This window comes from Brugia malayi, assembly GCF_000002995.4.
Source record: "Brugia malayi strain FR3 genome assembly, contig: Bm_v4_Chr2_contig_001, whole genome shotgun sequence".
In the NCBI taxonomy this organism is placed as follows: domain Eukaryota; kingdom Metazoa; phylum Nematoda; class Chromadorea; order Rhabditida; family Onchocercidae; genus Brugia; species Brugia malayi.
Window position 1 is genome coordinate 13,839,938 of NW_025062476.1, and position 249,406 is coordinate 14,089,343.

A 249,406-nucleotide genomic window follows, 5' to 3' on the forward strand; every position below is an offset into this window, starting at 1 on the left:
TTAGGAATGCTTCAATGCGAATAGTACGTGCAGTTTTGCTGAGATGGAAGGATAACTGCGCCCTATACTTATTTTCTAGAAGTAAATAATCTCGGAGTAACACCAAATGCCAAACATAAACTATACATAATTGTGCTTTTGCCTTTAAAAATAAGAATAAAATAGAGTATTATATCAAAATAAGGGAGATTACATCAGCTTGACATTACCTTAGTTCGGTTCTCGTCTTAAGTTCGAGATTCGACCAATGATTAGAATGTTTTATTAAGTTAAACAGCAATAGTAATAAACAAACCTGTTCCATTTAGTCCAACAATAACATTCAAATTTGGACCAGGATATATTTCTACATACTCGTAAGTCCTGGAATTTATAAATGAATAACAAATATTTAGGAATTTTACAAACTTTATCGTAGTTCTTACTACTTTTATAAAATAGAAAAAAAAAAAGATTAAAATCAAGCAAAATTTCAGTGCGATTTAATAAATAAAGTTAACAATAATTATAATTTGTTACATGTTCAGTAAATATAATATGAAAATGTAAACAACAGAGTGAAAACAAAATTAATTCCTGTACAAGACATCCTTATTTGTGAAATTTCAAATTTTTAAAAGGAAAATAAAAAAGGACACTGCGTTACCAACTTTTCAGTTTCAAATTCAGGATCATAGAAATATGATGTAAAGAGAAATTTTACCTCATTCTTTTTCTTTTTTCCTTTTCTCCTCTTCAATACGCTTACTTCTTTTCTCGATCTAAAAATGTTTCACATTATGATAGTTTAAAAAATTGCTGAGAATGATTCGTGTAATCGATTCATCAGGAAAATATTCAGCAGTTGCCATAAATTTTTGCTCATCCTTTTGCATTTATTTCAATCTGAAACACATAAGATTTTTGATGATATAAGAAAACATAAATCCTTAAAATATTATCACAGTTATTCTCTTCCTCCGTGAGCCATCAAATACCACTTGTAAATATTTCAACCAGTTGTAATTGCATTTGTTTATTAATTAATATTTATACGATAACTCTATTACTTATTTCATTTCTTGTGCATAAGTTTATTAATTCTATTATTTCTATATATAACTGATACACTTATTTTTTACTTAACCTATATATGTTCTATGTAATAATACAACGACTTATTTCACTTTAACTATAAATATTTCCTAACTACAGTTTCTTATCATTCACTTTGAAAATACTTTCTTAATTCAAACTGTGCTTTCATTCAAAGTTTTCTCTTATCGCCTAGAATCCGAAAATTTTACTGTCATCTAAACATTTTTTTGTCACCAAATTATTATTTCAACTAAGCATCATTAAATCTTCCAAAACTGTTATTTCATCTGTTTTACTTTCAATTTATAAAAAAATCGCTGAAAGATTACAGTAAAATTAACATTGGCAACTTCCTATAACTATAGTAAAGATTAGGATAGTGCATCAGTTACTCAAATTAAAATTCCTAAATTTCGGAGATGATTACAACGAAAAGAAAATAAAGATTAATAACAGAGAAATAATTGTTTATAGAAACAGAAAGAAACGATAAAACGTTTCACAGTCAAATCAAATATACGTGAAATATCAAAGAAACAAAGGAACAGTTTCCACTATTTCTATTTGAATTTCAATTGTCTATCTCAATCTATCAAATGAATTTCAGTTAATCTTTATTATTTTTACCTCGATGAATCACCTAACTCATTTTATTAGCACTTTTATTTCCCACTTCGTTCCATTTCCCCGTCCCTTCATATCTAATTTTGTTCAAAATTTCAAATATGATTTGTTAGCTACGTCCATAGCGTTTCATGGTTCACGGTTCACGTACCATTTGCGAATTTCCTTCTTTTAAATGTTATGAAAACTGCTATCCTGTCTATGATTAGACTGATCGGAAAGCAGAGTTGACGGCGTAAGCGGACGTGAGCAGTTAAGTTAGAAAGTATAAATTCTACCGAAACTTCTTCGAACTAAAATAAAGACAACCTTTAATCTCATTTACTTGAATAACACAAAGGAAAGTACAGTTTCGGAAACAAAAATATTACTGTGAACTATGTTGATGTTATTTCTACATGTATTTCTATTAAACGACCATGACCAACGTCTCATTCTTATCGAAATCATCATCATCAATCATTCTTTTGTTTCTTTTTTGTGTCTTTTTGTTTTTATTTATTTATTTTATTTCTTTTTTTTTGCTTGGATCTCATGCAGTTTTGGTTACCAATCGATTGGTTTTTGGCAATCGATATTCCTTCTCTTGGAATTTTCTAGAAAACTTTCTCACAATAGGTTAGATTATTTGATCTTCGTTTCCCTTAGCACTTTGAAGCATAATTTTTTTCTGAAAGCTTTTTTCAAAAAACATGTAAAATAGTAATTTTAAGTTGGAGGATAATCGGTACTTGTAATAAATAGTTATTTCGGCGAAGTAAAGTTTTGAGAGAAGTATGTAATAGTTAAGTTTCATTATCTGAATCAATTGATATTATACGAAACATTTATAAGATGAAATTTAATGATTCATTGCCTAACTTCCCTCGGTTCACATTTTACGAAACATTCAGTCTTAAATCTAATATTAATGCAGATTGAACTTTCTAGGAATAGTGGATTTTTTTGGCTGTTATGCTGCTTTGAATTGCAACTTAATTATTTAGGCGTAATGCTTGGCTGTATCACTTCAATTTTGATGAATTCAGCACCGGTGGTGTTCAGCAAGGATTTAATTCAACTGCTTCACTCTTTGACTTTTTAAGTGTTAGATTTTTTGTAATAATAATAATAGTATTCGTCATTTTATTTATTTATAACAGACACATTATCTTGCAAGCATTTAGCTTTCTCCGACATATTTGTAATTCCGACTTTGGTAGTAGATGACTTGGTTCCCATTTTCATTGAGCTGTTCAAAATCCACTATTATGCAACTCGTTTGACGAAGGCCGTAAGGTCATGTCAAATTACGTCGGACCGTCAACTGGGGTTTGGGATTTGGTCCTCCAAGACAGAAGACTATAGACGAATATGTCATAATAAAGTGAGGCTTGAAATTGGTAATGTTAAACGGATTTATTTCATTACCTAATAATCAAATGAAAACATTGGTCTGTTGTAAAGTGTATGTATAATAAAAAAAAAAAAAAATTAGAAAAATAAAAAATAGTAAATAAAAAAAATGATGATAATAAAAAAAAGAGGTGAGGTGGTGGTCTCATTTTTTATCAGTTTGGTCTTTTAAATATTCCAAAGTGAAATTTTTAAAGTTCTTTTTGCTTAAATTGTTAAATGACGACGGCAAGGTGTGAGCAGATCACATGCACTGCAAATAGAAATGTCATTTAAGTTCAAAATAATTTTTTTTTTTTTTTTTTGATAAGTTATTTTATAATTCTGTTAGCATTTAATTAAAATGAAATTTAAATTTATTTCTTTGTTTAAATTACAGAAATTGATACAAATTGCAAGACTTTCACAATGATCCCTGCTTAAATTTGTAATTAAAATTAATTTCATAGTCATAAATTAGTCGAGAATTTAGTTTATTTGGCTGGAAGAATTAGATTCCAGCGGATGTCGCATTGATTGTTAATGACTAACACTTTGCAATGACCTTTGATTAATAACGATATGACCGATTTTGTAAATAGTTGGTCATTTCTCATTCTAGTGATTATGGACGACATGCATATTCGACTCTGCATGATATTTTCAGTTATGTTATGATCAAATAAATATAATTTTAAATGATTTATTAAGGTTGAAAATAAATTTTGATTTTACATTTTAAAACATTTTAAAATTTTTGTTCGACAAAAAAATTTCTAAGCGTAACAAAATATTAAATATTAAGCAGTCGTGAACAAATTTTAAATGATAAATATTGAATGTTACAAGAAATTAAAGTTAAAGTTAAATTCGATTGAAACTTTTCAATAAGGATATAAAAAAAAATATGTTATTTTAAATTTAGCAAATAATTGCATCGCTGATAAGCAGCAATATAATTTGTTTTACCAATAAATTGCTAATAATCCCTAATTGTTTCTCTACTTCAAAACTAGTGATAAGATTGAGTTCTACTTTTGCTATCAGTCCTTCAATGACATCAGTCTATGAAAAAGAAATAATCTTATTTCATTTTATCATTTCTATAAATTACCAGCTGTCTAATATTAGACATTTTACAAGAACTGTTTTATCATTTAATTATATTATTCATATCGACTTATCTTCTAGTATTTTTTCCTCCAACATTTCCTTTTAATTTATTTCTCTAAAATATGTCCAGCATTGATGTTTTATTTCGAATAATGTAAATATACTTTTTCCTTTTTTTTTTTTTCGATTATCGAATCATTTATAATTTCATCAGAAGTGTTAACATTATTAATCTAGTCAAAGCAATCAATCTGCATTTTACGATCTGATAACCATCAACAATCCATTTAACAGAAAATTTGCGCCAGGTAAAAGTAATATATTATAGGATCCGTCATACACGTCATCGTATTTTATAAATGAATGCACATAATATTTCTTTGAGATAGCGATGAAAGGAACAAATCAAATTATGAATATTTAATTTTAGGTAATTAAAGGTCAAAAGGTGAGAGAGAATTGATGAAATAATGTCATTAATTGTGCAGATGTTTAGGAAAATTAAAGAATAAAGAGAGAATGGAAAGGCAAGAAGAAAGAGAAGAAAGGTAAGAAGAAAATGATGGATTATTTAGAATACGCAATGGTTACTGACCTTTTTCTTGTATCGTACCGAATGATGGCAGATGGATCGATGACCAATTTGTTTATGTCAGAGGGAAGTAACGGTAGCAAACATACTTTTATTAGCAGGTAATGATAATAATTGTAATAGTATTAATTACAGATATTTTTTATTTGGAAAATTTTGCCTAATTAATAATATCTTTTCTATGTTAATCATTCATTGTCAAATAATGCTGAATATCTTTCATCATTGTTGAACGATTTAATTAAGATATTTATTATTACAAAATATTCCTAAGGATATATAAGCGGCAATACCGATATTATGGTAAGTTATAATTTATAATTTAGAATATTTGAAAAATTATTTGACATTATATTTGGGAAAGTTCTTTTTTTGTTTTTTTATCTAAATAAAAATTCCTATCTTCTATTTCGATTCCTTTTAATTCCGATATGCTTATTAATCGTCAAACAATACGGAATGTTTTGCTGTCTGCGAGAGATTTGCATAAGATACTTACAGGTAATTTTCTCGAATTAATAAAAAACTATCTAGCTAAACATTTTCAACATAAAGCTTAATTATAAAATTTTACAAGAAACGAAAATTGTTAAGAGATTTTTTTTTTTTTTTTAATTTAAATGATTCGTATAGATTTATCAAAATATGCCTTCACTTTTTCTTTTCTTTTTTTTTTTTTTCATAAAATATTTTTTGAACACTTTCTTAGGAATTTGAAGAATTCCTAAGAAAAATAATTTTAAAGAGGAAAGAATTATTAAAAATTTTAAATATGTAGAAGAAAATTTCCACTCTTTTTATTAGGATATCCATACTGGTCAACTTCGATTGTATTTCTCTATGGTTGATCGTAAAACTAAGTACCATTCTGGATGTTTCTCTGAGTCATATGTCAAATTTATATATCTACGACTAGAGGAACATTCAGCATTGGTTATGGTTTGCTTATATACACTTTAAATTAAATAAATCAAAGATATTTATATGTCTTTGATTTAATTGAAAATATGAAAATGAAAAATTTCCAAGAAATGGCAATCAGTTTTGATAAATGATTCATATAAAATATAAAACTTATTAAATTCATTGCTTTGCTTTTTTTCCGGTTTTTTCATCGCACCAGTAATTTATTTATTTATTTAAAAATAAAAGCAAAAAAAAAATGTTCTAGCTAGGGGAATATTTTACGGTTGTTTTAGTGGATGCCAATTTTAAGATTTAAATATTTAAGTTAATGGAAATGAGTGAAAAGTAAGCTTTTAGTTATGGAAGTTTTTATTTAAACTTCAAGAAAGAAGCTTTTGTGAATTATAATTATCTATTTAATAGCTATTTAAATTGATGAAATATTTCACTGCAGTAAATTATCAACTTTACAATTTTTATCGATAGTAATTTCAAAGTGATAAATTTCCAAGAATGGTTTAATAATGATATTATAAGTTCAGATTTAGCAATTCAACTTTAAGCACAATTGCCTATCACCACAGCTTGGCATAAAACTAGTATCAAAATTGGCTTATTTTTGAACTCATGTCTTCACACATTGGTATTTCTTCGCTGAGTGCTTATTTCGTCCTGCAGTCAAGACTTGATCTTTTTTCTCGAGAATGCACTTGCATTTGTGATCCATGTAATAAGCAGTTGTGTTATGATCGAACTGACTGTTCGTCATCCTAAAAAAAAGATCTCATTCATCTTTCCTGTTTACTTTTTAAACCAGAAACTCGAAGACCTGAAATCTGCAAAGCTGCATCTGTCGCTGATTTTAATATCTCGAAACTCTAAAATATTATGTGGAGGTTGAGAATATGAGTAAAAAATATGTTGCATGAGATCTTTGTAAATAATGTTTACACTTTGGGCTTTTTGTTTCCAGTATAGTAAGTCAGTAAACCTTTCGTATATTGTTTACACTATATAAGCTCCTCATTTGTTGACCTCATTGTTGTGTCACCACTAATTGAGGTCGACAGCTCTTTGTTACTCTTTCGGCAGGTCGACCTCTTATTGTAGATCACATACTTTGTTTATGCATATTGCTTGCTATATAAGGAGGTCACCCTTGTTGAGTGGGGCCTTGTGTGCTTTCTTACTAAGAATCAGGAGAGTTCAATTTCAGTTCTTCTCTACCAATTATTGTACTATTGTTTCTGCTAATAAAGGATTATTATATTCCTCTGTTACCTCACATATTTACATCTAATCCAATGAATCTACCTGCAATCAAAGTAATAATTAAATTATCAAATCATGACAGCACCCGCATATGCGATAATTATTCAAAAATTTCTTCTTGCAACGTTTGTTTATAAATTGCTCAATTTTGATCACTCCGAAATAACCTTTTGAAATTCGTTGATAATCATTTCAGTCACGGAAATAAAGTCATCATCAATATTTATTGCAGTAATTGATTGTCACATTGTCCTGAAAAAAATGATTTTACAAATCCTGCAATTTCAATTTGTGAGTAACAGCATGGAAAAATGTTATAATGAGTAAAGCTGATGAACACAGTCATTGGGTTAGATATTATAAAATGAAAAATATATATATATATATAATTTGATATGCACATGCAAATACTTTTTTGAGTGCTAAAGGTGTTAATTAGGAAGAAGTATAAACATAAAATAGCACCAATTTAATTATTATATGAAAGAAATTAATTTGAAGAACAGAAGAAAAGAAAGCAAATAATCAGAATTAGAAATGATTAAATGAAATACAATTAAAATGCTAGCAACACTTAAAGACAAAAGTCTAAAATAAGCCAATATGTTTGTAATTAATACTTAACTAAAGTCATCGAAAAAAACGAAAAATTTCAAAAAATGGAAAGAATGCTCACAAAAGAGAAATAGGATTATTCATTGTTGTACAGATTAATCACTGATAATAAATGCAACTTGCCAGTTTTAAATTTATGCTAATCTCAGTATTATCGTACACCGTTTTTAATTTTAAATTGTATTTTTAAAGTTGCAATAAAAATTATCTGAAATAATACTAATCGAACAAAGTTAAAAATTGTTTAAATCTTTGGTCTTATAATTCCAACCAATCTGAAATAAAAAACATTCATCTGAGCTTCTACCATTTCTGAATATTCACAAAGCTCTCGGTTACATCGATGGTACAAATTGTTTGGTTCAGTCTTCTGCTTTGCATCTTTTGCGTTTCGGCTCAGAGTGGTGCGTTCTCTTTCTTTGCTCTTAGCAACCGGTGCTGGTAACCCATGACAGGAAGTTATTTTTGTTGATTTCTACCAAATTTCATTTTTCAGATGATTCATCGGGCCAAGATTCACGAGATCAACAGAATCAATCAGGTAATCAGGAATTGGAAGAGGATGATATTCCAGATGACTTCGAATGGTTATTATTTGGTTATAAAAAGCCAACGCAATCATCTACTGTGAAAGCCCCTTCTATAAAAGGTAGCATTAAAACTACTTTTCAAATATAAATCTAAAATAGATCAAAAGGGTTTTCTACACCATATTAATTGGAAATGAATTTTAAATTTTAAAATATGCTTTTGCAGCACTGATCTTATCATCGTCACTTTCAAGTGACATCATTTAATTAACAAATTGTGTGATAGTTGAGTGTAAACAGAAAGCTCATATCAGATCAGAAGAAGTATGAATGCGGTTTTCCGGGCTGTGATGCAAGCACTTGGGACCGAAAGGAATATTTGAGACACATCATCAAGCACAATCAACCAGGCCTTTATCGATGTAACTGGCTTAGATGTAAAAGTGAATATCGATGTTTATCAGCACTTCGTCAGCATTATCAAAAACATCAATCTAAATTTGCATGCAAAAAATGCGGTGCTTCATTCTTCTACAGGTCTTTGCTAAAACATCATACCGATTATTGCAGCAAAGGATGCAGTTAGTTTTGCTAATTTAAATTTAATTTCAACAAATTCATTTACGTGGAATAGAACACACGTAAACGTAAAAACGTGCTCCTAGACATTTATGACGGTGGAGTAGTAATAGAAAACTGTATGATATTGCAATATTTTTTAATCGAAGTAAAAACTATCGTTTGTTTTGCGTCTAGAGCAGTTAGTTCATAACAGCTACCAATTCATAGTCCAAATAATTTAAAAAATTTTCCTCAGTTGAAATCACACCGATAAAGCTGAGTAAAACTAACAGAGAAACGAATGCTGTATTTCCTTTGATTTTTTAATACGTGAAATACATGTAGAAAACATATTTGTGAAGTTAAACTGTAGTGAAACAAATGTCATATTAGGAATTTTTCAGGTAATTCCATTGTTTGAGTGTCCCATTCCTGGGTGTTTTGCAAGCATAATAGAGCATAAATTTCCACAACACCTCGAAACACATAAGAAAAATGGTTTCTACAAATGCAACTGATTAGGATGTGAAATGAGTGTTTTTATTTGTCACACCTTTGCAGATACTACCAGCAACATCAACCTGAAAAGTTTAAGTGCAACTACTTCGATGCAGTTTAAGGACTTACTAAAACGTCACATGGATAATCACAAAACACGCCGTTAGTTTCGCAAATTTATTTAACATCAAAAGATTTCCAACAAGTTTGTCAACGTAAGATGCAGCATACATGAAAATATGTTTATGGAATTTACGGTCGTGAAGTGGTCATAAATGTCGTTAAAAATAACGAAATAACGCAGTGGATGCACAACCAATTATCTAATAATCAAATGAGAAATACACTTCTTTTCAGGTTTGAAGTGATAACTCAAAAATGTTCATTTTAGGTCGAATGGAAAATTTGCAGTTCGGACATGCTTTAGTAAACACACAAGAAGAAGATGTATCTAGTCAAAGCTATAATATTCTCGACGATTTCAATTTGGCATTGTTCGATTCAGGTAAATGTTTTATAAAATTTTTATTTCTCTTGTCGTAATGAAGTGACATCTAAAAAATGTTTATTCCAGGCTCAACGGAAGAAGACTTGCAGTTAAAACATAGTTCGTTAAACACCGAAAAAGAAAATGCTCCTAGCCAAAGCTATAATATTCTCGACGATTTCAATTTGGCATTGTTCGATTCAGGTAAATGTTTTATAAAATTTTTATTTCTCTTGTCGTAATGAAGTGACATCTAAAAAATGTTTATTCCAGGCTCAACGGAAGAAGACTTGCAGTTAAAACATAGTTCGTCAAACACCGAAAAAGAAAATGCTCCTAGCCAAAGCTATAATATTCTCGACGATTTCAATTTGGCATTGTTCGATTCAGGTAAATGTTTTATAAAATTTTTATTTCTCTTGTCGTAATGAAGTGACATCTAAAAAATGTTTATTCCAGGCTCAACGGAAGAAGACTTGCAGTTAAAACATAGTTCGTCAAACACCGAAAAAGAAAATGCTCCTAGCCAAAGCTATAATATTCTCGACGATTTCAATTTGGCATTGTTCGATTCAGGTAAATGTTTTATAAAATTTTTATTTCTCTTGTCGTAATGAAGTGACATCTAAAAAATGTTTATTCCAGGCTCAACGGAAGAAGACTTGCAGTTAAAACATAGTTCGTCAAACACCGAAAAAGAAAATGCTCCTAGCCAAAGCTATAATATTCTCGACGATTTCAATTTGGCACTATTTGATTCAGGTACGGGCACATATGGAAATACTAATGAAGTATCATTGTGAACTTATTTTAGAAGAATTTATTTTTAATATTTCATCCAATCGCTTGGAGTTTGATTGTTAATGTCGTGTAACATTACTTGATGATAAATACACTTTTTTAAAAAATTTTAAACAACCGCATGTATTTTTCTTGACTGCAAATACTGTGATTTTGACTTTGAATATCATTCAGACTGCAACGCAAAATTGCTATCATTTACGAAAATATTTTGAAGTAAATAATAAAAACTTTTAAGTCATTCAAAGAATAGAAGCAAATAGATAACTCATTTTTGAAAACGTTTGTAAAAATTGGCTCATTTTGATAGTCAATAGTATTTTAGGTTAGAACCTGAAAAAGTGTTTGAGCTATCAAACGAAAGACAAAACCCTGACAAATCGATTTTGTAACATGAATAAACAACTTATAACACTTTTGCATCCCAAATGAGAAACTTAGTAATTTTTATGAAATAAAATTTCGAAGCAAAAAAAAAAAAAAAAATAAAGAAAAAGCATTTGTAAAAATGATCTGATATCCTTTTTCGTTGAAGCACAGCTGTGTTAACTTTCCGTAACCGAATGAAATGGAATGAATGACTCAGCTGTAGAAGTCAACTTGGCAAGAAGCTAAATGTCATCATAAAGGTCAGTGTGTTTTGATGCACTCCCACAAATGGAATTTAGAATAATAGAATAATTTTCTCAAAAACAAAAAAAAGCGCACATCTGCCGAAAGGTACACTTATTATTCGAATATATAAGAGGAATCAATTTTCTGATCATTTGATCTTATCATTTCTTTATCACCGCTTCGAATAAGACTGACAAATTAGTAGGTTCTTTTTTATGAATAATTAAAGATTACTATTAATTCGTGATTGAGTTACTTCAATGTGAGTTTTACTTCTAAAAAATGTGATCTTTGGACAGTGGACTGTTTTAAAGAAAAAAATCATAAGGAACAATGCTTGGAATTAACTAATGGATAGTTGGAGCGATGGAAGTAGAAGCGATATTTTATTTTGGCTTGCAATAACTTACTTTAGCGCAATTTATGCAAATGCGATTAATATTTGGTTGTTTTTGCAGGAAGAGAAAATGAATAAACTTTTAATAGCATTCGGTTTGGTAATTCTTTTTGTGACACTTCCGTGTGCATCAGAATCAGACGAAGAGTTCGATGTAACTTTTGCAAATTTATTAAAGAAATAAGAAACCACTATGTTAACCAAATCACTAAATCGACAGTAGTAGTACAGACCTAGCCAGGTCACGGGATAGTACGTGAGACAAACTGATAAGCAGGTGGTAACGTGGAGCTCTTTCGAGAAAATGACTTATGAGTTGACTGAAATGAGACATAATGCAGGACTTGAATTGCCACCATTTCTTTTCAAATCCATCAAAAAGAAAATATTTTTTTTAGGACTCCGCAGCCGATGACACCGACGACAGCGAGGACGGAGGTGGTAGTGAAGGAGGTGATGAATATGTAACCAAAGGGGAATTTGTTGAAACTGATGGCAAGTGAGTCGTTTGGTACTTTCAATAATTTGAATCCTTCAAAATATTTCTGAGGAATCGGTTCCCTTTCCATCTCACTTTTTATGGGTCCTTTTATTAAAAATGTGTTATTTGTATCGCTGCAATCTTTCATTTCGCTCTGAAATAGTTATTTCTTAAATTGACTCCAAAATGTTCCATATCAATGTCACACATTACCTTACTTATGAAAATGTCACACATTAACTTACTTATGAAAATGTCACACATTACCTTACTTATGAAAATGTCACACATTACCTTACTTATGAAAATGTCACACATTACTTTACTTATGAAAATGTCACACATTACTTTACTTATGAAAATGTCACACATTACCTTACTTATGAAAATGTCACACATTACTTTACTTATGAAAATGTCACACATTACTTTACTTATGAAAATGTCACACATTACCTTACTTATGAAAATGTCACACATTACTTTACTTATGAAAATGTCACACATTACTTTACTTATGAAAATGTCACACATTACTTTACTTATGAAAATGTCACACATTACTTTACTTATGAAAATGTCACACATTACCTTACTTATGAAAATGTCACACATTACTTTACTTATGAAAATGTCACACATTACCTTACTTATGAAAATGTCACACATTACTTTACTTATGAAAATGTCACACATTACCTTACTTACGAAAATGTCACATATCACTTACTTAGGAAAAAAGTTCACAAATAATACAAATAAAGAGCTCACCTCACTTTTCCATTCGATTGTTTGCAGAAAGAAAGAGTGCTCTTCGCACGAAGCTTGCTACGATCAACGTGAACCACAAGCGTGGTGCAGACTGAGCGAGAATCAGGCATGGACGTAAGCCACTTCAATCATTTCTTGCGGAAATTACTTCTCAGTGTTCCTCAAACTGTCAACGCTGTGTCCCCACTTCTCCCTCCCAATGTTCCTCAAACTGTCAACGCTGTGTCCCCACTTCTCCCTCCCAGTGTTCCCCACAACTGTCAACGCTGTGTCCCCACTTCTCCCTCCCAGTGTTCCCCACAACTGTCAACGCTGTGTCCCCACTTCTCCCTCCCAGTGTTCCCCACAACTGTCAACGCTGTGTCCCCACTTCTCCCTCCCAGTGTTCCCCACAACTGTCAACGCTGTGTCCCCACTTCTCCCTCCCAGTGTTCCCCACAACTGTCAACGCTGTGTCCCCACTTCTCCCTCCCAGTGTTCCCCACAACTGTCAACGCTGTGTCCCCACTTCTCCCTCCCAGTGTTCCCCACAACTGTCAACGCTGTGTCCCCACTTCTTAATAGCACTAATAAGTCATATTTCAGTGACAGAGGCTGCTTCTGCGAAGATAAGTTGCATTCGTGCGTCATCGAAAGAACGAACAATGGTAAATTGGAGTATTCGTACTGTGCACCTGAAGCAGGTTGGCAATGCGCATAGGACTGAATCAGTCTTTGATACTACCAACTTTCCATCCATTTCTTACACTTTTCAAATTTAATTCTTTCTAACAAATAACATTTAACTTTGGTTTTACCGCTATTTTATTAAATATTGGAAATATGTGCGACAATCAAATATGTCACATCACATTACATTGTGTCACAGATTTCTATTAAAATCTTTAATGTAATATTATTTTAATAAAGAAAAGGAAGAACGAATAAACTATATTATAATGGACTATAATAGTTGCATCAATAATCAATTCTGTTAGCTGATTAATATTTCGAATATTACGCATATGCAAATCTAAGAGACTTTTTTATTTTCCATTTATCATTTTGTAAGTGTGTGATTAATGGCTCATTGTAAATTATTTTGTACTATTTTATAAAAAGGAAATGAATGAAACGATAAGAAATATAAGTAAAGTTTTATCACAGAATGCAAAAACTGTCACTGATAAAAATGTGGCATATAATATATAAACTTTTATGGTTTTTTTCACTATTTCACTTCATTTGTTCTCACTAAATTTGACAAAAAACAAAAATGGCGATAAACATTTGTAATTTAGAATAATTGCTTCAATCTATTCATCGATTAGATATTCATATCCAACCGAAATAAACTCCTCTGCAATTGAATAGCATTACGGCTAATTGCAGATGAAGTACTTTTCAAAATGAATGATCAAACAAGAAACTGTTTGGTAGTTTATTTTGGTTCAAAAGGTTCCTACAAGAAAAATAGCACCGTACTTACCAACCTCAACGTATCAGTGGAACGCATCCCGCATAAGTACCTAAGCCATTCCTTGGTATCATCTATTCAATACAAATCAATTAAGATCATGAGAAAAAGGTCTAAATAGAAGAAAATTCAGAAAGAAATACTCAAAATATGCTAACAAATGCTTTTTATAATTTATAGTTAACTGATGTTATCAGTATGATCAAAAATTAAAAATCAAAAAAAAAATACAAATTGAGTATTACCACTTCAATGCCACTTCAATCACTGTTGAATTGGTCATCGTCAATTATCCGTCAATTTTTTCATTTATGCAAAAATTTTCACATAATTTCATAAAAGTGCGAATACAAACAGAAATGATCAAAAATTAAAACTGACCTTATCATAGCAGAAAGTTGACAATTGTCCATTTTAGGTGGTCATTTAATTAATGCTGTCATTAAAATAAGCTTACAAAACAAAGTGTTCCGAACTAATAAATTGTGTTAAGTTTAATTTATTGTACTGTTATTTTTGTGATCACAAATGTCACATTAATTAAAAGCTATTCTTTCCTTTTCTTTATCTTTCACTGATATGCTTGATTATCTGTGACAGATGACACACACCAAAAAGCATAGTATTAGCAGCATTCACTCTTAATTGTTATATCTTTTGGCTGCAGTTAGCTTATTTGCAATTTGCAAGGGTTATAGTTAGAATTTCAAAAAAAAAAATGAATTTATCATCGTCATTTCTAGGAGCATTCGCTTCCAGTAGTATATCGTTTGATTTTTGATCTTTCATCGTTAAAATTAAATCCAAACGATAGTCGAATAATACTAACCATTAACTAGAATTTGGCATTGATATCATTCATTTCTCTTTTTTAAATTTAAAATTTTTGTATTAAAGAAAAAAAGAGACAAATTTAGCAAATATTAACTAAAAATGTTATTTTTGTTTTTCTGTTTACATTTAACAAGTTATGCATTACAATTATATTATCTTACTGTTTTTTTTTTTTTTTTTTTTTTGCATTTTAATTTTATCACATTATTGCTGAAGTTTTTATCACTTCAAAAAATTATTATCACTGCAACATCTATTATCATAATTTGCTTGCATTTAGTTACCATTTATTAATTAATAAAATAAAAGGACAAAGACTTTTTCCTCATTTTTGTTTTTTTTTAAATCAATCAGTTTAAGATAAATGATAAGATATGTTATCAGTTGTACATATCGTCAGCTGTTTCATAAAATTATACTCATCAAAAACATTCAATCATGATCATTTTATGTCAGATTAAAAGTTTATGATTATTTTGATAACAAATCAATCAATAGCTGATAATAATGCAATTGATTTATTTTTTTTAATCATATGCCAAATGAATTAAATACTTATTTATTCTTTTTTTTTTTTAAAATTTGTTTTTTCTTTTTCTTTCTTTCCTTTTTTTTTTTTTTTTGCCTACTTCTTACGGAATTTGTTTACCGTCAAAATTTTACGATTTGTAAAAATATTTTACCATCAATGACAACTGTCTCTATTTTGCAATGTATTGTAAATATTCACTCCTTTTTGTTTTTTATTTTTGTTTTTCTGATTTTTAATTTGCAATAATATTAGAAATGACAAGGAGTTAAAATTGATGAGGGATGTGTTATGATCAAATAACAAAATAATTTACTCATTGCTTCACATTTTTAACTTACTACTCACTTCTTCTTCTCTTTTTTTTTTTTTTTGCTTTATCATTTTTTATCATATGTTTAAAAATTAATACAATCGATTCGTCTCTTAGTTTATTTTAATTGATAATTTAAGCAATTCATTCTTCTCATAAAAATTTTTTAAATTTAAGATGATTTTCGAAACATTTCCAATTTATTAAGTAATAATAATAATAATAATAAACAGTAGTATTATTAACTAATAAAATAGTGGTGAATTAATTAATTATTAAAATATTATATGTTGTACAATACTTATACGTTTGATCCTTTTTCTTATGTACAACAATAAATTACATATGAAATAGTTTATATAATAATAAATTGTATATTTAAAAAAATATTAAATGCGTATTCAAATGTAAATTGAGCGTTAAATAATTTGTTATCACCAATTTGTCGACAATTATTTTGTTTTTTTTTAATTACCATTGTTTACTGATTAATTTTCTACTATTTATGATTATCGTTCATCACATTTCATTTATCATTTTAAAAAATTTAATCACTTATACACAAATGAATGGCATTGACAAATTATTAATATAAGTAAACTTTAACCTTTCTGATTGTAAAATATAACTATTTTTTAAACTGTTCTTTTTTGTTGTTTGATTTTCTCAATTTCAAAATTTTGTTTATTATAGAAGATAACAACTCCTGAATACCAATAAATATTTGGGTAATGTTTTTCAATCGAATAGCAAATCGATTATTTGTTCATTATTCTGGTGGTGGAATTCGATTAAAAGTGACACCAACATTCCTGTCACTTTCCTGTCACTCAAATGGTATTTGTCTTCATCGATGCTACGTTATTGTAAACATAAAGCGATCAAAGATTTTCAATTCTACGTCAAATCTGAATCGAAATGTAACGACAACAGTTAATGCAGATGATAAAATTATAGCAATTCAAGAAGTAGATTTTATTTTTTTTTTTAAATAATAATTTAAAAAGTTTTTGATATTTAACAATTTGCATTATAACCTTACTATGTAACAATAATTTGATTTAAATTAAAGGCAAATAAAAAAAAAAAAAACTTTTATTATCCAATAATTTTGATTCAAATTAAAGATAAAAAAAAAACAGAAAAAAAACCAAAAAATCTGAGAAAAATAACAAAATTACTGGAAGAAATTTTTGATAAAATCTAATCACTATTAGATTATAAAATTTTTACGCAATTAAAATTGTAATCTTAATTATATCAGTTCAGGTGACAAGGTATATGATACAATGTATGATAAAAACAGGTACATCAGAAAGTCATGCTAAACAATTAGCTGATGTACTGGTAGCAGCTGATATAAGAGGACATTACAGTCATGGATTAAATCGATTAGGTTTCTTTTAATTGATGATTTCTTGCAAATTTTAAAAAATTATCGAATTTTAAAATAAATCAAATAAAATAATAAATTCTATTAAAATTTATTCAGTTCGTTCAATAAATTTATAAAATTTTTTTTTAATTCGCTTTTTTTTAAAAATAAAAGTTAATATTACTTGAATATATAGCAAAATCTATATCAATTTTTTTTAATTTAAATTTTTAGTTCATTTCATATTGTTTTATATTCAAGGTTTTTTTTTTTTTTTTTGAAATACAATATAACGGTGACACATACTTTTAACCATAGCTTTATTTTCTAATTTTTTAATGGATGAAGATTTCAAATGATCATTTTTAAAACTTTGAAATAGGACAATGTAAAATAAATTATGAAAAATTTTATGAGAAAAGCTGAACTAAGGTGACAGGTAGGTATCTGTCATCATATGTCGTCTGATTCAAAAAAAAAAAATAAAAATAAATACATTTAGGTATGTATGTTCGCGATATACAGGAAGGTATATGCATGAAAGATGGTGTGCCGAAAATTCTCAAAGAGAATGCCGCAAGTGCATGGGTTGATGGAAATAATTTACTTGGCCCAGTAGTTGGCAATTTTTGCATGGATATAGCAATTAGAAAAGCCAAGGAAGCAGGTGTTGGCTGGGTTGTGGCTAAAGGTAAATTAGTGCAGTAATTGAAGATTTAATTTAGCTCAATATTTAATGAAATATGAAATTATTTGGCTATTATGATAAGAGTTTTTTATAAAAGTAAGTATTACTTTTATATTTGTAGCATATTCTACAGTGATTTTCTCTTAAATTACATCCGACTGGTTCAATTTTTCCTTATTTTTTTAATATTGAATGTAATTTAAAACTGATAGCAAAATTTCAATTCAAACTGAAATACTCGAATTTTATTTGCAATTACTGATTTTGAAATAAGTTCGCACTTTTTTTGATTTATTATTCAAAAAGTTTCATTTCTTCTAAATTTAAATAATGCATTATCATTTGCTACATAAGTGACAAATGAGGAGTAAAATTTTCTTAAAATGAGAACTAAAATTATTTAAATTTAGAAGAGATGATATTATAATGAACATTATAATATCAAATTAAGAAATTTAAAAAAAAAATCATTTTTGACTTTTCGAATATTTTACTAGGCTCATCTAATTATGAATTAAACTATAATAAGTTCAACTGATTTGAATATTTTTATCATTTATGATTAAATATTATAGGATCAAATCATTTTGGAATTGCTGGTTGGTATAGTATTCGTGCAATGAATGAAGGACTTTTAGTTATTACTTTTTTTTTCCTATTTTTTTCTCCTAAAGTGTAACTTTAAATTATTATATAACAAAAAAAAAAAAGTTAAAAACAAGAAAATAAATTTATATAACACAAAAATTAATTTTATTTTACTCAATTCATTCTATTTTTTCTTTTAAAAAAATATATAATTTTTTTAGAAGAAAAAAATGACAAAATAATTGATACAAATTTAAATTATTCTATTAAAAATTAAAATTTAAATATTTATTTTTTTCGTTTTATTTCAAATATATTTGAAGGGGATGGCATTTACAAATACATCGCCAATTATGTATCCAACTAGGTCAAGTGTCGCAGCACTTGGGACAAATCCTTTGACACTTGCTGCTAAGGCTAAAAATGACACATTCATATTGGATATGGCCACTACAACTGCTGCTATTGGAAAGGTTCGTTATTATTATCAGTTATCATATCACTAATTATCACCACTATCATATTTATTATACTGTTATATCTTTGATAAAGCGTAAAAAAACTTTTGGAAAAAAAATGAAAAATTTTTCACAGCAACATATGTTATTAAATATAATTAAAAAAAAAAAATTTCCAAATAATTCGTAATTTTTTTTTTTGTTTAGTAAGTTTTTTAGGTTGAAATAGCAGCACGTAAAGACCAAACTGTTCCGGATACATGGGGTGTGGGAAAAAACGGCTATGTTAGCAATGATCCGGCAAAAATACTGGATGGTGGCGGTCTTTTACCTCTTGGCGGAAGTGAATTAACCGGTAAATTATTTATGTATGACTGGGTGGAATTTTTTAATCAATCATTTATTTATTGCAATGATTTTTTTATAAATTAATTTATATTTTTAATTTTTTAATTTATTCGGTATAATGCAAAGAATTGATCCTTTTCCTTTTTCTGTTTTTTAATTAATAACTTATTATATAATTATGATTACTACTATAAATTAAAATTAATAAGCATTGATCAATTATTTGCAACAGAATAATGCAGAAGAATTCTTTCTTTTATTTTTAGATTATTAATTAAAATAATTAATGAATTTTTTATATGCTTTGAGCTTTTTCTTTTTTTTTAAAAAAAAAAAAAAAGAAGGAATTAAATTGCAGGTGGCTATAAAGGATATTGTCTTGGTGCATTAGTGGAAATTATTTGTGGCGTACTTGGCGGTGCGCAATGGGGACCACATGTGAGACAATGGATGTCAACAGCTGTTATTGCTAATTTAGTAAGGAAAAAAACTTTTCAAATGAATAAAATTATTTTAAAAGTCTTCGTTCTTTCTTTTCATTACTTTTTAATAATAAAATTTGTTGTGTGAAATTTAATTTTAAGAAATTGCAAAATAATTTTTAACAACTAATTAACAATATTTTACTTTTTTTTTTAGGGACAATGTTTTATTGCAATTAATCCAAATGAATTTGCACCAAATTTTGAAAATCGTTTACAAGAATTTATTGATGCAATGCGAGGATTAAAATCGGTTTATTTTTAAATAATATTACTCAAAATTTATTTATTTATTTTTTCGCTACCCTCTCATTAATAATTTGATTTTTTGGAAAAAAAACTTATAATCAATTTTATCCGTCGAAAAAAGGACAAAAAAACAAAGAAGCGAATAATAAATTTTCGAAATTATTCTATAAAATATGAAAATTATTCTACTCTTTATTTTATTTAAATTTTTATTTTCTATTTTTTTTTTTTTTTTTGTTTTTTTAAAAAAAAAAACCTTTTGTGTAATCCTTTCAATTATTATTTTTCTTACTAGTTTTCTTTTTTAACAATAAAAAATTTACTTTAAATAAAGTAATTTTCATTTCTCTAATAATAATAATACTAATATTTCTAATTAGCAAGAAAAAATTTTCATTTTAATTTTATATTTACTAGTATAAAAGAAAAAACATTTTTTTTTTGTTTACAGGTTGATAATAAACAAGTATTAGTAGCTGGTGATCCAGAAAACGAGCATATAGCATTGGTGGAGAAGTACGGTGGCATACCGTACCACCCAAATCAAATTAATTATGCGGTATCAAAAATTATCTCATCACTATTTTCTTTTTTTTTATTTTCTTTTGAATTTAAAAACAAATTTAAAAAAAAAAAAGAAAACATTTCAGGAAGAATTAGCTAAGACATTGGGCGTATCAGCAATGATTACAAAGAGTACCGTGTAATTGTGTTTATTTTGCATAAATATGCTAATAAAAAGAAGGAAAAGCATGGATGATCTCTTACATTTCACTTATTGCATTACCGATATTAATTAATGGGTTTTTTCCTCTTAGTTTTATTAAAAGATTTTAATTTTTAATTTTATTATAGTTCGAAATAATAAATTACTACGTTTGTAAAGGAAGATAAAAGTTAATTAAATGAATTAATCAATAAATGTATTTTTTACTTATTATTACTTATTTTTTCATCTTTTAAAATTCATTTTTTTGCAAACAATAAAGAGAAAAAATTATAATTTTATCAGTTTAACATAGTAATTGAATTATGGAAATAAGATTCGATATTAGATTTTCTTTTTTCATTTCTTTAAAATTTCATTTATTCTAACTACAAATGATCAAGCATTACTAATTTAATAATAAAAATAGATTTTCAGTTAACTGTAAATTTTTCATTTTATTTCAAAAATTCAATCTAAAATTAAAAATAATAACAAGTATTAAATTAACTTATCATTAAATATATTTATTTCACTGCTACGGGTGCTAAAATTAAAATGAATATTATTTTTTATTTTCATCTTTTTGATACATTATTGAATTTCAAAGAGAATGAAAAAGTAAAATTTTATCAAATATTGAAAATTGAAATTATCCAAATGTTTAAATCAATTAATAATTTTTTTTTATTTTTAAGGCTATTAGTATCGCATAATTTTTGCTTATTTTTTGTAAAAAAAAATTGACAGATCGTAAAGAAAAGATAATATAAAAAATTTAAAAATTAGATAAAATTATAAAAATGTAAAAACGCAAAAAAAAAAGTTTATCGGAAGAAAATAAGAGATAATATAGGATTTATACTAATAATTGATAATAATTTACAAATTTCTAAACAAAAATAATAATGCAATAATTTCAAAAATTTAAAGCAGTTTTTACAAGTTAACGTTACTATAATTTAGCTTTCTAATAGATTTGAACAATTACCAAGATTTTATGATAATTTTTCGTTTTCATTGTTAATTTTTGAAATATATACATTGTACTAAAAATTTTTGACATAAAAAATAAATATTCAATGTAAACTTTGCTGTCTAATCATAGATAATTTTTTATCAAGAAATACTTTTTATCAATAAATATTTTATCAATGAATGTTTGATTTATTATACGACGTAAAATGTTTTTAAAAAATCGATTTGTAGTTGAATGCAATAGAAATATGCATACTAACATTCAAATTTTTATTTTTCTTTAAGTTTATAAGAACTTAAAAAATGAAATTTAATTTAATTCAAAACTTCCACGTTAAATTTTATCCGAAACATTAGTTGAAAATAGATTAGTAAAAATATTAGTAAAAACTTTTTAATTTTGTTAATGTTGAAAAATTGAATTGAAAAACTGAATTACACATATAATAAATGATTAAATGACATGAAAAAGAAATTATTATTGGATTTTTAATCGCTTTGAATTACATAAAATCATTCAATTTTATAAGAAATTTGAATTTCAATTAATTAAAATGAAATTAATTAACTAAAGTAAATAAATTACAATGATTTTTCGACAAGTATTTGTATTGTATCAATGTGTGAATATCGAAATAACGTGGAGCACAGAGCAAAATAAAATTGCCATTTACGATGAAATTTCCTCGAATATCCAAGTTTCCGAATTTTTTCCCAATTTTCCATCCATGCACTAAAATTTTATTTCACTGAATTTTAGGAGTAATTATGGTTCTGAAATTTCAAACAATTCAATAATTATATTGTTGTTAACTGAAATACTTACAAACATTTCACTAATTGAAATGATTAATTAAAATATTAAAATTTACTTTACAAGAAAAACATTGATTGTTTTCATTTCTTTACTCTTCAATTTTTCAAACTATAAAATATACTAATTAATTTCAATACTATCCATCCAACCATATTTTATTTTAATCTGGTTTCCATAATTTTTGAATATGAAAAATTTTTAAATTCATTTTTTTAAAACTCAAAAAAAAAAATTTAATTTTATTCTTGATAAGTAATTAGACAATGAAATTGTAACTTACCAATACCATAAATCTAAAGTTGGCGCATAATGTTGTCCAATATGAATTGTTTTTGTAATTGATAATTCTGGCGGTAATGCATCTCGAATTGCTCGCTCAGATGGCAAATGTCCACCGGGAAATATATATTTCTTGATGAAATCACTTGATCGACAATAGCGCTCGTAGTTCAATTCAGGACATGTTATTGCCTTGAACAAAAACAATGATACTTTTTGCTAATTAAAAAAAACTATAATTAAATTAATTTTTTTTACTTTTTATTTTTATTTTTTAAGTTAAACACATGCATATATACCTGCAAGTATGCCTTACCACCAGGACGTAATCGATCACGTAACGTTTTAAAAAATTGCGGTAAATATTGATGTCCAACTGCTTCAATCATTTCAATTGCAATAATTTTATCGTAAATATCATTTTCTAATCTAAAAAGCAAAAAAAGAAAAGAAAAGATGAATAATCGAATTTTTGATAAAAATTGTTAAAATTTTAAATGTGCTAATTAGGGAAAAATTGGTGGTTTCAATTAATGAATTAATTGTCTGCCTATTCATCTATTTAATCAATTATTAATGTTCGCATTTTAATTAATAATTAATCAATCAAGAAAAAAAAAATAATAATAATAAAAATTAGGACGGATGAAAAATTTTTTTTTTTTTTGTTATAATCTAAAACATTTAACTTTTTTTGTTCCCTCGTAAGTCAATCAAATAACATAAAAATTTGATTTGAAAAGTATTAATTTCATTTATTTGTTATTTAACTCGTCAAATATCTGAATTAATTTTTGTCAAATAATTTAATTAATTAATTAGGCTATTTTTTTTATTTGCATTTAATACGTACAAAATTTATCGTAAATATAACATATCACAAGAGTATAGACTGCTAATTTAATTAATTTTTTTAAGCTAAAAAAATAATTAACCGATAATCCAATAATTTGATATTAATTTTATCCACTAATTCATTATCAATTATCCTTTGCTGAGCAATTTTAAATTGTTCTATCGAAATTGTCAAGCCTGTCCACTTGCATTTGTGACATTTGACAGCACGTATAGCACAAGCTCCCCAACCACAACCAATTTCTAATACTTTGTCATTACAGGTAAGATTGATTTCGTCAAATATTTGATCATATTTTCTCATTTGTGCTTCTTCAAGTAATTTCTTGTCAGAATGTGTGATTGTATAAGATGGAATTTCTGAAAATAAAATATATTTATAAATATCAAAAAAATTAAATATTTTCAAAATAAAAAAAAAAAAAAAAGTAAATAAATAAACAAAAAAACAATTTATCTATTCATTATATTAATATTTAATAATTCTGTCAAAAAAAAAAAAAAAAAAAAAAAAAACAAAAAAAATGTAAATTCCTTTTATTCTGACTTTTATAAGCATCCAATAAAAGCTTTAAAAAAACTTAAAAAAAATTTTTTTTTTGTTTTAAATTATAAATCAATAAATAAATTTATAATTTATGTAAAATTTATCTAAGTGTTTTCTCTTATTTACTTATTTTTTTTTATAAATATACGATAACATTTTAAATTTAAGAAAAAAATATGCAAATTAGTAACCTTGAAAAATTGCACATGAATAAGTCATGGATGAATCAAGAAATAAGCTGAACATATCATTGCCAAGATCATAATGCTCATGAATATTTCGTGCACTACCATTTAATGAATTTGAATGGTAATAATGTTGCATTGCATTGAAAAATGATATCAGTGATCGAATTAATTGAATAATTAAATAAATTAAGAAAGTAAACAATTTTTTAAGCCATCCGTTTGTTTCTTTTAGTTTTTTTGTTCCATTATTATAACCTAAAAGAAAAAAAAAAAACGAACAGTACATTAAGTTTATTAAAGTTTTTTAATTCTTATACTGATCAGCTTGAATCATATAAAAATTTGAGAAACAAACTAACGAACAATATTTTGTAGATTGCTTAATTTAATATTAATTATTTTAAAATAATAAAAAAGAAGAAAAAAAGGAATTAAGTTTGTTTTATTTTTTTGTTTTCATTTTTAAATAAAATTTTTAAAAGGATTTTCTTTTTTTTTCAGAGCTATAATTAATTTAATAATAACAGCGGCAAAAAACAAAAAGTTAAATATTGATAAATTTAATAAAAAATTTTTGAATTAAAATATGTGTTTGTAAGTAAGCTAACGTTTAGCACGAATAAGCAATGCTAAGAAATCCTGTATTCTTGGCTGTGTATCCCAATCCTCAAACATGTATGCTTCACCGAGGCCAATTTTTGGATCCAAAAGAATTCGAAAACAAAAATTAATTGGTTTATGAAGGAATAATATAACTGGCAATACTCCATTTGATTTATTTGATCTAAAAAAAAAAAGGAAAAATTATTGTTTTACTTTAAATAGTATCATTGTTTATCAATAATTTCATTTTTCTTTTTCACAGCATTAATTGCCTCTATTTATATTTTATATTTTATAGTTTTTAATAAATGATAAAAGATAGAAATTGCATAAATTGAATATATATTTGATTAAGTAACAAAATTTTAAAACATAATTTTAAATCATTAAAAAGAGATTATACTAGTATATTTGTTTTTTACCACTTTTTTAGAAAATCAATAAATATTCATTTTTAGTTGTATTTTTAAATTAGTTTAAATTAGTGTTAAATTAAATTTAAATTCTTTCTATACAGTAAACTGTATTTTACATCTAAAAAAGAAGCAAAAAAATCATAAATTGATTACTTATTTTTAAAATTTTAAAAAATAAAACAAAGAAACGCAAAAAAAAGTTTTTTTTCTTTTCAGAGCAAACCTAATTATTTCTTCATTGGTTGTGCCAAAGTGTAATTTACAATTTATATCGGTGAAAAATATCGATAACGATTCTGGTGCATTCCTTATAATTCCATTAAAATAACTAAAATTGCATATTTAAAACAAAAAAAAAAAAAAAAAATGGAGTGAATTTGAAAATATAATAAATAAACAAAATTATTATAGCTTAAAAAAATAATTTCTATTCAATCCAACATTAATACTAATATTTTGTCTAATAAATTTACTAATAAGATTAAGAGATAATAAGATATAATAATCATTAATTGTAATCATCAAAACTTATTCGAACAAATCATTAAGAATTGGGTCACAACAACAAACAGTAACAATAAATATCAAACATTTGCAACAACAATAAACAATAACAGCAATCTGCAACAAATAATAAATATCCAACCGTTTTATTAGTGGAACGAAGATAATACGTAAAGTAATTTGATATAAATTAAAACCAAAGTAATATTGCTGCTTTAAAACCATTCAAAAGCAAACGAAAAATAATAATTTGAATCTGAAAACATAAAAATAAGAGTAGAAATAAAGGTAGAAAATAATAAAGTAAAGGTAAAAACAGTTTAAAAAATTGTATTTTTACGATATTATGTTAATTGCTACTATTTTAGAATAGTAGCATTCTGGTAATTCTTATCTTAAATAATACATAATTTAATAAATAAATAAGAAACATTTTTTTTAGCAATCAAATTTTCATGGAGAATATTTGATATAAAATTGAAATAGAACGATGAGAAATGACTAACATTTGATGTATGTTTGAATGTGTTCGATTAAACAATAAAGATTACAAAGTTTTTAAAATGAATCGTAAATCGAATTATTTGATATGTATGTGATGATGATGACCTATTAAAATGTCCAATTGATATGAAAAACGATTGAGGATGATTGAACTTCTTCAACAGTCAGAAATAATATTTGTGGTATGACAAATGACTGAAAGTAGCAAGGATGACATCATGAAAGGATGATACCAATCTATGAATTTTAAAATAATTTAAATCAGTGATTGTAACTTATTTAAGTGAAATATGAATTCTAATAAATTATTGTCAACAAATGACAATTGCACTGAGTAATAATTATACAATGAGAATTGATAAATTAGCAATAATTAAGAATTATTTGCTTGTTTAATCACTAAAAAGCATATAAAATGAATAATCTTTGCTAAGTAATAATGAAATCAATTTGCTAATATTTTCAAAATTTTGGTTAAAAAAAGGGAATTTGCAATAATTTAAATAATAAATATTGTTGTAGGAGAGAGAGAGAGAGAGAGAGAGAGAGAGAGAGGAAGTAAGATGATAAAGAGAATTAATGAAGAAATGTGATAGTGTGATAATTTCATTCGATCAGTGATAACGTCAGAAGCGATCAACGAAGACAACTATTGAAGGAAATATAAACTCGTTATAAAACTATGTTACTAAACCACAAATTTCAACAATAAGTACGAAACTGTTACAACGTTGTTTATTGCTACTTTTTCTTTTAAAAACATTTCTTTACTTTACTGCTATGATAATAACAATAATTTTAAGTACTCAAATAATACTTCTATTTCTGTTATCTATTATCTTCATAATGAAAGTAATAATAATCAGAATAATAAATAATAATAGTACTATTTTAAATACAAATACAACTAGCACTCGTTACTCTTACTATCACACTATTGCTGTGACAATAGTAAATTATAAGTATTGTAATAATATGATAAATTACAAATGCTATGATTATATTTATATATTTTTGATAATTTATTCTTAAGAATGCAATGTACTACATAGCTTTTTCAGAAGACATTATAATAGCATCAAAAAATATATCACAATATTATAATTATATCAAGAATACATAGCTATTCATTTTTTGATCTTATTGTTGATATTATGATATAATTTTTGATATTAGAATAATATATATGGTTTTTTTTTTGAAATTACTATTAGAATATGTAAATTAAAGAAAAAGAAAGTGCAGAAAAGAATTTTATTTAATATCGTTTTGCAGTTTTTATTTGATTTCATTGATATTTCCCATATAATTTGACAAATTTCACGACAATAAAGCTTTCTTTATTTTGCTTAATTGCATAGCTATAATAAACAGACAGAATATTTTATTGGAAACACTCAACAATTGAAAGTTTAAAGAAAATGATAAAATGTAATAGCATGTATAATTTTCTTTTTTAAAGCATAATTTCTATGCTAACAAATTTTAATGAAATGTGATATGAATTTCAATATTTTATTTTTATATTGCTGATATTAAAATTTACACTTCATAAATAAATTTACACTTCAAAAAATATATCATAATATCAACAATAAGATCAAAAAATGAATAGCTATGTATTCTTGATATAATTATAATATTGTGATATATTTTTTGATGCTATTATAATGTCTTCTGAAAAAGCTATGTAGTACATTGCATTCTTAAGAATAAATTATCAAAAATATATAAATATAATCATAGCATTTGTAATTTATCATATTATTACAATACTTATAATTTACTATTGTCACAGCAATAGTGTGATAGTAAGAGTAACGAGTGCTAGTTGTATTTGTATTTAAAATAGTACTATTATTATTTATTATTCTGATTATTATTACTTTCATTATGAAGATAATAGATAACAGAAATAGAAGTATTATTTGAGTACTTAAAATTATTGTTATTATCATAGCAGTAAAGTAAAGAAATGTTTTTAAAAGAAAAAGTAGCAATAAACAACGTTGTAACAGTTTCGTACTTATTGTTGAAATTTGTGGTTTAGTAACATAGTTTTATAACGAGTTTATATTTCCTTCAATAGTTGTCTTCGTTGATCGCTTCTGACGTTATCACTGATCGAATGAAATTATCACACTATCACATTTCTTCATTAATTCTCTTTATCATCTTACTTCTCTCTCTCTCTCTCTCTCTCTCTCTCTCTCTCCTACAACAATATTTATTATTTAAATTATTGCAAATTCCCTTTTTTTAACCAAAATTTTGAAAATATTAGCAAATTGATTTCATTATTACTTAGCAAAGATTATTCATTTTATATGCTTTTTAGTGATTAAGCAAGCAAATAATTCTTAATTATTGCTAATTTATCAGACAAATTCGTTGTTGTTATTGTTTGTTAGTTGTAATTATTTTAAATTTTATTTGAAATATTTGTGGTTACATAATTGCAATTTTAATTATTTCTTTTTCATTTTTATTTTGTTTATTAATTTAAAAAAAAAAAAAAGATTGCTACATTCCTTTTATCTTTAAATATACTGTCATTCTGTTTACAAAACAAAAACAGAAAAAGCCACAAACATTTTTTTTTTTTTGTTTATAATTATAAACAAATGGTTGTTATTTCATTATTTTTGCTATTCTCGTTTGTAATTATTAGTTAGTTAATTAATTTTAATTGTTATTATTTTTTTGAATATATGATTTGTTTACTTTCATTTCATATCCATAATTTTTCTTTCTAAAATCTAGAGAAATGCACAATATGTTTTCAATGATATATGTTTATCGTGTAACCTTTGACCTATCTATCATTTTAATGAATCAATAATAATATGATGATGAGAGCAGTGATCAATTTGCGATATTTTTGTTTTGTTTTTTTCTTCTAATAATTAATGCATAAAGTTTGGGTGAGTTTCTGTTGAACAATTTTGGAAGCCATTGTTGTGGGTAAGTATTTCTGATTCATTTAAGTTTGACAATCTGATACTTTCATCCTTTTGTATTATTGATGAAATATGAGCCAAATCGCTGAAAATTTTTTCAATTTATTAATTTTATTTAATTTCATACAAAAAAACAAAAATACGTAAAATAAATATCGTAGTAGTAGCATAATTAAATTAATTTTAATTTATCCAACAAATTATATTCTTTATAATAAATAGTATTTCTTACAAAAATAATATCTTAAATATTAATGAACAATAAAGCAAATAAATGATAACAAAAATTGGAAAATATATCAAATCGTACTGCAATTTATGATTTGATTGCATTTCATCCGTTTGTTGTTTGCCATTTTGTTCGATTTCATCCACTTTTAATTTTGCTAATTTATCATTATTTTCATCGATAATACATTTTGTTTTTGTTTTCATTTTAGTTTTGTCAACTTTTTGTAAACAAATCTCTTCATAATATCTATAAATTAATGTCTTTTTCTTTCATTTTGAAAATCATTTTGAAATTCATCCAATAATTAATCTAATAAAATTAATAAATGATAAAAAAGCTTTAATGTTTTTTTTGTAAAACTTTACATCAACATTGTTAATATAATATATGATAAAATGATAAATACATATTGAAGTGTAATTTTGAAAAGAGACAAAATTTTAAAATGGTATTCTCGACGAGAAATGAAAATATCCGTATGATCTTTATTATCTAACTTACAATCACTATTATTGATAATTTTTAAAAATAATTTGATAAAAGTTTTGCAATTTTTTTTAATTTTCAATTTCTTGATTATTAGTTATACGAATAAATGTACGTATAAAATTTACATAAATAATATTTATATTATAAATAATTTATATAAAATTAAATATGAAATGAAAAATAAAAGGAAACGAAAGGTAATGTACCTTCCACCTTCTTCCCAATCGTATGGATCATCCAACGCATAACGCTTTCGCTGACAAATTTCACTTAATTTACGTGTAATTAATGCGTAATTTGGTCGAGCGGAATAATTCAAATATCGAATGTGATCAAAAATAGCGTAAAATTCAAGCGGACAGTTTCTCAGCAAATATTCCTCACTTTGTAACTTAAAGAGAGAGAAGTAAACAAGGAAAAAATTGTAGTAATATTATCATAATTTTTTATTAATGTTTTTTTTTATTTATTTTTAATTTTAAATTGTTTATTTCCACTAATGAATTCTCAAATTTTCATAAATAAATGTAGCAAAAATCATTCTTTTATCTTATGAATATATTTATTTCCATTTTTTTTAAAAAAATTATTCGCATTATTCTGTGTTGAAAGTATTTATAAAAGGTATATATCTATATTTAAGATTATTAAAATTTTCTAAAATTATTACCATTTCAATATTTTATCAATTTTATACACATTTGTGACTAATTTGCTCCTTTTTTTTTATTTTGTGACAAAAAATTAGGTAATTGTAGAGGTAGAAAAAAGTAAAAGACCAATGGGAACCGAAGAATTAACAAAATAATTACAAAAAAAGAAAATTAGAAAATAAATAACCTTTTTTGAGAGAAGATTTTTATAAGGAGAAGATCGCCATGGCAATTGACCAACGATGAATTCAACAAGCATATACAGAAATGACCATAAATCATCTCGTCTACCTGAAATTTGTTGTTAATAATTTATGATCCATCGTAGATTGAATATTTATAACTTAATTTTGTTGGAATAAAGAATGAAAAAAGTGAGTAAATAATGACTCTGTAAAATTTGTAACATTTTAATAAACAAATGACAATTGAAAAATATTTTAAACATCATTAAAATTGTATTTTTGACCACAACAAAACAGAAACTCTTTAATTCATTTGAAAATTATAGAAAATCTTTTTTTTTTAATATTCAAATTATTTTACATTTTATGAAAAATTTTTTAAAAATAATTTTGAAAAATAAAATTCATAATTGAAAAAAAGTTGCCTTATTTTTTAATATATGCGAAATAATTTTAACATTTAAAAAATCAATTTTAATTTGTAAAGTTTTTTATTTGGAATAAATTCTAAGTATTTTTTAATAATATATATATTTGATATACCTTGCTCTTTTCGCATATGCACAAAAACGGAACAGTAGCGATCAGTGCCCAAATATGGCGCTTTATGTCTTGGACTTCGATGGCGCAAATTTCCATCTAAGCCTCTCGTTAGCTAAACAATCGATCAAAATGATATTTGACATAAATTACTTTCATTAAAAATAATTCTAATAATAAAAAAGAAAGAAGGAGGATTATAAATTATTTTATTTTACAAAGAAAAATAAAAAAAGAAAATAAAAAGATTTTTGGCAATTTAATAAAATATTTAATAACAATTCCAATGCTTTATTTTAAATTTCTTTAAAAAAAGCATTTGATTTTTCTTTTTAAATTAAAATTTTATTCAATTCAATTTTTTTCTGCTTTTTTTATCCATCAAATTATTTCTTCATCAATTTTCCAGTTAAATAATATATTATTTTGAAGTTTTTAAGAAAGAAAGAAAGGTGAAAAAGCGAGAAAATATAAATTATTAATATTTTATAAATATTTCAATGAAAATTTTTTAAGTTTTCTTTTTGAAAAACAAATAAACAAACATAAAATCGTGCAAATCCAAAATCAATCATATGTACTGTACGACATAAATTTCCTTGACCAATTGCAAAATTTGATCCTTTGACATCGCGATGAATGATGCCAATACTATGTAAATCTTTAATTGCCTTTAAAAAAAATTTAAAAAATAAAAAAAAGTGAAATTAAATAAATAATTGCAATATTTTTTGATAAATAATAAAAGAAAGGAAATGAAAAAAAGAGTAATAAAATAAATAAATTAAAATTAAAAATAATAATATTTGCAATAATTATAATTCTTATTACTTCAAGGCATTGAATGCCAAGACGTATCGCCGTAGAAAGCGTAAAACGTTGCGATGGATTTTGACGTCGCAGCCATGAAAGTGATCGTCCAACAAGTGACATAACAATTATATTGCAATTAGGTGACGGACGTCCGGCTAAATATATTCGACAGAAATGTGATGACCATTGCATACGACGTAATACCAATGCCTTAGAGGAAAATGAAATTTAATTTAATTCAATTTTATCTTTTTACTTTTTTTTTCTTTTGAAAAAAGTTTTTTGAATTCTTTTTTTTTCATTTATTTTAGTATGGAAATTTTTTTTTTTTTTTTTGATTTATGATAAAATAATAAATAAAAGAAAGATTAACAAAATTAAATTGCATATTTATATGTAATTTATTGTAGAAGTTAAAATAGTTTTCCCTCCTTTATATTGAAAAAAAGTTTTTGAACTATGTTTTTTAGAAAAAAAAATTAATTTAAATTATTTTGGTATGCAATAATTTGAAGTTTCTAATGAAATAATAAACAACAAAAAAGAAAGTAAAAAATGAAAGAGATAATAAATAAAAAATAGCAAAAGAAAATACATTTGCATATATATTAAAATAATGAAAATTTTCAGAATTAAATATTTAATTAAATAATTTTGTTTTTTGCTCTTTTCTCTTTCATTAATTTTTATTACATTTATTTAATAAATTGATGCATAGAATTAAGCATATAAATAGATAGATAACAAGAATGTTTAAAAATTTCAAATAAATTTTTTTCTTTAAAAAATAAAAATTTCAAATAAATTTTTTTTTGTTTTTTGTTTTTTGTTTTTTTTTGAATTAAACCTCAGCAGCAAGCGTTTCAGAATAATTTTTATCAATTGTTTCTGCTTTCATTGCAGCATGCATTCCCATATTTGTGCCACAGATACGTTCAACTTCGTAAACAATACCACAACCACCACTTCCAAGGTCTTTAACTATCTCAAATATTTCAAAATTTATTTTTAATTATCATTTCAAAACAAATAAAAAATAAATAAAATTCTCATTTAGCAAAGAAGAATAAAATAAATTAAAATTGATTTAAAATTTTTCTTTTTGTTTTAGTGCAAGAGAAGAGAAAACAAAAATGTTTGTCAATAATTAATTTAAATTTCCATTTTAAACAACAAAAAAAAAAGGTAAAGAAAATAGTGATAAGGTAAAAACCTTCCAGGAATTATTAATAATTTCATCAGTTTTAAATGATGGCTTTGGAATACTACTGGTCGATGACGATGATGGTGACATTAGCTGCTATGAAATTAAAAACAACCGTTCACAAATGTCAAAAAAGTTTAATTACCATTTCTTCTATAGGAAAGTGATTTAAACATATTTTGCTTTCAGCTTATAATTTTGTATTATTTCAAAAATCTTTTTATTTCTTTGAATAAATTATGCAAAATCATAGATATTAGTTATTAAAAAAAATTTTTTTTTTTGAATAAAAAAATTATTTCTTCTTTCTTTATAAAATATTAAAAAAATTTTTTTCTTTGTTTTGGACTCAAATAATGTTGGTAATACATAAAGTATTGTTAATTGATTTTTGCTCTCTTTTCTTTCTTCTTCCGTCGTTCAAAATTATATTTATTTAAAATTTTTGCAGTTGTTGTTTTCATCTAATAATTATTTATTATTACTTATCTAATAGTAATTAATATTTATATTTATACACTTTAAAAATTCTTCAAACTTCTTAAAAGAAAGAAAGCCCAGTTTAAATTATCACAATTCTGAGATTTTTTTTTCTCAATTCATAAGTTTTGATTTCTATTATTTCAATTTCAATTATCCACCATTACTTAGTATTTCTGTATTTATTTTCTATTCTTTAAAGTTTTGTTTCGATTATTTCTAATTGTTCTCAAAACTTTTATTAGAATTTTACTAAAATCGTTTTTAGAATCGTTCATTTTTAGCTTAGCTATGAACTCTGAGCTATTTATTTTTTATTTTTTATTTTTTTGCTTTTTTTTAATAGCAATTTTTAGTATATTTAAATTTTACTATCAATCCTTCTCACATCTTTATTTCACGAATGTTTGATGAGATTAGAGAAAAAATTAATATTTATTTCAAAAATTAATCTTTCAAAATGATTTCTTTCCAGTAGTTTATACCTTTTAAAAATTGATAAGAGCATGAGCGAATTCAATGAAGCGATGAACTTTTTTAAAATTTATTTATTTATATTTATCTTTGTTCCTTACTCTTTTTTTAAACGACGTCAAATATGATAAATTTTTTTTGAAAAGTTGTCGCTTTCTCTCCTTTTTTTTGCAAAAGTATCAAATATTACAGTAAGTTTATAGTATTTAGGAAATTTGTTTACCTTTTCTATGTTTCCGTAATATTCTTGGGAAATTTCACTTTTCAAATTTAAATTTACGCATAAAATCTTTAGGAATGTTTTTTTTTTTTTTCAAACCGATGTAAAATACTGGCAAAATTTTATTTTTTTTTCCATTAATATATCAATAATTTTTAAAAATGTTTCAACTTTTATTTCATTCATTGCGATGGAATTGATAAAAAAGTTACAAAAAAAAAAAATCATAAGCTAATTTGAATTAATTACATTAAATTGTAATTTAAATTGCAGAATTCGCATCAGTCATTGAAATTTTATCGAAAACAATTTTAATTTATATTCAAATTTTAGTATTATCTGTCCTTCGTTATGTATTTTGATTTATCTCAGACAATTGCTTTTGCTATTTTTCTAAAAAAAGAAACAAAACAAAAAAAAAAAAAACTAATTAATCAATTTTAGAAAGTATACTGAAAACAATTGTTTCAGTTGCATTTGTTTTTGTTTTTTTCGCATCCTTACTGATTTTCCATCTATTTGTTAAAATTTTAAATTGTTTATGTACTTCATAATGCATAATTCAAAATTGTAATAAATTTCGAAATTTGTGAGGAAAAGCCATTTAATATTTAAATTAATTACAAGCTAAATTAATTTTATCATTTATTGAGTTAATCAAATTAATTAATTAATTATTTAAAGCTCAGTATCTAAGGTTTATTTTAATCTAACATTTTTTTTTTTTTTTTTTGAAAAACTTTGGGGTTTTTTTTAACTATTCAACTTTTTTCTGGCTTTTTATATTTCATTTAAAAAAAAATTTTTTTTAGAGGTAAATCAATTAATTAAACTGATCAATTGAATGATTGCATAAATTGATCGAATGCTTTCGTAGTGTAGAAATTAATTTATCCAGCAAGGTTTGTTTCGAATTTTGATTTTTATCAAACAAATCAATCATGATATATCTATGTTAGAAAAGATTTTTTTTTTTTTTTTTAGAGCAAGTTATTTTATTCAATTTATTGATTTAAATATTCATTTAAAAAAATCTTAAATTTTAGCACTGGAAATTATGAATTGATTAATTAAAAAAATTCTTTTTTTAAATGATCATAGCTCTTTTCTTTCTTTCTTTTTTTTGTTGTTTAAGAAAATGAAAAGTTGGGCAAAAATTGCTGGGAGAGTTTTCTTCTCCCTCTATCTAATTGCATTTATAAGACGAATATTTGGCGTATGCCCAAATTCCCGAGATATTCCACCGCCAATATGCGCCTTTTTGTTTACCAACAATGAATGCTTGGATGCTTTTTGTGTGGTTAACGAGAATTCACAACAAATGGAACTTAATCAATTGGTTATCATTATTTGCTATAAGTTTTTGGTTTTTTTTTTTTTTTTTTTTTTTTTAAATCATTAATTTTATATTTTAATAAAATTCCATTAAAAAAAAAATTCACAATTTATGCACATAAATTTTTTTAATATTAAAAAAAGTTTTCGATTGTAGTAACAATTTTCTAAACTAAAGTTTAATAAATGGTTTTTTTCTTTTTTTCTGTATTTATACGATTAGTGCCCAATTTTTTAGATATAAATATATTTAAAAAAAAAAAAAAAGTTTTCATTTAAAACAGAAATTTTTTAGTGGAATAATCAAATTACATTAGCAATAATACGATCGGATTGCTTTTTGGATTTATACGATGGCGCTAATGTCACTGATACACATCGATTTTTAGGCGGTGAAATTAGCGATAATAATATTTATGACTTATCAAGGTATGCATTTGCTAATCGTACAAGTTCATATATTTGTCAATGTAATGGTTTTTTGATGAATTAAATTGTTTACATTTTTTATTTCTCTCTCTCTCTCTTTCCTTCCTTTTCTTTTTTTTTATATTTTTTCTTTCTAATCCTTTCAATTAATTGGTTGTAATTTAATTTAAAAAAGTAGCAACAATAATAATTTAATATCAAATCTTAACTTTATTCTGTAAATATTCAAATGTTTGTAAATTATTTATTTTATTATTTTATAGCATTTATTACAATCTTATGAGTTAATTAATTGCATGGCAATAAATAATTTAGATTATTAATTAATTTGTAAATATTTTCTTTTTTTACATTTTTAAGTGTTTTTTTATGCTTCAAATTGTATAAATATAAATTGGACAATATTTATTATTGATATTTTCATATAAATTTAGGTATTATTTGTTTAACATCAAAATGACATATTATATAGTATGTTACAATATCGGTACATATAATAAAGGTAAAGGTATTATCAATTTATCGGAATGCTTAATAAATCAAAAAGTAATAAAGTATGCAGTCTACCGGTATAGGTAACAAAGGTAAAAGGTATAGATAATAAAGGTAAAAGTGTATAGGTAATAAAGGTAAAAGTATATAGGTAGTATAGGTAAAAGTAATGTACCTGTACACGTAATAAACGTAGAAAAAGTATTAGTGATTCTTTTTTTTCTTTTTTTTTTTCATTATGGTTCAAAGGTTAAATAGTAGAAAAACGAAAGTAAAAATTTTTTTGCTTTCGTTTTTCATTTGAAAGCAAAAGTTGAACGAAAAAAAGAAAAAAAAAACAACCATTATCAAATTTATTTCTTTTTTTTTACAAATAAAAATTAAATTAATTTTGTTAATATTAAATTTAAATTCGAACTTTTTATTTATTTAGTATTATTAATTCAAAATAAATTTTACTTTTCTTTCTTTTGTTTGTTTGTGCTTTTTTTTCTTCTTTTATGAAAAGATAATATAATAAATGTTGTTGAAATAGGAATTCAAATCATCCAGACATTACAATAATATTGTATTTTTTGAATGCAATAATAATTCGTTCGTCTTCGTTTGCCTCCAAAATTTTTTTTTTTTTTTTTTTCATTTTTTTTGGCTTTTATTTTCTTTTTTATCGTTTATAAATTATGAAAAGTTTCTGAAAATGATAAGCTTTTTCTTTCTTTCTTTTTCATTTCTTTTATTTTTTCATTCTTTTTTTTGTTTCTTCTAATAGAAATGAAAAATTGTTTTGCTTTTTGCTTTTTCTTTTTTACTATTTATTTCTTACAAATTTTCCTTTAGTTTAAATTAAAATTAAATTAAATTAATAAAAGCAAAGAAGGAAAAAATTAGTAAAAAAATAAAAGAATCATTTAGTAATTTTTTTCATTTTATTTAGATTGACAATAATATCTGAAGATCTGCTGCCACTGCCATCCTTATGTTAAGTCTTATTTGACAAAATTAAATTTGTAATCGATGACTACTCTTTTAATTTATCAATCGATCATCATCATCAATCATTCATTTAATCTCCAACAAATTAATTTAACAAATCATTTTTTAAATTACCGTAAAAATATTTGAAAGTAATTTGAATCACATATATATATATAAATTCACTGTTAAACATTTATCATTAACTTTTTGCTTTTGCTTTTGCTTTACTTTTAATTTTAATTTCTGTTTGATAATTAAAATGAAAAAAAAATTACAATTCTTTTTCTTGTCTTTCGTTTTTTTCTTTTTTTTTAAACAGTTATCGATGATTGTCATTAATTAATTGAATGCATAAACTCAAAAAACTTAAATTTAAAAGTTAGCTTAATTAATTAAACAGAACAAAGAGAGAAAAGCGTTTAAATTTTTTTCTTAACATTTTCCTTTCTTTTTCTTTTAAAAAATAATTGAATGAAAAATAAAATTAAAAACAAAATAAATGTTATTCATTATTAATTAACAGTTCAAAACATAATTTTAAAATTATTATTGTTGAGAAAAAGATAAAAGGAACTTTGTCATTCTTAAAATGACAAAGTTCCTTTTTTTTTCCTTTTTTTTCTTTCAACTTGCCCATCTACCAATGCATTTGTAGAAATGAAAATACCGAATGAATGAAAGATCAGAATTAGCATAAGCCATTTTAATTTGCATTCGTCCTTTCCCATCTCTCTTTTTCTCATCTGTCCATTGATTATTCCTGTTTGCTGATAAGTGATAATACCTTATCAAATCATAACATATTTGTTCATTTACTGATCTCTTTTGCAAATATTGCACACTTCTTTTTTCCTTTTTCTTTTGTTTTTATTTTTTCTTTGATATATAAAAATTTACGATTATCCCATTTCTAATTTCTTTCTTTCTCTCTTTTTTTTCCTTCTAAAAAATTAAATATTAAGTGAAAAAAAAAAAAAAGAACAGAATTAATTATCATATTGTTGAGAGAAAAGAAATAGCAACGAAAAAAGAAAGAAACAACGATATGAAATGATAAAAAAATTGAAATTTGTAAGCAATATCTTTTAGCTTACACTCAACAAAACTTCAACCGCAATTAGTTTATGTGTAATAATTTTGCCTGAATACATGAATATATTAGCATTGATTCATTTCATTCAAAAATAAAATAAACATTTGCATTATGTCACAGTGAATAATAATAATAATAATAAATCAGCAAAATGTAAATGAAAAAAAAAGAAAAGTAACAAAAAGTAAAGAAATAAAGGAAATGAAAGATGGGATAAGAGGCAAAAATAAAAAAAGAGAAGAGAAGAGAAGAGAAAGTAAAACTGAAATATAAAATACAGAGTAAATTCATAAGTGATGACAAAAAAAGGAAAAATTACATAATAAGAATAATTAGATAAAATTAAAATATGAAATTTTGAATCAAAAAGATGCAAAAGATTTTGAAGAATAAAATTTCAATTTAAAATGAAAAATTCAAATAAATAACTACTAATCAATGGATTGATTTGATTCAACTGATTAAATTTTAATTTGCTTAAAATATAAATGTAATGAATGGGCAATTTGTTGCACTGTGATATATTCTTGTAAACAAATGCTGGAAATTTCTTGTAGAATGATAAGGGAGAAAAGATCAAATAACAAACATTGATAACAAAAATTTGAAAAAAAAAAAAAAGAAAAATTTTGATTTGTAGAAAAGTAAGACGAAAAATAAAATAAAACTGTGGTAAATTTTTGAAATTCTATCAAGAAATTTCAAATTTATTTACAAGAAATATAAAAGAAGACATTTGCATAGATTAAAAGATTTCTTTCATTTCCTTTTCTCTCCCTTTTTTTTGAAGTGATTTGATAAAGCATATCAATGTATAAAAGGTACACACATAAATATAATACTCACACATGCACACATACACATACACATACACACATACATGTATACAAATACAAGAAGAAAACACATTGAAGTGATAAGATATCATAGTGATAGTGATAAATAACTGACACCCATCAATCAATATATATATAATCACTATATCATCCATTCTTGATTCTAGCAGATGACACTTTTGAAAAAAAAAAAAAGAAGGAAAACTGTCGCAATGAAAAATCATTTCTTTTATTTTATGCCATGGAAAAAAAGTGAATGAATGAAAAAGAAATATCAAAAAGAAGGAAAAAAGTTGAAAATAAAACGATAGTTGGTATCACAAACATTTAATTACCAGAAATATCAAAAATTTGAAATCAAATTTGGTAATTAAGATATAATATTTTTTAATTATTCCATTCCATTTTTTCTTTTTTTTTTTAACAAAAATCTTCATTTTGTCAAAATAGTATGTAAAAAAAAAATCAAAACATTCATTTAGATTATGTAAATTTGAATTTTAATGAAAAAAAAAAAGATATCGAGGTAGATCAAAACATCAGGAAAAAAAAAGGAAGAATTTTCAGTGCTGCTATTTTACTTTTGTATCTTTTTTCTTTTCCTCTCCTTAGCTTCTAAACGGAATAAAATGCTTTGCTTTTTGTTTAGTTTTTCTTTTTTTTAAATAAACAGTAGCAGCAGAAAGACAAATTTGAATTGAACTGAAATTTCAACAATGAACCTAAAATTATATTAGAAACATGAAACATATTACACTTAAAAATTCAATCATTTCAAGTGATGGAAAAGAAATTTTATGCAAAATAAAATGAAAGAATAAAGCACATTGAGGAATGAACGAAGTGCTAAAAAGGATACACACAATTGGTAGGTTAACAACAAAAAAGGTAGCAGTTTTTAGGATTTTATTTTAAAAAATCGTAAAAAGTGGAAAAAATTGACGAAGACAATTGGACAAATGAATTAATGAATGAATGAATGAATGAATGAATGGATGAATGATTGAATGGATGAATGAATGATTGAATGAATGAATGAATGAAATCAATGAATAGGTAAATAAATGAATGAATGAATGAATGCATAAGATAACCACAACTGAAAATATCAACAGTAGCACTTTACTAGGCAAGATCATAAATTGTAATAATAATTTAAAAATTGTTTCACAAAAATGAAGAAAATTTGATTGATAAAAAAAAAAGAAAAAAATCCTATAAAAGTGCTTGGAATTTGAGAATAAAAGGAATACTTCAAAATGATTTTTTTCAAATTTCATGAATATACATTTAGCTTTTTCTTTTCTTCTTTCTTTCTATTTTTTTTCATCCTATACATAATTAGTAAGTTTAGAAAAAAATAAATAAATAAAAAAACAAAATTTATCGGAAAAATCATCACATAATAAAACTTTAAAAGAAAAAAGACAATAGTAATACAAGTAAATATCTGCTTGCTAATTAAAGAAAAGAAAAAAATAGCAAACAAATATAGTTATAATAATAATCATAATCATAATTTCATCATTATCATCATAATAATCAAAATTTCCTAATATGAAAACAGACAGAGAGTACAAGAATTTATAATTTTCATTACAGAATTTAAAATGTTCATCATTTTGTAATTAATTAATTTTACTTTTAAAATTATTTTTCTTCTTTGTTCCATTCCAGCACTCGATCACCTCAATATGAACTCAGAAAATCATCTTCACTAGCATGATAATATGCTATGACACCGTTATCCATATTTTCATATGATCTTTGGGCACAATTAAGATGTGCGACATTAATGGAACGCCTTAAACGTCGTCGTAAAGAAGAATTATTTCCTTTACTTCTTCCATCTACGTTATGATTTCCAAACTGAAACAGAATGAACAATTTAAGAGAATAAAAAAAAAAAAAAAGAAAAATGGAACGGATAAAATTAATTTAAAATTTTTATTTTAAATACTTCATAAAACAGTACAATTGATATTTTTTTTTTTTTTTTAATTAATCAACTATCAAGGCTTTTCCATACAAGTTAATTAAAAACTTTTTGGGATTTAAAAATTTTCAATATTAAGCTATTGTTGAGTGGTATAAATAAAACAAAATTTATCGTAATGATGATTAAAATTAAGTAATGAAATTTTATCCCTTTTTTTCTCATCTCAATTTATTTCAAATTTGCATAAACTCTAAATTAACAACTGTATTCACCTTGCTGGCACTTAAAACAGTTGCCGGACTTGAAAAACCGCTGATAAAACCGGAATCATCACCAACTCCCTGATTACTGCTTTCTGGAGACGTACGCTGAGAGCACGCTAACGATGACAATGACACGTCTGGTGTTGCTGCTACTACTATTGATGGCGCATTTGGTGGTGTCAAAGATGGCGACTGAGGTGACTCAGACGTAGGTGGCGCAACTAGGCTATTCGGTGATAGATTGCGCTTTTCATGACCACTATTGGAACCCGTCACAAGATTATGCACCGTATTCATATAGGGGTACAAAATTTGCTACAAATAAAATTATATGACAAAGATTAGATATTTCAAGTAATTAAAAATGTAAATAATTTTATTTTTAAAATTTCAAAAAATTTTACAAAATAATTTATAAAATATAATATAACAAATTCATTCAATTTTTTTTCTCCATTATTTCACCTCCTTTTTTTTTTCATAAATATTATAATATATTAAAAAGAAATGAAAATAAAATAAAAAAAACGGACATACCGGATCACATCGTAAAACGTTTACAAGTGCGTCTTCTGCATACTGAACAATATTTGGAGAACCAGAACAAATTGCTGCGAATAGCAAACAAATCGCTGCTTGTACAGATGGTACCAAAAATGCAAATTTCTCATCTGAAATTATTTTCGTATTAATTTTTTTTTACATACAAAAATTATGTTTTATTTAAAAAAAAAAAATCTATGTGTCAATTTAAGTATTATTTCAAAAAATAAATAAAAATTTAAAATAATGCACACATAAATTCTTCATTTCTTCGTTCATTTTTTTTCCGCCACAAATTATATTAAAATAATAAAAAAAATAAGAAAGAGAAAATGGTAATATATCATTCATTGATTAAAAATTATTATTATTACTGTTAATATCATAAAAAAAAGAGAGAATAAAAAACAGATAATCAACTGATGAAAAAGAGAAAGCATAATAATAATAAAAAAAGAAAAGAAGATATTTAAGAAAAATTTTAATTAGAAATTTTGAAATCTAAAAATATCTCATAGAATTTAAAAAGAAATATAAATATAGGATAGAAATAAAAGAAATATCAATAAATACGTATTGATAATAATGATAGAAGGTGATCGATTCATGTGATGAAACAGTAGATTGATTGATTGAATTGATTGATAGATCAATAGAATGAATAAATAAATTAGAGAAAATGAATAATTTGAATATGAATTGATAACTGAGAATATGTATTGTGTTACAGTGTAATAATAGTACTTTAAATATAATTCTAAATGAAAATCAATAACTTTCTTATATAATTTAGAAATTGTTCTTTCGCTCTTTTCTTTTCTTTTTTATTAATTAAGAAGATTATCCCTTTTTACATCAAATATTAGCAAAACAAATAAATTGATTAAAAAAATTAGAAAAAAACTTTGTGCAAAAAGGAGAAACTTTTTTTTTAATGGAAAATTTTTATCATATGATCACAATATGATAAAATTTTCGTGATTTTCACGATAAAAATCAGTGTTTTTTCCACCTTTTTTTTATTTTTTTAATTTTTTTCTTCTTTTTTTCTTTTTCATAAAAATCAACAAAATTTGGAAAATGTCTGATTAAAAAAAAAGCAAAAGAAATGAAATAGTAGATGAGACTAATTCATTTCCATCTTTCATCACAAGTCATCAATGCTTTTTTTTTTTCCTTTGATACTAACTTTTTTTGCTCAAATACTGGTTTAAATTTAAGGAATCTTTCAAAAAAAAAAAAGATTCTGTAAGCTACAAAAATATTTCATATCAATCATTTTGCTTAAAAATATTAATCGTCTATCACTTTCTACTTAAGTTTTCATTTCAGTTATTCTAAATTTAATTTGAAATTTATAATTAAATATAGGTATAAATAAAATAGAGTATATATATATATATATATGTTAATATTAATAGTAATAGCTAATTTTGCTTACAAATTTTTTGACACCTACTGCAAGTTAATTAAAATTCCAACAAAATAATTTAGTTTAAAATTTTTGCCCTGCTATACGTACTTATCAATCAATGATAAAAGTGAATGGTGCAGAACGATCCGATGCAAATTATTAATAAAATTAATATATATTTGATTATCAGCTTTATAATTACCAAATATACTTGCAGCAAATGCTTCTTTTGGTTTTTAAATAAATTTTAATACATGGTGTGTTTGAATAGATCTCTTAAAAAGTGTCAAAATTGAAAATATTTTTAAATTTCAACATTTCTACCTATCTATCTCGTCTTAAGAATGGAATTAGAAAAAAAAAGAAAATTGAAAACAAATTCTATTAAATTTTTGGAAATAATATCTTTAATTGTAATTGTAATATTCTTCAGCACATAGCTCAATTGAATTGATTGCTTAATTAGCAATAAAATGTGCATTTGCTGTTTTTATTGTTTACATTGTTTACAGAGTAATATTAAGAAGAAATTGTTAATTTATAATTAATAAAATGCATCCTAATGCTAATACCAATCGTACCATTATGTTTTAAATATAAATGAAGAGAAAATAATAAAACTGTCGAACAATTTAATGTCATTATTAGTCTCTAAAAGCTCATTAATTTTTTCAGTCAAGAAGAAAGATTAACAAATCAATGCAAAATAATAACAAATAACATTGCATTCGATTTCATATATTTAACATAAATTAATCATAAATGATAATTTATACAATTCATTTATAAAAAAAAATAAAATAATGAAATTTGACCAAAGACAATGAAAATATAATTTACATGAATGAACAAAAGTAAAAAGAAAGAGAAAAAAAGAAGCCATATGGTCTAAATAATGATATTAGCTGAAAGATTTCAATCATGAAAAAATGAAACATATACAGAGAGAGGGAGAGGGAGAGAGAAGGATAAGATAGTAAGAAAAAAGGAATATGTCCTGCTGAGGCATGCATGTGCGTTTTATTGGTTAAATAAATACATAAATAAATAAATAAATAACTGATGAAAAATGATTGGCACCGTAAGCAGGTGCATCTCTCTTTCCTGTCCCATCAATAGAGATGGACGGACAGATACATAGCACAGCATGTGACCGAGACTGGAATGATGAAATGGTATTCCGGAATATGTCTAATGTGCTAGGGAAGATCAGTCAACAGGAAGGCTGGAAAAGTAGGGAGAAGGAAGAAAGGAAAACAAAAGAAGTATGGAACAGATTGCAAATAACTTTGGATGAAATATAAAGATGAATGAGTGGTTGGGATTAAATATTTTCATATATTTAAGTAAATTTGTATTCTATTCCTGTTTTTTTTTTTTTTTTTTCTTCAACTTTATTTTTTATCCTTTAACCTTTAGTGGTCTATTTTAAACTGTAAATATTATAATTCAAATTAATACACTGTTTGCTAATTGCTAACAAATGTGACCTAGAATTAGAAGCATTTACTATTTCATTATGCTTCACTGAGATAATAGCTGACATATTTAATACGAGCAAATGGAATGAATGCTTAAACAATAATAGCTACAATAATTACAATAACAATAACAATAATATGAAGAAATATGGATAAAGAATGGAAAAAGGATGAAACAATCTTTCATAGTGATGGAAAATTCTAATCGATTAATTCATATTCTTCTTATTCTAACCTAATTAATAATTATTGAGTGGAAAAATATGCAAATTTATCAAAAATACTGCTAAACAGCTGCTTCATCATCATTTCTTTCTTTTTTTTTTTTTCATTCCTTTCTTTCAAATAAATGACAAAAGAAGAAGGAAAAGAATCTAAACATCTCATTAAGTAAACTGGTTATGCATTGCTATTTTCGTTAATTATTTGAGGAAAAAAAAAATTCATCGAGATAAATTTGAAATATATTTAAAAGATTCGTCTTCTTTCTTTCAATGCTCTTTGTTCAGTGAGTAATTTGAAATTGATTGATCAATCAGTGGATTATTTTCAATTTTAAAAATTATAAATTTTTTGATAAAAAAAAAGAAAGAAAAAAATAATACCAACTAAGTTAATTAAAAATTAACAAAGTCAAATATTTTAAAAGCTGTTGCTTATCTTTTCTTGCTTTTTTTTCCCTCTCTCTCTTTTTTGGAGTATTTAATAACGATCGACTAATAATAGGACAGTTTCAAAATTAACACAATGTTTAAATTTTTTATTTGAAATTTACTTAAATGTCACTTATTTTCTACTTCATTTATCTTTATTACTTCATAAATAGATATACACAATAATGCTTAAAATGTTTCAATTTAACAAAAAAAAAAAAGTTAGATGAAAAGTAAAATCTCAAGAACTTCTCTGCATTATTGTCAATCATAATTATACAAAATAAACAGCTGCAAATAAACAATAGCTAGAAATGATCAATGATAATTCGAATTCTCATGGGGTCTCATTTAATACTTAATTGGTAGCATATCATTAATAAACACAACAGTTAATGAGAGGAATATCAACAGTAACCTTATAAATGATTCAAGGTAAGTTGAGGAAAATTGATAATTGATCATAAACAATGAATAAAAATGACTATTAAGTAAAATATGGATGATGACGACGACGACGATGATGATGATGATGATGATGATTTAGATTGATTATCCATGCTTATCAATATTAATACTACTCAAGAAGTAATGAATGCTAGCACTAATAAAATACTATGAAAAATTCAGTTTGCACTGTACTACAACTTTGTTATACTGTAATTGAAAATAATTGTTGAACTTAGTCAAATAATTATTTCAATTATTGCATATAAAATTAAAATTAATACAAATATAATTTTATTTCCATCCATTTTATTTATTCTATTTAAATCATTCTACCAAGATTTCACTGTCACTACTAAATAGATCATAAATTATTGTTATCTTTCAAATAAACCAATCATATGTGAATCAAATAACCTTGATGGCACGCGCTGAAATTTTTATCATAATAATATTTGATAATTTATCGTATAATAATATTTAATGTAAAATAGATAAATTTTTCTTTTTATCTTTCAAATATGTCAAAAAAAAAAGTTTACAAATCAAATTAACTAATAATGATTTGCTCAAAAAATTAAATTTGATTATGCATTAAATGAGATTTATTTTCCTCAAAAATTTGACAAGCAACTCAAAAAAAAAAAAAAAAAGTTATTGAATTAAGATTTATTTTTTAAATATATTCATAACTTAAAACTTCTACTGAATTAATATTATTAGCTAATATTATTATAATCTTCAATAAAATGATCTACACTATAAGTCGTTCGTTGCTTATTGTTTTATGATTAAATATGATGGCAAAGTAATGATATTACTAAATAATTTTCTTTTTAAATTTAAAATATTTTCTTTCCCAATTCTTGCTTAAATTTCTTCTTTTCATTCATTAAAAAATTCTTATTTATTTGTTTGTTTGTTGGTTTGTTCTCAATCGTTGATTGTCTTCAAATTAAACATTTATTAGTATTTTTGGAAAATTTTTAAATAATTTGAAAACTTTTTAAAAGATCTCCCTATAATCTTTGTCTAATATCCTGTTAAATTTTGAATAGACAGTATATTTAACACTGGAATAAATGTCTTAAATTGGTGTCAAAATTCGCAGATTTTTATCTTCAATATAATCAGGTAACATTTAACATACAAATATCATTCTATCATTTATTGATAATGTCTTCTTACTGTAGTACTAAGAGAATCACTATTATTTATGCATAATCACTATGATATCTTTAATCTCTAACCAATCACAAAGCAAATATTTATCATAGATTAAATATTATCATCATAAATTTATAATAGACAGTATGATAATAACATCCCTATATCATAGATATCCTAAAAAATTTTTTGCATAAACTAACAATGAATTAAAAAATCAAATAAAATAGATATTTGTGAATATTTTCAATATTCATCCTTGTTTTTTTTTTTTTAAACAAAATCGCTGATATTTTAATTTTATAATGCTTTTTTGTTTTTATTTTATTTTATCTTTTTTTCATTTTTATTTTTTGTAAATGTTCCTAAAAAAAAGTGAAAATAAATTCAAATTATTCCCAATTAACTGTTTGCTTTACATTATTTCATCAATCATTCCAATTTGAAGTTAGAAAAATGATATCTCTCCGATTAAGTTACAACTTGCTGACCTTTCCTCTTGATAGGTAGGTAGGTAGGTAGTAGGTATATACACATAATATCATTCTATTTGACAGGTATATTATTCATCATACCTTTGCTCAATAAACAACCAACAAAAGTACTCTTAAAATGTTGGCAAATAAACAAAATGATTTATTAGCCATATAATCATAATTAGCATTTTTTATTTGACATAATTTTCAAAAAAAAGAGAGAGAGAGAAGGGGAGAAAAAAAAAAAAAAACAATGATCGGTAAAAGATATGATTGGTAAACAAAGATCATTATTACATTCCCTCATCAATGTTGCTAAACTTTTTTAATTATCTTAACCTTATTCATTTTTAACCTTAAATTGTAACTTCTTTCTTCCCCTCTTCCTCTCTCATTTTCTCAGCTATCTTTTTTTTTCCTAAAATTCTTGTGTGTCAGTTGACTTATGCACAGATATCGTATGAAACATATCCCAAATATTAAAAGATAAACTATATAGTATCTTAATCACTGCTTGCCCTATTGTTATCAGAATGACCACCCGCTGTGAGTTCAGTCTCTTCTCGATTACCCTGGAATCTGGCAAATGATTTTTGTCAGAATATAGTATTAACTTACTTTGGTATTTTAGATGTAACTAAAATTACTTCTCAATTTAAAAAAAAAAAAAAGATGGACCGAGAAATGACCCAAATCTAAAAGATATAATTTTTAAAATATAAGGAAGTAATGATATATACATTAAAATATATACATTTGGAAATTTGTACTATCAGGAAAAAAATTTGTCGGATCAAATTATATGAATTAATTTGAAATGCATGAAAAAACAAACAAATAAACAGGAAATCTATTAATTATAAAGAAACTCTCTGTTTTATTAAAGCTAAATTTATTTAAAAATAATCTTTCTTTTTTTTGCTAGCCCAAAAACAACAAGTTTAGTTCCTAATTTAAATTTTAAAAATACTTCACAAAATGTTAACGTGTCACAAAATTTATAAAATAATGATTATTTCTTTAAAAATTTACCTTATTTTACTCATAAAAAAAATTTTTCTCACTATTGACCCCTCTTTTTTCTTTTGTTAGCGGGTAATTCTTTTCTTTCTTCTTCACCCCTCCCTGTTCGCAAGATGTTTGATCCATTCAAATGATCTCTGTTCGTTACTTAAGATAGTAGTGGTCAGTGGTCAGTTGATTTTTGGATATTATTGCATTCACAATGGAGATGAAATAGCACTAAAAATGTTAGAAAGAGGCTAAAGAGGTAAAACCATCTTTCCTTCTCTCTCTCTCCCTCTGTCTCTCTCATCCATTATTGACCTGGTCATTTCTCCTCTCTTTTCTTCAAGCATTCAAATGTCACCTCAATCTCTTCCATTTGTCACCCATCTCTCTTCCAAGTAAGAAAAAATGATGCAACAGTAATAATGAGGGCAACAGAACGCTTTTAATTTTCCTTTACTTTTTCATCTTTTATTATAATAATTATAAAAATTATTTCATCAAATTTCACTTACTGATAAAAATGAATGAATCAAATAATCTCTTATCATTATAGACAAAGAAATGGAAGTAAAAATTATCAGTGATTATATATTATCAGTTATCACTATTATAGTGATGAATTAAAGAACTGAAAAATAACTGAAATGATAAAATAAACAAAATAATTTTAATCATATCTTCTCGTACTGTGATAAATATGTAATTTTTATCAGTTTTTTTTGTTCATAAATTTAATTTAACTACAAAATTTTATCAAGATATCAATTTTATCATAGAATTAAAAATTTCCTTTATATTTATCTAAGTACTAACTAACAGTCTAATTGAACAGAAAAATAAAAATTAAAATATACAAGAAAAGATAGTAACTGTTTAATTGAAAAGAAATAAATATATTTTTAAAGCAACGAGTGTAAACAATAAATTTATTTAAAAATTTTTGATTATTTATCATTTTCATTTTGATATCATATCACATTATATTTCCCGTTAAAACATATGTTGTGATAATATGTTCATTGCTTTATTTGCATATCATTTATTTGCTAAAACAATAAAATATATGCTTTTTTATTATTTAATTTCAATCACATTTGTAACGTTGCATAAAAATATCTTTCATATTAACAAAAAAATACTGTCAAATGATAATGATAAAAAGATAATTACTATATTCGATTTGTATTAATTCTAATTTCCCGGTGAAAAAGAAAGAAGAAAAGCGATAAGGATCCAAGGACATTTCATTTTTCCTTAATTCTTCTCATTTTTTCCAATTTTTAATCATCATCACTAATGTGTCTATCTATTTCTCAATGAATATATAAGATGCATGAAAACAGCGGCAAATTTTCATCAACTAAACTTACTTATCACTTCAACTGAACCTTATCATAAAATCAACGAGTAAAAAAATAGAGAGAAAAAAAGTTAAGTGAAGTTAAAAAGTTAAGTTTTTCTTTTTTCTTCTTTTCAACAGAAAAATTTATCCAAAATAAAGAAAAAAAAAACTAAAAATTTTTGTGTTTTTGTGAGGAAAAATTCTTTAAAATTAAATTTTATTATTTATTTGCTAAACATTTAATGATCAAATTTTTTACGCAATATATTTATAATTAAAATGAAATAAAAATTCTAAAATTGCATGTAAAACTAACTAACTGAGTGATTCTTATTTTTACAGTTAATTTCACATCAACTAAATTATTTTCCTTTGTTAATGAAACATATAACTAACTGTTAACGAAATGAAAACTATTAAAATGTTAATGAGTGTATAAAAATTTTTGGGAAACAAATTTATTGTTCCATTTTATACTTTTTACCTTCTCAAATAATCATTATATGTTATCTATTTCAATTGTATTATATTAAAAACTATTTATATTAACCATTGTCCTTGAGCATATTTAAATTGCTGTAGTTTCTTCTATATTTAAAAAATTTGTATGAAGTGTTGTTAAATTGTAAATAATCAGTTTCTTGTTGCTTTTACTACTACTGTTGGTGAGTGCATTGGTTCAGTTATATGATTTTATATTAACTAATCTTAATAAAATAAAAAATTATTAATTGCAATTAATGATTTTTTCATAAATAAAAATCACTTAATTTAATAAATAATTTATCAACAATTATTATCATTTTAACGATTAAATATATTCCGAAAAGGAAAGAATTTTAAAGTAATCATATGGATGGAGTTTGCAAATTTTTATTAACATATATGTATAATGTAGCTATTAAGATAAGATAACAGTATGAATTTAATTTAATTTAATTTCTTTCTTATAACTGAAATATGAAATTACAATATTTGAAATTTTCATTTGAAACAATCCATTTATATTATTCATTATTATAATTATTTGTGCCACCTTTTTCTAATGTATCATCATTTACCCTAGATATTTTGATGAAAGATGAGTTGAAAAATTGATATATAATGTAGGCAATTTTCAGAAATTAAATTTATTGCATCGGTGAACTGCAACATGGCAAATTATATTTGTTTATTTTGTTTACTTTATGGCATTTGAATTACCTTTTTTTCTTTCTTTCATTTTAATCAATGAAAAAGTTGTCATTTCAAACAAACAGTTTGTTTCTGTCAACAAAATGAAGGACGTAAATAACTGAGGAAAATGAAGGAAAATTTTGGCTAGACAGTTCTGTTAAAATTATAACCAACTACGCTTTCTTTTTTTTCTCCAACTTTTTTCAATTTATCAAAATTGTCTGCTATCATTCTTTTCAAAGTCAAACTCAAAAAAAGAAGAAGAAAATTCGTCCAAGTACTCATATTTCATTGAATTCTACTGATGAAGCGGCACTGGAATGAAAAATGAAAAATCCGCTCTGTCCGCTCTTCCTTCCTCCAAAAAATTTGATGCCTATCAATCCGAACAAATCAACCACTACTATCAACCGATCACCGATCACTAATATCACTAATCATCATCAACATTTTTCGCTTCTTTCCCTTCAACCAAAAATTGATTTACGAAAATTTAACTTGAAAAATGAAATAATTCCTTTCAAACTATTAACCTCGATATTTTCTTCGTCTTTTTTTTTACCTCCTTAAACAGGTTCTAGTATTGACAGTATGTGAGTGAAACAAATTTTCATCCAGAAATAAGATTTAACACTACTTATCACTGTCATATAACCTTTTCAATCAAATTTCTAGCGGACAAAAAAAAAAAAAGAAGTCACAATAGATGTGATTGGATAATTGAACAGCTAATTATTTAATCAGTCAATTAATTAGTGAAGTTTTATTCTTTAAATATTTCATTAATACTGTCAACTGGTACAGAATATTCTGTCTTTTTTTTTCTGCAGTTTAATATTTTGCGAAATATTAAAATTTTAACACTGTAAAACAAAGCAAAGAAAAGATTATTTTGCTATAAATTGATAAAATATTAATGGTTATCAATTTTATCACTTATATTTCATCACTTTACTATACATTTTGAATTTCAAATATTTCTTCAGACATTTATTAGAGATGAAAAAAATAAGAAAAAAGTTAATTTATGAAGATAGATTTTTCCTTTTTCCTTTTTTTTTTTTTGAAATCCCAATAAGCGGAAGTATTTCACGGGTAATTTTCACGCATCATTTATATTTGACAAATTATCAAAACAGCTGCTACTATCCTATCAATTCTTATAAAAGTCTACAAATTTTAGACAAAATATAAGCCAAACATATATATATATATATATTCGTTATAATTCATTTCAATGAAATGAATGGTCTTTAATTCTAAATTATAACCTTAAAAAAAAAAAAAAAAAAAATGCTGATGAAAACTAGTTTTCGGATGCTTTAAGAAAAACGACAAATGAAAGAATCAGAGAGGATTTGCCAGGTGCTTCGGATACAGTATATTCATTCATCTTTGTCAAAAAAATAAAATAAAATAAAAACCACAGATATTAAAGTATTTCAAAATAAACTATAACGTCAATTTAACGTTCTCTCTTTTTTTTTATTTTTTATTTGATATATTTCAATTATAGTATAAGCAAGGTAAAATTTTTCTTTTCTCTTTCATTAGTTACTGAAAATTTTCAAGGACAATTTATTCAAAGAAATATTAAAATATGAAATGAAAAATTAGACTATGAAATTATTGAAATTATTTTAATTTAAATAAATAAAGAAGAAATATTCTTTTTTCTAAATACAACGAAACAATTTAACATATTGTTGCTCGTCTTAGTCTTTTTTGTCCACTACTATTGTAATTTTTTGAAGTATGTAAAGGATTTAAGATATTTTAAACTTTGTTTCATTGCTTAAATGCAGTTTATGTTTAATCATTAATAATTATAAATTGGAATAGAACTGTATAAAGTTAAAATGAATTAATAATTATAAACAGTTTTTTTTTTTTTTTAATTTCGTTAATTTTTCAAAACTATTAACCGATGAATTAATTGTGAAAATTCAATCGCTCAGTAATATTCTTACATCATAAACACTTGAAAGTAAAACTAAATCTCTCACCGGATTAATACTAAAGTTACTCCTCTAATCTCACATGCAAATATGGATTAAATGAATCCCGAAAATGTATGACATGCATCTAATACATGACATAAAGAATTAGTACCAATTAAATCAAAGTTATTCTCAGAATACTAAATATCAGAGAAAAAATACTCAAATTAAAATTGTTTTTTTAACAAAATTTTATCAAAATTCATTTTGCCAAATTTATTTTCTTTGTTTGAGTTAAATAATTCCATTGGAATGAAGATCTTTTAATATTATAATTTGAAATTGATTACTATTTTTTGAATTTTTTTTTTGAAATTGATTAATTTTATTATTTTTTCTAGGTCTTTATTTTAAATTAATGAATTGAAAATAATTAAAAATGAATATCAGTATGTTAAATAAACGAAATTTGTGTATGAATTATTTAAATTAATATCACCAATATATTGGCATGACTAATTATAGTATATATATGTAAATAATAAAATATATATTTAAACTAACATACATATTTTTAATATATATTTAAATTAAAAACTATATATTTAAATTAAACAATAAAATGTACATCTAAATTAAAAATTTTAAATTAATAAAATATATATTTAAATCATATATCTAATCCACTATATATCTAATTATTTTATTTTACACTTTGATTGCTGCACTATTTAATTTACTCATCATTTTAGCATCTTTTCCTTTTTTCCACTGATTTTTCATCACCATTTGCATCAGCCAATCATTTTAATCCCAAATCAAGAAATTTTCTCTTCTTGTTAATTTCACTTTCCATTATTGTCTTATTTTTCGATTGTGCTAAAATTGAACAAAAATGACAGATGGAATCAAGAAATTATCCACAATGTTTTCAGATGAAATGACATTTCGGAATTATCAAAGCCATTTTGGAGGTAAAACGAAAATGAAACAGATAACATACGAGGTTAAATGAGGGGGGTAAATTTAAGAATTTAAGCTGGTGTGAATAAATGTATAAATAATTAAAATAAATAAATGAACAATTATTTGCAATCCTTTTTTAAAAGGATACCGATAGGATATAGCAATACCATATTCAATTTACTTACTTCTGTCAATTTAATTGTGTAAAATTATGGAAGAAGAAATTAGAGAAATGAAAATTCATTCACATCAAATAATACTACGATGATGAGCCTCAAGAGATTTTCTATCCTTTCTTCACTTTCTCTTTCTCTCTCTTTTAAACAGTCTAGTGCTAATTATCCAAATTCCAATTGTTCTCTTATTAATTGCCGCCTGATCTTAAATTACAAGGATATATTGTCCATGCCGACCTCTTAATTCCACCTCTATCTTCTGTCTTTCATCACTGTCGCGCTTAAATCCATACCATAACGTATTCCATTCAACTCATTCATGAAACAGAAGGTAAAAAAAGTGGGAAAGAAAAGGCTTATGGCGACAGGTGCAACATTTTATGTTACCGCATCCACTACTACTATTGTTACTACTACTAGTGGCGATAATAGTACTAGCACTAGTATTAGTAGTAAGTAACAGTAATACTAGTACTAGTATTAGTAGTAAGTAACAGTAATACTAGTACTAGTATTAGTAGTAAGTAACAGTAATACTAGTACTAGTATTAGTAGTAAGTAACAGTAATACTAGTACTAGTATTAGTAGTAAGTAATAGTAGAATAGTGGCTATTATTTCTACGATTTTATGTTAAACTTCATTTTATTTGTATCTAATATTTATTACTAGTTTCACTTCTACAATTATTATTGCTTTGAAATATCTAAAATTACATATATACACATATATAATAGTTATTATCATTATCATTTCCGATTATCAAAAAAATATGTATATATGATAGTATCGGCTTTAATAGCAGCGAATGTCGCTGTTACAATATTTGATGAAAAAAAGAAGTCATTAAATCTTTGTATTTAAGATGTAGATAGGATTATCTGTGGCGGAACATAAAACTGAAAAGAATAAAGCGATAGATGAAGTAATTACCGGTAAAATCACAAGGAAATATCACCGCTACCGCTTCTTCCTTTAATGAGTTATATTCAACATATACACTACTGTTATTAGCACCAGAAGCAATAGCAATAGCAATAGCAATAGCAGTTAGTAACAGCTGTTAGTATCATCATTCATAGGAATATATTAACCTCTCTTACCTTACTATTTCCAAATGTCACCAAATGAATATAAGCATGCGACAATTTCGCAATAGCTATTTTATTCATGGATGAATTCAGTAATCGCTTAAACGTATCAACCACTTGACAAGGTTATTAGCGCGAGTAGAGTAGAACTGAGAGTATATATGATGACGATGATGATGACATCTGACAAATACAATGCCAAAGCAAGGCGATAGTCAAGGTCATGATGTACTTCAAGGCGGTAAATCATTGAGCAAAGATGATGATAATGATAATGATATAGTGATAATGTCATTGTATCTTTGGGATTTGTTATCTGTTTTTTGATAACGTCATGATAACAATGTGGTGATATTGTCGTGAATAATAATCATACATAATTTTTTTACTTCTATGATGTGATGATATGATAATAATAAAGTAATAATGCTAGCAAATGATTACAATAATAATATTTGTGTTTTCTTTGTTGATAAAATGACGATGATGACACTAAAACAATGCAGTGATAGTTTTATTGTATGATATTATGTATGATCTGCTTTCCATTTTCCTTTTTTTGGTGATATGATATGAAGATGATCATACTGATAACAATGTAGTAATGTTGTCACTGTATAAATCTGTATATAATTCTTACTTGGTTCTTATGAAAAAAAAAAAAAAAATTCAGAGTTAAGAATAAAATAATTATTCCAATTTTATTCCTCATTTTTTTTTATCAGCATTGGATAATTAAATAGCAAAGAGAACAGTATTCTCTTATCATAAGAATGAATTTTATAAATTTATAATAAAATATTCATTTTTGTAAAGGATGATTATTTGAATTTCAAAATTAAAAAGAAAATTATGTGTGCAGCAAATGAAGTAAATCATCTAATCTAATTAATCAATTAAAAAATTTTTTCTGTCATTTTTCACAAGTAATCTTAATCCTAAAATTTTTCTCTCATACAAAACAATGGATAATTAAAACAGCGAAAATTTTGATTCATTATATTAAGTTTATAACTCATTCTTTAATCTTTTTCTCTTCTACTCCCTCTCTCTCTCTCGTTTCATCTTTTTACAGCTATTATTAACTACTTTATCTTTTATATATCATCAAAAATTTGATCAATCATATAACATATAAGCATAGATCAAAGGTTACTTAACCTTTAACTTTTTCACTTGCTTCATTTCCAATGCAATAATCATTCTTTCATTACTTTTTAAAATTTAAATAATATTAATGTCTTCTTCATCTTTTCTCTCTCTTTTTTTAACAACATTAACTATTAATTTTATCCGTTTATGTTTGGGAATACTACACAAATATACATTAATATATCGAAATTTCCAATATATTTACTTTTTCAAATCTGACATCTCCGATTTACTAATTACTACGATTACTGCTACTACCACTACTGTTACTTTTTCTTGACATCATTTTAGCCATAAACAAAGAACAAAATTTATTACAAAATAGAAAAAGATTGAAAAAAAAAAAAAAAAACCGGAAGTTGTGTAGCTTATTATTATTTCCATTACTACTACTACTGTTAAAGTTTAATAAATTCTATATATAACTCAAAAAAAAAAAAAATAAATAAATAAATAAATAATAAATAAATAATCATATTTGTTTGATATTATTTATAAATATCTATTATGAAATTAAATAAAATAATCATCAATTAAAATACTAACACACCTAAAATTCGTATCAATTATTATTACTATTATTAGCATTAATAGAATTAAATAACATTACCAAGTAATTAATAATTATAATAAAAAACTAAAATTAATTCTAATAAAAGTAATACCTTCCCTATTTTTTTGCCATTTTGATTACCATAAATTGAACTTTTTCAAAATGATATGTGTATGATACATTTACATTAGTCTTAAATTAACAATTATTCGGTATGAAACAAAGGACGAGAAAAAGGTAAAGAAGAAACTTTTCGGGTTTTGTTTGATTTTAATCACAGATTAAAGAGAAATTTTGATGCAATCATATAAACTACTTCTGCTATTCACTCACTCACTCATTCATTCATTCACCTCTAATCACTCAATTTTTTCCCACTTTTATATTTTCTAGTAACTAATTTTCTTTTCTTTTTCTTTTTTTTTTATCTTATATCACTTTTCTCTCATTCTTTTGAACCTAAAAATTCATAAAAATTTATTTTATATTTAACAAAATTGAATTTTATAGCTAAAAAAAAAAAGAAAAGGAAGGAAAGAACTGATAATGAAATGGAATGAAAATTACTGCTACATTATCTCATAATATTTTCAAACAAATAAACAAACAAGTAAACAAACAAAAAAGAATTAATTAATATAGCTTTTTTTTTTTTTTTTCTCCATCAATAAAATTTAATATTACATATGAAAATGATAAATAATTTTTTATTTATTTATGAACATATATTGAATGCTATTTTAATTTTCATTAATCATTTTTAAATATTTGATTAAAATGATGAAATTTTTTTTTTTAAACAAAAAAAAAAAAACATTTTTATGTTTGATCAATTCGTATGGTTTGCATACACATACATGCATGTATGTATGTGTATGTGATGTCTGAGCTAATCTACTGAACACAACCATTTTTGTGCAATATGCGCAAACTGTCCGTCAACTAAAGCTGAATTTGAGCCAAACTGAGTTGACACAATGTCTACAAATTTTTTTTTTTCAATTTTCCCTGTCTCCAACTAACCTATGAAATGTTTGAAATTTTGACGATGTGTGTGTGTGTATGTGTATGTATGTGTGTGTGTGTACACATATAATATATTACATACATAGATTAAAGATTATTATTATTACTGATCATAAGAATGATTAGCGTTTTTTGTAAACTACAGCAAATTTATGTTATATTTATATATTGAAAAATATTTAATTTCAACTTTAATTTAAATATTGCATTTGAATAAAAGAAATTTTAAAAAAATTCAAATATACACCAAAATCAAAAACAAAACAAAAAAATAAATAAATAAAAGAACGTAATAAAATTTTACATCTGTTTATTGCAATGAGAATTTTCCTTAATAATTTATTTCATTTATAAAAAATATTTTATAAGTTTAAACATTTTATAGTAGTTCTTCTCATTCAATTTATATCCATTTTTAAAGTTTTTATAAAGAATTGATAGAATTTTGAAAATACGATAATTAATCATATCTAACTGTTAGCAACTCTTTCATTTCCGTCTATTCCCCCTTTTTTTTTTTTTTCATTCATCATCTTTCTATTATTTCCAATAATTTTCTCTTATCTTATTAACCTCACTTATCTCTTCCTCTTAATTACAATTTTAAAACTTTTCAAATATTTAATATAAATTACACACACACACATACACTCTAACTAATAAGTGATTTATTTGTATATCCTCCATTGTTTCATCAACCTTTCCCTTATTGTTATCTTATCAGTGTCTCTTTTTCTTATCATTTAATTTTTTAAACTTAAAGAGGAAATAAGGAAATGAAAAAAGAAAAAACCCTTTTTTTCTTTTCTTAATGCAAAATGAAACAATGAAATATTTTCTTTATACATTAGAATAAATCAAAAATTCACTCTCTTTTCATAAATTATTAAAATTTTAAAAGAAAAAAAGAACAATATTAAATAAATAAATAAATGTTTCAAAGAAAAAAAATAAAGGAAAAAATCCCCGTTCTCTCTCTTTCTTTCTCCCCTCCTCTCCCTCTCTCTATTTTCCATTTTTTTTTGATTGTTGTTGTTGTATTAGGAAATTTGTTCAAGTCTATCCCACCAGGGGTGGTCTCGTGTCACCAGCAACATGTGGCAACGATTGGTACTATCGTCACTGCGACATCTCCTTGATGCCCTTCAATTCTTCAATTTTTTAGCGCATTTCTCATCATAGCAGCTGCGGTAATCGGTAACAAAGAAAAACGTTTTTAGTACGACCTATCTTAAAATATATATAAAAAAAAAAATGTAAAAATTTGAAAATTGGAATTGGAACTTAACAGATTACAAAAATTTTAAATGTAAGTAATATATAATATAACCGTAATTTTATTTAATTAATAAGAAATTCATTAAATTATTAGAAAAAATTAAACTGTACAAAATATAAAAATAACAGTTATTTTCAAAAAGCATAAAAGAGATACACTAATCAATGTTTGTAAATATTATATCTAAGAAATTAAGTAAACTAATTAATCAATGATGATTAAAAAAATTAAGTTAATATAAATTTATATATTGTATTTTAAATTATATACCATAAACGATTCTCCAACATATATACACTTGTGTTCAGAAGTAAATGATCAATCTTTTTCCTTTTTTTTTTATAAATTTTAATTATTGAAAAATTTCATTTTTATTTCCTAAGCATTACTTTTAAGTATTAGATTTTTTTCTTTTTCTTGGAATTTCAAGTTATTAGTTATAATGCGTGTGACAGGTTTTATTTTTAACTAAAGCAAAATATTATTTAATTAAACAACATATATGTAAGGAATGGAGAGATAAAAAAAAAAGAAAATACCTTTTCTTTTAAATTTTAAACTTTTTTTAGTTCTAAAAGAACTTTTCTAGTCCTCAAAAAAAAAAAAAAACTTAAAAAATCAAAAAATTTTTCATCAAAATGCTCGTGTGTGGCCTTTTTCCTCATTTCTCACTTCGCAACAATTGTTATGCAAATGAATATTTTATTTATTTGTTACAGATTTATTTCTTGTACATATATACCTTTATATCACTCACACCTTTTCTCATTCCACATCATTTCATCTTATTACCTCTATCTATCTATCTATCTATCTCTCTCTCTCTCTCTCTCCTTTTTTCCTTGTAAAGGGTCAAAAGAGTTAATTAGATAGGTAGAAAAGTTGAACTGTCCAAAAAAAGAATGAAAGAAAGAAAGAAAGGAAGAAAAAAAAAAGTTTTGAAAAATTCTTTTCAAACATTCATCTCATCCGTTATTGGCTTTTCTTTTTTTATTTAGACCTCACACATAGTTTCACAGTATGATATACACATATATATGTATGTATGTGTGTGTGTGTGTGTGTGTGTGTGTGTGTCACATTTGTAGAAATAAATTAAATTTTATACTTTTAAAATTACTACTTATCTTACCTTATCTAATTAACTCCTCGTCATTTATTTTACAAACTAAGCATTTTTCATTTGGTTACTGTACAGAATTTACTTTAAATCCAATAAAAATTAAAAGAAAAAGCATAGAAAGGAAAGAAATCATAATCAATACAAACTATTACTATTATTATAAAATGAAAAATTAATAAAAAACTTTTTTAAAATAGATAATTATTAACTCATGCCTCCTTTTTCTCTCTCTCTCTCTCTCTTTCCCCTTTTTATTATTGAAATTTTAATTTATATATATGTATATATCATTATTAATACTAGTTACTATCAGATGGTTTAATAAGAAGAAAAAAAAAATACATAATACATCCGTTTAAGACAATTTGCTCAAATTTCCTTCGTTAATCAATCAACAATCCGAATAATGGAACGTTTTGCTTTAATTCATAATTCTTTGCTAAAGGATATCCGTTATCATTAAAAATGTTAAAATATTCAAACAAAAAAGAAAGAAAGAGGAAGAAAATATCTCAAAAGCGGTAATAACCAAAAGGTTGTATCATTTTTATCTTAACAAATCTTTCTTATCCTCATTTCATATTATTATTATTATTATTATTATCCTTCTTATTATCATTATATGAATTAATATTATCAAATAAAAATTTATGAAATAAAAAAAAAAAAAAGATAATATTAAGAAATGATAAATTATATTTTTTAAATTATATATATGTATGATTTTTATTTCTCCTCAATTTCAGCTACATTTCTTTCCTTTTCCTTCTTTTTTTAATTTCAGCATTTTTGCTTGCTTATTTATTGCTTCACCTTTTCTCACTCTTCCTTCTTCTTTTCTCTTCATTTCATTTTTGTTGCAAACAATGGTACCAGGGTACCAAGGCTGGTGGCAAACAAACATCACCCATACCTTTTTTTTTATGAAAAATTCACCGGAACAAAAATGTGGGATACGACGGGTGAACAGGGGTCGAGTACGATGGACATTACAAGGGAGGGAGAGAGAGAGGGAGAGAGGGAGAAAAAGAAGGAAACAAGGGGAAAACGATAAAAAGGGCAAAACGTAATTCATCCTCTCTCCTGTTTCTTTTTTTCATTTATTCTACTTTTTGTTTTTTTTTTTTTTTTTTATAAGGAAAACTGAAGAGTTAACCTCTTGTTCTTTTCCTCAATTGAAACGAGAAATTATAAAAAGAAAAACAGAAGAAAAGGAATGAATAAGAAAAAAAAGAGAGAGGAATGGAAAAGAAGAAAAAAAAGAGGAATTAATTAATGAATTAAAGTAATTTCAAATAATTCAAAAGAAGATTTGATTTTAGTAAAATTAACCTACTAGTAAAACTACTTACTACTCTTCAAACTACCATTACCATTACCATTACTATTACTATTATTTATTACCTGTTGATATCATTGGATATCAAATAATTACCGTTTTAAAAAAAAATTTGAAAAAAAGAAAAGAAAAAAATGCAATGAAGCGTGCGAAGTATATCGAACAACGGACAATAACTTCAAGAAATGAGGAACATCGATTACATAATATCTATTGTTGTCGTTTGATCGTTTGCATATTTCAGTCAAACATTCCAATTGGAAAGTTTTTTCTCATAGAAATGAAGAATAAAATACAAAAATTTTGCATTTCAAATGATAAATTAAATTTGTAAGGAGGAAAATCAAAAAAAAAGGAAGGAAAAAAGATTTATTTTAAGGAATAAAACGAACTTAATTAATCAGTGAAACTTTTTTTGAGGAAATTTTAAAATCATATTCCAAATGTATTGGATTATATTTGAATGTTCTTCTTTTTTTTTTTTTTTTTAATTTACTGATACAAATAAAATTGTTACAAAATCTTCAATGATATAATTTTTGAATAAGTGTATGGTTTTTTTTTTTAAATAAAATTGCAATTGGTGCAAAGTTTAAGCAAGAAAAAAGCGGTATATATATATAATATATATATATATTTTTTTGATGATTTAATGAAAAATTCAAATTCTATTTGTGAATATCGTTATTGGTATTCATTTAAATGAAATATTAAAGTAAGCTAACCCATTTGTATCCGATGTGCTGCAATACGACTATCTTCGGATAATGGATGTAAGTCACCGTACCGGGCTGCAACTTGATCAAGAAAATCGAGTGCTGTTGATGTTGAAACATCCCAGTTTAACTTATTTAACACCAGTAATTCTCCTTGCTGAAGTAAATATTATGTTCAGAGTTTAGCCAAACTTCAATTTATCCATTATTTTCAACTTCAACTTAATGCTGAAAAAGAAAAGAGATCAAAACTGATGGAAATGATTACCAAAATTTGATCCATTCGTACTGCGCCATCCGTATAGTAAGCAATTCTTTCAGCATTTAACGGTTGCGGTGCTTTTACTTTACTTGAAACAAATAAACATGCACCGGCTAATGCTTGTAAATTGTTACGATGAAAAGACTGAACACTCAAGAAACGATCCACTAATGAAACTGCTAGTAAGAAAACATCGGGTTCACAATATTCTTCTTTACATACCTTAAAATGGTATTTCAAAAGTTTATTATTACTGGTTTGAAAAAAAATAAATAACTTATCGCTATAATTTCAATTCTTTTCTTCTATTCTATTATCATTTGTTTATATGTGCAGAAAAAATTTGCTCTAAATTATTTTAAATTAAAAACTGAAGTTTTCACAAGTAATAGACATGTCATAAATTAAAAATTCGAATTTTAGAAAAAAAAGAAAAGATGAAAAATTAAATTAATGATAATTTACATCATATATCCATTCAATAACTTGTTGCCGATGATGTGCTGTTACATCCATCTGAACACTTAAAAAACAATTTCCATGCATCGGTTTCATACTCTGTGCTTTGAACATACTCTCTAAGCAGCGATCATCCTGTAAATTTGATTATCAATCAATCAATCAATCAATTTCCATTAAATAATTTTTCTAAAATTTATACAATATAATTACCACTACAAATATATACCACTTTATCTTTTAAAATCGAACAAAAAAAAGAAAAAATGCTGAATTTTCAAGAATATTATCAAATCATTTCCGAATCATACACAGTGAACAGTTTTATCAGCTAATGGAAGAACACTTGGCCATTGAGCGATATTCAAACGATCTGTCGTTGATCTCTTCCTGCTCACTGGTATCTGTAGTAAAAACAGAAAATAGAATTTTTTCCTCTTTTTTAAACAGACTTTATAAAAATGAATATTTTTGATGAAATTTATTGAATGATTTGTTTGATAGATATTTGCATATAAGAAATTATTTATTTTTTTTTTTTTATTCGGATAATAATGTGAATTGACTAATGAACTTTAATAATTAATTAAACAATAGTTAAAAAAGTGATGACACTGCAAAGAGTGATAAAAATAAATGATAGATTTCTAATAGTTTTGAAAGATTATATTTGTAAAATTTTAAGCTATTATTATCATTATTATTATTATTGACAAAGATAACAAATCAGATAATCATTCCCTAATCGACAATAGTTATTATTATTCCAAACTTTGTTCATTCAATGTTTTGTTTGCATTTTTAGTGTGAACAAATTTTACAAACCTGTCCAAGAAGTAATTTCATCACATCGTTTGGTGATGACTGACGAAGACCTACATCACTTTTGGTGGCACGACGACGAAGCTGTTGTGTCTGTTGTTGTTGTTGTTGTCGTGATGATGGCGCTGATGTCGACGCAGAGTTAAGGCTTCGTGTTACTATTGGCGGCGGTGGTGCAGAAGTAGCTGGTGGCGCTATTGTTGTTGCGGTAATTCCTCCAAATCTTCCCGGTGCGGAAGACGTCGACGGTGACTCGGTGAGAAATTCGGTGCACCGAAAATTTTCCATTTGCTAATATTTGATTGATAGTAGCAAAAGAAATATATTTCAGCGTAATCAGAAGTATCAGAAGCTTCTTCAGCAGCTAACAATTTCTGCAGTTATAATAAATCAGTAATAAAGAAACGATAGAAGAAGATATTAGATTGACGTATGTGTGGAAGTCGACGCACTTGCGCCTTGTATATTGCGCATACGCGCTTAGGCGCCAACTACCACACACCACACTTATTTGATTGATAATTTTCGTCAGTGATATATTTTTGTTGGATGATGATGATGATGATGATAATTGTGGAATTTTGAAATTCAGGATACTACGCCACTGAAAAGCTAGCAATTTGAAAGTATATTCCCGAGTTATACGGCACTAAATGTTACGTATTTATCAACGTTAAACGTAGCATTATGACGTGCTCAGACAGTCATTGTTATTGCGTGCGAGACGATTTACATATTATAAAATGATATTGTGATATAATAACTGTCTATCATGAGACAGTGTTAAAAAAAAATATTAAATAATTTCACTTATCACTATGAAGGAAGCAAACTGATAAGGGTAAAAGGAACCATTCAATTTGTGCTTAAAATCTTACTTCATAATATTCTATCAATATTAGTTAATTTTAATTTTTTTTCGAGAGTCTAATTACCCTTAATTTATTGGTTAGAAATAATTAAATTATATCGTATTAGTAATATACGATAAGTAATTAGCAGATATAATTATGGAATTTGTTGTTTGCACTAAACGAAGCAACAAAAATACGTGCAGCATGGAGAAAATAATAAATAAATAGATTGACAAATAGAATAATCAAAATTCAAATTTAGAAATTTTAAGTGGTGCTTCAGAAGTTTTATTCAGGAGAAGAAAAAGATTAAACTTGAAATCGTATATGGAATTTATTTTAAGTCATTTAATATAATACATAAATATACAATTTTAGGATTCACTAGGAATGATATGCTGATAAGGAATTGATCAGAAGTTAAAACTTAAAGTCTGAAATTTCTTTTACACTTTAAATAAAAATTTCGGAATGTTTTTCATCAAAAATTGCATATAGCATTAGAAATTTCATTTTCCGAGCGAAAAAAAAGTGTAAAATCCCAAATTTCGGGTTGGGAAATAACAATAAAGATTACCTTGGCATTCTATTCTATTCTATTCTATAAACCTTCGTTCCGGTAAACCTAATCATTCAGAATGAGAAAGGTGCATTTTAGTTGTCCAACCGATGATCTTGCAATGCACGACTGCAACGAATAATTAGACGCGTTCATACATAATGCCCTATGACCCGAACGAAGTATGAATGTTGCCGACCCGATATATACCTTGTTTAGCAAACATGCAAATGCATGCATGTTGCAATATGTAGCATGCAATGTTGCAAATAGTACTGACAAAAAAAAAATGATAAACAGAGAAGTGAAGAGGGAGAAAGAGAAAGGAAAAGAGAAAAAAAGAGGAGAGAGCTAAGTTTTAAAAGTTATTAATTAAAAATATGAAAACTTATCTTTTTTCCCATCTCATTTATTTTCACTCTTTTTCTAAATAAAGAGACAAGCAGGTTTTTAATCCCAATTAGTAAATAAATACTATATATAAACTTTTCTAATTTAAAGTTTTTTTTTCTGAATTTTGCCGAATGATAAACATATAAATAAATCATACTTATTTACACCATACTTAATTAAAATTATATATGAATAACAATAATAATTGAATTTAATCAAAAGACGCAAACGACAGGCGAAAAAAATTAATCGATTATTAATAATATTATTTAATATTATACCAAAAAGAAAAAGAAAAATTTCACTGTACTCATAAGAGATCTTTCAATATTTTCAATCATATTAATTAAAAATTAGAAAACTTTTACAGTTAAATTAATGTAGTAAATAACAAATACAATTATTATTTCATTTAAATTACTTTAAAAAAAAGAAAAAGAAAAAAGGAGAAATGATAGAGAGAGAGAGAGAGGGAGAGAGAGGGAGAGATAAGTATATTTAAATAAATGTAAGAGATAATTTTGAAGTGAAACATTCAAATATTTTAATTTAAATGCAAAAGAAAAAAAAAAGGAATGAAAATAGAAAAAGCAAAGGAACACAATGAGCGATGAATATAAAAGGGATAAATGGAAAAGGTCAACGTTCAAACAGGGATAATAGGTTGAGAGATTGGGTCATCAGTGCTGGCCTCACGAGAAGAGAAAGAAAAGGGGAATAGAGTCAGTGCTAGGTTAAATAGTCTGCTCGTCCGTGTCGATAATGCTACCTCCGTTTATTAAATATTACTTACATATGCGTATGACGTTATCAGCAGTTACGTACACGTGTATCAGTTAGTTGACAATGACGTGACACTAGCTAGTGACCAGTACATTCTACTCTTTTGAACTTTTTCTTCTTTGAATTTCATCCAATCATAAATATTTGTAAAATAGGTCGTACTTACTCATATTGTACTTATTTCTGATATAATATAATGATAGTAATTATAATAATAATAGTAATGGGTACAAAAGTGATTACTAAACGCAGCGATAATGGTGATTCTTTCTGGACAGAACGGCAATAAGATTCATTCTAATGGGAAGATAATAATAATTCTTTGTAAACAAAGAGATAACAATGATTTTTCGTAGAATAAAGCTGTCATCGTGATAAAGTAAAGTTATCGTGAAATTTTAATAATTTTCCTTCGTTTTTCCTTTTTACATTGTCAGATTTACTCACTGAGAAGTATATACAAAGTATTAAATGTATTAATTAACAAAGAATTTCAAATGTGAGTAAATTGCATGCGAGGAAAAAAGATATATGAGAGAGTTAGTTTTTGTTTGCTATATTTTTGAGATTATTGAAAAAATTATCAAATAATAACTGATTATTTGTTCCGATAAAATAATGTAATGTACCGTTTTATACGAATTAAAATTATATGATTCTATGAAAATCGGTTCTTGTAATAATTAATTAATGCTTACGTACTCGTAAATCCTAAATTAGTTTAGCAAATATCTTCAAGTAATAATGACAACAACAACAACAATAGAAGCAACAATAACAACAACAACAACATTAATACCATCAGTTATCATTTCTATAACCAAAATGGAGAAATTTATATAAATAAAATAAGATAAGAATATAGGAATATACGAATATTTACAATTCATTCTATTTTTGTAACATTCAATTGAGAATTTACCTGTTTAAGAATAGTAACTGTCAAAAATATTTTGTATTAAAACATAATGAAATTGTGGAAATGAAGAAATATTCAAATATATGTGGTAGAAAAAAAAGGGAAAAAATACTTTATCAAATACTCGAATAATCTTTCAATTAAAACGAATTTAAAGAAAAGAAAACTAAATGTGACAGCTTATTAGAAGTATGAAAAGTAAAAGAACTTTTAAGTTATTAAATGGTATCCCATTAAGTGGTTTAATTCAAATATATATATTTGATGAATGAATATTTCCGATTTATTTGGAAGTTTCCGGAATTATTTTAGCATATATGTAGCATTTTTTATTACTTTTAATTTATTCATCAATTTGATAATACTGATATTTCACTATGAAATATGTATAGCAGAATTTATCATATTTGAAATGTTTTACAGCAATTCCGTCTGAATTGTGCAAATACTAATGATAAGAACGAAAAGATAATGCAATAATCGATAAATTATTTTTAAGATTATAAAATTTAATTTTTAAAAAAAGTTTTTTTTTTCAGATTACTATGCATATGATTATTTAACTATTTATGTGTAAACAAAGTAATAATGATTGCATGTTTAATATCATATGTACCGTTTTTCTTTTTTGCTTTTAAATTTAATTAATTAGAAATGAAGATAAAAGATGCGGAAGAAGAAAGAAAGAAAAAGTATATTTTAATCATTTATAATAAATTAATTAGAAATTTTACTAAAAAGATTACAAAATTTATTAAATTTTAATTTAAGAAAAAAATTTTTTTTTCAGTTATCATAAATGTTAAAAGAATTTTTTCAAATAAAGTTTTCTGTTTTATTATAATTCTTTACTAAAGAAAAATTTACAACAAAAAATCTTTATTGAAAAGTTAAAAACTGATAGTACCTTTTTATATATCTCTTCAGTTTATCTATTCTTTCTCCAAAAAAAGAAAAAAAAGATTTTCGACTCTATGAAATATTCTTTTTTTTCTTCTAATTGTTAAAAAAGAGAGAAAAACAATTGACAAAAAAAAATGTAAAATAACACAAAATAAAATTTTGGAAATATAAAAAAATGTTTCAAAATTAAGAATAAAAATGTCAAAATAATCTTATAATCTCACCGATTTTTCTTTTCTTTAACTGATAACTCTATGCGAATAAAGTCTAACTTACCTGTGACCTTTAACCCTTTGCTAAAGAGAAAAATTAATGAACTTAACGAATCCCACCATCTAATCTCATCAAATCTCCCACTCTCTTACATCGCCAATTTATTCATAGGAAAACAGCATGGATTTAATGCGGCCTCTGCTCTCAAGTAAGCCTACAAAATCTCATTGTGAATCCTTACAGTTTCTTGGCTCAAAAAAGAAACACAACAAAAAAACAAAAAAACAAACAAACAAAAAATTTTTAAGGAAAAAAAAAGAAGGAAAGAGACAAAGTATTAGCAAGGAGATTAGATGTTATTAGTTTAATTATTTAAAATTGATTTAATTAAAAGTTTAAATTTAAAATTGTTAATTTTGAATAATGGAAAGAAAAAAATTCTAAAAGAAATTCACAAAATTTGTACAAATTTGAAACAAAATTTACAAAAATTTAAGCATTTATTGAGTGTTTATTAGTTCTGAAAGTATCGATTCTTCATTTAATTATTATATTTTCAAAATAATTATTTAGATGTCAAAAAAAAAAAAAAAAAGAAAAACTAATATAAATAACATACTCAATTAGTTATTTATTAAAAGTTTTTAGATCAAAAAGAAGAAAACAAATGAAGTGGAAACAAAATAGAACAAAATTTTAAATGATAAAAGCAAAAAAAAAAAAAAAAACAAATTAGTATAAATTTTCTGTTAATTTTAAAAAAAACTAAATTATTTCAAAATTTCACAAAAGACACAAATTTTTTTTTTTCAAAATCAGAAAGTGTAAATTTTTTAAAAAATTATACAATTCATATCATTCATAAGAAATTACAAAATTACTTCGATATTTTTTAAATTAGAATTATTTTTGAAAAAATTTTTCGAAAATCTAAAATTAGTATGAATTTAAAAAAAAAAAAAAAAGAGAAAAAAGAAAAATGAAGAGGGAATAATTGACAAACCCAATGTTTAATAATTAAATTTAATTTAAAATTTAATAATCAAAATTTTCATAATTTACTCATAAAATTTCATTACTCTAATTTTTTATCTATTAATCTACACCTCATCCAATCTGTTATCTTCCAGTTTTTTTTCAATTTTTCTGCTTAAAAAGAGAGAAAGAAAGAAAGAAAAAAAACTCTAAACAAATTTCTGTGATAATCTGATAAAAATTATCACTTCAAGAGAAAAGAAAAGTTGCGCAAGGAAGGATCAGTTCCGCATTTCATATCACAAATAGCACTTCCTACTACCGTTGTCCTCGTCGTCCTTCCTAGCAATTCCAATAGCTCAATTTCCCGTCTCAATTCTGTCTGTCAGTTTTGGTTGAACTGAAGGCGGCGGATAGTTTCGTTGCAATTCCGTTTTTCGAAGGCGGTACATGAAGGCGGAGTTGTCCATCCCATATTCATTGATCTCTGTTCATTTTTATATCATCAACCATTCTCTCTTTCTCTCTTCAACTCATCCTTTTTCACTCCTTTCAATTATTAGCAGTTGAAAAATTCAAAACTAATGATCAAAATTATCATTATCACTATTATCATCATCATTATCATCATCATCATCATCATCTATCTATAAGCATCTTCGCGCATTATCAAGCAAACATACACATACTTATAAGCTAAAAAAGTCGGCTAACTCTTTCATGTTTTTTTTTTTTTTTTTTTTTTTTTAAATATTTGATTTAGGACATATCTAAATAAAAAAGAGAGAAAAAATGAGTAAACTTAAATTAATTTATTGCAAGCAAAACAAAGATTAACAAATGTTTTAGTAATTTATCATTTGAGAAATAACGAATGAGTGAATATTTCAGATAAAGAAATAATAATAAATGAAGTTAACATATAAATATAAATATTATATTTACTTATAATATCATTGGAATTTTAATAAAATTATTACCAATTTGCTATTAGCATCAAAAAATTTTGCAACTTTATGTTTTGTTTGAATTCTGTAAATATACTAGTAGTAACATAAAGTATAAGTAAGAAAGATGAAAGTAAATTCGATGAGAAATATTATTGTCAAATGGGATGAAACAAAATAATTTTCTATATTCTTTGTTACTTAGTAGCATAGAAAGAAGAAAAAATTTTTTCTGTTCTACAAATTTTGTTATTAAATTTTCTTTTTTGTTTTCTTTCTTTTTCCGGAAAAAAAAAGGATGGAAAACACGAATTGACAACAAGCAGCTAATTAGTTGTAATTTTCTATGTATAAATTTATTTCTTATCTTTTAATCCATTTATTCGTTTATTTATTTATGTTTGTTTAATTAATTAATTTATTTAGCTAATTAATTAGTTAATCCTTTTACACTTGTTAATTAATTAATTTTTTATATTTTTTTTTATATTGTGTTCTCCATTTATTTAATTTATTTATTTGTTCATAACTATTTATCATTTTGAATAGAAAAAAAAGAAAACTAAAATTTAACTAACTAACAATATGGCTTATACTGTATTTTGTATTTTACAGTAATTTCAATACTATTTAAAAATGTAACAGATAAAAATTTGTTTGATTTATCTATTATCAGTCTATCAAAGAAAAACTAAAAAAAAAGCAATTAGATTTGGTGACATTGACAGTGACAATCCCATATAATATAAAATGTTTTTATGATGCAGCTGAAATGATGCAATGATAAAAAAGATTAACTTTTGAGGAGGAAAATTTTGAAAAACAAAAAAAGATGGAAGAAAATTTTATTGAAATCAGAAGAAGCGGTAATGATTGGTTTGGTAAAAGGATAAAGGATGAAAACAAAAATGATTCTCATCAAAATGTGATAGATGATGTAAGAGACATCTGCGCATGCACATTACTTCATGAGCATATGAGAATTTGACTTTTAAATTTAAATTTAAATTTAAAATTTTTTCAGCAGTTCATTTTTAAAGGGTAGGAGAAAAAAGCTAATCATATAGAGCTAAATTGCAAGATTTCAATGTTTCTATCAATTTTTAAGTTTCAATTTAACATTGATTTTTTATAATTTATTATTTTATTTACATTAGCACTAAATCTATGTGCTAAATTTAACAATAATATGTAAATTTATAAAATTGAAACAAAATTTTGAGCAAATAATTAATTAACCTTAATTATGCTTTATTCAAGTTTCAATTTTATTTTTCATAATTCCATTTCATTATTAAATTTGTCACAGATTCTTTTATTTTATTTTTATGTTGTAAACAATATTAGAAATAATTTATTGAATACATATATTTTATTATCTTCAAATCACATAAAAAAGAACAATTGAAGTTAATGTTTGTACTTTTTTTTCATTTCTTTTAATTTTCAAAATTTATTTGTTTAAATTTGAAATTTCCCTTTTTATTTAATTCATTTAATTGCTACGCAATTTAATCTGTTCAAAATTTAATTTCAGTACTTACCCAAACTTTTTTTTCTTTTTGAATAATAATTTCAATTAGTTAAAAAATAATTTTCATATTTTCGGTTTTTTTTTTTTTTTTTTTGCTGTCTGTTATAGCAATAAGGAACAAAGATTTATATGATTATCTAAAATTCTTTTTATGAAATAATCAGAATCATTTTTACCGCCTGTCGCCTGTCTCAATAATTTGTCTTATCACTATTTTACTTTTTCTTTTTTATTATTTTATTTTATTTTTTTTTTTCTTTTAAATATCTTTGCAGATTGTTTAATGCTTTATAATCAGTGTCTTCTTTTTTCTTTATTTTTATTTATATTATTTTATTTGTTAGGATTAACTGTTTTTTTGTTTTGTTTTTGTTGAAGAAACTACGAAAATAATTTATCATTTACAGATTTGATCTTTGTTAGAATAGCATTGTTAGGTTTTTAATAATGTAAGTTATGGTGATATGGTGATTTTGTTAATAAATTAATAAATCAGTGTTGATAAGTTGAAAGCATAAAATTAAAGAGCTAATAATATCTGTAAAACATTTAAGAATGAGTCTAGTAATAGTAGTAATATTTGAAAAACGTTAAATAATTTTAATAAATTATATTAGTATACAAAATTGTATTCCATTATTTATTTCTAATCTTTGCTTTTTTCCTTTCATTAAACTATCATTGTCAAAAAAAAAAAAAGTAAATAAATAAGTAATAAGTAAATTTAAGAAACAGATAAGTGTACTGTGAAAAAAGAAAATGAAAAAGCACAACGATGATTTAATAGATTAATTACCAGTTAAATTATAATTACTTACTTACTTTGTGTAGTTTAATATTAAGAAAAATTTTTTGTAATTGAGTAGTAAGTAAGTAATTAAGTAAGTAAATAAATGAGAGCCATTAAAGTCATCGTTATGTTTCGCCTTCATTTTCTGCTTGTAAATTATGACTTAGTGAAAAGAAATTGATCAATCAAGCAACTTACTGTGATATTGTATCATTTAAATGATCAAAGATCATGTCAACATATGTTTGTATATCCTGTTTATCTAAATATTTGTTTATATTGTTTTTCTTTTCAGTAGATAGCAATGAAGCAGTGAAAATGAGAAGTAGAAGTTTTCATTTCTTTTTTTCCTTTTAAAATTTAAAATTTTAAATCTTTTCAAAAAAAGAAAAAGTACAAGTTTTTTAAAAAAAAAACGAAAAGAAAAAGATAAATTAGTTGTGAAAAAGATTTGTTGTTTTTGGTAATACCAATAGTAACATTAAATACTAAATACTAATACTAATAGTAATACTGATAATGATCAAATTTAAAAAAAAAAAAAGAAATTAGTATAGGTGACAAATGACACAAAAATTTCTTTAACAAAGGAAAACAACAAAAAAATACACCTACCGCACATTTTTATCCTATTTTTTTTTAAAAAAAAAGAGCTTTTTTTTCTTTTAATTAAAATAAATTCGACATTTTAAAGAGAAATTTTTCCATGTTGTTTTTCTAATTTATCCATTTAAGGAAATAAAATATATTTGGTGTCAAAATAAAGTATAACATTTTTCATTTCTTTGCAATTTCACTTTTTTTTTTTTTTATTTCTTTTTTTCTTTTTTCCCATAAAAGTGTATTCATTTTTTAAACTTCTAATTGTACTTTTAAATTTGCACCGTTATAAAAAATAAAAACAAAAATTAAAAAATGAAAAGTTCATCTGACCTTGTGGTAAAAGAAAAACGAGAAAACAAGAGAAGTTCAAAAAATAAATATTTTTTATATATAATATTTTTTTTTTTTATATACAGAAATTTTGATGAAAAATCGATCATCTAAAATTTAGTAATTTTAATTAATAATCTGATCAAGGAACATCATTTCTTAATATATTTAATTAGAAATTGAATATTTTGAAGGTAAAAACTTTCGAGCTTTTAAACTATGATTTTTTTTCTTATTATTTTTTTATTTTTCATCACGTTGAGATGATTTCATTTCTTTTCATAGCACATTTACAAGAAGTTAATTGATGAATTAATAATTACTTTTAATTTATGCAAATACTTTTAACTTTTAAATTCAGTAATTTTGATGCGTATTAAATAATTCTAAGGTTAGAAATATCAAATTCTGAAATTATTTTTGTTGCCATCTAACTTTAGAGATAAGTAATAATAAACAATAAATGTTTCGAAAATATATTTTGAAAAAATAAATTTATTCATGATAAAATTTCACTTCTCTCATAATTTATCTGTTAAATACAATATCAGTGATAATATTAATACATTTTTATAAATGATATTATTTAAAAAAATTTGTTCTTATTTCAGATTAAATTCTCTAAAGTAATTTTTAGTGGAAAATAATCTAACGGAGATAATTTTTAATTATATAAACATGAATTGTTTATCTCGATGACATGTTTAATCTTATAATTTTATCTGCTTAAAATTTGCATTTTTGCTTTTTCAATTAATGTATGATTATTTCTGCATTCTTCATTTTCTCTTATCTTTCGCTTATCATTCAAATCTGAATGATAGATTTTTTTTTTTCAAATTTCTGAAAGAGAGAAAAACTAAGAATTTAATTAATTATCCTATAATTTATACTTTTAGTAGCAGTCCTTTTTCAACCTAATTTCCGCTTTTTTTTAGGGCTATCTTATGATAATTTAAAATCATTTAATTCGTGCACAAATTCAAATATTAATTGATGTGTGAACAAAATTTTAAATTATTTGTTAAAAATTGTTTTAATAAAAAATTCTCTCTAAGGGAAAATTAGCACACAGACTTTTTACTAATGTAAAATTTTATAATTTTAATCGTTTTTTAATAAAAAATTCTTATAGTGTGGCTTTTTTTGCATGAAATTTTGTCTCTCACAATTTTTCACAATTTGATAATAACACCTCTCTCTCTCTCGCCCTCTCTCTCTCTCTTTTACTCTTCCTTCTCTCTCTCTCTCTTTATCTCTATACATATATATAGCAAAAAATTTTAATAAGTAATAATAACAGCAAAAATTTCTTTCATAGAAATAGAAACGACTACGGTAGGCAAATCAGTGGTTTCATCCGCCATTCTTAACAATCTAAAATTAAATTTTGTTAATTAAAAAAAAAAAGAAGTACAGTTTCTTAGATAATATAACTTTGACTAATTAATAATCGAATTTGAAATCGAACATAAATTAAAATTTATGTGTGAGATGCAGCATAGATTTTAATGAAACCTTAAAATAGGACTAAACAATATATACAATAATCAATGATTAAGCAAACAAATAAGGCAAAAATTTTTTAATTTTCATTAAGAAAAGAAACTAAACTGCTAATTTTCTCTTTTTTTCTTCAGAATTTCTACAAACTCTAATAATTTATTTGCTCGTTTTATTTAATATTGTCAATGAAACTATAATGGTTGTAATAATAATAATAATATTTAAGTGAGATAGATAAATGAATAATTTAAACTAAAGAGAAACAAAAAAAAAAAAAAAAAAAGGAAAAGGAGGATGGAAGAGAGAAAAATTATGGCTAAAAAGGTTTGTTGACCTTTTCGGCTTTGAAAGAGCTTTTTAGCTTTTTTGAACAATCATACAAGCATCTATCTAATCTGTGTCTGTGTAAAATATATAACTAACAATTTAGCATCTTTGCTTTGCTTTTCTCAAATTGCTTCTCAAAAAATAAATAAATAATGAAACAAATTTTCAAATGTCAAAGATTATTAAGGAAAAAAAAAAGGCAATTCATTTTATTTAATTTGCAAAATGATATCAAAAATTTGAAATAACAATTAACAATAATAAATTATACTAATTATACTTAAGTTTTTAAAACAAAAAGCTTTCCTTCTTCTTTTTTTACGGATTATAAAGTATGGCAGATATTTCTAAAATTAATTTAAAAAAAAAAAGAAAAGAAAAAAGATTAGCTAAATTTTTATTATTTTTTCTTTCGTTTCTTTTTTCTTTCGTTCTATTTCTTCGTTAACTTTTATTACTCTTTTTCTTCTGCACTGTTTCAGCTTTTTTACTCTTCCATTTAGCATTTTCACTTTTTCATTCTTCTTTTTTTCATCTTTATGTCCTATCAATAACAATAACAAACTGAAAAAAAAGGCTTAAAAATATGCTGGAATGCATGTATGATGCATTTGAGTGATATCAAAGATGCAATGAACAGGGAAAGGAGAAAAGGAAAATGATAAATGGTGATGATTTGATTATCATTTGATCATTTGATTATCATTCAATTTGATTATCATTTGATCATTTGATTATCATTCGATTTGATTATCATTTGATCATTTGATTATCATTCAATTTGATTATCATTCAATTTGATTATCATTTGATCATTTGATTATCATTCAATTTGATTATCATTCGATTTGATTATCATTTGATCATTTGATTATCATTCAATTTGATTATCATCTGATCATTTGATTATCATTCGATTTGATTATCATTTGATCATTTGATCATTTGATTTGAGTATGATTTGATGATTTGATCAGCCAGTTTCTCACTCTAATCTTCAAAACAGTTATCCTTATAGTTATTACTTATCACTATTGCTATTATTATCATTTATTATTATAACATCGACTATTACTATTATTATTATGGTTGTTATTATAATTATTATTATTAATATTATCACTATTATTATTATTATCATCACCATCGTTTATTATTATAATAACAATTATTACTATTATCATTATTAATGTTACTATTATTGTTATTATTATTACTGTTGTTATTGTTAATATCAATCTTATTATTATTATTATTATCAATATTAATATTATTATTACTATATTATACTTTTTATAGTTATATACTGCCTATTTAAAGGATTCGTGATCGAAATACGCACTTCGAAAGTTAATTATTTGATAGAATGATTGGTAGAATCGATAATCAGAAATTGAGGAAGCGAAAAGATTTTTTTTAAATATATTTTTGCTTATTTCTTTTTATGTTTTTTAAGTGGAAGAAGAAATATAAGAAATATGAAAAAAAAAAAAAAAAAGGAAAAAGAGCAAGAAAAAGTGTTTTTAAAAAGAAAATATCATTTTTTCATGAAAAGTAATTAACAAATATGATATGATAGAATATTATTTCAAATAGATTTAAAAGAGATTTTTAAGAGAAAGAAAAAAGAAAGTAATTTAAAAAAGGAAAGAAAGTATTTTTGAAATTTCAAACTTTTTTCTTTCGCTTTTTTATATCTGACAGTAATTATTAAACACTCAACAAATTATTTCTCTGTATTATTCTATTAATTAACGCGCATTATTTACAAAAATAATACAACTTATTATGCAATTTGTATTTGATATTTGATTCCTTTTTTCCCACTCTTTTTTAATCCATTCATTCTTATATTTTAAATTTTAAAATTAGCTATCAAAAATAGGGAATGAGAATTATTTGTTAAGGAAAAAAAAAACAAATATTATGAAATGATGCAACCATTAAATTTGTAAAGTTTGTTAATTTAGTCAATAAATCTAATAAAACCTGAAATGAATTTGATAGAATTAATAAGCGCATTTTGTTGTGTAATTAATTAACTGTTAAGATGAGAAATAAATGAGTGAGCAATTTTCCAGTGCAATTAGTAAATTATCAGCTGAAAATTTATGATGAAAAAAAAAAAAAAAAAAAAACTTTTTTGAAACAATTAAAAGATGAGAAAAAGCTGATTAATCTTTGTACATATGAAAATGTGTTTAAGGTTGAATTTAATATTTTCCCCTAATATCACTACTCTTTGTGATTAATGTTACGATTTATAATAATACTTACTTAACTGATTTTTTTTTTTTTTTTTTTTTTGGAATTGAAACAAAAAAGAAATATGCTAAACTAATCAATAAGAAATTGGGTAATTTAGTGACAAAAAAAGAAAATTTATTAGTGTAATTAATTTGTCAACGCAAAAAGTTTTTCGATGATTACTGTATTTTTTGAAATTAAACATTTTAGCAATGAAAGAATTTAGTAATTAATTAGTTAGTCCCCAGCTTACTAATTTATAACAATGAAAAGAAATTTTTTTTTTTTGCTTTTTGAAACTTTTGAAATTTTAAAAATCTATCAGTGATCATTATATACATATAATACAAAATGTTATGTTATGTTTCCAAATTATGAATCTAATAATGAAAAGATTTAACTAAAAACTAATTAATTAATGCCAACTAATTAAGTAATTTATGGTACGGAAAGAAATTTTTTTCTTTTTTTTAAATTCATCTAAAATTTAAAAAATCTACAAACTATTTTATGTATATATTTGGCTCACATTGTGATCCTTCGTTCATTCAATAAATATTATTCAGCCAAATAATCGCATCGTCGTACAATTTTCGCGCAAAAAAACAGAAACAAAAAATGAGAGTGAAATGATGTGAATTGGGTCAACGTTCAACGTACAAAGGCAGCTGAGATGACGCAATTTTGTCCCATTCAGAATCATAATGGCTAATGTATGTGTGCATGTGTGTGTGTGTGTGTGTGTGTGTGTGTATGTGTGTGTATGTGTGTGTGTGTGCATGTGTGTGTACTAACTATTGTTTATAAGCCGCGAATTTATACTCCCAGGTGGAATTTTTTGGTCAATTTGCGCAACAACTGGTGTTAGCGAGAACAAAAGCGCTTACTACTGAGTGATCATAAATTGATGGGAAGAGAAAAGAGAAGAGAAAAGGAGGGAAATGATTATTGGAATGAAATAAAGTGATGGAAAATATTTGGTGGCACTCGGGCGGAATTGTGGAAGGCTATCAGTTGTGATTTTATGGACACTGGCGCCTAACAATTGTTTATCTAAAGGGTATAAGTAGCGCCATTATTTGATTTTTTTTTTCTTTTTCTTTTTGGTGTATTGCTGTGACAAATGAGTAATTCGGTATATCCGATATTAATTTAAATATATGTAGGTATTTAAAATTTATTTCAAATTTTTTAAAATATGAGCTTAGATAAATAAATGTGTAAAATAAGGAATGAATTATTTGAAAACTTTGTTCATGCATAGATTGTTTAGAATTGGAAGAACAGAAAATAGACAAGCAAACATGATGGATTTTTGTTCTTTTAAATTTAATTTCAGATATATTTTTTTTGGAAGAAGAAAGAAACAAGGTAAGGAGAGACAGAAATGGTTTGAGAAAGATGAATTATATACATGTAACAGTAATACATTAAAAATGATTATTTTGTCAAAAAATTTATAAATTGGTTAAATTTAATGTGCATATAACTTTTGCAATCGATTAGACTAAAATTTGGTAACGAATAATAATAATAAATACAAAATAACAACAACAAACAATAAATAGAAATGGTAAACAACGGCATCATACAATAGACAACGACAAATAGCGGCAAAGAGTGACAAATAATTAAACAACAGCGACAGCAACAGTTTTGTTTTTTTTTATTGAAGAATTTTGTTTCTGAAAGTAAATAAAGAAGGATGAAAGATAGAGTGATGAAGGAAGGGTACGGTATGATAGATTTTGTAATGATAAATTGAATAATTAAAATATAAAAAAAATTCTTAAAATAATGCAGCAATTTTCATCTCATAGCATAAGTTTGAGCTACAAACTTTTTATAATGCAAATTCAAATTTCTATTTGAATTAATCTCTGATTTCGAAAATTTCTGGTAAAATATAAATATAGATAATTTGAAAATAAAATTAAATGTGAAAAAAAAAGAAACTGCAGAATTTACGAATGGAAAAAAACTTAAAAAATTGGGTCAAAAAATTCTTCGAAATTTTTAATAAGTGCTAAATATATGGTAAACCATAAAAAAGAAAAGAAGCATCTAAAAAAAAAAATCCTTTTAGTACCAATTACTATCAAATTATTTCTTAAATTTATTTGCAAAATTAACTTCACATTATTAATTTGCATATTAGTTGCTTACTGTTTCATATTATTCCTTGTCACCAACCATTTTTTGATCACTCATTTAATTTCCATATGTATTTAAATATTGTAATAGAAGGGATCGTTAATTATTTGTCGTTGAAAATATAAAATATAAAATGCTAAAATGAATGTAATCTTATTATTGTAACTCAATTATTGCAAGCAAAAACTTTTTTTGAACTGAAATTAATTATTTAATTAATTGGTGGATTATTTGATTAGAACAATTTCATCATCTAATTTAAATTTCAGTAATTTAAAAGGAAAACGAAACATTTAATTATATCGATTTGCATAGCAAATATCTGTAATAATAAAAATTATTGTAATACTATTGAATAATGCATAATTTTTAAAAATTATTGTAATACTATTGAATAATGCATAATTTTTATTATTTATGTAATTTTTTTTTTAATTATTTATACGTTTAATTAATTAACAAAGAATTTAATTAGGGCAATTTTGCAATTTAATTTAAATTTTAGTCAATTAAAAACAAAACGAAACATTCAGTTATATGTATTACATGTACTTATGCAGTAATGATTACTTGTATATTATGATTATTTATCAATAATGATTATTAGGTCAAGTTTATTATTGATTGTTATGCTTCAAAGTATTTAAAGAACTTTTCACAAATAATGTTAATCATAATATCCTAATATAATAATAATATTTATCGCAAGGCCATATCATGCTCGTATCATTTATCATAATATAGATGATGATTTTACTGATTATCACAATATCATATCATTAAAGTTATCCATTTATACAGTTAAGCAAATATTCTGATTATTTTAATGTGTTGTAAATATGTTACAAGAAAATATCATTCATTTTTGATAAAAAAAAACTGTGATAAAAGTAAGTCTGAAAAAAAGAATGAAATATTCTGAAATTAGGTTTTTAAATTTTCACTTTTTTCTTCATTTTCATTTTTATCAGTTTTGAAATACTTTCATTTAAATTTAATTTTAATTGGTGTGAATTTATAGGCATAGCAATGATTTAGCAGTAACCATTCACATTTTTTCATTACTGTTAAATGAAATGAAATTAACTTATAAATATGAAATGAAAAAATAACATTTATCTTTTATTTCTTTTATAGTATTTTTATTCTTTTTTTCTGGCCTTATTCTTTTTTCTTTTTTTCCTGAATATTTATTTTAGTAAATATTATATTTTAATTTATTTATTATATTTCTTTAATACATTTCATATATTATCACTAGCAAAACATTATTACTTAAAAATTTTCCCGTTCATTCTCAAATATTAGCATTAAAAAACAAAAACATTAATAATTTTTAAGCTTAATTTTATTAATAAATACTGTAATAATTCAATTAGCTTTGATAATATTATTAATATAAAATTCTGATGGAATTGTATAAACTTTTTAAAAAAAAGCCTGAAAATTGAGTAATAATAATGCAATTATTTCTAACTTTTGAATATTTTTGTAATACTAATAGTTAATCGAAATAAACAGCAAAAATAGCTACCATAATAGTAATAATAATAATAATGATAATAATAATGATAGTGATGATAATAGTGATTATAATAATGATATAAGTGATATGATTAAGCTAAAGAATGAATGCTTAAGCACATATGTATTTGTAATTTTGCATGTAAGTATTAATGGCCAGCAAAACGATAATTTTTTAATGGATGAAATGGTTGGTAAAAGTGATGGTAAATGATACATGGAAGGTATGCAAAAGCATCGATAGAAGGAAGTTTTTCTTTCTTAAGGCCTTTATATCTTTTCATTCCACATACACATACATACACACACATACATACACATACATTGACATACATATATGCATATACACATACACATACACATACACATACATAAATACATACATATATTTGCATTATAGATGGCGCCCTAAAGGTGAGCACTGATAAATTTATAATGCCGCTTTTTTCTTTTCATTCCATTCATGAATTAAGCACGGGAATAGCAGTGACTTTATTATAGAGGTTGTGGTGCTGAGGGGGCATTTCCCGCATTTATAATCACCGAAGAAGGGTGTAACTCCCAGTGGACGGGGAGAGCTTGGAAGGTCGAGGTGACATCGAGGTGACATCGAGAAATGAACTGCAAAGGAGGAGAATTGCTTGATAAGGGAAGAAGCAATCAATAGGCTATTTTTCCTTTTCTTTTAATTCATTTCTACAAAAGTAAACCAATGTTGTACATGTGTATGTGGTGTGTGTGTATGTATGTATGTGTGTGTATGTGTATGTGATAAAATGAAAATAATCAAAATTAATTAACGAATAAGTAAAATAAAATAATTTAAACAATTTCATATTTCCATTATATCATTAATAGTCAATAAAAGCACCAAAAGATTATTAGTACAATTAGATCAAAATATAATGCAATGTAAGTAAATTAGACGAAAAAAGAAACATTTAGTAAATAAGTAAATAATTTTATTGTAAATGTAACTATGAATAATAAATAGAATAGAACGCTATTCTGTTTTAATAATTTTATGTTATTTCCTGTGCAACAAAGAAAAGAAGTAATTTTTTAGAAGAAAACAAAAGAGGAAGATATGAAAAAGAAAGAATATCTGTCAAAAGTGATTAGTCTTTGATCAAATAAACTTTTCGAAATTGAAATATGAAATGTATAAAATGAAATTCGTCAAGTTTTTCATCCATGAATTCAATTCATAAATTTTTTTTTTTGCTGGAGAAAAACAAAAGAATTTCATTTTACTTGAAAAAGGATACCGCTAAATAAAATTTTTTGAAGATTAAAAAAAGTGTGGGAATATTATTGAATAAGACAGACTGACTGCTGGATGATCTCTTCTATTCTAAAGAAGTAAAACTACTAATAGCACTTTTTTCTTTTCTTTTTTTTATAATTAATGATTGAATGTCCGGCTTGTTGCTCGTATGTTTTAAGGAACCGGATGAAACATAAAAATATATCAATATCTCTTTACCAGTAATTATCCGCTCTTCCGATATTTGCCGGTATAGCTGAGAATTGTGTTACTTATTCACCTTCAGTAGGAACATCTGGTACAGCAAATCTCAAAAAGAAATTACAAAAAAGTTACAAAAACTTTCCCTCTACCTAGTAGAATTATAACAGAGCAAAATAAATGATTGATAAAACAACAATAATTTATTTGGATGGTAATCGAAGCAGAAAAAAAACAAATAATGAAATAAATAAATAAATAATTAGGCCGGATAGTGATATAAAGACCGGAAACTAACTTTAAAAAAATTGAAGCTTACAAAAATAATTGGTGGAACAAAAAATGAAAAAAAAAAAAAAAAGAGAACGTAAAAATTTAAGACGTATTTCTTTTTTTGTTGTTGTCACAAATTTATAATGAATCAAAAGTTTGATTTGATAGAAACTATTCGATTTGTAATCCTGTTAAATTCGAAGAATTTTGGAAGAAGTTCATTTTTTTATTTCAGTTACAAATTATTTGTGCAGAAACAAAACAAGTAACAAGGGAAGAAATATACTTTTTATTTCAGAAAAAATATAATTTTTAAAAAAAAAGGAGAAATAATCAGTATAATATACAACTTGAATCACAAGACAGTTGTTTCAGAATATGGAAACAAAAGATTCGTATATTTCGTTTGTAACTTGCTGAATCTTCCAACATCATTAAATTAACTGATTTTTTTTCTCTTATTTTTTTAAAAACAATAAATAACACATTCCAGTAAAGAACCAAAATTAAAAAGCTAACTACTGAGAACACTTTCTGAGATAGACAGCCAACCTTACTTTTTTAGAAAAAAGAAAGTCTCAGTTTAACAGTGTGTTAAGTTGCATCAGGTAAACGAAGTTTCTGACTTAGGCACTTGTTTCTCTTCTTCGCTATTTTAAGCATTTCATATATTGATGATTTGGATGGCAATGGAAGATTCTTTTGAAAATCCTGAAGAAGACATTTCTAAAATCAGGTTATTAATTAACAAAGGTGTTAAAATTTACTGAATTCCGAAGTTTTGCGGTGTAATGCTCCAGCAGTTTCAGAGGTGTTTAAGAACGAGTTTTTAAGAATGACTATTAAGAAGAAATTTAAGAATAGCTTTCTCCTAATCGTGAAAAAAGAAAGGAGACAAAAAATGCAGAAATTGAGATAGTGGAATTTAAAAGTTCTGAAAATTCATAAATAACCAACTTTCAACAGCCTCTGCGTATCGATGAAGGTTCCGCTAACATTGCTCAACGCATCAGATAGTTCATCTTTAAGCTTCGTCGCATTATGAATGCTTTCCAGAGCAGCGCTATTTGTTACTGCGTAAATTCGACGTACATTGGCACCTCGTGATTTCTGACCAATTATAACAAATCGACCAATATCACTTGTGTTTAAAACATGCCTGAAAGTATGATGTTATGAATATAAGACTTTATAGAATTTTTCTGATAATTGCTTGTTTATCAACAAAGATTAGACTGAAAAATAGTACTGCTAGATAAAAATTTATCGCATTAATTAACACATACGTCCCACAACATGGTTCGATGATATCTTGACCGAGTAATGCCGAACTCTCAACTGTAATGATCCGATATGAGCCGTTGGAGGATGCCTCCTGAATTTACAAATAATAAATGAATATTAAGAAAGTGAAGAAGAAAAAAGTGTTTGGGGAACAAGATATGAAAGATGTGAAAATTCTATCGCTAATACTTCTAACATTCTGAAATTCCAAACATCAACAATTAATATGCAAAAGTAAAAAGATGAAATTTTACTTGTGAAATGTCGAATGCAGAAAAATCCTTATGCAGAGAACCTAATTCTTCTTGCAAAATGTATTTCACCGTAACGTTTATGTTACTTTCAATAATATTATTCACCATTGCCATTACTTTTTCGATCTGTAATCCTTTTTGTTTATTTTATTTCCTTAAAAGTTTATAATACATCATTTTACTGAACAACGATAAAAAAGCAATTATTCTACACGGCAGTTTATAACTTGATTTCCGGTAAAGTTATTTCGAAAATACAAATCTCTGTCTTCAGAAGAATGTTTAAAAACAAATCTTAACATTAACGAGCTGTCATATGCTTATACTTTTAACTAAATAGTACTCGATTTGAAACCACAGATAAGAGAATAAAAAACTAAACAAGCAAAAGCTTTGCATCATCGACCTTGAATTGTCAACTAAGAAGCTTCAGTAGAAAAAATGAAGGAAAACTTGACATTATGCAGAGAGAAGAGCAGATATATGTATTAGCTAGTAAACAAAGTTGCTGACTAACTGTAAGAAGAACGAAAAGCAAACCTTTTCAAGAGCGATTTTTTGGTCAGGAATAAAGAAATCAAAATGTAACTTATCAGGGCCAATAAATGAACCCATCTGACGGACTGATACACCAAATACTTTTTCGAGAGCAAAATGAAGAATATGGGTAGCAGTATGACCACACATTAAAAAAAACCGTTGCTTCTGCAAAGATGAGAAAACATAGAAAAAAAAAAAACTGTATTTCTCATGATAAGGGCTGAAGAGCGATTAGAAGTAACAATTTTAGAAACACTCTACACTCACAGGATCTATAATCTGCGTCAAGTTTACGCCTTTTTCCAAAATTCCATTATCTGCTACTTTCCCTGTATGAATGATGTAGCCATTTCGTCTTTTCACACTATTCACAATAAATATAGTATTCTAGAAAAAAAAAAAAAAAAAACGAAAAATTATCATAAATAATAAAGACCCATTATGATAATATATCATTGTTATAATTCGCTTTTGTCCACTTTTTCATTTCAGATAATTAAACCAAATGATTATTTAAATAAAAATTATGTATGTTTCACAACAGAAATTCAAAAAAATGTTCTATAAATTCCATAATTTAAATGTGCAAATCACATTTAAATTATCTTGAAGGATGCCTCTGTCGTACAATTGCCCTCCTTGTTCAGCAAAAAAAATAGTCGAATCCATAACGACAGACCCTAATTCGCCTGGATTAAGCGACATTACATTTTTACCATTGACATCAAAGATTGCCACAACAGTACCTGTCCTGCTCGGGAATTCTGAAAATTCTACTTTTTCCACTTTTTGTAAATTTAGGTTTAAGCAAATCCTCTTTTTTATTTAAAAAGAACTTGCTAAGAAAGCTGAAGGCAAATGTATCTGTTATGCTTACTATAAAGTTTCATTTCCTTAAACACAAGGAACTCGTGCTCATCGGTTTTGGAGCCATTTAAAGATCAAAGTATGAAATAAATTGAATATCTCGATAATCTAAGTTTGTTCTACATCGATTTCACACAATATAAGTTTGTTTAGATTGATCAAAAAGCAAAAGCTACCCACCATACTTGCCCAATTCAATCCGTTCACAACAATATTTTTCTGAATCATTCGTTGGCTCTACACCATTCAGTATCATTTCTTCTAAATCGATTTTTTGCCAAAGCTCCTCTTCAGCTTTTTGAGCTTTCTAAAACTTCTTTCCATTAACAAAAAGATACAATTTATTGGCAGCGTGTTTAAGAATATTTTCTTAGAGATATACTATTTTATAAAAATTATCAACGTTAGAAGTCCCAGCTGACAGTGGAATATAAACAATAAACATAAGCGTCGCTCATATGCGCTAAGCTTTCCGAAATATAACTACTTTTATGTTTCTTCTCTTAATTCCCAATTCCCAATAGAGTGATTATAAAAGAGGGCAAATAGCAAAATTATCACCTAATACACAACATAACTGAAAAATTACTTGAAAATTAGCCAGACATTGTTGGAAGCCATCTACATCAACTTTCAACCCTTTTTCTCTACATATCTTTTGGGTTATTGACAATGGAAGACCGTAAGTTCCTGACAACATCCACGCAATTTCTCCTAAATAAACAGTAAACTGGTTCATAATGAAAATATATTATCACATTTGTTTTTGGAAAAACAAAATATGTGAATGGGATGACAATGTACCATCTAAGGGTAAAATTCAATGTAATGCAGCACGTCTAACGGCAACTTAAATTTACAGTTTGTCATTAAACCTTTCTAGGTTATTTAATGCACAGTAGTCAATTAATTAAATCCGGCCAAATAACTTTTCGAGACAAAAACTATCGAGAAGTCGAAAAGAACAACGATACCTGACAGCACATGTTGCTGAGATGCAATATTATGCTCAAGTAATTTACAGCCTTTGTCATAACTTCTCCAAAACAACTGTTCCTCAGACATAACCGTTTTAGCTATTACAGTTTCACAAGCTGCGACATTGTTGTACAGTAAAGTCTGAACGTGAACGGAAAAAAAATTTTTTGAAAGTCCATCAAAAATTATTCATTTTATTCACTTGAATAACTTAATTATATGACTGAACTTACTATATGATTAACAAAATCAGGCACTAAAGATGCTAACATCCCGCGTTCTGCACCAAGCGTGAGGGTAAAATTCAATGCAGCACGTCGCAAAACCCGTCGAAGATGATACCTGAGAGAAAGTACTATACGAAAGAAAACTATAAGAGATACTGTATGAAAAAAAGGATACCATAAGAGTTCAACTAATAATTATAGAAATATTTCGAAACTTGGAATTGACTGTTGCCAACAAAAGGCCAAAGAATTGTGAAAATGTGTACAGGAATAGCGCATATCACAAATAGAAAGAGAAATAAATATATGACAAAATTAACGAGGACACCTCTTATTCAACTTGTCGGTATTAAATATTGGATAGAAACAATAAACAGAAATAAAATATTGACACTTCACCATTAAGGAAATACACCCTAAGAAGCAACCTAAGCAAAACGAACCCTCGATTTCGTGAACTAGGTTCGACACCGTCTGAAATCATAATACAAGCAGCACGAAGATGATCCGCCACAATTCGATATGCTGTGTCGATATCCCCCAGTTGTCCACCATATCCTCTAACTTTCGAATACTAGAAATTTGGAATTCAACGAAAAAATAAGATCACTAGTGTACAAGACTTCAAGCAAAGATAAAATTTAAAAACTTTTAAAAGTGAACTGAAACTCTAAAATCCGAAAAACCAACCTCGTGAATAATTCTCATTAATGGAAGAAATAAGTCGGTATCATAGGCAGAGTGTAATCCTTGGACAATACTCACTAATCGTTCGAAACCCATTCCGCAATCTATGTACAACGTTGGTAAACTACTGATTTTGCCTGATATATCCCTGTGATAAACTGTTCTGGACTAATACGGTATCTTATTCACTGCTTTTTGCTCATGCTTTCTAATTTTTTTAAATTCCAACAAGAAAAAATTTTGAAACTTTCCAGTAATGCTAAAATTTCTTCGAATATTAATAATGAAAGTAACAGAATCTTGAAAATACTACCTACTGAACTGCATAAAAACAAGATTCCAAATTTCGACTACTGTTGGATTACTTGAATTAACAAGTTTCTGTGCCTTTCGATTACCAATAAGATCATAATGAATTTCCGAACAAGGACCACATGGACCCGTCTGAGCCATCTCCCAGAAATTATGATTGGAACAAAAGCCAAGAACACGATCTTCAGGGACACTGCAAAAGATAAACCATGTAGATACGATTGTTTTTTCGAAACAAAATTTCTAACTATACCCTAATTTAATCCAAATATCGCGGCATTCACGATCTTCCTTTAACTTCATGCTTTCATCCCCACCGAAATAGGTAATATATAAGCGATCAGCTGGTATCTTGAGGACGTCTGTGAGGAAGTTCCATGCATATAAACATGCTTCCATCTGAAACGAGGAAATTTGGTGAGCTATTAACATGCAATCCTGATTATATATGCTTCCTAATCATCTAGCATCAGTTCATTCCTTCAGCTCGAACAAATAAAAACCGCAATTAAGTACAATGAGTACAACAGTTTCTAGTTGTATACTACTACATTTCAAGCCTACTAATATTATAAAAAATTACAAACGTGGAATTATTTCAATACCTTTAATAGAAACAAAATAAAAATTAGAATTCAAAATTCAAAACCTTTGAGTAGCCACCAAATGAATAGTTTCCAAGCATTTCGAAAAATGTATGATGTGTCAAATCACGGCCAACATCGTCGAAATCATTATGCTTTCCACCAATACGAATACACTTTTGCCAGTTAACAACATTACGTAAAGCGGCCAATTTGCCTTCTGTATATTTAGCACCCAGAAAAAGTGGCTTGAACTAAAATGGAAATATGTATACACATACTTTTTTTTTTTTTTTGAAAACTCCTCATTTTGAAAATATGGAACAGTATTTAAGCATTTCCGAAATGCTTTATAAAAGTTAAGTAGGCATTTTTTCAAGAAAAATTTAAAGTATATACCTGATTCATCCCCGCATTAACAAATGTAACGGAGCTATCATCTTCTGGAATAACAGATGAAGAAGGCACATATGTATGATTATGTTCTTTGAAGTACTCTAAAAAAGATAAACGAATCTGTTGTGCCGATAAACGACGTATATGCACACGCAAACATGAAGTGGCCCAGATGTAATATGCAGTATTCGACCATAATTTATTCATCACGAATACATCACCAATTTCTGCAAAGAAAAAAGGGAAAATAGAAAGCAAAATGTAAATATGTTTCACTTGCACTTTTCTCCTCACAGTTATATTTATTCTTTTATACTTATATCTATTCTTCTGCTTTTATTTTAGCTGATATCATAAAAGATAAGCATCAAAATATTACTGTTATATAACAAAAAAGATTACTAATATGTAATATTTTCCTTTACTTTCTGTCCGAATTAATTTCCCAGTAATTTGAAAATTTTCTTAACATCCACAAATTTTACTTTATATATACATATACTTTATATATACTATAAATTCTTTATAAATACATATATACGTTTAACCAATCAACTCCATCACGTCAACCCACGGAATCAGCCACGTCAATCCCTGGAATTCATCACGTCTATCCATCACGTAACCATCAAGTGGTGCCAGGGCAGGATCGAAATGAAATAATCTGTCTCACTGTATCATTTATCATTTTGTTATTGAAATTCTCCCTTTCGTTTTCTTCAAAAAAAGAATAGAAAAGATGGTGGCCAAGGTGTGATGCAACAATGAGCCTAGTTAGTTGAGACTTGTCTAGGCCATTTACTATTATATTTGGATTCAGCTTTCACACACTTTCCATATTAAGTTTAATTTTATATTGTTTAATGGAATAATAAAGGAAGTGAATAATTTCTTCTTCATCTTTTGACATTCTTCCATTATTGGAAATTAAATGCTGCATTTTAAATATATTACATTTTATGTATTACTGCTATATTTTCCAGTGAGATTTGACCAGGAAGAATTATTGTTTATTCACAAAATTATATAAACATGTAATAATTGTAGCATATGAGCAAATGTTGTATTATTTATTCTAACTTATTCGGGATTTAATATTAATTTAAGTAATTTAATTACAGATCTAATATTTCTCAAATTTTATAGATTTTAAAATGAAAAATTTCAGTTGTTGTATTGGTAAATTGAAATGAAGTATTAAATAAATTTATCCAATATAAATTTATAAATTATAATTTATTAAAGAATTGTACAAATATACTATTATCAATTAGTGATTTGAATGATATTATTTCAAGTGACACATATTATGTCAATTTATTCGTCATCTTTGACTCCTTAATTACTTACTTAAATTTACTTACAGAGTATTATGATTTTACAAATTGGTGTAAATTTACAATAACAAATTTTTCTTCTCACAAAAATATAAGCTAATAAATTTAACTTAACATATCATATTCTATTCTGATTCTGAAAAATATTACTATGTATTTCGAGAAGAAAAGAAAGAAAATGAAATTAAAAATTCATGAAATTTTGACCATAATTTTTCATTTGAATTTTTCGTCCTTTTTAAAAAAAAAAAATCAATAAATAAAAAGGAATGAAAACTTGAAAATTATGAATTGGATTTGTTTCATTTTGAAGAAAAAGCATAATTTATCTAAAATTATCTTTTTCTCTTCTGAAACCATTCTAAAATTTATGTTTTTGTGCAAGAAAAGGGTTTTTTTTTTTTATTTCTTTTTTTGATAATATAAAAATGGACTAATCTAAAAAAAAAAAATTAAACAAAATAATAATTTCAGAAAAATGTATCTTTTATTCAATCAGTAAAATTAATAAACTAAATGATAATTGATTACATTATCAGTCAAGCAACAGATCATATGTAGAATATACCGTTGCTACCGTTACTCTTCAACTGATTCACGTCTTGCAACCGGAACCGGAAATCCATGTTTCATATCCTCTTGAGGCCATTCATATGTTACATCAATGAGCTCATCATATTCTACCGAATAAATCTGCGAACGGATATATTTTTCTAAATCTTCCGGTTCCGGATATAATGCAGCTGTTCCATTCTATAAAATATTGAAATTATTCTCACAGAAGCAATGCAATTGATTGCTATAAAATAATTACTTAATTAGATGCAAAGTGATAAGCATCTTAATAATAATTAATTTCAATTATTTCCTCAAATGCTTGATAAGAATCTTAGTTGATAATTTTATGATCAATTGTTTTAATGAAATTCACATTGTATCATACCATCCAATGATAAAATATTTACCTTTTCCACTAAGTCAAAAAAGCTTTCAAATTCAATAAAATTCATTTAATAATTCTATTGAAATATTCACTAACATAATTATATAAATTTAAAATTTAATGTAAAAATACCGCATAGCAATGCTTTGCAATAGCCAATGCTATTTTGATCGAACATTCACGAATATATTTCAAATTTGGATAAATTCGACCAAATTTAATATCTTTTGCTGTTACCATATCTGCTATTTGCTTAAAATCTCTCATTATCAGTTTGAGGAACAAAACAAAAAATAAAAAAATAAAAATAAAAATTCCACAATATATCTTATCCATCTCTACCTTATTAATTAATTTTAATCTTTAACAATAATAATTTACGGTTACAAATAAATACAAATACCGAGTAGCAATCAAGAATAATTCATCATTTACCCGCAATTTACCCAAGCCGAGCAGTAATCAAGAATTTACCCGAGCAGCAATCAAGAATAATTCATCATCGATATGGCGTACTTGAAATAATATAACACCCAAAGCTACACCAGGAAATACGTATGAGTTATTGCCCTGACCTGGTTTGTATAATTTACCGTTTAATCGGAGATCCGGAAATGGGCTACCACTAGCAAATAGTACCTTACCCTGAAATTTAAATTCAAAAAATAAATAAAAAAAAAAAGAATATCCTTTAAAAATAATGTAAACATTTGCATTATCTAAAAATGAAAGCAAAATCAAATGGATGACAAAACTAATTATTATTGTCACTGCTAATAATCAATATTAACTACTACTTGTATTATTATTATTAATGTTATTGTTATCATTCATAAACTATTGTTATTTGCTAATAAAATGAAAGTTATTAATTTCTTTTACTTTAAAAATAAGTAAAAAAGAATTGCAAATTTCTCAAATTTTCTTAATAAAACAAACATTTGTATGTGTAAATGCTTCTTCAGCAGTACATTCCGATTTATTTGTGGGATTGGACAAAGCAAAAATAATTGGATGTTCGTTAATCTTTGACATTTCTTTAATTATTTCTTCCGAAAATGAGCCTGATACGGTTGAAACACCAATTATACCTGTTGGTTGTACTTTTTTGATTACCTGTAAAAATATCATGCAGTAAATACATAACTTATGCTTTTATCTCTTCCACTATTTTCTGATTTTTAATTTCGATAACATTTTAAAATTATTCAAAAAAACACTCTTTCCATTTTCCTTCTTCTAAATCTTTTAACAATAAACAATTGCGTTCTTTTTTCCTAAATTCATTTGTAATAAATAATATTAGATTTGAAGAAAAAAAGAAAATTTACTAAGAAATAAAATAACTTACATCGATTAAATCTTTAATACTTTCCATATCCTTCGCATATAATTGATGTTCATCTTTTAAATTTGGACTACTTCTTGTTATTAAACCTTTACTATTCATTAAATAAATCCTTTCATGTGCTTCAATTTCACCTAATCCTTCGTGCTGCATTTGTAATACACATAAGTCAGCAATACCTGTCGCTGCCTGAAAAGAAGAAAAAATTTTTTTCCAATTTTTAATCTCTTCATTTATTTTTTTATTGCTATATGCAAAAAATTTTATTTATTCATCCAATATTATTTCACAGTTTTCGTTTTCAATTTTCCGATATCTTTTAGATGAATTTTTAAAATCATTATTAATTGTTATCTTTTAAAAATGAAATAAAAACAAAGAAAATAATTGATAAAATATTATAAAAATAGATTAGCAGTTTAAAAATGATTAAAATGGAAAGTTATTCCTATAAATTAAACAAACAAAAAGCGAATTTATGCTTCTTTTTTCTGTTTCAAATTAAAGTTACAAACCGCTCCAGCGCCCAAAAACACAAACGTTTGTTCCGACATCTTTTTGTGTAGAATTTTGTTACATGATAATAAGCCAGCAACAACAACAGATGCTGTTCCTATAATCAAATATATCATTTAAATTTCAAAATTTCATAGTCCAAAAGAAATGTGATGGATTAAACCGATGAGAACTAATAATTTAATTATTGAAAATCCTAATTAAATCGTTGTGAACTATTAAATTAATTATTAAAAAGTCAAATTAAATTTAATTGTTACAAAAAAAAAAATCCAAAACTGTTATTTCAATTATTGAAAAATCGAAATTAGAAGAGAAATAAAGGAATGTTTTATAATATTTTATGCAACAGTACACTAACTGTTTCATTTTACAGCAAATAGTGCTCATCGATCCATTCGATCGGTTAATTTCAAAAATATATTTAATTGTTAATTGTATATTTAATATACCATCATTTCATTACTATTAATGAAATTAATTAATTAATTTTATGTATTTAATTACTAGCAAACAAAATATGACAATATTATAGCAAATGTTTACCTTGTATATCATCATTAAATGTACAATATTTATCACGAAATTTCTCCAATAAACGGTATGCATTTGCATTAGCAAAATCTTCAAATTGTATCAAAACTTTCTGTCCAAATCTAAAATTATTATTATTATTACTGTTATTACTATTATTATTGTTACTGATTATTACTAGTTATAAATAATTATTAATTATTATCATTAATTTACTATAATTTGTGAAATATCAGTTTTATTATCAGTTTAACATGAAAACCTAAGGTAAATAAATAAATTTAATATTGATAATATGCCTATAACATTAAATTTAAATCCTTTGAACCATTTAAATTCCAAACTAATAGTCTGTGTAGTTTAAAACTTTGTTAAATGTTTAATTTAATTACCGTTTAGCGCATGCTTTCATAAAATTTTCGATGAATGAATCGTATTCCTTCCCACGGACACGTTTTCGACGTAAACCAATATAGAATGGATCTTGTAAAAGTTCCTTTAAAAAAAATTATAAGCAAAAACTTTCTAATTTATTTACAATTTCCAATTTTATCATTCATTTATTTGCTAACTAAAATTAATGGTATCAAAAATTAAATGTTAAAATTGAAATTTAATTTTTTCTTTTTAATACAAAAAATGAAATTTAATACCAAATTATACATACTTCCTTATTTGTGCCAACATCAAGCAATACCGGAAGACACCAGCGCGGTTGCACACCGCCAAGTGCCACGTACAGGGCAAGTTTACCTACCGGAATACCCATGCCGTATGTGCCCAGGTCCCCCAACCCAAGGATTCTCTCCCCATCTGTCACAACTATTGCCTGAAAGTTATGCAGTGTTATAGCTATTTAAAGAAAAAATTGTATCAATCATTTCTCATTCATTCATTACTTATCAAATTTAAAATCTTTTTTTCACTTTTTTTTTAAAAAATTAAATTTTATAGAAAACATTCACAAATTATTAAAAAAAAGAAAATAAATAAATAATTCATTAATGTAAAAATTTGAAATTTTAATATGATGAAGAAAAAAAAAAGAAAAAAACCCTTACCCGAACATCTTTTTCTGGCCAATTACTAAGAATGTGGTGGATTTTACTGATACTGTTATCATTAATAGTAACATAAATACCTCTGTAAAAAATGAAAACGAAATTAATAATCAATTTTTAATCGATGTTTCTTTTTATTTTTGCTAATTTATATATTATAATTAATATATAAATATGAAAAAGTTAATTTAGCATAATTTTTACAATTTTTTCAAATTATTACTTTGTTTTTTTCCATAAAAAATTTTCATTTCTTCTTTTACTTTTTTTTTTCTTTTATTCATTTTTTTTTTTTTTGAAATAATAACAACGAAAGAAAAAAGCAAAACAAAAAATTGAAAATACTTTGGATGACGATAAATATAACCGAAATTTTGACATGCAAGGCCAACAGTTGGTGTATAAACAATTGGCATTAACTCTTTGACATGTTCACAAACAACACGATAGAATAGCTTTTCGTTACGATCCTAAAAATATATTGCAATTATTTCTTTTTAAAATAAACTTATTTGTTTTTTGATTTCACTTTTTTCAATCCATTATTATTATTTATTTATTTTTAATATAGATTATTTCAAAATAAACTAATATCAATTTTAAAAAAATTGTTTCATTATCATTAATTTAGATGAATTATTTTGAAATCAAAGAAATAAACTAATATTAATTAGAATTTAATTTTTTACAATGAATTATTAAAAACATAATTTTAGTCCTTTCCATTTTCATTATCATTATCAGTTGAATGAAATTTTTTGCAACTTTTTTTTGTTTTTCCTTGAAAAAGAAGGAATTAATAGGATTAAAATTTAATTATTAAAATTCAAATTTAATGCTTCTCATTTTGATATTAATTACAACTATAAGTTATTTGTTTAATTTTTGGAACTGCTTTTAACATATCAAGAAAAGATTAAGTTAACATCACCATAAAAAATTATTAAAATTTAACTTCAGTATACTTTTCACTTTCATTACTGTCATTAAAATTAGATAAGCCTTTTTTTTAAATTTTGTTAATATAAAAGAATAGGAGAAAGAACAAAAGAGAGAGAGAGAATGAAAGAGAAAGAGATAGATTATATTGCTATGATAAGTGTACAAGATAAAATTTTATCAGATTTATGATGCTAAGAAGCATTTTATAAAATATTTTGATATTGAATTTATAACTATAACAAAATATAACGAAAGAAATTTTCTTTCTTTGAGACTTTTTTTTTAAATTATATTTACTCTTCCAAAAAATATACTTTTATTTGAATATTCAAAAGTAAATGAATGATTAAGTAATACTTGTAAACCATCTAATTGTACATAACGAGCTAAATCATTTGGCTGTTCTCGAAGTTTCGAGATAATTCGATATGCTTGCTGCTCTTCAGTCATAAACGCTGGCGGTAATAAACCATGGATGCCGAGATATTGCCGCTCATATAAATTAAATGCCATACCCTAAAATTTTTTAGTATAAATTTGAATTATTCCATGTTTTCATAGGTTTCTTTTAGTACAAAAAGAAAGAAATAGAATAAAAAAAAACGAAAAAAAGTAAAGAGAAATAAAGTGTGCATAAATTAGAAATAATAAATTTAGTATTTAGCAAATTCTACTTTATGCCTTTTCGTTATTTATAAGAATAATATAAGTAATCCGTTTAAACCGATCAATAATACTGGAGTAAGTTTTTTCCCTTTGTTTTTTAAATTGTTAATTGATGGGATGAGATAAATGTAAGTAATTAATTAATTAAAGAAAATTAATTTTTCTTTTTTAAATTTTAGCATTTCAAGAAATTTCACTTTTCTTACCTTACTGTAACGTGATGATTTAATTAAATCGATACCACGCATCGGCGGTATTACTCTTTCTGGTCGATATAATTTATATAATTCCAAATCCTTATCAGTCATTGATGTGACATCTACCTTATCAGGTATTACTGATGTTGTTGAAAATATTCGAGCAATGCTGCAAAGCGGAATTTTCTTAATATAAAGAAGGAAAGGTTAAAAAAAATAATAGATAGAAGAAATGGTTAAAAAAAGAAAAGAAAAATTAGGTAATAATACTCAAATGAATTTTGAAATTGAAAGCTGATTTTTTTAAAAAAAAATTTTATGGAAATTATGAAAATGAAACCTATTATTGCTTACTCAATCAATATTAAAATATTTTTTATTTCAGCTTCCTTTTTGTTTTCTTCTCTTCCCATATTTAATTTTAATTAATTTTATTTTCTTATTTAAATTAAATCCTAAGAATTTAATTTTTCTTTCTTTTTTATTTCTGATATATTTTTAGTTAACACAAACTGTAATGTATTGCGTCGTACAATGCTAAATATATTGTTTGAATACCAAAGTAAATGCATTATCGTTGATGGCGTATTATTAGTATCCTGCAAATCATAAATTTATTTTTTTTTTTTTTAATTTGAAAAATTATTTTTAATATAATTATGTGTAAAGTAATAATAAAATATGATAATTTCGTTGAATACAAAAATTTATGAGAAAAACTATTTAAAGTAATCTTGAAAACTCATATAAAAAATGTTGTATGATCAATAAATGAAGAAAATATGAAATGAATAAATTCATATGATTCGTTTCCCATTTATTTATTTTTTTAACACATATAAAATGAAACACTATGCTTTCCTCTTTTTTTTTCATTTATTCGTCATCCACTCAATTTTTATGATAAATTAAAAGAAATGCTGCTGTAATGGAGTTCTAATTAAGGATTATATAATTAATAATAAAGAATAATTCTGCAATTATTTGTTTTTGCTTTAAAAAAATTAAAAAAATTTCACTTATCATATTTTTTCTTCATATTTAAATATTCTTTACAAAATGAGCTTAAATATTATTAATGCATTGATAATAATGATAATGATAACAGATATCACTTAATCTACACTGATAATGATTACGATTGATATTGGAAATAGTAGTATTGGTATTGGTATTGAAAATAGCAAAATAATATTATTGAGCTATTGACGGAGATAGTGATAAAAAGCGTTGTTAGGAGATGTTTCTACATTGATAACGATGATAACGATTACAACTGATGTTGAAAAGAACGAAATATTATTAGTGCACTGTTGACGATAATAATGATAACAAATGATGTTAAATGATTAAATGATGCTCGTACATTGATAACGATGATGACAGCGATTACGATTGATAATGATAATGATGACAGTGATAAAAGCATGAAATAGATTGAAATGAAGAAAAATGAGAAGAAAAAAGAGCAATGAATATTAATAGTATAACAAATATCATTACAAATAACATTTCTCACTTTTTTCTTTAAAAAAATGAAACGAAGGACAAATAACTAAATAACTTCCTTCTATCTTTGTTCTTTCTTTTCACACTAATAATAAGTTTAATGTAGAAAAAAAGCAAAAAGAACAAATCGCTTATTGCTGAATTACTAAATTAAATATTATTTTCAAAATTTGCTGAATTGCCAAATATTATCAATCACATTTCCATCTGCTAATCATTAATTAATTAATTTGTATTTCTGTCTATGACATAAGTTTAGATACAAACAATTCAAATATAAGCATTTGAATGTGTATATGTATACTAATTTATATACAATTACTGAACATTTACATTGTTCTTATCAAATGAATCAAATGAATAAAACGATATTAATGATAGAAAATTTATTTTCTCCTTCTTTTGCTTTTCTATTTAATCTTCTACATCTCAATGTTCTTTTTTCTTATGTATCTCATAAAAAAATTAAAAATGAAAGAATAAAACTGAGAGAAATAAATATCAATTAATTAATAAATTATAAATTAAGTTTCTTAACATAATTCAATAAATGAGTCGTTTTTGCTGATAGTACAATTTGCTGTTAATTATTCTAATTTGAAATGATCTAAATTAATATTTCTAAATCAAATAAATATCATGCTAAATCCTAATTAAATTAATCATATTTTCATAATAAATAATAGCTCGATAAAGCAAATTTGATAAAGGACAAGGAAACAAGAATAGGTAGAAAGCAATAAATTAAATTTATATAATTTCATCAAAAGTTTTTGAAAACTGAAATTAAAATGAAAAATGAATAATTCGGATATATCACACTTTGTTCATCTTTTTTTTTTAAATAAAACTAATCATCATATTTTTCTTCACATGGGATAGGGTAGCCTTGGACCATATCATCTTCTGGCCAATCGTATGTGTAATCAATCATTTCATTGTATGCTGTTTGGTACATTTGACTACGCACAAAATTTTCCATATTTGTTGGTTTGGGATAAAGCGCTGCCAACTTTTTCTGTATGTTTTAAATCACAATGATTTGATTAAACCATATGTTATGCTACTTCAAATAAAGTTAAAACCATCATTGTTATGCTTAAATTAACAAAAGGGTTTAATTACAATCATTTAACAATGCTATTATCATAAATTAAGCCATCGAAAAGTTAAAATTGTTTTAAATAATTTATGAATTTCGAATTGGAAAATATTAAATAGATTACTAAATTAAAAAAGTTATTTTTGATGTTTTATGTAATTGGCTGATTACTTTCATCAAAAAGACTAAAAAAAAGAAGAAATCAAAATAACTTTATTCTTAAATCTAATCATTTCTATTTTTTCAGTTGATAATACTTGAAAAGTATTTATTAGCTTACTTCATAGCTATACTTTCCAATAGCCAAAATTATTTTTATTGAAACTTCTCGAATATGATTAAAACTTGGATATAAACGTTTATGTTTAAAATCATCGTCATTGACACATTTGGCTACTTCCTACAATTATGATATTACGATAATAAAATATCAAAATACTATCTCAGACTAGAATATGAAATTACTCAAATGAATAATAAAATTTTAATTGTTTAATAGTTATAATTATTATACCCGATAAGATTAGTCAACATTTTATGTTAAATAGAAAGTTTAAAATTTTATCACAATAAATGTTTCTATCATATTTGATAAAAAAATAAAAAAAAGATGAGAATAGATAATAAAAGCAAGTAAACAAACCTGTGCAGCTATTAGAAATATTTCATTGTCAATGTGTCGAATTCGAAATAAAATAGCTGCCATACCCACACCGGGAAATATATATGAATTATTACCTTGCCCAGGCTTATATAATTTTCCCTTGTAGCTCACATTTTCGAATGGACTTCCACTTGCAAATAATACTTTACCCTAACAAAAAGAAGAAAAAAACAAAAAAGAATAAAGAAAAGATATCAATTATTATACTATATTTTTTATTAATTAAAAAAAGGTGCAAATTCAATTTAAAAAACAAAATTCTTTTAAATATTATTTAAAATAAAGAAAAAAGGCATACATTTGTCCAATGAATTGCTTGTTCTGCAGTACATTCAGCATTTTTTGTTGGATTTGATAAGGCAAAAATGATCGGTTTTAAATTTAATTCTGCCATTTGACGAATGATTGCTTCATTGAAAGCACCTTGCACTGTTGATGTGCCAATTAGTACAGTTGGTTGGATAATTTTAATTAACTAAATAATTTCTTTGAGAAAAAAGAAAAATAATAGTTCGTATTTGCGATTAAGAAAAAAATTTTTGAAAATATTATAATGAATTATAGTTTTAATTAATTTTTTCTACTTTTTTTATTCTTTTGAAAAATAATTTTTCAATTGTTTGCATAAATGCACTGAAATGTTTTAATTTTAATTTTACTTTTTTAGATATTCATAAAGAAAAAAGAATTTTTTTGCTAACACTTTTTTGTAAAAAATATCAAAAATCCTAAGTAAATTTTTTAAAAAACATTTCAATATTGCAATAAATAATTGAAATAATTTTTTCAGCATCCCAAAAAATTTTCATAACATTTGTTTTTGCAAAATTATTAATAACCTGAAGTAAATTTTCTGTTTCCGGCATAGCTTTAGCATACGGTTTATGTTCCTCTTCCATGTGCAAACGATTTTGCGTAATTAAACCTTTACTGTCCATTAAGTAAATACGTGAATATGCGTCATTCCGTGTAATACCTTCTCTTTCCATTTGTGCAGCACACATTTCTGCAATTCCCATTGCAGCCTAAAATAATAATAATAACAGTTTTCGAATAAAGAATAAGAATGATAGGTAGTAATTTTGTGAAAATTTCGTGGAAAGTTTAGTTTACAACAAAATTTCATTAATTAGACTTTACAATATAATAAAAAGTTTAGCTGAAAAATTTCAATTTTTTGATATATTATTTAAGAGAAGAAAAAAAAAAAAAAAAACTCACAGATCCGGCACCAAAAAAGACTATTTTTTCAGCAGATAACCGTCTTCCGGTATGTTTATGACATGCTAAAAGTCCAGCTAATGCTACAGAAGCTGTACCTAAAGAAAACAAAACAAAAAATCCGATACGATTTTAAATTTTTGTTTCAAATCACAACAACTGAAAAAAAAAAAAATGTTAGATGATATATTGTTTATAAATATATGAAATAGATGGACTACGTGTTGTACGTCACAAATATAAATCATTTATGAAATAAGTGAAATAAATCCCAAATAAATAAATAAATGAATAAATAAATATATTTATTATAAAAATGGTATAAAAACTGATCTTCCATATCAATAATAAATGTGCAAAAGAAAAATGCTCGACATTATTTTATAATAATGATAATTATTATTATCATTATTATTATCACTATTAAGAAACCTTGTATATCATCGTTAAAAACACAAAATTGATTTCGATATCGTTCCAAAAGATAATAAGCATTTCGTCTTGCAAAATCCTCAAATTGAATTAGTAAATTTTGTCCAAATCTAAAAAAAGATTTTATTGTCAAGTAAGATGAAATTAAAAAAATAAAATGAAAAAAAAAAATAAGAAATGAAAATGGAAAAGGCAAAAGAAGGAGAAAAGAAAAAAAAATTTTACATTTTAATTCTATTAGCAATCTAATACTGATATAACATTAATCAAGACATGACATATTTACTTAGATTGTAAATCTAATATATATCAAAATAACAAATTATATAAGAATAAATAAACAAATAATTTAAATTGGTGATATTAAATTTGATAAATTAAAAGGAAAGTTTATAATATTTATTTGGCTGTCAATAAAAAATATTTGTATCATTAAATGTATTTATTTCAGTATTGCAAAAAAAAAAAAAAAATCTTTTGTATCATTTACAGTTTTCTTCTTTTTTCTTCTGATCTATTTAGCAAAAATTAAAATTGTTAAGCAAATTTATTTTTCTCTTAAATCAATGCATTATTGTAAATCACAAATATTCAAATTGATCAGTATTAGAGCTTAATTAAAAAACTAAAAATGATAATTATTTCCTTTATCAAAATCATAATATCTGGTATTTGATAACCAATTAAGAATAAATTATAACAAGAAATTCGATATCTTTCCCTTTCTGTGCTTTTCTCCCTCTCTCTCCCTCTCTTACTCTCTCTTCCTCTTCTTACTTTTGTTAAAATATTTTGCATAAATGATAATTTTTCATAACTTTTCATTTATGACATATTTACTTATAAAGTATAAAGTAAGTAATCAATGAAAGTTATGCATTTTCATCTGAAATATATAATTGGAAACTTAAGGCTTTTCCAGGCAGTACACTTTCCCTTCATTTGAAATAAATTTAAAAATTTAAAATTAAAAAGATGAAAGACTTTTTTGTGCATGCTTTCATAAAGTTATCAATAAAATGATGATATTTCTCGCCACGTATTCGTTTTCGACGTAATCCGATATAAAATGGATCTTTTAGTAAAGTCTGCAAAAAATAAATAAATAATAAAAAACAAAAGAACAACAAAAATAAGCAAATAAATATATTTCTTAAGAAAAATTAATCACTTTTATTAAATTATTAAAAAAAAATTTTTTTTTTTAAAAAAAAAATTTAACATGACTTTTTAAAAATAATAATAATTAAAACATATTAATAATTAATTAATAATAATATCTGTAAATATTTTATTTTAAAAACAAAGAATATTTTATTGCAGTGATGGAAAAAAGAATGAGAAAATATTGAAATTGCAGCAAAAAATAATGTAAAATTAAAAAAATTTTTTCTGTTAAATAATTTTAGTTAAAAAATATATCAATGATAAAAAGTTTAATTTAAACAGTAAACAAATTATGTGACAGAACATTGTGACTGTGTGTGAATTAGTAAGAAATTTTTATTTCCAACAACATAAATAAGAATTATGTGCAATTTATTTTCTGTAAGGTTAAAAAGAATTTTTCATTTAAAAATTTAATTTTATTTTAAATTAAAATGTTGAAATATTCTAAAGTTTTCAAAGAAGTAATGTTAAATTTAATTTTAGGAAACCAAAAAAAAAATAAAGAAAATAAATTAAAAACTTTGCTTCATTATCTGTTCCAACATCCAATACAACAGGTAAACACCATTTTGGTTGCACACCAGCAAGGGCAACATAAAGCGATAATTTACCCACAGGTATACCCATACCATAGCAACCCAGGTCACCTAAGCCAAGAATTCGTTCACCATCTGTCACAACAATTACCTAAAATATATAAATATAATTAAATAGCCCATGAAATAAAAGAAAAATATGAATGCAAATATCATAAAGGTATAAACAAAATATTTAATTAATTAACGAATTTAATTAATTGCTTATAGAGAATTAAATAGGTAAAAAAAGTGAAAATTTTCAATCCTTTTTTTGAATAAAACTTTGAGGTCTTAGTGATAAATCAAAAAAATTAGCACAACTATTGTCGATTGTTATACTTATGAAAATATCATTCAGTGGAAAATTAAAGATAAATTTCAGTTTTAAATTTCAAATATTAATAGAAAAGAATGTAAGTAATTTTAATGAAATTAATTACCATTATTATTGCATAGAGCGATTTAAAATAATGTTATAATTGATGTTAATATATGATATGTGTTGTAAAATTACTTCAAATATAAATTTGCCCTAGGAGAAATTTTATATTTGAAATATAATTCGATATTTTCATAAATGAAATAAAGTACCACTAACACGAATATCTATTTCAGGCCAATTTGAAAGAATATGATAAATTTTGCTAATGCTATTATCATTTATTGTTATGTATAAACCTCTGCAAAATATATATATATATCATTTCAATGTTTTATAAAAAATAAATTTTGATTTTTGTTCAAACTGCTTCTGAATGAAGTAATTAACACTGAAAAAATTTTTATTATATTTATCATTTTGTATTCTTTAAAACATTCATCAAATTCTTTTTTAATTAATAAAATATAAATGCTGAAGGACAAATAAAGAAATCAAATAATATTATCCGATTTGTCTTTTAGCTTACATCAAAAGACATAAGAAAGAAATGCTAACATATTAAATGCTATTTTTATAATTAATAATTTTGAAAAAATTTTTGATTAAAATTTTATTACTTTGGTTTTCGATAAATAAAACCAAATTTTTGGCATGCTAGACCAACAGTTGGCGTATAAACAATGGGAAGAAGTTCTTTTACGTGATCGCATAGTACTCGATAATATAATTTCTCATCACGATCCTTCAGAAAATTTAATTTGCATTAATATCACGCATAAAGATGCTAGCGGTAATGTTAGTGATCTAATCATAAACGAGCATTATTTAACAGAATTTAATTTTTTAATTTAAAAAAATTAATTAACTCAACGACCATAAAAATATACCACTACTTTTGTATCTTTTTTTCCAACCTGTAAACTATCTAACTGAATGTATCGAGCTAAGTCATCAGGTTGTTGTCGAAGGTTGGTGATAACTCGGTATGCTTGTTGACTCTCAGTCATAAACGCGGGCGGTAATAAACCATGGATTCCGAAATATTGCCGCTCGTATAATGTAAATGCCATTCCCTTTAGCAATTACTAACTTTCAGCTTTTGTTTTTGCTTTTTTGTTTTTTTAAGAAAAGAAAACTAAATTGCATTTTACAACCAATACTATGTAATATAAAGTGACCGTTTCAGAAAAATTAAAAGATGGAAAAAAAGGAAAATGCATTATTGATAAGAATCAAATATAATTGCATGAATGAGTGGACAGGTTGGAAAGTTGAAAATACTAATTAAATTAATATAAATGAATAATAATATAATTTAAGGAGAATTAATAGTGTAAATAATTTTGGAGTAATAAATTATGGTATAATTTCCAGGACACGAATGTAAATTAGGGGAAATATAATCAATTTTTAGGTGAATAAAAGAAGTATGTGTAATCTGTGTGAAATAATTAAAATGATTAAAATAATATCATTTTATTATTATTACTGTTATTATTGATATTTTTTTCAACAATTATTGATAATTGTACTAATCAAAATACAATAAAACTTTTTGTATATATTTAAATATATTTATTTCATTAGTAAGAAAATAATTTTCATACAGAAATATAATTTGCATTTTAATATGAAACCAATAAAATAATAAACTATGCGAATTTTTTTTAATTGCTTTTTCTTCATTTTAAAAAAATTTTTAATGTGAATTCTTTTTTATTTATATTTTTTCTTCTACTATTAAATATTAATTAAGTTTGAAATGAAAAAAAAGGGAGAAACTATAATATACCTTACATGTACGATTATCTTTCAAAAGTTCAATTCCACGTTTTTTAGGTGTTTCACGTTCTTGACGATATAGCATGTATAAGTTAATATCATCCGCTGTATGACACCATTCCGGAATTGGTTCATCCGTAAACGGATGTATACCGTTCCGTTTATTTTTTGCTGTCCGCTTTGAGATATAACTTTAATTCTGATCTCGTTAATAGTGCTTTTCTGCTTTTCTTTTTTTACAATCAAAAAAAAGTATTAAACATAAGAAAATTATGCTCTAATTCAAATCATTGTGAACAAGAAAAAAAGAAAAACCAAATATATTTTAAATTAATTTTGAAAAATTTTAAGTAAAAATTTATTACCTAAGGTATGGCACTATACTTCGTTTTAGAGTAATCTTTGAAAATACCATTTTTGATAGCGACAAATGTGATTGTACCTACATTAATAATTCATTAACGAGATATAGCATAATAAAGAAGAATTATAAAATTTCAAAACTCCTTTTTGTATATTGCTGAATTCTTTCAAATTAACAACGATAATAGATAAACAACCAACCATCGCTGATATAAAAATTTGAGAGTAATATTCAAAAAAAAAAAAATTTTTCCTTCAAAATTACATTAACAAATTTGCAACAGATGACGGTTATAATTTAATTTGCATTTCAATAAATTTATTAAAAAATTTGTTCAACTAAATTTATTTAATTTAGTACGTTATTCTGAATATTTAAAACATACCAATTCAAATTTTTTTGTGATCTTTATTACTGCTAAAATTAAGTATACAATGAATACTTAATACCTCTATATCTATCAATAAATTCAAATCAAAAAATTATTATCAATACTAGCATCATACACGTATTATCCTAACAGACTGATAAATTAATAAATTAACAAAAGTTTAAACGAAATTCAAAAGAAAAAAGATTTAATTCACACATTTAAATTATTTTTAATTGTAGTGTTAATCACTTTCCACTTGAACCAGATATTTCTGGCATTACAGAATTTTTCTTACACTATTATATACTTGAAAATTATGAGAATTAATTGGAATTAGCTTTATGTTATTTAATCACATAAGATTTTAAACTTGACCAAAACTTACTAGAATGTTTTTTTTTTTTTTAATATCATAAAAAAGCATAGCATGAAGCTAAAATTAATATAGAAGAAAAAGAAACAAAGCAAAAGAAGAATTGATGTATAAACAAACTTTATTTTAAACGATTACCAACAATTCAGGTTTCAACAGAGATCATTAGTGATATACTAACCTAGAAAATAATCATTCATTGGTTCGTAAAAAGAGACAGACAGATAATTAACTAAGAAAAAACAAAGCAACAAAAATTTTAAAAATGAATTATAATTTTGAATATGTTAAGATCTCCAAAATGAAATGAAACAAGAAAGCAGTAAGAATTATTTAATTAATAATACATTTATAGATTAAACAATTTGTATACTAATTCGGAGTGAAAAGTACTACATGCATAATGACCTTAAGTAAATAATTACAGCATTTTCAATCACATCATTTTTTTACATACAATCATTAGCATTGAATGAATAATTCTAAATATAATAATATTTAATTTCTCAACAAACTACTAACTGACCACTATTTCAAGTCATTTAATAACAATCAATGAAAAAGAATGAAAAAATGTTGTTTACTAGCAATATTTAACTGATTAATCTAATGAATGACTTATTTTTTCATCTACTCTTCACCACTTTCACGGCGTACAACTGGCACCGGAAAGCCATGCTTCATGTCTTGAGATGGCCATTCATAAGTGACATTAATCAATTCATCATATGACGTTTGATAGATTTGGGAACGTACGAAATACTCTGTATTGTTTGGTTTTGGATAAAGACCAGCCATGCCTTTCTGAAATTATTATTTAAATTTCATAAATAATGAAATTTTACTAATGCCTTTTAGCGTTTACAGAAACTTTGCTAACCATAATAATTACAATTAATAGTTCGATAAATGTTTTTAAAAAAATGAAAACTAAAAAAAAGATAAAAATGTGAGCATGAAATAGCAGCCATATGATAACATTAAATATAAATTCATGAAATTGTTGCCTCTTACTAGTTACACCTTAACGATATTAACAATTGATTAGAACATAAAATGCTGATAATATCTGTAAAAAGCTTTAAATGAACCTTATATGCATGTTCACCAACTGCAATAGCTATTCTTACAGACATTTCACGGATACGATCTAATCGAGGATATAAACGGCCTACTCTGAAGTCCTTCTCTGTTACAGTATTTGCGACTTCCTGTAATAACTACTAATATATGCCAAATAAAATATTAAAGTTTAAATGAATAACATTTGTAAGTTTTTGAAATCCAATATTAAAAAAATTACTATTTCTAAAATTCAAATTTGTTAAAAAAAAATAAAAAAAAATAACAATTTCAGAACTGAGCACTGAAAAGATAAAAGGACTGAAAAAAAGCAATTAATTTTTTACATCACTGATTTCTCCACAGAAAAAATAAATAAATAAATAAAGGACAAAGAAAGGAAAACAAGAACAAACATGAGCAGCAATGAGAAATGTTTCATCATCGATATGGCGAATGTTGAACAGAATAGCACCAAGGCCTACACCAGGAAAAATATATGCATTATTACCTTGACCTGGCTTAAAAATCTTCCCATTATATTCCACATTTGGGAATGGACTACCACTGGCAAATAAGACTTTTCCCTGAAATAAATGAAAATAAACAAACTTAAAAAGATTTTAATTTTCTTTATCACATCATTTTTAAATATATTTGATGAAATGTTTAATAATTTAATGACTTATATTTTCATTTACTATCTTTTCAAAAAAAAGAAAAGGAAAAAACACCACAACAGATTGTAATGATGAAAAAGTTTCTCTTTATTATTCTGTTAATGGAATCGACTAAATAGACGTATCTAAAAAGTAGATTAATCTATTTCTTATATTTAGCAGGATGTAAATATCAAATAAACTGATAAATAAACATATACATATCTAAGACATAAATAAATATATAAATAAATAAGAATAAATGATAAATAAACATAAATAAATAAATAAAAGATAAATGAACAAACAAATAAATTATACATATATTACAAACATACGTTAGTCCAACGATATGCATCTTCTGCTGTACATTCGGCTTTATCTGTTGGATTTGAAAGGGCAAAAATGATTGGATGTTTATTAATTGATGCCATCTCGCGAACAATTTCTTCATTAAAAGCCCCACGTGCCGTTGAAGCACCAATCAAACCCCAAGGCTTTACTTTTTTCACAACCTAACAAAAACAAAACACAAATTCTTGATTTTTCTTGTCTGATAAAAGGAAAAAAAAATTTTTTCCTGTGTAATTAATATGATCTAAAGTTGAAGAAAAAATCGAAAAAAATGCTCGCTGTTCATTATATGTTGATTATATCATTATTATCAATAAAGCAAATATATTTATATCCAATCACATTAGGAAGTAATAAGGAAAAAGTGAATATATACTTACTTCTAATAAACTTTTTGTTTCAGGCAAATCTTTTGCATATGGTTTATGCAAGTCGCCTAAATTTTCTCTATGTTTTGTAATTAATCCATCGATATCCATTAAAAAGATACGGTCATATGCTTGCTCCTTTGTCAAACCCTCTGCTATCATTTCTGCTACACATAATTCAGCGATACCCATTGATGCCTAAAATAAATTGCATAAAATTCATCAATTTTATTTTCCATTAGTTTCATATACACCATTACTCACTATAAATTCATTCAAAAATTATGAATTATTTCAAAAAAAGGAAAATTTTATTCTGAAAGTTTTTTGTTCAACTGAATTTCAAATTAAATAAACTTACAGTTCCAGCACCTAAGAAAACAAATTTTCCTTCTGCAAGTGGTTTACCAGTATACTTCCAGCAAGCTAAAAGACCAGCTACTGCAACAGATGCAGTTCCTAAAAAAAAGAAAAAGTGTAAAAGACAAAAAAAGAAATGAATAAATAAATGAAAACAATTATTTATATGATATCAAATAAAAAAATTAGTAAAAAAAAGTGACATAAAAATAAAATATTACTGATAAGTAATGGAAGTAAAAATATGAAAGAGGAAAAAAATGTTAAAAGAAAAAAAAAATAAAAAAGCCAATATACCTTGTATGTCATCATTGAAGGTGCAATATTTGTTTCTGTACATATCCAATAAACGGTATGCATTTTGATTAGCGAAATCTTCGAATTGAATAAGAACCTGTTGCCCAAATCTTAATAAAAAGTAGAAAAAAATATATTTATTTTAAAAAATCTATTTTTTTTTTTTTAGAGAAATTAATCTTACACTTGTTTTCATCTTTCTTAAAGATTACTGTTTTCTATTTTTCGTCCAAACTTCCTCTTTTTTTTTAAAAAAAAAACTAGTTTGAAATTAAAATATATTTTGTTGCCATATTAATTTTTTACTGAATATTATACTTTGTTATTTTATTCATAATATTACATTTCGTCTTATAGAACTATTTTCTTCCATTTTACAAATGATCAAAGGCAAATATTTACAATTTGCTTTTTTCTTGCTATTTATGTTAGTCACTCAGTTACGATTGTGACTAAGAAAAAAAATTATGATTCAATTCCAAACAAAACACAAAAATAAAAATACCAGAAACATTGTAAGTCACATAAAAATTTGCAAAAATTTCTGCCATGTAAGAAAAAAAAGGCTACAAAAAGTTGAAAAAACCTTTTTCTACAAGCTAAGAAAAAATTTTCGATAAGTCGATCGTATTCACTTCCACGAACACGTTTACGGCGTAATCCGATATAAAATGGATCATTCAAAAGCTCCTGAAATAAAATATCAGTGATATTTTATATAAAAATAGAAAAAAAAAAAGTGTAGTAGTAGAAATCAGGAAAACGTAAAAAAAATTTTCATCTCAATTACATCATTGTTGGTTCCAACATCTAACAACACCGGGAGACACCACCTCGGTTGCACACCGCCAAGGGCGACATACAGTGCGAGCTTTCCAACTGGTATACCAATACCGTAACATCCCAGATCACCTAAACCAAGTATGCGCTCTCCATCTGTTACTACAATCGCCTGAAGATAAAAATGCAAAAAAAAAGAAAAAAATTCGATTAAACTCAAAATTTGAAAAAGACAAGCATCAATTCATTATTAAGAATAAAAATTTTTAAAAAAATGCAAAAATATGGGAATAGAAAAAGTATATTTAATCTTATTTCTAATTTAATTCTATGCATAAAATAATTTAGCGAGTATTTTTTTTAAGCATTAAAATTTAGTTAGCTAAAAGAGGATATAACGAAGGATCCATCAATTGTTCACATATTGTTATTGCTTGAATGCATGATAAATTTAAATAAAGAAAAAAATATTTAGCATTAACCTTGTTATATGATGAATATCAATTTCAATAATTTCTTTTTTCTTTTTTTTCAAATATCAAAATCTTATGAGAGTTATTCCTTTATTTTGATTCACATTTTATTGCTTTTCTTACAAAAAAAAAAAAAAAAAGTTTAGTTAAATCGAAATGTTTATCATCCAGAAATGATGACCGTTTTAAATAGTTTCGAAGTTAAGATTAAGAAATGCTAAATTAAATTTAGCGTTTCCTCTCTATTTAGAAAATAAAAACAAAAGAAAGGAAAAAAAAAAACTTACTCGGACATCTTTTTCCGGCCAATTAGATAAAATATGATGAATTTTGCTAATACTATTATCATTGATTGTTATATAAAGGCCTCTGAAATTATGCATTTTACTCTTTTATAACACTCTTGTTAATCAAACCTACAATGCAATTTTAAATTCAGAGAAAAAAAATCATTGGAAGAAAAAATCATGAAAAAAAAATTGACTCTAAATTAACTTATGTGCGTCATAGATAAAGTTTTTAAATAAAATTTATCTCTTTTAATAATGACGATTTTTCAAAAAAAAAAAAAAGAAAACCACTAAGTTTTCAAAAAACATTTTTTTTTTTTTTCAAAATTTCTGTTAAGGCTGCTCCATTCGACATTATTTTCATTAAACTTATTCTATTCAACTTGCAAATGGAAAAAAAAGGAAGAAAAATTTGCTTTAATTCTGATTTAGACTATATATAACTTATTCAAAGATAGGTAATCTTTAACAAAAAAGAAATTTTTTTTTTTACTATTCCAGAATTCCTATTATAATTTAAGATTTCCAAAACATTTACTGCACCATACAATAAGTCTTTAGAATTCTTTTACTTTGGTTTTCGATAAATATAGCCGAAATTTTGACAAGCTAAACCAACAGTTGGCGTATAAACAATTGGCATCAATTCTTTGACATGCTCGCATAAAAGTCGATAGAACAATTTTTCATTACGATCCTGAAATAATAATAAACAGGCATGAGTTATTTTTAATAATGAGCATCAGAATATGGAGTAAACACAAGATCGTTGTTCTGGTTTAGGCTAGCATTCAAATTTTTTATTCTTATTATACTGAGGTTAGGATTCACATAGGTAAAGATTCGAAACTCCGCTATGAGGTCTATCAAAAATTCAAATCCTAGAACTGTCAACAAATATATTATATTTCGTGACAGGAATATGTGAGTATAGAGAACTGTAAGTTTTATCACTGTCAGATAACGGAAACAACCGATAATTACAGGTAGATTAACCACATATGTAATTGAAAAAAAGAAAAAAAGACAAACTTTTAAATAAAAGTTATAGAAACCTGCAAACCATCTAACTGTATGTATCGAGCTAAATCATTGGGTTGTTGCCGAAGTTGACTAATTATACGATATGCTTGTTGCTCTTCGGTCATAAATGCCGGTGGAAGTAATCCATGTATTCCAAGATATTGTCGTTCAAATAAACTAAATGCCATCCCCTGAAAATGAAATTAAAAAAAAAAAAAAAATTATTCAGAAATTAAAAAGCATTAAAAAAATATATTTGGTAAAAACTTTGACAAATTATCATATCAATGAAGAACTGAAGCGAATTTTAAACTATTACATTCGGCAAAATAAGTCTTATGACATAAAAGAAATAATTACTTATGTGGACTGACAAAAATAAACCATAAATAAATATAGTGAAATATAGTGAAATCAAATAAATATAATAAATAGAGTGAAATTATTAAGTATTAAAATAAACCTTATTAATCCGACTATCGTTTAGTAAATCTGTGCCTCGTTTTTTGGGTGTTACACGCTCCGGTCTATATAATTTATACAATGCCATTTCTTGCTCCGACATTTCCTGTGGTACAGCTGAATCAGAAAAACTAACTGTCGTAGTGCATATTGTACGTATTGTGCTGCAAAAAAAAAGTGTTTAATAGAATAAAAATGAAAAGTAGCAATAAGACTGCATTTCATTAATTAAAATCAAACATATGCATTTGATAAATAATTAATTAATTGCACTAACTATAAATTGCAATTACAGAAGTTAAAAAAAAACATGCATTAATCATTGTTTAAAAATTGAAAATGTCAATTTTATTAGTGTAACATTGTTTTCTTTTCTTTGAAGACGAGAATAAATCATTAACATTTAACAAATTTGAAATTTAAAAGAAAAACGAAAAAGAAAATAAAACAAAATCACATAAAATTACCTTTGAAAACTAAAAATTATCGCAATAATTTTTAAACTTTTATGCACAAAAAGAGAGAAAATAAGAATAAAAGTGGAAAGCATTCAAAGAGACAATGACCTTACCTACATGTTAGCATTTTCATATTTATCAGTGCATTATTGCATAGCACACGGAGTTGCGCTGATTGCAACGCCATTATTTCCGATCTGAAATGCAACGAATAACGCATCTGTGTTTACTGGTGCGACGACTGAGATATCCCGGAAGCCGCGAAATAGAATCGCGGGGAAAAGAGTACACATCTCCCGGAAGCCGCGAATATAGAGTCGCGGGGAAAAGAGTACACATCTGTGTTTACTGGTGCGACGACTGAGATATCCCGGAAGCCGCGAAATAGAATCGCGGGGAAAAGAGTACACATCTGTGTTTACTGGTGCGACGACTGAGATATCCCGGAAGCCGCGAAATAGAGTCGCGGGGAAAAGAGTACACATCTGTGTTTACTGGTGCGACGACTGAGATATCCCGGAAGCCGCGAAATAGAGTCGCGGGGAAAAGAGTACACATCTGTGTTTACTGGTGCGACGACTGAGATATCCCGGAAGCCGCGAAATAGAATCGCGGGGAAAAGATCGACGACCGGTCTACTGTGTATTGCGTGTATGTCTGTGTGTTTATGTGTGGATGCATGTGTGTAGGGGTGGGATAAATTTTAAAAAGTGTTAAAATTTAGCCGAAGAGAGAGAAAGGGAAAAGTTGGGATTTATTAAATTATTATATGGAACTAGAAGAGAGTATGTGTAAGTGAGAGACTGGAATGACTGAAATAAATTAACGAAATATAAGGAAAATTTGTAAGAAAAGAGTATGTAAGAATAAAATGTTTAGAAATTTTTATAAAAGGTTTGGACTGAGGACTGAGATCCATAGAATGTGAGAAGAAAATAATCGTTCCGCTATTTGTTTTGTCAGTTAGAATAGAATGTCGATGGTTTTCTATACATATACGTACACGTACACGTACGTATGTGTATATACACGCACACATAGAGAGACGTATACGTACGTACTTCAGACATTGTTAACTTGAACTACCACAAAATGGGAATAAAATTTTGTGGTATTTATTATGAATGAGAACTTGTGGTAGTGTTACTCAATTAAATATTTGTAACTATTGAAATAATTTATGAATTTGATTAGGAGAATTTTATTAATAATTCCTGTTAATTAGAGATAAATATGTATGTATATGTGAAATACTTTGAAGTAGAATTAAAGTAAAAAAATAAATAAATGAAATGCAAAATAAAATTATTAATTGAAAGTAAGTACCATTTTAAAATATTCCTCTACTTTTCCTCTTGCTCCCTTCTTCCCTCTCTCTCTCTTTCCCTCTCTCTCCCACTTCTTTCTCTGAATATATATTAATCAATACTACATAATGAGGTACATTTATCTTTGTTATCAATAAAATATCACATGAACGATGAATGTATTAATGATTAACTATCAATTAGTAATATCATAAGAACAGATCAATACTACCGGAATTAGTACGATAAACAATCCGATGAGACTTTAAAATTATTAAGTTTTTATGATGGAAATTTTTTCATTCAGATGTAGGAATAAAAACAATAAGTAAGTAATAATGAAAAATAATAAGGAGAAATAATAATAATAATAGTAAACGAAAGCTTTTCTTTTATAATTATTATTTTATCGTATTTATTACTAATATTACATTTCATTATTGCATCTATTTTTTCCTCTAATAATTTCTTATCATTTTTCATTACTTATTATTATTATTATTGATTATTAAATTATTATTGTTAATAACAATTACGCAAGTAAAAGTAATATCATTTTTAAAATGAATCATATTTATACGTACCACTTATTCACCTCAGTAATATTTCACAAATTTTAGTATTTTTTGGAATATAATTAAAAACGAGAAAACAAAAATCAAAAAGTGTAATGTGCATCTATTATATGAAACGAAAGAGATGGGAAAAAAAGAGAGAGCGAAATACAGAATATTTAGCTTTTTTAGAGATTGAAAAATGAATTTCAAAGGGAATGAAGAAGTTGAGAAAATACCAAAAAGTTGAAATTATCAAAATCAAAATGACAAATTGTTTCATTCAATTTTTCGTTTTTTCTTTTTTATTCACTAAAAATATTGCATATTATGCATTGAAAGAAAAGAAAATCTGAAAGATAAATCAAAATTTATGCTATCCTAAATGATATAATTTCATTTAAAATTAACAAAATTATTTCAACAAATTATTGTCAACAGCTATATGCTATTAGCTGTTTCTTTTTTTTCAGTTATTAATAATATGTTTGAATATCAATGTGTGAATAGAAGAAAGCATTTAAATTCATTCAATACAAGGAAAGTTTATTTATGACTAAGGCTTTTTTTTGAAATGGAATATTGCAATATTTACGTTTAATATAATTTAATTAACTGTGAATTCAATTTTTCAGATTTTAATTCATCAGAACCTTAACATTCAGTTCAGTCTAGCAATAACTTTAGGCTTAATTTATGCATGTTTGACGTTTTTTCAAATAATTCTTCGGTGCACATATTCTACCATCCCAGTTATGTATTACTCATATCGCCAAAAAGTTGATATATTCTGGGATTTGCAAAATGAAATTACTATAGTACATTTTTCATGTAAGGAAGATTAATTTCAGACAAAATGAAATATGTTTTTGATTTTTCTTTAAAATTTTCCTCTGTTAGCTAGCATTCAATGCTGTGTTTTTGAACACAATGTCACAGTAATGAAACCACTTTTATTTTCCATTCAAGAATTAGGATTTACTAGTATCTTCAGTTTAAATATTAAAATATGTCGATAATAATTAAGCATTAGCAACTTTAATGCTATAACAAACAAATAGAAAGAGGGAGAGAAGAGAAGAGAAGAGAAGGAAAGAACAAACATTTTGAAATAAAATCAGGAAACAAAAATTTTAAATGATGAAAAGTTATTTTCAGCTTCACAATCTAATTAACAGCATCCATTTACAACGGAAAAACGAAAACAATAAAACCAACCGGTTAGAGCACAGCAACATAAACAATAATATAAAGTACACGAAAATACTTCTAGATAATCAACAAAAAAAAAAAAAAAAGGTTCTGGCGACTAATACAGTAAGCTTTAGTCAAAAAACTTAGCTATGATTGTTACCAATAATATAAATGTAGCAATCATCGAAAGATGTAACAATATGTGTAACATTCTAGTAATTTTAACAGTCAGCACAGTTAATTCATTTTTATAATCTCAAAAAAACAAAAACAAAAAGAAAAAAAAACAAGAAAAGAAAACAAACTTATTGAAATACAATTAGCAGATTAATTAAGATAAGTGGCTAAAAAGTTTCGCTGGGAAAGTTAATGTCAGTGATACATTATACAGTGAATTATTAACAAGAAACACATTAAAATGGACGCCCAAGTTTTTACGTTCTTATAATATTCCAAGAATTAAAAAAAAAATCCTTCCAATCAATAAATAGAGGCATATATTTTGCTTACCTAATTTTGGTCAAAAAAGAAATCAACAGAAAGATCAATCAGCAAATAATAAGAATAAGGATCACAACTAAAGTGCAAATTGATCACTAATTATTGCATGTCACAGAAGAAATTAGGAAAAAAAAAACAATGACAGCGTGTTTTGAAGAAGTGAAAATATATGAGAAAAAAAAAAAAAAAAAGAAATACAATTTTCATTTGAAATACTATACAATGGAACTGAAGGTCACATTTCATTGAATTTTGATGAATGAATAACATAACTAAAAGAAAAGAGAGAGAAAAGAAAGAAGAAAAGATGGCAAATATTAAAAAAAAACAGTAAGAGTTGTAATTATGCACTAAAAAAAAAAGACTAAATGAGCGTTTCCACAGAAATTTTTCACCATCTGTTTTTCCTTAGTAATTTCGCATCTAAACAGTTGCATGAAAACTTTTATGAATTTACCTTATTCATGACGAAACATTTCATGGAAGCTTAAAAAAAAAACAATGCAGTTAGACATATTCCTAAATAAACGCTACTTCTCATTTTTTAATGAATTCCGATGGACTACTTAAGCTCTGAGAATTTGATGTTGACGATGTGGAACCGCCACGAGATGAAGGAGTCGGTGATGAACTTGGCCTATTTCCTGCCTGACGTAAATCGTTTGTGGTTGAATCTGGCAATGCACGCATCTGAAAGCTTACAAAGCTTGTAGCAAACTAGCAAAAAATTGTTCCTGAATACATAATTGAGAAGAAACTGGGATAAAATGTTGGTCAAAAGAAAAAAAAAATTTACGATGGTAAATTTTTTTCTTTTACCATGACGGGCAACAAACTTTTGTACAGAGTGCACCAAATATAATGTAACACCTCTGTGACTAACACTTGCTGACATGTGTAATTCAAATACAAAAGTTCGTTATTTCAAATACTTCGAACAACTTACTGATAGCTGTTCATTGCTAGTAGTTGAATCAGCTATAGGTGATGTAGCTGTCGGTGTTTGAGATGTGATTAAAGCATTTGTTGGAGGTGTTGAAAGGGAAATAACTCCAGGTACCGATATACTGCAATAAAGTTCTTCACTAGTGTTACTATGCGTTAAATACGCCAACAAAATAGGTGTTCTAATGATTTCGTTCATGAATTTTGCCGCTTTTATCCTTTATAATTTATAATCCCTAACTATTTACCAAATCAAAATATCCATTCTCACGAAGCAAAAAAAAAAAAAAAAATAATTTTGAAACAAAGCTTACTTTGAAGCAGATGAATCTGACCGTGCATCCGAAGAACTTTGAAGAGGGAATGTACCATTATGCGGAGAACGACTATTTTCGTTGAAGTAGTTCAAAAATTGATTTGAAACTAAAACCAACAAATGGTAAACAGCAATGAAATATAAGCATATTTTTTTCTCTTATAATAAAATAGCAAACAAATTCAATTATTCATCATCAGTAAGGAATGTCTTCAACTACTGTCAATAAATTTGTTTAATTGAACATGCCATCTACAAATTGCCATCTACAATTATAACACAACGGAAACTCATCGTACACACCTTCTTTCAGCAATGCTTGATCTGCTGAAGCGGATGAACCACTAGAAGCAGTGATCACATTCTGAACAATACTCGAATATTCTTCATCGGTCAACGGTCCTCTAGATGGTATACGTACGCCAGGTACTGGCGTTCCAAGAGTTGAGCTTGCTGCAGGAATCGGTGTACTGCGTGGAGTCGTTAGTGGGCTACTCAGAGTAAAAGGCACCGGTGAACCCATGGCTGAGTTGCAGGCATTATCAAACAATTGCTGCTGCAAATATCTTGCATGTTGCATCTCTGACAAAAAGAAAGCTGCATGGAACTTTTCCAATGATTATTCATTTCCATCTTTTTTGGAAAATCTAAATTCTAGGTTTAATCCAACAATGAAGGATACAAGAAGTACAGTAGGAGAATTGCTGCATAACAGCCTTGATAATTCATATATATTGCTTCATTCATTCAAAATGCACAGCATCTACTCATCCAAAATTAGAAAAAATGACTTTTGGATGTATTAAAAAAAAAAAAAAATAAATAAATACAGAGATATCAATCACTTTAATCACAGCAAATAGCCACTAATTTTAATTTTAGAATGAATCTAAGGCACTAGTCAAACTTAATTGAGTACAATTTTTTTGTCTCTTGTAAAACTGAATTAACAATCCTGCATCATGTAACTTTATGAATGCGGCATAAAAATTAGTCCTTTGAGTGTAACTCAATAATAGGAAAATTTCATAGCAAAATTACCTGTCGTGATACAATATGACTTATTTTAGCATCACGAGCAGCGGCTGCAGCAGCATTGTTATTTGTATCGCCAATGTTAGAGATAAACGGTGGACGATGTGCCACAACAGGCCGAGGAGTTACCAGTAACTATAAAAAGAATGTGCCCTCAAATTTCCAAATACTTCTAGCTACAACTACTAGCATTTCTAGACGAAGGCTTTCTCCGTAGTTTCAAATTCCTATTAGCAGAAAATTTTGAAAATAACAGAGCAATACTAGCGTAAATTTTTAAGCAAACTAAAATACAAATAAATAAGGAGTACATAAATGTGACGAAGCAGATACGGTGGAGGTAGAGAAGCAAAAATGTTACCTGAGGATTTCCTGGCTTAGTTGTGAATTCTCGAACTGGCTGATCCAGCAATGCAACCTTTTTTGCAATCCTTGCTTCCACTTCAGCAGCATCATGTTCTAATATACGCCTTTCGTCTATGATCACCGCTTGTGTGGAAGAGCCAGGGGGTGAAATATCCAAACTGATACTACGTTTTATCGAATTTTGACTTTCGATGCTGTGCAGCACAGTGCTGAAAATGTGTTTTAATTAGGAGTACTGTTATGGCAACACAAAAATCAGAAGATAATGCTCCATCAAATGTTAAACTACTTAACAAAACCTACTCAGCAATACAAGTGCTTTACAGTAAGTGTTGGCAGCTGAATTAATGTATCATTTTTCATAAGGCGGATTTTACGTTTACTGGACCATGTATAAGAGATAATTTATGAGAATGGCAAAATCAAAAAGTAAAAAAAGTAAATAATGGTTAAATTATTTCTTAAAATGAATTGAATCACCATTTAAAATGATTCATCCTGAATTTGCACTGGGGTCGAAACAACACTTTTGATTTAGCAATTTGGAAACATTTTTGATTCATTTGATGGAATATTTATTTTTTTTTATGACCTTTCGTCATAACTACTGGTTGCTGTCACCCATTAGATAGTAATATAACGAAAATTAGATTTCAAACTTATATATCAAAGGCAGAAAAATCAGATATGAATAAGACTAATAATTTGGTGAGATCAGAGCGTAATCATAAAGCACACTAAATTTTGATGGTGTAAAAATATATACATTAAATATAAACCACACAATCTGTACATACAAAAAAAGAATATTTAAATTTCTCGAATAACGCAACATACCTGAAGCTAATGACATCACCATTTGACGTTGTGAACTTTGTCGGACTTGAATGATGCATATCGACAATATTTAGGCCTGAAGAATCTCGCAACGTCATATCAAAATCATTCTGAAGAGCCAAATGTTGCTGTTGCTGATGCACATTGCGACTACTTACAGCAGCATTATCCATTTCTGTAGTTCTACCCAGTAATCGCTCATTAGCTGACGAACTTGGAGAATGATTACGTTTCCTAGAATAAAAAGTGATTTTACAAAAATCTTTTATAAAATCTGGTTGAAATAACTATGAACTGAATGATAACAGAAGCCTCATGGAAGCAATAAAAGGAATAAAAGAAATTGTTGGAGTTCAAATTTAGAAGCATGCTGGTAACAAATGAATCTTCAACCGGTTGCTATGTGTCTGTGAAACGTCTGTGAAACAAACATGAAATTCTGTTGAAAACAATCTCTATAATCTTTCTACGGATCATACTAATCGTGTAAATGAAAAATATACTGTAAAGTTTTAACAGCAAACAAACTTTACCTGAATATAACAACCTGTTCTACATCTTGAGCAGTATCATTGGGGTTTCGCACTTTCACATCACGAGTCAAACGAGTAAATGCTGTCACAGTACCAATACCTAAAATTTAATAATAAATAAATCATTGATATTTCAAAAAAGAAATACTAATTAATAATTTCACCCAACATGAAGTATGGCAAAAAATCATTAAATTAATTGAAAGAACAACTTTGGAAATAATTGTGCCAAATAATGCCAAATCGTATGCAAATTAAAATAAATACAATAATATCAGAAAAATCCCTTGTAGAAGAAAACTATCAAAGATAAAGTTAACAGCTATTAGCAGAAAAGTTCGAGACCAAGCAAAGAGAAAATGCTTTATATCAACAATTAAAGAGTTCATCATCCTAGTTCACCATAAGCAAGATGGGATTATTTTGGAGAATGAAACAGAAAGAAAAAAGTACTGAAAGAACCGCAATCTTGTTTATCATATTTCATAACTGCTCTTACACTTTTCGGATTTCCTTGCTGGTCTTGTTACCTGCCAAATAAATTGACCTCACTACCAGCTCACTTTATAACCTAAACAACTCAGTGAAACAATCGATTGGTAACAAGGAACAAAAAAACAAAAAAATAAAATACAAAAAAAAAAAAAAAAAAAAAAAAAAAAAACTAACGCTGTGGAGTGACTGCGGATACAGTGCTGTTCGCAAAGTCTCTCTTCTGCTGGCCAGAATGATGTATCTGATAATCTTCAGAAAGTCGACTTGATTGTCGAGCCGTTGACGTAGGTACAAGTAAACTCTCACATGTTGATCTAAAAATCCTCTATATGTTAGCACAAATTTGTTAGAACTGTACGCTTGAATGATACTGAGGAGGCTTCTCAATCTTTGCCTGTAAATATTTTATCAATATATCAAGTGCATTAAAGTTTTATTAACACCAACTAATCACAACACATTCAACAGTTTACCCCTTTTCCCAATGTAATTTACCAAAGTCTCATAATCTATTCACTTGGGTTATTTTTAATTTTTGCCATTTCTCGGTGATTCAAAAGAAAGAAAAAAACTCTCGAAATTTCATTTGCTAATATCGTCTTAATCTGTTTGACACTTCCACGAAATATAACTCTCTCTCCCTCAGCATCAATAAATGATCGAACAAAGTTGTGAAAATTTTTGATACGAGAAACTCACCCTGTCCTTGGGCGCATCGCATCACGGTGCATCAATGATGTTTCACTGACATCAGCTGGTCCAATACTTCTTATAGTTTCACCTGATGCATGATGCCTGTCCTGATGTAATTCGCCATGCTGGGAAACAATTCTTACAGTATTACTTCGATTTCCACTTTCCAATGCATCTTCCCTGATCAGACGTTCCTGTCCATCATTCGATGTTGAAACCGTGAAAGGTGGTCTGCAAGTCTTTAGTGCTATTTAAAAAAAGAAAAAAGAATATAGAATCTACAGATATTTTATTTTTATTCCATGCACAAACTCGATTAATTTTATGAGTGCTATATCAATGACTGAGTTGGCTGCGGTTAATAATATACCACTTACATATATCCACTTAGACGTCAGTTTTTTTTTGCTTTTTAACAACGAAAAAGATTTATGCTGATATAAAACCATACAGTATTAGCCACTTCAAAATGAAAAACAAAAAAAAATTGGATAAGAAATGAATAACCTCAGCTGTACAAGCCTTGTTCCTTCAACCGCACCCTGTACCACAAGAGTCCTGAAATGAGTTGATATTTCCTTCGAAAGTACTCATAAATTCTAAATTTGTTAATCACCATATCACAGAAAGGAAAAAGTGTTAACGAAGAAGTACAATCAAAAATTATAATGATGGCGATATCAAGCACAAAAAAGCACCTTCGATTACTTGCAGTGCCATCATCACTTCGTTTTATCTGGATATATATTGGTTGGCCAACAATGCGTCCACCAATTAATTGATGTACTTCTTCGTTAACACTTCCTACACTATCCCGTGAGGCGTGCCGACTACGTTTTTCCAATGGTTCAGCAGCCTAGAATTGAAAATGCATTTTAAAAGTTAAAAAAAAAAAAAAAAAAAAAACTTTAACTTCCCGGACTAACACACATGTCTTTAAATTCTTAGCACATTGCTAAGTCTGACTTGCTTTCTCAGGTTCGTTAATGAATAATTCAGATTTATTTTCTCAATTGTTTGACAATTAATGTTGCTTAGTTATAATAACTACGGAACAAAATTAGGAAATGAGAAATAAAAAGTACGTCATCAGCTAAAAGATTCGGATGGTCAAAATCTGGATGTGTCAAGTCCGTATCCAATGCAATTGTTACCATTGCTCCCACTTGGGGTGTTCCACCTGGTCCACTCAAACTACTGCTTCGTATCCTGGTATCTAAATATAACCGCTGAAATTTACATATTTTGGTCAACAAAAAAATTATCCACTTAAGCAGTAACTTCGGTGAATTATACTTTTTTCTTAATGCTATGAACTAGCACAGTTCTAATATTCAGGACGAATATTCTTGAGAATTACATCATCCTGTCTACTCATTTGCCAAAACAACTTAAAAAAGAAATATATTTGCAGTGGTAATACAACTTTCAAACTTAGAACAGAACAGAAGGTTACAGTGCAACAACTGCGTAGCAGGCAGAAACTTAATTACCAGTGCTTTCAATGATGCCATGATTATCAGATATTCGATAATCCGCCGCCACAGTTGGAGTAGACGTAGGAGCGACGTGTCGTCGTGATGATGATGGCTGCGGTGGGCTACCAGGTGACTGCCATTCCAAATCGTTATATGGTTCTTCCTTTTGTGGAATGATTTCTGCCGGTATACGTGCTTCGCCTTCAACCAGTGTTATTATTGAAGCTGTAAAAATTGAACAATCATTTATGTAGAAGAGTTCCTCATTTACAAGGAACACGGAAATAAAGTGACCAGTGATGAACAGAGACTGGTGCTATCGCATTCGCGAATGCATCATCTGGAAGGAAAATTTGAACAATCGGAAACGTCATTTCTAACTTAACCATTATACCCATGCAAATAATCTTTTAGAATGTCAACTCGAAACTTTCTTGTTTAATGAATTTGAGGGATGAATAACAAACTGTGAAACTGCTGTCGACTTGAACGCAATACGTACAATACATGCTTTTAACCTTTAAAAAACTGTCAACCCTAAGCAAATTCATGCATCTAAAGGAATTATGTAAAAATATATTATCCCAGCGAAATACATAATCTGAGATGAACGGAAAATTATTCACCTATAATTCAAGCGGCTATAAAGTTGCAGGTTAAAATTGTAATCAACTGATTTGGTGACGAAAATAATAAACACAAAGTGCAGGAATATAGCAAAAAACGAACATTTATGAAGCAAGTGCTGATATAAAAAACACTTTCGGAAGTAAGAATGAAGCAACAACTATATTAGTCGGATAACTGGTTAGACGCTTCTACTCATAAATTTTGAACAAAAAGACTTATAAACTAAATATTATAACTGATCTCTAGGTGAGAATAATGCAAGTCTTTTTCTTCTACCTTATCTCGAAAAAAGTAACAACACAAAAGAAAAATAAACGAAAATAAACTACTAGTATATACATCACAAAGTTTGTATAGATAAAGAAAACACTAGAAAAAGGGCGAAAACGATAACTTTAATAAAAGCACCACATCAATAATCAAAGAAACGTACGTCTAGTCAAAGTCTTCAATTCATAAGCGGTAAAGACACCAGTTCCCCAAATACCTTCATGCGCTGCTAATTTGTCAGGATCTATAAATGTCAATAAAGTTTAAATCTAATGTGAAGATATTTTCAAATCATAACTTATTATACAATATCTAGAATATTCCAGGACAAAACCTTTCTTTGAAAATTGAAAATTAAAGAATTATAAGCAATAGTGAGTGCTCCTGTGATCCTAAATAAAATAAAATACCTATAATTCTAAACAGAATGAAATATGTTTAAATAATCTGACTCAACAAAAATATGAAAATTTAGTGGGATAATTATATACAACACCTTTATGCCTGACTTGAAAAGATAAGGAAACTATTCCTCAAAATTAATGAAAACATCAGCACCTTTCTCATCGCTTTCTTCCTCGGCAGCATCCGGATTTGTTGTATGTATAAAATTTGCCAAAAATAAATCTAATTCGCGTACAGCTATACTAATATGATAAGGATTTACACATAAACTTGGAAATGCACATTCTGAACATTTTTCCAAACGTTCACCATCCGTACTTTCCAAAGGAATACCCTAGAAACAGACGTGTTCATGCCGAGATGCCATTTCTATATTCTGCACTGCAGATGAACTGAACTGTTAAATGATCAGAAACTAGATTATCTAAATAGAGAAAGAAAATCTAGAGATAGAAGCACCGACGTTACAGTAAGAGCAATGCAAATGTTGTAATTCATCCACTAAAATGCAGAAAAATGTTATTAAACCGAATTTATAACTCCTCCATACCTTGAATAAAATAACCATCACTAGATCAAGACGCCATACTTTGTCCGCTTGTCGCAGGCAATCGATTCGTCGCATCTTCCCCTTTTGATCAGGATTTGACAATATGCAAACTGCTGGCCTCTGTCCTGTGACACAAAGGACAAAATCTTCCCGGCAATGAGGTTGTATATCTTTTCTTAACTTGCCAAGTAACCGTCCTGCCCATTTCTGTTTTATTTCCACCCTTTCATTCTGTAAATTGGAAGCATGGAATGAAGAATCTCAGTCAACCTTTACTAAATAAAATGCAAGCGTTATTCCAAATGCATTCAAGCTTTGGTCTATCATTTCCTCACTGTCCTAGTAATGCGGTCGTCGTTTTTTATTTTTTCGACAGATCGAATGATTGTATCAACCACTGAATAGGACTGAATAGAAATAGTTTAAGAGACACAAAAAATATTCATAGGATATCAGTGTTCAGTAAATGCTTGACTTCATACTTTAAATACTTAAATTTGGTAAAACTATGAAATTTTCCAAAACAATTAAAAGCTTGCCATTAACGCATCTTTGCAACTTTTCTCTTCATCGACTGTCATCCGCTTTTCGTTTCTTTTCATATACCTCCGTTTTGCAGCTTGTAAATTAAACCATACATAACTAAACTCTTTCACATACGGCAACAACGCCTCCACAAAGGGATGAAATTCATCCTAAAATCCACTCTGTTGCAATTCACGCTACAATTTCTTCCGATTTGAGCTCTTATTCACTTTTCAGTAAGACTTATTAATATTTTGAATTAAATATCATTTTACTTTTAATTCATATTTGCATTTAATACGTACTTAATACGATTCGGAATATCAAAAGAACGTATTATATAGAGACATAATACTTTTCCAACATTCTAAAGAGAGGACAGTAAGCTAAAAGATTTGAATTAAACAGACCACATTGCCAGCTGGATACTGGCTACTGCACAACGGATAATCATTGATACTATTTGCCATAACTGATCAGTCTTCCCTATCGTACGAAACAATGAACGCATGGCACAACGGCGCAGTTACCGTTTTGCGAATATTTATTTGCTTCGCACTTCCTCCTTTTTGTTCACCTGAAAATTACAGTTTTCATCGATTTAACAAAAAAGCTACGGAAATATGAACTGTGAGCTGTCCAAAACTTACATGAAATAAGAAAAACAGAATCGTATGAGAAAGAAAATTGCAATTTTACAAAAAACCATAAACCATAAGTTGTTATGCCGAAGTTTCAGAAATTAACAAAATGAATTATAATGGGGAATGAATATGTAAATGCCAATAATGATATCACTAAATTTGCAATCCTTTCTCGAACAAAAAAAGTAAAATAGCAAACTGGAATAAAACTTGTGAAGATTATATTTACAATCAATTACTTTAGTTAAACATCACTTCAGTTAAGTCTTTAATTAACACAACAATCATTTCAAAGTCTAATAAAAGCAATATTCAAGCAACATTTACATATAAGTCCTGGAACATATCAGCCCATATCACATCATATCATATCAGATCCAATCAATCTACAACAGCAATTATCTATTTCTACGTACACTGAAAAAAAAGCTTACATGGACGTATGCTTCGTATCAAGCAAAAAAAGATTTGCTAAAACTTACTTTCATATAACTCATCTTACGCAATTTACAGCAGTGTTATATACCCAAACGTTAGGTACGTGTGTAGACGTGTGCAAACATCACGTACGTGGTACACTTTATAGCTTCTATACTAATGAATGGAACGCAAACCGTCAAATTTACAAAAGAAGGGAACTTGGCAAGATGTTAACTTGGCAACGATTTCTACATGAGATCATGTGCAATTGTTATAGGATGTTGAAAATCAAAATTAATGAGATACGATAGTTCGTTGTAAGATCTATTTCGGATAAGAACAGCTCTTTATCTAAGAAAATTTTTTTTTTTTTTGAAAGATTTATGAGTGCTGGGAGAAAGAATAGGTGGGAATATGTGTAACTGATTGATTACTGATATTTTCCTGTCAGATTTACTTACAGATTTGTGTTCAGGACTTTTTTTCTTTTTTTTTTTGCTTGCTTTTGTTGAATTCTGTTTTAGGATTCTTTTTTAGATGAAAAATAACTTAACACAGAAAGTGAATATCATATATTACGATGGTATCATGCATACATGAGTCATACGACACGTGAAACGTTTAAAAACGTAAAGTACTATTGTAATATACGTTACTCAACTTTCATTTTAGTTTTACTTTTTCCAATGGAAAAGTTATTTTCTGGTTGGTTTTTTATGGCGTTTTTCCTAGTAATTTTTCTTTTTCCGCTTTTTCATGGAAGCTATGGATGACTTTTACAACTTTTTCTTTTCTCTACCAATTATTGCTGCTTATAAATTTGTCATAATATAAAACATTAAATGATGTAAACACTCCTAATAATTTGTTGATTTCATTTTTTTTCTTTCTACTGTATTTCATTTATATTTCTTGTTTATTAATGCCATCATGAAATTAAAATTGTGATAAAATGAAAGGATTTTACTGCATGCAATGATTCAAAACGAATCAAATTAATTAGTAGATTGGAAAATTAAGCTAATTTCACTCGAATTAATTAAAACTAACCAAACTAATCATTTAAATAATTTGCAATCTGCGCTGTTAGCCAATTAATCTATCGGTTTTTTTCATTTCGCATAAATTTAAAACGCACATTTATTCTTTACCACATGTTTATAAGTTGAATGTAGTTATAATTCTTACCTGCATAAGTGTCGCACAAATATTGTTGACAGTTCCTTTTTGATAGCGGCAAAGATTGAGAGGATTAATCCTCCTTTTTTGCTTCTCTTCTTTTCGCTATCTAAAAATTGGCTAATTAAAACCTTCGTTTTAATAAAATGATTAATACAATAAGGAATTCAGTAGTTAGAACTTTACATCAAATACCAACCAACCCAAAGGATTTCGTAAAATGAATTTGACGGGTAGGACCGTATGCTTCAACGAGTGGCAAGGTGCGGTGCGCTTCCATTTAAGGTGACATTTAAGGTGACAACAAATTGCGCCTTCAGAACGCGCACATTGGTGTAGCGCTTTGTGCTAGCGCATGTGAAATGATGAAGTATTTTGTGTATGATTTAAAACACAAATATCTGACTTTAAACAAAGCGAATTGCTGTCTCTTTGTTTTCACTGCGATATCAACGAGTAATAACGTATTGATCAGTTATACTTAGAATAAAATTTTCATTGCTACAAATGATACTTACCGTAGAACATATTCCCTGTTGATTTAAATTTGATTGATCTATCTCTGATATCAACTTTTTTGACAAATCATTGAATGAGCATTTTCTATTTTACTTTTGATACTTTCTATAATCAGTCATTTTGCATTTATAACTTTTTCATTTTTGCTATAAGTATATTCCATACCTCTGTTCACAAATGTCCATTTTTGAACCTCACACATATCGTATCATCAATACATTTGCGCCATTTATATGAAATAAGGAATAGTGAAAATAGTAGCGATAAAGCACATCAAAAAGTATCATAAAATGATTCATCGCGTTCTGTTGGTAATATCTAATGAATATGCAACTTTTAATTCCTATTCACTTTCTCTTACTTTTACCAGTGAATTACAAATCGATAAGTGAATCATTTAATAATTAATTAACATAATTTGAAAAGGAATCATAAAAAAAAAAAAAAAAAAAAAAAAAAAAACCGATCTTATGGGATAAACTTATCAAATAAATTAAATTGTCGAATTGTTTTTTTGGTATATATTTCAGACAAAATATAATTTTATCTGAAAAGAATATAATCTTAATATTACTTCTATTGTAAGTATTCATAACGATAAAGTTACTTTCAATTTTTGATTTTGTTCTACTGCCAAACAATGATCCAACTTGAAACTGCATGGAATATTATCACTTTCTAAAAAATTGTCTAGGCTTTAATCACTCCTAATGGCCGGGAGCGTTATCAGTTTCTGTGCTTACCAGCTAATATTTCACTGTGAATTTCATTTGGTTCAATTTAGAATAAAGCATTAAATGAAATGAAAGTGTTCCATTGAAGCACTAAATGAAATGAGCAGTTTGTTGCAGTTTATCCTTATGAACTAAACTTTCCTTTGCTTTTTTTTTACTTTTCAATCTTTGTTCAATTTTATATTTGTAATTTACTTGATGATAACGAGTGTTTCGCAAAATATATTCATCAGCATTCCATTTTTTACAGAGTTTAAAATTTCCCTTTTTGTGGTGTTTTTTTTTTTTTTTTTTTTTTTTTTTTTTACGAATGAACAATACAGCATTTTTTGCATGGAATTTTAGTTTAATGTATTTTATTGTTGATAGACAATCGAATCTGAACATGTTATTACTACTTGAATTTTTTAAAAAATGTAAAGAACAACTTTTGTCATTCAAGATATCCAATTATAACATCGCTTATTCTTCCTGTTACATTAAAGATTTTAATAGAAATCTGTGACACAATGTAATGTGATGTGACATATTTGATTGTCGCACATATTTCCAATATTTAATAAAATAGCGGTAAAACCAAAGTTAAATGTTATTTGTTAGAAAGAATTAAATTTGAAAAGTGTAAGAAATGGATGGAAAGTTGGTAGTATCAAAGACTGATTCATTCCTATGCGCACTGCCAACCTGCTTCAGGTGCACAGTACGAATACTCCAATTTACCATTGTTCGTTCTTTCGATGACGCACGAATGCAACTTATCTTCGCAGAAGCAGCCTCTGTCACTGAAATATGACTTATTAGTGCTATTAAGAAGTGGGGACACAGCGTTGACAGTTGTGGGGAACACTGGGAGGGAGAAGTGGGGACACAGAGTTGACAGTTTGAGGAACACTGGGAGGGAGAAGTGGGGATACACCGTTGACAGTTTGAGGAACACTGGGAGGGAGAAGTGGGGACACAGCGTTGACAGTTGTGGGGAACACTGGGAGGGAGAAGTGGGGACACAGCGTTGACAGTTTGAGGAACACTGGGAGGGAGAAGTGGGGATACAGAGTTGACAGTTGTGGGGAACACTGGGAGGGAGAAGTGGGGACACAGCGTTGACAGTTTGAGGAACACTGGGAGGGAGAAGTGGGGACACAGCGTTGACAGTTTGAGGAACACTGGGAGGGAGAAGTGGGGACACAGCGTTGACAGTTGTGAGGAACACTGAGAAGTAATTTCCGCAAGAAATGATTGAAGTGGCTTACGTCCATGCCTGATTCTCGCTCAGTCTGCACCACGCTTGTGGTTCACGTTGATCGTAGCAAGCTTCGTGCGAAGAGCACTCTTTCTTTCTGCAAACAATCGAATGGAAAAGTGAGGTGAGCTCTTTATTTGTATTATTTGTGAACTTTTTTCCTAAGTAAGTGATATGTGACATTTTCATAAGTAAAGTAATGTGTGACATTTTCATAAGTAAAGTAATGTGTGACATTTTCATAAGTAAAGTAATGTGTGACATTTTCATAAGTAAAGTAATGTGTGACATTTTCATAAGTAAGGTAATGTGTGACATTGATATGGGACATTTTGGAGTCAATTTAAGAAATAACTATTTCAGAGCGAAATGAAAGATTGCAGCGATACAAATAACACATTTTTAATAAAAGGACCCATAAAAAGTGAGATGGAAAGGGAACCGATTCCTCAGAAATATTTTGAAGGATTCAAATTATTGAAAGTACCAAACGACTCACTTGCCATCAGTTTCAACAAATTCCCCTTTGGTTACATATTCATCACCTCCTTCACTACCACCTCCGTCCTCGCTGTCGTCGGTGTCATCGGCTGCGGAGTCCTAAAAAAAATATTTTCTTTTTGATGGATTTGAAAAGAAATGGTGGCAATTCAAGTCCTGCATTATGTCTCATTTCAGTCAACTCATAAGTCATTTTCTCGAAAGAGCTCCACGTTACCACCTGCTTATCAGTTTGTCTCACGTACTATCCCGTGACCTGGCTAGGTCTGTACTACTACTGTCGATTTAGTGATTTGGTTAACATAGTGGTTTCTTATTTCTTTAATAAATTTGCAAAAGTTACATCGAACTCTTCGTCTGATTCTGATGCACACGGAAGTGTCACAAAAAGAATTACCAAACCGAATGCTATTAAAAGTTTATTCATTTTCTCTTCCTGCAAAAACAACCAAATATTAATCGCATTTGCATAAATTGCGCTAAAGTAAGTTATTGCAAGCCAAAATAAAATATCGCTTCTACTTCCATCGCTCCAACTATCCATTAGTTAATTCCAAGCATTGTTCCTTATGATTTTTTTCTTTAAAACAGTCCACTGTCCAAAGATCACATTTTTTGGAAGTAAAACTCACATTGAAGTAACTCAATCACGAATTAATAGTAATCTTTAATTATTCATAAAAAAGAACTTACTAATTTGTCAGTCTTATTCGAAGCGGTGATAAAGAAATGATAAGATCAAATGATCAGAAAATTGATTCCTCTTATATATTCGAATAATAAGTGTACCTTTCGGCAGATGTGCGCTTTTTTTTGTTTTTGAGAAAATTATTCTATTATTCTAAATTCCATTTGTGGGAGTGCATCAAAACACACTGACCTTTATGATGACATTTAGCTTCTTGCCAAGTTGACTTCTACAGCTGAGTCATTCATTCCATTTCATTCGGTTACGGAAAGTTAACACAGCTGTGCTTCAACGAAAAAGGATATCAGATCATTTTTACAAATGCTTTTTCTTTATTTTTTGCTTCGAAATTTTATTTCATAAAAATTACTAAGTTTCTCATTTGGGATGCAAAAGTGTTATAAGTTGTTTATTCATGTTACAAAATCGATTCGTCAGGGTTTTGTCTTTCGTTTGATAGCTCAAATACTTTTTCAGGTTCTAACCTAAAATACTATTGACTATCAAAATGAGCCAATTTTTACAAACGTTTTCAAAAATGAGTTATCTATTTGCTTCTATTCTTTAATGACTTAAAAGTTTTTATTATTTACTTCAAAATATTTTCATAAATGATAGCAATTTTGCGCTGCAATTTAAATGATATTCAAAGTAAAAATCACAGTATTCAATAATAAATTATAAATATATCACAATGAGTTAATATATTGGAAATATCGAATTACAACATGAAATAAATGAAATTACTTAAAATACTCATCAGAAATATGTAAATATATGAGCAACAATAATTTGTCACTGCGAAAATTTTCACTAAATATTTTCCTTCACAATTTCAATTGACAACAAACAGATAATTAAACTTGGAAGGTTTATGCTACTATTAAGATAGATTATAACTAATATAATATAAGTAAGAAATATTTAAGTGTTACTTAGCTAATTTTTAGGAAATCATCGAATTATTAAATCATATTTAGCACTCTTTTTTTGCTCAGGTTCAGCAATTTCTCGTAGTTATAGGCTTATTGCTTATGCATGGTTTCAACAACAAATAAGCAGGCATGCATGAATGTAGCATGCAGAAGTGCATGCGCTGCAGTAAATGTGGATGTAATGGCAACTTGTGAGGTGAATAGAGGAATAATATTCCTTTTAAAAATGAAATAATTCATTTCATAGAATTTATTAATCTTTCTTTGTTTTATTTAATAAAAATGAAATTATATGTGTGATCTGATAAGTAAATGATAACGTTCCCAGCCAGCACTTTCATATTTTTGATACATAGTATTGAATAGTTTGATTAGCAAATGCAAGCATAATTCCGATATAAAATATTTTTTAATTTTAGGTATTTCAACATCTGAAACAATTATCAAATGTTTCTGGATGGACAAAAACGATAATATTTCTTTACTTTATTTTCAATAGAAATGCAATATTCTATCCTGGTATATTTAATAATCTAGTTTTAACAGATAGATAATTAATAGCGATCTATTATGATCTGATAATTAATCACTCGGTTTTTTGCCCGTGATAACATTATTTTTACTTACAATTTTATTTTAACTTATGTATTAACTTTTGTTCCATGTGTAGGTAGTATTCTACTATTTCAATGATTATTTATGTCTGATATCAACTTTTTTTTTCTGTTAATGTAATATATTGTATTAATAAATAGTACCATTTGGAAATTTCCTTATCATTTGTATAGTAAGAAGTGATTTAACCTTAAATGATATGCGGTGATACTGTAATGAATTTAGGATATCATACTGTAAGTATTCGTTAGTGCTATGGAAATACATTTATATGATAAAATGATAAATTGGTCATATCTGAAATGAACTTCAACAAGAAAAAATTATTGATAACTAATTTATTCAAATTTAAAAAATTTCTATTACAAGTAAAATAGACAAAATTAGAAACTTTTACATTACAATTTAGCTTTAAATAGTTCTGGTTTCACTAATGTTCGCAGTTTCATTGCTTTTGCCAAGTTACCTTTAATTTTCAGTTTGCGTTGTAAAAATGCCTGAAATCATTCTGTATAATATTAAATATTACAGATCAAAGCTGTAAAAGCAAATTTCAAAATATTAAACTGTTGGAATATAAAAATGAGTTATTTATTAGACATAATAACAGAATGACTAGCTTTCATGAAATTTAAATTTTGGGAATAATAAGATTGAAATCAAAGAACTGAGATAAAACTATTACCGATTGATATTCATTGTCGTACACTGTTTCAATGTAAATATTTACATATTATAAACATTTAATCGTTTTTCTATTACAAATAAGCATACTTACCTGATCAGGTCGCAATTTTCCAGTAACAATTTTCACAAAATCGGAATCTTTCATTGTCATCTCAACATCTACCTGACCTTCACCCATTTCGATAATAGTTGGTGGTGTCACCTAACAATTAATTACACATATTTAATTATTCTTCCTAATATTTACTTTATTTCATAAAATTTCACATATTCACTTCATTACACTAAAAAACTTAACAGCAATAATAGTTTATAAATACCTTGCAGTCAACAACCCATTTTTTGACAGCATTATCCGGTCCGGTTAAAATAAATCTAAATGAACTGTTTATTGTCTGTGATAAATCTTTTTCCTGAAATGAAAGAAAACTTCAGGTTTTTTTTTTTGTTTAAAAGGACAAGTTTGTTTGAGATCTTTATAATCATATATCAAAGTTAAAAATCTTCAAATTCTTATTAAAGAAAAAAAAATTCATTTACCGTTTTTATACGTTCTCTAATTCCATCAAAAATGGCATCACTTAAAAAGATTTTTTTTACTGGAACTTTTGCATTTGTCACATTTTCTGAAGACGACAATTGAGCCAATCGATACAATGCAACCATGCCAGCTCCGCCAATTCCTTAATGATAAATATTTCTCTTTGACCCATCTTCTTCATTTTTCTTTTATTCATTACAATTTACTTTTCTCAGTTTATAAATTTTTTTTCGAAATCAAATCTTTTCCTTTATTACTTATTATTTGTGATTTAATTTTGTTTGTCACACATAAAATGTGATTCTATGAATCAATTTCTCATAAAAATAAAAGAAAAAAGTAGTATAGAGATAGTTTTTCAATTACTTTCAATCAACTTCGAGAAAATAAGCTAATTTTTTGGCTTTATTGCACATCGTACAATTCAAATTAGATTTTAGTAACCTGATTTAAAATATTTATTTAAGCTAAATGATTATCAATCTTACCAATGTTGTGCTGCAATGCAACTTTGCAATTTGGTACTTGGCGTGCGCCAGCAATGCCACGCAGTTGAAGTGACAATTCAACGACTTGTGCTACGCCTGAAATATGAGAAATGAAAATTTGGTAATGAAATTTGAAATAATCTTTCCACTGATAAAAAATTAAAAGTTCATTTGTTTTTGTAATCATACCAGTTGCACCTATTGGATGACCCTTGGATATTAATCCACCAGAAGGATTGATGACCCATTTTCCACCATATGTATTATCACCCTTATCAACAATATCACCGCCTTTGCCTAAAGGAAACTTTTTAATTTCGTACCGAAATGATATTAAAATTTCAAGTGCAATTTTGAAGAATTCCACCGTCGGTCTATAAAAACAATTTTAAATTCTAGCTATAAATCTTGAAACAACTTGCCAATAGGACAAAGGCCAAGTGCTTCATAAGAAATTAGTTCATTTGGGGCAAAGCAATCGTGTAACTCAATAACCTGTAATTTCTCTCATCTAAAATAGTAAGTATTTCGTTTAATAAATCATAACGAACTTTTTTAGCTAATTTTTAAAATGATTTCTATTTTTCTTTTTTTCAAAGATATCAAACATTTTCTTCAACAATTTAAAAATTCTCAAAAAAAAACTGTATACCTGCACATCATTTGGTGTCAAACCTGTCTTCTGATACAATCTATTTGATAATTTTCGTATCATATCAAAGCCAATCATTTTTAGACTCGAATGTTCAGCAAATACGGATGGTTCATCAGTGCCTAGCTCAGCACCTGTATTAAAATTATTCAATATTTTATTTCTTAAAAAATTATATCAAAAATACATCTACAACAAAATTATAGTACAATTAAAATGAAAAAACACATTTTTAGAAAATTATTAAATTAGATATACAGAAAAATTAGATGATTTTATATAATTTCCTTGGATTGAATACGTTAATATAGAAAGGATTAAATTAAAATATAAATTTACTATATAAAAATCAAACTTATAAGGAATCGATTATAAATTGTCCCACCAATAAATTTTATTTGGTTTTTAATTCTTTAAGTTAAATCTTATTGCATTTTTATCAAATTTATAACATATTTATGCAATTTTCTCATTTCAGATAACACTCCGAAATTAACAAAACAGTTTTTTCTCTTTTGTTATAATACCGTTTTCTGTCTTTTGAATTAATTTATATTTATTAAATGTTGAAATATTTCAAAGTAACATCACCAATAATTTCAACAGCTTGTTTGTAAAGGTGTGGAGATTTCTTTAAAAATTGTTCGCTGCATAAAATCACTGCTGCTGCACCATCCGATGTCGGACTGAAAGTTTTGATTTCAAATTTTACTTTTAAGAAAACACTGCTTTTGTTCTTTTATCTCTTTTTTTTTTTTTTTTTCGAAAGATATTAAATGCTGCTAAATAATAAATTCCATAGCAAAATAGTTACTTTGTAACAACTAATGCATATTTCTTCTTTTTCATTTCTACAGTAGTCGTTACTATAGTAATTGTCTCAACTGATAAGAGAGATAACAGTTATTGCTTATCACTTTATCAGATTAGCTATTAAATTATAGCTTAACCTGCATTCTAGAAGACCCATAAAATCGTGAATCACTCGTGCATTCAGAATCTCATCCGAACTATATTCTTTTTGAATCTGTGAATTTCTATAAAAAAGAAGAAAGTAGCTGAATACTTCATGTCAGTAAAGTTAATGAATCCATTTAAAACTTCTCATTTTAATTGTTGGATGGAAATTAAGGACCAAATTGGAAAAAAAGACAATGAAGTGAAAAGAGGATTGGTCAACTTTCCGTGAATGATCTCTGAGGTCTCGATGACTTTTACATTTTATTTACTTAAAATTGAAATGAAACACAAATCAGTATTTAAAAAAAAAAAGATTCCTCATCCTTCATTTCTAATCTTTGATATCAAAAAATGGTAAATAATTTTAAACAATCTTACGGATTGTTAATGGAATGTTTATGGTTCTTTTGAGCTATTTTAGCAAAATGTTCTCGTTTGGTTCCTGAAAAGGACGAAAAAATTAATTTCAGTAAAACTGAAAATCGATTAACTAAATGAAATATTTCAGTACTAAAGCTTTCCATTTCATATTTTGCCTTTTTGAACAATTCTTTGATCTTTTTTTAAATTTTAAAAAAGGAAGGAAAATATATTTATTTATTCAAATTCATCAAAAAATGACTTTTACAACTGAATAAATTAAAGAAACTACCGTATTTATCCATATGTTCTCGTCCAGCATTAGCAAACATTTGCGCCATTAGCGGTGCTGGTAACAGGCCACGTGTTGTAGAAATGACGTTAATATGTCGTTCGAGTGCGTGTGTTCGATCATCAAGCTTTTCCATTGCTTCCAGTGAGCCACTCTTCATTTTCTCAAAACCTACTGCAAGTGCAACATTTACGTGACCTGAAAGGAAAACAAGCGTGTACTGATTCTGAAAGGATAATATGGGTTGGTCTAATTATTATGACCAGGTAATTAATTACTACCTATCATTAATCAGGAAATCAAGAATAAGTCTATAAATAAAAGAATAGTAAAAATGACCTGCAAACTTATTAATAGCAGTAAATATTTTGATTCATTCAATGTGCTATTTAATAAATGAATGACTTTAGAAATTAATAAATTTGAAAGCAACAAGTTTTTAAATAAACAAAATTTACTCGAAACAAAAGAAAAGATTATTTTTTGAAAATTATCCGCTGATTAGCCATAAATATTAGTGATGAGAATTATGTTAATAAGTTTAATAAAATTGAATCAGTACAATTAAAAGGATGTGTTTTGTACTAATTCCTAAAAGTAACCAGTTTTCTACGAAAGAATTATCTCAATTTTTTGCTATAAATTTAAATTCCTAAAAGTACCTCCTTCAATACACAATTTTGAGAGATAAACAGCTGTTGAACCACTCGCGCATGCATTATTCAACTGAAATATATCAAATCTCGTTTGTTTGACAATGGAAAGAATTAGCTTTCATGGAAACTAATTATAATAATTAATAGCACTAATTTATTCTTACTTTCTTTTCTAATTACTACTAAATATTAATCTTTGGCTTAAAAAATAATGAAAACGTAGCTTTAACAAAATATGAATTTACTAATATTTTTATTATAATCAAATTTTTTCCTGAGATATTGATATGTAATAATTAAAATTAAAAACAAGCAGCTAACATTATAAATAGGTATTCCGGTGAGTCCAATCTCGTAGAGTGCTCGCTGTCCACAACAAGTGCCACCGTACAGATAGCCAACTGCTGCTTGCTCCACATCACTATACTGTAGTTTTGCATCCAATAAGGCTTTGTTTACTGTAATACATTTTATGCTTAATGTGGTAAATTCAATGATAATATTAGCTTGACGAAATGATAAATAACTGCTGTGACGATTAGCGACGAATACGGTAACGATTACGGTAATACGACATTACGGTAATGCGATTCAAAGAAATTAGAAAAAAAAAAAAACTCCTTTGTTCTCCTTTTATGTAATTCAAAAAGAAAGAGGGGAGATGGAAAAGTTGAAATCGTAGTCATTTTTCATAGCCAGGTTTAAAAATTCAGAAAAAGTCTTGCCTGCTTCCTTTACCATATCAGGATAATCCCAGTTTGGTACTGATCCTGGTTTTGTAAACTAAAATTAAAAAAGCAAAAGGAATTATGAATTCAGAGAATTCTATGAATTGTGCTATACAAAAGTATGAGAAAAGAAGAAATTGAGTAAGTAAAGAACAAATAACTGAATTAAACTATTTTCTACGATTTCATTGTAATTCTTAAGACCAACTATTCGAATAAAATTTTTAATTATTGATTGAAAATTTGTTCACAAATCTGTCACACTTTCTTATTTCTCTCCTTCTTTTCCACCTTCTCTCCTTTAGTTCTTTTATATCAAATTAAATTTAACTGTTACGCTCTTTAAAATTTCCTAAATATGCATTTTTCCTCTATCCACCAAACTATCAAATGATTAATTCTTCTTTTTTAAGTAGCAGAATATGAAATTGCAAAAAATTTAACACAATTGTAAAATCAATCAATGAGAAAGTTTACCTTTGTCATTCCAACACCAATAATATAAACTTTTGGCTTTTCGTTTGACGCTGACATTGTTTGCTTGTTTTACTAACCGATCAATCAATAACTGAAACTTGAGAAAACAAAAAATACTTTATTAATTAATTTCAAAATTTATAATTATATTTATTTGGAGATATTTTTTTTGTTTGGAATCTCTATCAGTTAAAATAGAAAATTATAGTAGTTTTTTGTTAATAATTTTATGAAACATCATACTCTAGTAAAATACTTTTATAGGCGAAAAATAATTTGATGAATCTACGACTAACATTTTAATCCCAAAAAAATATGATTAATTATTTAAATCGCAGATCATTTAAGATGTAAAAATTCAGGAAATAATAATTATGGCAAAAAAATAAAGAATGAATAAAAATATTTTAAACTGAACAGACGATTCCATGCCTTATAAAAATAAAAATCGATGAAATGAATGAATGTGTAACGACGACGAAACACCCATCCATTGGGAAGTTGTAATTTCTGCGGGAAAGCGACGTGATCGCTGCAGTGGTTGATCTGTTATCATTCATAAACTGTAGCCGTGTTGTCCTGTTGTTGAATGTCGTTGTTGTCGTCGATGATGATGATTTTAATGATGATAGTGATACTGATGATGATGATGATGATAATGACGATAATGATGATGATGATGATGATAAGAATGTACGATATTGATGATGATGATGAACTCGCGGTCAGCGTGATCCACCAATCAATGGAATGTGCTTTTTTGTTAAGATTAAACATAAAATGAATGGATTTTCATGCTTTTAACTAACCTGAAATTACTTTTTAAAATTTAAGCGAAGGAATTTTAAAATTTGGTTTTTGTTCTAAAATAATGTAAAAAAATGATAATAATAGGTTACTAGTGAGTTACTCGTTTACCATTACATAAGTATTACTTGTGTAAAATACTTTCACACGACAATTTGACGAGTGAAGGACCAACGATCGAGAAGCTTTGCAAGTTTTGAAGTTTCTTTTGCAATTTGTAAGCATAACGAAAACTCATCTTTACTTTTTGATATTATCTCCAATAGGTACTTAATTAAATTTAGCCACTAAAAAATTGTGCACTTCTAATTTTGTACCATTTAATTAACTTTACTTCGCGAATTTCAAATTTATCTACAATGATTGTTAAATTATAGTGTTTTAAGACACTTGATTCTTGAATTCAAATACAAAGTCCATTTCATATATTTTCTCTTCAACATGAAAAATTTATTTAATAGCTTGGCAAGTTATTTGTTAGAAAAATTAGCAGTTTTAGTAGATGGAAAAGATTATATTAAGAATTTAAGCGCCATTTTTCTTTGTACCCAAATGAGTAAAAAGAATTATTTATGTCAATTTTTAAAATTTCCATTTGAATAGAATTTGAATGAATGGTAGATAGCACTTTGATATATTTCGCTTGAATTTTCATGATGCAAAGCTATGATCGTTGAAGAATCAAATTAAAAAAAGAAAAATTTTTGCTTGTAACATATAACCTTGTTGAAAAGTTGAATGATAATAAAACTAAAAAAAGAGAAAAATTCTTTTCCTTCATTTTCTTTTCACTGTCCTTCAATTTAAAATGTGTTTTTTTAAATGTTTTACGGTGTACTTTTCAATTAAACTTTTTTTAAGAAAAATAAATTATTATCATACACTATACTTATTCCATAAAATTATTTGTATACTATATTATCTATAACTAATAAACATTTCTCACAAAAGACATGGAAAAAAAAGGTTGCATTTAATATGAAACTATTAACAATAATCAAAATTGTCAATTTATATTCGAAAAGCTCTTAAAAAGTAGAGTGAAATAGAAAAACTTTCTATCAATAAATTTAATTACTTTTAATTACTTAACTTAATCGGTATGCTAGTATCATTTGCTATTACTATGCACATGCGACAACCATTATTGTCACTGTCCCCTCTTAACATCCTTGTGCTTGCTTTTCCGGCATGACACTTTGATCTCACAACAATGGCAGACGATGTGACAGGTCCGAGGTCATCGCAATATGTCGCTAAAATAATGAGAGCACGCGTTTGTCGCCGTTATTTACTGTTGTATCCGATGATTCCACTCAATTTTTGCTCTCTTTTTTTTCGATTAATTTTGTATTTACTTTCTTATAGTACTGAAATATATGATAGAATGAAGGTAAACAATTAAACTAAAATCAAGTAAACGTAGTTGAATAGATTGATATTATGTATTAAAAAAGCTGTTTCAAATTAAAATTTTTCTGTGTTGAAAAAATTCTAAACAAAATGTTTTAATATTTTTTGTCTTTTTTTTCAACTTATTACCAAAATTTTCTTTTTATCACATTTAAATATTCACAAATGAAAATTTTCCTTTAAAATTTTGCAGTCCTTTTTTTTTCTCTCTCTTTTTACACTTTGAAATCATCCATTTGAAGATTTCATCTAGAAAACATGTTCCTTTTGAAGGTCATCCAAGGCCTGTTTTGATTTTTTACTTCGCCATATCATTCTATTTTATTAAAACTTATTTCCGAGACTACTACCATTTTCTCGAGAGTTTTGTTCTAAATAATTGCTGAATGGAATCTGTATCGTTACAGGTCACACTTAAATTTAAAGTATCACCTCGATACATTTAAATTCATTTCTTTAAGATAATTATCAGTTTTAAACATCACTCGCACTGTTATTCGAGAATTATTTCCTAAGATTCGAGATTCATTAATACTAATTCGTTAATTTGTTTTAAAGAGCAAATTTGACAACTAAAAATGATCGACGCCAAATATTTTCTCCCTTTTTCATCCTTTGCATTTAATTTCATTCATTATTAATCATTTAGTTATACCAATATAAATTATAGTATATTTGTAAGATTTGAAATTTTCTAATGAACTAACACGAAATCATTGTTTGAGAATATTATCTATAATTAATTTTGTGGATTAACTGCCCACATATTGTAGAATTTAATCACATATTTATCACTTTTACATTCAAATGTCAGTAAAAATTTTAATTCTTTCTCAATGCAATTTTGATTTATAAAAATTTAATAGTTTGTGCGAAAATCCAAAATTTTTTGTTGATTTTCAAACTAAAAAATTCATAGTGGCATTTTTTGATTTAAAAAAAAAAAAAAAAATGAAATTAATTTTCATTGCTAACCTTATTTGTTGACAAAATTTCGCATTTATAATTGACAATCGAATGGAATATTTGTTTTTTTCTATGGAAATAAATTCTTTATTCATTGAAATTGAATATTTAAGTCTAAAGTGTCACATGAACTTTTCGCAGTAAGAAAATACAACAATTTTTTTTTTTCATTTCTATCCAACAAAAATTCAGTTTCTGAAATTTTCTCATTTCTAAAGTTTCAAATTTTTTTCAATGTGAAAGAAAAGCTTAAAGACTTTCCATCTCTAAGTTATTATTAACAGTTATTATAAGTATTCAAGTATTAACTGTTGCTGCTTTCGAACCTAAAAATAAATTTGTCAAAAGCTTAACAGCTAGTAATTAGCTAAGTAATTAAATAATAATGATAACAACAAAATGTTTGTTACTTATTAATAATTTTAAATGGTTTGAAATCGATGGAGATGTTGCCTTTTCGATTCAGAAACTTTTTTTTTGTCGGAAAGCTAAAGTCTGAATCCCTTAAAATCAACCTTCGATATTTGATCAAATTCCTGAAATGCATGCTGTCATGCAACATGCATTTAGTGCATGTCTGCATGCTCCTATTATAATGTTAACACTTTACCTTCAATTACCTAATGATTTTCTTTTTTTTTTATTTGATGCATTTCATACTTTTTGTTACATTTTTTTCATCGCATATCTTTCATTATATTAGTATTTTTAGCATTTTGAAAGCATTTGATTCTTCTGTGCTTATCATTGATAAGATAACTTCTTATCTTTTTAAATTTTAAAACTGTGCAAAAGGTTGAGTGAAATGTTTAAATAAATAATTAAACTTAATTAGAAAGTGTATTATTTTTCAAAAATATGATAAAGAAGTAATTCGGTCCATTCTTTTTTATCTTTTAAACAAATTTCTGAAATGTGACTGCAGGTGAAGTTTAACCATCAACAAAGTGACAAAATATATCACTGAGTGACACACAATGTTTTGATCTAATGTCAATTGACTAAATCAATACAAATAGAAAATTTAGGTTAAAAAGTTGGAATGTTGATTATACCGTAAGATTTGTTATTTAACAATTTATCATTTCAAATATTTATCACAAATTAAAATCTGAATAATTAGTACAATGTACTAAAGTCAACAAACGTTGTGTCATCAGTGCATCGCTCAATGGTCGCTAACTAACTTTTTTCGTCGTTTCAAATTTTCCACAAATGAATAAATTGTATTTATATTAATCTTTTATTGCTGAATAAAATAGAATGAAAAAGAAAGAAGATCGAATGCAGAAAAATGATATTTCAATAAATCGAAATTAAATGTTTTTTTGACCAAATAAAATTTTCAATCAAAATAGTAATGAAAATAACGAAAATTTATTTAAAAAAAATATATACAATAATAAAAAGATCATTTCTGATTAATTTTGAATCAATTTTTTGGAATTTTCTATTTTTTATTCCTTGGTTTTTTTATGAAAAAGTGCGAAATATTATTTTGTAAATTCATTAAAAAAATGTCTTTAACTTATCATAGGACAAATTGATTTTTTTTTGGACTTTTTTAGAAGTATTTTTTAATTTTTTGCATGTTTAGCATCACTGATATTATAATAAATTCTTTTCCTTCTGAAATAATTAAAATTTTTAAATCTACCCGTTTACATTAATATTATTCGAATTCATTTCCAATTCTTTCAATTTTATTTCAAATTTATTTCATTTCTTAATTTTATATGCTACAATTTTGCGAGAAACAATTAAATATTGGTCACAAATTGCCACAGCTTTTTACTAGTTAATTACTTATGATAGTATATAACAACAAAAATAATATTTCCAAAAATTTCTAATAAAAGCTTTTTTTTTTTTTTTTAAATTTTACTTTGAATATTCAATGCATTTAATTTTATTCTTTTTTTTTCTCTCATATAATTTTTTCTAAATTCAAATAAAATTTGAAAAATGCGTTTTTTGATTTTTTTTTTTTTTTTTGGTTTTTCCACTTTGTGCAAAAATGAAAAATTTCAAAATTTTTAGTACAATAAAATGTAGCAATTAAAGAAATTCCAGCAGAATTCTTTTGATGAACAAAAAAGAAAGAAAAGAGAAAAAAGTAAGTATCAATTAGCCGCGAAAATGTTTGTCCTCAAAATTTGATCAAAACATTTCTTTCTTGCATCGATCATTTCTTCCTCCTCTCTCCTCTCCCTCCCTGTCCCTCTCTCCCTCTCCTTCTCCCTCTCTCTTCTATTCCTCATCAATGCCTCATCTAATTGTAAGTTTCTTTTATTTTCATTTTCTTTTCGAACGAATATAATTAAAAATTTAAACGAATAAATGAGTGTTATTCTAATGTAAACGACCCATCTGTCCACATTTTTCCATTCGATATTTTGTTACATTTGGTTATAAATTTATTTGCAGCTAATTTTTTTTATTGTAATTATGTTAATTTAATCGAATATATATTTCAAATTTGATCTAAACTGTTTTTAAATTTATTTAAAGCGAATTTTTATTTTAAGATGAAATGCTAAAATTTTATTTATACATAAATTGTCAATGTTATGTTACATTTAGAATTAAAAATATTGAGATAGTCAAAAAAACAAATTATATATATATATATTTTTTTTAGAAAATATTCAAAATATGATGAGCTTCATTTATTAGCCAAGAACAAAGTCATTGATGTGTTGCTGCCAAAGTACACGAGCCTGGTACCTATTTGTCGTTTCAGTTTGGCTTCTGCTAACAGTGCTACGACAAATTCTCGACTCAATTGGCAGATTATGGATACCAATTGTTTTCAATTCATTCCAAGTAAATATTTTCAATTAAGTTTGTTTCATATGTTATAATCTTAAACTTATCAAATAGTATCAATTAATCGTTTAACAAATTTTTTGAAATTTCTAACAAAAATTAATATTTGAAGAAAAATTTTAGCAAATAAAAACTTTGACAAATTAGACTATAATTTCAATTAAAAAGATAAAAAAAATAAAAACGAAATTAAATCTTTTACAATCATTTCCAGTAATTGCGATTAATGTTCGCTCTCTATGCAATAAAAAGTAATCAAAGATTTTAATTTCAGATTAAAATTGTTAATTAATTTTAGGTTTTTTCATGTATTTGCGGACTAATAGCAATGATTCATTGGCAAAAACGATTAATTGTAGTCTTTATGCTATTCAGTTTTACTTCCATATTATATAATATTGCGCTTATCTTATGGTATAATGAATTATTTGCTATCAGCCGTAACGTACCGATACTTAGCGCTGGATTTCCCTATTCTTACAGGTAAATAGTTTCACTCGCACGGGTAAATAGCCTGGATTTCCCTATTCTTACAGGTAAATAGTTTCACTCGCACGGGTAAATAGCCTGGATTTGCCTATTCTTACAGGTAAATAGTTTCACTCGCACGGGTAAATAGCCTGGATTTGCCTATTCTTACAGGTAAATAGTTTCACTCGCACGGGTAAGTAGCCTGGATTTCCCTATTCTTACAGGTAAATAGTTTCACTCGCACGGGTAAATAGCCTGGATTTCCCTATTCTTACAGGTAAATAGTTTCACTCGCACGGGTAAATAGCCTGGATTTCCCTATTCTTACAGGTAAATAGTTTCACTCGCACGGGTAAATAGCCTGGATTTGCCTATTCTTACAGGTAAATAGTTTCACTCGCACGGGTAAATATTTCGTGCGATATGATAAAGTTAAGTAAAATATGAGGTATAGAAGAGTACGCTGCAATTATTCATAAGTAATTCGATTAATTGATTGCAATGTAAGAGATATTATTGAGTTATAGTAGAATTAAATTGATGAGAATACAATTTAAGTTTAACAGTAATACAAATAGTTTAAGTTAGTATATAACTTGAAGGTGACACAATTTCAAAAAATTTGTTGTTCAGTGACACTGTTATAGAGATTGTGTCTAAATAAAGATAATTTAAGAAAAAAATATTTCAAGTGTATCATATAGAGAAACTTATTGTTTATTTAAAGGAAGAATATAAAATTTAAATCAAAAATCTTTTTTTTCTTTCTTTTTATTTTACTTTTTGTAAAATTTTATTGTTCAAAAGCAATTACAAATGTAACTTTGAAAAAAAAAAAAGAATTAAGTAGAAAAAATTTGACTTTTGTAATTTTTTAACTTTTAATAAACGTAGAATGAAAAAGAGAAAATGAAACGTCAAAATTTCAAAGTTTAAATTTTGCAGTAAAATTGAAATATTTAATCTTTTGCTTCAGTCATTATCATCTTGAACTTATTGCCTCATTTTTCCTTTATAATAAATAAATTTTATTTCCTTTTCTAATTTTTTAAATTGTCCCAAATAATTTTCAGTTTTTTTCTCCGATACACACCATCTTGCAAGTCGTACTATAATTTAACAAATTTTCGTTGGATGCAACTGTCATGCATAGTACCTTATTATCATATTGAAAGTGCTCAAGCTCTTTTGCATATTTTCATGGCTAATTTTTCAATTATTTTATCGATTATCTTTTTCTCGAAGCAAAATTTCAATCAAAAGTTTGTTGAATTTTGTTTAGAATTTTATTCATGAAATTACATTTTGCTAAATTTCTTATCAATTATATTACATTCTGTTCAAAATTAGCTTAATTAACATTAAAAAATAGGAAATCTGAAAAGCTTCAAATTTAATTATATTAATTACTATCACTAAGAAAAGATAAAAGTGTTGTGTTAAATTTTTATTGAAGCAATTAATTAATTTATAATTTTAGGTCTGAAAAACAAATTGTCAATATGACCACTGATGAAAAATTCTGCGCTGATCATTATTTTATGAGTGCTACGTTTAATAATAGTAAAAAATATAAGTGAGTAAATTAATTTTGACCATTAAAAAAGAAGGAAATTGAAGTATTGTTGAGTTATTAAGTTAATTCCGAAATATTATAGTTAAATCTGATATATAAGAGATAATAATGGATGTTCAGAGCATTAAACTAAATGTGAAAAATGTTTCACAAGTAATAATTTTAATGATTTTTAAACGAAACTTAACTTTTTAATTTAAATTTCAAATGACTAATAAATTGTGCAGTCAGGAATATTCAAAAGAGGGAATTAATTCAATTAATCAAGCAATTAATGAACAATGTGCTAGGCCTAAAAACGGTTATATAAGACATTCGGCTAAAAAATCAGCACGAAAAGGTTACAAAGAAACAATCAGTGCTTATAAAAATTTGAATAATTTCCAGGTATATCAATTTATAATTTAAATATCAAATATTTCTTTGTGAAATTTAGAAAAATACTTTCTATGGTTTTATAGTTTATACATTAATAATTTATTCATATCATTAATCAAAAATGACTAATCAAAAAAAAAAAAAAAATTATTTTATGATTATATTATAAACAAAAAATTATTTTTTTAATAGATGTTTTTTTAAATTATATATTATTAAAATTGTATGTTACATATTTTTTTATTATATACTATTTTATTATTTATACTTTTCTTTTTTTTTTAATTTTATATTTATTCAAATATTATTTTTCTTATTGCAGAAACCATTTACTATAAAGCGTTCACAGTCGATGACTGATTTAGGATGTAATTGTCAACAAATAGGACACATTCATAACCAACAAGCTTATGAACCAATAAATAAAGGTATTAGTTGATGAAATTACTGGGTTGATTCATCTACATTAATTAGAAATGCTTGACTGAAAGAATTTTAGATTCGTATTTAAATGACACTGCTACTAGAGCATCATTAGCTAAGCGTTCAAAAAACTGAGCATCTGTTTATGAATGTGACATTTCAGATGTCACAAATGCATCAAAAGCAACAGGGATACTGATGACAAATTCAGGATGTGTGTATCGTAGTGGAAGTTTAAAAAATTTTAAAATGCCAACAACAGAAGGAGTGAGACGGATTTTGTCACGTGAAGAGGTTTAGTAGATCAATAAATCATATTACTAAATATATTTGCATGCTACTCTTATAAGTTATTAAGAAAATTACTTGTCTTACTTTTTAATACATTCACTTTTTAAATCTTTCAAAATATCATTACTAATTTGAATTTTAATTTCTAGATAAATTTGGCAGGTAGCTATCGAGCAAAAAATACTTGTGCAAATTCGCCAAATACTAATTTAAAATCGTTAGTCTCATTTGATCCAAAAAGTAACGTTTTGCTCCGAATTCATAATCACATTGATGACGATGATGACGATTACAATGATAATATTACTGATAACGTTGACACTACTCGACGACACCATCACCATCCTCCACAATCACAACAACAACAAAAGATCCTAGCACAGGTAAATTTATAAAAACTCCTCTCCTTCATTTCAATTTTAAGAAAAATTCCAATTGTTTCAAAATTTGCAAGAACTGTTCATAGCACATTAATTACATTGCAATATAATTACAACAAGTTTACTTTTTTTTAAAATATAATTTCAAATATTTAAAATGTTAAACGATAATTTTCTTCTCAAAATAATAAATGTTTCTGATTAATAAAATATTATTTTAAGTTTTTTTTCTTGATAAAGTGTCACTTATTAAGGTGGTGGAACAAATTCCACATCAAAATGTAAAATATTCACCGATGAATAATTTCTTGACAACTTATCAACCGAAGGACTTAATCATTGATTGCTACAATCTGACCAGTTACGATCAAATGCCATCCAATTTGTCACCACGACGATCTGTTCGGTGTTCTAAACACAATGATAAGAATGCAATGGTATATTTATCCATTATCACTTTATCATTTGAGTACAAAGTTTTGTCCCAAAGTTAAGAATTAAGCGATGAGAAAAGAAAAAACAGCAATTTGAACCTTTTTTTTTTGTATTTTCTTTCTTAATGCAACAATAATTCCATATTGATTTCATATGAATCCATCACTAGCCATATCACCAAACTTTGGTATTTGTCAACCAGTCAGTCAATCAATCGATAGATCAATCAATCGATCATTAGTGACAGTATTATTACTTTTCTCTATTACAGTATGATAAAAAAGAACAATGTAGAAGCACGGAGAAATCTTCATCAATTGATCACCAAAAATCAACGAACACATATGATATATCAATTTTCAACAGTAACAATTTTCTTGTTTGAAAATTACTCTGTGATCTCTTTGAATCATTTTTCAGTTGTTTAATTTCACCGTGTTTTGCTATAAAATTTTATAAGACACTCGTGCTTGTATACATTATTAAATAATTAGTATATACATATACAGCCAATAAATTTCCAGAAAAAAAAAAAATTAAAAATTTTGATAATTGAGGCTTGGAATTTTTGAAAATTTAATAATCAAACTTTGAACAAATTGAAAATTTCTGAATGCTTTTTAAAAAGGCTATGAAAGCTAATATCTCTTTAACTGCTTAATTTAAAAGAAAATTTTTTGATTTTTATCACACACTATTTCAAACAAAATACAAAATTTAAATTTAAAAATTTGTTAACAATTGAATAATACTTTTTGCTATGCAAATATATCAATTTACACTATTTTAATTAATGATAACAATAGCAATTGTATAATTATAATTAAAGCAGCTGTTGTTAGCTTGATGGAATTGCCAGACGCAAACATATTTCTTGCTCGTATACCTGAATATAATTGTAAAATTTCGATAAAATTTTGGAACTAGAAGAATTATCATTAATTCAGTGAATTATTTAGATAGATTTGTCTAATATTCGGTTTTTTTTGTGTTTCAAATTAACAGAAAAAATGAAAACTTCGAATTACAAATTTAAATTTCAACTAAATTCTTCTTTAAAAACCTACAAAAATTTGTTAAATTTTTGTTAAAAAAAAAAAAAAAAAAAAATTTTTGTTAAAATTTTTGTTAAAAATTTGTTAAAAAAAATTAAAAAATCGTATATTACTAGATAAAGAGTTAAATAAAAGTTTAATTCAACTGAAAGCATAAGTAATCTACCTGTAAGTGACTGTCAAACTTTGATACTATCATCGTAAAATTATTTTTGCTCACCTTTTGCAATATTTCGATGATCTAACATAATTATATCGCTCTCATTTTTATTGTTTGCAATCGATTTACAATTCAATGATAATTCTTTGTCACAAACAATCTTTTGAAATGGTTTTGTTGATGATTTGAGTAATGTTTTTTCTGTTGTTACTTCTCGAGTTGTTATATTTGAGTGTAATTTTTGTTCTCTGTTTTTAATTATATTTCGATAACCTAAAAAGAAACTTAAATAATAAATTATTACTGTTATTGCTATATTTTTAAAAGAATTCTTTCTTTACTAAAAAAAAAAAAACAATGCAATCTAACTTTTTGATTTTATTTTTTTTTTTTTTTGAAATTCAAAATTTTCAAAATTACAATGAAATTATTAGAAAGTAAAAGATTGCAAAAAAAAAAAAAAAATTTAATTTCATAAAGTCATACTGCTAAGTGTGACGAAGTATTGATAAAAACCATTTTCCGACGTATCGCTCAGAATGTGAACAGAGTAATATCCGGTTGATTGTACATAATGCAGTCGAACGGTTGAATGAACGGTTTGTAATGCAAAATATCCGGAATTATTTGGACTTAACATTTTATATACATAATTATTTGAGATGAATACTCCATCCATTTCAATATCATTGATAGCATTTTGGTCCATGAATATCTAAGGAAAGCATTCTTCTAATTAATTAAGCTTGGTTTCAACCTTTGTAACTCTTTATATCAACTCTTTTAAATCAAATCAGTCATTTTTATAAACTGAAATTCAGCTTTTATCAAATTGATAAGGAAGAAATATTAATAAATATTATTAAATGTGCAAAAAAGAAAAGAAAGGAATGAGCACAATGATTAGAACAAAATCTTTTTTATCATATCAATGATAAAATAAATTCTTAAATTTTAAAGATTTATTTCACTTCGTAATTAAATTACTTTTGCTTTATGTTAAGCAAAAAAGTTATAGAATAGAAATTTCAGTTTCTTCTTACCAAAACCCAGTTTTGATAATGACTAGCAACAAAATGACTTCTTCCCGTGACATATTGTTGAGTAGATGGAATAAAGTCAATGTAACTACCTTCCATATTAGATGAACCAAAAGAATAAACTTGAATATAATCATTTCTAAATTAATGTTTATCAAAAATGATAAGATTGCAATGCTTACAGTTATTTTGCCTGCTACTATTAAATAAACATTTTTATTATACAAATAAAAATAAGCAATTGTAAAGTAAAAAAAAAAAAAAAAAAAAAAAAAAAAACAAATAAACAATTGATAATAGTTAAATACTATAAAGAGAGAGTAATAATCAATAATCATTAATATGAAAGACTACCTACAATACATTGTTGAAAAATCAGAGAATATTTGCCCTGATAACTGAAAATAATGTTGCATCGTTGCTGGTTCAAATTTCAATCGCTTAATTTCTTTCACCGTTGATTTTTTACGTGGGAAAAAATCCACGTAATACGCTGAACATTTGCTATCTGACGGTGTCATCGTGAAAAAACCCGAATAGTTGTAATGTTGTGCTATGAACATATAATGCATATCATGCAATGACATATCGTTTTCCATTGAACAAACTGAAAATATATTTAAATTTCAAGAATCAGCAGTACTCATAATGCAGAATAAAAAGGGAAATAAATTTGTACCAATGAAATTTTCATAACTTTATATTTCATTGATATTATAAATTAAACTTTATATATATTTAATTAAACATTGAAAATTTAATTAAACAATTTTTCAACAATATAAACTGCTTTATATGAAAGAGATGATTGGAAATTTACTTAAATAATTTCTCAAAAATATGTGTTATTGTTATAAAAAGCTGTTTGCTTAGAAAAAACAACACTATGAGCTAAACTAAAAAATAAAATAAAAAGTAACAGTAAAATTATTTCTAAATATTAAAATTGTTTGCATAAAATGAGAAATTAATAATGTAAGAATAAAATATTGACCACTTTGTGATGGCATAGGTACTGCCATTGTACAACCAAAATCTAATCGATGTTCAGTATTGTGAATGATTAGCAATCGTTGTAGAGCAATAATCACTTGAAATGATTTATCACTCCATAAATTCATTGACACTTCTTCAGCAGATCCATAGTAAGCAAAAATTGAAGAGTTTTTTGCAGCCTAATATGTTCATGTTTTATTCAAATAAAGTTTAAAACAAAAAATTTTGCCATGTTTTGATTATAAATGAAAAAAAAAATTGTACGTGTTAAAACATTTGTAATTACTGTATTAATGATTACTATATTAATGAAAATGAAAAAATTAAAATTTCAAACCTATCGATGCTTATTTAATGTTTATTTATTCATAGCTTAATAGTTTCAGCAATATCATTCTTTTTATTAAAGACAAAAGAAGCAACTAACGAACTATTCTATGCAATTAAGAAATGAAATATTTACAGTGAATATGAGTATTACTGTAGCATAAAGTGTATCGTAAGAATTTTTGTAATTTTGCCAGTATACTGTATCTCTTGTTTTAAAAATAGCATTTATTGAAAAAATTTATTTAAACTAACGGAATACTTTTAATCATAGAGCAGTTAGTAACAATTATATTAGTGTAAAAAATTTTGTGTCTAAAAAAATAAGGATAAGATAGTCAAAAAAGAGAAATTAAAATAAAAAATATTTTTCAGTGAGTTTTTTTTTTTTTTTTTTGCTGTGAATTCAATTGATTTAAAAATTGAATTTGAGCAGAAATACCTATGCATATGAAAATTGTCACTTTTAATTGTCATTTATCATACTTTTTGTTTGCAAAAAATTAGTTTAATTATATATCTATCAGAACTGGTTACCATAATGTTCGATCAATCGATAAATTATTGGATAAATAAAAAGGAAATTTACCTTAGTTTTGATATTATAAAGTTTTTCCTCCCCGTCCACTTTTGCTATAAATGATATTTTTGTTGTTTGAAAAGATGGCAAAAGATAAACAATTGAATGACTATTATTAGCCACTGATTTTGGTAATGAAAAGGAATAGTTTTGACCAGCCATTTTTAATGGTAACACTAAAATATTCCTTTTCAATGCTTTAATGCTATAAAATTTTTGTTTTATTTTATTAGCTTCTTATAAATTGATTTTATAGTATAAATTAATGTTTGTTAGTAAATTATAAATTATTTTATGTGATTAAAAAAAAATCATTTAAATAATATTTTGTATAATTGAATCAGTTGCGTTCAGTAAATTTACCTTCAACCTTTGCGCTTCTTAATTACTGAAATCATTTTCTAATTTAATTTTGCCTATTTACATTATGAAGCTTTATAATAATAATGTTATCGCTCAATATGACTTCATAAAATTAATGTTTGCTTGTAAATCATAAATTAAAAAATACAGAATACAAGTAAATAAGAAACAGAAAATACTAAAATTATTAAAAATAACGCAATTATAAAATTTTCAGCAAGATTGTGAAATGTAAAGTTTTAAAAAGGAATTTAATTTTAGTAGTATAAATTAAACTCAGATGCATATTCTGGTGAAATTTTTATTTTTAATAAAATCTTAGAATTGAAATTTGTTAAGTTTTATTTTTTAATTCTATGAATTAAAGGTGTTTTCATCACAGAATTATTTTAAACTAGGATGACAAAGCATGAAACCTGTAAAACTGTCACCAATTCTATTACCAATAAAACAAGATTGGGTGACAGATATTGGAATAGTAGATGTTATTGTAATTCGCGAATCATAATAACTCTTATAAATGCTAACATTGTATGCATTATAAAGTTTTGTCATCATTATTTTATTCATTTTTAACTGAAAAAAAGAACAAACCTTTCACAATATTTGAAATCAATCTTTTTAAATCTCAAATTTGTAATTTGACAACCTAAGAAGACTAAATTAAATTTGGAAAAATATTCAAATAAAATTTTTCTCTTCAAAAATCTGCTCGATAAACTACAAAATTTAAAAAAAAAAAAAAGAAATCACATAATTGATGCTGAAAATTTGACAAATAAAACAAAAAAAGAAAATTGTCTATTTATTAAAAATAAAATTAACCTTATGATGTGTGTATGGTTTAATGTTATATAATATTTCAGTTAAATTTCCCTTTGATCCATTATAATAACTGATTCGAACTCTTGCAAACATATATGGATGAGGGTTAAGTATATCAAGACTTAAGTCAGTATTGAAATTATCAGTAGCATTCTCGTCTATCATCCACGGGAATAATGTTATAAACGATACGCCGAAGATATCTTGGTGATATAAGTTTGCATCATTTTTCATCGTCCATTTTAGTGTTTCCGTCGGATATGCTAAAAATTTTTGACTAAAGAAAACTTAAACCCTTAAACTTTTACTAATGCATGCTAATAAAAGTGATAAAAATTCAATAATATTTGGTAAAGCTTAACTTTTAAGCAATTAATTAGAATAAATCACTGATAATTAGAATAAACTTCGACTTTTTAACTCATGTCATATCCAATGCTCAGTTATTTTAAATTTTAAAAATTGATTTATTTGAATAATTTTAAAAAATTGCAAATATTTTCATGAATTTTTTCTTAGCTTTATTTTTTTATTTTCATTAATTTTATTCCATTTCATTTATTTCATATTATTCTTTTTTTCCTTCAAAAATACTATCCACTTTTTTAAAAAAATAAATAAAATTGTTTACCATTAAAAGCATATGCATAACCATAATTTCTCCTATTTCCACCAAATATAAAAAGTAAATAACGTCCGTTTGATTCCAAGCAGTGCATTCCACGTTCTAATTTTGTTGTATTTATTTTACGCATTGTAATGGATCGAAATGAATTTTCAAAATATTGCACATACTCCGCGTCAATTACTTTACCATCTAATACTATGCTATCCTGTTGACGTGAAATGTCGTACAGCTAAAGTAAGAGTAACGAAAAAAGTTTTCATCTAATGGAAAACGATACATTAATCAATTCATTATGTTTCTAAAAAATTAACTTAATGCAACAAAATTATGTTCGAAATAACCACAATTCAATAATTTAACTCTAAATTTATTTAAAAAAAATTAATTTATAAATGTTATTTTAGAGTAATTATCTTCATTTTATAAAATACAAAATGAGCATTTTTATTTAAATATTTTTAATATATATACTCATTTGCTAAAATCTTTGACTTTATTTCCGTTTTTTTTTTTTTTTTTTTTTTCTTTTTGCTTAATTGAAATTAAATTTCACTTTCAGCTAGTGATAAGAAAAGTATTTCAACTGCTGCTTAGAATGAATCATAGATGAGCTAGATGAAAAAAAAAAAGAAACTAACAAATAATTGTTCACTTTCATTTTTAAACGGAAAACACATTCGTCCGGTAAGGTACTGCGAGTAAGCAGGTATCATATCCAGAAATGAGTAAAGGTTTTGATAAGTTTCAAAGCGAAGTAATTGGAACAGAGTATTGCTACAAAAGTTAATTTATCATATTTACTTTGTATTTCTACACCAATGTTTTGTAAATAATTATACAAAACAAACTTTTTGTTATTAGCAAATAATACAATTCAATAATGTTTTCTAAATATAAGCAAATTAGATATCATAAAAATTAGATTTGTAAAAATTATCAGAAATGAGAAAATTGTAAAATCTGATTGTTCGAAATAAACAATAAAATAAAATACAACTGATAATACTTTCAACAAATTTTTTTAAATTAATGAAGCAAACAAAAAATTAGAAAGAAAAAAATTGGGAAAAAAAAAAGAGTTAAACAGTCTGAAAAAGTTAACGAAGGCAATGATATAATAAAAAAAGAAGAGAAAAGGAACGAATGTAAAATATTTTAAGTAAGTATAATGGAAGTAAAAGCTTAGTTTGAATATTACTGACAAAAGATTATGTTTTTAAAAATTAATTTTTAAATAATAAAGATAAAAAGTGAACTTTGATGCATAACCAATGATTGCGTCCTTAAAGTGATAATTCCATTGCATCACGATATTATCGAAGATATTGCAAGGTTCAACATTAATTAGCTTTGTGCTATTAGGTCGAAATGTGGCGACAGTAAACGTTTGACAACTTTGCATTGGTGGTGACAGGAAGAGGTGAGTTTGACAATTCTCGAAAGATTGCAGAGGTGTGAAATGAACATCGAAATCATCTCGAAGTGCTATTCGAGAGTAAACTGAAAATGGCATTCATTCAAATATGTTATATGGAAAAGGAAATAATACAAAGTCAGACTGATATCTTTTTTTTTCACATTTTCGTTTTATTTATTTTTTTAATCTTTGATTTTTTTTAATACGTATTTATATTTCTGTCATAGAAAGTGCTATTTAAAAGGAAAAATTTAAGATTTAAAGTCAAAAAAAAGTGCAGTAAAACTAATAAAATCAAAGTTTGTCGTTTTTCTCTTTTTGTCCTTTTTTTATTTTTTGTTTTTTTTTTTTCTACTTCTACAATCGAATATTTAGTGTGAAATGATTTCTTTTCTTTTTTAAATAAGTTGGTTTTTTTTTTCTCAAATAAATTAAATCATTTCAAAAGTGATTTCAATAACTTTAATTATATGGAATTATCATTAATTTCTTTAATATTAATTTATTCATTAACGAATTTAATTTATTTAACATTAATTCTAATTTAATTGATTTAATGCAAGAAATTAAAATACCATTGTCGGGCAATGGCATAAGCATTGTGCATGCAAAGCTTTCACTTGAAATATCCGTCAATTGTGTTCGTATTGCTAATAGAATTACAATTGGTGATGAACTCGTTATGTGCACAGTAAAGGAATCATTGATTGAATTATTGTATGCATAAATCATCGATCCGTGATCAAACTGAAAAGAGCAAAAAAGAAATGGAAATGATTGAAATTTTGCTATTACTGATATTGAATAATTCATTCATTCATTTCAACTTGCTAATATAATTTAAATACCATTTTTTGCCACATATTAATTACTTTTTAATAGTTAAATTTTGATAAAATAGGTTTTCATTTTCAGATATTTGACAAAAATATTTGACATAAATTTAAAAACAAAATTCTTCTGAGTAAAATGTACATTTCTCTTCTCTATTTTTAAAAAAAAAAAAATAGACAAATGATTGGAAAGATCACAGTAAATTTGTAATCTCTAAATCCTATTAATTTAAAAATTTATTGTACCCGTGAAATCCTATTGGTCCTATTGACTCGTTTAAAAGATTCCCTTGTAATCGTTGTAATGTTTATGTATGAATCAGTATATGTCGGTATGAAATAAGCTGTTGAAATGCCCATAAATGTTGCAATTGAAAATGAATAATGATTTCCGGCCATGGTTACCGGTAAAACTGAAAATGAAAAAACTGTATAATATGTTTGGAAATATTTTAGTAAGTAATTCTTTCTTTTCTTTTTTTGCCTTTCTCTCTTTCTTTCTTTTCTTTCCTTCTGAAAATATAAGAAATCGAAAAAATAATTTTAATATTGGAAAAAATATTACACAAATAATTGATTTAATTTAATTTATATCGAAGAAAGCATTCATTAATTACTACCTGTGAAGCAATCACCATTTCTGCGAGTGATAAAAATGCATTCTATGATTGAAATTGATAAATTTGAAGAAATGAAAATTCGTGTTGCGCCAACTGAGATGACACTACTTCTGTCATCTTTAAGTGGCCGTGTCATCACTGTCGTTGGATCAAATTTATGCTAAAGAATCTGCTAATCATATCATATCAACGAGTAATTATAATTATTGATTCAAAGACTTATAATTTCAAATTGACCTACAATTAATAAATAATTTGCATGCAATGAAGTAATTTGTTTTTTTTTTTTTTCTTAAATAATTTTTTTTTTTTGAATGATAGGTACTATTTGATCTATGATAATTTTTGATTTTTGAATAAATCATATATTTGATCTTCATCTTACTTATGTATTTTTAATTTCAAAGGAAAAATGAATTATCTGATTTGCTTTATTTACATTTCTTTGTGATAAGATGAAGTGATAATAAGGATTTGGCCAATGAATTTCAACAGGAGACAATACTTTATCAACGAAACTAACTGTAATGAAAGAATTTGATGCGACATGAATGACATCCTTTGATAATTCCGCCATACTTTTGAAATGTCCTAAGCCAATGTCATATTCAATGATAATCGTTGCTGTCTCATTTTCTGATGCATTAACAATTTCAAAGGTAAGTGAGGTACCATTCGATACTTTGTTACTCCATGGAAATAGCGTAACGAATTGAGTGCCAAATGTATTAATTTCCATTATTGCTCTTTGTATTAGCACTGAAATTAATTTGTGCCTTTTATTTTTTTCTTATCAAAATTGTTTACCTTTTGCTGTATTTCCATTTCATATTAGAAATTTCTAAATTTCATATGCTAAATGAAAATTTATTTCCCAATTTCTGCACTCAATTAGCATTTAATTTATCATTTGCATATCAAATTTGATTTTATGTGCTTAGAAGTTAAAGCATTTAAATGTTATTTATCAATGATTGTATGATTTCAATTACGATAAGTTAAATTTTAAAGTTAATTTTAATTATAAGCAATATTGTATACCTGTGAAATAGATAAACATTTGGAATTTTTGAATCATATTGCAATTCAAGGTGTGAATATTTGCATCCTGAAATTTCATCTAAAATTTTCGAATTAATATTTTAAGGTTTGTGAACTTTGGTCTGATTGCTAATTCACCGAAATGTTACTGTTAGTGTGATAATATATTTGTTTATTTTTTATTTGTTTAATGCTTGGAAAGAATTTATGATCGAGAAGAAAAATTTATTTTGAAATATTTTTTTATTTTTATTTTTTTACATTTTTTGTAGGATAAAAATTTTTAATTTTACAAATGGAAAAATTGTAGAAAGTCTTTATATTGTTCTAAGCAATTCTAATTAATTTCCGTCGTTTTTAATTTTAGGAAAGAATTTTCAAAAGTGAAATTTTTTTCTTCCATCTAAATTTAATTTTTCTCTTTTTTTAATTCGAAAGAATTTCTATTCTGAAAAAAAACAAATTTCGTTATCACACAAAAATCAAAATAATATAACAATCAAACAATTCATAAAAAATAAAACAAAAAAATGAAACACAACCAACCAATAATGTGCAATGATCGTAATGAAATACAAATTAATATTGTTTGAGCTTTTTATAATTTAACAAAAAGCATTTCAGGTTGCTAATTTAATTTTCACGTTCACGTGAATGTTTAATTTATTAGCTATTTAATTGAGGTCTTTTGCACTGTTAATTAAAATAATATATTTAAATGCTGTCGACGAAAATTTTGAAGTGAAGAAAAGAATAACCAGCTGAGGAATTGAAAAAATAAAATGAGAAAAGAAATTGGAGAAGTTTTTGATAAAATAATTTTACAGTGATTAATAAATAGTAGAAGAAGAGAAAAAATAAAATAAAATTTGTTACAAAATATTTCCATCAATTATTTCTAATCAATTTTTTTATAAATTATAAAATAAAATCCTTTTTATGTGATTAGAAAAAATAATAAGTGAAGACTATAAGTTATAGACTTTTGTTTGTTACGCTAATATTATTTACGTGTAAACGTTGACGACGTAAGTAACGTCTCCGTTACTTTTACGTGCCACATCGCTGATACTTTTTTCTATTTATTAAGAATTGAAGCAAAGAAAAAGTATTTTCGCTTTTTTTAAGTACAACAACTGATAAATTCATGCATTGACAATGAAATCATTGCATTTGTCTAAGTAAAAAGCAAATTATTTGTTATTATTATTAAAAACATTTTTTTGTTTATTTTTAAATCGTTATCATTTAGTAGTGATAATCATATGCTGATAACATAATTATGAATGAAAATGTTTATTCATTAAAAATTTGAATTAATGAGAGGAGTCCAATTCAATTTGCTGAGAAATTTCATCTGCAATTTGTTTTAAATTTCAATTTTAATTATATTTTTTAATTATGACTAACTTTGCTTACATATGTACATCTCAGCGAATAATTATGAGAATAACTACAAGCACAATGATAACAATGATAAGAATTAAAATGGTCGCAAATTCTTTAATCGCTTTCTTTTTCTTTCGTACAAATTGTAAACATAATTTCAATTTTGGTTCTTGTCTTCCATTCATTTCCAGTTTTGATGAAATTATCACTCTGTTATCAGACTTTTCCATTTCTTTTATCTGAAATAATGCAATTTGACATTTATGATTGAAACTAATAAATTTAGTCTAAAATTAATTAAAAAATTGCAATTAATTATGTGATCTTTGCAAAAAAAGCCATTTATTAAATTAATTTTCTTCTTTTATTATTGTTTGTATTTAATAGAAATAATTAATTATATTTTTCAGATAACAAAAATGTAAATTATGTTACAAAGAATTAAAAATTAAAACAGTACTGGCAGAATGAAAGAAATGATGCACGAAGTGATATCAGTACTATCAGTGATAACATGAATTGTTTGTCTTTTACCTCTCATGAATTTATGAGATCAAATGAATTAATCAATTGATCAAACTATCACTAATTGTTTCTCTTTTTTATGATTAATTCATTTTCAGAAAAATAAATTATTATTTTTTTCAATTTCTCAATTTAATAAACACAAAAAAAAAAATGAAAACTTTGACAATTTCACAAATTTAAAAAATAAGTTACCGACTAAATATTTGTCTTACCAAATTTTGAAATGCTAACAATAAATACTTGTTATAAAATACTTTTTATTGTTTATGTCTGTCATTTATCCAATTAAAAGAATAAAACTTACATCATCGTAAAAATTATCAATAACAATAATTATAATCAAAACAATAAATAATGTAGTAATAAAGGAAAATATTGACTTAAATGATTAGTTAAATCAACAATTTAAATACAAAAAAAAAAAAAAAATTGATAAAATCTTTACCTTTCTTTGTTGTAATTAGCAAATTGAACAACGTTTCAACTTTTTTTTGCTCAGAGAAACTGAAAAGAAATATTTTTGTTAGGAAAAATTGTTGTTTGACTGATTGTATTTGTTCAGCTTTACTGTTTTTTCCCATTTTTTTTTATTTTTGTTTACTGTCATTCGTTTCCTTCTCATTTTATTCTTTTTGTTATTTTCATTAAATAGTAATTATATTCAATATCATACATTGCAGAAATTAAATAATTTATGTTTTTTAATCATTTAAAAATATTTATAAAAAATTTGCTGCGAAAAAGCAAAGAAATAAAAACGATAAATCGTAATTTGATTAGATTAACAAAAATTTTTTCAAGTTCAATAAAACAAGAAAAATTATTATAATTTCTGAAAATTTAATTCTAATATTAAGTCATTAATATGTGTAATCATAAATTATATTTGTAAAATTAATAAATATATTTTTGAATATTTATTTTATATGTTTTTATAGCTTCTTTTTTGGAGGTAAATTTAAGAAATATCTGTCAAATTATGCTGGAAATTAGTTATAGCTTTGCTTTATCAGTGATTTGCTCATTCTGAAATCAGTATTTCAGGTTGATCTACCTAAAATATTCAAAATTATGTTTTTCATTTGTTTTTATTTGTTTGTTTGTTTTTTCTTTTTACTTTGGTACTTCACTGAAAACTGATATTTCATTCTGTTTCTCTTTATTTACGGTTTTTTTTCATTTTCTTGTTCCACAATTTCAGAGCAGCATGAAATGCAAATTTTGGTTTTACTTTGTTTTTTTTTTTTCAACAATTGTGTCGAAATGGAAATATTCAAATAATATGTGATATAAAACTTTAATCAAATAATTGAATAAGCTTTATTAGCTTTTTGCACTTTTTTATTTCCTTTTATTCATAAAAAAAATGAAAAACAAAATAATAACCAAATATTATAACAAAATTTTTAAAAATTTTGAATTAAAAAAAGAAATTGCATAAATTTCTTCTTATTTACACATTATTTTATCTTCAATTTTTTAATTTTTAAATTTTCACTTTTTATCAGACATTGATATAAGTACAATATATTTCGTTTTTCACAACAATGTTTTTATGAATTTTTTATAATAATTGATATTAAATTGCTTTTTTAAATTTAATTGGCATTTCATGTTTTAGTTTTTCAATTTAATTTCATATTTTTATAAATTATTGATATTTCATTTTTTTTACAAAAAAAAAACACACAAAGACTAAGCAATATTAACGGTACTAAAGATAAGTGACATCTGGCATTGATGTAATGTCCCCTATTTGTGATCATATTCTAAATGATACATAATTTTCAATTGGTTTGTTGACGATAATGGTGATGTGATTTTACCAGAAATTATAGCTCTCTTAAGAATTTAAAATTCATTCTAAATTGTGTAAAAGAGAGAAAAAGAAGGAAAGGAAATAAGTTTACTATTCATTGCTTATGAAATAAAAATAAATGTGAATTTAAAGAATCTTTTGTTTCTTTTTTTCAAATTATGTCATAATTTTATTATAATTTTAGTCTTTAATGAATTATAATCTACTGTACTTTTATGATTAAATATTTCATTTTTTTTTTTTTTTCTAATTTTTATTAGCAAAATGAAACTAATAATTATATTACTGTAATTCTTTTCTGCTCCATCTATTAAAAAAGTGTATTTATTCATTTTTGTTCATTTTAAAATATTATTGTTATTATGATTTAAGTAAGAATGTCAGATTATGTGGCAAACTTTATGGCAAATCGTTTTCAATTAATAAAATTGAAGGATATTTTGGATTAATTTAAGAAATAAGCAAAAAAAAAGGAAACAAAAAAAGTGGCAATAATTTCTTAATTAGAAAATTTAATTTGCTGATATTTGAGAAATTTAATGTATTCACTATTATTTTATTCAAGAGTGCGTTCTATTTAGCATAATTAATTGATTTGTAATGGGAAAACTTTTATCAGTAATTTATGCAAATTGATAAGCTATTATCAATTTATCAATTTCAAATACTCTTTTCTTGTTTCTTTTTTTTTTTTTCAAGTAATACAAACTGAAATAAAAACAAATAGAAAATAAATTTTAAATTGAAATCAGTTATTATTAACAATTTCGTTTCATTCATTTATTTATTAGTTTTTGCAATTAAAATGTTATCAAAACACTGTAAATGTGTGATATTAAAATTATTTATTATTGAATTTTTTGAATTATTTTGTTTATTAGTATAATAATAATTTGATATTATATATTCATTTTTCTTTTTTTCCGCTATACTTTTATCAGTTTGCTTTGATAATTTCTGATTACTGCAAAAAAGGGAACAAAAATATCTTTTTTTGATATCTCTTAGAATTGATGAAAGAGAGAGAGAGAGAGGGAGAGAGAGAGAAAGAGTGTGTGCTATTATTATTGCTTGAAGTGAAAATGAAAAAATTTGGATGAGAAAAGAAAAAAAAAGCGAATGATCGAAATAGCAAACTGTGAAAGGATAAAATCAGGGAAAGGGTTGACAAATCTGAGAGAGATCAAACATATATGTGTGTATTTGGCTGATGTAATCCCGAAGGGACGACAGTCATTTGGTGTCGCTGAAATGTTTGTCGCCGCAGAGGAGCAAGAAGTTTTCATGAATTTATAGGAGTTAAATGCAGGGATTGACAGAGAGATGCAACGATTTCTCTTATTTTAAAATAAATGTTTTGGCTGATATTTCAATCAACAAACTTCTCACATCGAATGCATATGTTATGCAAACATTTTGATGTATTTCAATTCTCTTCATGTACTTGTCATTAACTTTTGAAATTTGAAAGTAATCTTTCATTACAAAAATGCTTTTATGGAGCAAAAAAAGGAGAAATAATAATGAAAGTAATAATAATAACAATAATAATAGTAGTAATAATTAAAGTAATAATAATGATAAATTTTGTTAAGTTTACACGAAATCTTTATGAATTATAAGAGAAGATAGAATTAAAATCTGAAATGATTATGATTTTTTTATTAAGTCAATTTTTGTTTTAGTTTTTTGTTTGTCTCTAATGAAGAAAATTTTTAAAAATTTTTTAAGGTATTTCTGAGATAAAAACAAACTTTTAATTTTTTTTTTAATTTTTGCAAACAATTCCAACTGTGTAAGTTGTAAAAGAGAAAATTTAAAACAATCACAACCATATATATTATATAAATGGGATAAATTAAGATAAACAATATAAATTTAATCACATTTACTTTTTTCAAAAATATTAATAATATTAATGTAACAAATATGAGATATTTTCAACGATTATAATAAATAGCAAATATAATTAAATTAATGCTTACCACTTTTCCTTTTTTTTTTTAGCTGATTTAATAATGCACTTCAATTTTATTTTATTGCTAATGCTTATCATCAATTTCATGCCTTCTTAAAATGAATGCTTAACGGAATGGTTTAAAATTTCAAATATAGAAGATTTAGAAGCTAAAATGAAAAGATTAATCGCATTTTGAAATGTTCGATTTTAAAATGCTTACCATTTCAAAATGGGCAATCAGTTATGTCCAAGATGACATAAACCCTAAAATGGGTTCATATGTACCAGGGAGTACAGATTTCTTGCCTGATTAGCAAATTTACCACAAATGTAGTAGTAGTAGTAGTGACCAGTAGTGGTAGTGGTGGCAGTGGCATAGATTGGAGGTGATTAATTTATCATTCGTTTCAGTTGACAATTGACAACGAATAAGCATGGATGATATCAACATAATGTGTAATGTGTCACACATACACATACACATACATACATGCTTAACAAAATGTATATTCATTTCAACCATTCTGTTGATGGTGAAATGGAATGAAATTAAGCAGAGAGAGAGGAGATAAGCAAGCAAAGAGTGTGTGTGTGTGTGTGTGTGTGTGTGTATGTGTGTGTGTGTGTGTGTGTGTGTGTGTGTAATGGACGTTGAGCATTTTGAAAGTGATACGACGGAGAGTGACCGACTGACCGACCGATCGTTTCATCTTTAACATTTGAACGCAAATGTAATTCGTTGAGAAAGCATTTTGGTTTCAATGAGATATGAGTAAGATTGGAAGTGTTTAGATGGCGGTCAATGGACACAGTGAAATTTGGAATTTAATTAACTGAAAGAATTCATTTAGTTTAGTAGCAAAAGACATTAACTATGTAATAAATTTCAAAATTCTTCTCATTTGCAATAAAAAAAAACAGCGAAAGTGATTTCAAGAAAAACTGGAATAGATTATAGTAATGGTTTATTAATTTTGATATGTATATATGATTTACTGATGTGATAATATTATTGTTGTTTAAATTAATGCATTTATTATTTTCAGACGCAGAAAATTTGAAACCGAAATTAACTTTTGATGACAATTCTGAATAATATCGATTATAGCACTTGTATTTTCCAAAGAATTTTTCAATTTTTGAGTAATAAAAAAAAAAAAAATACAGCAAATTTCAAGAATATATTTCTAATTTAATGTGGTGTTTTCATAAATTTTTAAGTTTTAAAAACTCTCAAATTATTATTGTAACATAATTATTGTCGCCATTGCTGTTATTATTATTGCTATTACTTTTTTATTATTACATTGTCATTATGTGACGATGCCTTATTAAATAAACGGTTTTTGTTATCTCTTTTTTGAATTTTATTACTGTAACCGTTGAATTCATTCATAAGTAAAAATTTAAAAAAAAAAGAAATTAAAATATTTTTCAGAATATTCTTTTTTCCATCGTTTTCATTTCATTTCTTTCTTTTTTTTTTTTGCGAAAATATGCATTTTTATTAATAAAATGTAATACTATCAAACATTCCTTCGTCTTTTCTTTAATATTTTGTTATTTTTTTTTGCTTATTTTTTGTTGTTCGCTAATTTAAACTTTAACATTTAATCTTTTCTTTCTGTTTTGCACCTATCAAAATCTGCTAATTTGACAAATAATTTCATTAACAATAACTTTTGGTTAAACTGAAACAATAGTCTATTTGAAACTACTACCAACCCTAATACTGCCTTCCTGCTACCATTTAGATCAACCAACTAACCGAGTAACCAACCAACCTACCATCCAACCTACCAATCAACCAAGCAAGCAAGCAACCAAGCAACGAATCTACCAACCAATCAACCAAGCAAGCAAGCAACCAAGCAAGCAACCAAGCAACCAATCTACCAACCAATTAACTAAGCAACCAACCAACCAAACCAGCCGAAAGCATGCACATATCACTAAATATACAATTCCCTAATGCATCGTCGTTGTTCACTTCTTTCCATAACCATTACCAATTCACATTTTAATAAACTAAAATCGTCCATTTTCTTTTATTCTTTTCTTCAATTTTTTTCTTCCTCTCTTTTCACTCTCCAATTTTTCAGTACTATCTAACAAATATAAATAGTTTTTTTTTTTTTCATTTTCTTTTTTTTTTGTCACAAAAAAGTTAGCAATAAATTTTTATGTGAATTTGTTTTGTAGAATGAATGAATCAAGTAAAAGAAGGCTTCAAAAAGAAAAGAAAGATGAAGAAGGAAATTTAAAAAGAAAAAACTAAAAATAATTCAATTCACACACACACACACACACACACACACACACACACACACACACACACACACACACACACACACACACACACACACACACACACATACACACACACACACACACACACACACACACACACACACACACACACACACACACACACACACACACACACACACACATACTGCAACTCAACATACAGTAATCATTAGTCATTGATTGTTGCAGAATATAGATAGTAACACCTTTTGCACTTCTGTGAATTTTACAATTAAATTAAATTCATTTCTTTATTTTATGTTTCTTTTTTCTGTTGCACTCAATTATTTGTTGTTAAAAGATTTTTATTAAAATTATTACAAATTTCTATTATACAAAATGTTATGTGAAATGAAATTGCTATCAAATGTTCATTTTTCATTAATAAAATGGCAATAGAAAGAAAAAAGTAAGAAAACATCAATTATTATTGATATCATTGTATATTTATATTACTGTAGTTGAAATATTTATTTATTATCAATTGAATTTGATAATTTTTAAGAAAATCCCATTTTTTACTTTTTTTTGATTGTTTTTTTTACCGAAATTTTCTTCTGAAACAAATAAAATTTCAGTTCTAATATTTTATTTAGGCACTCTAAATGATTACCAAATTCATTCATTCCCTCGTGGATTTTTATTTAATTGATGTGTAAAGTCCATTATGGAAGACATTACATATCATTTAAATAAAGTGGGATTTGTTAGTTTTAATTTGAATTGGAAAGAAATAATTGAATAATACTTGCAAACTGTATTTTTCGGCATATATCTGTTATTCTGTTATTAATTAAGATTCTAATTACATAATTAGTTAATTAATAGAAAATCATACAGAAGCCACTAATTATAACCCAAATTTCAAATCTAAAAAAATTTCCAAATACTATCAATTTTAAACTTATCGTACAGTTACATAATTTCCACAAAAGAATCCGGCAGGAGAAACATTAAAAAACTCAATGTCAGAATATTGTTCACCCGGAAAAAATTCATTAATCCTGCAAGATAATCAGCATATTTTGATTAAATTACTTTAATTAAACTCTAACTTACTGAACTAATTTCGAAAAACTTTGTAAATATAAAAATGAAATAAAATCATTAAGTGATAATTTTTATTTAAAATTATTTAATAGTATATAACTTGTTGCAATAAAATTTAAAAATAATTTCAGCAAAATTTTCCTTTGTTTAGAAAAAAAATTTAAATATTGCATTGATATTTCAATAAACTTTTAATTAATTACTTTTATCTTTTCTTTTTCTAAGCAAATTGTTTTGCTTATTTATACTTCTTTTTTTGTTCTATTTTTATTCTTCAAAAATTTTACAATTAGACATATTTGTTTCCTATATTTACTGCTATCCATTTTCTTTTCTCAAACTTGGAAATTTTCAAGAAGAAAAAAAAAGGAAAAATGACATAAAAAATATTTTCCAATGTTTACTCTTATTTTACAATATTAAAATAAATAATTGTTCGTTATATTTTCTGAAGCTTTAAAATTTGAAATAGCATTTATCTAAGCTTATTTGATGCATAAAAGAGCGGTTCAAAAGATTTCAAAAAAAAAAAGAAAAGATGAAAAAGAAAAGGAAGAGAATGTCATAGTGATTAGCATAATGATCATCCGACAGCCTTCCACACTCTCTTCAGAGTGCTCAAGTCTCGAAAAGCATTGTAAATCTATGTTTAAGCCTAATAAAGCTTGTCCTCCACTTCTCTCCAACCTTTTTCATGGCTTATAGCCTAATACTTTCATATGGACTAATACTTTTAAGGCATGCGAGATTTTGCCATCAGATATTAGCGCAAAAGCCTTTTAAACGGAAAGAAAAAAAGCAATGCTTACCGTACTTTTCTAAATATTCTTTCTTCATCTCTTTTCATTGTTAATTTCATTTCTTTTCTTTTTTCACTTTTGTTTGCTTTTCCTTCCACATCATTAACAAAGTGATCCATTGATGGATGCTTATGAAAAGCGCAATGTTTTAATCCAATTCAATCGTTCTAAAATTTTGTTTTCTTGTTTTATTTTTTCCATCTTTCTTTTTCTTTTCACTTTCTCTCTTTTTTCTTTCAAAAAATTTTTAAAATAATTATTGTTTAAAAAAAGCAAAAAAATAAACAAATTCAAAAATATTTTTTATTAATGCTAATCATAGGAAATAAAATTCTGAATCAAATATTATTTACATTATTAAAATCAAAATCTCATCTATTTTTTTTTTTTTTTTGCTAATGATAAGAATATAGATGCAAAAAATTGTCAACGGTAGAAATTTACTGAAGAATAGTCAATTGAATTCAACTGAATACGATTATAGCGAAAAAGAAGTAAAACAAAGTTAAAATCATTTCAATTAATTGGTAATATCAGCAACAAAAAAAAAAGTTTATTAAATTTTTATATACATTTAATGACAATAAGTTAAAACAAATATTCATAGAAATTTCAAATTACAGACTTTTTAAAAAAACAATATATTATAAGGAAAAACCTAGTATTACTACAAATGTGTGCCATCATAAATTGAAAGTTCGAATATTACAAATATGCTAAAAAAGGAGAAATTTAAGTTGTTGAAAATATATCAGAAAGCAATTACAATTATAAAAAATAAATGACAAAATTCGTTGAAAGAAAGAAAATTGGATTTTTAGAGTAATGTGATGAAATGAAATTCACACTATCATAAGTATAGCTGTAAAGGAAATTCAGGTTGTGCTTGTCATGTCATGGAAATTTCAAATGCTAAAAGTAATGCTGTAGGGAATTTAAACATTCAATATGTTTGTTGATATGTCGTGAAGAATTGAGCTAATCTTATCATCATTATACTAGTATCCATTCATGACTTTATCACTGATAACGTTTCTCATATCAATTGCGATTAGTGTTTGAAAATTATCGATGATATACGGTTTGTTGAGTGTCATGAAAAATTCCAAAAAAAAAAGAACATTATATAATGGGGAATTTCCAGGCAAATTCACTGTATAATTTGAAATTTCAATAAGTGATTATTCAAACCAAAATATTATTTATAAGAATTTCATATATGAAAGATTGGAAAATTAATGCATAAATCATTATGCATATATGATTACACTGTACTGTAACAAATAAATAAATTTAAAATTTGAATTAAAAAAATATTAATTCAAGTAATATTTCATTAATGCAAATTTATAAATAAATCTCTAGTTTCTGTCGTCTACCATAAAAAAAAAAAAATTTGATTAATAATTTAAATACATTTTCAAGATAAAAATTTTGTTTGCATTCAAATTTACAAATCTTCGAAATAACTTTTTTTTTGGAAAAAAAAAGAAAGAATAGAAAAAAAAAAGAAAACACAATGCAAAATTAATTACCTGAAAATGTTTAAAATATTAACATGGATGAGCAATGCTTGTTGTTGTTGATTATTTGTTTATTTCTTCATCTCATTGCTTCTGTGTCGTTTGTCGTTCTTTCCTAATTGCTACCACCTTGTCATCCGTCAACCATACTCCAACATTCTCTCACTTAAATCTGTCTGTGACATTCTTTTTTCTGATATTTCAAAGCGTCAACACTTTTCTATGCTGTCGCATCATCCATTGAAGTAAACGGTCGGTGGCCTGTCAAATCCGCCCACTTTTGACAGCTCACCCAATGAACGATTTGTTGTGTGGTTTAAGTGTGATGCAGTAAGTAGTTCATTTCAAATGCAATTCATTCTTGAACTCACACCTCCTTCTCTCTTCTCTTTGCTTACTCTCTTTAATAAATTGGGATTTTAGTGATAAGTTGATAAGTCATACGCTGTAGCTAAATTAGATCAGATCAGATCAGATCAGATCAGTGATATTTGATATCTTGCTCATCAATCTTGCATTCATTTCATCGCATTATTATTATCATTGCTATTGGTACTACTATTTTCGTTATTATTTTCATTTTTGTTATTATTGTTGAAATTAATTGTTAAATAAATACTTTTTAAAAATGTAAGGTTTACAAATAAAAATTTTACAATTTTAATTTTAATATATTATTTTACTAAGATTTATAGAAGTTCCAAATGAGTGTAAACATTAGAAAATATTATTTAAACTTTATTTTAAACAGATTCTACCATTCGTTCTTATCCCTTTGTTTTCTTCTCCTTGTTCTTTATTTTTTCTTCTTTTTCTTTTTTGCATCGATCAATGTATATGGAAAAATTAATGAGCGATGAGTTTAAAGTGAGAGAAGAAAATGCTTAAAAGAAATGAAAAGAAAAAACATAAATGACATTAATAATAATAATTTTTTCTTTTTAAAGAAACATTGCAGAGAATATAAACGATCAATTGAATATTATTCTCTTTAATTATGGCTAGAAAAGGTGAGAAACGTTCCATAGACACACTACATGCAAATATTCCGGCATCCGGACACTTTCCGGATATTCCGCTTGATTTGGCAGCACGGAAACGATTCAAATTTATGATTGATCATTTGTTGGATACGGATGGTACATATGAAAAAGCTGAAAAAACGACAATTGCTGCAGGAACCAGTAATGATAGTAAGGATAATGCTGAGATGGACGAAGGTGAGAGTAGCATGGAACAGTTACCCAAAACTTCACCGTTACCCGGGAATTCTCATATACTTCAACATATCACATGTCGACTGGAAGGACGAGAATTGTGGAACAAATTTTATGAACTTAGCACCGAAATGATTATTACTAAAAGTGGACGGTAAGTTTGTCTTTGTTTCTTTTTTTCCTTTTAATTATTGTTTGAAAATAGTCACTCTTTATGATAAAATATCTTGTCTGATATAATCTAAAAAAAAAAAGCCAAGAAGATAGATTTAAAACATGAGACAAATAAAATAGACAACAGATTAAAGTAATGTCAAAATGTAATTTAAAGAATTAGTTGCAAATTGCACTGGTTAAAAAAGCATTAATTTTAAGAAATATATTAATTTTCCAAATATATTAATGGAAAATATAAGTGATAAAATTTTCAAGTAATTTCTTCAAATATTAATTTTATAATTTTGAATATTTTTAATTTAATGCAATGCTATTTGATCTTTCTTTAAATTCTCAATTTTCAACAAATGCCAGTTTCTTTATTTACTAATAAATATTACCTATTGCTAGCATTGATAATAATATCATTTCTCATTTATTCTAATAGTAGCACACATTGCTGATGCAAATTTTAGCTTAGGCAAATCATTTTTGTTTGTTTAAAATTAAAATAATGCTAAAAGAAACAGAAAAAGGAAGAAAATAGATTAATTGTTTCAACCATTTAAATTAATACATTAATTCAGGTATTCAAGATATAATATTATTCAATTTAAGAATTTTAGATATTTAAGAAATAAATGTTTTAAAAAAAATAAACAATTATAACTATCTTTCTATCTTAATTTCATGACAAATAACACTTATTAATATCACATGAATTGTTCATCAAATATGCAAAATGTGAGCATTTGTCGCTTATCTTATAGGTTTGATTGATTATTCATCCTTAATAAAATGAAATTTGCTTCATCTCAAATAATTAACAATGTGGTAGGTAATTTGATTTGTATTGAAATGCTTCCATAGGTGACAATTTATAGTATTACATTTTTGATGTCAACGAATGATTACGAGAGGAAGAATGAGGGGAAGCGGTAGTTGATCGGAAGTAAAATGAAAATGATAAAAGAAGAAAGAGCGCAAAGTGACCAAAAGGGAATTAGCATAAAAAGAATAACAAATAATTTTACTTTACATAACATTCATTTCTTAAGTAATTCAGTTAAAAGCATAGTAAAATGATGGCGCAATTTGCAAAATTGCTTTTATATCAATGCATTTTATCTCAATGCTGTTTTGATGCAATCCTAATTAAAGCTTAATTAAGTAAGCGACCAATAATTGCTAATGCAACAACAATGTTTAAAATTACGGTAGTTAAAAAAATGACTGACCGTATCAAATTGTAATGAATGGAATGAATTTGCTTACTTTTTTCATTGTTATAAAATTATAAATTAAATTTATGGCAAATTTTCTTTTTTTTTTTCAATAACATTTAAATAATCGAATATTCATTATTGAAGTAGTCAAAAAAAAAGAACTGAACAATAAGAAATGACTAAAATTAAATGAATAATTGAATACAAATTAATAGCATTGAAGCCATTCATGAATATAACTGAAAATCATTTACAAATAAAAAAAGTTCCTTTTTAATATAAAATTAAAAGTTCGTTTTTTTCTTTTCATCCTAATACTTTTTCCCTATTCTTAAACCACTGTTAAATTAAAAATTTTCAACATTTCTAAATTTAAAACTTTTTAAAGTTTAAATATTGATGCAATAATTTTCTCTCCATACTCTTTGATGATAATGATGACAATAAAAATGATAACATTGAAGCTTTCCAATCAATAAAAAAAAAATTTGTTATCTTTGCATCAATTTTTTCATTGTTAACTTTTCTCTTTTTTTCATTTCCAAAGCAAAACATTGAAACCTTTTTTTTTTCTTTAAAGTATATTAAATACGATTTATACTAATAAATGATCGATTTGATATTAGCAAAACAAATTTTTTTAATACTTATTATTATTACTAAAAATTAATCAAAAACATTGTCTCGCATTCGCCAACTTCCTGTAAAATATTTATTATTATTATTATAATTATCACTACTATTAATACTATTATCACATTACTTTCATTATTAATCATTATTATCTTTATCATAGTAATTATTATCATTGCATTTTACTGTATCGATAAATTTACAAATGCATTTTAATTTAATTTAACAAAAATCTTTTATTAATATAGCAAGCATGAATGCAGTAGATCTCGCATTTAATTGAACCATATTGATCGATCGTTACTGTCACCACCGCACGCCTTGACACTACTGTATCGTTGTCATCCTTGCATCCATCTCAATTCAAATTCATTCCAGCGACTTTGAATTTACTATTAATCACAGTATTAAATTTCTTATCTCGTAAATATTTTATTTTAATATGAAATTGTTTTATTTTTGGGCTAATGTAAGAATTGTATTGGAATCAGTTTAATACGTCACAAATTTAAAATATCAGCTGAAAAAGTAGGATAACACTCAACAAATTACTAACAAAAATCCTCTTATTTAGATTAATACATCTTTTTATATTAAAATCAAAAAAAAAAAAAATCATTAAGCTATTACCAATACGATTCTTAAAATAATTTCTTAAAAAAATGAGAAAAAAAAAGTAGAACAATATTCAACACAAATGGCTTAGAAATTAATTTATTAACTCATTTAATTTCACTCGTTTCAACTAATTTAAAATCTTAATTAAAATTTTTTGCAATCAATTCGATAAGGAAAAATCGAAAATCAATTTTTATGATTTCGTCTTTCTTTTCTGCCTTTCCTTCTTCAATTATATGCTATTTTAGTAAAATATTTATTTTACCATATGTTAACGAATAAAGTAATAAATTCTTTTCAAGAAATTATCGTCACAGTAAGTATTGCAACTATTATTGATTGATTCTACCAAATGACAGTAGCGCTCGTTTCGTGTGTTAATATATTCAAATTAGAAACTTACTGTTCTTTAAGTTATGAAATGTTTATTAGAATGAGTTAACTATTAAAAATTTCAAATGCATATTTTAAATAAATAAATAAATATATGTATGCAACGAGCAAATTTTATTAGTACTCATAAAAGTATATGAAATTGTGGGAAAAAGAAGTAGCTGAAAGTTAAGTTCCATTGAAAAATTAATTGATTAAGCACAAATTAAAAGAAAATAGCATTTGATCAAATTTATTAAATAAATTATAAATAAATTAACATTACTGCATTTCATTAATTTTTCTAGCATATAAACTAATTTAATTTTAATGCAAGGGGTTATGATACAATAAAAGAAATGAAAAATACAAACTTAATTAATTTATAACTTCCAATTATTCCTTACAATAATTCAATTACTTTTTGATTTACTGCTATTTTGCATACTTTATACAATTAAATATCACAAAGTTAAAAATTTTCTCCCTGCTTTATTTACAGCATACGGTAGCAATTCCTACAGTAGTTATAATACAGTAATGCTTCGTAACTGATTGAATGTTAATAAGAAATAGAAAATAAAATTCCAACTTTTTTTCATATTTGCAACAGAAAGAAAAAACTAAACGGAAAAAAAATGGTGGCATAATTTTAATTAAATATATTATTCATTTAATTACAACAAAATTAATTTAAACGATTTTTTTTTATTTCTTTCTTTCAAACAAATTCAGAAATATTTCTCCTTATTACTGTTATTATTACTATTATTATCACTAATATTACCATTATTATCATCATTCCTGCAACACATCTAATCTTTATCATTCATCAATGATAGCAATTAATGGCGAGATTTTTATGATCATAATCTATAAATAAATACACACATACACACACATGTATAGCATCTAATATAATGAATAAATAGATCATTGTTGTTGTTTGTTGTTGTTGCTATTGTTGTTGTTGATACATTAATCCTATCAATTATTGATGTAAAGATTTTTGTTAAAATATTATAAATTGTTAAGGTTGATTGTGGCAGTTGATAATAAATGGTTAGCAATGAGTTTGCATTGATAAATTCAAATTCAATTAATTTTAAAAAATCAAATTAATCAAAAATAAATTATCTATTGCTATGTATACTTAGAATGATATGGTTGAAATAATGGAAGTGAAAATGTTAATTGTTGAAAAAATGATAGTATAACTAATATATAATATTAAATTTGCGTTGGTGAATTGGAATTGAATTAATTGAAATGATTATATAATGCTAGGAAAGAATTCATTTTTTTTTATTACTTATTGAATAATCAGCAAATTAGTTGTAAAATATTTGAAAATTCTTTTTTAACTTATTTTCAGAAGTTTACAGAAATTATTTTAGACATAAATAAAAGCTTAAAAAATCAGCCTTAATTATAGACGTATGTTTCCGACGATGAAATTAAGTATTAGTGGTTGTGAACCGGATGTGTTTTATTACGTGTTTCTGGATGTAGTTCCGGTGGACAATCGACGTTACCGGTATATTTATAATAAGTCATCTTGGTTAACAGCCGGTAAAGCTGAACCTACACCTCGTAATCGATTGTATATGCATCCTGATTCTCCATTCACCGGTGAACAGGTTTCTAAATTTTTCCCCGCCACAGATCAATGATTAAAATAAAAAGAACTGATAGATTTAATTGTCATTAAAATTAACATTGAAATATTGAAAAAAAAAGCTAAATTGATATTTTTAGTGGTTTTTGTTATAGCTTTGCAATCAAGTTATATCATTTGAAAAAGCCAAACTGACCAATAATGAAGTTGACAAAACTGGACATGTAAGTTGTTTCCTTCAGTTAAAAAAAAATTTCGAATTATTAAATTTACTTAATAATGCATATGCTTACATTATCACCGTCAAATTAAACCAACTTTTAGCTAATTTTAAATTCAATGCACAAATATCAACCACGTATACATGTTGTGAGACGACCACGTGAGCGACCAATTGAACAGGTAATTTTATTTTCTCATCAAAATTTAATCCCAGAGGTATATTATTTAAATTATACTTTTTTAAAAGGTATTTTTTTTTAAGCAGTACATCCAGTGAATTTCAGAAAGACTAAACTTTTTATTCTTTGATTGTAATTCCATAATTTATTCTCATCAGTTAATCAAAATATGATCGATTCACATGTTTATGTTAAAAAAAAAAAATTCTCAGAATGATTACTTCAAAATTAAAGTCTAATTTTTTTTTTTCTTTTAGGAAAGCAAAAATTGTAGCTATTAATAAAATATAATTAAACTTCATTAGAAGCAGAAAATGAAAGAAAATTTTCTTTGTATTATTCTTCTTAGTTTTTTTTTTTATTTTTTGATCTTATCTTTGCACTCATTCTTCTAGGCTTTAACAATTGATTTGCACAACGAACATTACAAAACATTTCAATTTAAAGAAACTCAATTTATGGCTGTCACAGCATATCAAAATCAATTAATTACAAAGTTAAAAATTGAAAAAAATCCATTTGCGAAAGGTTTTCGTGATCCAAATGGACGTTCGCCAGAATATGATTTGTATGTTTTTTTCTTTTTTTAGTTTTTTGTTTTTATTTATGTTTTCATTAAATAATTTCAATTTATTTGTCAATTTCTTTTTTGTTCTTAAAACTTAAATATTGTAAAAATTTTGACTGAAAGTAATGCAATATATAATTATGTTTGAAAGGATTAATTAAGGTATTTATTTTAATTGATAATAAACAGAAATAAGTAAAAGAGATAAAATAATTATGATTGCATAATTGTAAAGTTATCACAAATTGCAATTTAAACAAAAAATTATTACTTAATCACATTTTTTCTATTAATATTCATTTATTAATTTGTTTATTGATTATTTATTTATTTATTTATCTGCTTATTTCCTTATTTGTTGATTCATTTATATCTTTGGAAAAATAAATTTTTAATGTTATTTTTAGGAATTTGTTCGTTGAAAAAGTTTAAAGGAAAGATTATAACAATTATGAAAGGAATAATTAATATAATTTAAACGAAATCTTTAGGGAAATTCGTAATGACAATGCACCAATGCTATTACCCAACTTGTATAGTCCAGCAATTATGCAACAAGCATTAATTCGTCAGTGTAAGATAATTTTATTTTAATTAATTATTTATTTTTTTATTTTTTATAAAATGAATCATCAATAAAACAAAGTTATAAGGTTAATAAAATAAGTTAATTTAGTAAAATAACTTAACTTTTTCTTCTCTTCGCTTTTTTTTTTTGCATATTTCTTGAAATTTATGTTTGAAAGCAATTTTGGAAGAAAAAAAAACAAACAACCAAATTTCCTGAAATTCACAAATTAAATTTCTTTCTAAAATAAATAAAGTAAGAAAAAAAGTAATTAGAATTATGGAAACACTTTTTATGTTATGTAAGTTAAACAAATTTAATTAGCTTATTTAAATTTCTAAAAATTTCTCACAAATATATTACATCAAGAATATTTCAAAAAATGAAATAATCATTTTCTAATTGTATAAACCGAAAATTTAATCGTATTTTATTTTATATTTAAAATTTTCTTCCTAATTCAAAAATTTCATCTATTTTTTTGTGTTACTCGCATTTACATATATTATAAAATGAAATGAAGCATACTTTTCATTTCTCTCTCTCTCTTTTTGTTTAATATAATTTAAAATTTAAATTGTTATTATTTTGTTATAGATTGGGCAGAAAAGATGCATTCACGTTTTGCATTACCGCCACAATTCATTTCACAAATGTTTTTTGCAAATATTACTGCTATACCTGTGTCAACCTCAACTTTACCTGTTGCTGCTGCAACTTGTCCACCGCGTTTAAATTTTGATCGCGATTTAATGCCATATAACATTACCACTACCACTACCACTACCACTACAACCACCACTACTACTACTACTACTACTGTTACTACAACAATTAGTACTATTAATACTACTACAACTACTAATACTAATAATACTGCTACAATTACTAATGTTAGTGCAATTGTGCAAGATAATCTGAAAAGGTTAACAGATGATCGACGTACTTCACTCATTTCATGATCACTTAAGTTTTTTCTTTTTTTTTTAATACGTGTTGTAATTAACGGTGAATAATCATTGCAGCAATCACAAATTGTAAATTTTGATTAAATTTTTAAAATAGGATAATAATAAAAGATTAAATTATTATATTGCTGAATTGAATTTAATGAGATATCGGTATAATTCATGAAAGAATATAAAAAAAATAAAGAAAAAAGGGAAAATTATTCATAATGATTGAATGTGCTAGGATAACACAACTGATAATGTATAAATCTTATGTGACAAAGTGACGAGAGTTTAACAAGTGATCGTTTTTTTGTTAAAATAAATTATTGACAATGTATTATTATTTATTTATACTCCTTATTATTGTTGATATTTTTTTATACTTTTTGATAATATCATATAAATATATTTTTGTAAATCGTAGAGTAATAAATAAATGTTATCGTCGATTTTTTTTTTTTTTTTTTTTTTTTTTGATATTTTCAAAGTCAGAATTTTACTTAAATTACAAACTTCACTCAATTTGTCGCATTTCCTTGCGAAAATAAATTCCTATTTGACATTGTTTACATAATTTCACTATTTGTATTAGTTAATTTCACAGTTTCTTTCTTTTTTTAACTTTTACATTAGCACAGAATGATGAGGTGCGGTCATTTTGCTATATTCTCATACATTCGGGAAATATTTCTTCTTTTTTCGTTTCATTTTTTGTTGAATTTTATATCTTTTCTTTGCATTGAAATTATAATTTACAATTTGTGGTGTATATGCTTGGTACGTTGATAGAATCTTTCATTTTTTCCTTTCTTTTTTTTTAGTTCAAATATTAAAAATTAATTTAACTGATAGCGAAATAAAACTAAATCAAATTTTGAGTCAATTTTTCTTGCTTGTTGTTGTTTTCTTTTTAATTGATTTGTATTTGTTTCATTTTTGATTTTTCATTTTTTTTTTTTTTTAAACACTGAAATTTAATTTTCTGAAATGCTCACCTTTCTTAATTAATTAAAATCAAACAAAACAAAACACTGTCATACAAAATTACATGATAATATTTTTATAAAATGAATTAAATTGTTCATAAAATAACAGCGATAAATAATTACATAAAAGATTAAATTTAGTTATAATTTATTTATTTGTTAGAAAAAAAAAAAAAGAAGAAAAACATTAAAGTTAAAAATAAATGAAAAATGTAAATGTTATAAAAAGAAATGAAGATTGAAAGGAAGAGAAAGGAGAGAGAGAGAGAGAGAGAGAGAGAGAAAGATAATTCAATATTGGAGACAAAATCGGAAAGTTATAATAGGTAATTTCGGTTTGATCAAAAGAATTGTTGTAAATAGAATTAAATCAAATTGATGCCAATATTAATTCTTTTCATCTATTCAACCAATAACTATCTCTCTCTTTTTTTGCTTCCATCATCTTATTTCTATTATCTCCATTTCTTCTCTTCTTTTCCCCTCTCTCTCTCTCTCTCCCTTCAATCAGTAATTATCCATATAACAGAATTACTACACCTACTAGCACACTTCTCGACCATTATCCCTTCCTCTACTCTGTCCCGTGAAGGACATTCTAAATTCATTTGCCCTGAAATGATTACGGTAATGAATTTTGAAGAGAAAAAATGTTTAAAATAGTTGAATGAAATATGCAATTTCTAAGATAAATTAAGAAAAATAAATTGAAATATACAAATATCTTTTCTGGACAATCCTTTAGGATATTTTAACATAAATGACTGAATGCCATTTAATTCATTCCATTTTCCTTCTTTGCCATAAATATTGGTTCAAATTTGTTAAATTATTCCAATACTAGCTAATTATGCATGTGCTACTAATTACAGAACTCATTATGTGCTTTATGTTTAGAAATAATATCAAAAAATGTAAACAATCCTTAAATAATGCTTCATACTATATTAAAGGGTTCTTTTTTTAGAACTAATGTTATTAATGACGAAAAGTTTATAAAAACTTTATAATTGTCGAAAAAAAAAAAAACCTTTTGCTTCTTACTACTTTAAGTATTTATTGAGTATTGTTAGAGTTATATAAAGAAATGTGTGAAAAGGATTGAATAAATCATAGAATGAAATCACTTGGTCATACTTTGTAATTGATTGTACTTGGCCATATTGTCCTGAAATGAATTCCATGTTTCTCACACTGGGCCTCTTGTCCTCATCCTAGTGACATCGGATGAAAGAGTACGAAGGGAGCAGAAAAGGACTTAGGAACATAAAAGTGTGAGAAGGTCATTCACAATGTATTGCCATCTGTTATTATTATACTCAAATAAAATCATTAATTTCGGCGCACCAATAAAATACACATACACACACACACACAAACATACACACACATACATATACATACATACATACATATATATACATACACACACATACATATATATACATACACATACATACATATATATACATACATCTATAATAAACATAAACAAATAGTTTGGAAATAATGAAATAACCAGATATATCTGACATTTCCCCCTTCATTTATTCACGATTTTCAAATAAACTAAAATTCCACTCACTTTAATTTTTATAAAACTTTTAAAAATTTGATAACAAATACCATAAAATATAACAAATTAAAATGGAGCTAAGAATTATGTATATACGTCAGTATAATAGGTTAGATCTAGTAATATCAGCAACAAGGAAGTTTCAATTCTCACGACACAATGAAATAAGTTGGAAATCATCGATGTCTTTATGTTGTATAATGCTTTTAGATGGATTTAACAAAAAAAAGGTGAAAAAACTGTTAAAGGTACATCTAAAATGTATTTTTAAAGAGAAATTATGAACAAATTATTTAGCTGATTAACAGCAAAAAAAAAAAAAAATCCTTTCATTAACCAACTGATTTATAAATGCGCATCATTTTATTGTGCGCTAATAAGTTATTTGAAATATAAAAGAATGAAAGTAAGAGATACATAAAAAAAAAAAATACATATATATACATTGTGTACACACAACTGTACGGAATAGCACTTGATCAGTTACAAATAATTGAATAGTTTTAGAGCTAAGTTAGAGCAAACTTTGGAGATGGACAGAATGGTATACGATGATAGCAAAGGCGCACGATGATAACACTGGGATACGTAACAATCGGATGAGACAATCAAAGTAAAAAACTTCACCGTATAAAAATGAGTACAACTAAGTGTACAGAGTAAGGCACGAAGTGAACAAAGTAGCTATGTGATCATGCAAACTTAAAAATCCCTATTTTTTTTTTCAGTGCCAACCAATTAGTACAAGGAAAATAACTTTCTGATAAATCAAAACATTGAAATCAAGTCTAGACACCTCAAAATGTGCTATTGATCATCATGAAAAATAACGCGTTAAAAACATCATAGACATTCAATATTGTTTCAAGAGCTAAAAGTTACTGAAATTAACATTGAAATATTAAAAATATAAACATTTCGTGAAGCAGTATAAAACACTGGATCGAGAAGTACAAGGCCAAGAAATTTATGTAAGCCCTATAATAAAGAAAAAAAGCTAGAGAAAGACAACATCAATTAACCAAAAAATGATAATATAACTATTTTTGTGCTCCATGTCCTTCAAATTAATGATGCTATGATTTAATTTTTGAGTTTTGATGGGTCATAAGTGAAATGTTTGATTAAAGTGAGCACAGAATGAGCAAGCTGTACAGCATCTGGATGAGCAAATCTTGAATTGACTAAACGCAAAAATTCTTCTCGTCCTCCTTGCGAAAGGAGTAACTTTATATAGTTATTTTGTCTGTCACTGATACACACATGTTGGATTGCCCATGCAGCCCACATTTGCGCTCCGGTTATACCATCCTGTTTCAGTAAAACAAAGAATGGTACAAATGACCTAAAAATAAAGTGTATATACTTGAATGAAAAAGTTTTAATGCAGGTCATTATTCAGTAAATTTCGTTGGCATATTTATCTACTAAATTCGTCCTTGTAAGCGAAAAAATAATAACAATTCTACTTCCTAGAACATAATGACCGATAAAATAATAATTTCCTCGTTGTCCTCGGGAAATTTCCAAAACAACTGTAAGACATTTTTCTTGGTAATCCAAAATAACAAAAACTACAGAAAAAAAGTAACAATTACCGATAGGCAACCATAGTTAGCAATGCTTTGGGCCATCTTTTTACTGCCATTATCTATAATGAAATGAAATAAGGCTAAAGGCAACTAAATATGTCAAAGACATAAAAAATAAAGTACAGTACTGAGTGTACTGCCAATTCACTCTAGTATGCCACTGTAATTTTTTAATATTTAAAATGTATTCACTGATTATTCAACCGTTATTACTGCATAAAAAAAAGAGTTGAAATTATAATAAGCCATTTTTCAGCTGAAAAGAAAAAAAGACCAACCAAGGATTGATTACAGTGATCCGATGTCGGTTCAAATGTCCATGGGCCACAGTCCAACAGATTTGCCAATATTCCAGCAGCGAAATACGAAACATCGATATGTCTTGCATTACCAACAGCCGCAGCGTAACTATCAGGTATCAGATCACTTTCCAGCAACTCTCTAAATAGCTTTGTTATTTTCGAGAAATACAATCTGCAAAACCAGCAAATTAAATTGATCTGTAGAATAGTGCATATCCTACTAAGAACCACTTGATACTTTTCATTTTAACTAAGAATCGTGTGACAACATCCGGAAATGCTTCATCACCTAAATACAAAATAAACTTACAGAACTGTCCGAATATATCGATGATGTACTATTCGCTTCTTCAGACCTCGTACTTCGGCAATGTTATTCTGAAACATAAAATGTATCACTATTTTATATATCATTCTCTGCTCGCCAATAAGAAAGAAATATGCATTGTGCATCTTAAAATTGGTTGTACTAGATTTTCAAATAAAAGTTAACCTTATATGTAGTTCTAGAATAGAAATTTGAAATTTTCATGATTATATTCATTTTATCTATCATCATCCCAGTTCTTATCAATCTGCATACAATGTTGCGGCATCCAGGTAAGGTTTGACAGAAAGTTATGAGTTATGCCACAATAAAGTGCTAAATGAATCAAACTATCTAGTATACAAAAAGACTAGATTTTGTATGCATGTCACAAAATACAAAATGCACTCACCAAAAGGCCAAGAACCTTGGTTTGTATATTTGTATTATTTTGATATTGTTCCAAAATGCCAAATGCTGCTGCAATTCCACCAAGCTGCACAAATAGTCGACATGTAACCGGTGATTCATCTAAAATAGATAAGAAAAATAAAAGTTCAATAGGAAGAAAATGATAGGTTAGCAGCTATGAGTTAACAAATAAACGCTCAAAATAAAAGATTCAAATAGCAGTTATCACTGTCAATACAAATTATTTTGTCCATCATTTTTTAAGTGCTTTTAATAATTTAAATTTCTGTACTTTCAGCCTCATGACAACGGTACGGAAATACACCTATCATATGTTGTACTATTGAATACATTATTCATATCACTAGTCGGGCTTTGAATTAGAAATCTAAAACCAAAACACTTGGCAGCAAAGTATCAGAATGACTAAAACATTTGGTGAGCTATGGCTCTATATATTTCATATTCAAATAAAAGTACCTGTCAAATTCCAGAGAGCAGATAGAGTAAATTTTACTGTGAAATTATTGAAATTATCGTGTCCATTGTCGGGATTGTCTAGATTTTCATTGATCATTTCAATCAAGTGCGCAACATATCGTTTATTTGTGGCTAAAAGATGACTTTGTTCGGTAGGCAATTTGGGAGCCAAAATTGATACAACTGCGATCGTCATTCTGCAACGGAAAAAGATAAAGAATTTCACTAAATTCCAGAAATAATAAAGAACAAAACTACATTCACGAATTTGGAACTACTAAGAAATCCGCAGGCACGAATTAATTTAATGGATTTTCTCATGTTGAAAATTTTCAAAAATTCTAGCTTATCGGGGTAAATTTGACAAGAAAATCTTTGCCCTTTTTCATTCTGATGATAGGAGCTCTACCTTGAAACTGAGGGATCTCGCGTGTTTACCATTGATTCTAAGGCTATTTCACACGTACGGAATATATCAAAATTTAGTGATTGTAATAAGTGATCGCTACATACCGTAAGCCATACATTCTTTTGCAGCTGAAAGTAAAAATTAATTTTCGATAGAAATTTAATGGATTAAAAGGTTAGTGGAGAAAAACTCTTTTTTGAAATACTCCTGAATTCTCACTCAGCAGGTAAGACTGTTTCCCAACAACAATAATAGCAAAAATCATACCTGGACCATCCGAGGATGATTTTCTGCTGCATCTAAGCATCGATCAACACAGCATCGCGTCTCTTGTGCGGTAAGTTGATTAATTCTTTTTGATCTACAAAAATTTACTTACTCTGCAAATACTATGAGAGTAATTAAACATTCAAAAGTAAATAAAGGTGAACAAAACATTCATTCTTACTTACGCGTTAATGACTCACTACGACTTGGCCAATACAATTCAGAACTTACTTGCAGAGGTGATAAAGGCAGGCACTCCCTGCCATCTGTATTGCAATGTTTTTTTTGTGATTAAGCATCGACAATACAACACCCTGAAAATGTCAGAAAAAGTTGCAATTGGAAATTTCCAAAAAAATTTCAATCGCCTATTGCAGATTTCATTTCATTTTTCAATTACTTTCTGTTAACTCAGTGAAATAAACAGCTAAACAAATAATTAAGACTGTAATAAAATTTTAATTATACATAAGAGGCATGTTAGGTCAAAAGTTTACCCGGACAGTAAGACGCAAATCAGCAGGCTGAAATTCATCATAAGAGGTTTGTAGAAGATAATATACGGCTTGTAATGCATGCGATGCAAAAGCTTCTCGATCTGGACGCCAATATCGTTGCAATGAAAGAAGACATTGAGCACGTGTGCCAGCATTAGCTATCTGTAGGGCAGATATTACAGATTCATAGCAAAAATTTTTAAAGAATACTCAGATATTTCATAAATTATAAAATAATCACACTAGCGCATTAATATCCAAAATTTTACTTGCAATGGTTTATCCCTTTCATACGGATAGTGATAAGGATGTCGATTTAAAGAAGTGTCCAAAATGGATACGTAGACCAAATGGGGATGTAGAGAGATGAACTTTGTAATATAATCAATAGCAGTTACAAGACTATGAAAATTTAATGCATTCCCAGCAACGTCCAAGAAGCGAAGACTTGGCCACCATGGTATGCCTGATGCTACGATATCACGGACTACCAATGTCCCTATATCAACTTCAAGCGGTTCACCAATGCTAAAGTAGTGATCATTTAATTGAGTGTAACAATCGCTAAAGTTAACTTTCGGAGGTGCATTCATTTAACTCGACATTCATTTAACATTTAACTAATAATTGAGCGCTCAACAGTTCTTGTATTTTCCCTTCGTTAAAACTTATAATATTTATATTCAAAAAAAAAAAAAAAATGAAACATATTTTTGTAATGCCCATATATTCTAGCTGCAGTGAAAACAATAAAGTTGATAAACATACCTGTTTGGTAATACATCAACTTTTTTATCGGATATATCTAGAAATTTTAACTTAGTAAGAAGTCGTAATGTATCCGCAGCACCATTTATTGTTATAGCACGAGAAAACCTAAGTCGATGCATTACAAGTACTTCCAAAGTGTCTCTGAAAATCGAACATTTTCCTTCGTTATTTTAACTGGAAAATATAAAATTATTCGTCTTACATAAATTAATTCAATAAAAAAAATTGGAAAACGACTTACTTCAAATTACTTAATGGGGCAATTGCTGTAATGATTGTTTGCGATAAATCAAGAACTCTCATATAACGCATCTCTTTGCACACCAATTTTAATTCAGCATCACCAAACGCCGGTGTTTCAGAAACAATTAAAGTTGTTAAATATTTCAAATCAGCTAAACAAGCTATACATGTTACTGGCGTTACACCTGAAAGTGAATAATCACAGAAAATTGCGGTAAAACGAAGTGAATTTTTGTTCCATTAGTTTACATATTAATTAGGCTTGCAATGATCTCAACAATTTCCATTCCATAAATCAGACTTTTTGGCAAAATAATAATCCACAGAAATCAAGGTGAAGTAGTAAAATTAAACCAATTTAGTCAAAATGTGTTCTTGAAAGAATTGATAAAACTTAGAAGTCATAATTTTATATGAATTTACCGGACATGTCAATGTATTCCAGCGACGTTAATGCATGGGGTCCAAGTAACTGTAAAATACCATGCAAATCACGAACAGAATCGGTAACTGAAGTGTCACGAATGGTAAGACGTTTTATTGGATGCATTCGTAACATTTCAATTGGCATTACCATCAACAAGGAATATGATAAATGTACCTGTAATTTAATTTCTACGAATTTTTTGTAGAATGTTTTGTCAACTATTAAATGCCAAAAAGAAATTATTGAGATAATGACAGAAGTCTAAACAAAAACTTATTTTGAGTTTCAATTATTTTTTTATGAAAGATATTTGATCTTCCATAAAATTTAAGGTATGAATCCTTTAAAAAATAATAAATGTATAGCATAGTAATAAGGCGACCCGAAATTGGTATTCTCTTAGCTTTTTCAAATTTTTTCTCAAAAATTAAAATGCATCTTAAAGAATGAACTGACAGCAACATAAAATTTGCATATGAACTTTCTGACGTAATGATAAAGGCAAAGAAAAGTTGACACTTAAAAATTTTTTAAATCAGTTTTACTACCTTTCTGCTTCTTTGAAAATCCAAATTTCTTTTGATAATAATTTCAATACAAACAATGCCAGTATCAATTTCAAAATAGATAATTCTGATCTGAACTCTACAAACCATTAATCAGTATCACCACTTTATAGATAGTCGAACCTCAGTTAGACGAAAACGCTTATCAAATAGTGCCATTGTTTTACCATTAAGCCAATTGTTGAAACGAAGCGTAGCCATCAACGAATCGGAAATTTCTGATGGCAGGGGACTATCAATAGATGGAAACCAGTGATATTCAAACATTGTTTTCGCAACTACCTGTAGCGATAATCGAAGTAACGATGACGGCGATGATTCTATACCTTCATCGTAGAAGCTGCTCGCCATTTTATTACACAATGAAATAATCTGAAATTAAATTTTAAGTGTGAACTTAGTTCCATTTTAATACGTTTTATATTTACACGTTGACAAAGCAGTAAAACTTTTTTTTTTGGCTAAAAGATTATAAACATATGCAGTGCTGGCGAAGTGAGAGATTTAAAAGTAATAATAGGATAACACTCATTTTTAAAAAATCAGAATATCACGTTAATACAAAATTAACCAGCTTTTGCTCAATCAAATTAATAACACCAAAAGTCTATTCCACTGTTTAATAGAAGATTATTTCATTTAAATTCAACTTGATTACGATTAAATATATCATTGCCAGTATCAATTACTTACTATTCCTCTACCTGTTTTAGTTATTATTGAAGTTCAATAATGTCACCAACAATTAACTGCAAACTAATTATCCAAATGTAGCAGGCATCGAAGTGCTTCACATTCAGTACCAACAAAACCGGACAAACACATCTCCCAGCATCCGGATTATAAACCCGGTAACTGAAACATAATCACAAAAGTTCGTATATTAAACTTTAATACGGTCCGTGGAAATTATGCACAACTTTGTTTGCTTATAACAATATTTTCCATTCATTTAGCAATATAATTTCCATTTTTTTTTTCAATTAAATTTGTTTGTTCATTTACATATTTAGTCGATTTTTTCCACTTTTTTTTTTTATTTGGCAGATTTTTATTAAACTTTTTTTCTTTGCTTTTTCATTTTTATATTTATTTGTTTGTTACTAAATTTTTATAACAAACTCAGTTCACATAAAAATGTGATAAAAATTAAGCGAAAAATGATTAAATCGTATGCATTAGTTAACGTATAGTTTAAGTTAAATATATTTATATATTATTTACTGCAAAATGTGACAATGTGATGTTTATTGTTTTATTAGTTTATTGGTTAATTTGTTTGTGAATTGTATAAGCATTTTCAATTCGTAGCATTGTAATCAAATGTGTTTGGATTGAATGTAAAACTACAATGCATTTGTTTCAAAATATAAATTGAATAATATGTTTTTTTTTTATTTTATATGTCATTATAAACGTTAGATTAAGTTATTATTTTTTAAATCATTGGATTCAAACCATAGATTTTTGTGCTTTAGATTATATCATTATATAATTTCAAATATGAATATAATAAATCCTATAAATAGTTTGATACTATATACATTGTACTAATTTTAATTTAGTTCATGAGAAGTTTAATATTTCCATGCACTTTTGCACTTATTATGAATAAAATGAATTGATTCCGTGAATGTTGTTCATAGTTAAACTATTATTTTTGAAGTCATTTAATAATTTTATTTTATTCTTTATGCATATAAATGCAGTATTCGTAACGCGTTTATTCTTTGACATTTTTTATTTTATTTTTCATTCATTTGTATTTTTTTGTTTCCTTTTCTTTTGTTCTTTTTTTTTTCTAGTGAAAACCAAGTTTTTATTTTATAAACATTAAATTTTCATTTTATAAACGTTAAATGATGGATGGTAGTTGTTGGTTTAGGAATGGAAAATCAGCGCTTTCAATCATTTTTGTTCATCTGATTATTGTGTAACATTCCATTTTGTACAATGATAAGAGTTGTATTCGTTTTCCTTTCAAGAATTATTTGTGCTTTAAATTTGTCGTAAAAAGGGAGAAAAAGGAGAAGAATGAACAAAAAAACTAACAGAAAAGTTTTATTTAATATTTGTTTGCTCCCTTATCTTTCGTCTTTCTGAGTTTTTTTTTAGTTGTAATTGATGAAATTTTTTTGTTTGTCTGTCAAAAAAGAAAATAAAAATAAAAGAAGGCTGACATAACAAAAAGGCGCTTTTTGTGCTTCATTCCCTTCATTTATATTAGTACGAAATCATATTAGCAGTTGTAGTATTAATTGTTACATTAGAAAATTATTTACTTTAGCGTATTATTACGTTACTTATCACTGCTTATCATTATCGTATTAATCATGTGCTGCGTGCCAGATTAAAAATTGACAAATTTATTAAATTTAGTCTGTTACCCAGTGCTAAATGTTATTTGCTTCCTTCTTTTTGATAATATTACATTTATAATCAATAAAATTTACAAGTGGCTAAATTACTGTGAAATATATCAGTAATTGTAGTCATATCGTTAATTTTATTCGTCTTATTGAAATAAGTCAATTTATGTTTTTTCTTTTTTATTTTCAGATTACATCATGTGAAATGTGCTGCTCATATTCATTAGACCGATAACAACATGATCAAAAAAAAATTGTTTAAATTCTTTTTGATTGCTCACTAATAATTTGACCGTAATATTTTTCTATAACAAAAGTTTTCATTCAATTAAACATTAATTTCTTGCTTCGTAATTAATAATTTAATATATTTTATTATTTCTCACTTGTTTATTTTTATGTTTTTTTTTTCTGTGCTTTATTTTCTTTCAAGATTAATGCAATTTATTATCTAACATGCTATTTTTGAATGATTAACACCGGTACTGCTCTGTTCAATATAATAATGTTTTTAGGAAAAATGAAGGAAAGATTAAAAATGGTATTTCGTAATATTTAAACTGTTCAATGAAGGAATTCTTTTCCTTTAATTTCATCAATTTTTAGTTCTTGTTCTTATTGTTAAAAATTAAATTTAAATTCTAAAGGATCGGTGTTTATTTTTTCTAGAAATAGGAGGAATTCACTGCTCTTTTTTTTCACTCTTGAAGGTTTTGAACTTTGCTTTTCTTTAATTTTAGTTATATTTTTTCACACCTATATTAAACTGTTCAAAAATTGTCTCAGCATTTTTTAGGATTTGGGATCAGCATGGGCTTACTAACGCTTGGGACGCCATTGTCATGGAATGAAATAGTACCCTACGTTGAATATATTAAAGTAAGCGTCGGATTTTATACTTTCGAAAACTGAAATATATATTTGCCTAATATGACTGAATTTCTCAGTATTTAAGTATGATAACAATGACATCGAACAACAGATCTGGTATTAGAGCAGTTCAAAATTATTATCTTTAAAGTTTTGAGCATCGAAGTTTATTTTTCTTTAATCCTACAAATTTGTTAACCGATATCGCTTTTTATGTTTAAAGAAAATACTTTTTTTTAGGGAAATAATTTAGTTTCTATGTGAAAAATAAACAAATTAGAATGATAATCAAATATAACTTTTCAAATTGAGGAACACGGTATTGCACAGTTCATTGCTCTGTATCATCGATTGAAAGGACGCGAAGGTGATCAGCTGAAATGGGGCGATGAAATTGAATATACAATTGTTAAGTTTGATGATGACGCAAAGAAGGTTAGTAGATTAAATTGTAAAATAGATAAAGCAATGCAGTTACAGAGGGAGAGGGAGAGAGAGAAAGGGAGGAAAACAACCTTTCTGAATCACTGATGTGTGACTTGAAAGCTCACTGATGGCATGTAATTTTTATCACTGATGAGCATATCAATGACGTTAATTGCTTGTTTAGATTAAGAAGTGATGTAATTCACTGAACACATTATGAGTATGTTGCAGCGCAATAGAATAAAAGGGTTCTTTTTTTTTTTGATAAGGCTTTTTAGGTTCGGGTAAGTTTACGGGCAGAAGAGCTTCTTAATCAATTGCAAGCTGGTGAAGAGTTGAATGCATTGTTGGGTAATGATAATTGTTGCTTATGGCGTCCAGAATTTGCTGCATACATGATTGAAGGAACACCGGGAGCACCATATGGAGGTTATTTATTCAATTTTCTCTGCGATCACGTGAAACTTTTTGGATGAGGAGCACGAGCAAGCTCATCATCTTGTACGTTTTATATTCTTCCAATGAGGAATTCTGCATATTATTTTTCAATATGAAGTAAATTACTAAAATTTATGAAACATGAAGAAATTTTCTACTACTGCAAGATCTTTTTTTTTTTTTTCTTTTCTGTGTTATTCTCGAATTTAGGCCTGTTAGCATGCTTTAATGTAGTGGAAAGTAACATGATATCTCGTCGAGCTGAAGTTACACGATTGTTAAAAGGTGACGAATCAGTTATGTCAATATCATTTCCATCTCTGGGTACACCAGATTTCACTTCACCTTCATATGAACCACGTCCTGATGGTGATAACAACTCTGGTTGTTCAATATTTTTCCCTGATGAAGCAATTTATGCAGGACATCCAAGGTATAAAATGTTGTTTTGCTGCGTTTAAGAATGTTATATTCAACATCACTTCAAATTATTCTTAGAAATTTTGAATTTTTTAAGTTCATTTCTTTCAAAATGAAAGATTATCTCATGTTGATGAAATAATAATATTTTCTTCCTTAAGATTTCGGAATTTGGTAAGAAATATCAAACAACGTCGTGGTGAAAAAGTTGCCATAAATGTACCAATATATAAAGATATCAATACACCTAATCCATATCAGGTATCCTTTTGACCATTCAGCAGTTATATAAGAATTTTGAAATCTTTCAGAGCTTGACCTATGGAATACATTACTTATTTCATATAAGCTTATTTCTTGTAATGCGTCAAGGTGCTTTTGTTTTTGGTACCTAATAGCAAGCATAGCAACCAGTGAAAATATCAATAAGCTTCATTTTTAATTCGTTCACTTAAAATGATTGATAGAATTTTCTCTAAAATCTGTCCCTGAAATGAAATTGACAGTATTTTGTAATTCACACATTGCAGTGTTTTTTTTTTTTTTTGTAATTTTAGGAAAATTTTGCGCAAGCAAAAGATGGTGGTCAATCTGCACGAGCAGCAAAACCAGATCATATTTATATGGATCATATGGGTTTTGGAATGGGTTGTTGTTGTTTGCAAGTCACTTTTCAAGTGATTTTTTCATTTTTTTTTTTTTCTCTCTCTCTAAGATTTACTTTTTTCAGGAAGAGAAAATTTGCATCTCACTTTTTTTCTCATAAAAAATAAGCAAAAATATACTAGTTTTGGTCTTTTTATAGCCTATATATGGCTATATTTTTTTTCAGCAATATGATACTTATTTTTATCAAATAAAAAATTTTTTAGTAAAAAATGAAAATTTAATAATTCTTGACCACAAATTAGCAGATACCAAAAAGCAGCTATTTATGTAAATGCGATAAGGAATCTCTCTTTAATTTTCTTTTTTTTTTTTAATTATATATATTTTTGTTAATTTAGGCTGTCAATATTGACGAAGCGAGATGGTTATATGACCAGTTGACACCAATAACGCCTGTATTACTGGCATTATCAGCTGCTACACCTGTTTTTCGATCACGATTGGCTGATGTTGATTCTCGTTGGGATGTCATATCAGCGGTAAGGTAGCTGCATGAATTCTGGAGTGAAATTTAGCTTATTATTTAAAAGTTCTTTGATTTTGATTCTGAATATATTTTTTGTTCATTATGAGGTTCTAGAATGAGTTTCTTTTTTAGATGCTTCGGAGTTTCATCTTTTTTTTTTCTTTTTTTTTGTGAAGAAAACGAGAAACCAATTTAAAAAAAAAAAAAAAAAAAAAAAAAAAAAGTGAAATAAGAATAAGAATAGTAGATTTTTAATCGGGCTCTCTACTGTTGCTTAGCATGAAGAAACGAAGAGAACTTATTTAACTTAGAAATTCATTTACGAATACAGAATGTATCGCTTAATTTTACGTTTGATTTGAAATATTTGTTTTTACATTCTAGAGTGTTGACGATCGTACAGCTGAGGAAAGAGGGTTACTTCCATTAAAGAATAATAAATTTGTATTGAAAAAAAGTCGATATGATACTACTGATTGTTATATCTATCCCTGTTCTGAATCGTAAGTCGTATTTGATGTTTATACTTAAATAGAGTGATGCAACTTTTATAACATTTTATTTTAAATTTATTCTTGTATACCTAGTTACTTGGAGGAGCACAATAGATTTTTTTTTTTTATATTTCAGTGATTTGTTGCTAATATTGTATTCTTTTAATTTTTAACTTTAATATTCGTGTTTTTATCTGTCGATGCTTTCGAAACATTTAGAACAGCTAAAAGTATGTAGTGTTAATTTTTTGTTCTTGTTAACTGCAATTCTTGTTATTAGTATAACAGAAATAAATATTCTATATTTCGAACACAGTTGTCATTTCAGATATAACGATATACCGCTTCAATATGACGACAAGATTTATAAGCAGTTAATAGATGGTGGAATTGATAACCTTCTTGCACAGCATGTTGCGCATATGTTTACTCGTGATCCTTTACAGGTAATAAGTAATAATTACAGCTTATAAACAAATTCAGTTTCTTTACTTTATTTATAAAAACTTTTTAGCATTTAAGGTAGAAATAATGTTCTGATTGCACTTGTACTGCTATTACTCAAAATCCTTATTTGATCTCTTTAATATGCTCATTACTTTCCAATGCTTTATAGGTATATCGTGAACGTATAGAGCAAGATGACATGAAGACAACTGAACATTTTGAAACAGTTCAAAGTTCAAATTGGATGAATATGCGTTTCAAACCACCTCCACCTGATTCAGAAATTGGCTGGCGTGTTGAATTTCGACCAACTGAAGTGCAACTAACAGATTTCGAAAATGCAGCTTACTGTTGTTTTGTTGTACTTTTAACAAGGTAGACTTAATGCTCTTCTGATGTTTGATAACATTTGAAACTATTTAATCCTTGAAGAAGAGATAGTGTTGAGAGAAAGAAAGGGAGTTAGACAGGAAAATTCGAGGATTTTGTAATCTTTAAGTGAGTAACCTGAATTTGCTTTCGATTAGTGAAAATTGCTGAAGGTTTGAAAGCTTTCATTGACTATAATTTACCTTCATCTAAGTGAGGCATTTGAACTTAGTTAGTTATTGTAAATTCTTCTCTGCATCGAAATCTAATACTATCTCAAGTTTATGATTTCGAAATGTTCTTAAGCAGTCGTATCATTTTTTTTTTTTTTTTTCTCTCTTTTATAAGGCAATTAAAATTCGAATTGAAGGAACAACGCCGCATAATTTTCAGGGTAATGATATCATTTCGTATCACTTTGATTTTGCCTATTTCTGTTGTTACGGAGAATATGAAACGTGCACAGCGTCGAAATGCCGTACTGGAACAAAAACTACTTTTCCGTAAACGTATTGCAACTTGCAATTCACCCCCATGTGCAAAGGGAGCTGGTTGTACACTCGATTCTGATGATGTGGTGGAGATGACTGTCAATGAAATCATCAACGGTTGGTATTTGAAGATTTGAATACGATTAATATTGATTAGATCATATTTGATCTGCAAATTATCCTTTTTAACAAAATATTTTGAGATTTATTGTGCTTTCCTAAGTAATTTATATTTGATGGCTTCATTTTGAGTTCTGTTATTCATTAGGTTGTAGTTATTAATTTTTAACAATCTTAATCACAATATACTTACTATATTATGATTTTCTCAAACGAACGTTGAAAAGGTGGTAGATGCTTAATACTTATTAGTCGTAAAATTACGATACAGAATAATCATTTCAGGGAGCGGTGAAGATTTTCCAGGATTAATACCACTAATGCGCCAATATTTAGATAGTGCTGATGTTGATGTGGATTCACGATGCACCGTATCTCAGTATTTAAGCTTTATACAGGTTGATTGATAGTGCTTACGAATGAGCCTGATTCTCTGTTTACTGAATCTTAAAAGTAATTTGACAAATTTTAGAAACGAGCTTCTGGCGAGCTGCAAACATTGGCTGCTTGGATGCGTGAGTTTATTTGTAAACATCCCGACTACAGACACGACTCATATGTAGGAGATCGTATTATCTACGACATGTTAAAAAAGGTTGGCCTTGTTGTAGCTTTCTACAAGTCGAATTTTTAATCTTTTCAGAAAACAGGCCAACATGTTTTAAATCTATTGCCAACATAACAGCTTATTTTTATCGTTAAATTATTTTTAAGTCTAATAACTTATCCTTAATGATCTTCTAGCTTTCATATGATAGTTTCGTTTGTATTGCGATTATGTTTTTATTACAGATGGATAGCATATCAAAAGGATTAGTGTGCTGTCCAGAGTTACTGGGTGATTATCGTACAAGGACAGATTCACGTATACCGATGGCAGTTCGTCGAGCCGAAGAAAATTTGATTGTGAGCCATAAACAAACTCAATAATTATATGGAGCATTAAATTTTGTAATTTCACAAGATTTTGATTTATTATGATTATATATTTGCAGTTTTTCTAATACACAGGTCATATTATTGTCCAATCGAAAAGCTCGAGCTTATTTTTAACTGTAATAGCAATGTTTTCCACTCTGTGTATTGTACGTATCATGTGAAAACAAGCGCTAGTTTTATTATGACTCAGGAATTCTGAAATTATAAATTTTCTGAGATCATTCATTTTATTTATCTTTTTTGTCTTTTTCATAATTATCTTTTGCAAAACCATGCAACACAAAATTTATTTAAGACACGCCTCCATAAAAAAGGCTTACAAATATTGGAAACATTTTTCATAATTGATGATAAGATAAAGTATTCACGTTGCATTAGGCATTATCGATTCTCATTATTTGTTTCAAAATATTTTTCTCCTTTTTTGCTCCATGCAAATTAATCCATTCAAAATTATCCAAAATTATGCAGAAATAAAGAGAAACTGTCACTTTTAAATCTTTTTTTGAGCAAAAAACAAGAAAACTATTGCGATGAAAGAAGTGTATCTTTTCATTTACCAAATGACTATTTGGTGCAAAGATTAGATATATTTTCATGTGATTGCATATGTGATAGTGTCATGGTTTCCTCTTTTTTTTTCTTTTAAAATAAAATCATTTAAGAGACTCCGAATGCAACTTAAATTTTCTTTTTAGTTCCTTTTTAGCTTCTTGTTTTTTGTTTTCCTTTTTTTCATTGCAAAACTGTTATAAAAGAGAAAAAAGGAATGCTAAGTTAAGGTTTGCAATCGATGAATGAAACGGAAAAGATGGAAAGAATTTTTAAAAAGCAAAGAAACATTTCCATCAAATTTTATTTAATTCTTAGAGGTGAAATAATAACATAGGAAAATGACACAGGGAATAATGGAATAATAAAATCATAGAATGAAAAATGAAAGAGAGAGAGAGGGAAGAGAGATGGATAAATGGACCGAACTATTTGCTTCTCGAAGAAATTACAATATTGATCACTGGGATGATTTCTGCTGAATAAAGATTGCGACTATAGTGTTATGCTGGTGAGATTTTAAATTCATTATTCATTAATTAATTATCGATTATTGTTATTTGTTAATTATTATTATTATTAATAGTAGGAGTAGTAGTAGTATTATCATTATTAATATTATTATATTTTAAGAGGACATGAGTAATACAAATGATGAAATAAAAGAGGGAGAGAGAGGGAGGTAGAGAGACAAATGGAGAAAAGGGAGATACGGGAATTGATAAGGCTTTTCGACGAAATTGAAATGCGATATATTTCATTTTTTGGTTTAATGAAGCGAAGATATCATAGTAGTTAAACTCAATGTCAAGCATAACTTCCATTAATATTATTGTCGTTTATGTAATTTTACCGCAAAAATTTTGGCAATTTAACTTAAAAAGTTATTACTCTCGGATTTAGATATAATATTTGAAATGTTATATGAAGTAGCACTCCAAAGTTTGATAATTGGCTGCATTATTGATATAATTGCAGTATTTAATGATTCATGGAATTACTTTTCGAAAATTAATTGCTCGAAATTTATCATCGTAGAATAATCTGCTATTTATCATTTTTCCTATAAACAATGATCAATCCATTTATTCCTAAAGTTTCATCATTTTTCCTCTTTTTTTTATCTTCTTTGATAAATTAAACAAAATGGTATCCATGCAATTATATGGCATATTTTGTCTTCAATTTCAGATGCATTTAGTTTAAATTTTTTTCATTAAACAAAAAGTAATTAATCATTTGAGCGAAGTTTTATATCGCTACGAGGTGTTCTTTCCTTAGTTATTTAAACAAGTCTGAAGACAAACTTTCCTTTTTCTTTCATTTTTATTTTCATCTTTTACACATTATGAAAAGAGTTGCACTTTTAATAAATTGAAATAGCGAAAGAAAGTAAATTGGAAAACAGAATGAAAAGAAATGTAATATAAATTGGTGAGCTGACTAAATTGACAATAGTCAGCTGGAAATAAAAAGAAAAATGCAAAAAAAACTTTAATCAAGAATTGATGATGAATGTAATATTCAACTAATCTTTTTTTTTCTTAATTCTCAAAGAAATCAATATTACAAAGAAAAAAAAAAAAACAGTTTATACAGGCAAGAATGATTCAAGAGACATTGAGCATAATTCTTATAAAAAGATGGAAAACAAAGGTATGAAAGTGAACAGATGCCATAATATGAAGAAATATGAGGTAAATGATGAAAATAACAAATTCTAATTCAGAATTTGCGCCTTTCTGCTTTTAATTAATTATATAAAGAAGCAGCTGTGATTGAATCATTCGTTATTGGTTGAATAAATTAGCATAAGTCCGAATCTTCGGGTTCAACTATTGGTGCCATATGTGATTCCTTAAATTAAATCGTTGTAAAATTTCTTTTCACTATTGTTTTTTCTTTTCCTAACTTTCAAAAAGGAACTTATTTTTTTGAGGTTTAACATAATATAATTTATTTTTTTTTTCGCTAAGTTTTATATTATTCAAAAGTTTGAAATAGTACTGAAAATTTTCAGGAAAACGATCGTCTTCCATCCATATTACATTGTAGTTGTATGTAAGTTAAACTGATTTAATTAAACATTTTAATAATACAATGTCCTAAAAAAGTGTATAAATTATTGTTGGAGTATTCAATAATTTGTATATCATTTCGATACATTTATTAATATTTGATAACTTTATATATCACAAACATATTATATAATACGTATACCTTTGAAATTTCAATTATATAATTTGTTGTAGTAAGAAAAAAGGGAAAAACAAAAAGAAAAAAACAACAAACAAAAAATGCGCAATGAATTGTAAACCTGTTGGATCGATTTGGTAAGTAAGTCGAAATTATTGCCAAATGCTTGATTAAGCATAATATTGGATGGTTCAATAGCAATCACGTGCGCTAAATGTAAACAGGTGGCGCAATGCATCCGCGACTTCCCTTCACGTCTTCTCGCAATCGAGCAGAAGCACAATTGAGAAACGATATTCCGGAAGAGCTATAGATGGAGGGAGTTATCACTGTCTTATCACTATATCATTGGTATCGTTATACATCACTGTCCTCTTATAGTAGTGAATTAATTAAATATTAAGAAAAAAACGGAAAAAATTTTTTAGCATATGATAAATAAGTATTACTCAGTAAAGTAATTAACAGTAATGTAACGTTTTTGTCTTCAATAATTTTTCATCTATTTTCTTTTTCTTTTTTTTACATTTTTTTGAAGAAAAACATCTTTCTAAACATATTATTGATAACTCTTAAATAGCTGTTTTAATTATAATATTAATTTGTTAATTACTATTCATTTTTAACTTTTTAATAACTTTGTTACATGAAAAACTGAATGAGTTAATTATAAAAATAAATTGTGGTGGGAAAATTGAAATAGAAAACTATTAGATAAATTATATCATATATACCTAGTAGTTTGAAACTTTTAAACAGTTATCCAGCAACTGAGAAATTTATTTTTAATCAATTATTTGAAAACTGAAAGTGCAACATTTGTTTTTAACGAGGAATACAGCTAATATTAATAAAAATGAAATGGTAAATATTAATGAGCAAGAACAGATTATAGTTTAAAATAAAAAGGAAAAGCAAATATTTTAGAAATTTTAGATATAAATACTGAAAATTTGCTTTAAAAATTGCAAAATATTCAATTGTATGTTTATAATTCATAATTTAGAAATTCAAAATTTTGAATTTTTAATTTTTATACAAATAATAGATCAGCAATCAAATGAAAGTACTATTTCTATTCAAAGATTAATTTTGGACAAATTCCTGAAATTATTAATGTCCATTAACTGATTCTCGGATCACTCAGTGCTGTTTCTTAATTCTTTTCTCTTTGTTCAGTGTGATGCCACCTGCTGCCACAGCAAAAATTGGTGGTAAATTAGTGAAATTAAAGAGTAGTCTGCTACAGATTCTTCTCTCTCTCTCTCTCTCCCTCTCCCTCTCCCTCTCTCTCTCTCATCTCCACTCCTATGTACTCTCGCCCTTTCCCTTTCTTTAATCGTTTTCTTCATTTTAATAATTTTTAATTTTTACTAAACTATGAATTTAGTTTATCAAATACATATAATATGAAATTTATTTTAGTAATAGTTTAAGTTTCTTTAAAAATTGATCAGATTTTATAACATTTTTCTTCATAAATTTTATTTCAGAATGAATGAAAAATATTATCTTCCAGCATAATATAATTCCGACAGTAAAATGAAAACATATTTATATCTTTCATAAATTCTTTTCCTAATGGTAGTAAACTTTCTTTTTAAAAAAAAAGTTTTTTATTGAGGGATAAAAATTTTTCCAATAATAGGAGTGTACTGATTTCTTTTAAACAAAAATAGAGAAGAAAATATTACAAGTGTTTCAAAGACAAGGATTTTATTTGAAATCTGCAAAAAGAAAAAAAAAGTGGAAAGAAAAACATTTGTTACTTTCTTCTTTAATTTTATCATTTCCAGTCTTTATGTTAACTTTGGTATATTTCAAAATGTAATTTGGATGGGAAATTTATTCCGTTCGGAAATAATTTAATTCTCATTGAAAAAACTCTTAAATTTTGCAAAATTTTTCAATCTCTGTTTGCAATTTTGATTATAAATATGTATTATTGGACGCGAAAAAAATCAATAATTAAATAAAAATTCCTCAATAAACCAAAAAAAGTTCGCATTATGTTTACATATTCATTATTTAGAATTTTTCATACTACTAAAAAATTTTTACGAGCAAAGAATTGAAAAAAAAAGCAACGGAAAACTTTACATTAACTTTATATGTCTGTGTACTTTGTATCAATCCAAATAGATTTAAATTCAAATGATTAACAGAACACAGATTGAATTTGCAGTATTGAATTAAAATATTAAATATTGCTGATAAAATCATATCATTTTCTATCCTATATTCTAAGTAAAATTGCCGATAATTTGTATAAGTATATGCCTAGAAATAGTATAAATTTATGCTATTTATTAACTTTGAAAAAAATTAAAAAGCAAAAAAGGGAAAAAGTAATTTTTTTCTTCTTTTGTAATTTAATTATTCAATTAGAGAAATCTTAAAAATTTGAAGTATTAGTTTCTATTATAAATTTACAATCGATGAAAATAAAAAGTTGAGTACATTGAAGTTGTTAAGAAACGACAAAAAAAGAATGTAAGAACACAAAAAATTCTCTTTTCGTTTTTGGCAATTATATGTTTCAATTTATAAATTAAAAATTATTAGAATTGCTGTTTACACAATCGTTGATAATAATTTTATTTAAAACATATTGGTTTGGTAGCAGTAAACAAAATTTTTCATGAAATGTTAAAACGTTATTTTATTACAACTAATATCATAAGAAATGAATTTCCTATTAATAACAGATAAAAATTAAACTGTATAGTGATACCATCGTAATGAAATGTGTATGATGAATATTTTCCGGATTTGCCTTCAACAAATTCGGTTACCTGTTTCATCCAGCACACAACATTTGTACATTATTTCGTTGATATGGTTTAATCCGGTTAATCCGCATGACTAGGTGACTTAAGTCATCTTTAGGTTAGGATGAAATTAAATAGTGCTACGATTAAATTCGAATCAAACAGCAACCTTTCGCGTCTGTTACAAATATGCGAGTACAACTCCCAATTATCAGCAAAATATTAATTCTCACAAAATTAAATTTCTTTGAAATATTAAATACCACAGTAACCAGTATAATCGTTATCATATCATCAATCAAATAAATCGATTTAAAATGTATCATAGTTCTATATCCTTTCAGATGATTATCACACGTAGTAGAAACTTTATTACTAGTTGCTTACTAAAACTGATCAGCACAATTATTTATTATTATCATTATTATTAATTAATTTATTATTATTATTATTATTATTATCATTGTTATTATTATCGTTATTATTATTACTATTGATTAATTATCATTATTTTTATCATCATTGTTATTTATTATTATTATATGCTATTTACTACTGTTCGTTACAATTACCACTATGTAATAATTATAATTATACAGCAACTAATCGGAGTGGTGTAAACTCTAACCATTATTGGTTATCATTAAAACTATAGTATCTTCCCGATTATTAGAAATCACAAAGAAGCATTAATGACATTGGTGATGAAAACAGCATTTGCTATTATGAATTTTTAATAAACAAAGAGAAATTACTGATGTTTAATTAAATAACAATAATCACAATAATAATAATAATAATAATAATAAGAATAAGAATAAGAATAATAATAATAAATGAATAATAATAATAAACCAAAAACGCTTGGGTAAAAAAGTCACAAAAATAGATTGTTAATTTTTAATAAATAAAAGATTTTTAAAAGATAATATTTAACAGATAATTTAAAAGATTCGCCATAGGGATAAATAATTCAAAAACTTCTTAAAAGCGACAATGTGAAATTTTGAAAAGTTAGCAGAGAAAATAAAACAACCTGATTGATCGGTTGTCAAACTTTTTCTACCAAGATAAGCTTTGAAATTTGAAAACTCTTCCTTACTCCATGACAGTATTACTCAAAAGCTTATTTCAAATAATTTTAAATCATTCTACTTGCAAACACGAATCTATTTTTATTCGAAAAATGACAGTCTGTTAAGCTGGACAGAAACAGCTAAAAGTTACATTTCAGATATTCGAATATTCACTAAATATGCCTTAATGAAATCACTATTCTAGACTACTTTTAGAGTCCTATTTTGCGATTATCTAATATACAATCAATCAAAGCTCTTATCAGATCAACAAGCAATCACAATGGCTTTGGTACTTAGTTAACGGAAGAAGTTTAAAAGCACTTCTTCCTAGCCACAAATACCTTTCCTATGTTCCTTCTTTTCACTATTTCCACCTCTTTCTCATTTCAAGTTCTCTGATCAATCTTTATCTTTTTCACTTTAAATAAATATATTGTTTATTAAATAAAGTATTTGGTCGAGTAAATAAATCAAAGTGATGATTAACTGGCAAATAAACAATGCCAATTTCATCTACATTCTTACTTTATCGTCAGCTAATAAAATTGATTTGATAATTTTTCTTAAACTCTATTCAAACATTAATCCACATGAAATAACTTGCTAACAATTTCATTTAAAATCTTATCAAATTCTGTTTAACATAACAATAAAGTGTATATAACAAATAAGATAAAATAAACCAAAGAATAGTTTGAACATACCTTCGGACTTGCGCATATAATAATAATAAACATCCATGCGATAAGAATACATAAGCCGAAAATGAAAATTTTATTCGCTTCCTTGTCAGTGTCCATTAGTTATCAAGATTATTATTATTATTATTATTATTTATTATTATTTATTATTATTTTATTATTATTATTATTATTATTATTAGTAGTAGTAGTAGTAGAATATTACTATTATAACAATAATAGTAAGAACAATATTTATTAATATAGTAATAACAACGAGAATAATAAGACAGTAATAATAAGCATAATAACAGTAATGCTATTAATAATAGTAATCATAATAACAATAATAATAGTTTTAATAGTGACAAAAATAATAGTAATAATAAGATAACAGTAAGTAGAATAATCCAAATGTCATAGTTAATTACTTTGGCAATGATAAGTATAGAAGTAATCAGCGAGATGGTCACTTTGCGCCACTTTCCTTAGCCATGGCAATAAGTTGTGATTGCGCACCCAGAGCACTTCAAAAGTAGCTTTGTCACTGATACTGCAGCTCGGATTCTTGTTGTCACACTACTGCTGCTGAGCCGATTACGGGCACTTTAAGTACTGGTATGTCTGTGTGTATGTGTGTATGCATGTGTGTATGTATGTATGTGTGTGTGTGTGTGTGTGTGTTGGTGGAGCTATCTGTTGATGACTTAAGCTTATATGAGCACTTCCGTCTATTCTTGCTTTACGAATGTTTTTTCCTTTCTTCTTTCCTAGGGTTTGTTGTTTACTTATTTAATTTTTGGGTAAACAAAAGTGAGAAGGAGCAGCAGGGTGGGAAGAAGACGAGTAATAGTAGATTTGCCATATCCGAAAAAAGTTAAAGAGAGAACTGAATTAATGGAAAATGAATTAAAAAGAGAAAGAGAACGAAAGATTGAGTAAGAGGAAAGAGCATTCAAAGATAATTCTAACAGATCTATTAGTTTATTTTGAGACAGCTCTTTTATTTATTCCAATTTTAATTACAAAAATTTAAGCCTATTATCTGATTCATACTGCAATTAACTTCTCCTTTTTCATCTTTATATTTTCCATTTTTTTATTTAAAAAGATGGCTAAAAATATCCCAGCAATGATGGCGAAAGTAATATGAAATGAATATTTGAAGAGAAAGGCAAATAATAATACCTTTTTCCTCATCCTCAAATATGGGTTCAGCAAGCAGTAAGTAATGTATTTACTTAAAGTTAGCACAGCGATGTATATTCTGCTTTTATGCATTACCATAAATGGAAAGAAGAAATTAGCTTTTCAATTCTTAGCTTATGATATCGAGAGTGATTGACAGATGGATGTGAGCAAAATATATGAAAGTGAAGGTTTCAGAGTTATTTACACTGCGTTCAATACGTCATTCTCGAAAAGAAGTGGTAATGACGTAAAACGAAGACCGATTCTCATATATATAAACTTCCAGAAATGCATATGTATATAGCTGCAAACTTTTCTGCTACCATTTCTGAGAGTTACTCAAGCGTAAATGACGTGCAGTTCACATTTATATGAACAAAACTGTTAGATACATTAGAAGAAGGAATGAAACTCCCAAAAAAGTTCAGACTCACAAGTGATCAGCACACACTAACGTGTTCATCTCGATAGTCGTAATCAGTTCACTAACGTGTTCATCTCGATAGTCGTAATCAGTTCACTAACGTGTTCATCTCGATAGTCGTAATCAGTTCACTAACGTGTTCATCTCGATAGTCGTAATCAGTTCACTAACGTGTTCATCTCGATAGTCGTAATCAGTTCACTAACGTGTTCATCTCGATAGTCGTAATCAGTTCACTAACGTGTTCATCTCGATAGTCGTAATCAGTTCACTAACGTGTTCATCTCGATAGTCGTAATCAGTTCACTAACGTGTTCATCTCGATAGTCGTAATCAGTTCACTAACGTGTTCATCTCGATAGTCGTAATCAGTTCACTAACGTGTTCATCTCGATAGTCGTAATCAATTCTTTACAGCTTGGAAATTTTGTCAGTTAGCAAATTTTCTAAACATTGAACGTTAGTTCGTTTTTTAAATAGAATTTCCGAAGCATTTCTCCACCAAAAACAACTTACAATCTGTTTACTGGTACTGCTCATCTTAAATTCGTATTATATTAATAAAAATTCAATAACCTTACTACATCAATTGAAATGCTTAGGCTAAACTCTTCGAATTTCTGTCTGTTCCTGACCCCACGACAAACTTACAATTAATATGTTAATTGATATCATAAAATGTCAACAAATAGTGAGCATTAGATGTAAGACATTAAAATAAATTAATAATTATCAGCTCTCCTCAAGTTGCATTATTATTTGCTATTTGATAATTTTGTCGCAACAGCTAGCTATTACACCTGACAAATTTTTTAATTTCTATTCTTGAAAAACAGGACATTTCCAATTGATAAATTCATTTTGGATAGAATTTTTACTCAGGTGAAACAATTTAATTGCTAATAATACATCGATAACCGTTGACAACTGATAATAATTATATATAATAAAGAAAACTCTACTCTTGCTTGTCGATTAAATCTTCTTGAAATGCTAATTAGCAAACTACGAGTTCAATAGACTCTCTTTTCAATTCTGACATGAGCAAAAAGAAATTCTTCCTTTTTCTAATCTCTATAAGTCCGTACTATATATACTTTATATTACATACAGTTATGATGTATCCACAATACAGTATCCAACGTTTGGAAAATACTGTAACGACTGTCTTTTTAAACAAATTTTGAAAATCGATGCTTACTTGCAGAACTATTCAGATTCTTGTTGCACTGCGAAAAGTCAATTTATTAATTATATGTAAAAATAACAACCAAAGTAATTCCTACTTGCAAAAATATCAGGAACAAAGTAGAAAAAACAAAAACCTGTACTAATAGAAGGCACTTCGAAAATTTTAACACCTAACAATACATTAATAAAAAATAGTAGCTAAAAATAATAATTAGCAATACTACTACTAGTAATAATAATAATAATAATAATAATAATAATAAGAGGAAAAGGGAGAGATTAAAAGTTGGAAAACGTTTTTGCAACTGCAAGAAATGATCTCAGGTTTAAAGATCTAAAAATTCGATAATGTAGCTCAGAAGAACTCCTATCAATTGTCATCATTTATATCAAATTAAACCTTAAAAAGGCAATTGGAATGATTAAGATCGTTTGGGTATTAATTGTAAAAGCATAATTATGATAGCTAACTGATCAATAAATAATTATGATAGCTAATTGATCAATGATAGTTTATTGAAGTGGTATAGAGACTAGACTATTGCAAACATGCCATTAATCTATAAGAAACAATTATGGGAAATAACCGTAATTAGTAGTTAAAGAATACAAGATAATCAATCGAACGAAAATACAGCTAAACATAAAACATAAGTTTAAATAACTGTTTGCACAATAATTATGTGACAATGAATAGTAAATGATTATCTGATTACAGCTTAATGACTAACTATATATGGGACAGAAGTTATGATCTAAATAAGGGGAATATAAACTAATGATTTGCTATCTACGAATGTTTCTATCGTAGATAGTACAATAACGAAATCTTAAGAAAGAGAGCTCATTTCCTCTTTTTTTCGCATTTTCTTTGCAAGTGAAGGAATAGATACAAAACAAGCAGAATTAACAAATGATTTAAGAATTTGTATATAATTAAAAAAAAAGAGAAAAAGAAAGAATGGAAGGAAGTAAAAGTGTACCATTTTTGATAATAGGGAATAGATATGAGCAATATGAACGAAAGTTTATTTTACATTTAATAAAGAATACCCAATATTTAAAAGAATATTCAAATTATCAAAGATACATTTAAAAGAATGTCACAAAACTATCTCATCAAACTGACTTGAGTCACAAAAGTCGAATGTTACGGCAAGTGTCAAAACAGTTCATTAAATAGAATACATAATTAGCCATGATATCAAAAACGCAATAAATCATAATGACAAGAGAATTTCATTAATACTATAATGTTACGACCACAGAAATTCCAGGAGGGACAGATTCAGCTTAGTGTTTGCGATGTACGTAATAAGCAATGAAAGTATTTTTCCCTATTTCCCTCGAAATTTTGAATTTAAAACCAGTTCGTTAGCTCACTTTAATGAGCATATCATTTGGATACCATTTGAATTAATCACAGAAAAATCCTGAATGGCGCAATAAAAATCTAGTAATACCAGAATTTTACAGAAACTCTGCATAATACGTTAACTACTGAAAAACAACATTTAGGAGAAATACTAACTAAGCCTAAAGAAATCTGTTCGTTACTACAAAACATTAAATAATTCGAATAAGCTAAAACGAACAGGAAAACAAATAAATGATATTGCAGAGCACTAGCATCTATGCGCTATTATAAAAAACGACCTACTCGATGAAATAGTTTCATTTCTAATTACAACAAAAAGGACATATGTGTAGGAGCTTTTATGATTTTGTGTTATCATGAACATTATGGATCCTTTCGAGAAGATGATAGTTACCGTAAACATTGTTAGAACCGGTTATAAATGGGATATAAAATGAGCGATAAACCGGATGAGAATAAGATGACAGCAGAAATTTTTTCTTCACTACCGAGCGCCAAATGTTTGTCTATAAATTGTGTGAAACACTTATTGTAATGGAATTAAATTAGCTACTAGATTCTCAATCAGATTTCAGTATTGCGTTTTCAGCGAAAAAGGAAATTATACATGCAATTTCATTTGCGATTTATTCTATGACAAAATCATTTTGTGAGAATTATTTAGCTACAATTATTGACAATAATTATAAATAGTCACGTGCACGCTACTAAAAACAATGAAAATCGATTAAGGAAATGAAAAATATGAAAATAAAGGGAACCTTACTTGTTCCGCATAATTGGGCTCAAGTACAGTAGTGTCCAAAGTTTCTAAATCAATCAAAAAATCACACTGTCCAATATCTATATACCTGAAAATATGGATTCAACATAAAATTTTCAAATAGATTCAACAAAGAATTTCGAAGACTTTCAAAGATATATCAGTATGAACAAATTTGATGGAGCTGCAACGATTTCTAACTAGTATTAAATCGTATGTATGACTGAAAATGATCGCGCGGAAAAGCCAATTAAACCAACAGAGAAAATACTTATTCCTTGGTTATTATTATACAACACTAACCAACAATTATATTTCATTATAATTTCATACTATTTAATTTTTTTTTATTGCAATGTCCAAAGACTTTAATAAAAGAAGAAAAAAAAAATAAGTCTGAACATAAATTCAGAAATTTATACCAAGAGTACAGTACTACTAACCGACTAATTTCTTCCCGATTGAGATCGTTCATATCTGTTGGTATAACACGTGTGACTTCGGGCAAAAAACCTTTCATATATGGTTTTGGTAGCAAACCAGTAAATTCGCTTTTTATGAAATTCAATTCCGCAACCAGTACTTGATTTTTCTTGTTTTTAATACCGGATGGTAGAAAGAAAGAAGATGGAAATCGATACCATTCCTTACCGATACAAATATGTATCACCATGCTATTCTAAAAACGCAAAATTATTTTCCATATAGTTGTTAAATTTTGAACAAAATTTAAACAAATGTTAAATTTAAACAAACTGCCTAACCTGGGAATAATCATGATAAATTTTGTAAAGTTTATTTTTGAAGATTTTTATTATTCGACTATTACCAACGCTAACAAAAATTAGCAAAAATTTAAATAAAGAAATTTTTTACCAACTTTTACAAAAAAGAAAGTTAATACCTTACATTTAAATATCCCAGCACTTCGTTTTATGAACATTAAGAGCTATTTCTATCAGTTAATTAAAAACCTACATTTTCAGCACTAAATAATTCATTATGATTAGTGTAATTAAGCATATGTTTGTCGAGCACTTTGTAAAGTTCCACTGGAGAGAAGAAATTCCGATAAAGTGCAGCTGAACGGGAAACAGACATAACCGAGAATATCATCAACCATCCAATAACGCATGCTTGCCAAAAGCTTCGTGATCTACCACCAAGCAGATAAATGCCAACTCTGAAATGATTACTAAGCAAAAAGTAGTTGGAAATAATTTGAAAAAAAGGACGAAGAAAGTAAATAAACAGTAAATAAAAGAAAGATCAGAGAATAAAACATTCTAAACATAATATCAGGTAAAGAAGTTACCGAGGCAAAGCATCAAGTGTAACGGCTGCTAAAACAGCTAAAAGAGGATAAACTGGGAACAAAAACCGTTCCTCTTTATGAGGTTGCAAGAAAAATACTGCAAACCACAGCATAACTGATAGGAAAATAAAAAGAACTGGTAAAAAACGTCTCCAATAAACCAATGACATCTCTGTAAAAATTGAATTGAATTTAATTCAAATTTCATCAAAGAAAGATATTTTTTTTAAAGCATATTTAAAAAAATAGCGATATGATAGCAACTGCATCCATAGTCAACTTAAAGTTATATGATTTCATATAGCTTTAACAGTTCAGTGGAAAACTAAATTCAAACCACTGAAAACAGTAACACAAAAGTAAGAAATCAGCTCTTAAAATGGCAATTATCGAAATGACCTCGAGCTATGCAGTGAACTAATTGCCGAGATGAACGTGTCAAAACATATGCCAAGCCTGCAAACGGTACCGAAAACGGAAATAGGATAATAATAACATTCCAGTTAAGCAATAAATTCTTGATGTAAAATTTTACATCTTCAATACCATACAGGTTTGGTCCATGTGAGGAAAATACATTGTACAGAACAATGTTTAACGGAGCCTAAAAATGATGCCAAAACCAATTATAAAATCTTCAAAATTTTTTGAAATGCTTCAAATGTGAACTGTTTTTAAAATAAAATTTGAAAAATCGGATGTATGAAAGAAAAACAAATTTTTTTGGGACATTATTTGTAATGTATATTAGCCATGGTTATTTGGACAAATTTGCACAAGTCAAAAAAACTCATAATAATTCTTTTTAATGCAAACAGATCAGGGGTCAATCCAAAACAAAACATTATATTCTAAAACAAAAAAACAAAATAAAGATAAAATATTATAGTCTAAAAAAGTAGCAATGAAATAATGTAATGCATTTTTTAATAAATACAAGATTGAACTCACCAAAACGATCTTACCAAAGTAATATGCATCAACAGTAACCAATGCTATAACGATAGTGGAACCAGCAATTAATGCATAATTACAAAAGGTAAATGCTAATTCACGAGGTCGAACAACTAACATTTCCAGAACAATCGGTAAACCAAGTATGGCTGCAAATGGCCAACTAACCAATGCACTCACCGCGGTAAACGATATTGCTAGCAACCTAGAAGCAAAATTCAAAAAATATTTATTATCAAGTTTCAAAAATAAACTATTTCAACAAGATGTATAATTAGTGTGACTCTCAGAACTATCATTATGCCTAAACTCAAAATTACTGCATATTTCAAATCAAGATGTAGTTACTGGTACATGTTTTCTCCTAACAAATTAAAAGAAAACGAGTGTTGACTGTAAATTAAACACATGCTGAATTCTAATTTATAAATTTAATTCCCCAAATATATTCCTTTTTTTTTGTTAACACAAAATAGAATATATTTGAAAGAATATCTAGATTAGCAAACTAAATGAAAAGGAACCATTCTTCATTGATGTATGCTGCAATAGCAAACAAATTTGCTGACATACTGAATGATGATGGAAGAAATGCACAGCTGAAATATCTAGTTTTTCACCAGTTGTCGTGTATAAGATATGCAATTCAATAAAGCTAATTTAATTTAAGTTTTAATTTAACTTAAATCTTGCATTTCTTACCTAAATTTCTGGAAATAGCATTATCAAAGAAATGATCTAAAAAGAGTATTTTCTCTAAGTATGTAAATAACTAGCACTGAACCTAAATTAATTATTTTTTTTTTTTTTTTTTATTAAATGTTAAAAATATATTTATTAAATGCTAAAAAGAAATAACATGCTTTCTTATTAAATTAATATATAATCTGATTCAGTATGCTATTTATTTTTTTCATAGAGTGGAAAAAAAGTTCTATTTCTGTTTCATTTTCATAATTTTTATGGTTTTAAATGATATTTAAAATATACCCACATTTTAAAGTTAAAAGTACTGCAAAAAGAATCATCAAATTCTTCAATGCAAATTTCAAAGAAAACGAAAATTTTCAATAAATAACCCCGAAAACTAAACCTTTTTGATTAGTATTACGAAGAAAGTAAAACCTTGCGATGAACATTCCAGCTGAAAGTGATGTTAACACAACATATATTCGAGCAATACCGTTTCCGAACCGTGAACAAAGTGCTTTATACATTTTTATTTCAGCACCTACATTAAACAATCCCAGTACGCAACGCATTGTAATGAAAACGCTCGATTTGTTAGCAAAAAATATTGTTTTCAGTATTGCAGCGGGTCCATAATGCATTAATATGTATAAATATGATCTGAAATTTGAGTCACCTTTAAAAATATCCTGACCAAAGCTCCCGCTTACGTAATAATACAAACAAATAGTGACAGACATTAATAAAAAAGAAAACAAAAACCATGAATAAGTAACAACTGATAACATTGTAAATGATGTTGTTCTAACTGGTACTCATCACTTCAGTTAAAACAAGATCATTCACCACGTTATCAATGTTGGACTTTGAAGACGGTTAGAAAAATGACTTGAACAGCTAATCATCTAAGAAGAGCGTTACGACTTAGCTGCAATTGTGCGGTTGGTTTTTAAGAATATTGAAATGGTGATATGTTATAAGTAAACAAATATAATGTAGTAACATGTGCTATATAATACAATCGAAGGAATGTGAATGATTTACATCACTGACCATTTCAGGTAAGCCAGTTCTGTTCAAGCTATTGATATTTTGTCTTTGGCATATATTTATCATCAGCAGTGCAGAAGTTTTATCAAAGACTGAATAATGTTCATAGATTCTGGAGATAGAAAAGAACGGCTACTTATGAATACTAACTATACTTATGTAATTCGGTGCTCTGGACTATTGGGATATGATCCGAAAATGAGTAGTTTTCATCAGTTCCTGCTAATCTGAATATAGAACGAACCGTATAGCATAAACAGGTGAGTATTCCCAAGTCTGAAAACCGGTACCGTAGAGAAATAAATGAAGCGGCTCCCAGTAATTGTATACTTCATCGCAATCACTTATTATACTCCACATTGCGGCGGAAATTCTAACGGAAAATACAATCTGAAAAAAAAAAAAAAAAAAAAAAAAAGAAAAACTAGTGGTAGGACAAATTTTTTTAATCACTAAATTACTGTTATGTTGAAATAACACTTTCAAATGAAATTACTTTCCAAAGATCTTACAGAGAAAATGGATGGTCGAATGATCCGTATGTATGGATTTCCCGTGAATGTTAAACAAATCTCACAAAGATAAATCTGGATATGAGTGATGTAATAGGATTTGATGAAGCACAATCATGAAGGTAATCGGATAAATCACTTAACATTGCATCCATCCTATCATTTAATAAAGTTTACCAATCAATTTTATAGAAAAAAAAGGTAAAATATATTAACTCTACCTTTTTTCTTTACCGAAAAAAAAATCTTTTAATCCAAAAAGTTAAATTTTATCAAAACATGAAAATTTAACTAACTTTGAAAATTGATGCAACCGATGGCTGCCATTCCAAATCCATTTGTCCTCCAGGTATGTAAAGTTTAGAAAATGAATCCAGTGCTGGATAATTCCAAAGTACGTTAGCCTGAAGCGGTGAAAGTGCTGATGGCTGTTCATCCGCCGCTACATTATCTGTTGGTGATAGACGTGATCGTATTACTATTCGATTCGATGTACGTTTTACCAATGACATATTCTTCTTTGTCATAAGACTACAAAAACACCACAACGTAGAAATAAACATATAGTTTCAATAGATTTTGTGATTCGACGAAATCTCAATGGAATAACGAATAAAAAGATAACAAAGAACAAAAAAAAAAGAAATAAAAAAGAGGAATATTGTTCATCACCAAAGGTGGAAATATAATGCATCAAGCGACAATGTTATTATTGATACTGCTTTTTCCCTTGTTAATTGTAAATTGCGTTTTAATAAAATTTTAGCAAAGCTCTTTAAATTTTCAACTTAAATATATTTTGATAATTTTATCGGGAATTTCATCCCCGATTTCGTTTAGTTTTTTCTTTTCATAACATTAAAAATGTTATCAGAAAAAAAATTATAAAAAATTCCGGAAACAAAATCATCAACGCTTACTGAAATTCCGAAAGGACTGCCTACCACGAGAAGACGTAAAAGTAACGTGAAGAGGAGATGAATACCCCTGGAAGAAGTGAGTAATTGTAAGAGGGATAGGTTGTTGCATAAATCGTCCGTCGTAAAGGATATTCCGTCACGAAGTGAAAATGGGTGTTGCAGGACTTACGTAACCTGAAGTGAGATAGAAGTTACGTGGAATCTAAAGTAAGTTAAGTTAAAGCTACTTGAGTTTTAGAATTGGAAATATATGTAGGAAGCTAAGAAATTATTAAAGTGTATTTATGGTCGGCAATATTAAAAAGGTTCCCTAGAAGGTTATGTTGTCGAGAATTTCCTCAAAAGTTTTGACGTTTTAACGAAATACGAAGTTAATGGAGGTCGTTTTCTTTTTTTTTTTATCAAAAGAGTTTAGTAGATCGGAGTGGTACTGTACGAACTTCTCGTGGCGAAATGAGTACAGAGCAGTCAATTTTATTTTTTAACGTTTCTATGGTACATATGTTTTGTGATCTGTAAGATTTTATTAATGAAGTTATACATTTTGTTAATGAAATTATATTCGAGTGTTAATGAACTTATGCGTTTCATTTGTGATTTTCAGAAATGAGTGGAGAACAGTCAGCTAGCAATTCCAGCGATATATTAGATTCAATAAAAGTATGGATTTCTTTTATAAAAAATTTGAAAAAATAACTGTTACGAAGAAAATATTCCACTGATATAGTTTTTTTTTTTTTTTTTTTTTTTCGAAATTTAAATAGTTTTATACTTTTTAATGCAAAATTGTCAACACTTAATTTCTCCAAATGTTTCACTAATGTTTCCATAAGTCCCAAATAATAACCATGCATTTTAGTCTTTTTATTTTAATTTATTTGTATAGCTTTTACATTCTTAGGTTCTCGAATGGTAATGAAATTCTTTTCGTTATATTATTAGATGATTTCCGACGATAATATATGCTTTAGAATGTGAAATTATGTGCAGTTCGAGCTGTTGGAGAAGCAAATGCTTTACCGATGCGTGCTGAAGGTTATGAACTGTATGCAAGCTTTCCGGTGTATGCCAATCTTATGTTGGAACAACAGAGAAGGATTACTGTTATGTAAATTATACATATATATGTTCATATTTCCTTACGATTTCAACTTCTCTGCTTCTTTTGCTTCTCAATCAAGCATTTTTCTTCATTTTCAGGTTACGTGAAGTATTGCAGAACGCGGGTTGTCGAATTCCATTACCAACAAGGATAAGTGATCTTGATGAATTCTTGGATCGTATTGTTGAGGCAAACGATAGTATCTGCGAACGAGCGGTATGACATCAGTTATATCTAAGGTTTGTACAAAATTTGTTCATACTCTTCATCTGTCTAATTTATTGCAGGGTATCTTACTTGATTTGCTACAAAAAGCTAGACGTATGGAAGAGGTGGTTGTACCACAGCAAATTCTTGATGCGGAAAGTACAGTTGCATCTGAACAAACATTATTTGAGAGACAGGGACGTTATGCTGCACTTTTACGACGTTTACCTGGATATAAGGAAAAATTGTCATCACCAGCGATTACTACTGCAGTTCCTTTGCTGGTAAATTTGCTTCCCAAAAATTGTAACGTGCAATACGTATTTATGTTGTTATTATTAAGTAATTTATGCATATATTTTTATAAACTTTTTTTAAGGGGAGTTATATGCACAACTGTAGTAATGAATTGTTCTCTTTTTCAGACTCCAACTGATAAACACAAAAGCTTTCTTTTTTTTTTGAATTCTAAAAAGCTGAGATAATGTTATATGTGTAGCGCAACCATGGCACGACTTTTTATAGTTGGGCTCTTGTAAACCACCACCGTATCCATATCATGTCTTTCAAATGGAAATTTCATTTCTATATTTTTATTTGAAATCTGAAAAGGATAAAAACAATTTTTAACGACAAAAACTTGATTTGGGTAATCCACTTGCAGACATCCAAGGAGAAACCGCAAATTGTTTTTGGGATTGAAGTTGATAATAGCTTTGCGGAATTCAAGCCAAAACTAAAGGAAAAGCATCATGCTGTGGAAAATTTCGTAAAGAATTTACAAATTGTTGACTGTGATAATGATGGTAATCAAAGTACTATGTGGCACAACGATCAGGGAACGAATTTACATCCTTATCACAGTGAACTGAATCATTTTAAGGTTATAATCTTTCCTTTGGTATCTTAATGATTTTTCCGTACTCTACTTTTTCTTTCTGTCAGGAGATCATACTTCAAGTGAGTATCAGTGGAAGGTGCGTCGATTTCCTTTGATGACCTCGAAATTCTTTGCCTCTTTTTTTTCAGATTCCGGGAAGGCAGTTAACCATCGGAGTAGTTGAACCGCTGAAGGCACTATCGGACACTGAATTGGTATACGTTGATACGCTAGAGAAGTTAAGAAGTTTACGAGATGTTTTGAACAAGGAACAAGAATTCAGTGTAGATCTTGAGGTATCGTTTATTTCTGCTTATGAAAGCAATATTGTTGAACCGTGTTGCTCGCTTATTTTCTGAAAAGTTTCATTTGTTTTATTTGAAAAAGTTGTGGCTCTGAAAACTTTACTTCTGTTCATTTTGATCTTATAAACGACTACATGCTTCGACAGAAAATTAATATTTTTCAGCATAATGCGCAACGTTCATTCCTTGGATTAACTTGTCTGATGCAAATTTCAACACGTCAGATGGATTACATTATTGATCCTTTTCCATTATGGAACGATATGCATATCCTAAATGAGCCATTTACGGATCCAAACATATTGAAGGTAATTAATATATTAGGAAATTTCGAAAGTTCTACTTTTAATACTATTTCAAATATGAGCTTAAATAAATTCAGGTTTAAAAATACTATCATGAATCGGATTGTTAGAGTTTCGGGGCGTAATAACATATCGAAATAATTAGTGTATTATTTTAGCAGGATGGATAAACGGTTATTATCATTAGCTATATGCTAGATCAAAATAGCGCATGTAGAAATCCTTTTATCTTATTATTTTCAATTTTAATATCACTCATTTTCTAGGTTTTTCACGGGGCAGATTCGGATATTGTTTGGTTGCAACGAGATTTTGGCATTTATGTTGTTAATATGTTTGACACATATAAAGCAATGAGAGTGCTTAATTTTTCAAAATTTTCTTACCAACATTTGGTCCAAACTTGTTGCAACCACACTTTAGATAAGAAGTTTCAAAAAGCTGATTGGCGTTTAAGGTACGAATTTCTTGCTAGTTTTAACAAAATTCGTCAAAGTTTCCAGTATTATCCTCATTAGTTTTACTGCATATTCCTCGGAAATATTATCCATATATTTGATTATAAACTGTAAAATTGTCTTTTTAATGAAATATTGTTTTGTCTTTCTAGGCCACTTACGATTGCTCATAAGACATACGCTAGAAGTGATACTCATTATCTGTTACACTGTTATGATCAACTTCGTAAAAGACTTCTCAGTCAGGAAAATGCTGCTAACAATCTTCTCGAATTTGTTTACAATGAATCTGCTCAAACTTGTCTTACTGTCAGTTTTCGTAATTCTTTCTTCTATCTTTTCCTCGAAAATTGATTAAGAATAATGATAGTGAATTAAGAGTAATGAATTAATAAAGTAAAATGCTATATAATACTTGCTTGTGTTATGCAAAGTAGAAACTTTGCATTAGAAAGATTTATGGCATTACTTTCTTCGTGAATTGGAAAGTTTAACTCCTACCTTCCTGTATTTGATTTTCATCCTTTTGACTGTTTTTTTCTATTTAAAGGTTTATAAAAAGCCGAAGTTTGAAAGTGATGGATATGAAAAATTATTGGTAGGAAGGAAACCCCTGAATTCTCGTCAGCAGTTTGCTTTGGCAGCTTTGTGGAAATGGCGTGATGAGCGCGCAAGAACGGATGATGAAAGTCCTCAGTATGTCTTGCCGTGTCACATGATGCTACAGATTGCTGAGGTTTCTTGGTTATTTCATTCTTTTGCTATTTTCTGATTTGGTTAATAAAGAGTTTCGTAGGATCTCTTTTTCATTAAATGAATTCCTTTGATAAAATTATTTTTGTTCTCTCCATAAAAATGGATCTTTTAAATTGTAGTTGGTTGTTCATTCTCGTTATTTCCAGGTACTTCCTCGGGAAATGCAAGGCATTCTGGCATGTTGTAGTCCTGTTCCAGTGCATGTTAAGCAAGAATTACATATTTTACATCAAATCATTAATACATCACGCGATCAACCACTTGTAAAACGTCCAATTTATGCACCAAATATTGGTTCGTTGACATTAGAAGGTGTCACATCGCAACTGAATAAAATGAATGCAGTTAAAGCAATGCTAAGGTTGGCATTAGAATGATACTTTTGATAACCATTTTCACTTACATTTCTTAATTTTAAACATTTTAATTTCTTAAATTGTCGATATTTTACGTGGTTGATACGCAAAACATCATTATTATCTATTATTGTTTCTTTTTATTTGCAGTTATTGATTTAAAAAATCTTTTTCTTTAAGAATTCGTTCAATAAATACTAAAATTTAATTTTTATACTTTTAATTTTAGCGGTAAATTAATCAGTTTCAGGAATTATAGAAAAAATTCGTATAACTCTTGTAAATTAAAACCTAACAGAAATTATTCTTTCACATACTCCTAATTTTAATTATGATTTTTCTTGTTGATGACTTTCTTTTAAATCTGTTTTGCTTTATTACAATTTTTCTGACTCACATTTGTTTTTGCAATAGTATCTTCTTTCCAATTTGTCTATTTCTGTTAAAAAGAAATTGGTCTTTTCATTATTTTATCTTTTCTAGGTGTCATTTGGATTTTTCATCAACCAAATATAATGAAGAAATTCGTGACATTGTTACACAACATGATGACAAAGTGAAGTGTGAAAACGGTGCAACAACAGGTAGTGGTGATGGCTTCCTTTCAACAGAACTTTATACAATTGGTGAAGATAATGAAATGGAAAGTGAACGTTTAACTAAAGTTATGGAAAAATTGGAAGACTGGGCAACTCCTTATGAGTGCTATCGGATTGCTATAATTGAGCAAAGTTCGAAGGCAAACAGCGAGGTATTACAACATTAATCAAATGAATGATTTGTTAAATAGAACTATGACGGTGCTTCCAGTAAAATATTCCTGTCAAAGGCGAATTCGTACTGATTTCTTTCATTGGATTATATAATATGATCAGATCACGAGGAAACTAGCGAGTAGATTTTATTGCAGTGTAAAGAGAAGAACGAAAAAACAGCGAAAAGGGAACAAAGTGCTCCAGAAGAAAAGAAATTATGGTCGCATCTTGATTCCACTACAAATAATCCAGGATTTACTGAAGAAAAAGTTTTTTTTTTTTTTTTTTTTTTTTTTGCGTATACTCTTTTGGTTTATCCTCGCTGTCTTTCTTTAATTCTTCACATTTTCACTTTTTTTTTTTTAATTCACTGAAAATAAGTTTTTTTTTTTTTTTTTTTATCTTTGTATGCACTACGTAGATGATATCTCCGATATTATTGCAGTCTTCATACTTCCATTAGTTTGATATTGTTTATTTAAGAGAAAAACAGCTGTTAGTGAAGATGGAACGAAAAGTATGGCCAAGTCAATACATTGCTTTTTTTATTTTCTTTTTAAACAGGGAATTAATTCTTCTTAACTCATTTTTTTTTTAATGTATATATTCATTATTGTGTTTACATTTTAGATGGCAGCCAGTGAATTGCAAATGGAAAGTGAAAAGAGAAAAAATGCTGAAGAAGAGATGAATATTTACGAGGAAATGACCTTAACAAAAAATGAGTTAAAGAAAAGGAGAAAACGAGTACGATTTTCATCTAGCATTTTGTACAATATCGTTTCGCTACACTTTCCATGTTGATTTTGAATTATTTCTATGTTTTCTTTAAAAAAAAAAAAAAAAACATTCGATGAGAGAGTACTGCAGGGCGCAGGTGAAATTAATATCGCATTGATGAACGATGTAAGTGAAATACAAAAAAGCAGTGTAGAAGCTGTGGGGAAACGAGGTCGAAAAAATAATTGGACCGATGCAGGGGAAAAGTGTGATCAACGAGTTGACTACAGTACCTTTAATCCTGATATTTTCAATAGTTAGTTTTACCTTGCAATATTATTTACTTGTTTTATAATAATAAATTTAGTTTTTTTTTTTTTTTCTATTAAAATCTAGAATTCGGTTATTCGTGGTTGAAATTGAATTAGTTAGTTCCAAAAATATTATAAAAATGCGAACTTGAAATTTTCAATAGCAGTTCGGTATATCATTGTTTGATTTTGCTGTTTTCCATTTTTTGGTGAGTACTAACTCTTTTTTAATTGATGTGAGCGAATTATTACAGAAAACAGTTAGGAGTGATGTGTTTATGAGCAAATTATTTATAGAAAACGCTGTACCAATTTCGGAAACATATGATCCATTCAAACAGTGGAGACGTGGAAGATCGAAACCTCAACGTGGCCGCCGAGTGCAGAGGGGGCGTAAACTGTGATAACGATGGATTGAGCATTTTTTTTGTGTGTCTGTAATTGCCATTGTTGTTATTTTTTTTATTTGGCTCTAATTGAATAATGTAGTGTTTGGAGTTAATGACTACCACAATTATTTATAATCTGTTCTTTGATTATCAAAATTTTTTTTCTTGCATCATTTAAAGTTAATTAAGTTGCTACTTATTTAAATTCCTTATTATTTGTTAGCTTCATTGTGCTTCCAATGTGAGACCAATTTTAAACAGCTAAAATATATAATATGTACGGATGCTAGTCATTGCTTCCTATAATTTTCACTACTGTTGAAAAACTCATACTTTTGCTTTCATTTTCAAAGTTTCATGCTCAAATCGACCACAAAAAATAAAACTTATTTTTTAAAGTTTTAAATTCCAAGGCATATTTTGTTATGTTCCAGAAATGTTTTTTTTTTTTCCCATTTATGCAAAAATTCTTTCCATTTGGTTTACTTTTTTTTCTTTACGTTGCTTAAAATTGACTTTTGGAGAAATGAATAATGAGAAGTGAAAATAAATTCTGAGAAAATCTGCACAAAATAGGATTAATTTGGAAAGGAGGGAAGACTGGAAATTCAAAATAAAACTACAATATTCATATTGTAATGGATGCGGTGATAATATTCGGTGAGTAAGGTGCAAGTCAAAGGTCAAATAATTATTTTTATTGGTGGTGGATATTCCGCCAAAACCTAGTAAGCAGAAAATGAGATGCATATTTTTACGATAGTTATTATTAATTGTATTGACAAATAAGGTTACTTAAATTATTTGTCATGTCAAGATAATACTTTTGTGTTAGATTTGTGTGGTGAGATTTTTGTAAGTGAATAGTTAAGTTAATTTTATGCTTAAATCTTTGATAAAATATTCAATTTTTTTTTCAGTTAGCAGTTTTATAATTATTGTAAAAATTACTCCTCAATTATTCAGTTCTTACCAAATTACTTATCAATAATAATAATCTAAGTAACAATTATGTTTGTATTAGTTCTTGTAAAAGTTCTCTTCTAATTAATGAAATCAGTAAATTTGTTTGAAATCACATTCGTAGATATATCACCGATTTTTTATTTTATTGTCTTTTTGTTTGGATTTCATTATTAATCACTGGTCATATGTTCTTCTTCATGATTACTTTTTAATTGTTATTTAAAATTTTGATAAAGTATGCTAATCAAAAATGATTTATCAACGGCTGTAAATGATTATAGTTACAAACATTCTTGCAATAAAGTACGTTTAACCAATTTTCTGAGTGTTAATACTAATAATAATTGATTTATATCGATGAATTCTATTAAAAGACAGCATAGCAGTATCAACGATGCCTTATCAATCTCGAAAATCACAGAAATATAACGGTGTAACAGTATTAGACAGATCTTATCAATTTTGGTAAATATTGCTAGAGTGGTAGTGTAATAACATTAGTTGAGTCTTATCAATTTAGCAAATTATTAAATGTTGGCATATTGATAACAGGGTATGATATCAAGGTGATAAGAGTATAGTAGCAAACAAAAATGAAAGGTATTGTTGATAAAAGTATCAGAGAGATCTTATCAATAACTGAGGTAAAATATTAATAAAAACCTGATAGAGAGATTTTCTGTGATTTCTTTTTCCTTGTGATACTTGCGATAAACCATTATTTTTTTATGATAAATTTCTTGTGATAAATTATTATTATTAATAATATTTGCATTTAAATTGGTATTCTCCTAATTCTTTGACCTAAATTATCACAAAATTTATCAGGGATCAGCTGTTAAATCAAAGTACACACATATATGTACACGTAATGCACGTAAGGATGCAGACATATATGCAAGAAATATTTGTCATTTGTCATCACTGATTGTCAAATGGAGGTATAATGACAATTATTTCCTTTACTCTGATACTTCCGCAAAACAAGCTAAATGTTTTTTTTTTTTCTCTTCTTTTATACATCTCTTTTTGATTTTAACCGATCTTTAGTTCCAAGTAATCATTCCTACCATTAATCACACAGGAAAAAAACGATAAGAGAAATCAAATCCGGTTTGTTGGTATAAACTTAAGTAGTTTAACTGTCTTATTTACTGCACTTACCTTCTTCCATCTCTTTTCCCTACCTTTTCTCTAAAATTCCCTTTCATTTCTAATTCATCCGCTTGTGTTATCATCATGTGCTTCTGTTTAATATTACATATAAATATCGAATAATATAAATAAAATTACTGATTACTTGGATAAAGCTCTAATATTAAAATAACACTAATTAAGCTTAGTGTTACGTATATTCTCATCAGGAATTTAATTATTTTTATTTATTTATTTGTTTCTAATGATAATAATAAAATTATTATTATTTGTAGTAGCAGTAGTATTGTTGTTGGTATTAGCATAACCGATTTTATTAATAACTTAGCATTGTAATTTACTAATAATTGATAAAATTATTAGTTGAATGATTAAAATAATCCAATTATTTTATTACTTAAATATTGAAATCACATTAGAAACTTTCCATTTATTGCTGCTGATATGCCATTATTCTAACTGTTAGTAAATCTTTCTTTAAGTAATTTCAAATTTTGCAGTTTATCAAAATTAATTTGCAATTAATTAAACTTACGTAAATATTTTTTTTTTTGTGTCAAAGTTCAATAATTTAAAAAGTAAGATTTAGCATGGCTACGATTACTTCATTAGATATTAATGATGCATCGATAATAAATTATGGCAAACCAAATGGTCTTCACTGGATTACTGCTGCATTATTCCTGATCGCTGATATGGCTGGTGCCGGTATTGTTGCATTTCCGGTTGCAATGACTCGATCCGGTAAAAAGAGAAATTTCGCGCATTAATTTTAACAAAAAGTTGATCATATGATAATTGAATTATTAGAACAAATAATTCTATCATTCAATGTGGTTAAGAACAAATAGCGATAAGCTTAAGTCTTTTTTTCCAGCACAATGTTAATTATTCAATTAAAAGTTTAATTTACAACAAATAATATTCTTAACCTCAAAGTTTTCACTTGTGATATAAAAAAAAAAAAACATATTTCTATCAAATTTATTCCATATTACTGATAAACTGTGGTGTATCAAATATATATTTTTAAATTCTATGGTCTCAGCTTATTAACAAATCATTTCAAAACAAAAATATTGGAATACTTATTAATACTATTAACAAATTATCCGAAGGAAAAAAAAAAAAAAAAAAACAGAGTGCTTATAATTTAATAAACCTTTAGTATAGGAAATCATTTGATGAATGCTAAAATTTCATTTTTACACTTCCAATTTCATTGATAAGTGAAATGATGAATTGAGCAATTTTACAAATTACTAAATTAATAATCTAAAAGAAAATTTAACAAAAAATTATTAAATTGCTCATAAATATAATAAATGTATAATATTTAGGTACTTTTGGTGGTATAATTATTTTGGTACTGTTAGCAATTACATTTTGTTATACAGCATGCATACTATCAAAAAATTGGATTATTATGTGCGAACGATGGACTGTTTATGCTAAACACTGCCGGAAACCGTATCCGGAAATGGCATACCGTGCAATGGGCACCAGTGCAAGGTTTACTTTTTAGTGTCTGTTATAATGTTTTAGAGCTTTCTTTTCTATCTTTTTTTATTATTTAAAAAATATTGAACATTTGTTTGTTTCCAGTGAAAAATAATAAAAAGAAATTGTATTATTTTCTGTAGTATTTATTATTTTATATTTTTAATTTATAACAAGGAAAAGTATTTCAATATATTTAATCCAGAAGAAATATTAATATAATTATTTATTTAAATTTTTGTCTATTTTTTTCTTTCAAAAAGTTAAACAATCATTTAATTTTAACATGAATATATGATAGCAATTGTTTGATTTAAAAACTTTTTCACAAGTTTCAGATCTATTTGCTCGTTTATTCTCAACACTGTCCTCTTTGGTGTCGCCGTTGTCTTTTGTTTACTAGCAGCTTATATCATTAATGATTTTATCATTTCCATTACTAATTATGATATTGGATTTTGCTATGTTTTGTTATTTGTTACAGTAGCTATTTATCCGGTAACATTGTTACGATCACCACAAGATTTTTGGTAATTTCAATTGGAATTATTCTTTTTTTATTTTATAAAAAAAATATTTTAAAAGTTATTTTTGAAAACTTTTTTTTTTGCTTTCAAAATTTGTCGTCAATGAACTATCAAATGTTAACATTTATAAAAGTTTAATATGACATTTTAATTATTATCAAATTTCTTTGTATAATTTCAGCAAAAAAAAATGAAAAACAACGATAATTAATATTGATTTAATTAATCAAAATTGTAATTTTAATAGGTGGGCGGTTGTATTAGCTATGCTAACAACACTGTTTTCCGTATTTCTCATCCTTGTTGGTTCATGGTTGGATTACGGAAAATGTGGCACTGATCAGAAAAAGCCAGTCATCCGGTTTAATGACATCGTTGCATCTTTGGGGACATTTATGTTTGGCTTTGGTGGACACATTGTATTTCCAAGTGTGCAGCATGACATGAAATATCCGAAACATTTTATTCGTTCTGCAATTTTAGCTTTTGTCGGTTCGTTTTAATAATATCTTTTCTTTTCTTTTATAAATTAAATTAAAATAATTAATTGTTAAAAATTAGAGTAAATACATTTCACAATAAATCAAACAATCTCTCTTCTTCTTTTCCTCAAAACGAAAAAAAAAAAAGGAGAAAACCGATTGTTTAATCAATTTTTCAAAAAGAGAAAAAATGGACACATTGTTTTAAAAAAGAAAAAAACGCAACATTTTTTCAAACAAACTTAATTATATTTTTGTTTTTAATTAAAATATTTTTTAAACAAAACTTTCTTCTTTCTTTTTTATATATTTTGAAAATAAATTTTTACATCACAATTGTTTCAAATTTTCTTTTAAAAAAAGGTTCTAATTATATATAGCTTCAGACTTATTTTATTGATTATAAGTAAATAGCAATAATAATAACAATTAATAGTGGCGATAATGAAAATAATAATAACAACAGTAGTAATAACAGTAATGTTATTAGTAATAATAATAATAATAATAGATAATCAAAATGGAATATATGGCAGTTTGAGACTTTTTGTAATGATTATTAGAAGGACAGAAAATATTTTCTAGAAAATTCCTACAGCGGTACTATTTATTGCTGAATTAATATTTTAGAATATGAAATTCTCAACAAAGTTAGCAAATTTTTCATCTTAATTTAGTAATCAATGAACGTTAATTTGGTATTAATTAAATGTTAGTGAACTGTCATCCATTTCACTTCATTTAATACTTAATTCATAATCGATCAATAAATGTTGTCAATTACAGGAGTAGCAGTGCTGTACTTACCCGTGTCCATACTCGGTTACGTGACGTACGGTAATTCACTTCACGACTCCGTTATTAATTCTATACAGGTACCACGTAATTCAAATTAATCATTTAAAAAAATTTCTTCATTCAGTTTTTTATTTGTGGATTTATCATCAAAAAATTTATTTTACAGCTAATCGCATCAATTTATTTTCTTATTTATGAATTATTTTTGTTGAAAATCATAAAACATTAATTTAAATTTAGCGACAAACACTAAAATAAAGTACGCAACAGTTTCTTATGAAGCCAATATTGGTAACTTAATGATTGCATTTTTATAAATTGTTGAAATTTTTTTCCATTTGAAGAAAAAAACTTTTTTTGCATAGTTGAATTTAGTAATTTTATTGAAATCAATAAACAGAATTGAATTTGACAACTCTGTTTTGATTAAAAGAAGAAATAAATTTATAAATGGACAATTGCTTGTATTATAATGAATTAAGTTAAAGATTATATTGAAGTAAGTATTGAATTTGAACTTTTTATGCCAGAAAATTTTATAAATTAATTTCTCTTTTTCGACTGGTTGGATTCGACAATGTGCTAATTTATTCATCGCAGTGCATTGCATACTGACATTAACTGTCATCATTAATCCATTAAATCAAGAAATGGAAAGCTTTGTCAGTGCTCCTCATCGTATGTTTTTTTCTCTCCCTCTCCCTTTCTCACTTCCTCTCTCTCTCCCTCTCTCTCTCTCTCTCTTTTCTCTTTTTTCACTTTTTGCTAACAAATGATTACATCCCTTATCATATTCTTAACATTTCAACAATTTCCACTCGATAATTAGTATCAAATTTTCATTACTTACATTTTAATTAAGTAACTTTTATAACTTTTGTTAAAGCAATTATATTAAATAATAATTATTATTGTTTATATATATTTAAATTAGTATTATCAACATTTCAGTATTCAATTTTAGTTTAATGATATTATATAAATTGATTGTGTATATTTGAAGTTTAGTAATTTTTATCACTTCTCCTTTCAATAATCAATTTACAATTTAATGCTTAAAAGCATAAATAGAAACAATTATCAAAATTATTGCGATTACTTTCTATTGTTTATACTTTTGTCACTTTCGCTCATTAATTTATAATTGTTGACAAGATTGATAATCGTTTTATCATTTGTCAGACATCCCACAATTTGTGACTATTATCATTAATTAATTAAATTCTTATCATTTTATTGCAGATTTTGGTTGGCATCGAATTATTATTCGTACAATTGTCCTTTTAGCAATTTTATTTGTTGCGGAAACAGTACCCAAATTCGGACCAATCCTAAATGTTATTGGTGGTAGTACAGTTGCGCTCACATCAGCAATGTTACCGCTTATTTACAATAATTATCTAAACGCATCGATCCACGATCCAATCACAAATACTTATAAACGACCAACATTTTCACAGTACTAAGTTATTTCGTTTTTCATTTCTTTTTACTATTACAAATTTTTTATTCTTTCATTTTTTTAATAAAACAAATGAAAAAAAAAGGTGGAAATAATGAATTACGTGAAAGTTTTACGTAAAACGTAAATTTAATTTCGAAGCAAAAAAAAAGGTAATTAAATGAATAATAAGCATTTTGATAAGTTTATTTTGATAATTAAATGAATAAGTAAATATATCAAATAGATGGCACAATAATTTAATTATGAGCATTGTTTACTTTATTTTGTTCACTTGAAATTTAAAAAAAAAAAAAAGTATGTTGAATGATATTTGAGTTCATCCAATTACTATTTTTTCGCTTAAAAATTTTGAAAATTAGTATGAATTATTTTTTGCAGTAATACTATTATTGTAATTGTTATTGTTGCACAAATGTAATTTAAATTTTTAATTTTTCAGAGTACTTCAACGAAATTCAAAAAGTAAATTATTGGTTGATTTCATTGTTATTGGTAAGCATACTATGAGCATTTTCTTTTTTTTTTGGAGAAAATCTTTGCTTTTGTATTTTGCGATTTGTAAAAAGAAAATGTAAATGAAATTTAAAATAAACAACTGAATTTAATTTAAATTGAATTTGAATGCTTCTGTCCTTCTACTTTTTTTTTGTAATGATAAGTAATCCTATGAGAACTGTTATCACTCATTATGTTACCATTTCTCCTAGTAAACAAAATAATTATTATTATTATTGCGATTGATAAAAAATTTTCTTTCCTAAAATTTTTCATTTCCTTTCTTGTTTTCTGTTTTTTACCTAAAAAATGAATAATTTAAGTATTTTTAAGTATGCTTAAATATATCAAAATTTTTATTTCTCTCTTAATATACTAATTAATAACAAATAATTAGGGTAAAAAATAATGAAATGATAAATTAATTAAATGTAGTGGAATATTTTTTCCACCTTTTTAAATGGAACCTTAATCGTAATAACATAACCGTAATAATGATAATAATAAAATATTATGATAACAATAATAAGTAATCATAATTGCTTGACTGATTGCAGTAGTATCGGTACTATTCGGCATGGCAACAACATACATTGCTATAATTGACATGTCATCAACAGATTTCACTGCGCCGTGCTATTTGTCATTTGCGGAAAGTGCAGCGGCGCAGAATGCATCTGCTCAACTGTTATCAGTGCAATCATCGCTTTGTGATTAAATATTTAAATTTCAACACTAACTGTCAATGTGGTCTTTGCTTCTGTGTATGATAGTATGTAAATAATTTTATTTCAAATTAAGTAATATAAATAATTGTTTGAAAGTTTGCGTAAACAAGTAGAATAGTCTATAAACAAAAAAAGGTACAAAAAATGAAAAACTGAATACAAAAGATGTAATTAAATGAGCAATGCATATTATAATTTTCTTTTTTTTAAATAAGAAAATTGTTTCATTTATAAACAAATTAATTTGAGCAAATATATTTGTTATAAAGTTAATAATAAATAATTAATTGCGAGTAATAAATTAAAAAGAAATAAACAATTATGTGTGTAATTGAAAACATTTTGCATTTTTTCCAAAAATAAATTCATTTTATCAAATTGCGAATACATTTCTGATTTGATATTTTTTTAACTTTGAGCTTATTTTCACTTTTTTATCTTTTTTTTTTTGTTTTTTTGTTATTGTTAGCTTCTTTTAGATACTCTAATTTGAGTTTCCATTTGTTTCAAAAAAATTGAAAGAGAAACAACGAAAAATGGTCTAATTTAATTGTATCTAAAATAATAAATTTTTTTTCGATAATGTTGCAAATTTTACAATCAAATATTTTTATTGATAATATTATTAGCATTTTTCATTCTGTTTTTCTTTAATGCTATAAAATGCAATGTTATTAAAGCAATAAAAATTTATTTAACAAATTTATTTATTCCATTTGAAATGAAGAAATAAAGGTTAAAAAGATTACTTTCATACTGAAATAAACAAAAAATAATGGAAAATTGTTCTGAAAAAAGAATAAAAATGAATTGAAATGAATTGATTTCAATAAAAAAGATTTATTAGTAATGAAATGGTAAACAAAAATGGAAATTTTTCCCTAATATTTCGTTGTAAATGAAATGTAAGCTATCTATTATTATTATTAACTTAGAAAAGAATTCATCTTCACCTTAATTTTTAATTTGTTCTTTAAATCAATGTGCTAAAAATTGTTTAAACAAGAAAAGGAATTTGGGCAGTGTTATTGTGAATTTAATATTCGAATATTTTCTATTTGAGAGATAAAATCACAATATTAAATAAAGTTTAAATTAAATCTATTATTTGAATTATAATATTTGGAATATCTGAGATCCTTTAATTTCATTATTTTAATTTGATAATATATTTGTTTTTTTTTTTTTTTTTTTAAAAAAAAATTTCAGCAAAAAAAGAAAAATCGACGAATTCATTAAAAACTTTGACAGATTTGACAATTTCAAACATTCATATATTATTTTATTCTCAATTAATTTAATTTAGTGAAACAATTTTTATTGCATATGAACGGCTGTTGTCGTTCATTTTGCGCTGCGCGAAATGCATTATATTGAAGAAGGACAAATCATTGATCAATGGGTGTGCTGTTTTGTGCGCCATGCGCAATTAGTCTAATTAACTAATACTTCATAATATCTCAAATGCGCCAATAAATCCAACAAAAAAGACAGCTATGATATTTGATTAATTATTTAAGGAAAAATTACGATAAATCAAATTTTATCATCGCGCATTTTGTCCAGCTGTAGTTTTTTTTTTTTTTTTAATTTTATTAAAAGTTTACATCATTTCATAATAAATTCTTTTTCCTCAATAGAACAATTTAAAATTTTCTTTACTTTTGAAAATGATAAACTTTTGTCTTGCACAAACAATTTTAATTTAATTTATAAAATTAGAGTTTTCTAAGTTTTTTTCTTTTTTTTTTTTTAATTCATTACTAAAAAAAATTTTGCTAATAGCTTTCTGGTTGAGATAAATTTTATTTGCTTCAAAAATAAACTTTTTTTAACTTTTAATTTTTTATTTAGGTAATACAAATACCATTTGCTTTAATACTTTTGGAAATTATTGCAATTTGCATCGTACGTTGCATTTTGGCTTTCTTAGCAATAACAAAATATAAGCGCAAACGGTATTATTGTCACCAAGCGCCAATTTTGGATAGCTCATATTTTGCTGATGCGCCATCATACGTTGAAAAAAATTTGGTATTCAATAATCTAAAAAAAAAAAAAAAAAGACAGAAATTAAAGATAAACTCTAATAATTTTAGTAATTTATTCAAATTTAATAGAGAAATGAATTTTAACTTGTTTTTTTTTCTGTTTAGCAAATTGCCATTGATTCCATTGATTCTCTGATATTAATCATTTTGTTATCAATAATAAATAACAACAATGATAATATTTGATAATAATAGCATTAATAACAAAAACATTGATAATAATAGCAATAATGAAATAAACAAATGTTGTTTACAATTTGTGTTAATTCATTTGCCATTGATATTATTATTATTACTAACAAATGCGAAATATATTAATTAATTAATTAATGTGTAACATAATGAAATTATCAAAGATGGAAGCAATTTTTCTGTAATAAGCAAAAAGTTTTTATCAATTAAATTAAAGTCATATTAATAAGAAATAAAAAATTTTGAATGATAAAATTTGAGCAAAATAAATTATACATTAATATTTCTCCATTTTGTAAATAATACAGAAATTTTTGCAAGCATTAAATGATTTAGTGTATTTATTCAAATATGTTAATTCTTTCGTTGCATAACAAATATTTATGGTACTTCTATATTTCAGGAAGATCCGGCAAGAAAAGGAAATGCAGCACGGAAAGCAGCTATAAGTTCTTTGATACCGGAAAGAGTGAATGAAGAAAATAGAACCGCTCAAAGTGGCAAAAATATTTGACAATGGAACAATTAAATGTCGAAGGAAAAGTAAACAAATTTCGACAAGTAAAAAAATGCTTGAAGCTAAATTTAACTGTGCTGCAGTAGCGTGCATTTTGGCCTGCATTTTGCATGCATTTTAGCACCACTAAAGATAATCAAAATAATCGAATCCATATTCAATTATTTTAATTCTCATTCCATTGATATTAACTGGAACAATACAATATGTTACAGTAATCAAAAATGTTGACAATTTATATGAATGATTAAAATTGAGATAAACTGTAAGAAATAATTAAGCGTGACTTTACTTATTTATAAGTTATTTTCAATTAAGCGTGACTTCACTTATTTATAAGTTATTTTCAATTAAGCGTGACTTCACTTATTTATAAGTTATTTTCAATTAAGCGTGACTTCACTTATTTATAAGTTATTTTCAATTAAGCGTGACTTCACTTATTTATAAGTTATTTTCAATTAAGCGTGACTTCACTTGTTTTTTAAACTATTTTCAAATTGTAAGTTTTGCATTAATTAAGACAAGTTAGGATCATTATTCTACAGTTTACACTCTATTTTCTGCCTTATCAGCAATTCATCAGTGATAATTTGCTCATCTTATCACTTTCTCATTAGTATCTTATGCGAGATGTAATACATTTGTGTAATATAAAAAATTAAGAAATAAGAACTAAAAACTAAAAAATGTAGGAGAAATTGAAATTTTTTCTCAAAAAAAGAAATTTTGATCCAAACGGAGAAATTTCTATTAAAGTAATTTATTGAAAAAACAGATTAATTTATATTTCATTAAGAAATTTAAAAAAAAAAAAAATGTAAAAAAACGTTTTTTAAATTGACACTTTGCAAATGTCACAAATTTCAAATTTCTCATTGAAATGAATTTTTTCTTATCATATAATATCACTGAAAGCATAATTAGCATACATTAATGTTGTGATAATAGAATAATATCAAAGAGTATCGTTATTATCAGCAGAAACAGAGTAAATTACAAATTTCTTTTTTCTTTTTTTAAACTCTAATTTAAATATGATGGTAATATCACCGGAACATCATTTTTTCAATACAAATTATGACTTATGACCAGCAGTTAGCTTTATCAGATAATAAAAAGAAAACACTTTTAAAAGAATTTGGAGGCAGAATAATTAATAATGTCAGAATAATAACTCCAAATAATTAATGATTTCTGATTAAAAATTTGTTTAAGAATTCAAATTCATGGTCAAATGTCATTTGAGCAAATGAATAAACTGAGGCATAGTGCATGCATATTAATTAACAATGCAAAAAGTAATGCAATTAATTAACAAAATTAATAAGGCACACTTTAATAAAGGCATTTTAAATAAAATAAAAAAAGTTTTTGAAATTATTTGCTTCGTAAATTTCAACGTTAATTGTAAGATTTACTAGCAAAAAACGTTAAATAATATCGTAAAATTGTGTATTGTCAAATGCTTTAAGAATAAATTAATCAAATTAATATATAAAATTTCATTTTTTTGGTGGTTTACTGAGTGAAATAGTACATTTGGCTAATGGAATAATGCATTTTGTGCATATTAGCACGGTGGCTAATATACTTACTATGACAAGCGCTATTTCTAAAGCGCAAGTGACTGCTTCGGTTGTTGAGTTTAGACCGTTGAGCCACTGTCGTGGGTCAAGATTGAGCAGGAAATTCTCGATGCCACGCTCGTTGCATCCTGGACAATTGTCAATACCTGCTTGCCAACGGTGTGCCACGTGTCGTTCACGTAGCGGCGATGCTTCGTATCTGAATTATATCACATTAAATAATCCTAAATTTTAATCCAAAAAAAACACGGAAATATATGTAGAAAAATACAAAAATATTTATTTATAGCAACAAGAAAATGTACATAAAACTTATTGAAATATAAATTAGTATTCAAATTCACTTGCAAATTTTGCCATAAATTAAAAATTAGATTTTTCTTAATATATATAACTTACTTTAAGCATTCACCACTGCATTGTACACAAAATATGAAATAAATTAATGTTCAAATTCATTTCTAATTTAACTATAAGTAAAAGATCAAATTTCATTTCCTCAATATTTGATTAACTTTAATCATTAAAATTCACTCCAGTACAAGTTAATAATCAAATTCATTCCCAGTTTAATTACAAACTAGAACTGAAACATAATTTCTCACTTACTTTAACCACTTGCACTGCTCCGCACTGGCATCACCAGCCGGTTGCAAGCACACATACCGATCGGAGATTATTCCTGTTGGAATTCCACCGATCGTCGCAGTAAATTTCGTCCTTGTTGCGGTGCCAATTTCTATGCTAAAACTCCAATCGGTGCTCGATTTATCCTCTGACCGATGCACATAACCAATTAATGTCCCTTTTCCACCCTAAAAATGAGAACAATAAATGAAACTTTTCTCTTTTGCTAATTTTTTCCTCTCTTCTTGGAAATTTAAATTTTTCGAATTATTTCTTATTAAAAATAATTCAAAATAATGTTTGTTTCCAAAAAAAAAAAAAAAAACAGAAAGCAAAATGATCAATCATTCAATGCTACTATTATAAGTTACTATTAAAAATCTTATTACAATGCTTCGAAAAAATTTTAAAAAAAAGAGAAAAAAATGTCTGCAAATAATTTTAATAACAAATAATTTAGTGAGCTTTACTGCAAAATTATTTGATGCAAAATTTAAATCAAATAATCATTAGTAATAAATTAAAACAGTACATAAGTTAAAGTGAATAAGATCAATTTTTTTTTTCTACTTTTATACTTTGAGTTTGATTTTTATTTTTACTTTGAATTTGTTTTTTTATTTTTGTACCAAAAATCCACCACAAAATATTTAACTAATTATGATTGTAACTTTATGTTTATTCAACTTTTTTATTACAAAGTTTACAAGTATTGTAAGGTTGAGAAATCGATTTGATTGATCATCCATTCGAATTGTTCCATTGAATGTTAGCAAATGTGATGCATGTCTTACAATTATGGGTCTTAAAAGAAAACAAAAATAAATTCATTAACGATTAAAACGAATGTTTAGAGCAAAAGAAAAGAATTAGATAAATTTATTTTTTGTTTAGATCAGCAATGGATAACTTCTGTTTTTATCAAAAAATCGTTAAAAATTAATACAGTCAGCAATTATTACATTTATATAATTTATAGTTTAAATTTTACAATTTGATTTAAACTTTCACCTAGTGTCACTGCTAACACTAATATGTACTACAGTGCCTTCAGCATGAACAATTCGTACTGCTCGATTATCATTTAAAATTTCCACTTGTTCAATCCAGTTCTGCTCATGAACCGGATAGCCGAGATCAAGATCAGTGATACGATCATCGGAAGTTATAAAATATTCTGCATTGTATCGAGTTAAATAACGTTGTCCTTTACAATTTTCAATTGTAACATGCTACAAAAAAAAAAAATACTTTTTTCCGGTTTTTTTTCAAAAAAAATCAAGAATAATTCTTTTTTAATTTATATTAATTTCAATTTAATTATGTCAAAACAAAAAAAAAAAAGATAAAATTCAAAGAAAATTTTTCATTTTTTCCACATAACTCCTTCCATTTGTTTTTTTTTATGAAATTGAAGTAATTTTGTATACCTGTGAATCGGTAATTTTAATAATTCCATTACGTATCAACCATGAATTAGCATTTTTGCGTAACCAACCCAACTTATGAATGTCACTTTCAGTTGGTTCATTTAGTCGTACACCCATCATTAATTGACGATTATCATTCGAAAAATAATACATTCCGTTTAACATTTCACGGATTGCTCGACCTGTTGTAGTTCGTATTTCCATCTGCAAAAAAGGTAATATATATGTATATATGATAACAATTAATTATTATCGTAAAGAAAAAATTTCATATTAAAGTAATTTTAAAAAAAGAAACATAAATGAAGAAAAAAGAACAAAGCATCAAAGCACTTTTAACAATTACTTTTTTCTTTTTCTGTATTGTCATTTAATGAATTTAATACTCTAAAATTCTAATTCAGTCACTCAAAAAATTTAATCCTAAATAGTATTCAAATGATAATTCAATTAGAAAAAACCTGTCGCTTATCAATTGTCTCCATTTTAGCTGAACCTTTATTAACAACTGCTTCAAATTCTTCAGAAGCTGCTTCTGTCCAGCGACTTGCTAGACGCTCGTAAATGCGATGTCGGAGAATGATTATTGTATCAGGTTGAGTTAACTTTACAGCTGTATAAGTTCTTCCCTGTTGATAAATTGAAATTAGCAAGTAAATATGTTAATATCATTTCCAAAAAGTAAAGAATTAATAAATGAAATCAAAACATATTAGAATTATATGAAAATTAAGATTAGAAAATGATTACTTATCATTTGTTAAACATTTGGCTACGATTATAACGGAGAAGGAAAATTCTCGCAAATAATATTTGAATAAATTGTTTCTTCGGTAAATAGACAGAATAGTTGGATAAGTATTAATATACATATTAGCTAAACTAATATATTGAATTAATTATATATTTTGTAAATTAAACAGTTTAGAGATAGATTAAAGAAATAAAGATGAATAAATAATTTAATTTAAGCTAATAAACACAAACATTAGTGGAAGTAAATAAATTAAAAATTAATAAAATAAAAAAAATGGTAATGAATAAAATTAAAATGTGAAATGAAAGTTATACGTCGCACGGTTCGATCGCAACTTCGCAACAAACTTCACTTTTGGATGACATCAAGCAACCACTGCTCGACTGATGTGCGTAGTATGTCCGATAGCAGACAGAGCCTTTTGTGCAATTCATAAAATATAAAATTTAATTAAATATAAAATTATGTGTAATCCTTTTTTAGTTTTTTTTTTTTTTTCAGAGTGTAAAATATTTATTTTTGTTAATTATAATTAAATAATATTTTTGTTCATTTAAACATATGCTGTTTTAATTTCAAATAGTTTTCAAATTAAGCAATTATTACATTTTGGTAACTAGAAAAATAGTTTTATTTTATTTTTGTGATTAAAAACATTCATTATTATTTAACATAAATTGAATAAATATTTCTTATTTTTTAAATAGTTTATCGAATTTAATTACAATTTGAAAAATTTCTTCATTTCTAAAAAAAGAAAAATAAAAAAGACATTTTAGTATTACTTATATTTATAATCATCCACACTGCAATACTGCTCGGCACCGGCACAATCACAGATGCAACTTGTTGTGATCAGTGGAATTCCGAATTTGTAGGATGCGGAAACAGGAAACTGTTGTTCCATGCGAACATATTCAATGGTGTGGATCTGTGTTCTCATCCCATCCTTTCATCATTATTATCATTACTAATCACTACTGTTATCATTATCACACCACTTTATCACTTCTATTGATTTGCTAGTTGCCAAAAGAGTTGATAAATATTATTGGAATATTAAAGTAAACATTTAAAAATAGAAAATTACGTTAAATTTTGATGTTTGTTATTTACGCTCTTTCGTCTTATGGCTAATTTGTTAGTTGTAAAAAGTCTTTTTAAGTATTATCCTTAATATTAACGTAAATTTTCAAAAATAATGTGCTAAATTTTGGAATTTGACTTTTAATTTTTAATGTTTTGATAAGTGTTAAAATTAAAAATCTTAATATTGATGTAAATTTTCAAAAATGACATAAACATATATTAATAATTATTATTAAGCATGATTATTGCTATTATTATTGATATTATCAGTTGCTGTTGTTATATTCTTATCCTGATTCATTTTTGATAATTTGATAATCACTGAGATTAGAAATATTATGTCTCATATTAATGTGAAATTTTAAAAATTATTAATTGTATTGAATTTTTATAATTTTCAATTTTATTTTATTTCCTTTTTTTTGCGGCATTTTTGCAAGAAATAATTTTTTTTTTTGTTTGTTTATCTATATAGATTTTTTAATACCGAAAAATTAAGACATAATGTTTCTTTAAGTGTTAAATCAGCAACAGTTGTACTGATTTCTTGAATCCGTTTTCCGGAATCATCCATATTTGCAGCACTTCCTTGAATCGGTGCTATTCGGGTGCAATGCACCTCATTTGTTAATGTACCACAAATTATATGCTTCCACAGCAATGCTAATAACCTAAAATATGCCATTGATTCAATTTGATTTTGTTGATTTTTTTGTCTTTGTTGGAAAACAGAATAAAATGAAAAATTAAAAACAATAAAATTAAGTAAAATTTATTAAATTATCAAGTGACTTTGTTTTGAAAAAATTCAAGCATTCGCTATAAATTAAATTTTAAATGAAACTTTTTAAGACATAACATTATCCAAAGCAAATAAATAATTCATAAAATTATTTACTCTTAAAAAATTAACAATTCAGTATTATCATTTTTTTCGAAGTGTTTAAAGACATTTAATTTAAAACTTTTGTCTAAAATCTCAAATCAATTCGTCTATTTATTAGCATTTTCAAAGTTTGCTATTTTTTTTTCTTTTCTAATTTCTAATCAATTACAGCTTTTTTAAAATTAATTTTAAAAAATTTCAATGTCTGATGTTTCAATTAATCATCAAGAATTCTATCATTTTCTAATCGAATCTAACATTAGTTCAGCATTACTTTCAGTATTATTCAACATAATTTAATGTGAAATAATGTAAATTTTGTTTATTCCATTCATTTCATTTTCATAATTCAATTGCATCGATATGCTTATTTTCTGGTAAAGTATTACATAAGATGTTTACCAATAAGTGATGTAAGGTATTTGAATGTGACAGTGGTGACACATTAGAATGACCTGCTAAGTGTACTTTCACTTACAAAATATTGAAATTTGTTTTCATTGCGAACATCTGAAGGGTTCTTAGCGATCACTGAGCTCTTTGATTTGTCAGTCTTAAAAGTGGAGAGCCAAACTTGATGACAACCTTCCCTCAATTCCACCAAACTACTTCTGTACAGCTCCTAATACAATAGACTGTTGTTGTTGTTGTTGCATTACCATTATTGACGATCAAAGCTGATTACTCTTATTTGCTTATGATCGTACATTGCAGATACGAGCTAAAATAAGCAAAGTATTTCAAATTTAAATTAATCGAATATATGAGTGCTACTGCAATATTCACATGATAATATTTAAATTTAACTGATTATAAAAGGAAGAAGAAAGACATCTCATATAGTATAATTAATTCAATTAAACGTATTTTGAAATAAAAGAGTAAGTAAACAAAAAAAAAGAATGCAATTTATTTTATTGTTAGAATTAAATATTTATTTGAAAAATGAAAAAAAAGATATGAAAAGGTAAGAAAATAAATTTTGTATTTTAGTATTTTCTACTAACTAAATGAATAAATCTGATACATAGTATTTGCTACTAAATTGGAACATTTTTTTTTTTAAATTTATTTATTTGTAGATTAGAAAGAACAAAAGAACAAATGTACACATAGAGAGAGGGAAGAAGATAGAGAGAGAGAGGAAGAGAAAGAGAGAAATTAATCAGGTGTTAGGGAGAGTTTTTGGAAATGATTAAAGAAACAAGAAAGAGTATAAATAAATAAAATGAAATTTCGATCTATTTGTTAGATTATTGGATCAATAAGAATTAAAAGATTAATGGAATGAAAAAAAGAGTAGCAAGGATTAGTGCAAAACTTTTAAAAATTTTTAAAAAACGAAGAGAAAGTGATAAGAGGAATGGATTAATTCGAAATCTAAAGTAAAGGAACTGCAATAATTAAAATAAATTCAATACCGATTATAATGGTATATTAGAAATAGAAATATTATTAGTACAATAAATGAACTTATTGTTCTTGTAAATATTATTATCGTTATTATTAATGGAGAAAAGGTAGAAAAAGTTATCAATAAGTTAGGATGTATTCAAACATTGTCTTTAAACAAATTTTATCAGATTATTACATTGGTCCAGGCAATGAACTTCGATTTTCTGCAATATTCTAATTTTAAATTTAAAAATATTTTTTATTCTTAAAAACATTTTGAAAAAAGAACATTTGGAGTTTGAACTTTTCACTGAATATTATTACCTGACAGATACTTATTTATTGATTATTTGACCTAAATTCGATACCTATTTTTAAATTAAATTAGTAAAAGTAAATTGAAGTTGCAAATAGAAATTGTTAATAGCAATGAAACATTTAAATTTAAAACATTACAAAAGTTCTAATTGCTCATTCAAATATGCAATTGATTCAATCAATTAATTGTTGATCACTATTAGATTGATGTTATTAACTTCGATGCTGATAATTCATGATAATTTAGACTGATGAAGAATACATTTTGCAAAAGTGCATTAAAATTTCAATTGACCAATTAAAATTTCAATAAACATTTCTCAAACATAATGTTCATTTATAATTGTTTAATCATTAATGTGTAAAACTTAAAGATTATATTAAAATAATGCCATATAATACAAAGTGATAAATAGTATAGTAAAAGAAAACTGAATTTAAGAATTTAAAAAACTGAAAATATTTTGAAAATTATAATATTCTACGAATTTTCTTTTCAACATAATTAATTTTTAGTAGCAAATTATTTTAAAAATAAATTTGTCATTCCTTTCTTTTTCTCAATGAATAAAATAAATTTCTGAAAGAAAAACTTTCAACTCATTACTCTGAGATATTTAGGCATGGCAGAGTTACAGTATTGATATGAAATTCCAGTGAAGGCTTAAGAGTGGTCTGATAACATCAAATTGAGCATTGAACACAAAACAGGATTAGGTGACGAGCAATGGCAGCAGTTGAAAATGATGACAATTTGCATAAATAAGATTAGCATGACCTCAAGGTCAGATCTGTAAGTTAGAATATTTGAATAAAAATATTGTATTCGTTTTACTAAAAGATGCTAATTTGTTTGTTGAATAAATGCAATTAATAACAACTGTAGTTGTATGCAATAATTAATTAATTAATAAAATTATTTGAAAATGCCTAAAAATAATTAAAAGCTGATGGACTTAGAATTAATTTTAATTGAGTAGTGAATACAGAAATGGATGCAGTTCATCAATAATACTTGTTTTATTTCAAAATTTAATTAAAATTTTTAATTTATTATAATATAAAACTAAACCTTATCAAGGAATGATAAAAGGTTAATTATGACTGTAATTTAGATACTTAGGTAAATTCTGAACTTATCAACTAAATTAATAGACGATGAAAACAACAAAATTGATAACAAATGCGAAATATATAACATATGGAAAGCCACCCACCATCTGTTAGTAAGTGTAGACTTTTACGATATTTTTTTAAGTTACTTAATTACAGTATTCAAATTAAAAAAATCTATCCTGAATTTAAAAAAAAATAATGATATATGTGTTTTTGCTTCCTTTTTTTTTAAATGATTTATAGATATTGGATACTTATCGGAATTACTTATTGGAACTTATCAATGATGCATAGTTCATCAATAAATTACGTAAACTTTTCGCATTCAAATTTAAATTACAATTTTAATTATCACTGATAGTTTTTTTTGCCTTTTTTCCTTCATTTCTATTTTTTATTAGAACTGCTAAGCATGAAAAAAATAATTGTATTTTCAAAATTTGATTATTTCATTTTATTGTAGTTTCATCTCAAATATATTCAAATCAAATATATTATTACCTTTTTGTTTGTAATTTAGATTCGTAAGAAATTTCTTTCTACTAATGCCAATTCGTTGAGAGTAATTAATAAAATCAAATAAACAACGAAATGAATGTTTTGCCTTTGTCCAGCGAGGCTAGCTGAGTAGTAAAATAACTGAGTAAAATTTTGAATCTGAAAATATGCTTTTGCTCTTTTCTAAATCATAAAAATTCCTTTCTTTTTCATTTTTTTATTTTTTGCATAATCTTTCATTTAATTATGAAAAATTTTTCGTTCAATTTTGCGAAAAAACGACTAATGAATTGGGCATTTTTAATTTTTTTTTAAAATAAATTTCTCAAATTTTGTTAAAATACAATGACACAATCATTAAATATAATTCTAATACAACGGAAAATTATTTAATAATAAAAATAAATAACACAAAGTCCGTTTTAATCTCATCTCATAATGAAATCATCATTGTATAATCTAAATATGACAAAGCTATCAAATTGTAAGTAATGCTAAAATAAATTTCATGTATAATTATAACATATGTGTGACCATAAAATTTTATAAAATTAGAGCTAATTTGAACATATATAAAAATAGTAGAAACAAAATAGAAAAGTGTATAATATACTAAGAATTTAAAAAACAAAATAAAGCAAATAAAATGTAAAAAATAAAAAAAGAAAAAATTATGTTAATTTTTTTTGACTAACATAATTTTCAGTGAAAAAAAAATCACATTTTGAATTTTGCTGAAAATATCAAAAAAGAAAAAACAAAGTAAAACAAAAAAATTATTTATATGCTTTTTTTTTTCATTTCAACTTTTATTTGATATCACAAAATAATTAAAATAATATAATTTAGTAGTAAAAAGAAGAAAACTTGAGAATTTTATTCTTTTTTTAATCTATCAAATGGTAGAAATAAGAAAAAATGAAAAACAAAGAGAAAAACAAGCAAATTGCATTGCAAACAGCAAAATATTATTTAAAATTCATTTTGTGTTCAAAAATTTTTTTAATTTCAATTCGAATCTAAAAAATTTTGAAATACTTTTCTTTCAAAGTGAGTCAAATTCTAAATTTACGAATTTAAATGCTACAATCATCGATAGTTTACGCATCGATATATTGGCGCAATTAGCAATGCATATTTTGCACAACGATCGCTGATGTATTTGATCAACTCCGCCTCTTCTGTGACATATCCATAAAATAATATTCGCCCTTTTGACAATTTAATCATTTACTCAAAAACTGAAATATTCAATTCAGTATTCGATTATTTGATTTGTAGCAAAAATTTACTTATTTTTTTTTCTTCTGATTAGTCGAACAAAATTTCAAATTTATTGATAAAAAAGATCTTTTCTTGTAGATCATTTTTTTTTTTTTGTTTTTCGAAATATTTGTTTATTTGTAATGTCAACAAAAAATAAATAAAAAATAATAAATGACAATAAAAAGATGAAAATTACATATTTATTTGAGAATATTTCCAGCATTTATATTACCACTACGTTTGTTGCATAGTAAATAAATTAAATAAAAAAGGAACAAAAAAAAAAAAAATGAAAAATGACCTAAATCACAAAGTACAATGCACACTTTCTTCTCTCAATATTCATAAAATCCTTTAACGTGATAATGTTTAATTTACGTTCACGTTTTTACACGTTTAATTACAAGAACAAACAATAGGAATATTATTATTATAAAAATATAAAAACCGTTATGAGTTTAATAATAAGTAATGTTAAATATTAATATACAAAACAGAGAAAATAATCTTTCATTGATATCATTTTCAACAAAAAAATCCAACCTTATTTACATTTTCATATTAAGTAGTCAATAATTAATTGCAGCATTTCCTTCTCTTTTTTTTTTTTTTAAATTTTATAAACAAATAATTTCCGAATAAAATTTTCGGAATGCTGAAAAAATGAACAATCTACTCTAACGCTCAGGAAAAACTTAGTTTTTCTTCAAATTGCATTTCCTACTTTTATGATTGTTTGTACGACAGACAACAAAAAGAAAATAAACGGAAAATACAAAAATGAATTTTTCCTTCTTTTTACAAATTTTCATTTTCGAACAAAATTTTGAGGAAAAAAATTTTTTTTCGCGAAGTTCATAATTAGTTTATAAACCAAAAAGTTTGATTAGTTAGCACAATGTCTTCCGTTTCACACTTTATGGAAATTCTAGCAAATTAAACGAATAAAAGCAGAAAGAAAGCAAACGACAGATGTTGAATTAAATTTTGGTAATATTATAATGATTGTATCTGATTTAGTAATATATTACTCAACTAAATATAAATGTTATAAATTTTGAAATCTGTAATTAAACATAACAATCTAAACTTGAAATTTCTTCATTACTGAATCATTTAAGGATTTAATTTTAAATATGTAATTTTGTAAATAATATCCTTCTATTTACAAACTGATTGTTCATTAAAATATGACCTTGAACTTTTTCATTGAATTTCCTATTTTCCGTCTTTTGCAATTTACGAGAGAGAGAGAGAGAGGGACAGCTTTCATTTTTAATGAACAAACAACTTCTCATTATCATCTTTTTCAAAATTTTCATTTCATTTATTAATTATACACCTTGCGTGCTTACGTCACTTCTCAGATACTTTAAATAATTAATTTTTTTTCTAATTTCTTTTTTTTTTTTGTCCAAAAATTTTTATTTTGTTCAAATATTGCAAATAATTGCATCAATTAATTAATTAATTCTTTGCTCTCAAATAGTTACTTACGATAATCACAATGATAATAACAATAATAATAATGACTATAATAATTGATAATCATAACATCAACTATAGTAATAATCACAATGACGATGATGATACCCTTCTGACAATAGTAATGATAACAACAATAATATCTGAATATTTTCATTCAAATTTCTATTGATATTTATTTTAAAACGGGTCACAACTCGATTCAGTCATATCTGATGAATGCAATCGTTATATTATATAAAATGATGAACCGTATTTCCGGTGTTGATCAATCACTACGTATAATTATTATTTCTAATGCTCTTATTATTATCATCATTATTCCTACTGTTATTTATATTATTATTCTTATTGTAGTTATAATTTGACGATGCATTATCATCTTTATTCAATGATTCAGCATTAAACTTGCACTGCAATTGAAATTTAATCATTTCAAACTATTATTATTTTGATATGCAAATTGCAGTCATACATAAAAGATTATTATTATAATAATTGCATCATAAACGATGCCAAAAATAATTTGGAAAAGTTATTATATTATGTTACAAAATCTTATGAATTACTATTTGTTATATAAAAATGACTTAAATTTCACTATAAATTAAATGCAAAAAATGGATTATTTACTAGCATTAATAAGTTCTTCATCTTTTCAATTTAAAATTTTACATATATTTTCAATTTTTTAATATTTTAATAATTTTTTTTTATTATTCATTTTTTTACAAAATCTTTTATTTTGTTTTATATAAATTTGCATAAATTATTTTATTATAATCAGCGATAAAATAACTCTAAGTAAAATCATTTTATCTTGTAATTTTGAATTTTTGTTTTTTTGTTTTTTTAAATTTATAATTTATTGTTCTCAATTCGTTCAGTTATTTACGCACACTTATTTCACGTTTTGCTTTTGCATAAATTTCAAATTTGCAGTAACATAAAAAATACTGAATACATAGCATATTAGCGTATTGGAGTGACACACGTAAACGTGATCGTACGTCAAGCAAAATTGTTACATTATTTTTTGGCAATTTTTAACTAAGCTTAATTAGCGATAGTACAATGATGTCAAAAATTAATTTTAATCCTTAAAATGTTTTAGGAATTTCGAAAGAAAAATTTAATCTTTGAAATATTATATGATCAAATTTATTTCCAATTTTTGAATTTCGTAAGAAAAATAAAAAAAGGAAACCGAATAAATTTATTAGTAAGCAAATTTCTAAAATTTTCAGAACTCGAAAAAATCAAAGAGAATTTCAAAATAATTTTTAAAAAAAGTAAAATTGTGACTTTTTTTCATACAATTAAAAGAGAAAAAATTAACTTTCCTAGTTAATCAGCGCCTTACAAAAGTAACACTTGCAAATTTCAATAAAAAAAAATCATACAATTCCAAAATGTCAATGAATCTCTCAAAATTACATATTTCATTGTGGCATCAGAGCATCTCAAAAATTGTTTTAATATTTCATACATTTAACACTTTCAATTTTTGAATTTCATAAGTAAAATGAAATAAATGACAAAAATTTAAAAATGCAAAAATTAAGCAAAAAATTTTTTGGAAAAATAATTGCACGAATTAATTATTTGAATCAAAAAAAAAAAAATAGAAGAAAAAAGCATAAAATAAGTGAAACATTTTAAATTTTCACTTCATTTTGGCTATAAATGGTTTAGTTGAAAATTTGGTTGAAAATTCTATAAATGAGAGAGATCAAAGGAGATAACGAATGCTAATAGAAAATGCAAGAAGTCGGGTCACGTTTAATTCTTTGACCTCTTTTTTGTGATGGGTTCTAATTTTGAATGACTACTATTATTATTCATTGATGACTACCCAAAATCTATTTAAAAGATGCTACCTAAATCAAAACTAATTTAGCACTATAAAACGATAATTTTAATAGATTGAAAAGATTAGTGGAGAAAACTTCATTATTCTAAACTTATAGCTAATTTTAAAGTGTTAATTTGAAATTCAAAATTTTATATTTAATTCAACGAAATGAAATGCTACAGAATATTGGATGATAAAAGTAACAAAATGAAATGAAAAAAAAAAAAGCAAACGTTAAGCTTACATTAAAGCATCAAATTTGTTATAAAATGCAGCTGTTAGATATTATAAATTGTTTTTTATAGCTTTTTCTAGGGAAAAAATTTTTTTAAATTTTTAAAATCATAGAAATATGCTTAATTAAAAGCTAAGTAATAATTAATGTATTTTCAAATTTTGAAATTGTAATTTTATAATGATCGGATAATCATTACTCTTAATTTGATTGAGAAAAAAGTATTTTAAATGAAATGCAAAAAAAAAAAAAAAAATTTCTCGATTAATTTATGAAAATAATAACATTTTATCACTAATTCAATTTATTCTATTTTTTAATTCGATTACTTTTCTTTTAAATATATGCATGTAATAAACAGAAATCTATTAAAATTTATTGATTGACTTTTAGCTGTAATTTATAAAAGTAATACATTTAAAAAAAGGTATAAAATTTATTAGAAACTAATGAATGTTAAATCGATAAGAAATTAATGAAATCAATATAATGAGAATGCATTTTCCTTCCAATTATAATTATTTATCAAATATTTGATAAATTTTATTAGCATTAAAAATTTGTTTTATGCCATTAAATCATAAATTATTTATTACTTTATTAGAGTGAAAAAATTAATGAGAAAAAGAACAAATAGTACAAATATCCTCAAAATATTTAATTAATGAAGAAGAAAAAAAAAAGACGAAAACATAATACTTCAAATATAATACTTTAACGAAAATATAATTACTTTTTTTTCTAAAATTATTTTTTATTTTTTTGTACAAAGAAATTTTTACAAATTATTTGCATTCATTTTTGCTTGTAGCAATGATTAAAGTTTTGATAATTTAATAAGTCAAAAACTGTTTTTACATATTTTACGTCATTTTCTATTTTTTTCTCACTTTCAATATCATTTTGATAATTCAGCAAATTATAAATAACTAAATTTTAATTTTTGATTTATTTTGTTAAGCAGCCTTAAGCTTAAGCTTAAATTGGATAGATATGCTTTAAGTGAGCTACGAGAGAAAAATTATCTTTTCATTAAACTTTTGAATATTTTACACATTCTGCACTGCTTCCTCACTTCAAATATCATTTTACTGTCTCAGCAAATTGCAACTAGGCCTTAATCTTCGATTTCAAGTTGAGCCTTAAACCTATGACAAGCATTAGGCCTCATTTATATGCCATTAGCCGCCTTGTATCGACTAATGCATCCTTTCGAGATTCTCACTCTCCCTTTTCTGATATAACAGCCAAACACATCGCTCTTAGAAACTTTCACCAATTTACTTTATTATACTTTACTTTTTCTACAACGTTTTCTTCTCCTAAATATTATTTCTATATAAATAGGCGAAAAAAAAAAAGAACAGAAATAAAATTTTTTGTAAAAATCATCAAAAAATTAAAAAATTTTTTTGGAAAAGTTTATTTTGAATTTCAAATCGAGTTGTTTTTTAATTTATATTAACAAATTTTTCTCCGTAATTAATCAGATTTTTTAAATTGCAAATCTGATCAATTAATACATAATTTGAGGAGACTTTTTTATATTGTTATATAGCTTTATTATTTCTTTTCTATACTCAATTTAACATTTACATTTTATAAAAATTTTTGTTGCGCGTTTTATTCTTTCCTTTGCAAATTGTTTCTTCTAATGAACAAAATGAAACATTTAAAAATGACAAAATTTTTATTTCGAAAATATAAAAAAATGTAAAATTTGATGATTTGGTAATTTTAATATATTTCAACAAATTTACAAATATAAATGTGCGAACAAACAGGAAAGAACGATTTGTAAAAAAGATAATTGCAAAAAAAAAAAAAAAAAAGGAATAATGATAAGAATGTAAGTGATAAAATATGGATTGTACTGTATTCAATTAGTGTTGAATTATTGCTTCCAAATTTTTCACTTTTTTCAAAAAAAAAAAATCTTTCTTTTTTTTGATTTTTTCCTTTCGTTTATTATAAAACAACCATAGAAATTTCAAATGATTCATAGCTTTCGCTACTAAATAAATCTTACAATTTTTAAGAAATAAAAAAATTTTATGTTTAAAAAAGTGAACTTATCATTTACAATAATCTTACATTTGTTTCTAAAAATTTTTGTTGATTTGATCAAATTTTTCCTACCCTTTAAAGTGATCAATCAGTAAAATTGTTCGAGAATTCTTCCTTTTTTCTTCGTTTTTATATGGCTTTCACTGTTTATGTTTCCTTTCTTTTGTTCATAGTTTTAAAGAATTTTAATCTGAGAAAAAAAAAATAAATAAAACATTTATTGTTGAGTTCAACTGTTAGTTTTCATTTTAGTCTTTCTATCAAAAAAGAAAATTGTTGCAAAAAAATAATTGTTAGAAGAGTGATGAAAAAATTGAAAAATTAGAATCCAAGATTTTATTTTTAATTATCATTATTTTAATAAATAAAGAAGGCAAAATATAAGTAAGTAATTGTATGAATAAAATGAAATGTGGCAAAAAAAAAAAAATCAAATGCTAAATATGAAAAGAACATTTGAATATTAAATTTCGTTTTTTAATTAAATCGCTTTTTCTTTTCTTTAAATCTTAACAAAACTGATATTGTATTATTATCGATGATTACTTAGTTAAAGTTGGCACAAATAATTGTATTAATGGTAAAAAACAATATAAGCAATAGTAATAGTAATGTAACTCAAATTAAAAAAGAACGAATATCCAAAAATAAAAAAATTTGAATAATATATTTTTG

The 249,406-nt window shown here is 26.0% G+C and overlaps 29 protein-coding genes, 2 non-coding genes and 1 further gene across 44 annotated transcripts; 13 read left to right on the plus strand and 19 right to left on the minus strand.

Annotated features, from left to right (window-relative positions):
• The first annotated feature begins 5,626 nt into the window (after positions 1-5,626).
• Bma-mir-45 lies at positions 5,627-5,734 on the plus strand. The gene has a single exon (XR_006228168.1). It is a non-coding gene; the product is annotated as a pre-microRNA Bma-mir-45 (primary transcript).
• A 2,182-nt stretch (positions 5,735-7,916) lies between these two features.
• Bm261 (Zinc finger, C2H2 type family protein) lies at positions 7,917-10,443 on the plus strand (the record flags this gene model as incomplete). The annotated part of the gene is made up of 9 exons (XM_043079494.1): positions 7,917-7,977; positions 8,070-8,222; positions 8,418-8,684; positions 9,226-9,324; positions 9,554-9,667; positions 9,737-9,853; positions 9,923-10,039; positions 10,109-10,225; positions 10,295-10,443. Coding segments are annotated over 9 exons (1,194 nt in total), but the record flags the coding sequence as incomplete, so codon positions are not given.
• Positions 10,444-11,532: 1,089 nt separating this feature from the next.
• Bma-alt-2 (uncharacterized protein) lies at positions 11,533-13,414 on the plus strand (the record flags this gene model as incomplete). The annotated part of the gene is made up of 4 exons (XM_043079495.1): positions 11,533-11,616; positions 11,861-11,961; positions 12,742-12,828; positions 13,300-13,414. The coding sequence occupies 4 exons, from the start codon at positions 11,533-11,535 to the stop codon at positions 13,412-13,414; spliced, it is 387 nt and encodes a 128-aa protein (XP_042935429.1).
• A 3,163-nt stretch (positions 13,415-16,577) lies between these two features.
• Positions 16,578-20,741, plus strand: Bm6087 (Malate/L-lactate dehydrogenase family protein; the record flags this gene model as incomplete). Its single annotated transcript, XM_001893344.2, has 10 exons — positions 16,578-16,814; positions 17,116-17,242; positions 17,724-17,912; positions 18,485-18,546; positions 18,821-18,970; positions 19,175-19,310; positions 19,662-19,780; positions 19,943-20,038; positions 20,486-20,593; positions 20,685-20,741. 10 exons carry the CDS (start codon positions 16,578-16,580, stop codon positions 20,739-20,741), a joined length of 1,281 nt encoding a protein of 426 aa, XP_001893379.2.
• A 2,070-nt stretch (positions 20,742-22,811) lies between these two features.
• Bm3341 (Uncharacterized protein) lies at positions 22,812-23,973 on the minus strand (the record flags this gene model as incomplete). Its single annotated transcript, XM_043079496.1, has 3 exons — positions 22,812-23,006; positions 23,114-23,243; positions 23,750-23,973. The coding sequence occupies 3 exons, from the start codon at positions 23,971-23,973 to the stop codon at positions 22,812-22,814; spliced, it is 549 nt and encodes a 182-aa protein (XP_042935430.1).
• A 5,364-nt stretch (positions 23,974-29,337) lies between these two features.
• On the minus strand, positions 29,338-33,597 carry Bm1709 (Protein kinase domain containing protein; the record flags this gene model as incomplete). Its single annotated transcript, XM_043079497.1, has 9 exons — positions 29,338-29,476; positions 29,702-29,869; positions 30,319-30,503; positions 30,953-31,056; positions 31,494-31,605; positions 32,036-32,161; positions 32,322-32,513; positions 33,151-33,288; positions 33,517-33,597. The coding sequence occupies 9 exons, from the start codon at positions 33,595-33,597 to the stop codon at positions 29,338-29,340; spliced, it is 1,245 nt and encodes a 414-aa protein (XP_042935431.1).
• Positions 33,598-35,819: 2,222 nt separating this feature from the next.
• Bm13608 (Uncharacterized protein) lies at positions 35,820-36,509 on the plus strand (the record flags this gene model as incomplete). The annotated part of the gene is made up of 2 exons (XM_043079498.1): positions 35,820-36,020; positions 36,312-36,509. 2 exons carry the CDS (start codon positions 35,820-35,822, stop codon positions 36,507-36,509), a joined length of 399 nt encoding a protein of 132 aa, XP_042935432.1.
• Positions 36,510-41,530: 5,021 nt separating this feature from the next.
• On the minus strand, positions 41,531-42,865 carry Bm8981 (Uncharacterized protein; the record flags this gene model as incomplete). The annotated part of the gene is made up of 4 exons (XM_001902123.2): positions 41,531-41,710; positions 42,053-42,358; positions 42,581-42,714; positions 42,841-42,865. The coding sequence occupies 4 exons, from the start codon at positions 42,863-42,865 to the stop codon at positions 41,531-41,533; spliced, it is 645 nt and encodes a 214-aa protein (XP_001902158.2).
• Positions 42,866-63,117: 20,252 nt separating this feature from the next.
• Bma-cyd-1 lies at positions 63,118-64,944 on the minus strand (the record flags this gene model as incomplete). Of its 2 annotated transcripts, none has more annotated exons than XM_001891877.1 (5): positions 63,118-63,270; positions 63,382-63,597; positions 63,841-63,969; positions 64,146-64,238; positions 64,660-64,944. In XM_001891877.1, 5 exons carry the CDS (start codon positions 64,942-64,944, stop codon positions 63,118-63,120), a joined length of 876 nt encoding a protein of 291 aa, XP_001891912.1. The 2 variants fall into 2 exon arrangements, with proteins under 2 accessions (XP_001891912.1, XP_042935433.1); XM_043079499.1 differs by having other exon boundaries at positions 64,660-64,680.
• A 19,608-nt stretch (positions 64,945-84,552) lies between these two features.
• On the minus strand, positions 84,553-90,705 carry Bm9427 (alanyl-tRNA synthetase family protein; the record flags this gene model as incomplete). 3 transcript variants are annotated; one of them, XM_001902139.2, is made up of 18 exons in its annotated part: positions 84,553-84,669; positions 84,916-85,117; positions 85,245-85,333; positions 85,497-85,622; positions 86,037-86,201; positions 86,304-86,423; positions 86,631-86,800; positions 87,084-87,210; positions 87,493-87,617; positions 87,878-88,022; positions 88,115-88,223; positions 88,552-88,682; positions 88,799-88,943; positions 89,109-89,300; positions 89,361-89,506; positions 89,757-89,945; positions 90,091-90,314; positions 90,636-90,705. In XM_001902139.2, the coding sequence occupies 18 exons, from the start codon at positions 90,703-90,705 to the stop codon at positions 84,553-84,555; spliced, it is 2,592 nt and encodes an 863-aa protein (XP_001902174.1). The 3 variants fall into 3 exon arrangements, with proteins under 3 accessions (XP_001902174.1, XP_042935434.1, XP_042935435.1); XM_043079500.1 differs by lacking the exon at positions 90,636-90,705 and having other exon boundaries at positions 90,091-90,294; XM_043079501.1 differs by lacking the exon at positions 90,636-90,705 and having other exon boundaries at positions 90,091-90,099.
• A 1,298-nt stretch (positions 90,706-92,003) lies between these two features.
• Bma-men-1.2 lies at positions 92,004-107,038 on the minus strand (the record flags this gene model as incomplete). Of its 4 annotated transcripts, XM_043079502.1 has the most annotated exons (28): positions 92,004-92,177; positions 92,500-92,619; positions 92,842-93,012; positions 93,307-93,483; positions 93,719-93,904; positions 94,231-94,328; positions 94,778-94,887; positions 95,158-95,261; positions 95,433-95,594; positions 95,827-95,908; positions 96,172-96,296; positions 97,126-97,284; positions 97,641-97,800; positions 98,145-98,230; positions 100,036-100,158; positions 100,523-100,642; positions 100,886-101,056; positions 101,205-101,381; positions 101,746-101,931; positions 102,128-102,225; positions 102,560-102,669; positions 104,250-104,416; positions 104,906-104,987; positions 105,307-105,431; positions 105,604-105,762; positions 106,482-106,662; positions 106,837-106,913; positions 107,036-107,038. In XM_043079502.1, the coding sequence occupies 28 exons, from the start codon at positions 107,036-107,038 to the stop codon at positions 92,004-92,006; spliced, it is 3,693 nt and encodes a 1,230-aa protein (XP_042935436.1). The 4 variants fall into 4 exon arrangements, with proteins under 4 accessions (XP_042935436.1, XP_042935437.1, XP_042935438.1 ...); XM_043079503.1 differs by lacking the exons at positions 100,036-100,158; positions 100,523-100,642; positions 100,886-101,056; ... (9 more) ...; positions 106,837-106,913; positions 107,036-107,038 and having other exon boundaries at positions 98,145-98,203; XM_043079504.1 differs by lacking the exons at positions 98,145-98,230; positions 100,036-100,158; positions 100,523-100,642; ... (10 more) ...; positions 106,837-106,913; positions 107,036-107,038 and having other exon boundaries at positions 97,641-97,742.
• A 1,173-nt stretch (positions 107,039-108,211) lies between these two features.
• On the minus strand, positions 108,212-114,354 carry Bma-men-1 (NAD-dependent malic enzyme, mitochondrial precursor, putative; the record flags this gene model as incomplete). Its single annotated transcript, XM_001902085.2, has 14 exons — positions 108,212-108,385; positions 108,673-108,792; positions 109,060-109,230; positions 109,641-109,817; positions 110,037-110,222; positions 110,386-110,483; positions 110,682-110,791; positions 111,268-111,371; positions 111,472-111,633; positions 112,222-112,303; positions 112,797-112,921; positions 113,280-113,438; positions 113,711-113,873; positions 114,281-114,354. The coding sequence occupies 14 exons, from the start codon at positions 114,352-114,354 to the stop codon at positions 108,212-108,214; spliced, it is 1,905 nt and encodes a 634-aa protein (XP_001902120.2).
• Positions 114,355-118,260: 3,906 nt separating this feature from the next.
• Bma-nfi-1 (MH1 domain containing protein) lies at positions 118,261-127,271 on the minus strand (the record flags this gene model as incomplete). Of its 2 annotated transcripts, none has more annotated exons than XM_043079507.1 (19): positions 118,261-118,413; positions 118,670-118,790; positions 118,983-119,091; positions 119,288-119,540; positions 120,026-120,154; positions 120,381-120,594; positions 121,223-121,456; positions 121,756-121,855; positions 122,425-122,564; positions 122,950-123,174; positions 123,451-123,501; positions 123,642-123,799; positions 124,029-124,159; positions 124,437-124,622; positions 125,485-125,565; positions 125,880-126,060; positions 126,277-126,507; positions 126,816-126,971; positions 127,212-127,271. In XM_043079507.1, 19 exons carry the CDS (start codon positions 127,269-127,271, stop codon positions 118,261-118,263), a joined length of 2,913 nt encoding a protein of 970 aa, XP_042935441.1. The 2 variants fall into 2 exon arrangements, with proteins under 2 accessions (XP_042935441.1, XP_042935440.1); XM_043079506.1 differs by having other exon boundaries at positions 124,437-124,646.
• Positions 127,272-130,964: 3,693 nt separating this feature from the next.
• On the minus strand, positions 130,965-132,465 carry Bm17586 (Uncharacterized protein; the record flags this gene model as incomplete). The annotated part of the gene is made up of 4 exons (XM_001902087.2): positions 130,965-131,079; positions 131,548-131,634; positions 132,037-132,137; positions 132,382-132,465. 4 exons carry the CDS (start codon positions 132,463-132,465, stop codon positions 130,965-130,967), a joined length of 387 nt encoding a protein of 128 aa, XP_001902122.1.
• Positions 132,466-133,764: 1,299 nt separating this feature from the next.
• Bm373 (Uncharacterized protein) lies at positions 133,765-134,215 on the plus strand (the record flags this gene model as incomplete). Its single annotated transcript, XM_043079508.1, has 2 exons — positions 133,765-133,857; positions 134,081-134,215. The coding sequence occupies 2 exons, from the start codon at positions 133,765-133,767 to the stop codon at positions 134,213-134,215; spliced, it is 228 nt and encodes a 75-aa protein (XP_042935442.1).
• A 459-nt stretch (positions 134,216-134,674) lies between these two features.
• Positions 134,675-140,174, minus strand: Bma-daf-22 (sterol carrier protein, putative; the record flags this gene model as incomplete). Its single annotated transcript, XM_043079509.1, has 16 exons — positions 134,675-134,773; positions 135,055-135,165; positions 135,284-135,376; positions 135,504-135,646; positions 135,993-136,088; positions 136,182-136,289; positions 136,415-136,487; positions 136,645-136,778; positions 137,236-137,330; positions 137,595-137,681; positions 137,983-138,046; positions 138,257-138,454; positions 138,919-138,982; positions 139,234-139,370; positions 139,638-139,695; positions 140,118-140,174. 16 exons carry the CDS (start codon positions 140,172-140,174, stop codon positions 134,675-134,677), a joined length of 1,617 nt encoding a protein of 538 aa, XP_042935443.1.
• On the plus strand, positions 139,762-140,822 carry Bm9425 (Uncharacterized protein; the record flags this gene model as incomplete). Of its 2 annotated transcripts, none has more annotated exons than XM_043079510.1 (2): positions 139,762-139,781; positions 140,687-140,822. In XM_043079510.1, 2 exons carry the CDS (start codon positions 139,762-139,764, stop codon positions 140,820-140,822), a joined length of 156 nt encoding a protein of 51 aa, XP_042935444.1. The 2 variants fall into 2 exon arrangements, with proteins under 2 accessions (XP_042935444.1, XP_042935445.1); XM_043079511.1 differs by lacking the exon at positions 139,762-139,781 and adding an exon at positions 140,574-140,620.
• Positions 140,823-145,997: 5,175 nt separating this feature from the next.
• On the plus strand, positions 145,998-150,471 carry Bm5779 (Uncharacterized protein; the record flags this gene model as incomplete). The annotated part of the gene is made up of 10 exons (XM_043079512.1): positions 145,998-146,129; positions 146,431-146,615; positions 147,677-147,865; positions 148,084-148,179; positions 148,407-148,566; positions 148,880-148,985; positions 149,144-149,274; positions 149,421-149,654; positions 149,906-150,088; positions 150,358-150,471. 10 exons carry the CDS (start codon positions 145,998-146,000, stop codon positions 150,469-150,471), a joined length of 1,530 nt encoding a protein of 509 aa, XP_042935446.1.
• A 391-nt stretch (positions 150,472-150,862) lies between these two features.
• On the minus strand, positions 150,863-151,389 carry Bm1237 (Uncharacterized protein; the record flags this gene model as incomplete). Its single annotated transcript, XM_043079513.1, has 2 exons — positions 150,863-150,972; positions 151,362-151,389. 2 exons carry the CDS (start codon positions 151,387-151,389, stop codon positions 150,863-150,865), a joined length of 138 nt encoding a protein of 45 aa, XP_042935447.1.
• A 1,302-nt stretch (positions 151,390-152,691) lies between these two features.
• Bm9105 (Uncharacterized protein) lies at positions 152,692-159,669 on the minus strand (the record flags this gene model as incomplete). Its single annotated transcript, XM_043079514.1, has 12 exons — positions 152,692-152,948; positions 153,336-153,516; positions 154,254-154,420; positions 155,024-155,183; positions 155,433-155,695; positions 156,064-156,289; positions 156,699-156,834; positions 157,317-157,560; positions 158,053-158,224; positions 158,557-158,723; positions 158,931-159,090; positions 159,454-159,669. 12 exons carry the CDS (start codon positions 159,667-159,669, stop codon positions 152,692-152,694), a joined length of 2,349 nt encoding a protein of 782 aa, XP_042935448.1.
• A 1,907-nt stretch (positions 159,670-161,576) lies between these two features.
• On the minus strand, positions 161,577-162,469 carry Bm13397 (Uncharacterized protein; the record flags this gene model as incomplete). The annotated part of the gene is made up of 2 exons (XM_043079515.1): positions 161,577-161,599; positions 162,334-162,469. The coding sequence occupies 2 exons, from the start codon at positions 162,467-162,469 to the stop codon at positions 161,577-161,579; spliced, it is 159 nt and encodes a 52-aa protein (XP_042935449.1).
• A 3,662-nt stretch (positions 162,470-166,131) lies between these two features.
• On the minus strand, positions 166,132-166,278 carry Bm15559. The gene has a single exon (XR_006227946.1). The product of XR_006227946.1 is annotated as a pre-microRNA Bm15559 (primary transcript).
• Positions 166,279-172,347: 6,069 nt separating this feature from the next.
• Positions 172,348-179,689, plus strand: Bma-mab-9 (T-box protein 12, putative; the record flags this gene model as incomplete). Of its 2 annotated transcripts, XM_043079516.1 has the most annotated exons (7): positions 172,348-172,721; positions 176,996-177,212; positions 177,346-177,414; positions 177,515-177,592; positions 177,987-178,159; positions 178,651-178,733; positions 179,325-179,689. In XM_043079516.1, 7 exons carry the CDS (start codon positions 172,348-172,350, stop codon positions 179,687-179,689), a joined length of 1,359 nt encoding a protein of 452 aa, XP_042935450.1. The 2 variants fall into 2 exon arrangements, with proteins under 2 accessions (XP_042935450.1, XP_042935451.1); XM_043079517.1 differs by lacking the exon at positions 172,348-172,721 and having other exon boundaries at positions 177,012-177,212.
• A 3,636-nt stretch (positions 179,690-183,325) lies between these two features.
• Positions 183,326-188,865, minus strand: Bma-zyg-11 (Leucine Rich Repeat family protein; the record flags this gene model as incomplete). Its single annotated transcript, XM_043079518.1, has 15 exons — positions 183,326-183,587; positions 183,841-183,893; positions 184,113-184,275; positions 184,447-184,514; positions 184,856-184,974; positions 185,335-185,531; positions 185,744-185,871; positions 186,011-186,104; positions 186,242-186,324; positions 186,508-186,669; positions 186,777-187,035; positions 187,276-187,419; positions 187,520-187,706; positions 187,945-188,122; positions 188,638-188,865. 15 exons carry the CDS (start codon positions 188,863-188,865, stop codon positions 183,326-183,328), a joined length of 2,325 nt encoding a protein of 774 aa, XP_042935452.1.
• A 2,828-nt stretch (positions 188,866-191,693) lies between these two features.
• Positions 191,694-197,023, plus strand: Bma-gcs-1 (glutamate--cysteine ligase, putative; the record flags this gene model as incomplete). Of its 2 annotated transcripts, XM_001893348.1 has the most annotated exons (14): positions 191,694-191,762; positions 192,066-192,188; positions 192,458-192,608; positions 192,828-193,050; positions 193,199-193,298; positions 193,595-193,714; positions 194,045-194,185; positions 194,557-194,675; positions 194,995-195,112; positions 195,283-195,488; positions 195,876-196,090; positions 196,379-196,491; positions 196,566-196,688; positions 196,886-197,023. In XM_001893348.1, 14 exons carry the CDS (start codon positions 191,694-191,696, stop codon positions 197,021-197,023), a joined length of 1,959 nt encoding a protein of 652 aa, XP_001893383.1. The 2 variants fall into 2 exon arrangements, with proteins under 2 accessions (XP_001893383.1, XP_042935453.1); XM_043079519.1 differs by lacking the exons at positions 191,694-191,762; positions 192,066-192,188 and having other exon boundaries at positions 192,575-192,608.
• A 2,367-nt stretch (positions 197,024-199,390) lies between these two features.
• On the minus strand, positions 199,391-204,430 carry Bm6118 (Uncharacterized protein; the record flags this gene model as incomplete). The annotated part of the gene is made up of 3 exons (XM_043079520.1): positions 199,391-199,441; positions 199,902-200,087; positions 204,335-204,430. The coding sequence occupies 3 exons, from the start codon at positions 204,428-204,430 to the stop codon at positions 199,391-199,393; spliced, it is 333 nt and encodes a 110-aa protein (XP_042935454.1).
• Positions 204,431-208,832: 4,402 nt separating this feature from the next.
• Bm2182 lies at positions 208,833-214,305 on the minus strand (the record flags this gene model as incomplete). 2 transcript variants are annotated; one of them, XM_043079521.1, is made up of 11 exons in its annotated part: positions 208,833-209,000; positions 209,261-209,345; positions 209,701-209,936; positions 210,236-210,440; positions 210,573-210,744; positions 210,972-211,176; positions 211,524-211,731; positions 212,051-212,125; positions 212,652-212,876; positions 213,511-213,656; positions 214,075-214,305. In XM_043079521.1, the coding sequence occupies 11 exons, from the start codon at positions 214,303-214,305 to the stop codon at positions 208,833-208,835; spliced, it is 1,956 nt and encodes a 651-aa protein (XP_042935455.1). The 2 variants fall into 2 exon arrangements, with proteins under 2 accessions (XP_042935455.1, XP_042935456.1); XM_043079522.1 differs by lacking the exons at positions 213,511-213,656; positions 214,075-214,305 and having other exon boundaries at positions 212,652-212,857.
• On the minus strand, positions 212,991-213,071 carry Bma-mir-5849. The gene has a single exon (XR_006228209.1). It is a non-coding gene; the product is annotated as a pre-microRNA Bma-mir-5849 (primary transcript).
• A 999-nt stretch (positions 214,306-215,304) lies between the features above and the next one.
• Bma-crn-3 (3-5 exonuclease family protein) lies at positions 215,305-221,257 on the plus strand (the record flags this gene model as incomplete). 2 transcript variants are annotated; one of them, XM_001893350.2, is made up of 16 exons in its annotated part: positions 215,305-215,358; positions 215,670-215,806; positions 215,899-216,016; positions 216,088-216,291; positions 216,672-216,890; positions 217,037-217,183; positions 217,357-217,500; positions 217,764-217,954; positions 218,108-218,264; positions 218,506-218,691; positions 218,858-219,072; positions 219,551-219,818; positions 219,978-220,091; positions 220,453-220,569; positions 220,693-220,858; positions 221,151-221,257. In XM_001893350.2, the coding sequence occupies 16 exons, from the start codon at positions 215,305-215,307 to the stop codon at positions 221,255-221,257; spliced, it is 2,544 nt and encodes an 847-aa protein (XP_001893385.1). The 2 variants fall into 2 exon arrangements, with proteins under 2 accessions (XP_001893385.1, XP_042935457.1); XM_043079523.1 differs by lacking the exons at positions 215,305-215,358; positions 215,670-215,806; positions 215,899-216,016; ... (8 more) ...; positions 219,551-219,818; positions 219,978-220,091.
• A 2,696-nt stretch (positions 221,258-223,953) lies between these two features.
• On the plus strand, positions 223,954-229,348 carry Bm9106 (Transmembrane amino acid transporter protein; the record flags this gene model as incomplete). Its single annotated transcript, XM_001893351.1, has 8 exons — positions 223,954-224,107; positions 224,704-224,875; positions 225,202-225,393; positions 225,638-225,882; positions 226,659-226,754; positions 227,913-228,129; positions 228,575-228,627; positions 229,188-229,348. 8 exons carry the CDS (start codon positions 223,954-223,956, stop codon positions 229,346-229,348), a joined length of 1,290 nt encoding a protein of 429 aa, XP_001893386.1.
• Positions 229,349-230,721: 1,373 nt separating this feature from the next.
• Positions 230,722-232,115, plus strand: Bm16951 (Uncharacterized protein; the record flags this gene model as incomplete). The annotated part of the gene is made up of 3 exons (XM_043079524.1): positions 230,722-230,760; positions 231,213-231,392; positions 232,005-232,115. 3 exons carry the CDS (start codon positions 230,722-230,724, stop codon positions 232,113-232,115), a joined length of 330 nt encoding a protein of 109 aa, XP_042935458.1.
• Positions 232,116-233,623: 1,508 nt separating this feature from the next.
• On the minus strand, positions 233,624-239,006 carry Bma-aff-1 (Uncharacterized protein; the record flags this gene model as incomplete). Its single annotated transcript, XM_043079525.1, has 10 exons — positions 233,624-233,906; positions 234,317-234,522; positions 235,042-235,138; positions 235,346-235,566; positions 235,765-235,968; positions 236,226-236,393; positions 236,836-236,896; positions 237,307-237,470; positions 238,098-238,281; positions 238,975-239,006. 10 exons carry the CDS (start codon positions 239,004-239,006, stop codon positions 233,624-233,626), a joined length of 1,620 nt encoding a protein of 539 aa, XP_042935459.1.
• Positions 239,007-249,406: the final 10,400 nt, after the last annotated feature.